This window comes from Chelmon rostratus, chromosome 19, assembly GCF_017976325.1.
Source record: "Chelmon rostratus isolate fCheRos1 chromosome 19, fCheRos1.pri, whole genome shotgun sequence".
NCBI lineage: Eukaryota > Metazoa > Chordata > Actinopteri > Chaetodontiformes > Chaetodontidae > Chelmon > Chelmon rostratus.
The window spans coordinates 1911448-2141400 of NC_055676.1; the positions used below are offsets into that span (position 1 = coordinate 1911448).

The window sequence follows — 229953 nt, forward strand, 5'->3', positions numbered from 1 at the left end:
AAAGTAAGGAAGTTGGGAGAATGTGGGTGAGAGGAAAGAGAGGAGACAAGGAGACAGTGAGTGCTCGGGCCATCAGGAGCATCAGGAAGGCCAAATTCTGGAGAGGAGAACGTGAGGGATCTACTGTGACTCCTCCAGCTCACTTGAAGAGGAGGACCACATCGAAGCGCTGGAGGAATCCTCTCCAGAGAGGGCTTGTTTGGTCTCTGAGTGATGTGGTAGTCCAGGTCAGGGATCACAGCCAGCCTCTCCAGCTCATTTTCCACAGGTCCTCTGCTCTCCATGCTGGTTCTGTGGCTGCTTCTCTTCTTGGGTTTGCAGCCTGTATTCTTTAGTTTTTCTCCCTCTGCTCACTGTCTGTCTACCTTCAGAGGGCTTCTTCAAACGCTTTGACCACGGGGCCTCCTCTGCAGCATCCTTCTTGTCAAAAGGCTCAGGCGATCTTAGTATCACGCTTCAGTGCAACTGTAGCAAAGAAGCCTTTCTTTTTGGAGCTTTTTTAAAGATGTTCCACTTGTGAATAAGGGATTTTTTCCCCCTTTTGCAGGTCTTTAGCTTTGTGGCCTGCTGTGCTTTCTTCCTGTAACAGGCCTCAGTTTGGAAAAGAAAGATGCAGATAATCTTCATCTGATGCTCCACAGTTTATTGTTCTTCTTGTCACCAATCATTATCTCTGACATCCGCTGTCCAAGCATGGTAACCCAAGATTTACAGACAGTTTTCTCTCATTTTCCTCTAATTTGCCTCTCAGGATATGTTGCTGTTTCTTCAAACTCTCTTTGCCTGTTTACTCTTTTCAGATCACCATGCTGATGTCTCAGTATGCTGCAGGGGGTGAACTGGTTTATTAGACACAGGGGTTTCCAGTCATCTCTGCAACACAGCGATGATGTCTGCCACCCTGTGGAAAGTACAGGTAACCGTGTAGAAATGAGTCAAACTGATGATTAATATCTATATCAAAAAACAACTGCTCATAAAATGACATGTGACACCACTAAGCTGCCACGTATAGACTTCTGTCTGCACTAAATGGGATCTGAAGGGAACAGCAGCCCGACAGCAGTGTTCAGAGCAGCAGCTGCCTGCCTCGTGGTGCTTCACTTCAGCCACAGTTCGGATGCTGTTTTGCTGGAGCTCTCCTCCAGCTGACGGGCTGCTTCAATGCAGGTCTGCTGGTAGGAAGGCCTGAGTTACATACATGTGTGAATCAGAAGGAGCAAAAGAAAGAAGCCTGGAAGCAGCTTCAGCTCTCTCTTTAGCTCATTGTTGTGGTTTTAGAGGACATTTGGTTTGCATGTTGCTCTCGTCATCTTCTCTTCCAGCAGCACACAGCTGTTTTCACCAACCACAAATGATTATTTCTCAATAAATAATGAGGCAGTAGGTAAATACATTGCTGTGCCTGCCAACTGGATTGTGAAGGTGACAAGAAATGATGAAATACTCCTTAATACAATGGGAACAACACACTTTGACCATCTGGACTTTGGCCAGTAACATTATGGGAGAAACATCACTGTCTGTTCCGAGCTGATGTGTACATCGCAGCATGCATCAGCTGATGGATAATAACATGAGGAAACTACAGCTGGATCACGTTGTGGTCCTCCATCCTCACCCTGTGAACAGGACAGAGAGGACAGTGATCACACCCCATAATCACAGACATCATACAGCCTGCTCACACCTGCGCTCGCGAAGGAAAACAAGAAATCCAACATTGTACTTCAACGTTCCTCCAGCCGCACTTCTCCAGCAGCCTGGCACCACCCTCCCCGAGCCGCGCCGGGCTCCTCTCCTCAGGAGACTCCTGCTTCATCACAACTTTTCATCAGGCCTCTGCGCTGCACGTCCGGAGTCAAAGGGGTTAAATGACGTGTGTGGAGCAGGCGAGCACTTGGAAACTCGTAAAAAGTGTCATTTGAAGAGGACAAAGAAATCCCGCGCTGGGCTATAAGATCCCCTGCCTTCATCCAGCGCGCCGCACAGCGTCCTCCTCCGCGGCTCTGCAGCCTCCCTCCCCCGCTCTGCAGCCTCTCTCCGCGGCTCTGCAGCCTCCCTCCGCCGCCCGCACACCGCCGCCGTCCAGCCTGAGTCCGTGGAGCAAGAGGATGCGGGCTGTCGCGTTTTGCGGCAGCATCTTGTCTGTGCACATTTTCCTCTGCGTTCATTCTCTGCCGGTGCACGAGCCGAGGACCGTCAGCAGGTACAAGCAGCTCCAGGTGAGACGAACCCGGCCGAGAGGCGCTGGTGCAGAGGAAAGTTTCCTCTGGAGATCAGATAGGGACAAAAGAGGACGCCGCGCGCGCGCGTGTGTGTGATAGAGATGCAGATAAAGACAATGGTCATGTGGTGCACACAGTTGCACGTGAGTGAATTTATTTGCTGTTTCAGTAGAGGCTTCAGTAGAGTGAATTTCCTGCACGCTCATATTTCATAACTCCTGTTCTCTTCATTGAAGGATGCTTGTTGAACTCTCTGAACGCTCGTGCTCTTCAGTGCCTCATGCATTTCTGAAAGATATGAAGTTGCTCACTGAAAGCTTATGATGGTTGACCGATCAACAGGTCAGGAGCTGTGTGACAGCTGAAATCATTACTAACCATGGGAATCTCAGTGTTTAGTTGTGCTCGAGTATGGATGAGATGCTGTATTTATAGGTGGAGAGGATTTTTTCTGTTAGAGTCAAACGTTTCCTTTCTTGCAGTAAAAGAAATACAACTGCATGCAGAAGCATCTTGCACGTTATGTCACACAGGCCACTCGTTTCCAGCTTTCTGCAGCTTGATGGATGCCAGGCCTGCTTTCCGGTGTAATATCAACAGTTTGTGAGGGAGTCAGATTAAGCAGGCAGAGGCAAGTCATCTGGCAACTGGAGGAGGTTAAAAACCCGGCCTGTTTGCTGACTCAGGGGAAAAGGAGAAAACAGCAGATAGGTCCTCAGAGAGCGAGGGCGAGAGAGAGATCAGGAAACAGGCACTCAGCACCGAGCAGCTCCATGCAGGCTTTTGTTTGGGTTTCAGTGTCTGCAGAAAACAACCGGCCCTGCCGAGCAGGAAACACTAATTCATCTTCCTAACATGCAGTCGAGCCCTGACAGCATGCTGTGTGTGGGCATTCAGGCACTTCTTCATTGACAGTAAATGATTTCCGTTCACGTTGTTCGTTAGTGTGTTTGTCAGTGTGTTCAGTGGTGGAGGGTGATGATGTATACTTACTCAACTCATAGCTCGCTGGGGTGTTTTCATTTTATGCTCCTCGTTCTCCACTATTTTTCAGAGGGAAATATACTGTTATGCTTATTTTACAGTAATAATTACAAGTTAATTTTTTATATTAAAACCGGTAAACCGGTAAACTTTAAAGCCTTAAAAAAACTCCAGTAATTAATGAAGGAGAAACACATTTGTGTGCGTGGCTTTAAAGTTAAACGGAGAGAACTGTTGAATAAAGTTCTGATGTTTTGGATGCATTTTGGGTACTCCAGGTGCACCTCATAGATTAGCCCAGAGAGGAAGCATGTTGTCTTAGGGGGTTCTTCAGTTTATCCACGACAACACCACCTTCCAAGATGCCCCTGCTTCTAAAGGGTTCAGGTGGGGACAGGCCAGGTTTTGGGCCAGATGTCCCTGAAGGCAGAGGACAAGAGCATCACTGAAAGTGTTCTCATCATCAGTGTCCTGACAGTGTGAGAGACAAGAAATGAAGGGTATAATATTGCCAGTTAACACTTGTAAGTAACACTCTCATCTTACTAGAATAACTGTGAATAGCTTAAAATGTCAAAGATGACCAGAGAGAGAGACTCACTGGGATGGTCACCTGTGAGACGGGACAGCTGCTTTCTGCTGGCACAGTCGCCTGCGAGGCCGAGAGCAGAGTGCACCACTCATTTAGCAAAGATGGTCCACGTTAATTCCAGCAACAACAAGAAAAACAGACCCACCTTTGTCTCTGTGTGTAATATTAACCAGCTGACCAGTGAAACCTCACTGCTCAGAGATGTTTATCAGGCTTTAACAGAAAGCACATCAGGGCATTTTTCCTTCTACAACAAGACAAGCAAATCGAAATCGGCCAGTGTCGCTTACTTTTCTTAAATACGTTGATATTCATTGTGGAAAGCCATTTAGAAACATTAGTGATTTTCAATGATGAAAATGAAGATGGCGTCGCCTCCTTAGCATTATTGCTGACAGTGGCCAGACTGCTGAAAACTGTGTTTGACTGCAGATTATGTCAATTTAAGCAGCGTCAGTAAATCTTACTGAGAAACACTGAGTTTTATTGTAACACTTAAACAGACAACTCGACAACTCTTCAACCCCCCTAGCTTTTCCAAGTGGTATTACTGTTAACGCCGCTGTCGCGAAGACAACCAGATCACTCAAAGCCCAGCGACACGGCGTTGGTTTCCAAACTTCCATGAAGGATCAGTCAACACCAGTCTGGAAATAAGAGAGAAGAAACCATGTTCACTGAAGACGTGAAGTCATAATTTTATATGGAGTAACAACATAGTTTGAATATTGTTCTGCACAAACAGGTATCTACAGCAGGGTTGGTGTCAGGGTGGAGGGGACAGTAGAGGAAGACATTAGGAGAAAAAGCATGAGTTTGTAATGAGTATGTAATGGAGTCAGCCTTCTTTTTCCCATTACTCTAACATATTCTGTTTTACATTATGCAATCAACATTTACTTCATAATGATATGTTCAAAGAAAAGTCCTGCATCATTGTTACTCGCAGCTTCGCTTGCATACATAGACTTTTAGAGCGAACCACACCTCCTGATCAGCACTGCAGCATTGTGCCAGCCTCTGGTTGTCTAACTCTCTCAGCTTGTCTGGGCAGATCAGGGCTCGTTTCATGACAACAGAAGCAACCGGCAGCGCTCTCCGCTGTTTCTCACATGGTCGGGCTGTAGCTCAGTGGAGGCACCTTCACCTCAGCACTAAGCTGATAAAATGCTTTGTTAAAGACGAACCTGTTGTTTGGCAGGTGGGGACTTGCTTCGTTTCAGATGCTCATGAGTTGTTAGCTGTCCCACTAAAGACACATTTCCAAACCACTTCCACCTCTAAACATTTAAACAACACTGAGGCCCAAAGAGAGAACAGATTTGTATACCAGAAGCTCTTCCATGAATCATCTCGAAACCCTGCAGGTTTATCTAGTGACCCTACAGAGGGAGATCTCAGCTGGAGCAGAAATGATTTGCTTATTAATCAATTTGTCCATCGACAAAAAATCTGCAACAACTTTGATAATCAATTAATAATCTGAGTCATTTTGAAAACAAGAATACCAAAATTGTTTCTTTGTTTTATATCATTGCTAACTGAATATCTGGCTTATCTGGCTATCTGGATGTTACCCTGGGATCTGGAAAATGTGGTGGATGTGTTCTTTCTGACATTTCGTTGACCAAACAACTAATCGATCAGTCCAGAAAATAATCAGACAATGACAATAATCACTGTTGAGTCTGAGTGTTGAGAGCCAGTGTACTAAACTACTAGACTGTATATAAAGTAGATAAAGCTATAGCTCCACCTCTAAAATGTAATGGTATAATAGTAGTATACAATCTATTAATGTAATGTACTGTATATAATCTGTCAGTCAGAGGCCAGTTTGTTGCAAAACAAATACTTTAACTTTTGATACTTTAAGTGTATTTTTCTGATGATGCTATAATTATTCTATATTATTCTAACATTGCATTAAATGACAGTGAAAGCAATGTGAGAGCGCTCACCTGCAGTGATGAACCCACAGAGAACTATCACGGTAATCTGCTGCTCCCCTCAGCTTCACAGAGCTTCACAGTCAGACTCTCAGCTCATTGTTTTCTCTCGCCTCCCTCTTAACATTGTTTTCAGCAGCATCAGGCAGCTGGTTTCAGAGAAAAAGCTCCGGACGAGAGCAGCACATCTGGGCACTTTGTTCTTGCGTCATGTCGCTGCTTCTTTTTTGGTGAAAGCTGGCCCTCTAATTTGGCTGCTGGTAAATGCAAATTCCGAAGTCTTTGTCAACACATAATTGTAGAAAAAAACAAAAGAAAGAAATGTCTGTGAAGATCCTCAGAAGAAAAGAAAGAAATAGGAGTTGATGAGTGTCCTGTCACTCTGCCTCCATCAAAGCACATGAATATGACAACAGGCCGTATATTTCTGACATCTGTCACTTTTTCTGTCGATAAGACATTTTATTTTGCTGTTTTGTGTGTTTGTCCAATGGGATGTTACTGTAAACGAATGACATGACTGTGGAGAAGCGGAGCAGCTGTCTCTATTTATCTTTTTTGGTCGTTGCTTATTAAGTAACTTTTTCCTGCATGCCTGGAGACATGGAAAACAGATCTGTTTTAGCCCCACTTCTGACATCATGCTGTTTACAAGGATCACTAGAAGAAGGTAGATCAGTTCACTTTATGTGAGTCATGAAGGTTAGACTACCCTCTGCTCCCAGTTTGACCTCTCTCAGTGCGTTTTCACCCATCCATCCATTGTTCTTCCACTGTAGTGTGTATGTGTTTGTATGTGAGTCCACCTGTTGAGATTTGCTGGTAAACAGAGCGGAACAGCAGCTGAAAAAGTGAGATATTTCCCTCAGGAGTTGGTAGAGACCAAAAACAGAGCTCAAAGAGAGTATATAATAGAGTAATATTGGACTAACATGCATCATGTGGACTAGCTCTGTCAAGGAATATTCTACGTTTGAATATATATCTGAATTGTAAAAAAAAATCCAGACATTCGATTGTGAAAATGAATAGTTGATTGTGGGGAAAAAAAGCAGCACCTCTGCGACGGCTGCGAGTCACAAAACCGAGTTTGTATTATCCAGTAGTTTAAGCTTTTTATTACTGGGAAAATCTGTTTAAATCTTGCACATTTACATCTCTCTGGTGATAGTGTCCCTTTATAAAATAATTCCAGAGTTAAATGTGAAAATATTTCGGCTCTACACACTGTTTTGGCCTTCTGCTGCTGACATCCACCCTCTCTCTCACAGCTATTTCTCGTTAAACTGAGAGGATCTCACTCTTTAACAGAAAGGTCTGTCTCTGGAGGGATCCTGTCCATAATGTTGTCAGACACTTAGAACAATCTGAGCCCGTCAGCAGCAGAAACAAACACTTGCAGTGTTATAAATGAATGATAGTGTTGCTCTGTAACTGCTGGTGTGTAAATATGCCACTGTTTGCTTACAAGTTCACTACATCAATTTAAAAGCTGGTGATATGTCAGTGATGTGTTCTCAGCTTCTTTCTGCTGCCCCCGAGTGGCCAAAAAAAGCAGTTCTTGAGGTTTTAAGTAGGATTTTGAATACAGGACTTTGTTTATAATGCAGTATTTTTACACTGAGGTATTCACACTGTCAGGATTAGCTCACACAGGTGTATTCAATGTAGAAATGTTTAAAATCTATGATAGAGCTTGTTAAGAGGTTTAGTGAGAGATGTTTACGGGGGGATCAGAAACTCCAATCAGTTTTTTTTATATGGTGCCAAATTACCTTCCTTATAGAGCAGGTCTAGACCACACTCTCTAATGTACAGACCCACCGACCCCCCATGAGCATGAACATTCCCCCCACTTGGCATTATCAGCCTGTTTGTGTGCAAAACACTGAATGCCTGCTGATATCTGGGACTTTCTGTGGTTAAATATTTACCCTTGAGAGATTTCCCCACTGTGCACATCATTTATCTCCAGTTTGTAAAACCGTTTTATCTCCGGTGGATGTCTGTGGGAGTAGATCTTATCACATTTGTAGTTTGGTGGAAGTCAAGGAAGGAAGTCAAATCAGATGCTGCTCACTTTTTGTTATTGCGAGTCATAAAGTTCGTCATTCCCGGTAATGTCAGATCAGCATCCTTGAAGCCATTCATAACACGCTCCCCGTGTTATACTGCAGACGACCTGATGTCATGACTGAGCAGGGAATTTCCAGACATCTGCTCACTGTGTGTGATGCAGCTTTGTGGGGGTGTGAAGGATAGGCTTGTGTGTGTGTCTGCGTGTGTTTGTGTGTGGTGCACATTTTTTTCATGTTATGTGCATGTTTAGACCTGCATGCACATGGTGTATTTACATGTTTGAGTGACATCAACAAAGATTCCCCAATGTAACAGATGCCTCCTATTAGATAAAACAACAATGCTGCCCTGTGTAGACGGGCTCAGTGCTTAATTTGGGTTGAGGCTCGGGCACGTCAGTTTGGGCGAGACGCAGCAACCGCGGAGTCCTGTGGCGACATGTTAGCTCCATCTCCAGGATCTCCCCAGCATACACAAAGCTTTGTTTCAATGGCATGTGTTCCTTTGTGTTTTACTTTTTAAATGAAAACTTGCTTCTTGCCCACACGCTTGCCTTAGTTCTGTCACTCACCTTGAATTGAGCTGCCCGTCGGCTCAGCTTAGCCTGTGACTTCAGGGTTGAAGTGGTTACAGCCTTTTCAACCCAGCTGGAGCCTCCACTGGCTTCATTATTCTGCATGTTGCACTGTTCCAACCAGCATGAGTTTATTTTAGATCGCATCGAAGGTCCCAACTAGAGATGAAACGAGTCGATTAATCGTTCCAGTCGTCCTTCAAGCAAACAGCAAGCGAACATTTGCTGCTGTTTGTGTGCAGGACCGTTGGCTGGACGAGACGAGCAATTTGAAAGTGGGAAGTTATGATGGGTGTTTTTCACTATTTTCTGAAATGAGAAAATGAACAACGGACTAATAAATAGTAATATCCCAAAACAGTATTAATAATAATGATGATCGCAACTTTTTCATATCAATACAAATATATTAGAAATGCGTATGAGATTATGCAGAAGAGGACCAGACATTTTTCATTTGGTGAACTGGTGCAGAAACTTGGCATCTAACATTTCCGTCAATGTGAGCAGATACAGAAAATATACAGTATACTGTATGTGATGTCATTAAGTGAGGTGTTTTGGTGGTCAGGCTCCTAAAACACTGGATCCTACACTTCCCACTTATTTCAAACTCCACACCTGCAACCAGAGTCAGTTCCTCGTATGTGGACTCTGATGGCGATGCTGCAGTTTGTAGTGGCAGCTTTACTGTATGTTAAAAAGTCTGAGCCCAAGATGAGACATTGTGTGTGCTGTATGTATATGTGTGGATGAATCTATGTTTGGACTGCTCTGAGACATATATATATATATATATATATATATATATATATATATATATATATATATATATATTTTTTTTTTTTTTTTTTTTTTTTTTTTTTTTTTTGCTGCTGCTGGGATTGAATGTGTGATTTTTAATCTGGCCCATTAATTAGTCATCTTTAAGCAGTGAACCACTCCTCTCTGGTCTTGACAGTATAATGAACAGCTGGATTTGGCCCAGATGGCACACCTGAGTTCATTCCAGAGACTTGGTTGTTTTTGAGGCTGACTCAGGGCCAGTGTAGCTTTTGACTGTCAAGTATGTGAACAAATGTCAAGCCATAATCCTTTTACATTAGATCTTTTGAAGTTTGTTTAAGCACACAATTCTTCTCATTGATTGGACAGAAGGACAATTCATCAATACATCAGTTACACTCTACACTGGGCGGAGGGGACTTGCTTAGATGATTGAGGTCACATTACTCAAAGCTGAAACTGACCTTTTGTCTGTGTTGTCACATTAATCCTGCTTGTTTCGCCGTTATCTTGACGGGACAAAGAGCACAGGTGTTTGTCTGATTTACCAGATTAGTGGTTGTTTGGGACTTTTCTAGCGTGGTGGTCTGATATCACATGACATGCGGTGTTTGTCGGATGTTTCTTGTTGACTGCAGCGTAAAAAGACCATTTTAACAACAATGACAATTATTTTGCTGATGTGAGATGTAGAAGTACAACACGAGGATGCACTGGCCCCATGACAGGTCTCACCCAGTAATTTCCACCCTCTTGCTGTCTGCTCGGCTTCAAATGGCCCACTCAGCGAATCTAACCTGAACTGTACCAACAATCATAGGATCCTGGGACAGCTGACCGAGCTGGCTTCAAACAGTCACATCAGCAAGACAGAAACCAAACTTCATCAGCAAGAAACTGACGTCACTGCGTGAGGAAGGTGTGATGGCCACCCAGCACAGCATCGTGAGATGCTCACAAAGCGCTGTCAGCAGACGGGCGACAAAACCAGCAATTTAAAGGCTGCACTTTGGGCTAGGGGTGCCCAGATCTGACCCCCCCCCCCATTCTGTTTATGATATGTAAGATGTGATATGAACTGATCCAGTGCAGCAGAACAGTGCATCCCTACTTTGGGCTCAGAGAAATTGAGACATTTTTCACAATTAAAAATTATGTCTTATGGACTCAATAATGACAACATGCATCAAACAGAATGTTCAGCCCTCCTGCAGCGTCAGGTCAGGTCTAATGCTGATGGGACTGTCTACATTTGGCAGCTGAGTTTCCATTCTCCTGCAATCGTTCTGTATAGAACGTGTCGAGTGTCCAGCTTATTCCTCTGGCCAACATTTAAAGTAAAACAAATCAGGTTGCAGCAGTAAACCACTTATGTTCTCTTGTATTCTTTGCTTTTGGAAGCAAAGAAGAAGAAGAAGGTATGAAATACATGTGATGACTAAATGCCCAGCTGACGGTTTACTAAACTCATCAAATCAAGTTGTTTAGAAACACTGCAAGGGTAATAGCACGTTTCCCAGCAGGATTTATATTTGGATTAAAATTGTCCTCAAAGCGTGCTTTCAACTAACTTCAGTAAGTTCTGATGGAGGTTTGTTATGTCTTTTTACACAAGTGTCTCAGGTGACTCACATGGTCTTTACTCTGACGAAAATTAAAATGATGCAAAGCAGGATGAAGATAAGTGTCCACTTCAACGAGTCCCAGACTCCTCTTCTCTTCAGCGTGGCTCACTAAGTCAGACCAGTATCTGCTGATCCATGTTTCGATGTGACTGTGATTATAATGACAGTATAGTGTAGATAAACTGCTTTATCAGTGGAAAAGTAATAAATATCAGCAGGTAGAACTTTAAAGTCCCTTAGACAGATGAGTGTCTGTAATTTCAGCTTCATATTTTACAACTAGAGTAAAAAGACTTTATAAATGAAAACACATGTATGCTGATCAGTGATGACCATCAGATGTTTTCCTGCAGCTCACAGTGCTCAGTGTGAAAATCGGCAAATGGTCAAATGGTACGGTGACATTTTGCAGGACAATCTGCTGTCTAACCAATTTCTCCAGTATTTCTAAAGCTGTACTGTTTATTTACATTCATCTGAACGCACGGACTCAAAGCTTTGTGCTCTTGTAAAATGTGAACACTTTGTATTTTTGGAGCTCAGCACAAGTTTTGAAAAAATTAGGAGTGGTCTGGAGGTCATCTAAAGCAGGCTGGTCTACGGTGGAGCTGATGGCGTAGAGATATTATCATGAGCATAGAAATGGACGTTGCAGTGATCAGCTGGAAAGTAGCTATTGTTTATTATTACTGATCCTGGATGCTAAAGGTTGCGTGTGTGTGTGATAACTTCAGTGACTGAACCTTTCTCTGCAGGGATGGCCTCACAGCAACAGTCACATCGGTCTGAAGAAGAGGGAAAGACATGAACAGGACACGCTAAGTAATGAGTACCCCTTGAAGTCGGTACTGGCATCCAAAAATGACACGGAGTTCTGGAAGCGTCCTCGCTGTGGAGTCCCAGACTACCCCACCTTAATGCAGGTGGGCCTGTCATACTACAACCTGAAGAAGAAGAAGAAGGGAGGCCTGAAGCGACAGCAGCGCAAGAAGCGCTTTGCGCTGTTTGGAGGCCGCTGGGAGAACACTGACCTCACGTACAAGTAAGAAACAAATACTCTGTTTATCCAGTTATTCATGATATGGACAGCGTGTGCGTAAGTGAGAGGGGGTGGAGATGGGGAGCAAATGTCTGCTTACATTAAGCTGTTTACATTTGAGCTTGGCGAGCTGTGGGCTTGCGGTGGAACTTGTTTGTACATTCAGTTTGGGAGAGCAGCAAAGCATGCGAGCCACCTCGTAAATTGTAGAATCATCCTGTAATTCAAAGTTACGCTGCTTAATAATTATTATTGCGGACACATTGTTTCTGATGTGTTTACCAGGGTGGTCAGTGGGACGAAAGCAGAGCTGTGGATCAAATCAGCACCGTCTCATTCGCAACACTCTGTTTGTGTGGGTGCGTACGAGCTTGTGCTTGTGTACACAGACTGTTGCTGCATTACAGAGACTGGAAACGTTCGGATGGGATAAGAAACAGACTGAGCTCTGCTGGCTTTAGCAGTGTAAATGAACACGGACAGTTACGGCGAGCATCTGGAGGCAGACAGTAAAAACTCAAGAATAACTGGAAACAGTGTTTTTATTTGCTGGTTTCAAGGAAAGAAACACTTGAAGATAAACGTAGTGAAACTGCTGTTCTACTCAAAGCATAGCAAGCAAGCTAGAATAAACTACAGGCCCAGCACTCAGCGCACAGCTTATGAAGCTTATCACAAGCAAAACACGCGCTCAGATATGACTGCTTCAGCGTTTGAAGAGCAAATCCAAACTACAACACTGAAAGCTGCTCCAATCACTACTTTAATATCAGCAGTGAATGAAGTGACTGAGAGTAATGTGGTAGGGGTCATCGGTGGTGACTAACCCTCTGATCACTGAACACAGTCAGCGTTGAGCTGGTGATCATCTCAGGAGTTGGTAGAAGCTGAATAGAAGAGTGAGGTGGCCAGAAACATGATTCCAGGTGAGTGCTGATTGTTGAAACAGGCGACCACTGACACATTTGTCATGAGATGATAATTGTGTTTACAGCTTGCTGCGCCGCCCTTAAGCCGACATAAAAATGAATATTGCAAGTATTAACACTTTTTCTTTGCATAAGTGACAAATACAGGACATACGATATTAACGATATGTCCAATGAAACTTCTGACACCAAATAAATTCACAGCGATCCATAAAAAGACTCATCACATTAGTGAGCTTTAAACACTGCATCACCTCTACCAGGGTCCATGTACCAGTTTTAACTACCCAGTGTGGTTTTAACTGTGTACACCAAATATATGACAGATGCATTTTCCTTACGCAGCAGCACACACAGCTTACTGAAGGAGAGTGAGGGGAGGTTAAGAGGTTCATGTTACATCCTGTGCGTCATGTCTGAGCTCGTCCAACCTGCTGAACAAAAAGAAAGAGCCCGTTCTCCAACCTGTGCCCGCTAACTCAATGTGACAAGATTTACACTGAGCGGGGTGACATGAGCCATGCATGCGGGCACACTCACTCTGTCGATTCTGAGCATTGCTTTTTGAACTCAGCGCACCTTTTCTGCAGCTGCAGGTCCTGCTGAGCTCAACAAACAGGATCCCTGCACGTGTCTCCAGGGAGTCAGAGTCGCATGTTGACCGTGTCATCCACTGACCTGTTTGCTCAGTAGGCAGACTGCAGGGGGTGCTGTCCTGGGGTCAGTCCATGCCTTCTAATAACTGGGCTGTACACAGCTCCTTGACACGGCCAAGAGACAGGCAGATCTACGTTTAATTCCATCTAGCAGGCTGCTGGCAGTGTTGCTACTTGTGTTATGCTATGCTTACACCTTTGCCGCATTGCTTCCCCAGTTTCTGTTTCGAAGCATCTTTAAGGCTAGCATTAGCATTAGCAATCCCATTAGCATGGTAAGCTAGCATTAGCTGGCAACTACATCCTTTCAGCTTGCAATTAACAGTATTTCTTACATCCAGGGCATGGAATAGCGTAATATACTGTAATTTTAGTCGGATAGTTTTTCTTTTATAATATAAAGTCAAAAAGAATTAAGAATGACAAGAGACCAACAAGGAGTGTTTTGTTATCCGTGTTGCCGTTGCTTTGCCACAGTGTTCTCACAACGTAACCACCTGAATGCCAAGCGTAGCGTGCACATGACTTCTAATGTCTCAATCAAAAGCTTAAGAGGTGCTCATTGCATGGATACCTGTATCCATGGTGACAGTGTGTCAGCAGGTTCCGCTGTTTTACAGACGGCGTCATACATTTTGTGATGTTTGATTATTTCTGTGATGCTGCAAATATTGTGTGACGTGTCGGATCAGAAACTCCTAGAAAAGAACCACATCCTCTGCAGGAGCTTAACGATGTTGTAGGATATCATGGTTTTTAGTGAGCGCTCTCTTACACAGCGCATTGGTGTGTGTGTCCAATAGGATCGTACGTTTCCCCTGGCAGATGAGCGAGGGCAAAGTGCGGCGCATCTTCCAGGAGGCTTTTGGTGTGTGGAGTGCAGTGACTCCTCTGAGGTTCAGAGAGGTCACCACCGAGAAAGCCGACATCATTATCGACTTCAACAGGTAAGAAAGTGTGGAGGGCCGAAACTGCCCGAATAAAAGATAAATAAAGAAATAATAAATGACTCAATAGATAAATCAGTATGCCACTAAATCCACTAAAAACATTCAGATGTAGGCATTAATAAATTCATAAAATGTGACATAAATTGATATTTATGTTTTCATCAGCTTCTGTATTTACTTACCTTTGTATTAATTCCTTAATTTACTTTTCAATTAAATTTTCCATTTCATTATTTATATAGTGTCACATTTATAGTTCATGTAATTTGTTTCTGGATTATTTTCACTTTGCATTTTCTCTGTTATTTATTTCCCTCAAATGGTTTATTTCTGTATTTGTTCATGCAGTTCTGCTTTAGCATGCAGATGGAGAGCTGTCATTCTAAATGTGGTTTGGGGTCAACTTTTTGCCTGTTGGTTGCTCGACATCACAGTGCAGAGCTTAACTACACGGGTGGCCCTCTGACAGAGTCTGAGGCTCAACAATGTTGAACCAAAGTGATGCAGATTAGCTCCAACCAGGACTCTGATCTGGATTGTATTTTGTGGAGAAAATATTTTCTGGTTTTCCCTCTGATGTGTTGTAGCTGCTCTGTCTCAACTCTGTAAAATTCTCAGCGAGGCAATGACCTCGGTTCAGTTTCACTGTGCCCTGCCCCTGCGGAGATATGCTTATGCTAACCAGCCAAGACTGAAATCTTTTGGAGAGAGTTGTGTTCCTCGGTTCTGTGCTGGTCCAGTCTTTTTGTTTTAATGATGAAGCAGAATGAAGCATACGGTGGTGTGATTTACAGTAATTAGTGGCTTGTTTTGAGTGAGAAAGGAATTCATAAACTGCGAAAGATGTGGTCGCTTCATGCGTTGTGTGTTAAAGCAGTGACATGTGATCCACAGCTCCGTCCACACTGACCGCTGTTGTGCTGACTGAATGAAGAGTTTTGAACCTCAATATTGAAAAGTATGTGTAACCAATTGTTTTTAAAAACCCCTGTAACTACAGACCCGAGGTTGGCAGCGGTTTGTGTTTTCCAGATGATCTCTGTAATTTCATCCAGACTTAAATCTCTTGGATCCTTTTGTCAGAGTGACCCAGGAAAAACTAAACCAGATGTATCCCAGCCGAGCTCAAGAGGAGATTACAAACATGAATGAATGCAGCACAGGACTTGTTTGGCAGGGTTTTAAAGAGCGTGCCTCCAGCTACGTTTTATCAGCTCAGATGAGTCATGCTGGCATTTGTTTTACGATACGTCCGTGTCATAACAACTCGTTTCACTGCGTTACATTACACTGCACCGGTAGTTTCTGTCAAGCCCTTCTTTAGCTTGACTCTACAAGTTACTTTTATAACTCCCTTTCTAACATAACTGCTTTCAGGACTGAATCTTATATATCCAATTAACAAATAACAATCATACCCTACAGCAGTATCTCTCAATACTATATTTATGGAAACATAAATATACACATATTACAACTGTATCAAAAATCTTTTCAAAAGTCAAGCTGCTTCCTGTTTTTGAATTAAGAGCTGCTAAACTGAAGTTACTATAGCCACTGAAAGAGTGTGAAAAAGACCCTTTCACAACGTTAACCACGTGTTTGAAAGGCTAACTCCTCCTGTGTGCTTATTTTTCCTGTCATCAGCGTGATTGGTCAGTAACAATGACGGTCCAGGAGCGACATAATTATGATGCAGGAACAGCACCAGCTCAGCGATGTTAGATCGTGTCTTTGTGACGCCCCTCTGCATCTCAAACAGACGCACCGAGCTTTCCACGAACTCCACTCTAAAACCCGTCTGTGGCAATATTAGATGTCCAGAGCAACATCTGGCGGCCCAGCACAGTCTCATCCCAGAGACGCACAAAGCCTTCCTGCCAGAAAGCCTTTCTAATGCGTGGTTGATGTGAAACAGTTTCACGTTGGTTAGGTTTAAGAGTCCATATGAGACGCACAGGCAAGACGGAGCAGCAGTATTTGCTGAGACAACGTTCAATCACTAATACCTATAAAGATCCCCATCTACTCTGGGCCTGTTTTTAATCACAGGAATGCAAAGCGGTAGATGCTTGGACTGTGTGGTATCTCTGAGCACGCGAGTCATTTTGCTTCATGTATGTGTAGCACAAAGTGCTCAGGGGTTGGGTGAAGGTGAATATTGACTTTTAATAAAGAATATTGTGGTGATTCATAAATACAGCGTCAGCCAGTCACAACCATGGCCTCATCGCTCTGAAACAGATGATGTGTGTGCTCATTTTTTTTAGTGGTTTGGTGTCATTTGCATGTGACTTAATGAAGATAAACACAGTGAACAGTGTGTGTAATCAGGGGCCAGCCACCAATAAAATACAAAACCAGGATTAGATAGAGCCCCCACAATATTAAGTCTATTAATTGAAAAAAAGTACATGAAGGCCCCTCATGTGGAATTAAACCAAGCAAGTTCCTGAACTGACAGCCAATTATGGGGTGTGTCTACTGTTGCAGGTACATGCCCCAATATACACACCACCAAATCTATAAAAACACACTGAAAAAACATTTTTAAAAAGCAAGTTATTAAAAAGTCTTGATGAAAGCATGCAAAGTAAATGAAATAAAAACAGTGAAATCCTCCTCCACGTCTCCTGGAAATCAGAGAAAGAAAGGAAATATAATGCTTTGTTTCATGCGTTTCTTCCTACACCAGCCATCACAGTGTTGCTGTCTCCTGGCTGGACAATGTGCAGGTTAACAGTGCAGCAAACACAGAGCTCCTGTTCATTCTGCTGTGCACAGTCTGAACACACATGAGAGAGGAAGTCTTACACAGGCAGCCTGAAGTCTGCAAGTCAAAATGATTTTTCTCTTTTGCCCTCCCAGCTGGATTTCCAACATTGCTCGGCAGGAATAAGTTAAAATGTGTGATATTACATATTGGATTGCGTGCGTGCATTAATGGAAGTGCTTGTGCAGATACTGGCATGGGGACAACTTGCCGTTCGATGGTCCTGGGGGAATCCTGGCCCACGCTTTCTTCCCCAGGACTCACAGAGAGGGAGAAGTCCACTTTGACTACGATGAGCACTGGACAGTGGGCAACAACGTGGGTGAGGACATTTGAAACACTTTTGAACAGAGGTCTTGTTTTATGTTGAATAAAACCTGTGTACTCTGAAACTGCACCTTATTCCTGTTCCTCATTTGATTCCACTAAAGAGAAACTCATTAAACATCTAATTGTAGTGCTACTGTCTCTTTGTCCTGTCCTGTCATCTTTAGGCACTGATCTCCTTCAAGTGGCAGCTCACGAGTTTGGCCACGTCCTGGGCCTGCAGCACTCCCTGGAGCCTGATGCTGTGATGTGTCCTTTCTACAGCGACTCTTACCCTCTACAGCTGAGCGAGGACGACAAGAGGGGCATCCAGTATCTGTATGGCCCCCCTCGGCACGCACCGCCCGAGATGACAGAGACCAACGACATAGACGTCGGAATGGTGAGACTGTATTACTGGGAATGGACCTCCAAGCTGAGATGCACTATATTTCAAGATTTCACCAGTCTCAACTTCTCATGTTAGTCCACAGACAGAAATATCCCTCTCTGTATGTTGTTGTGCCCAGCCGGACGCCTGCAGAACCAGCTTTGATGCCGTGTCCATGATCAGGGGAGAACTGTTCTTCTTTAAGTTCCGATACGTTTGGCGTATCCGTGATGGGCAGCTACAACCTGGATATCCAGCGCTGGCATCACGCCACTGGAGAGGCATTCCTGACCACATCGATGCTGCGTATGAAGACAAGTCAGGCAACATCTGGTTCTTCCAAGGTTGGTTGTAATACTGAAGCACATTTGAAAAGGCTTCATTTTTTATTTTATGAAGAAAATATATGTGTGCTCTGCTGAAAATCTGCAGTTGAAATGTTAGTTTGAAGCACTGACAGCAGTTAAAATTCACTCCCAGAGGCAAAGCAGGCTAAATTCATGCAGTTCTTGAGTGTGGAGTTCAACTTTGGTGAATTTCACCTGCGATTCAGCCGCTGACCAACTGAGTGCTGCCTCACATCACAGTGAGTGACTGTGACGGGGCTGGGCAGGTCTGTCAGGCTTTGATTTCTCCACATGTGGAAGTGTTGTGCATGCAGCTGCTGTAAGAGCGATACATAAACATTATGTTTGTCTGCTGCAACGGAAGCTATTAACATTAGCATGCCCCACTAGTTAGCTTACTGACTACAGCAGTAACCAAACATGAATTCTAAAGCCAGGAAACATGTCATTAGCTGTTTTCTGTGGGCTAGCAGGCTACGTTACGAACAGTCTAGTTCAAGACAGACACACCTACCGTGTGGGAGAAATGCTAAGCTTAGGCTAACGCTAGTGCTAACGTTAGCGCCTCTGTCCTAGTCTTCATTGGATTTAGAAAAGTTTACATTCCAGCAACCCCAGCCAGTCTCGTTACCACAGATAGTGGTACATGTTACGTGTCAGCTAGTCCTTCTCATCAAAATACAGAATAAAAAGAGATGCAGCTGTCATAGTTCACGTTTTAAAATGAGTCAGCTGGAGACAGACTTTCAGCCAACCAGTCGAGGAAGTGTTAAGTAGCTCAGCTAGCCAGCTACAGCTGATAAAATCTGTTAATAACAGTTGTTTTATCAGTGACATCAGGACCTTTTCTTTTAATTACTCTGAATTTAATGGTAAATTTGTCACCGTTGTCATTATAAACTGTATGTGTGCCGGGCGAGGACAGACAGTAACCAAAGGGTCAGTTTCCGCTGTGATCAAGGTGGCCCTCTTCAACCTGGAAGCTATCGTTTTAGCTGTAGCTCTAGAGCCGTGATCTGCTCAAGTATCACTTACTGCACCAAAGAGAAGTTTACAAAGAGACGAGAGTGGATGGCACAAATACAAACCCTTTAATTAACTGGACCATCTCACTGTCAGATATTGTGTGTTGATGGGTGGCACTACAGGTGCAGCTGAGCAGACATGCAGCCACATCCAGCAGTGAGGCTGTGTGTGGTCAGAGGTGAAGGAGACCTGACTTGTTTTTATTCTTACATTATTATTACTTATGTATTGCTGTAGAACATTTAGGACATGGGTGAAAAGAACAGCGACAGCAGCCCATGAATGAATGGTGAATGAGGTTTTCTTTTCACCATGACAGGCGACAGCTACTGGGTGTTTGATGCTGAGAGGAAGATCACAGGACCAGATTCGGTGCGTCAGCTGGGTCTTCCTGTAACAGATATCCAAGCGGCTTTGAAGTGGGAGGAGGACCGCGTTGAGAAAGTCTACCTTCTCAAATCCACTTCCTACTGGCCCTTCAATCCTCAGGAGAATCGAGTTGATGATATCCATCCTCGTAGCATGCGCGAGTGGCAAGGAATGCCCGGTCATACTGATGCCGCCTTTCGGGACAGATATGGTGAGGACTGAAACACATGCATTAGTTTTCATCGCCTCTAGCCCAGTGGCAGGGACAAGCCCACAGCTGACTGCTGCCTTCTCTCGCCCTCACAGGTTATGCCAATTTCCTGAGTGGGCTGCACTACTGGAAGTTTGACCCCGTGACGCTGAAGGTGCTCGAAGGCTACCCCCGCCGCATCGGCACGGATTTCTTCGGCTGCAGTGCCTTAATGTCACAATAAGTTCACACACATACATCTGCTAAAGTGGGTTGGCTTTTCAGATGATTTCCCCACACAGTACTATTTTGGAGATATACTTAAGGATGTATTTAACTTCGACCCATATACATGTAACAACAAACTCTCACCAAAGTCATTGCTGGCTACAATCAAATGATTTTTTTGATAACATTGGATTTGTATTTGAAAATATATGTAAAAGGTTGCTAGATTGTACCGTGAGTGGAAGTCTCTCAGTAGCAGTCAGTCAGTTTCTGCTTCCTTTCGCAGGGCCAGGAATGATTTGGTCAATTTGACATGAGCGTACACATCTGGAGGAGACAGCTGGTTAAAATTGTGGATGGTGGTGAAATTCAGTCCTGAAAAAAGGTCCACCCTCAGGCTTTGGTCCCAAAACTCACTGCCCAAGCTGCTTGAATTTGTCCACATTGAAAGAGTAAGTCCTCTGTAGATGCCAGACAAATAGCACTGCTATACAAGCTCTGTGGGCTGAAAGGCTCGCGCCTCTTCAGCACACAGTGAAGTGCTGTACTGCAATGTTGCCTTATGGAAAGTACATGTAGCCCCCACAGGCCGGCAGTGCGAGCAGGATTACTAGACTGAGTGCAAATACTCCTTAATGCGTAGAGTAAGAACAAACCAAAAACAACGCTGCGCTTACTATCAGAGCCGAGGTATGAATTCACGTCTTCCTCCAGGAACTAGGCTGCATCTCGGGTTGAATACTGGCACACTATACCAACACTAATACACAATATGATACTCCACAAATTCTTCTCCTGTTTCTGGAAAAATACCTGCGTCAGCCGGGGATTGTTGGCGTGTGTCTGCTTGTCTGTCTGTGTGCACCTGCGTGTTCATGTACTGAAGACCAGTGAAGTCAAGTTCCTGGAAAAATGCAAGCACTCATTACATTATTACTGAGTGAAAAGGTAATTAACTACTTACTAATGTGCAACAGTAATTTGTTACATTACTTATTATATTACTTTAGTTACTCAGCAGAGCACCAGCAAGTGTGTTTAAACATCTCCAAAGGCTCCACGCCCACAAGCTACACCTTCTGTACCTGACAGTGTGATTTAACTAGTAGTCAGCTGTTAAGCAGGTATTCACTGACCATCAAAAGCTGCCTTACCCCCACGACTGCACGCGGCATAGAGGTCCTGTCCTCACAGCATGCCTGTCAACACTGGGATTTGAAAATAAGGGAAGCCCACCCTGGACCACCCCGCCACCCTTACCACTCTCCATTTAGACAGTGCTACACACAGTGAAAATCATAACATCACCAGCAGGCTACCACCTGCTTTAAAAAGGATTGTGATAACTAGTTCCTACATTCAGTGACTGCAGTCAGGGGGTGCAATGAATCAACGTATCAGTGAAAACAGTAAAGGGCAGATAAATCCAGCACTTAGTTTATAGATGTATTACTTGAAGGATATATTCACATCACTGACACGTTATGCTCCAGCTGTGATTTTGAGAGGCTGCTGGCAGGAGAGACAGTCGCAGCAGGGGGTGATGATGACAATGGACGGCAGAGATGGTAGAAATACAGCGAGTAGAGCATGTCCCTGACAGGTTGACCTCCTCCCATGGTGAGACACTCCTACAGACTTTTAGCTTCTTTTCAAGCCGTCATCAATGCATAAAACTGCCAGTATTCAAAATCTACATAGTTGATGTCTGTCTGATACCCCTCCCAGTTTTTGTGGCTGTTCCAGGCTTTGCATTGTGGGATGGACATTTTTGCTGAATCCAGGTATTTTTGACTTTCTGCAGTTTTTGCCTTTGTTTGCATACTAGATGCTACATTATAGACAGATAAGTCCATACTGTAGGCGGTTTTGAATACAGATAGGGATTGACAGCTGTGGTGTAAAAAACAAATTTCAAATTGTATTTCTTGTTCAGACTACAAGATGTTTCTGTCCAGTAAAATGGTGACAGTGTCAGATTAGACGATTGCAGAGTCAGAATTTCTTGACAGAGCTGAGACATGACAGACTTCACGTTGGTCTTTGACCAATCACAGCTTGCTGTTATTCATGACATCCACAAGGTCATTAGGAAGGAGGTGGGAGGGACAGACTTCCAGGAAGAAGAATGTAAACAAACAATAGCATCTGGAGTGTTTGATACTGGCCGTCTCCACAGGATGGTGTCCTCCTGGAACCACTCATGCAGGGATCTGAAGATTCTGTATCGTTGCCTATTATAGTAATATAGTAATGTTTTTAAAAACAACTCCATTTGTATCCTGGGAAAAGATGAATATATTCCCAGGAAGTAAGAACTTGAAAATCACAGGAAATCTTTCCACACTAGCTGCATCCCACGACATCCCACCACCTCCTTGATCTCCCTCCAAGAAGTCTGCGTCTTTGTAGTCTGGATGCAGTGAGTCGTGTACGGTAAATGGGGATAATTGCGCACACTTTTGAAGCATTGATGGGCTCAGTTGCAGACACAAAAGTGAAGTAGTTTGTGACAAAGGAAGAAGAGAGACAGCTTGAGACAGACGTAAGACCGCAGGCTGTCTCGCCATGTTGCACTGCCAGTGCTGTTCACAGGGGAGCCCAGCTAATTCAGAAGCACTCAACCTTAATTGAACTGAGGTCCCTTGAGCGCTGCTTGTAAGAGACCCGAGCACAAGGCAACGAGAGTCAGTCGATCCACCACTACGATTCGGACTGCAAACCATTATTATGTTGTTAAGCAAACCGCAATATAAAAAATATGCAAGAAATCATAAAGTGGAAATCGATCAAACAAACGGCTACATCTGTACAAACAGGACAATGACAAGATGAGCGAGGAATGTGTTCTGCTCTGCTCTGCTAGAAGGTCACTGCGATGCTGAACTGCACGCCCAAACTGACAGAAAGAGCAGAAAGCTGACGGGATGTTGGATCAGGTCGGCTCGCTCGGCGTGCAGATCTGCACTCCATGTGTTGAGATTTGGGAGGTGTGTGTTTTAGTGTCTCTGTGACCTTTGATTACCCATAGCCCCCCTCTCTGCGTCGCTTTGTGAAGACGCTTGCCTGTATCTCTGCAGAAGTAGAGTTCCAGCTGCACTCTTCTTCCTCAGCGCCACCCGGGCACTGGCTTCAAATCCACTGTTCACACACTTCACACAGAAGCAGCTGCAGTTTTGGAGGCGTACTTATCTTTTTGCAGGCCTTACATATCTGCAGATCTCTGCCTTTATTTCTATTTCCAAAACATGTTAATCTCATTTGTGCCTCCTCGGTTTCCTTTGATGTTAGTCATGAGCTTCTCGTGCTCGCAGACTCCTGTAGCCACCTCAGCCACAGACCATTTAGCTCTGCAGAAATTAGGCACGCAACAGAAAGGGACTTTTGGAGTTTTGGGAGGCAACAAGTAATCTGGAGCAGTCAGGAAATGACTCATTTTTGCTGATGCAGGGCAGCACAACAATAATGTAATAATTCACAAAAGCCTTCCAGTCTAGTATTTAGCATGACGATAGATAGCTACTGTAGGTAGTGATCCTGGCACTGACTGTAGTAAAGAGTTGTGTAGCTTTTTTGTGCTGCAGGTGACCAGCTTGTATCACCCATATTATATCATCCATTGACAGTAGCAGGTATTGAAAATCAACTTTGGGTCAGTTTGGTCACACTGATTTCTCTAAATTCACTGCAGCATGTCCAGAATGAATGAAGCTGTGTGCTACTTCGTTGAAAATGTAAGGTGCTATCCAAGGTTCTGTAGGCAAAGTAAACCAGTACCTCATATACTGTATTACACAAACTCAAGAAACTGTTCTTTTTACTCTTCAGTGTATTCCTTTGGTGCATGTTTATGGAGCCATACAATCGTCCTCATTATTCGTTGAAGAGCTTTGTTTCCATTCTCTGACTGTTACTGTGCCTTCATCAGAGGAGCTGAGTCTTTCTCAGATCATTAAAACCATGTTATATTTGGCTGACGATATAATGTGGTCTGACCTAAATGACGTGTGTCAGTCCTCGTCAGAGAAACGAGACAGAGCTTCACTATGGTTCGACTTACTGTGTATTTTTATGGATATTGTATTTGTGTTCAGCTGTTTCTAGTCAGTGCAGGACACTGATTATTGCATTGATTTGTTAAATACATTGTGGTTTGTCTGTAGAAATAGCAGTCCAGTGTAGCTTGGACACTGTCAGGTGTGATTTTTAATAGTGCCAACATGTCCTGACAGCCATGTTTTATCTATTTTTATACACATTCAACACATACGGATCTGTTTGCCTTTATATTCACTTGTTCCACTCAGAATATGTATTTCTCATGTGAATAAATTTGTAAAGTTTTTTTTACTGTAAACTTTTCCTGTTTCATTCAGTGAGATAGTTCATGCTTAGACTTTTCATTCACTGCAGGTGTGTTCAAGCCCACCTGCCAGGGGGCACAGAGGGAGAAACCCGAGTCAGCACTTTGTGTCAAACATCTTTTTCCCTGTCAGGAGTCATAACTCAAATCCCATCTGAACACAGAAAGGATTGAATGTGACTGACACCATGTCTATAAATCTGCTTCAGTGTCATAGAGGAGGCCAGAACATGCATGAGAATCGTTTTGTTTTTAAATTTCTTCAGTGTCAAAGTGATCTCTCATTGTAAAAAAATCTAACAAGGTAGAACATCCTGAGTTATCAAGTCGAGAAATACAGAATGCTCTCATTTCACTTCAGTTGACTCACATCACAATAGAAAAACGACTTGTTGCCCACAGCTCACAGTCCATGGCAACATTATACTTCCTGGGTACTGGGTGTGCTGAGGGGGTACAGTTGAGGGGGGTTGTTGCCTGAAACGACTGATCACGATCAGTCTGACACACTTCTTCATCTCCATAAATCCCTTGAAAGTAGAGTCAATGAGTCATAACACATGTGTGGTGAGAAGACTTAAGGGATAAATGCGCTGTCTGCAGTTTGAGCAGCAGGAACTCCCCCTGAGGGTCAGCAGGTCTACACATGTCACACACAATTCAGCCACATTTCTCATTTGTAAACTCAGTGTGTCAGTTTCAGGAGTCGCTCATTTGTGATAGCTGGTTCCTAAACAACAGAGAAACCAGTAGAGACCTGATCAAACCCAGTCCCACCGGGTGCTGCTGCTCGCCTCCAATCACAGTCCTCTTCACTCCTCTGTGCAGTCAGTACAGTCCTTTCATACGTCGTATGGTGAGATTTACTGGAGGAACATTAGGAACATGTAAGAGAAGGGTAAGGACAGTCTGAGTTCGAGCATAAAATGAAAAGTAATCACACGTATAAGACAGACTTTCAGCCAAATCAGCTGTAAAAGGCCACATAGCCAGTGCAGTGCTGCTGGGGTGCTGGGATCCCTGGCTGCAGCATTCTTGTTTTTGTGACTGCGACCACTGAATTAGCATAAAAACTTTCTCCCTGACAAGTACGTAAGAAAGCAGTCAAGCATGGCAGCAGAGAGAGCCACTATCCCTCAAGCCGACTCATTCATCTGCAACCATCAGCTGTGTCAAACGCAGCACTTACCGAACATCTCCCCACAGGACAACAGTCACTTGACCGGCGTCACCAGGGACTCTCAGGTCATTTACTCTGCTGAACAGGTCACACATCTGAGGAGAGTTTTAATTCCAGCTCTTTTCTCCAGCTACATGGGCTAGTTATTGGTAGTTATTGATAGTTTTGGTCCAAAAGAGGTAGAAGAAAAACTGCTTCTAGTTTACTGCATGTTCTCAGCAGATCAGACCTCAGGAAAGACGTCTGGGTGCTGCCATCGCCTCTGTGCTCACTTCAGGTGCATGTGAGGAAGCTGACTTACACTCGTACTACAGGTATGTTTCCGGTCTGCCCAGAACGTGTAGAGATCAGCTGGAGCTCGAGCAGAAACCTGCTGCCAGACTCTTCACTGAAACAGAGAAAAAGCTCTGGCTTCCAGTTAGCTGGAGGATGCTTTGAAGATTCTTGTCTATGGACTTGATGATTGATTATCTGATTGAGAGAATCTGTCCGTGGTAGGACTCATTTATGTTATTGAATTTATTATATTGTTCATACCTGTTTGATTTGTTGTATTACAGAAGGATGTTCTTATTCTAACTACACATCTCTAGCACTTAATAAATACTTAATTCTTCATGACAACTGAAGGTGACGTGATGCATCTGAACGCTCTAGAAGAAATCTAGTAAGTGGACCTTGAGTTACAAATTTGTTTTTGTTCAACTACTATTTCCCGCGTCAAAAACAAACCTTGTAGCACACCTTGGGTGCATGTGTATAAAGACTTAATAAAGGATTTAAAACACGCTGTAAAGATCTGCAGCTGTATTATACTCTGTTATTAATCATTAAGTGTTTATACACCGGTTATGGGAGCCTCACAGGAGAAGTTAGAATTACTGACAAATGAATCAGCACCTAAACATATCTGCCAACAGCTTTATATAGTGTTTCTGTTCTGCTTGGAGGTAATGTTTATGTTACTCTCCTCCTTTTTCAGATGAGTCTGAAAGTTTCATCTGTTTAAATGTTAGTTATCTAGTTTGTTTTTGTGTATGAAAAGTGCTACATACTAAATTGTTATTATCATTATTGCTATTATGCAAAGATAAGACGTCCGGATCAGTCCAGTGTTTGTTTCAGACTAAAGTGTCAACACCTTCGTGCATACACACTTACATGTATGTCTGCAAACCTCTACTTGAAATGCTGATTTGCAGGGTTTGTCTTTCTGATCTGGCGAGCATGAATCATGTTTCAGTCATCCTGCTGTGGTTGGACTGGCATGCAGCAGATGGCAGCTTGGGTTAGACATATAAGATTTCAGTGTTTCTAGAGTTTAATAGTTAATGGTCCAGTTCTGTTGTCTGGAGGTACTGGCTGTGAATTATATTTAAATATATGAACTGAAAGAAGTGGCTGGCACTGACATCTTGACTTCATGTTTTGCAGTGAAAATAAACTAGAACGCTATACTCAATACAGTGCAAGGAGATGCTGCACTATTTTATTCCATCCATTCAATAAGGCAAACAGAAATCATGGTGAACGAAAGGACAAGGGGCAGTATGGACCAAAATGTCAGAATGATCCTTTGGTTTGACTGCGTCCAGATATTCTTAGTGAGTAGAGCTTGAGGAGCTCTGTATGAAGAAGCTGAAGCTGAAGCCAAAGTGTGACTCCTCACCGTCGTATAATAAGGATTCAGTTCTGTGTACCCACAATGCCTCACCTCAAGCACTGAGGGCTGCACGAGTCGTCACAGTTTCATGAACTACTCCGAAAGATTACCCATCATTCATTGCATCAGACTTTATAAATGCTTCTGTAAACTGAAACAGGCAGGAAGAAAGATTCTACAGTGTTTCCTCCTCCAGCTGTGTTGACGCCACACATGATGTGTGATTTTATTCAGAAACATCTCAGAGGTCAAAGGACATGTGCAGCCTCTCAGCTGAGACTCATGTGGAGATCCTGTTCACTGTTTGCATGGAAATCACATAAATGTTGAATTGTCTCTGACTTTCTGAAACAGAGAACACAGGGATCGTCCTAAAAAAGAAACATTTCCTTCAAACATTTATAGTGGCAGACTTTTTATGTTTAGAATAAGTTTCCTTCCTCTTCATGAATCATCAAACTCAACAGAATCCCACTCACATGTGTTCATGCTGAGTCCATCCCAGAGGGGACTGGAGGGTTTCAGCGTTTTCATGCTGTGTGGGTGTTGTGACTTTTTAGCAACTTATCATACATTTCCTAAATATAGTAGCGTCTGCTGCTTACCCCAGACTGACTGAGGAGCCCTCTGGAGATTTCTTCAATAGTATGGGATCTAAAACCACGTCTGAACATTTATGAGTGCCACTTTACATTCATGTCAGGAATAAGAGCAGAACTATGTCATCCTTAGAATTTTGACACATGTATGAAACAAATTACTATGAGCGACTTCATCCATACTGTCCCAGATTCTGTCAGCACCTTCGATGCAAAGTTATTCATCTGATGGTTGAGAGAAAACAAAATATCCAAATAAAAGCACACAAAACAACATATTTCCAACAAGTTTCTTTATTGTTATTTTTCATATAAAAACAAGTCCACTATAAAGGTAAAGCAACTTTACAAAAGAAGAGAACACGAAGCAACAGTACATAAGTTGACATCATTCTCTGGAGTATGGTCAAGTTGAAAATCACTTTAAAACCTGGGCGCAGATCCATGAGGGGTCAGAGGGGACGACTCCCCTCCAACGTCTGAAAAACATGAAGCGGACCCCCACATGAAGCGGACCCCCCAATAAATTATTATTTATTACACATTGTTCCTTGAACTTATCCCCAGCCAGATCCATATTTAGAGGTAGCTAGCTGGTTTAGCTAGCTTGCGTGGTAGCTTGTTAGCCAATTTCACATTGATCATACCGGTGGCCAACCCCACAAGTTATCATGAGATCTGCGCCCATGCTTTAGTCGACACCACTGGTTCTTGTCTGCTTGTTTTTTTCCTCTTGACTACCCAACAACTCCCAGATAAACAGAAGCTCCAGTCTGCAGACACTGATGCAGGGAGGCTCAGTGCAAACAGAGGTAACAGTGGGAGCATGTTAGTCCCTCATGCACAGGGTACAGTTTGAACTACCTATGTTTCAGCATGCAGATGAGCACTGGTGCACATAACTATCAGAACTGGCAACCAAGATCAGAATGCAGTCCACATGCTAAAATCAAACCAAACTCAAGCTCTCTGATTGGCTGGACAGATCCGAGCCACCGCCACTGTCTGGAGACCTGCCTGGACAGCAGTAACAGTTAACACATGTACGCTGGTCATTTCAGTCAGGTTAAAACACTAACATCACCCACAGTACAAAGAAGCAGCCGTAACACCGTAATGTTCCTCAGCAACATTGATTAAAGGATTTTTATATGATGACAGCATCTTTCAAATCACTCTGACAGCACAACAGTTTTATTTTATTTGAAGACATCTTTCCAGTGAAAACTGGGGCCTTTTCTTCAGTTTTTTGGTCCTTCCACTATCAGCCACCAAAGTCAGAAATGTTCAGACCCTACACACAGAGGCATTATGTACTATTTTGGAGGATCATCCACCAACAGAGGTCTGATGTCCAAGGACAGTTTAAATTGTTCAGTCTATGAAATATTAAAGAATAGTGAAAAAAGTCTTGCTTTGTCAGTCCGACACCTAAAGATATTTAGTTTACAACAATCCCACCAGTACATCCTCTCATTTGAGAAGCCGGAACAAATCATCACTCATCATTTTTGTGTTGATGGCCCAATCGACGAATCGACTTATCATTTCAGCTCTCCAGGACACCCTGCCTCAGTAACCCCCACTGCTGACCTTGTGGAGCAGCAAAACCAAAAGGCCTTCTTCCTCCAACAGACATATTACCATATCTAGTCAATACCATTACTACCCTCAGTCTATCTTGGGTTGTTGTTAATGCCATTAGTTGCACCGTGTGTTCACAATGTCTGCGGTGAAAAAACGCCTGCATGTGTTGAACAGGACAGAATCTCAGGCCTTGACCACATGTTTACGGACATTAAGCAAATCAAACATTTGTCTCTGCGCTCGGACCTTTTGTTCAAACACATGCAATGTTTAGGTCACTAAATTCACAGAGGCTTTGTGAAACAACTTCTTAACTTCCAAAATGCCAGTTTTTGTGGCTCCATGTGTGTAAAATGGAGCGAAATGATGATGTCATCACTTAATTCAAACATGTCCATTGTGTACTGAGCATGCATCTGACACAACAACAATGGTGGACTACTGATTAGTTTACATTTGGTTAGCACTGCCAGGCTGTAGGTCAGAAAGGTGTTACATGGTTCCCACTCTTTTCCAGAGGTCATTTTCCAGGACATTTTCAGTGATGATCTTGCTGGTATGACAGACAGGGGGCCATGCCATACAGAACACTAACTGTGTTTTGATGTACTTCTTCTCCCTTATTTAAAAATCCTGAATCTATGGTCATGCAAATAAAAGCCATTTTAAAAAAAATCCCATTCATTATTATCCAACTGTCTCAACAATGCTGAGCACACATTTGAAACCAGTTATCCAAGACGCATGGGAGGCCTGTGTTAAATAACTAGAAATAAATAAATAACTAGCTACTATTGTTTGTGCTTTCTTACAACCACCAAAGGAAGATGAGCTCACTTCATGTGCTCAGAATGTTCTTCTCTGGTATTCGAGGCATCGATGATGTAGACTTTATCACCACCTGCTGGCCTGGCTTGCTCGTTAATGCGAATTGAATCGCTTTTGCGTTCCCATGTGGCTATATCATAGATATTTTGTAAAATAAAGGCTGTGTGGGCAGCATTTTTATCTTTTACACAGAGGGGGGAAAATATCCATTTCAAAAAATATCTGTAAACATGTGGTCCAGGCCTTGACTTGCCTGCTCAGTGACTGGATTGATAGATCGATGGTAGACAGAGGAGATGGCAGACCTCTGCTACAGGTGTGATAAAGGTCTGGAGAACTGAAAATGACAGGTGTAACAGCTGCTCTGATGATCTTACACAAATGCTGTCCAGACCAGAGTAACGGCACAAACTAACGAGGTCATTTCTCTAACCATTCATAAAGATACATTCTAATCAGTCATTGTGCTGTAATGCTACGTGTTTTGACTCGACATGCGTGATGTGAATACACAGCGTGGTGTGTGTAACAGCAGCTTGTGCAGCAGACATCAAATAAACCTCCTTCCATGACAAACACTGACTAAGAGTGATGCTGGGTTAGATCTGAACTGCTAAATGCAGAGTGAGAGACACAATGACCTGTGTGCAGAGGAATGCCTGGATGTGTGTGTGTGTGTGTGTGTGTTCAGTCAGTGAGCTGCCAATGGAGACTGGCCACATGTCTGTGACAGCATTCATGCTCACAGGAATGTCCAGATGCTTCATCAATGCTTTTGTGTGTGAGTGTGTGTGTGTAACTCTGTATTTACTGTGTATTTACTTGATGGTTTCAGAGTCACAGGAGTCTCCAGAGGACACATCATCTGATGCAGCTTCATGTCTCTTTCTACCAGGACGGAGCGGTGTTGGCCAGTCGTCTCATACGTCTAGAAAAAAATGTATCAGCATTACTTCAAGAATCCTGCAAACACTGTAGGAATGATCTGTACATTTATATATCGTTAGACATGACCAGTGTTATGTAGAGGAATGATCTGGACTAAATAAATCAACATATATAAACGTGTTTGTATTGGGGTCTGTTCCCAGAGAGAATCAACCAACCAATCGCAACGCTGGGACTCTGACACCACAATTCACCATGGCAACAGATAAATAATTCTGTTATAAACCTGTGGATTTATAGAAATATTAAGGCGTGAGTATGCAGAGTATTATAACATTATAATTAAAACACAGAGGGAGGAAAGAGTTAATAATCAACACTGTTGAGTTTGATTGTGCCAAGTCCACTCATTCATCATTCACCAAACTTCCTGAATGGACGACAACGAGCTGAAATGTTTTCTATATATTCATTCAGCTGTAGCCTGACGGAGATAAAATGCAGGTGGCAGCAACTGAGGACAAAATACAAAAATGTAGGTCAAACTGAGAAGATGTTTTTACTTGGAGACCTCACAGTCCAGCTGCTAATCATGATTCTGTGATTTGCAGTTGAAAAGGCCTCTTTGGTTAAAACTGAGAGTAAAACTGAGTAATCTTTAGACAACTGTTTTACATAGAAATCTGCATTTAACGATTTCAGTTTGCATTTAAACACTTGAGCACTGAAGTGCTGTTAAAACAGGTTAAAGACTGCATGCAGCCTGTTTAAAAAACTCACCTTTAGACTACATTCAGTCCAGCTTCAAAATCTTAAAGTCATTTCAGCTGAACCACAATGATCCTCACTCAGAAATATTCACATATTCTCACTATGACAGGAGCACTGTTGCATTAGTGCAACCTGTGACATTATGACAACATGAGATGATTATTCTTTCATGAGCGTCTGAAGAATCTAAACCTTCACAGATTTTTGTGAAGTCCACCTGACATGAAATTGCATTTCTTGTCTCTGCCACAGCACTCATATCTGCTCTGTAAACCTGGAAAAAAGCTGGAACCAGAAGGGGGAAACATCCATTCAATATTTCTTGGTATCATGATGGCATCTCATAGTTTTGCATTAAATCGACAGAGCACCATCAGGTGTACGTCTGTGTAGATGGAGTTCCTATTTCAATACAGCCAATCAAATCTTGTAATGTCAGTGTCGTATTATGGGCTGATCTTTAGATTGAACTTTGGAATGAATTTTTAACAGACTGTCTCCCATCAACACCACTGAAATAACTTCTCAACTCAAGTGCATTCTGCAGCAGGCCTCTGTTGCTAATTAACTTTTACCTTGCTGATCTGTCATTCATTTCACTACGATGCCATTCAGCAGCAAAATTCTATTATAGTTAGAAAGTTTGCTGCAGCACCAGTAAATACATTTTATCCATCAAAATGACATCTCATTTTCAGGCACTGAGTGTTTGTTTGCTGCTCGTCAAGCAGTCAGCTATATAAGGTGGTCAGTTTTATTCTTTCAAATGTCATTTTAGCCACATTTCTTTTAAGGCTCAGTCCACCAAACCTCCAGCAGCAGCAGTAAGGACAGTGGAGGTATAATAGATACATATCTATTGAATGAATCAGACCTTCTTTTTGTATCTGTCTCACCTTGTGTTCCTGTCTTGGTCTCGGATCTTTTTCTCCATTTCCGCATCTGTGAGGGTCTCCAGCAGGGGGCACCACTGGTCTGCATCGCCTGTGTTGCGGATGGCAATCTCTACTGTGGGGAGTGGGTTCTCACTGTGGGCCATGACAACAGCAATGATCATCAGTTCATAAAGGGTTAAATAAAGGGTGGAGATGACACTCCTTCAAAGTCAGTAGACGTTTGGTAGAATGCATCATAAGTCAAATATCATTAATCTATGTCCAGTGTCTGCTTAAATCAAGTGTGTTTAGACCACTGGACCCATTGATTTTAACAGCTTTTTATAGTCAGTGGGCTAGTAACCTGAAGGCGTAGGTCCTCTGGTGCCAGCTGAGCTGACCGCGAATGCTGTAGGCGATAGTGGTGACAAACTCTCCTCCTAGACCCAGCTCAGAACACAGCTTCAGAGCAAACGACTCCGGAGAGTTCTCCCTCTCTGACATGTCCCACTCAAACTGGTCCACCAGAGAGATATTTCCCACGTGGATATTCAGCTGACCAACAAGAAACACAGTATGAACATTCCTTTTCTTATAGTGGCAGTATGCAGCTTTGATTCTGCTGTCTTTTACATTACAGCAGCTCAGGCTCGATCAAAAAAACAACAACAGAAAGTTACTTATTGTGAGTTTGGCTGCTGATTTGGTTGCGGCAGCTGTTGGGGTTGTACAGAGAAACTGTTTCAAACTGTTACACTTTCCTGCATTCCACAGCAGTGATGTCCATCTTTTCTTAAATGAAAATGTAATCTGTCTGATTTTCTCTATCCTATCTATCATCCTGTGTCTCGCCATCTCATCTCCTTCCTCGCTCACCTAGATGACTCTCTGACATTAAAAATCTTTGAAATGAAAACATTAAGAAGAAAGAGAGGTCTTGGGTTAGTTTCTCATGTTTTAGCATGTTTTAGTTTTGGGCTGAGAAATACAGAATAAGTGATCATTTTTATCTTCACTTGTGCAGTTGGCATATATGATTTTGTTAGCTTTTGTTGACCTGATAAGGCTGGACCATGTTGCCTTAAACATACTGAGCTGTAGTATCCGTGTGTTAGACAGTGAGGGATTCAAAGAGCTGGTTGTGTATCTAAAGCCTGAGTACATGTTGCCATCAACAGCTACTGTGACTAAACACATTGAAAAACACTTTGAGGAGAAGATGGATGAGCTAAAAGTCACTTTATCCAGGGAAGACAAGCCAGCTCAGACCACTGACTGCTGGACTGGAAAAGCTACATCACAACTAGACACAAAAACAGGAGAAAATAGGGTCCCACGAAGAAGGCAAAATTAACCAAAAGTAGCATATTCCACTATAATCCTAAAAAGTTGCCTGATATTCCCTGAGGATCTGTTTTCCTTTGGTTCAGCACCCACCTTGATAATAACTCTCTGGTCTGCCTGCTCTTCCAGTATGCTGTCAGTGGGGTAGGACTCTATCTGCTGACGAATGGCTGACGCAATGGCAGGGACAAAGGCCAGAGGATTCAGATCCAGGTCATCACATAAAATCTCTGCAAACATCTCTGGGGTCATCAGTTTCTCTGAGAAAGGGCAGATGGTGAGGTTAGACAAAAATATAACAGACAAATTAAACAGGAGACAATAGTGTATGTTTGGAATGTTGGCATGCTAATTAATGCAGAAACTTACCATTCATATTCCAAGTGAAGGCATCTCGCAGTTTCTGTCCGTCTATCTCCATGTCTAGTCGAATAGGGACCAGCGCCTCTACCTGGGCTGCGTTCTCATGGATCACCGCTGGGTCATGGTCGTCAAAGCTGAGCGAACGCAAGACACAACAAAAGTCAGCATCACTCTCAATGTTCTTTTAACTTGATCTGACCGCTAACACATCAACAACAAAGAGAAAGCCTCCCAGGGAAGGTGTGAGCCAGCCACAGCTGAAAAAGACAAGGTAGGATTCACGTTATCACTTGTCATCACACTACAAAAAGCTATATTTTAACAGGTGAAAGGTGCCGCTGAGTGGCGAGCCAGTGAGGTCCCAGAAGAACCTGTTTTGTACCGGTGGATGAAACTGTCAGCAGAAAAAGCCAATAAGGAAACATGCACCATATGGCATAACCATGATAAAGCACCTGTAGTGAGGACAGTGCCTTTCACACCAGACATGTACACTGAACGTTGTGAGTGGTGGCGCCTTGTGTTAATTTAGTTGCATTTTGTTCTTCATGGCACCAAGAGTCTATCCTCAACGTATAGTTCAGTTTCATAAGCATTGTAAGGATTAGGTCTCAACTACTGACAAGGAGAGCTTAATACATAACATTACCCAGTTTGTTCATTCAGTGGCAACTGACCATAACCATTCATTTATGAGCTCTGGTTTCAAATACAGAGTGGCTGGAATATATATTGGATTTATCATTATGTTGATTTTACTGATTGCATGTATCGTTAAAGGGGGCAAAGGCCGTGATTGACAGTTGTGTTTGAAATAATAATAATATGATAGTTCTGAGGCTAAGACCTAGCTCTCCGCTGGCCCTAGAATGGCCCTCGGTTGACACTGTTACAGAAATGTTCTGTCCACTCAGTATAGATGTCGTGTTGCAGCATTGGACTGCACCATACTATAATATGTTTCTAATATTTTGCTCCATTAACTGTGTGAGGTTGACAAAATATTGGAAAAACATGTCAAATGAAGCTACACAACAAAAGTCACAACAAAACTACATTCATATTCACTAACAGTTACTATTTCTATCAGGGCTGCTATCGTGCATTGCTTTACACCTAATTAATATCACATGCGGAGTGGTCGGAGGGAGAGTTCGTGCCATACTGTTCCACTTTTGGCTTTACTTGCAACACAAAGCTTTCTCACCACAGGGGGAAAGTCCTTTTCTTGTCACGGCCCATTCGGTTGCGGTTGATGGTGGTGGAGCAGGGCACAGCATCTAGATGGTGAGAGCTGTTGGGCAGTGTGGGGACCCATTGGCTGCTCCTCTTTGCTTTCTGCTCCCTTTACAGAAAGGGCAAAAAAACACACTGTTGAGGAGGGCATGCAAGGTATTAAGTACTGCACTTCCATACAGTGAGGGAACTCACAAGAAACTTCTAGTTCCAAGTATGGCTTAGGCTCCTACATTACATCCTACATTTCCCCGTAATGGCAGGTGAATGCACGCTTCCAATTTGCAGCAGAGGCTCTCTGATAAACTTTGTAGTCTCCAAACCCAATCAGAGATAATCCTAGTGACATCGCTAGGGATATTTATTCATATTTTGGAGCATTCTGTTTATGTGTAATATTGGTATTGATCCCTCTCAACCATTTAAACTATAACTCCTGCTGTGAAAACTATTTGGGGTCAAAGGTGCAGCAGGTAAACTGATCACACATTCACTGGCACTCACACACAATGTTGATTTTTTTAGCCCAGGAAAAGGCACAAACTTTGAAAATATTTAAAGTATATTGAAAAAAAAGAAAAAGAAAAAGAAAGAAATACATTACCTGAGGTAAGCTGGGGGCTCTGTGCTGATGGACACCGCCTTGTATTTCTCATCATTACCCTCGAAGATCTCTTCACATTCTGAAGCCTTCAGCAGAGTAACACTAGTGGCTGAGATGGGTGAGAAAACAGACACGCATATAAAATTAAGTGGTTAATCTGTAAAGTTCATTATGGCTACAATTGCAAAGCAGTTGTGACTGATTGATTTATTAATTGCTGTCACCACTAATGTGACTAAATGCTCTTGGTTTTCCTGTTGATGAAAGCTGGGGTTCTCTAGGTGGCGCTCTTTGCTTAAGTTAATCATGGGGGTTTTCTGGCCATGTTAACCATCAGTTCACCAGTTTCATCACCTCAACCACCTCCTGTATGCCAGAAGATGTTGACTGATTAAGTCCAATCAGACACTGTCTTACTTAAAAGACAAAATGAATCAATTTCAGAGAATGAAAGATATCTAAGATTGTTTTAAAGCTTAATTTACAATATTTTGCTTGAGGTAACAACTAGGTTGACAAGTCACTTGTCTGACTTGTCACTTGACTCAAATATAGTATTTTTAATCCACAACATTAGAGTTTATAGCAGCAATCATTACATATAATCTATGGAACTGATTTTATCAGCGTTCAGTGTAAATAGACAAAGACATATGCCTCACCATGTGATGATGCTACAATTTTCTTCCTCTCCTCTACAGAGGCCAGCCTCCTCCATAAAGATGGATATCTTTTGTACAGAGAGCCTCTGAACATTCGCAGATAGTTTCCAACCTGGAGAGCAGAAGGCAGGTCTTTAAGTAGGAGAAATCTTTCTCTGAATTTAATCTATCGTAAGTATGAGGAGCAGGAGGCAGCCACTGAGCAGCACCCAGGGCCAACTCCAGTTCTCAGCCACTGGCCTCAGAATTAACCTAACACACATGTTTTGGATGGCAGAGAAAACCCATGCAAAGACGGAGAGAACACAGAGAATCGAACAAAGGACCGTCTTACTGTGCGTCAACAGCGCTAACCGCTGAACCACTGTGCTGCCCAAACCAAAATTAAATGAAAGAAAAAAGAAACAAGTAAAAAAAGACGTTCTGCAGAGATGTTGTGATTAAAAGCACATTCTTGTTTATATGCACACAAGTCATAAAAATGAACCATCCAGATTTACACTACAAACTACCTACATTGTAGTGTTTTTGAGATGTATGATTTAAAAATAAAAGATTCAATAACTTAATACTTGGTATACTTAGCATTTTCTGCTTTCAGGTAAATAATAAGGAGAGGTAACTTTAATTCAAAGTGGATAGGTCAGTTTCACACATGTGGACAGCTAAACTGCTCCTTCAGCCTCCTTTCTAAAACCACTCAAGCTCTGTGAAGCTTCAAGGGGAGGATTCATTCGATCACTGGAACTGAAGTCTCCTCCCCAGATTAATTGTTCTTGCAGTCTCTGGAGCAGGCAGTCCTCTCTGTACTTTACTGCAGTCATCTTAACCTCTCCCCTCACAAGCCTTCCAGGGCCTGCTGCAGAGAAGCATCACCACACTTCACGGTGCTGATGTTGTGTTCAACATACACCAATCATAGTGTTTAGTTTGATGGTCAACAAGCTAAACTTTGGTCTCATCAGACCGTATTCACTTTGTTCCACAGTCTCTCACGTGCAATCTAGTTTAATTGATTGCGTGATCACAGTGATCATCTCAAAGCCAAAACTCAGACCACTTACTGGGTAGATCAACAGGAGAGATGTCCTGTAATAAAGCCTCTTTTAAAATACAGTACAGCTCACATTACACAACGACCAAAAGCCCCGTCACTTGGTGCTTTTCGGGTCTTTCAAACACAGCCAGTTAGTACAACAGACTACATGATTTTTCTGTAGACATCTTTACTTTTGTTCCAAATTCAACAAAGACTTCAGCATGTTAACATATGAGACGTCAATGAAGACGGGGGTTGGGGGGTGGCATTTTTTTTTCACACACGGTACTCTTTTACACGCTAACGTGCTTCACGTTGATGTAACTTATGTTAACTTGGTGGTCCAGCACAACTAACGTTACCTTCTCTGGCTCGAGTGAGAAGTTACTGAAAAATAGCAAATGCTGTAAGGTTAGCTGTAATTTATTTGGTTTGGAAAAGCATATCTTTTCTGATTTGCCAGTCCTTAGACTGACTTTACCGCTACACACCGTTTTTCGGTTTTAGGTATTTCTTTGTTTATGAAGTCATCCATTGGGCTCGTTAGCATGCTAGCATTAACTAGTGGCTAACATTACGGAGCTTAACATTGAAAGTCAATGAATAGGTAGTCACATACCTCCGACCCAACCATGTAAAAGTCCCCATCTTGTTCTAACTGAAATTTAACTGGCTTCTGTCCAAACGTTTTACTTAAAGCTAATTGCATCTTTAGGCAGTCGTAAACCAGCTAACGGTAACTACTGAACAGCCCTGTCTTCTTCACGTGTTCGTGTCCTACAATAGAGATGGGAAATCAGTGTACTCCTTAAAAATAACGTTCGCTTCAGCCTGCTGCATTAAAAATAACTAGGAGCACGTCTGCTCACTAAATGTAAAACCACGTACAGAGAGCCAAAATTACATGCTGTATCAGAGGGTACATTAAGAGAACACATCTGTGACTTGTCGCCTATTGTAAAGGTTTTTCCGAAAATATAAACGCTACATCGGTCTTGCTCTTCATTCGTTTCCAGGTAGCAGAACAGCCTCCAAAGTAGATTACCGCCCCCTACTGATCTAAAGTAAGATCATCTTAAAGTCTTCTCTTCTTGTAAAGTTTATCTAGTGCTCAGGCATCTCTGGGGATTACTTCAATTTTCTCTTAAATTTAATGTGCAGTATTACAATAAAAACAAAATATTTAGATAGATCAAGACAAAATGTGTGAAGCACAAGCCCGGGAATCAGATGTATGAATGTAAACATGACAGTGATACACAGTGCATTATGTTGATGATCACTGGGCCTTCATGGAATCCTTTAATAAGGATGTGTGAAAGGTCATTTATGTCTGTAATAGTAAAATCCAACTCCATTTGTATAACAGTTTACTTGAGATAATTGAAAAATGTGAACTAAAACAGAAAGACACAATCAACTGTAATACAAAAAAAAATATATGATTTCATTACCCATTCACATATTATTGGAAACTCACTGTAAGGCCCATGAAACCTTTTTTTTTCTTTATCCAATGCAAGCATAAATCAACAAAGCTTTTAAATCCTACTCTAATTTTACATATGCGTAACTCATGACTTCTCTTATCCCTTCTCAAGAGCAACAAACAGGCACTCTTGACCTGGATTAATAATCCATTCCACACATGCTGTTTGGGTAGTAAATCAGATCACATGATAACATAAAAAAGTCTAAATATGTGCAAAGTCAGTCAAAAGTATTGTCACATAAAATAATAGGCAGGACTTGCCCTTTTTGAAAGTGGACTGTGTATCAAAATAGAAAAAGAAGGAGCACAGATGGGAAAATTTAACCCACCTGAAGGTGGAGGAAAAGATGGACTATGAAGTTAAGGACATACTACAAATCTTGATATTTGCATGTTACAATGTCTTGCTCTGTTGAGAGAATAAAGTTAAAAGATCCTGTCTACTGTCCATAGTGATATTTATATGAATCAATTCATCTAATTTGTTGAGACGTCTTTGGTTTCATGGAATAAAACTACAGTTCAAAGAGATGAAACCAAAGCATCATTTGCCACACACATTTATTTTTTAAAAAAGTGAAATCGAAAAAAAAATGCACTTGCCATCTGAATAAATTCATTTTGATAATATTTTACTGCTGTCATTTTTTACTCTTTCATATGACAGTTGTTGTATATCAATATTTTTTTTCTGAGATGAAGACAAACATCACTCGAACCCAAAGGCTCACCGTCCAAAGTTCCATCCGGAGCTTGTGTTCTCTCAAATAGTCTTAGAGCAACGATCTGGCATCAAGAAGAGTTTCTGAGGGTGATTTAAGCCCATATACACAGACAACAGACGGTTATCTCCAAACCACTTCTGGTTGTTTGGCATTCTTCATCCAGAACTAAACAAACATGTCAAAAGCAAAGACCATGTTTGTCCCCTTCATCTCTCTGGGGGAATGTCCTTGGACGTGACCTGGTCTGGGGGTATATTTAACCTCCAAGGCGCTGTCCCTCTCCCCAGGCGAACCCTCCCGGGCGCTCCTCGGGCAGGGGGTTGTAGTTGGCGTCTTCCTCTGGAGTGTCAAACAGCATTTTTCTGTGAGAAAGACAAAGAGAAGGAGGATGAGGGGTTTATGAAGACACACATAGGCAGTAGCAGCTCTCAGAGGAACTGTTCATGGTTGATGTGATGATTCTGAAGGCCAACACTTCATACAAACATAGACAATACATCTGTGCATGACCTAACGATGCCTGTGTTGGTCAGTCTGCCTGTCCAACACATCCCGACAACTACAACCCCCAACTTCAAACAAGTTGGGACGCTGTATAGAACATAAATAAGATAGAATGGGATAATTTGCTAATCCTTTATGACATATACAATATAATATAGATGTCAGCAACATGCTTCAAACAAGTTGGGACAGGAGCGGCAAAAGACTGGGAAAGCTGTGTGAACCGTTCCACAGGTAAACAGGTTGATTGGTAACAGGTGATAGCATCATGACTGGGTATGAAAGGAGCATCCTGGAAAGGCTCAGTGGTTCACAGTGAGGATGGAGCGAGGTTCACCTCTTTGTGAACACATGACTGATTAATACATGGAGTCAGGAACACTTTGTTTTAGCATTGCTGGTAAAAACAGTTCATTTGCAAACAACTGCATTCTGTTTTTATTTCCATTTTACACAGCACCCCAACTCCTCTGGAATCTGGGTTGTACTGGCCAGATTTAGCATGCATTAATGGTGCCGAAAGGATGATTCTTACTGATGTGGTGACCCTGTGACTTTTCATCTAGTACAAAGGTTTCAAACTGTGAGGTGCCTCCCCTGGGGGGAGAGCTAAAGGGGCAGCATGGAGAGAAAGATCTGAAGCAAAGATACCTATGTGAGGGAAAAGGAACTAACTGAAAACAGTTAGTTATCATAGTTTGGTCTGTTTGTCAATGCAATCAGCAGTTGCAGCAGCCGTGGCTGTGGTTACACAGCTCATGGAGGCAAATAAGGCACAATAAAACCCTTAGCTGTAGGGTGCCACAATTTGAATAAAAAAAAAAAATCATACTCCTTTTCAGAGTCAGAACTCAGTCAAATCTGAACACATTATACACACATTTATCTAGACTCAGTGTGACTGGCACTTTCCAGGGAAATCATTGTCTCTGATATTCATCGGAATTTAACATCTATAAATCTGCATAGAAAAAGCCGCTCCTTATAGCTCATGAAATGGGCTTCTCAAATGTATTACTCAAAGGTCCGCATCTAATTTTTATTCAAGGTCAGAGGTCTCCACATGAACTGCATGCCTTTGTTGTCTTATAGCTAATGGTTACAGCCTTCCTGTGCACAATTCATTATCAGAGAAAGTTTGCAAACCCTTCCTTTGAATATGAGATATTCCCATAAAGTTATTAATAGCCCTGTCACTCATCATTAACAATATCTATTTATCCTAAACTCAATATTTTCAAGGGACACTTCACTTGCACCTTTTTTCTTTTTTTTTTTTTTTTTAGATTTAACATGGTGAGTATTTTAATATGTCATGCCACCAGCCCTGTAAAGCATGCCTATAATCATCTTTGGATAGTATCTTTTCTGTGAAGGGTGTTCTTTCATTTGGTAAAGGCGTTTCTTCATCATCTTCATACGACGAAGATATGTTGGGTTTTAGTGTGCTTCTCCATGCATCTCCCATAGGTTTCAATAGAACTGGTACCAAAGTCTGGCACGAAGTATAGTATTAAAACACTGCTATTATGACCTATTAGCCCTTCCTTCAGTTCCACAGACAGTGAGCAGTCCTTGTTTATAGTCTCCTAACTGTAATTCTACGACCCTGGTTCATTTTGGTCACTGTGAGCTTTCCTCTAGCACTACCATAAGAGCAAAATGTCAAGTTTGCACAAAGAAATATCACAATCTAGAAGTTGACGTGAAATTAACTGAACCATTCATGCTCCAAAATGGATGATCCCACATTCTACTGTCCCCTACAGACAAAGCTCCTTTGATTTGTAGGGTGCATTGATCATTGCATCTTTCAGTCTGGTTTTATTCACCAAAAATGTTAGAAGTTAGACACTCACATGATAGATGGGGTCTTCAGCCACCTTCCACCACCTGGCTGGTTGGGGAAAACATCCTCCAGAAAGAAGTACACATGACCAACAGCGATACCTCAAGAAAGGTAAAAAACATTTGAACACAAGCACTATTGATACTGTGCACCACCAACCACACCATTCCCTTAGCCTACCACCAGAGTATCAAATAATGACTGCATATGAAAGTGATAGGTACCTAAAAGATCCACGATGATGGAGTTGCCCAGCAGAAGTGAGAATCCCATCAGCACCCAGGGCAGGAAGGGTGCCTGGAAATTCAGAAGACCAAAGAAATTCATGCGAACGTTTGGGTTTCGCCGACTCCACACGTAAACCAGCATGATGGTGAAGGCTTGGCCCAGGAACACCAGACTCACAAAAGTACCAAATATCTGCAACCTTGTTAAAGAACACCACTGATACTTAACACAAAGGACAAGAACCACAGGTCTGAAGCACACTTAACCATGCTGGTGCCAACTGAGTGCTGTTTAATAGGTTCTAACATAAATGATGCAGTTTGTTTTAGGCCAGTTAATTAAACTGCACAAATAATGCTTTGAACAGCAGCACAGAGACTGAAAAGCGGCTGATGGTTGCTACTCTTGTTCTAGTGACATATACTGATTCTGAATGGTACGTCAGAAAGAAACAATCATCAGGAACAGTGTATCATGGGAAGTCTCCCGGCACCCTTCCCTCCCTCTCTCTCTCTCTCTCTCCATCTGTACACATTCATGTCCCATCAATGCACGGTACTAATTTGGCTTCTTCCCCAGAGGCTTCGTGCTTCCTCGTCCTGCAGGTTCCCATGGATCGTGGCTGCGACCGGTCGAGTAGGATGGTTGCCCGTCTGGAGTGTGGTTCTGTTTGAGGCTTCTGCCTAAAAGGAACTTAAAAGGAAGTTTTACCTTGCTCAACAAGTGTTTGCTCTTAATAAGTTGTGCACAGAAGCAGTACATCATCATCAGCAGTGCTATATCAGTGAGGAATGGTACATGCCACTGAAACAAGGGAGGCATATCATCAGCCACTTTCTGAGCTCGGCTTCACTCAATATTAATTTAGCAGAAAAGATGGAGGTGCGATGTAGACGACAAGCAAAAAACACAGTTGAAGTGCAGTGTATTGTGTGTGTAAAAACACAAAGAAGCTACCACACTTTGGTAGTCAATAATAAAGATGGAATCAACTGCAGTGAGTGAGATCTTAGACCCATAATGGCATCACACTCACAGAAACATGTTTATGGTATATTGTATTAGTGGAAATCAAAGGGCACCAGCTGTCAATGTTGAGGTCAATACCAGTGATAAATGAGTTACTGGTGATTGAACTGTTCACTGAAGAAGTTAAAATGCTTTTTGTAATGACACATTCATGGCAAGGATACAGTCATCAGAAGCCCACCGAAGAGGAACATGAAGACGAAGTCAGCCGTGCGTCCCCGGAAAGAGCCCTCCTCGAGCATACGACAGTATCTGTATCTGAAAGTGAACGGTTAAGAGATACTACACAGAAATTCTGCCGGAACCATTTTACACATTTCAGCATCATCATCATCATCATCATCATCATCATCACCACCTATATAATTAGGAACTGCCGTGTCATACTCATCTTAAAGTATGTATCTCTGCATGTGTATATAGACAACATTTTAGCACAAAGTTTCATCATCCCATGTCTGAAACCCCAAACATGCCCTGTGAAACAGAAAGTATGCAAAACCACTTCTCATGTTTAATGAAGTGAGACTGAGAAGGATACAGAAAAATCATATTGAACAGGAAGTTGAAGCCAACTGGACCAAAAAACAGGAAGTTGGTTATTAGACGCCATACCTAGAAGAAGAGAGAGAGCATTTAGCTGTACATAACAGACACATAAAGTAGGATAAACAAATCCAGGGGACATTTCTTGATTTAATAATCCTAGTAAACATCCCTGGCTTAGGTCAGTTACGATCATTACTTTATTTTAAGAATATAGATTGAGACAGAAGTTTACATTGGTTTATTGGACAGAGGTCAGGGCTTTGTCATGCCCACTCCAATACCTTTATTGTCCTTGAGCCATTTTGCCACACCTTTTGAATTATACTTGGATAGAGACGACATGCAGCAAACGACCACAGGTTGGAATCGAACCACACACACACGCTGCTGCGTCTATGCTACATAGGCTGTGGTATAAAGGACCACACCAGCATGAAGTGACATTTGCATGCACGTTTACATACTGTTTAATGTGCTGCAGCTGCACAGCTAATGGGCTATTTAGCCTGGAAACTGATGTTAGTGGTGCACTTTTACCTAGTGGACGTTTGCTTAGTGGCTCTTTCAACAAGCTAAGGTTCAGGACAAGATGTGTGTTCATGATTGTATGTTAGATAAAAAGGAGACTTTAGCAGGAAAAGTAATGTGGGTCGTTCCACCTCTGGAGAATAAGGGTGAAGATGAGCAGTGGGTCAGATTACTCACCTGGTAATTCCTTAGAATCAAATCTGGATTGAAGTATAGCTGAAATGGCGTGATGATCTCTAGTTGCTGTGAGAGAAGACAAAACAAAGAGAATAAAGACATTAAAGATGTTAAATATAATATAGATGTTTTGAAAATGTCACAACACAACCCAGCTTTGACAGACAGCTTCTATTTTTTCATTCAGTTAGACTTTTCCTGGTTAAGATCCTCACTGTGACAAGGCATTTATATGCACTGGATGATTAGGAGGTCAGTTCTTTCATGACGGATACTTCTACACATGGAACTTGAGTTTATCCCACTGTGTACATTTGTGGAATACTGTTGCGATGCTTGCAAATACATTGAACTCAGATTTACTCCAAACACCACAATAAACATAACTGGGGTTGACATGACAGAACATACAATCCATATGAAGCCCAGCTGGCATATTCCAGATAGGACTTATTGTGGTCAGTATAAACTGGATCTATTAGGTTAGTTGCCATTTAGCACTATTAACAGAATATCTAAATGTGAGTGTAAAATGCCATTTCCTCTTTCAGCCTTTTCAGGCAAATCATTTTAACTTCCAGCTTTGACAGCATCAAAGTTTAGCTTCCAGCTTTTTTAGCGATGTATGTCAACTCTCAGCTTCTTTAGACAGTGCAGCTTCCAGTTGATCCAGTTTTTCAGTTTAGGTGCACTGCAGGTTTTTCAGCAGTGCGATGCATTTTAGCTCGATTTTTAAGGCAATTCATTTCACAGTTCTCCATTTCTAGCAATGCTCTGAAATGTATTTTAGCTGTGAGCATTCACACTGCATTTTCTGCGGGAATGCATTTTCTAGTTGTTTCTATTTTCTACATTGTTTGGTGCTTCTACTCACAAATGTTTGGAGAGCTGGACACCTCATTCCAATTTTCACATGTAAAGCATAAGTGTCCCATGGTGGCCATTTCTTTTCTTTTCATCAGCGAGTTATTGAGACATTCCATTTTTACTGTCATACATTTTTGAATCACCATTTATGCATATATTCATTACTATCTCAAATACTACAGGTGCTAAAGTAATCATAGCTGGTGCAGAGGTGCCCCATGGTGATGTGCTCAACATATTATATATCAGTGTTATATACTGAATAACACCACCATGGTGTTCTGTTATTAGGCATTTAATGTTTTGGATTCTAACTCATGAACAGTGGGTCCTTGGATTAAGACAATTTGACTCATATAGGTCACATTCCTGTCTACTGTGTAATGTCCTCAACTAGTTTCTAAATAGACATCAGCATATACACATCAATCACCACAGGCAACAGAAGCAGACGCAGTAAATGCCAGCATTTTCTTAAGGAAATGCAAATAGCTGACTTTAATATTGGCATTTTTCCCAATAACATGTCATTTTTCATTTCATAAATTTACTTTTCATAATGTCATTTCTTCATGACACATTTTATTTCATGACAGTTGTGTTGTCACCGCCCTCTCACCTTTCAGCCAGTCATGTATCTGCTGCCTCTCTTAAGACAGCAAGCTCAGCAACTGTTACAAATGAGTGCTGTTTCACCAGTTATTCCTACAGAGATATTCCTACTTAGAAAATGACAAGTTTAATTTGAATAAGAATTACTTTCAAAATTCCTCTGTTGAAAGTCACTCTGCAGCTAGTTTAGCAGATTTATTTGACACTGTTTACAAGAAAAAAAACTTAAGATAGTAGACTAACATATTCTTCTGGCAGTCCCTAAATGCAACACACACTTTGCAGGAGGCATCACATCAATGCATCATGGCGCCTCAAGCTCCAGCAGCTTCTCAGCTCTCTGCTTTCAAATGGGAAATCATTGGAAGTGAAATTAAAGCTGTGGCAAGTGCAACTGGAAAGAAGTAATACAGCGTTTTCCTACTCTGCAAGAACAAAAGCTGCTCTGACATCTGAACATGCTGCTGAGTGTTCAGGCATTTGGTGAGAGGTTTCAGGACATGAAAAGGAAACAAAAGGAACTGAACCTGTTTGCTGTTTACTGTGGAACCAGCTGCTGTATCTGACTACCTACAACAGGAAATCATTGAGCTGAAAAGCAACGACCTGTTACCGAGAGCAGCTCCTTTTAAAACTGACTCTTGCAAAGACTGACTGGCCTAAACCTGGAAAACCATCTGCGAGTAGCATCATCATCAGCATCATCATCATCATCATCATCATCTCTACCATGTGGCATCATAACATGTTGATGCAATGTAACAGATTAAAACTATCAAACGGCATGACATGGCTAGAATAAGATCCCATATGACCATCTTAAACATTAACATACACCCTATACATTAATATATCAATACAATAATCATCGCAATAATAAGAAGAATAAAGAAATATAATATATATATATATAATACACAGGTCTGAAAGAGAGGAATTTGCATGCTGAGAATCTGGCCTTTATTTATCTGTTAACACTTCAGTAAATTCTAAACCCAAGAAACATCAGCCGTGTTCTGGCAGCATTGACACCTGCTGTCGCTTGTGTCCGCTTCCAATTTTGGTTCACTGGTTTAAATTAAGCCAAGGCTCCGGCCACATGTAGCTACGCTTTTAGCTTTTTTGTGACTGGAATAAGTGAATTAACATCCTGGATAACCAGGGTGAGACACGTATCCCTCTCAGAGGTGCTAACGTTATATTAGCTGAACCATCGAGCTAGCAGCAAAGTTACGACGTTACGATAGCTATGTTAAGCGGCTCCAAGCTATGTCCTCGCCAACACAGTGATTATCTGAATGTGTCTTACCACTGCAGCAGTCGTGAGGACACAGGCGGTTGTATATGCCCTGGTAACAACAGGAATCTGTAAGTACTCCTGTTGTAGTGTCTGGTAAGCCATTTTGGACAGACTGAAAGCTTCCGGCACTTTATTGACACGTCATTCCACTGAGTGAACGGTGTTGCGTTCACGCACATCGGATAAAAATGCAAAAATGTCCACTACTATTACTTTAAATAAATACGAAGGTATGAGACAAAAGCGAATGCATCTGAGGCTCTGACATGATTCAAGGCGTGCACGGTGAGGGTGAAGGTGTGATGTGTGTGTGTGAAGAGCTCACCTGGTCGCTTTAAATTATTGTACTGTAATGGACAGGGTGACAACTGTGTTAACTTTTATGTTATAGTGTCACTGGGTTAAGAAGGTCAGCTAAGGTAAAAATAACTCAACTCAGCCTTAATTATGTAGCACCCGTCATGCAAGCATGCAACCCAAAGTGCATCACAGAACAAGACTAAAACAGCAGCAAAAAAATAAAACGTTAAAAATTAATCAAATAAAATGAATGCAGGGGATAAACAAAAAAAGATTAAGACTTCAAACTAAGGCAACAAATGATGAGGCACCTTAAATAAAAGCCAGGCTAGAAAGATATATCTTGAGGTTTCTTTTTAAAATGGGCACATAGGTGGAGTCCCTCAGATCGACAGACCGTCCAAAGACAAGGGCCACAGCGGCTGACTCACCATACGTTTTTGCTGAAATCTTTGGGGTGACAAGGAGGCCAGCAGCAGAGGATCTGAGGGATCTACTAGATCTGAAAAGCTTGTCTGAGAGATCGCCTGGTGCCAGGCCATTCAGTGATTTAAAAACTGGTAAGAAAAAATTACTTTTGAATAAAAGTATTTACTTAAATGTGAAATAATATAGTGGATCTGGAGTTTACTTCTCTTCCATCCGCACTCAGTTTATCAACTACTTTTTTAAGTTGGTCAGCAGTCTCATTTTTCCAGCAGGTGCATTCTTGAAGTTTCAACAGTCAAGGTGGCGCTCCATAAAAATAATTATTGCAGTTTCTGAGTTTTCCAAGATGATGCTGAGTGTGTTAGATGCTTGTCAGTGAACATGTGATATGCTTAAAGACTGAGAAGTTCTCTCAGATACCCATGGCCATGTGAGGTAGTGTATCTGTGATTGGCAGAGAGTTTGATGATGGTTGTTGTTGTTCCTGCTAGTTGGAAGAGCACGTGTCTACAAGTGAGAGTTGAAGTGAGATGTGAATGCGGAGATCACACTGAAAAAACAAACAAAATGAAATTTCATGCAAATGGGACTTTTGCATTAATTAAGTTCAGTTGATCTCTTGAATAGAATACTGAGTACTACTTTCTAGAATGCCACCTGTTTATTATTGTGTTATAAATTAATTATAAGCCATTAATTGGAACAACTTTTGGGTAGCCAGGTCGAGCTGTAGTTAATCCTCCCGCAGAATATGCTGTTTCCTCTGGAGTCAGGAAACGTCACTGCAGACCCATCCCACCCAGGGCACAAGCTGTTCCAACTTCTCTCCTCTGGTAGGCGCTGTTTTTGCCAAAACAACCAGATAGAGGAACAGTTTCTTTCTACAGGTGATCAGCTCTGATGAACAGTTCAGTCACTCATACAGAGTCAGTAAACAACTCTGTGCAATAGCCATGTAATGCTAAAGCATCAATTTAACAATAAATTATATATTAACAGTTTATAATATATGCTGTTTTAACATGTACATGTCATCCATCACTATCACACATAAATCCTGCATGTTGTATTTACTGTAATAACACACATATACATGTATATGCATACAACCCACTTCCATTCAGTATTTTTTCATCGCCATTTTGTATTATTTTTAATTTACAGAAACACTTCATCTGTGTACAGACATTCCATGCTGTTGGGCATTGTTGCTTTTTATATGTATTTATAGATATCCCTCTCTTTGTTCACCTTCATTGTCCTTGTTTTTAGCCATATGTCTAAAATATAGTATGTCTGTCTTTCCTGTAAACAATTTAAAACCAGAGTCAGATTGCTTGTACATGTACACACACTCCGCCAGTAAAGTTGATTCTGATTTTTAGGTCAATTGACCTGGAAGACCATTTAATGAACCATGTTTTTTTCTGGCTTTCATCTGGCTTTTCCATTAGAAGTGACTATAACACCAAGCTAAGTGTACCACAGTACCAGTCAAACGTTTGGACACAACTTCCCATTCAATGTTTTTTCATTTTTGTTTTTGTTTTTCCAGTATTTTCTGCATTGTAGATTGATATTAATATCAATCAATATAGACAGAGCAAAGTTGGTATTTCAGCTGGAGTGGTACCTTTCAGCCTGTGTCATACAGAGTGTTGAGTGCCTGACTAGCACTGTCGTCAGCTGACAACTTCAAACAGACAGAATGTTTGTTTTTTTTGTGATCATTGATTTACAAAGATGAACTTACTGCTGGCACCGCTGAAACAGCGACTGCAGATTCCACCTGACTGTTGATAAATTCTCAAATTGACCTTCAGAGTATTATACTGGAAGATATGTACAACTATATAATGCTAAAGTATACTGACATTTAGATGAATTTGTATTCTGGCATGAATCTTGTATCAGCAGAGTGGCTGAGCATCTAAACCCAGTTGGGTTGAAGTTTGCCTTCAGGGCTTTCTGCCAGAAAGTTGCTGTTCTTGTCAGAATGAAACCGAAAGTCAATTTCTACTTATTGTTTTAACTCAAACCGTGAAGCAAACCTCAACTGAAAACTGAAAATAATAGATAACAGAAAATAGTAAGTCCTTAACAATTAAGTTGTGTTTATACTGTCACCTGACTTTCAAAAGGCTTTCTGACAGTAACAGGTTTTTCAGGCAGACTGTCAATAAACATGAAACTACGTGTGCAGCCAAATGTAGAAATGATGGAAAACAACGCGCAGTCAGAGCACGTGCAGACGCCGTCACGGAGTAAAACCACGCCCATCCGCGCGAGCCGGCGAGCGTCCAGCCAGCCTGCGAGCTGTCCGGAAACATGGCGGTCAGCAGCATCCGAAGCCGCCTGTCACGGAGTAGCCGGATGCGAGGTGAGCCAGGTATCCGCTTCACGCACCGACTGACCCCCGGTTGCGGGGCTTTGAACCAGCTGACCTCGCTGTTAACTCTGTGTCTGTGCAGGTCGGAATGACAGCGGGGAGGAGAGCGTGGCGCTGGATCTCTGCAGAGGTACGTTTCAACGTTTTAGGACTCACATCCACTCTCGCCATCTGTGTCGCTGACTTTCTGCGAGCCTCCCCGTCCTGTCATGGTGTTCTGGATGTAAATATGTTTCTGTGGGCGCTGTCAGGCTCAAACTAATGCAGAATGCTTTGACTTTTACTGTCTGTGCCCCCCCCCGAAAAGTTACAAAAACTTGGACGTGGAAGCCTTCCGGTCCCGTCAGAACTCCCATGTAGCGACTGACTTCTCAGGTAAAACATAAGAGTGCTGTCAAGGTTCAGGCGTCAGTAATGTGAACAGAAAGTGATTCACATCGTTAGAGAACGAATCTTCTCTACTTGGCTCACTTTCTAATGATGTTAAAGTCTGGCAGTGTCTGTATTTTTCTTATTAACAATCCAATGTGGAAAACCAAAAGCAACAAAAAGCTCCACTGTTATACAAAAATCAAAAACATAGAAGCTCAGTTAAAAGAGCTGAAGCTGCCTCCTGGCCTCCGCCAATGTGTCATGCAGAAAGCGTCTTCAGGGTGTCATCATGTCCATTTGATAGTTTCAAGCTCTGAAGGAACAGGACCATACTGTGTTTGTGCCAGTTTATTATTATTATTATTATCATTATTAGGTGATGTTGTTGTGATGTTGTTGTTACTGCATGGGCTCCAATTGCAGAGAGCTGGAATAACCTAGAAACATGAAACTCAGCCCAATAACTGGAAATAATGTGCAAGTGCTTCCCAAAAAATATATAAGCCCAATCAGCCAGATGGTGGCGCTGTAATTAAGGCCCAAAAGTGCAATTTTGGGAAGGCCACGCCCCCACACTTTAACCCAAACTGACTTGAAATTAGACACACAAGTCCATCTTAATATGCTCCTCTTGGACCATAAAATTTTCTGCCTTTTTGATTTTTTGAAACAGTAATATTAACTGAACTCATTGGATTTTGTCTGTATCAGCTCCAAAATCCCTATACAGTATCGAGGGACCGACATACACATTTCTATTATAAATGAGTGAGACTGGTCCACACTTTGTTTTGTGGTGATGAAACAAGTGTGTAATTGGCCTCACACCTTCTTTAACCAAAATGAAATTAGCTGAAGTGACTTTGCTCACCTTTGTCACGCCTGGCAGCTGCTTGTTGCTGCTTGTGACTTTAATTTTGGCCCACTGAGCCGCTTCCGGCTGCTGAGCACTAAAGGGCTTGAATTCAGAATCGCTGCTTGTGGCTAGATTATAGATTTAGTTATACGTCACCTGAAAAGATGTTTCAGTTTGTCTGCAACACAATGGATAGCAGTATAAACATGCATTGGTGTAACTGAGGTTAGGGGATTCATAATCATAATCCTGGCAGCACTTCACAAATAGCACACAGCCCCAGTCTCTTTCGAAGTGCCACACGTGTTAGAGTGCTGACCCTGCACTCTAAAATAGAAATAAATGCTGCAAATTATGCACTTTTTTATCTTATTATTCTTTTATTCCAAATTGCGAATTATTATGCTTTTATTTTGAAACCAAGCCTGTCATATTTGGTTCAGTTCTTACCAAATTGATGCAAACTTCTAGTCAAGGTATGCTCACCTCTCATAGCTCATAGGCATATGCGGAGCAAACATGACTAGCATGCACCCAACACTTGATCCTTTTAACACTGAATGAAAGGAAGTTTCTCCAGGGCATCAATGCTATGCAATAAAAAATGATGAAATGCTCCCTCCAGTAAAAAACACTCTAGTATCATTGTTCACATTCTCATATCTTTCTATTTAACTTAAGTGATTAAGGAATCACGGTCATTTTTTTGCCATTTTACACACAGTCTTGCACAATGAAATAAAGATTGTTGCCCCTTCAGGACATGTGTACAAATATATACATTTAGACTAAAATAAAATAAAATACAAATGAAATAAAAAAATATATACAGTGATTTATGGACATTTATACTTATACACGTATTCCCAAAAAATAATAATTCTGTTGTGCATTTTATACATTTGTGTTTAGGGGAATGTGAACAGCAGCAACATGATAGTGTTGATAATATTGCTGGCATCTTTACAGTGAAAAGTCAACATCTTGGAAACATTGTCCTTCAACTTTGTGGTTGCGTTATGTGATACTGTAGCAAGGTGGACCCAAACACGGGACACAGACACTCGCTGCTAAGTACCAGGGAATGTAGGTGAAGAGGAGAGGAGACGATGGCTGGCAGGGGCCGAGAATAGATGGGTCATGGGAGATGATGTCAGCAGGGCCCAGGGAGAAAGATGGAGATGGAGGAGCTTGCGTGGACAGAGCGAATAAGGAGCGTGGCTTGCAGGGGTTAACCTGGAAACTAGGTAATGGCAGCGGTCATGCATGTTAGCAAGCAGGAGACAGACGGATGGGCAGTGGTCCTGGCGCGCAGGTTAAAACACCAAACATGAAGATACCAAATCAATGAAGAAGTTATGTACTGAGTTGGGTGTGAGCATAGTTACCACTGAGTTTGAGACAATGATCTGGCAGAGAGTGGAGTGGAGCTGGGGTTGATATGCTGGAGGAGGTGATGAGCTGATGGGAGGTAGGTGAGTAGCCTCGGCGAGGTGATGAGCTGATTGCAGACAGGTGTACAGGATGAGCAGAGGCTGGAGCCAGGAAGGGAGACCACACATACAACGATGACATACAGACAGAAGCACAGGACGCACACGGAAGGGGAAACAACAGGGAATACTGCATCCTGGGTGGGACATTTACACCACCAAGCATCATTAATGTAAACACAGAGTCCTCCTCCTCTTATCCTGCCAGTGTCAACTGCTATAGCTTGATCCAGGATGTTGTGATAGAGCCACGTCTTCTCCAAATGACCCTTTCAGGTCTCTAATCTTCGCTTTTGACCAATTCTTATTTTCTGAGTCTTTCCTACACAATTGACTCCAGCTGCTTTCACTGCTTATACTTAAAATGATCTTTCAATTTGTACAATTGAAGTGGCACTCATTTCTTCAGGACGTCCACCTTAACAGACACGGACAGCACATTTTATCACTTAGCAAAAGCACAGTATATAGGTACAAAATATATCACATCATACTGATGTTACAGCAGGATGAAAATGAAACTTTTTTTTTTTTAGAAATGTGACTAAAAGGCCTTGCAACAGCATTCAAATCATTATGTACAAGATTTAGATAATACAGATTAAAGCAGATATTAATCATTATTTTAGATATTATTAAAATGAATCAATCTAATGGGAAAAATTGATAAAAATGTAAAAATGTGAAAATTTAACAGGCATTTGGTTGGCTAGTCAATGGCTAGTCATGCAGTGGAGAAATGTGGACTGGCATTTCTAATAATCTGGATCTGGTTCAGATTAACATATACTTTAGTCTCCAGTAGTAAATTTCAGTGTGTCAGTCATCTCTATCCTGATGGCTGCCGTAAACAGTTGATTTTTAATGTGTTTTTTTAGTTGATTAGTGTTAAATAAATGGTTCTCCAGCGTTTGTCATTGTAGTTGTGTGAGCACAGTATAATAATGATAACAATAACAAACCTTTTTGGATAGCACCTTTCAGACAGGAATTGCAGCTCAAAGTGCTTCATGTAGAATAGACGGAATGGACATAAAAACAGACAAAAAAAAATACCAGGAACAGATGTGACAGTGTCCTCATTACAAAGAGATGGTGGTCCAGTTAAATCAGGAACACACACTTTGTGCAGAATCAAATCATTTCACTCAGGCTTAGAATAGAATGCCAAAAATAGAGAGAGAAAATGATGAAGGGTTATTAAGAGGGTGTAAGACAGTGAGCAATAATAATAATAATAATGTTACTTACTTTATCACTTTACAATCATGGATCAGAAAACAAGCTCTAAAAAGTGCTGAGAGACTGACTCATTTCAATTCATACATTAAAAACGTATCATCTATTGTTTTATTATATATTTATTATCATAGAGCTGTGGCAGTCAGTCAGTTGATTGACAGAATTAATCTGCAATAATTTTAAGAATCTATGAATCGTTTTGTCATTCTTGTGTGGATTTGCTAAGGGTTTTTTTCCGTATGTCTTAATAAACTGAATGTGTTTGGGTTTTGAACTGTTTGTCAATAATGATTAATTGCAGCCCTAGCTTTATTGGACTTCAATAGAACATTCCAGTGATGGATTCTTTCACAACAGAAAAGAAGCCGTGGACTTGTATATGTGAGACAAAAGGAAATCTTTCCTCTGTTGTGGGTACCACTATTTACCCCCGCTGTGTTTAATGTTGTCATTGTTTCTGTTTGACGTCCTTCATTATGGAAACACTTGTGTGAAAACAATATTTTTAGGTTCACCTTAAGATGTAGTGTTGCTTTGGTTTACATGAAAAGACCATGTTGCCCCTCACTGATTTCAGATCCTGCAGAGAACCTCCATGAAATCCTTCAAAATGTTGCAAAGCAGCAAGGAGTCTCCAACATGCGCAAGCTCGGTCACCTGAACAACTTCGTAAAGGTTTGTGAAAAGAACACTAGACAGTAAAACTACACCTGCAAATCCTCAGTTTGGTGCTAATTTGTGGTGCTAATGGAAAGGCCATGAGGTCATTACATTGAAAAGGGTTTGTACCCTAATGAGATTGAAAGGGATCAGTAAATTTCATGCCTACCTGCCTGTTACATGATGTGGTATCTTGTATTTTAGCTTGATAGTGAAGCTTTAGTGGAATGCTCATATATGGTCCTGTGGGGAATAGAAGTGTTCTCAGAATATGTATTGGAAATCCATTAGTTTTCAATACTTCGACCAAAGGGTTGATGAGAGGGACATTTTGACCTCACAGTGGCTTCAGACAAAAAGTCAGAGGGTCATAAAAATATTTGATACCTTCCTCTGGGCACCATGCCCACATTAAAATTACATCTGGCCAGTTGTTGAGATACAGTAGTCATAGTGGTAGTAGTATTCAGATTCTTTACTTACGCTAGTAAAAGTGGCAGTACCACACTATGAAATATACTCCATTACAATTAAAAGTCCTGCATCCAGATGTCACTTAGGTCATCAACAGACTGTACATAAAACATCAGAAGTAAAAACTCATGCAGTGGAGAGCCTGTCACTAAATCATATATACATATATGATATAATATATATACATATATTTTTGAATTATTATAACTGATGCATTAACATGTAAAAGGAATTTTAATATGGTTTCTGATGGAGATGCTGTGTGCTGCTAGGCAGTTAAATCTGTTGCAGTGCATCATATGCTCAGTTTCTTAAGTAACTTATTATACCTGTCAAATACTGTAAATGTAGTGGTGTAAAAAATGCAGTCTTTCTCTGAATTGTTGTGAAGTAGAAGTAAAAAGGAGCAGAAAGGTACCTCAAAATTGTACTTCATTACAGTACTTGAGTAAATGCACTGTAATTTGTTATATTTTACCACATATCTTGATTTGGATCAAAATGTCAGACCAACCAGCAGATGAACCAACTGTTCAAAATAATCTGTAAATATACTGTACAAGGCCTGTACAGAAGCTGTGACCATTTTCTCTGTAATTCTTTCTGCCACAGCTGCTCTGCAGTGTCGGCCACTCAGAAGAGAAACTTGGCTTTACATATGAGGAGATCATTATTTGGTGAGCGTTTGGACACACTTGCTACTTAATAATTCTACTGCTGTTTTGTTCACAATTAACGTTCCCTGATTTTTCTCTCCCAAGTCTTCGGTTAGCATTGTTGAACGAGGCTAAGGAAGTACGAGCAGCTGGATTACGAGCTCTACGTTACCTGATCACAGACAGCAATGTTCTAGAGAAGGTGCTTCGGCTGCAGGTGGACTATTTGATTGCGAGGTGAGTGAACATGACACCGTTGAAAGAGGCAGCAAGTTCAATAATCTGTCTTGATGTAATGTAATGCTGAGTTGCCAGTGGGACCACTGGTTCAGGAAGTGTTCGTACTCCCTTTTCCAATTTTTTTTCAACAAAGACCTCAATTATTCTCCCAAACAATGTAATAATCCTATAGGTTTATGTTGTCTTGGCATGGTGGACTCCTTTAAATACTACAATACACATGAGTTGCTATGGAGCAGAATCCAGTCAGAGGAGCAACTCACACTTTGTCCTTTCAGTTAAGAACAAAACATGGTGCAACAGTTCAAAAAGTGCAATATTCAAAAGTGAAGTGATTTAACCTGCAGATTGTGTTGTCAGCTTTCTCACCAATGTAATTCCCTTAATGCGTAATCTGTGTAATCTCCCTATGTTTCAAGCCCATTGATTCGATGTTTCTTGCACCTTGGAAGTCATAGTTAACTGTGAGGAGTACGCTCAGAAGGTAACCACTGACCACGGCTGCTTTAGTCCACACTCTCTCTGCAGAGACAGCACAGAAAGTACCCTGAAGCAACCTGGCACTCAGCAGCACTAAGCTGCCTGTGGTTTATCTCTGATGCACACACAGTCTGCTCTACTGTTTCAGTATTGTGATGCTTTATACTTGTTGACATAAAGTGTGGAACAATATGGCTCATGAATCCACATAAAATACTGCCACTGCTTCTGAAGTTCCTGTTTCTGCAACCTTAAAAGGACTTAAAAGAAAACTCACAGGTTTTTTATGTCCACAGACTTCTACCATTGTCTTTTTTGTCAAATAACCAGATATTTATTTGAGATATTTAACAAAGTCCAACACATGTTGGAATTGATGATTCAGCCTGGAGAGTTTAATGCCTAAACAAGAAGTAAAAATTCTCCAGCTGTGAGGAACACAGTATTTTTACTTCCAGAACCAAGGGTCCCTGAAATACCACCTTCCACTTTGCAGTTGTATAATGTTTACATAATATCAGCATTCTGCTTTAACAAACCTGTGCTCTCGATTCTGTCCCAGGTGCATAGATATCCAGCAAAGTAATGAAGTTGAAAGAACACAGGCTCTCAGACTGGCACGCAAGGTGAGATCTGCTTCCAACAAATGCTCTTTCCATACTGTAGCTTTGGTGCTATACTACCAACAGCCCTTTCTATGACATCATTTTAAAAACACAATTATTTTGCCAGATTTCCCAAACAGGGTTAGGGTTAGGGTTAGGGTTAGAGTCGAATCTGTTTTAAAAAACCTGCACTGGTGTCCCACAAGGATCCATACTTACCTATGATAACAATCTGCCTTCTGTCTGTCTGTCCTGATGTAGAGATCCAGTTCTATGCTGATGATACAGTGATCTACACACATGGTTGCACAAAACAGAGAGCTGCTTCCACATATACTAAGGCAATTAACAATATTACAGCATGGCTAAACCTGATCATACCTTGAGTTAAAGGTAACAAAATTTACAGTCGCACTTTTTTAATTTGACTAATTTTAGATTTGTTTGAAAGTCCATACCAGCAAAACAGCTGTCTTATGTAATACATATATATTGCTATATTCATCCAACATTTCACATATTGCCTGACGAGTTGGGCACAGGCTAGCAAATACAAATTAAAACCACTGTATCTAAACACACTGTTGAAGGTGGGCCAGAAGCCAAACGGCTTTCACAGCTGTAAGATCAACTTCTGAGGAGGGAAAACTTCATAAAATTTCATCTTTGTTTTGTTTTAAAAAGATTTACATAATACTGCTCATTCTCCACATCAAACATATACAGTATTATACAGTGAAAAAGTAGTCAGGTGTGTCAGAATCTGCACAGCAGAGAACTGTGGTTCATTAATAATCAAATATTTCAACCATAAGCAAACCATAAGATAATAGTTGCCTTTTCTACAGATTTCACATTCATGATAGACAGATTAAAAGTATCAAGGTCAATGCAGCAGACCAGAGACATTGTTTTTTTATTCCACATTGTCAAAACCTGGTGCCTACTTTACCCACAGTGCAACTTGACCAGACAGTAGGAGATTCAGTTGTCTTGTGCTAGTCATGGCTAATGTAGTCTCAAGCCACACTGTGTTTGTGCTGCTGCCTCACACAGATGATCACTGTGAATGCACTGCTTTTCCCCTCCTCTGTCACCAACTCCCTCATTGCTGTGGGCAACAATGGGCTACATGAACGAGATCGTATGGTGCGGGCCTGCATCGCCATAGTCTGTGAGCTCTGTGAGTGAAAACAAGCTGCACACACGTACACACTCTCACTCTGACGTCAGCAGTGTAACAGTGTTGGCAGGACTCTGTGTGGCCCCTTTATTCTGCAGCCTTGAAGAACCCTGTTGTGGTGGCGCAGCGGGGCGGTCTAAGCACCATTCTGAAGAGCGTGACCGACTGTCAGCTGAGTCGCATCAATGAAGCTCTCATCACCACCATCCTGCACCTCCTCAACCACCCTCACACTAGGCAGTACATCCGCTCTGATGTTGAACTGGAGGTACTGACACATCTCAAATTGAAGTTCTGCATACAATAACTCTTTAAGTGTGTGTGATGTTATTTATAAAACGTATGTCTTTCTCAGCAAATCCTGGCCCCGTACACAGACTTCCACTACAGACACACTCCTGACGTAACAGAGGGGCAACTCAAGTGAGTTCCACAAAGTCTGTTGAAGCATGTAACACAAATGTTGTGGGATTGTTTTTGTCAATGTTACATATATTTTATTTGTTGTCTTCAGGGAGGACAGGGAGGCTCGATTCATGGCCAGTAAAATGTCTATAGTTGCCTCATTTCGTTCCTGGTCAGGTAAATGGTGTAATTATTTATTTTGTTCAGCCAAAATACATACACAACAAAGTCTCTTTGAGTCATGTGGCACTTAGAAAAGGCTGGTACTTCTGCACACTGTGTTCATCTCTGAATGCCTCATTAACCCTCCCATTAACTGCATGTTTATAGCATGCCAAAATATTTGACTGTAAATCACTCTCACTGTGTAGAGTTCTCTGCTCACCCTGCTCCCTTCACCTTGCAGGCATCATTAACCTTTGCAAGTCAGGCAACTCTGGAATCCAGTCTCTCATTGGCTTACTTTGTATACCAAATATGGAAGTGCAGGTAGGTAAAAAGTAACAGTCACATTAGTTTGCTTTGGGAAAGGACACAACCTTCACCTACCGGCTAAAGCCTCCGTGCCTCTTTGTAAAAACAGACATTATCGCAAGTCTAAATATGAAACATGATATGCTTCTTATCTCCACTGAAATTCTAGATTGATATCATCATCATTTAAACCCAGAGGATCCCAAGCTTCCCAAAGATACCAAAGATGTCAAGCTGCGTTTCAGGGAAATTTCTCTAAAACCATGCACAAGACAGAATATTTCATTTATTAGTATTTGTGGAGCTATAAAACATTGCATCATGGGTCTGTATCATATGACAGATGTTAATTTGTACCCATGACCCAAGTTCATTTTAAGTTTTCATTCCCATCCACTTTAAACGATTAAGTAAGACTAGAGACCATCTTGCAATGGGATCACACCAGCCCTAACACCAAAGTGCTGTGCACAGAGCTGGCTGCTGGCCAAACAACCGCCGACTCATTTAAGTCCAGCCAGCTACTTTATTATATTAATGTCTGATTCTAATAAAAGAGTTCTGATTGACAAGTTGTGATTCTCTTTGTGTATATATATTACAACCGCTAGCCTTTGCTTCAGAACAATGTGAGCATGACAGAGAAATGTGCCCATCTGTATCAGTCCTGTCCCCACATACTCTATACTCAGTTGTTTTCCATCTTTTTGTGCCCATGGCAAGACAAAATCTCAAGAAACATCTGTATTCATATCCATGCAAAATGTGTTTATAAGGTGTCATCACTCTTCTGTAAATGTTTTTTTGTTTGTTTACTAATGCCCAGTGCTGGGCAAGCTACTGAAAAAATGTAATAGATTGCATGATGGGCATTGCAGCTGGTGTGATCCCATCTTAAGATGTTCTCTTCTCTACTGTTTAGCTGTATAATGAGAAAGTTTGTGACCAGGTGTCTGTTTTTCCTTGCTTGAAAACAGAGGTCCACAAAACTCAGCTCACAATGTCAAACAAGGCAGTGCTGATCAAATATGAATCAAATCATCATATTAGTGTTCTGTGAAGCTGTTGTACGAGAAAGTTTGTGACCAGGCCGACATTTTTTCATGCTTGAAAATGGACTGGTATGTCACTCACCAGCTGGAGCGTTTAGTGGTCTGATGTGACCCAGTGCATTCTGGGTGGTTGTACCTTATGAGCCAAAGAATACCACAGTCCTTTTTCTCTGGTCATGTTGCATCAATTTCATTTTCGCTCACTGATGTCACTTTGTGATACAGGCCTGGACCACTATGGATATAAGACATGCTCACTTAAGCTGCTTCAGTTATGCATAACACCTTTTCTACCTGACAGTTTATTTTGATTCAGTTGTATGTGTTTGTGTATTTTTCTCTGCTTTTTAGTATATTTGGCATCTGTGTAATGTGTATGTTGTTTGAAGGCAGAATCAAATCAAATCAAGCAGAAAAGACAGGAAAAGGACGGAAAATATTTGAAAAAACCTGCACACCTGTGTCATGTTTGACCCTGCTGAGATCATGTCTTCCTCACAGAAAGGGTTGTTGGAGGTGTTCTATGATATCTTCCAGCTTGTCATACCTATAGAGACTACAGACTTCAATGAAGCACTCATTAGTATAGGTGGGTATAGGGATATCACTTTGATAACTGCTTTTTTTGGACTCATCTGACATTGTATAGGAATCTAAAATGAAACTATTTCCTGTTTAGACCTCAGTAGAGTTCAGGACTGCTGGAGGTTGTCTGATGGATTTGTGGCTTCTGAGGCAAAAACAATTCTCCCACATCAATCATGCTCAAGGTAAATATTATATGTAGGCACTAATATCATGTCATTATGTGTGCTTGAGAATATGATTTTATTGAGATTTAAATTGGAGTTCTTGTCCTGTTCCAGGCCGAACCTGATGGACAACTATCTGGCTCTGGTGCTTTCTGCCTTCATCAAAAGTGGACTACTAGAGGTACAATCATTTACCTCATAAAATGTGTTTGTAGTTTTATCATTGTGCTCGCGTTCATATCAGTCTGTATCTGTATATAACCCTGTGTCTCCACAGGGTTTGGTTGAGATGATCACAAGCAGCGATGATGCTATAGCCATACGGGCTACCATCTTGGTGGGAGAACTTCTCCATATGGTACCTCCCTCCTGTGCTCCCATTCGTTGATCAGAATATGAGATTCCTTAGATTGCTTTTGTGCATAAATCGGATTTTCCTCATACAGGCCAACACCATCCTCCCTCATAGCCACAGCCACCACCTGCACTGCTTACCCACCCTCATGAAGATGGCGGCCTCCTTTGATATCGCTCCTGAGAAGAGACTGTGAGTACCTCCCCCCAGGCATGCTACAGATGGGACAGGTTTAGCGAGGAGGATGTCAGTAATGCAAAACTATCGTCCAGTTCTTTCGTGTTACATTAAACAATTAATGTCGAGAGAAGTGGCACTGAAATCGATGGTTTTTGCAGACGAGCGAGTGCTGCTGTCAACTACCTGAAGTGTTTTCATGAGAAGAAGAAGCGAGGCATCAAACCTTACAGTCTCTACTTGGACCACATCCTGCGCACATCAAGAGCATTGCACTACTGTCGAGACCAGCACATTAAACCTCAGAGAGACATTTTCATTGTCAAGGTACGCACATTACATCACATATTCCTGCAGTGTATCTTTAGCTGGTTCACTACTGTACCAGGACTGTGTTTTCTTCTTACTGGATCTCAAGGAGGTTATCAGGAAATCTTCATTTGGGGTTTAGAAACTGTGACATGAGCTCTGAGTACAAGGAAATTGTTCATTTTTTGGGGTGAAATGTTTGAGAAAGTTGGGGTGGGGAGTGTTGAACATCATGACAAACAACAGGAGAGAGACTTGGGCAGTGTCAGTGTGTGTGTGTGTGTTTATATGTGTATACAGTATGTGGACTTATCCTAGTCATGTAAATCTGTTTACACAGTCAAGGTTCAAACTGTAGTTACTGTGTTTTCTGTTTTTCACCTTTTCTATTTCCAGCACGTCTGTATCTGATTGTGTTTTCTATGTTTGCTTATGTTTCGAGCATTTGCAACAAATTTCACTGTGCTTGTGTATGAGCTGTCAAACTGGTGAATGTGTTCTGTGTGAACCTGAACCTGCCCAGATGGCTCAGCTGCATACACAGCAAATGAAAGTATTCTTATATTATTCACAACAGATCAACAGTTTGGTTCAGACATTCAGACCCTCAAAAGAAAAAAAGGAAAATGATCTCAGGTTGACCCTGCAGACCACCTCTTTCTGGAACACCTGCAGTAAGGTCCCTGAACTTCTCAGGTTAATCCCACCTTGTTTGAGGGTGATCCGTGATGTGTATTCTGGCCACGTTTGTTTTTATTAAATCATGATTAATTGTGTGTGTGTGCGATGATGGAACCTAGACAAATTCCCCCTTCTTAGCTCTTTGATCATTTAACTGAATTGAAATATATTGTGGCCCTGTTGCCCATAAAAGAACATCTGCAAACCAGCTGCATGTACTGTTTTGAATAATAAACATTGGCTAAGAACAAAAAAAATGTGTTATTGCATCTAAAAAACATTCAAAAATGTATTAAACTGAAATATCTGGTTGATGAAAACTGTCACATCTGTCAGTGAATGATTGAGTATTAACAAGCAAAACAAGTCTTGCATGCTGTATAGCACTAGCTGTAAAGTGTAAGTGAAGCCAGCTGTGTTTATCCTGCAGGAAACTGAGGATGCTTTGATGGCCAACATGAGAGACAGCCACATCCTCAACCACAAAGAGAACCTGGATTGGAACTGGTGCCTCATTGGAACCATTTTGAAGGTAAAGGTATAAAGGATTTCTGCTTTGTGTACGTCTACCAGAAACAAGCCCACAGTGCATTTTTGGTGTGGCAACTGTTTGGGCTTGCTTGCAGTTGTCCAACTACAATTGCTGTGAAATGTAAGATGCTTTTAAAGATCTTATTCTCTTATTTGTGTTTTATTCTCGTCTCTAGTGGCCAAATGTCAGTTTACGTAGCAATAAGGATGAACAAATGCACAAGTAAGTATTTTTGATTCATGTGTTTTCTTAGCTCTCAGTGATAAACAGCTTGTCATATTCTTTGTTTGTATTCTGTATGTGTTTTTTCTTTCTGTACAGATTTGTGCAAAGGTTGCTTTTCTTCTACAAGCCCAGCAGTAAGATGTATTGCAGCCTGGAGCTGGAGCATCCCAAGGCTAAACAGCTCACTGTGGTTGGATGTCAGTTTGTAGAGTTCCTCCTGGCATCTGAAGAGGTGAGGACAAACAGCCCTCTGCAACCAGTCACACAACTTTACATTTATTTGGATTAGTTTGTGAAGGTCATTTATGTAGCTCTTCAAATGTACGTGTTGGATTATCTCAGGTTAGGCTTGGAGATTACACATTTATGACATAATTTGGAACTGGAGGTGTGTTGTTTGAAAGACGGGTGATTGTAGGCAGGGGTGGTCTTAGGAAAGGATGCTGTTTATTGCAGTAGGGAAATGTTGGATCCAGTGTTTTTTAGTCATGCTAGTGTAGTGTCTCTAGGGATGGAAATGTGAGTCAGTCCACCACATTGGTCCAGACTGAACTATTGGATGGATTATGATAAAATTTTGCCTGTGAATATTCTCATTCATCCAGGTCATTGTAAGCTTTACGATTCACAATTGATTGCCCTAAAGCCCATGATGAAATTTTGTACTGACAATTACGGATGTGTCATAATACATTTGCCCAGTACTTTGGTTTAAGATCAAATACCTTTAAACTAATGGCATTCCCGTTTTACTTTATGTTTAGCGCTAATTACCAAGTGTTAGCATGTTAACAAGTAAAAGTAAGATGCTGAAATAGTAAACATTACACCTGCTAAACATCAGCATGTTAGCACTGTTACTGCGAGCATGTTAGCATGCTGACATTAGCATCTATCTAGACTCTTACACTCCAAAATAACTAGTCTGTTTGATGAGCTGTCCGACCTTGTTGAAAAGCAGAGGGTTATAGTTGTTCTGACTGACAGCTCTTACAGAGAGAAAAGTTTGCTGCCACAGAGGGAGGAGACTCAATGTTATTTAAAAAACAGTATGGTGATAACGGTGCACAGTTTCAGACAGTCGCTCCTGGAAGACCATAGGTCATAGTGACCTTCCCCCTGCCGCCCCTGCCCCCTAATCCACTTGTCCTTGTCTGTTAGGAAGGCCAGGCGTACCTGGAAGACCTGGTGAGGGACATTGTCCAGAGTCTGTTCCCCTCTGCTGGACTCAAACCTGACCGCAGTCTGCAGGGCAGTGGGCTGCTAACCACGCTCAGCCAGCACTACTTCCTTTTCCTGGGCACCCTGTCCGCCCAGCCACATGGTGTCAAGATGCTGGAGAAGTGCAACGTCTTCCAGTGGTGAGCAGCTACTGTAAAGCTCATTTTTAAATCTGTGTTCGCAGACAGATTTAAGTGAGTACGCAATATAAATAATATATGAAGTAAAGAAATATTAATATATAGCCCTGTGGACTGGGAAATTAATTAAATGTCTAATAACTCATGTATAACTCTTAAATGGATTGCCATGAAATTTAGTACAGATGTTGGCAGTACCAAGAGGATGGATCCTAAGTACATGGGTGATTCCCTGACTGTTTTTATAGCGCCATCAGCAGGGTTACTCATTCTGTGAAATATTTCTCCATCAAACTAGGTGTACTGGCACAAAATTTGGTACAGATGCACATGGTTCCCAGACAATGCGTCTTGCCCTCCGATTACGATCCCTTGACTTTTCCTCTAGTGCCACCTTGAGGTTGATTTGTGGTTTTGAGTGTTATGGCTCAGCAGCTTGATGGATTTCCATGAAATTTGCTTAAATTTCCAAGCTTTTTTAATAAAAGTTTGTTTATCCCCCACTTTGGTTTACAATCTGATATCTGCAAAACGAATGACATTCCCATCAGCCTCAGCTGTTCTTGTGTTTTGTTTCAACTAGTAAATGTTACATGGTAAACATTATACCAGGTTAACATGAGCATGTTAGCATACCAACTTCAGCATTTAGGTGTCGGCTCCTTGTCTTGTTTCTTGAAGCAGACACGTTCAGATCTTATAGAACCACTTACGGGGTTCACCTTTCCTGATGCTGTCATTCTGTCTTTAATCAGCTGCTTGCTCTCTCCAATTTGCTCTGTCAGTTTGTTGGACGTGTGTAGTCTGAAGAATCAAGAGCACCTGCTGAAGCTAACAGTCTCAACGCTGGATTATAGCCGAGACGGTTTGGCTCGAGTCATTCTGTCCAGAATCCTCACGGCTGCCACTGATGTAAGAGTCAACACAGCTCGCTCTGACAGCTTCACCACAGCACCAGGGTCGCACTGATAGTTTGTGTTATGTACATGTACATTAATTAATATTGATCAAGAGTTAAATATTAAGTAAGCTTTTCCAATTTTCAGCAAACTCACTGTAAGATATACTATTCTACTATATTTCACCTGTTTTAGAAGATGTAAAAGATGTTTTACAGCTAACAAAGTACTGAAATGTTGATAATATTTAATCATAGTGATAATGTTGAAACTGTGGACCAGTAAGAAACTTACTTCCACACTAAATCAGAAGCAATTGGTTGCTAAATGCTTGAACATCAATAGAAGGAAGCTACTGAAGCTACTGAGATGGAGAGGCTCCAACCAGCTCATACAATCCCATCAGCCTATAACAGCTGAAGCTGCTGAGGTACAAATTAGAATCATAGCCAGACTGAAGACAGTCAACCCCTGGACTTCCAGCTCAGTGATGAAGTACCATCACAAAGTCTACTTGATGTAATGCAGCCTTGTGTAATGTCTAGACTGCCACCATAACACAGATTAATGATCTTGTATATAGAGCTGGGTGATAAAATGATCAAAATTTTTGATTTGCACTTCAAAGTACATGTCCATTTCCTATTGCACAGCATTGTTTGAGCTACCGGTGAAAGAGAGTGGATGTAGACGTGGATGTCCTCTAGAAAAGAAGAAAAATGATGAGTGGATCTGAGGGGCATAAAATTTACCTCTGAGGGCATTTACCTCTGCCCTCTGTGTCACTGCCTGTTTGCAAAAGCTGAGCTCTTCACACACAGACAGTGGACGACAGCATTAACTTCACAGTAGAATCCACAAGGGAGGGAATATTTTTACTGGAGTCAACAATGACAATGCTCACTATCTATAAGTGCAACTAAAGGGAGACAGTATGATCAATTTATCAACAACAACATGAAGAACACAAACATACAGAGATGTGATATCTTCAGCCGCACTGCCCGCAGTAACCTGGTTTGTTTTACAAAGCCATACAATTTTAGCATAAAGTATGGATGTGTAAAACAACTTCAGCAGGTTAGGTGAACTCATGTAGTCTTTGAAAGCTAAGGAAATTGTTGACAAAAAAAGTGGTTATATGGAAGTGGTTTGGATTCCGGTCTCTAAAGCAGCAACAAAGTGCTAAAACGGTCTGCAAAATATGCCGTCAGTCAGCGCCAACCAAGGCAGGGAACACAACAAATCTTTACCGTCAACTGAAAAGGTGCAGTCCCAGCGACCACACAGTCATTATTAGGATACTCTTGAAACTGGCAGCATTATCATCCTGAGAATCCGAGATCAAAGTAGCATGGGGCGGTGTTAGCCAGACGACAGAGGTGCGGAAAGACATCACGAAAGACAGGCCCTGGCTGAAGAAGTACAGCAAGATATCCATAAGTGAAGTCCTAGAAACAGCTAAACAAAGGCTCACAGCTCTGGCTGAACCATTTAAAGTGTGCTTCCAGCTGCAGAGTAACAAGGAAATAACATCCCACCCAGAGAAGAGACTGAGCGATACTGGAAGGTATATTGAGTGACAGAGCCACTATCCAGGATGAAAGAAGGAACATTTAACATTTCATTAGGAAGGACTGCTGAGTGAGTACCTCAGGCAGCTGAAGACAGCAGTGAACAAGAATGGAGGTATCATGTCTTAGTGAGGACTTAGTCCCTCCATGGGATGTACCATCAACACATAGAAGACATGCCTGATACAGAGAAATCCTACCAGTTACTAGAAAAGACTGGTCTGAAGGACAGCACAGAGGCTGTGATCATAGAAACAGGCACAGCACCAGGGGTCTACCACACAGACAAGACGCAAGACCCAAGGCTGTGCAAAGACGCCCCTGAGACAGCACTTAGTAGCTGGGTATAAGAAGCTAGCTTGGAGAGCATACACTGAAAGGCATAACCAAGTGGCTGGGGCAGGAACATCTGTACTGAACACAGACTGAAAGTCCCCAAATCCAAATTGGAGACACCTACAGAGGTGATTGAGAATGGCAGAGCTACGATCCCGTGGGACTTCCCATCCAGACTGACAAGCAGGTGCTGGCTAACTCACCAGGCATTGTGGTGGTCGATAAGGAACTGGACAAGTAGAGCTGCACAGCCCTTCCGCTGTATTACTGTCACCTATTTGTGATGTGATGTCTAACTGTGCACACTGAGGAAGGGCTCAACATCAGTTAATGTATTAACATTATCTGCATACGTCACAGTATGCAGACTTTTCTATTTGACTAAAAACTCAAAGAAATCTTGGTATCAACATAACTCTACAGGTAACTCATGTAATCTAATCTAATCATTTCCTGGCTTGCATGGGTTGAATATAGACCTGCAGGCTGTACGCCACCAAGCACCTGCGGGTCCTGCTACGCGCCAGTGTGGAGTTCTTCAGTAACTGGGGCATCGAGCTCCTGGTCACTCAACTTCACGACCGTAATAAGACCATTTCCATGGAGGCACTGGACATCCTGGATGAAGCCTGTGAAGACAAGGTGAGTGAGCAAACCTCACAAACTGAATCAAGCATTGCCTGTGGGTTTTAAATCACTGCCAATCAGCGGGCCCCTTAATGTGTTTTCCATCAGGCCAACCTACATGCGCTGACAGAGATGAAACCTGCTGTCACACACCTGGGTGACAAGGGTGTGCTACTGCTGCTAAGGTAAAATATTTGAACTGGACTGGATATATTGCTTTGGAGGAGTTTTTTTTCTGTGAACTGGCTGGTGAAAGGTGATGATTCTCAGGTATGTTCTGAAGCTTCTTTATTCAGAGACAATGATATCCCGGGGAAATTTGTCACTCTGAATGACATTAACATATATTTGTCATCTGTGTGCTAAGATTTGACGGAGATGAGGAGAAGCAATGATTTTTAACTCCAATTCACCTCACACACATTTGGCCCCCTTTCAACTTTCTGCCATTTTTGTCTCTCTCATTTGACTTTGTCCTGCTGAATCTGTGACAGACCACATTGTTACAGGGAAAATTTAGCTAAGTTTGAAATCAGTTGGAAATAAGATAATCCTTTATTAATCCTTTATATAGCCTTAATCCGGATTGATTGAGTTGTGTGTGTGTGTAGAAAAATAATCAGCAAATTAAAATCAACACAGAGAATGTGTATTCCTTCCTTCCTTTACTCACTCAGTGTGTTTACAGAGAGGCTCAGAGAAACCTGGTTATGTGGGCAATCTGAGAACCGCTCGCATTTGCCAAAATATAAACAAATAGCTAAAAAAAACAGGGCTCAAGTTATATTGCAGTTGTCTGGATTTTGCCTGATCTTCCTGTGGGATCCCCCCATGATAACATTCAGAGGGTCTGAATTCTGAAGTTTCTATACCCACTGATTGAGTGATATTCAAAGATATGAAGTTGTGAATTCGTAAGTAGTGTGACCAAGAGCTATTGAATTTCTGAACAGTCTGCTCAAAAGAGGCAAATTTATGTATAACATGTCTTCAAATGAACAAACCACATGATTGAGCCAAGCATGTGTTCTATGGCAGGAATGCATTGTTCTTTACAATGGGAGTATTGAGAATTTACCGATCACCAAGGATACAACAGCTGGGTTAGAATCGTATTTCTATTTTAAATGCCATTCATGCGTGTCTTTATATTGCTTGTGTTTCTATTACATCATGTCTGAAGGGTTTTTTGTGTACTTGTTGAGCAGTGCTATACAAACAAATGTTCCTTGTTTCTGTTGTCACCAGGTTTTTATCCATTCCAAAGGGTTTCTCTTACCTCAGTGAGAGAGGATATATCACTAAAGAGATGGAGAGATGGCAGAAGGTACATTTCAACCAGCACACAGCTGCTTTTTGTTCTTTTTATTAACAAACCATTTCATAGCTGCCCTGTGTGTCCCTGCAGGAGTATAACTTGAAGTATGTGGACATGATAGAGGAGCAGCTTAATGAGGCCCTCACCACATATCGAAAGCCTGTTAATGGAGACAACTACGTACGCCGCAGCAACCAAAGGTAACTCAACCTGCGCTTGCCACTCTATCATATTTAAAACACAAATACAAATATAAACACAACACATGCGTAATGGAGGCATATCATTTACATACAGTATGCTTCGATGCTTCAGCTGCTCCAGTCTTGCCCTTTCACCACCATGATACGATTACAGTTTTTAGCCATGTGATGGGATGGCAATGTTAATCTGTAGGTTGGTTGGTCTGTCTGTCTGTCGGTTGGTCTGTTGTTTGGTATACCACTTTGTTTCAGACTGAAATAAAACATCTACCGAGTGCAGTGACACAAAATCCCATGTTCCCCAGAGGACAAATTGTAATGAACGCTAATCCAGTGCCATCATCTGCTCAAAATGTTATGTACAAAACACATTTTCCCACGGAGCGAACCACAAAACATAGTTGTAACTAATAGAACTTGGTACCTCCTCTCGTTTATGTGTGTTACGGCAGGCTGCAGAGGCCAGATGTTTACCTTCCTGTCCACTTGTATGGTCAACTGGTTCATGACAAGACTGGCTGCCAGCTACTTCAAGCCGAGGTAAGTTCATCTGGTTGTTGCACCTCAACTACAGACTGACTGGAGATTGACATCTTGGGAGATGCAGTTAATGGTTGCGTGCCTTACTGCTGTGTGCCCTACTCTGCTGTGTGAATCTATGAGGCAATATCTATCTGCTTTCATTTCTCCATTATGGACTAAATGAATGAATTAAGTTGTGCTTTTTCTCCTAATGTTTTCTTCTCTTCTCAAATGTTTCTGTGAATTTGTTTGCACCTAATAAGATTCCAAATAAAGTATTATTATTAATTATTAATATAGAATTTAACATGCATTTACTTGCATGATTTTGTTATTAAAAGATTATTAAAAGAAAGAGAAGTCACCGAGTGATGGTCATATAGCCTTTTATAAGCATCCATAATCTATCACTATCTTGAACTGACTAATCAGTTTATTTGACATTTAAAGATTCATTTCCTGCAGTTATGTTGACTCTGATTTAAATTCATATTAATTTAGCACTAATTCACTCATTAATAAGCATTTATTTATTAATATATGTATCGTCTATTGCCAAGTCGTCTATTAATGTTTCTTCAATGCAGAAACCAAAGATCAAGTTTTACAACTTTCAGATATAAGACTGATTCATTTGATGTAATTCATTTCCCTCCTTGTTAATTAATTAATCAATTAACTTGATTTCTTTATTTTTAATTCCAATTTAACAAGTGGAAATTAGATATATTGTGATTGTGGACTATATTAATAAAACTGACTTTACTGTAATGAAATTAAAAAGACCTCCAATAAAAGTCTGATATTAATGAGTAAAGTGTCTTAAGTTATTTAATTATTGATGTCCAGTCAGCCTGTTTTTGTATACTGTAATTATTACTTTAATTCTTGATTGAAGAACAGTCAAGCTGCTTTTGTCAGAGTCTGGATATCATGCTGTGGTACTGTGGTGGTTGCTTTGACACAGTGTCTGTTAGTTATTCTTTCCACTTCCTCCTGCAGAATGTGGTTCCTGATTTGAGCTACAGTGTTCGAGCTCCCGTCCTGGACAAATGGGAGGGCATCAAACAACTGAAGGCAGCACTTTGGGCTTTGGTCAGTGTCTGTTATTCTGTTATTATTTAAAAAATATGTGATTTTAAGAAGAGGAAACCCACTGTTGATGTTTACTTGTTGTTTTCCACCAGGGAAACATAGGTTCATCAAACTGGGGTCTGAACCTGCTGCTGGAGGAGGGGGTGATCACTGATATAGTGGCTTTGGCCCACCACTGTGAGGTTCTGTCCATCAGAGGGTAGGAATTCTGAACAGCTTCACTTGATTTAACTCAGGTCACTATGAAACAAAGATGCCTCCTCCAGACCTCATGACCTTGTGGCTACATTGTGACCTTGAAATGGCATTATTATGGTCAACTGCCTGCTTAAAAACCATTCAAGAGAGGTGCTGTGTGCAATTTATGCACAGCATGTCTGACTTCATTCATAACTTCAGTCTTCAGATGTGTGACAGTGTCAGTCATTAATAATGTTCTCTGTTCAACCAGACAACATGAAACACTGATTCATATTTCATATCGTGAAATCATTTGTAACATAGCAGATGATTTTAAGCATATTCTGCTAATGCTGAGTTTTTTGTTTGGTCTGGACACTGAAGCGTTGCTTATACTGGTTGTTGCCCCACCAGAAAAAATGGGCCCATAAACTAAAGAATATGAAAGGAAACATCTGAAATTCAGATAAACATCACTCTATGTTTTAATATCTGCAGTTCAATGGTTAAAATCATGCTTCATTCATGGTGAGAAATCCTGGGACTCCAGGGAAACCTTATTTACTTTTTATTCCATTTTTGGTGATTGACATTACCACGTCCATTACAGATATCAGATTAAAAAGACAACGTTAACTAACGATACCCAGCTCTGTTGGAGCACGTCTGTGTAGCTGATACCCATAAGGTCAATATTCCTGGGAAGTATTGAGTAATGGATAAGCTTCAGCCTTAGTAGCAATGTCCTGAGATGCCATCATCTGCCTCTCTCCATCATCTGCCTCTCTGGGTTCTGTGCAGGGCATGTCTTTATGTGCTGGGCCTCATAAGTAAGACGAGGCAGGGCTGTGACACGTTGAAGCAGCAGGGCTGGGATGCTGTAAGGCATAACCATAGTATGCTGTGGCCTGTAGTACCGGAGGAGTTGGACCCGCAACCCAGACCCTCCAACCCGCTGTCCTCTGTCTCTAGTACCCTCAGACTCACAGAGTCCACAGGCTCCAGGCATAACAGCGAGAGTGACTCCATACAACCCAGTAAGTCCAAAATCTCCAATACAGTCACAAAATTATTTGATTGCTTTTATAACTCTTTTGCAAGAACTGCTGTTGTGTTCTTTGCAGGTGTGTATATGCTAGATGATAAGAGGCTAGAAGGCTGTGACTTCTCCGAGGACCAAAGTCATTTCACTATGCTGGCATCTTGCCGCAACCGTCTACTCAACTCACTGTCTCTCCCTGGGAAGAAGCCTCGCACCACCCCTTACTCTAACGGCATCAACCAAGAAAAAGGAGCAGGGCTGGATGGAAAACAGGGCCTCAAACGCCCTATTGTAGAACCTACTAGCTACTCATTTGTAGAAGCAGATGCTCTCCCTTTTCACAATGGCCCTCAGTCTAAAATACCTTCATGTGGTAGAGAAACCTCCTTTATGGGGAATAAAGCCATAGAGAATGGTTGGAGCATGCCCAGCACTGGGGAGTGGGAAATGGAAGGGTCAGTGGTCAGGACAGTTGAGAACCAGCAAGAGCAGTGTAGCTATGAGTGTTTGGCTGAAGATGGGCCCTCAGGAGCCAGTGGAGATCAATTTAAAAGTCAAAGCCTGAACATAGACACCACCACCAGTGGCATCAGCTCCATGAGCTCCAGCCACTCCAGGGAGACCCTGCCCTCCACCATAGACACAGACTGTTTAAGCCTCAACACTGTAATAAGCACTGAGACCATCCAGAGCGTGCACTCACTGACACCCCAACCCTGCTCCTCAGTTCCCAAGTCCTTCTCTACCTCGCTTATACCTCCTGGCTCCTCACACACCTTGCCCCGCCGAGCTCAGTCCCTCAAGTCTCCCTCAGTGACCACCCTCAGCAGCTTAGCTGACTGCAGCCTGTACTCTGGCTCCAGAGATATCTTGGGATTTGCCAAGCTGAAGTACTCGAGCTCCCACAATGGCTGCACAAGTCCTCGTGACGCCCTGGGCTACGCCACCCTAAGGAGGCTGCAGTACCAACGCATTCAGCCATCTCTGTCACACAGCGAGGCCCTGGCCTCCCCAGCCAAAGACATACTCTTCACTGATGCCATCACAATGAATACAGGCAGTCTGGACTCCAGATTCACTTCACAAAGGTACCTGTAACGTTTAGCGTGTTTGTATTATTATTACAGATATCATTATCTGTAAATACAGAATTGTTTAAGACAACGCTCCAAATCTGTGTTAGTTGGAACTAAGCTACTGTAAATTATCAGTTGTTGCCAGGACCTTTATATACCTCATTGGCAGGTACACAGAGGCACTAGCAACAGGTTTATGTTAGAGACAGGCCATTATTTCACCTCCCTTTGTCTCGATAAATTGAGTTACTGCGCTGTATTTAACCTACATGCTCAGCATAAATGAAACTTAACATTTCCAGAATTTTCACTTTAAAAGTCTTCCAAGGCTGCTTGACTTAATATGTAGGCTTTTAATGTGGAAAAATATCAGGGGTGTGAAGTTTTGTTGGCAGTATCATAACATTGATCAGGTGTACAGCAAAGAAGAAGCAACTTCTATTAATTATATATGAAAAAACCTTCTGTTAAAAAGAGTGGTGACTCTGTTATGTACTGATGGCATTAGTTTGATGGAAATGGAGATTATACTAAGTTTACCATGTTACTGAAGGTGCTCCGCCCTGTCCCTGGCAGCTGGAGCTACATTTGGGGCACTGTGAGGTTCTGTCTGGAACGGGCGGCATCAAAAAGGATGGCTGTGTCAACTTTTTTCTCATTTCCCAATTTTTCCTCATGCAAATAAATTGACATGTCAATCCCTAATAAACTGGGACTGTCCTAAAGTCTGGTAGTTTTAGAAGGGATCAAGCCCACCTGTGCTTAAGCAGCAAGGAGGCTGGCCCAGCCTGTCGACCACGCCCCTGAGTGATGTCACTCAACTAGACAGACAGGAGAGACAGAAAAAGTAAAGTCTTGTGGAAAGCCAAAATATTGCATGTATCCATAATGAATTTTCATACAAACATCCACTACATTAGGTACACCTGTATAATTTAATGCAATCCACTGGAACTTTTCTGCCACAACGTTTATCTTTAGGATTTTTTTAAACATTGCATTGTTGGTGACATCAGTTACTTGTTAGTTACTGAGATCATAGTTAAGGGTAGTGATATACTGGACTACATTGTAGAGAGTTTTTTTTGTTCTTCCTTTTTACATAATTTGGGAGCATTGTATTTTCATGATTGCAGCACCCATTAAAGTTGGGGCCTGCTGATGTTAAATGGGGTGAACTGAAAACTCAATTGACGATCTGAATCTGGGTCATTTAGGAAGAATTTGGCTGCTATGGTCCTGTGTTTTGTTTACTGATCAAACGACCTTCCCTTTTGAATTTGCTACCACTCTGATTCACACTTCTCACTGGCTTCTTCGCCATAGCAATGGATCATGGGTATTGAAGTATTCAGATCCATCCGCCATGCCAAAATGACAGAAAGAACATGCTTTCTCTAACTCAAACATGGCTGCACTGCAGTAGACTCCCTAACATGCTAATTTAATGTGACAGGCACACAGTAAGTGTTAATGCCTAAAATGCAAAGTGTTGGTGTTTTAACACCATTTACGTTTACCGTTTTAGTTAAGTCAAGATCAAGATACACAAATTCTTAAGAAATACTCAAATAAAGAAGAATATGAGATAGCATTAATTAGTTTGATGGAGGTTTTTAGTACATTTACACAATAAGGCATGGACAGGAAGAATGAAACGCCTTTGTCCTGTTGTCGATCGGTCTTCAGATTCCTGAAAGCTCTGAGCTTTGCATCTCTGGATAAGGAAGACCTGCTGAGCCCAATCAACCAAACTACACTGCAGCGCTCCTCCTCTGTACACTCTATAGTGTCCAGTGCCACCTATGGCTCCTCCGATGACTACATAGGCATAGCTTTGCCTGTCAATATCAACAACATGTTCCAGGCAAGACTAATAATCTATACGAGTGTGTTTTGTTGAGAAAACACAGCATCTCTAATTTGATTCCTCTGAGATTTGCTGTGAACCTGAACTGAGTGGCATGAGACTTTTGTTTTTGGATTCCTCAGATTAAAGAAACACCGTATTTCCAGAAGAGGATGAGCCCCCCCTCTGAGGACCGGTCTGCTAAATTCTTCTCTGGAGACTCTGATGGTGAGAAGTATGAATAAGTCAGCACTGTCAAAATAACAGATCACAGCATGTTTGGTGATCCCAGCAAACACCACCCTTCATTTATCTTAAATTTGGTTTGGATTTCAACTGCACTAAGACAGTGCAGTGCAATTGTTATACAGTTTCACATTTCAGCTTGTTGAAGAAGTGAACTCTAACCTTTATGCATTTGGCCTTTTAGAGTCTTAGTCCTTTTGTGATTTGCTCCATCTCATAACGTTCCCATACATTTTGACAAGGGCATGGGAGAAAAAAACTTGTAAAACATCAGTTTGTTTAAATATTCAAAAGTAGCCATATTTGTACAGGTCCCTGAAACATAACATTCCTTAATCTAACCCACTGGTACCAGATGAACGGCCTTTTAACTTTTTAATCTCGAAATTATACCAAATAGATGCTTCAGTTTTCAAAAAGATAATTACTTTTAATACAACTGTGAACCATTTTCCAACTTTTCCCTGGAAGTTTCAAAACTGGATTACAAAAAGACATAGATTGACAGATTGTGTCACAAAGACTTCAGATAGAAAGGGATGAAGTGTCTTTTGTGTCTATGAACTGTACTAGAGGAGTGGGTTTTTCAGTGTTTTCCCATTACTAATTTGTATGGAAGTGTTTCAGTTGTGTCACAGAGAAAAGAAGGAATTGAATACAAATGCAGGCTAACAAAGGTGAAGCTGTTGCTGTTCAATAAATTTCTTAAAACAAAATAGCAACCCATCCAAGACTTATGTGGAAACCAAAATAGTAATTCCAAAAGCAAAATGTAATCAATAGAAACAGTGCACAGAGTTCATAAATCCAAAAAAACAGCAAGTTGAGGATAAGCAAAAGAGTTCCTGCTCAGACCACTCTTTGAATCTGTGTGAGACTGCTCTTTAAATAGCCTGTACTAGCTTTAGCATCTTTTCAGGGTCTGCTGTGTGTGTTCTCAGGGTCCAGCGATGGATGTTGGCCAGCAAGGCTTCACTCTCAGTTCAGTATCACCGAGCTGATGGCCGTGAGCCGGGCAGATCAGCAACAGATGTTGGACTCAGAGGAAACGTGTCTTCAAGAGCACAATGATGTCAACTGCCTGTATTGTGCTGGACTGTCTGTGCTTGGCATCAACTCTCAGAACAACAAGCCAGGTCGGATCCTATTTCTGGTTAAATGAAACAGACAATGGATAGCCGTTCTTTGCTACAATATATTTATTTAATGAACTGCCTAGTAAAGCCATAATGTCACCAAAGGTTTTGTACTTCGTATAGTGAAACTCCTTTTCATCCTCCCCCTTTCTCAGAGTGGTGCAGTTCACCTCCAGCAAACCATGCAGAGGTCATGGTCCAAGCCAAGCTGTCAGGGGCTTCTGAATGCAGTGACACTGCGTCCCAGGGGTCTGGGGGTAGCGGTCGCAGCACAGAACTTATTTGGGGTAGGTACTCGAGTTTAAATTCAGCTGTTAAATCTGTAGTTTGTAGCCTATACTGTATTTATTGGCAGATAAATTTGAAAATTAAGTTATTGTGATTATTATGATATTGGAATTTGCTTGAGTTGACAAAGACAATACTCATTAGAGCCCAACCATGGATATATCAGCTGATTTTAGTTCATTGCAGACATAGCTGTATCAGTACATATGTCAGCCTATGAATGAACCCAGAATGAACTCCCTAAAAACCCAGGACAGTGTTTGATGTCCTGCATCACAGTGTGCTGTGTGCCTGATGAGCATTCTCTTTGGCTTGCATCAGGTTGTCTTGTCACTTATTACGTAAGCTAGCACACCTTAACCTAAAACGTTTTTTATTAACCTATGCCTTGGACTCCAAGATTGAAGCTATAGAAGACACACTTAATTGTAGCTTCAAATAGAGCGGATTTTTTCTTGTTGTAGTCATTTATTTACAAAGATGCACTCAGATTTTTGCTCCTTGTACGGCTGGCATGGCTGTTTTTCCCCTTTGCTTCTCTGATGTCCGCCCTCCCTTACGTTCCTCTCCCGATATTTTCTCATCTAACTCTGTGAATTAAGGGTTTTTACCACCCAAACCAGAGTTGGTGCTGATTGTTGGAACAGTGGAAAGACATGTTTTGTTTTGTTTCTATCGAGTTTGAATGAAGTGTGATGACATGATGATAAAATAGCTGTTTCTGTAAACAGAGTCTGATGGCTTCGGTGAGAGCAGCAGCTGTTTCTGGTTAAACTAAAAGGATCTTATTCTTTAACAAAAAAAGTCTGTCTCTGTAGCAATCCTTTCCATAGTGTTGTCAGACACTTAGTAACAACCCGAGCCTGTTAGTAGCCAAAACAAACACTTTCAGTGAACACTGCCCAGAGGGATTACATTGCAACCTGTTTCACGGCCCCTGGCTGCAGCTGTTTCAATAAATACTGGGCCAGTCTCCATTAGTCACTTAGACATAGGGTTCGTAAACACACAGCTAATATTTGAAATCTTACAGAACAGAATCTCTGTATGGAATCTGTCTCATCTTAATCAAATGACTTTTTTTGCCAATCAGTGTGCCTAGATAGATAAGACTTTATTAATCTCACAGTGAAGAAATTTGCTGTTCCAGAAGCTCTTTAGAACACACAAGGTATTGGAAGGTGCAAATAAGAATAAGAAAAAATAAAAAGAATTTAAAAAATAAGGTATCCTATGTACGATGAATTTAAGAAAAAATAGAAAAAGTGTTTTGCTTAGCAATAATTTATTATAACTATGGGGAGAGAAAGAGTATAAAAATACCTTGTAGTGCAAGAGGAGTGGCTTATAGATGTTTGTAATCACAGAGGAGGTAGATGTGGTTGATAAAGGGACGCTGATTCCAGGTATTAGCAGATCAGCTAATAGCGCTGTTAGTAGCGCTGAGGGTGCCGGCCACTGATGGAGCTGCTCAGCTCCTCTACAGTCCGGTGCAGTGGGTGAGAGCTGCTGTCCATGATGGCTGTGAGCTTGGCCAACAGCCTCCTCTCACCCACCTCCTCCACAGTCCAGTAATATAATATCAGTATTGGCCTCAAAAACACTGTATTGGGCTGTAATGCACATTATCCATCAGTGCAACAAATCCCAGCGGTAAACAAGACAGTACAGGCAATTTATCAAACACCTGTTGAACAAACAGAACATTAGCTTGCAGAAATGCAACATCTCAACGTAAGGTTAATTAGCCACCTATCTTAAAATGAGTTTAACTCCAGACTTTGAGGGAGGGACCAGCTGGCCTCTCCTCTCAACCAGTGGTGTGTGTCTGCACATCCGCAGCAGAGGAGAGGATGAATGATACACAGGAAACAAGTAAGCAAGCTTACAATAAATGTAATCTTTGTTGGTGCGTAATGCTCTCTAAACTTTAATGTTGTATTAGAAAAATCACTCTCATACTTAAACTATATATGTATCGTCTTTTCTGACATTTTGTCGTTTCTGCACAGTTATTGTATCAGTATCGCTCTCAACAGTTGGTAATTATTGGTTATCGTTATAGGCCCTGAATGTCCATATCACTCTAGTTTCAGATCACGTCATATTCTCTTTGTACCTTGGCAGGGGTGAAGTGCATCCCAGAGTATGCTCCGGCTGGCATCGTCCTGCTGAGGAAGGAGGTGCTTCGTCTGGTCATCAATCTCAGCTCCTCTGTGGGGATCAAAAACCACGAGACCCGCCTGTTAACGTGAGGCTCGACCTGTCTTTTAACTGAACTTTGTTCCAGTTCCAGTACTTTGTTTCCTTCTGTCCAGCCTATTCTGATGTGTTGGGTGAATGTGTTTTCCTGGCAGGATCAAGGAGAAGTTCCCCAATGCGTTTGATGACGTCTGTCTATATTCAGAGGTGTCCTACCTGCTGGCTCACTGCATGTTCCGCCTGCCCTCACGCCGCTTCATTCAGGAGCTCTTCCAAGATGTGCCATTTGTACCAGTAAGGACAAAAGTACTTTATGTTCTAATAGATGTATTAAGTTAATCATGACCACAATTACTTGAAATCTGAGCAGAGATTAAGGCTGGTGAAAGTGAAATGAAGCAGTAGAAAGGACCTTCGGGTCGCCCAAGAGGTCTGAAGTCCAACAAACACTGATAGCCTCCTTACATGATGTATTTATTGCTTTTTACTCCTTTGAAAAGGCAGAGCCACGACAGTTTACAGACAGTGGCTCTGCCTGGCTGTGCTGGGTGAAACTGTGGATGTGGTTAATGCTCAGGCTACGGCTGCATTTGTGGTTGAATCCATGATGATATGGATACGACAGCTGTACTGATGCTCCTCATTACTGCTTCCATCAGATATGACAGATGACAGGAATACATTAGTGTCAATACAATACTCAGGCAGCACAGCCATGTCAGTTCACTGCACACATTTAACCCCTGCATGTAGTTAGTGTTACACCCATTAGAAATAATGTGTCACAGCCATAACCAATCACTGTTGCAGCGACCACCAAAGCCCTGTCATCCCATGGCTGTAATACAGTCAGTCTCAACCGGCCCTGGCAGCAGTCTGTGAGACAGCTGGCTGCAATGATGGACTTGTGCCTGAGTGCACAGCTGACGTTCACCAACTTCAGTTGTTGTCATACTATATCACAAAGCATCTGTAACACATTTCTTTATGGATGAGAGGAAAATGCATTGCAAGGAAAAGGTCCTCTCTGTGCCGTAGTGACCAGCTACAGTGGCAAGTTGAAATAGTTGAACAGAAATTTAAATGAGTGAAACTGACACTCATATTTTTATACATGAAAATCTGACATTTTTTTGTGAAATTAGTGGAGTTCTTCTTAAAGAGGCTCAACAGCTGACTGTTCAGCAGCTTTTAGTACAAACTTGAAGAAGTGACACCTTTGCAGTTAAACAGATGAATCACTGAGAGTTTTGCTGGTACTGAAGCAGAGTATCCGCTCTACTTTGAAAGAAGTGCACTACTGTTAATGTATCCATATTTATTGACTGCCTGTGTGTTCTGTGTGTTCCTCAGATGTATGACGAGGCAGAGAGCATCCTGTCCATGTCCCCACACAAGGCTTCATCTCCAGGTTGGCCAGCTGATGCCTGACTTGGCCTGAACTCGACTCTGTGTGTCCTAGCCCGTCCAAACAGTCACTGACCTCTTACACTGCAGCTTCTTATCCTCTCCAGCTCCTCTGTCGGTTCTCCTCACCAGCAACACAAGAGGAAAAGCAACAACTTTCACCCAATTATCACATAAGGACATCACACAGGATGCTCCAGTGACATGTGCTAATGCCAGCTAACGTTAGTTTTCCTTATCCACATGGTCCCCTCACCTTGTTCTGCTGGTACTCAAAACACAAAAGTGGACATGATTTGACATGATACTAGAAATGATGTGCCAACACAGGTCCTTTACTTTTGATATACAAGTTCTCCTCATTGTGAGGAAGGACTTGTTTGCTCTGGATGTTGATTGGTCTGATGTTTGTACATGATTGGAGGGTATAAAGCAGATGGAGTGAAGTCAGACAATCATCAGATTTCCCCTTCTCTCCTCTTTTAATCTTTAGCACTTACACTGATACAGCATATCAGTTATCTAAGAGCACTTTGGGCTCTGGTAATTTCTTTCCATCAATGCAAACACTGATGGCAGAGGAATCAGTTCGTCTGAAAAGGTAGCAATTACCACAATCCTTGAGTTTGACTTTGCCTCATAGATATTTGAATGAACAGTTTATGAAAACTGCTGAATACAGTATGTAGTTTTATTCTTTTTATATAAGAACATTAGGTACTTATATTCCTTAGTATACCTGATCAATGCTAAAGTTTGCCTGGATTTCTTAACTTGTTATTATTTTGTTGTTATGAGGTGATTTTCAACCACAGTTGAGTGGTTGTTATAGTTTTTTTCACTGACATTTGTGCAAAGAACTCCATCATATCAAAGCAGGTTTCCATTCCTGCTGTTTAACATCAGCAAGGTTGAGTGCCACATTAAGTTTAGTCTGTATGCTTAAAGGTTAACTCCTAAAGGACTGCAGTGTCATGTAGGTTTATATTCCTGAAGAAAATATGTCTAAATTGATGAAAGTCAGCAAAAGTTATCTCATGACACTTCTGTTAGTAATGTATGAGAGAATATTTATGTATTAACAATATGTATATAATAATGATAGAAATATGACTAGCAATAATTAGCAGTGGATGTCAAGCGGGACCATGGCAGTAGGTGCAACCATGACCCTCAGTCCAGGTGCAGCCACAGCCATAGGAACCTGTGAGACAAGACAGCACAAAGACTCTGGGGAAGAAGCCAAGTTAACGTATGTAAATGGGACATGAATGTGTGAAGTTGGAGAGAGAGAGGAAGAAACAGGAGCCCAGTGCATCATGGGAAAGTCCTCTATTCTACTTGCCTGGGCTTTCACAAACCAAAATAGCAATCAGCAGCCAAAATGCTACTTGGCAATCTGAAATCACACTTGTGTGAGATACACGTCAACACTAATATATAACAAGTAAAAATGGGAAAAATACTAGCAGTGAATACAGAATTTCCACCACACCATCTGATTTCTGAAGAAGCTATTTGATGTTGGTCCTAGTACATACTTTATCTATAGTAAATAACTCTTTCTACTGAATCTTTCCCCTCCTGCCTTAAACTGACTTTATTAAAGAACAATCTTTCACTGCCAGCTGATGATGGATATTGTTCAATTGTAATTCTACTTGATCTCATCATATAATTTTTATGGATTGGCTTGAAAAATGGGTCGACATCACTTTTACTGACTGCTGCTGCAGATCAAGCGGGCTAATAAACACTAACGTGCAAGTGATGTGCTGTGATATTCCTGTCTTCTTCCTGCTTTGCACAGAACACAGAGAAGGTAGATTTATTAGAGAATGCTATGAAAACACAGATAGTACACTAACAGGAGTGAGTATCATTCACAGTATCACTCAATACTGGAGGCACAGTTGGAAACAGTTGTCTCTTTGTACGATCTCATTTTATATTCTTGACTATAGCTTCTGGGTCCTGAGCAGTTTTCCTCCTGTGGAACTTGTTTTAGCTGTTTGTACACTCATACAGCTGCCTGCTTGTTAAGGTGTCCTGGTGAAATACAGCTAATGCTACATCTGGTGATCAACATTGCAGACAAATTCAGCTAATTCTGGTCAAGGCAGGTAAGGGCCAGGGTTGAAACTGTGACAGCAAATGTAAATACCATTGTATTGCAACTAAAGATACTCAAGCCCATAACTAAGTAACTTAGATAATATTGTTAGCGTTACATGTTGATGAAAACATCATGGGAGAGGAACCGAGAGTTTCAATACATTTCACGGGAACATGTGTCAGTGGTCTCAGTGCTACAACAAGAACCACCCTCAGCGTTCTCACTTCTGTCTGTGTACACAAGGTGAGGTCCGCATGTTGGCCCTGATGAACCCAGTGAATACGATGTGTGCCACGGTCTTTATCAACACTTAACACCACCTTTGTTGTGTCAGCTTCCATCTCCTGTAAAGGGGCTGATGCAGCACAGTTGATCCAAGCTGTGGAGGATGCACTGCTGGACATGAGGACACAACTGGAACAAGCTCCAGGATCCCAACTGTGAAACCCCTCCAGACTTAAAGCAATAGCTCAACATTTTAAGGAATACACTCATTTACTTGTTTGCTGAGAGTTAGATGAGGAGATCAATATTACTATCATATCTGTCCCTCCATTATAAGGTAAAACCATCACCTGTTAATACTAGAAACGGGGAAGCAGCTACCCTGACTCTGTCTGATGGTAATAAAGTCTACAGACACCTCTAAAGCTCACTAAAACATGCTACATCCTGTTTGTGTAGTCTGTACAAAAACCAAACCGTGAAATGACAGGTTGTGGTTTTATTTCCTAAAATGTCAAACTATTGCTTTAACTAACTGGATACAAGACTGTGTAGATTCATTTCCCTTGAACTACATGGTGGTAAATAAGCTTTATGTATTTTTTTGTATTAAATTATCTTCCACCTCGCACAATTTGACACTTGTGTTGAAGATTTCATAATGTATTCTCATATATATTCTCATTGAGCCGCAGCTTTAAAAGGTTTATATTTTGTCTCACATGATTCCAGTAATATTACAACAGGAATAGAAACTGTATTGATGATAGAGCACATCATTTGATCGAGACTCAGGAGGAGAAATTCTGCTTCAGTACAGGCATCTGGAAATGTGTGTGTTTATGTCTCCTCACCTAGACAGAATAACAAACTGATTTTCAAACGGACTTGGGGTTATTAAGGATCACATTTGTTTAATTGACCATAAAGCCTTTTTGCTTGAGGGACTTTTAACGTACTACGGAGACTGTGAGATGTACGAGTCTACAGGCAGGTCGTGAAGGCATCTTAGATGCACCTGCGTCTGAAGGACGCTAGCTTAGAGCCGCGCTCTGATTGGCCTGCTGTTTTTAGAGGCGGGAGCTCAGTGTGGAGCCCAGCGGAGGATTAGGCAATACACCTGACTGTCAAGTTAAATGCGCCTACCTGTCACTTCCTGCTATCGGTATTTATTCATTTTCACTTCTTTTTTCGACTGTAGCTAATTTGCACGTCACCGCATGTTTGTATGATTTCGTCTAATGTATCCCGCACGGTTTGTAGACCCTGCGGACCAAACGTTACGACCTTGGCTTCATGTTCGGCTCAAAGGAGGAGTAACCCCGCTGGATGCTGCTGGGAAAACATCGCTCGGGTTTAATTAACCACCGCGGCTGGACGCGTTTGAATGTGAAGATCGTCTTGTTTATTAATACAGCCGCAGCAGCAGGAGCAGCGAGGGAAATGTGCCTGGTGGAAAGGTAGGCACCACAGGCGTTAGCATGAGGCTGTGCAGCGCTGACACACACACATACACACACATACACACACATACACACACACAGCAGGCCTGGCTGGGGGATTCATATGCAGCAGGGACGAGCTCCAATTGTGGCAGTGGCAGCAAGCAGTGGCACTTCGTGTGGCAGCATAGTTCAAATGCCACGGCATTTGCCAGTATCCATGGCAACTGCCACGGCATTTGCCACTGTTCAGCTCCTCATATGAGGATATAAGCGCCGTGTCATACGTAGCTGCTGTCGTGACCGTACACTGTATGCACACAGATGCACCGGGATCAGTGGACATGGCTGCTGTGTTTACGTGTGCTGCCCAGGCGCGCAGATGTGTGTGTGTGTGTCTGCGGCAGTTGACGTGAATCTCAGCTGTCAAAACATGTTTGTGTATGGTGCAGGGCCGTCTCCAGCGTTTAATGGGCCTGAAGCTGAATACCACCCTCCCAGACTTTTCATACTCAAACCATGCACATTCGACAGAAATAGCCCCTCTTTCAGGTGGGAGCTCCTTGTTTTGTCTTGGCTGGTGGGAGTTCTGTTCGTAATTGACCCATTCTGTGTCATTTTCATTCTCCTCCATGTTTTTTGTTTTGCTTTCATGCAAATTTTCTGCTTGCATCTGTGCCGAAAAACACAAAGCGTCGTCCAAATGATGAAAAATATAAAAGTAAATAAAAAGTGTGACTAGCTACTCAAGGAAAAAAGTATTAAAATTGGAGGATTTGAATTAACAGGCAAACACACATGCTTTTTGTTTCCCTGTACAAACAGGAAGGAGTCATCACCATGGATACTGATGGGTGCATTACTGCCTGTGCTCTAAATGCATAACATCCCCCAGCCAAAAAACAATGATATTATTTCATAGCACAGTGGCCAAGTGCTATGGAATAGATAGTTGGCCCTTTTCTATAAAATGCCTGCATGTTTGTGCACAAGATAAAAAAATGTCTTGTCATTTGGTTGCATCGAAACCCACCATGAAGTGTGACTAAAATTAAATGGAGGATTTGTGTATGACCAATATGATATAGGAGTATGATGCACTCATACAGGTGTTTTAACCTGTTGAGTTTCATTCAGTACAAACTATGTTGGACATCTAATTCTCCAATTATTTTTTATTTTGGACATGCTAGGATGGGACAAATGACTACTTTGTTATTCATGCAGAGTTGCCACACCACATGTGCAGTCCATTTTGCAGCTGTGTCTGCACTCTCTGCAATGCTTAATGTGGACGTAGTCATACACTTTCATCCTTGTTGTGCTTGAGGAGTTGTCATTGCTCTCCATCTCTGTAGCTGGTGTTGTGGACAATTCTACAGCAGCGTAGCAGAAGCAGAAAAGGTTGCATGTCATGTTTTTGTCAAAACTCTGACTGCATGTTACCATTGTAATGCGTGCCTGTTGTTGTTTTTCAAACAACCTCCTCGTCTTCTCGTCAAATCAATCAATCACTTCCTGACCTCAGCCCTTGTGATTTAAATGAATTTTTTGTATGCTAACCTATATCAGAGGGTATTAGAATGACATTTAATTAACCAGAATGAGCAATCACTCAAGAGTCAGGGGCCCACAGAGTTGACCAATATTGGACCTATAGCCCATCTAAATACATACCCTCTACAACAATAAACATCATAATGTCTGATTATTGAAAAGCTCACAAACAAGGTTATCCACAATTTCATTATTTTTGGTCCAAAATGAATACATTTGCAAAGTAGGTGCTTTTTTGTCTCTAAACATTATTTGCAGAAAATGCATCAAACCAATTTTTTTCTTTCATTTTTTTAATGTAATGAGGTAGTCTCTTCTTCTCCTAAAGTTTTCATGTTGTGAAGTTTCATGTCTTCTATCAGTTGAGCAACAGCAGAGTTCTGAGCATGTGGTGGTTACTGGGTCAGTCTAACACAAGTCCTTAACGCTGCCTCTGATTTTCACTTTCAGTTTTCCATTTGTTCATCATCACATGACTGAAGAAAAGAAAATTAAAATGAAATTATGTAATATGAAATCCCAAATCAGAAGGTCATAGAAGGTGCGAAGATCATTTGAAGGTGAAACAGAAAATCATGGGCAACATTAAGGATTCATATGCAGGGCTTGAGACTTCATTCTGGGGATGATAGAAAATGTATACTTCAAATGTTGATACCAGATTTGGCATGAGAGGAGAAAACTTGGATGTACTATGAGGACTGCATGAGAGGAAAGTGAAAGAGTCCTGGATTTGGTTATCCAGATACTCGTTTCAGTGTATACTGTGTCTTCTTGAACTGCAGTTGGACAGGTGACAGGATGGACTGGCAACATCTCCATCTTTAGGTCATGCTGCTAGCAGGACATCGAAAAAAGTTTGATTAACATTGATGTGATGTGAAGTTTAGAAAGATCAACTCAATTTTGTCTTGATCTACTTTCATTTCTGTTTTGGAGAATTAAACCAAGAAACTACATGGACCCTCAGTGGGTTCTACAATGTGTTGTGTTGTCATTCTGCCAAAAAAGGGACTTTATCACAATGGCACCCTAAGAAAAGTGTAAGGATCTGCCCTCGGAGAATAAGTGGGAAGCACCATCTGTTGTTCACTCATCCATGTGTTAGGCACCAGGAGTACCTTATCTACTTTCTTGCATACTGCAGTTCCAGCTCTAAACAGAGGGGCGCAATTGTTGTGACTGAGATAGTCTGGGACTTAATGATTTGTGTAGGACAACTGGTTTACTGTTACCCTTCCGTTTTGGTTTTACACTTTCCTGATCTGTATCTTTACTAGATGTTCCATAGAAGATTTGCATGAAATATATGCAAGTTACAAATTTAACAATTTAGCAGCTTTTTCTGGCATGTGATTTAATCATTGCTTCCATCCAAGGCTGCACAAGACAATACTGTTCCTTATGTATTGAGATGGGTTGTGTACATTGTCAACAAGTAAAAAGAAAAAAGACAGTTTAATGTGCAGGACCAAATGCTGCACTCCAACACAAGACACTTTAAAAAGCAGTGTGAGTACTTGTCGCTTATTCTGGGTTTACTGCCGAGTGGGAGAAACTCAACGCTTCTAAACAGCTGAGCCACCTACAGCACCCACCATGGTTTGGAATCTCCCAGGAACTCCTACATGTGGTGTGGGCTGGTATGCACAGAGAGAATATGCTAAAAGTAGAATGTAATTGGAAGAAGTGTTTCATGGCAAGCTGTTTTAGTAATGAACAATTTTAATTCACATTAGTACCTGACACTGGTTTTGGAGGGCCATGTTGAAGCCTGTGATTAGTGGAGCTGGATAGCTTTTGACAAACACACACACACAATCAACAGTCCTGCATCTAAGAAACTCCAGACTAAATCAAAAATAGGAAGGGGCTGTGACGGTAGGGGTGTGTAACTTCAGGTACCAGGTCCTGGCCAGTCCAGAAAATCAAGTTCTATTACTGTGAGGAAGGATTTTACACCTCTACCAATCCTGTGTTGTGAGGATTGCCAGGCCAAAAGTAGAATTGTGTCATAAACAACAAGTGGCTGAGAGAATCAACTGCATGTGAAGTGAAATGTCATTTTGGAAAGATCTGCAACATGCAAGAGGGCTCAAGATACATCAGAGCAGGTTCAAGGAGGGATACACGTGCACCACACAGATATAAAGTCTGGTGAGATGCAGGAAAACTCTAGATGGCAAGCACACCACAGTTCTACAAACCTTCAGTGCCATCCCAGAAAGCACACCACAGCCAACAAATAAAAGAATCAAGTGGTCCATGATGAGTGATGCGAAGGAGCGGCCCACACTTGATGAAGATCTGAACAAAGTGCTTGGTTCAAACAGAAACCACAGAAAGGAAGATGCATTCATTGAAGGCCATCCCCTAAAACCTGGCAAAACAATGCTTTGGAATGGTGCCAAGGAAAGAGAGCCAAGCCAGACCAGAAAAGCAGCCAAACTGAAGAGGAAGGAAATCAAACAACTAATGATCAGATAAGGAAGGAGAGAATCCTGAACAAGCAGTTCAAAGTGGCCAATACTGAGAATGTTCAGCCGGCCTCTGAGAACAGCTCATCAGAGTTACAAAACAAAGGCACTAAAAGAAGGAAGTTAGATGAGCCCATCTTATCAAGGACCCATACCACTTCACCAAATCACATTAGGTGAGGTGAAGTCTGGGACTTGAACAAGCACCAAGGATGAGGTGGACAAACTTGTTGAGGAAACCTTCAGTGACCCATCCAGAAGTGACGCCCTAGTGGAAAAACCAAGGTCTTGTCACCACTGACCCATCAACAACAGCCTTCAGCACTAGGACTGTCAAAAGTGGCCAGAAACAATGTTCTTTTCTTAAACAGGCTTAAACTATTTGAATAACTATTTTTGCACATTATGTCCTTAAGAGGGGAAACAAATGCAAGAGATATACTACTTGTATAGGTATATTTATTTCAAAATAGGCATGTCTTTTAAAAGATGACATTACATAATAAACAAAATAATGTAATATACCATGTTGTTTAATTATTTGTTCGTATCGGCTTGACCTACATGTCATTTTCTCATTTCATTGTCAATGAAAGTGATGTTGTCTGCAGAGTTTCCAATTGATGCCGTTCCGTGTGTCCTAAAACACTTCAATGTCCTGGACAAACAAGAGCAACTCTGGTAAAATATTATCTGTGTCTATGGAGTCTACTTTCCCATTTTCTTTGTCCGAGTGACTAATGGCGACAGCAATTTTTAAGCAAGAGAGCGTGAGGGAGGGCTGACATTAAGGAGCAACAGGGAAAAATAGTGTGCAGAGCCAGAATATTGTACTTAAATATGTTGGACTTCAACAGCTATTCCTGGAGAAAAGGTAATTGCCAGATAAAGGAATCTCTGGTTGTGTGACTTGCGTCCATCATGCAGTGCATTTAGTGCAGCGACTCAGGCCCACACAAGAACAGCCACAGTGGTAGTGATGCTTTCACTCATTCAATTGTACGTCAATTTTCACATCGACTGTTTTTTCTACAATTCCATTCTATAGCTCATTTTCAGCAGGAGGTCCCAGTGGTATACCGTACAGTTTATGCAAGAATTTGCTGTCTGAAGGCTTTTGGAAGCTTATGTGGGGAATTTGTCCCAATGGCACTATCCTTATAACTTATACAAGAAGCAAAGAGAAGAAAGGCAACCTCACAGTTGCCTGGCTCGACTGTGCTAGTTTATATGGTTCTTTTCCCTATAATTTGATCCAAGTTGCTATGGCATAATACCAAATCCCATATCCGATCCAGGGCCTGATCACCAGCTACTTTTGAGACATCAAGCTACAAGTCAATCCGACAGGTTCACAATGGAGTGGCAGCTTGTTGAGAAAGGAATTAGAACAGGGTTTACCGTCTCCCCTAAACATGATGAGATTACAATGAATACATGACTCATCCCCATCAACAGTATGTGAGGGACAAATGTGAACCATGAACCATGAAGTTCAGCCCATTGGAGCAACAGTATCCTTCAAGAATCATTGTCAGCAGTCTTACTGTCCCACCTGCCTCAGAGGCGCTAAAAGCTAAGGGGACCAGAGTTGGAAATAAAAGCTAATTAGTAATGTCAAGACTAAGAATGACCAAAACAGTGAAGAAATTGTGTGTTCTGATGTTCTTGACCTGCATCAAAAATAAATTCTGAGCTTTGTTACTGAAACACAGGAGTGGCCTGTTTTAGGATGATAAAACTATTGTTTCTGTGAATGGAGTCTGTTGACTTTGGTGAGAGCCATAAACAGCTGTTTCTGGTTAAACAAAATGTATCTCTGCAGGGGACCTTTCCGTAATGTTGTCAGACCATTATAACAATTGGAGCCTGTCAGAGGCAAAAAGAAACACTTTCAGTGGACATACATTGATGGTGACGGGGGTTTTATGGTAGTCTGTTTCGTGGCTTCAGCTCTCTCGTTCAATACTGAAAAAACTTCAAAAATGATTGTCTCCATTAGTCACTTGGACACAGACACGTGGGAAAATAGGGTCCATAATCAGATATGTGACCAGAATTCCTCCTGTTTGTCTGGGACACTGAAGTCTTCCAGGACCCATGGACCTGCACAACTGCACAACTGCACAACTGCACGCACAACATCACTGCATTCATTCATTGGAAATGAAATGCAGGTCAAGCTGAAACTATAATTCAACAGCGTGGTATAGGACATTTATTTCATTTCTCTTTTTTTGAAATGTCTTGGTGTGTACATCTTTTAAGAGGTAAGTTAGTACGTCACTCGTGGTGTTGGTTTTCCCTCTTATGGACATAATGCTCAAAAACAGATATGCGTATGGTTTGAACCTCTTTGTGTTCTTTTCTTTTATTCAGAAGGAATATTTAAATGTTGTTTTTGGACAAAAAAGCCCCACTATCCTCTCTGCTGGCCCTTTAATACATGAGGTACGAACAAAAACAGGAAGCTGAACTTAAAACCTTCCTCCATGCCTGCTACTGGTAGTCACAAACTGTCCAAGTTACCTTTAATTTTGACTAAATTTTAAAGATCTGAAAATAAAACCATGAGGAAGCTGGATAGACTACTCGTTTAAGTTTTTAAAGTAAGTGGAGGAAAAAATATTTTTGGTGTAGTTGCTCAATTATTGCACAGTATTTGAGAAAATTGTTGGATTTTTCTTTTGAGAAAGGACAAATTCCATGTTCTGTAACCATTCAGTTTTAACAAAATGAAAATTTAGCAGTCAGTGATAATATTGTGTCTGTTCAATAGTGAAATTCGTTCTGAAAAACACTCATTGCCTAGTAGTTGTGCACGCATCATAGAACTGATGTGTCTCTACAATTAAAAACATTTTATGTGATGGTTCATGCATATGTTGACTTTCTTTGCCATGTCAAATGAGCGAGTGCTCTCAATTCATGGGCTCTGCTGTTGGTTGAAAAATGCATCAACAGCATGATGACTGCTTACTGAGACATAGAGAATAACAATGACAGATATTTCCTGGATGGGATTTGTGTGGCTACCAGACTTTTACTCACCAAGAGAGACGTGATCCAACACACCTTTTAATATGATTGAATAGCTCTCTTTGTGGTAGGGCTAATTCTTTGCATTGTTGCTAGGAGGAGTGATTGGGTCATGCAATCTCATCTCATGAGTTAGCTTTGTAATGTCTGTCTGCACAGCTCCCCAGTGGTGGGTAGAGTATTGAAAATCTATACTCAATTAAAAGTACTACTCCCGTAAAAAATAACAAGTACAAGTAAAAATGTACCTGGTTAATAACCGACTCTAACTACAAGTTACTTTACATTTAAATTTGTTTTAGGCTGTGGAAAAAAAACTGAAAATGAAAACAACACTTCAAACTTCTGAAAGTGGCGTTCACACTGCAGTGGCCATCACATTAATGTAACTGCTTTCACCATTCCAACAAAGCACTGGATACAAGATGAGGTAATGTCATTATCATCACATCAAAGATTAATGTTACAAATGAAACATTAACAAAGGTGATGCTCCCTAGCCAATTACATTGTCACCTACAGCTTGTACAGCTTAGTTCAGGGTGCTTGCAGAGATTAGAAGAGGAGTTTTTTTTGGAGGCACAGCGAGCGCAACTGTAGCAAAGAAAAAGTCTCCTGACCTCAATACCATTATGCCACTTTCAGGACATCTCAAATGTGCAGTTCATACAAGACAGCTCAATTTACTGGACCTGGAGGCTTTTTGTGAAGAGGAATGGGAAAAATAAATGGCCAGTATTAGTATTAAGAACTAAAGGTATGCAAAACCCCTTATTGCTGTCTTTTGTTTAATGATTGTGCTACTCTGTGATACCTTAAAGTTTAATTTCACTCCCATTTAAAATATAACAAAGGCATTTTGACTGATCAGTCATGTTTTTAGAAGAATGGTACACATCTTACAAATTCTGCCAGAGGTATGTACATTTGCTGCTAGGTGTAGCCAGTAACCATCACTATTAGCTCTCACTCTTTCATCCCACCCTCCCATCCTCCACCCTACAGGATACCTTCTTAAAATTTGATTACCATGCTGCTACAGAGATAATTTTGCCCTGACCCCTTTTGCAAACCTCCCAGGGACTCCCTTAAAAAGGTGTTTGTTCAGTGAGAGGGCTTAATTATGGACGGCGTAAGCAGAGAGGAGTATGCTATAAATGTGAGAGTGTTGTATGATACAAGGAATTTTGCCTGACAACACTTTCCCCCCCAAGGTCTTTTTATGAAGCTCTGGGTTGTGTACAAAATACAGTTGTACAACTGTGATTCCAAAAAAGCTGAGAGACTGTGTAAAACCTGAATAAAACAGAATATGATCATTTGCTAATCCTTTTTGACATATACTGCATTGGAAACAGTACCTGAAGTATCTTCAGGTCTGATGAAAACAGCAAGCTGAAAAGGATACAGCATGAGCTGACAGTGGGACTGAGGGAGCGCAAGGACTCTTACAGACAGAAGCTGGAGAATAAACTCCAGCACACCTGCTGCAGTATGCTCACTCTCACCTCAGTGGTAGTGGTGGCACCATAACAATCACGTTTTTTTGAATTGTCCAGTGTCTTCAGTACATCCAACCACCTCTATTGAGTGAGAAGCTGCTCAGGATCGCTGACTATCTGTCAGATAGGTGGTGGTTAGTAACAAATGAGTGCCTCAGGGGACTGCCCAGTCTCCATTTCTGTTCACGCTGTACACGTCAGATTTGTGGGTATATTAGAGATCGGCAAGGGTGGGAGTACAGGGAACTGATTGCTTTAAGTGTTGCAGCAGGAATCATCTGCTCCTAAATGTAAGAAGACCAAAGAGATGGTGGTTGATTTTTAGGAGGACGAGAAATGCGACCAAGCCCATAAACATCATGGATGAGGAGGTTGGAAACAGACTGGATCGAAGACCGACAATATCACTGTGTACAAGAAGGGGATAAGCAGACTATTTTCTGTATGCAACATAAGGCTTAAGATCTTTTAAGACCTGTGGTAGCTGGTGCCATCTACTGTGCTATAGTCTGCTGCAGCTAGCATCAGCACCAGAAATGCCAGCGGGAGCAATAAACTCATTCACAAGGCTGGAACTATCATCGGTCAAATTCATTCAGCTCCACTGTCATAAAGAACATTTTAAAAAAATCATTCTTAGATTTCACCATAACACTGTACAACAGCTCACCTCTGTGTGACAGCTGAACACACTATTGCACTACCATTGGTACCTATTGTTTTTATTATACATATATTGTATATGTTATTCGCTGTCACTTATCACTATTTTTATATATATGTATATTTTTTATATATACGTGTGTGTGTGTATATATATATGTATATATATATACACACACACATCTCATTTTTAAATATGTCTTTATTCCATATTCAGTGTCTTGATGCCTGTGTGCCCATCATGTAGAGGAAAGTAGTATATCTGAAGCTCTTATTGCATGTGATTACTACGGAACAGGGGTATAACCCGACTGACTCTGGATTTTTTAGACCAGAATATTAATTCATTCAGAAAATGTGTGCATCTAGTACTACTCACTATTGGAAGAGGCCCAGTCTGTCCAGCGGTTGTCAATTAGCTTGCCAGCCCCTGGTAATGAGCCAAAAAGTCCAAAATTCATAGTTCATCTGCTCTGCAGAAACAAATACTCATAGAAAGTCTAAGCTTGTTTTTTTAGAGGCATCACTTATTCGCTATTTTGGCTGGCCAACTGTTGCATTGAGTTAAACTGAGCATTTTTGTTTGCTTTCTGGGATCCTGAAGAGGAGCTTTTTATTGAGATAAGGACTCAGTCATTGGTAGTTGAACTGTGGGTTATATATTGAGCACTGTTATTATTGGTTGTTTTCACATGTGACAGGGTGAATTAAGGGTTTATCTCGACCAAACCAGAGGTGGTGATTGTTTGGACAGTGGAAGATAAACAAAGACAGTTTTGGTGAGTGTAATTTTGTTTCTGTCAGACCTACATGAACAGGTTGGCAGTTGCTGGTTGCAGGGCTGACGGTTGGAAAAATTTCACATATCACCCAAACCTAGCAAAGTATTGGAAAGGAGAATTTTTTAGCAGTGTAGAGAAGTTATTTGTGATCAGTAAAATCCAACTTTTCAGAGCAAAAACAGTCTGTTTTTTACCAGTTTTACCACATGTAAATGTGTGTTTTGTTACTTTGAAACATTAAACTTTGAAGCTTTGTAATCCATGATTGAAAGCTGTAACTTGACTGGTTGGCAGAGGCAAACATCCACAATTCAATTTTTTTTTTTTTTTTTTTTTTTTTGTATTTTGGCAGGGGCTTGGGGATTGGGGATTTTGTCAAGGGCTCCAAGTCTAGAGCTGGCCCCAGAGAAACTGATCTAAAAAAAGGCCTTTGTCTCATACTGTAACTCCTGCAACCCTGCAACAACATAATTATTCAGTTTAAAAAGTCTCAGAATATCTAGAGTATGTATCTAAAAACTAGAGTAAAATATGCTTGTCATTTTAATCCATGTCACCAACAAGCAAGTTTTTCTAATAGCACCAGTTTTCTTCCACAATGAGACTTTTTCAAGTATCCCTCTGCTGAATCCCCTCGGCAGAATAGATTTCAGATGATAATCCACCATCAAATGCCCTTAACCACTCATAGATTACAGGTATCTGACTGTATACAGTGAGTGGTAGCTGCATATATGTTATGACAGTAAATTAGGAATCCTGTTGAGACAGTGTGACATTCTACAATGTTACTTAGAGTACTCATCCCGTGTCCAGGTAAATGATTATACTGTATAGATTTCATAGAGAGCCAGTATTAAGTGATCATTTAGAAACGGTTTATTTTTAGAACTTGACTCCAGTTGAGTGGTTGGGGGTGGGGAGGTTTAGGGGGTAGCAGTCCTCCCAAAAAAATGTTTTAATGTCTCTCATGGATGAAATATCCTACGAAAAAGAGAATACCTGAATTTCAGCATAAAGCAATCATAACTATGTCTTTAAGTGTGATTGCCCCTTTTTTTTGAGAACTTCAGTTTTCAGAAAGTGTATGGGGGGGTGGGTAAACCCTACCTTACTCCTGCTACTCTATCTGTGACCCATGTGGGCCATTATGTTTTCAGCCTTCATAAAGATCCAGCAGAGACAGAAGCCATTGCACAACTGTTTTCATACAGGCTTGTAGCACACCTGTGACTAGTAAAGTGAAAAGTGAAAGTAAACGCTGATCTGTACATATAAGATCATGCTGTTCAGTTTGTGTCTCCAGGTGTTGGACTGTGGCATATGTGACTGTGTAAGAGTGTGAGTACATGTCTAAGTAGTGGTCTTACAAACATGCAGCCTTTCAGTTGCACATTAGAGGGCATCATAGCACAAGCAACAGCCGCTCAGTGTGCAGAACCTGGACAGAGGCAGAGATGATAAGAGCTTTACTAACAGTCTGCTTGCATGTGTGGCTGCTTGTGGTAAAACATTCAGATGCAGATTTCCAGTAGGACAAATAAGTCACATGTTGTCTGTCTTATGCAAATAGTTCGTCAGCTCTGCCTCTTCTTATTCATAAGCTACTCACGAGCCATATTTTCAGCAGGCCCCAGGGACGTTTGTGCATTTTTTCCTCCCCTGTTTGCTTTCGCCTGCTACAGTTGCCCCTAGACGCATAGTAGGGTGCTGGCCTGCTGCAGGTCAGATCCTCTCTACAACAGCTCCCCACTGTAGAGGAAGGGGCCTGTTCATTTTGGTCTGAGGAGCAACTTTGTCCTTTGTACTTTGTACTAAAAGGGACTTAACCATGCTGTCCCATAGTTTGTTCCCCCCAAACCCCCCCTTAGCCACCAGGGCCCAAGCTGAGGTATTGCACATTTCTGGGAAACCATTGGTTGTGGAGGGGTGAAAAGAAAAATAATATGTAGCAAAGGATTAATGAATTGGTTTGAAACAAACCAGTAAATGACTAAATGGATAAAGAAAAAGCGAGGAGGTTGTGTATAATTCTAAGTTGTATGTTTGTGTATGGTATGCACATGAAGAGGTTGAAATGAAGTGGACATGGGAATAAACTCTTAAATAATAATAACAATTAATGTGGTGTCCTACAGGGATTGACCAAGGTTTTTTGTTTTTTATTCAAGGTGGAGATTGATAACTAATATTTGGAACCAATTTACATTTGCAGTAAAAATGAAATCTTCGTGTCAAAATTTAGTCTAACATACAGTATATACGTCGAAGCACATATGCTCAAGTACTGTACTTCAAGACAGTTTTGAGGTACTTTTACTGAACTAGAATATTTCCATTTTCCATTTTTAAACTTCATTTAACTGTCTTTAAGCATATTTGTAGTTAGATTCTGCAAAAGAGAACTTTTCAGCATCATCTCTGCAGAGAGCTCGCCACAGCGTCTCTTATAAAGTTAGCTGCAGTTTCACTAAACAAACAAAATAGCTCCCCAGAGTTTGGTTAATAAATATAGTAACAGCAAGTAAAGTAGAAATAAGTGACAGACTGACTTGACACCATTATAACCAGAGGTACACATAATGATATTTTTTGTTGGGTACTCAGGTGACCTGTCAACACACTTTTAGAAGACGTGTGAGTTCCCCTTTAAGATGCAGACCATGAACCCTGACGTTGCAGGTTCAGTTGGTGCATGTGATTTTTCTTTTGTCTAGTGTCAGCTGTCTGAGCAAGGTTGGATGAACTAAAGCTGGATGTCAGAAGGCCAAATAAGTTTTTTCCAGCGGTCTTGTTATCTATTAATTACTGGTGAAATACTAGTAGTTGCTTTTGTCAGTTATTTTTGTCTGGAGGTGGGGGTCAAAAGTTCTACAAATACCACTACAGCACTGTTGATAACTACCAGCAACACTGCCTTGACATTTGACTTGGTTTTCCTGAAGAGCTGTTAATGATTTTAGGGATCCTGACCTATAGTCAGCTATTTTACAGTTCTAATGTAAATGTTTTTTTCCAGACTTCAGTGGAATCAACATTACTTCTAAGCTGAGTAGTTAATTCATTGATTCATCATTCAGCAGAAATAGTTTAGTGTTTTTTTTTAGGTATTTCTTCAAGCAAGATGCCATGTTGGATTACTTTATCAATGCTGTGCTGAATGTTCTGCATTGGTGTTTAAAACAATTCACATGTTGATATTTCTCACGTATGTAATGGTGATGTAATTCATGTGAAGCACATACAGAAAAAACTGTTCAGGAGAACTGTCAGTGTGGAAAACCAGTTTTTCTGGGTTTAAAGCAAGTTAAGTGGAAATATACTGAAGAAACAAATCTGAGTTAAGGAGGTTAAAGCCTTGTGTCGTCTGTCTCCAGGCATGGATGAGAGGTTATGTGTGCCCCCCAGCTGAAGGCCTCTGTTGCCCTGACCTGTGCATCCCACCAGTCCCTCTGTGAGCATGTATCGCAGGAACGGACTCTTGGATGGCACCAGCATCAATTCAGTCACCTCAGAGGTAAGAACAAGCTCATGTAATGTTCCTTGCTAGCTTGTGGTTATATTTGACCTCTTTGAATAATTTTGATTTGTTTGTGATGATCTGCAAAGATGAGCAAGGCTCAGTAATGGTCCGTCTTGCAGTTCCATGCAGATTTAATGGGAGTATGTTAATAGCAGTGTTTAACAGCTTATGGAAACTTCTACTGTGCATTCTGACCATATCTGTTACAACTGCTTATTAAATCAGATCTGCACAAATATTTTCAAATGACTTACTGGGTAGATTCAAGGCCCATGTGTCTCGAACCTGTCTCGTAGTGCACACACCATGGTGCAAGTCCACAGGGGCTTAAGCTGGAGTTCTGCTTCTTTGGCCTGTGCGGAGGTGAATGTGCACAGAGGTCGCTTGGATACGTTGTCAGTTTCCCTTATATTTGTATGTAGGACGTTTCGGTTGTATTTCATCTATGCTTTCAACCTCTTATTACTTCTCACCACTTTAATTACTAGTCAAATACTAGTAGATTCTTCTAGTTGGAAGTTAATTTGAAGTTGTTGTTGTTATTGAAGATTTGGTTCTAAATGTGCTCCCTGCTTTTGCAAATACCACTACACCAATATCAGACCTGTCTGGAGGCTTACACAAGATACTGACAACTGTATAAAATGAGTAAAAGACCTGCATAAGATACTGACAAATGTATTTTTCTTTTACAATGGTTCATATATTGTTTTCTGAATTTCAGTCTTGTCCCCCATACTCTTTGGGACAAGACATGTCATTAGTGTGACTAGTAATTGGCTTATCAGTAGCCAATTAATTGATTAAGATAGAGCAAAGTTAGGGAAGAGAACAGCAGTGATTTTTTTCTACCCGTAGGCCATTTGCACAAATTCCTTCCAAACCACTTGCTTGGGCAGTAACTGGACTGCGCTCATAGATTGCGACAGAGGAGCCAGAGCAATGCAAGGCCCAGTGCCTTGTCTATTGTGAGCAATTTAGGATTTGCTGTCTTGGCCAAGGACACTTTGACATGAGGACAGGAGGAGCCAGGGATCGAACCGCCAACCCACAGATCAGTGGGCAGCCCGCTCTAGCTCCTGAGCCACAGCCACTTCATGATCCATATTGTTCTATTTTCCATGTAATGTTTTATAAAAAAAGTCCTTTCTGTTTGGGTTTCTTGATTAAAATGGCAGAGTTAAGCCCTATTAGCTCAGGAAGGATTAAAAGACAACATTCAAAGCAGATTGAATCGATGCTAAATGAACAGACCACATGAAACATAAGAGGTATTTATGTTGTATTATCATAATTTGAAATGGGTGATGTGCCAGGGACAAACCGTCTTTTTTCCTTGGTGGAATCCTTGATTCCCAGTGAATCACATTATGCAAGTCATTTTTATTTTTCAAGTGACTGCTGTTGTGGAACATCCACAGTTAGAATGATTTCAGTATGTTTCAGTTTCTGTTTTTAATTGCATATGCCTGTTAGTCTAGTTGATCCTGTCATTGTCCTCTCCTGTCTGTATACCACTAATCAAAGGTGCCATGTGGATGATTCAACTGTGCATTGTGTGTGTGCGTGTGTGTGTGTGTGCGTGTGTGTGTGTGTGTGTGTGTGAGAGCGCCATACTCTTGGGGACAAGCCATCCAAATAGTGCTCAAGCTTTCAGAACCATGGAGAGCAGCTTGCACCTGGCTCGACTTTGAATCTGCGCCTCCACCAACAGCATCACCTTTTTCACATTAGCAGAGAATTCTCCCTTTGTGCTGATTGTGAATGGATCACACACAAATTCCATGACATGTCAACATCAGTGTCAGAGTCTTCAAATCTGGCACAAATATTCTTCCTCAGCTCCTCTCCCTCAGTAGTAAATCTCCTCATATCCTCTGTGACGCTGCTCACACCCACTGTCAGGTGTGGTTTGCTCCCAAAGGCAGCAAAGCTTTCAACCACATCCCCAGGGATTTTTCTTCTACCTGTAGTTGCAGATTGAGTGCATTCAAATGGCAAAATATGTCTTGAACAATGTGCAGATGGTCACCTGCACAGCAGATGTATCCATCAATATGTCACTCTCTTACATAGTCCCCTTGAGCCTTGAACCAGCCCCCACTGGAGTAAAAGGCAGTCGCTATAACCATTACACTACAGGAGCCAGATGCCTGCTGGCACAACCACGTGTATAATTAATGCATATATAACGACTGACAGTACTAAAACCAGGCAAATTTTGGACCATTTTTCAGTCCATATGTACAGATCGCTGCATAAATTAAAATGATAGTATATCTGTTGTTTGGGATGTGCAGGTTGGAAAAATGCACTTGATGAAGCTTGTTAGAAAATTTCCTGTCAAAGGCAATCATAAGGTACACTAATTTTGCCATAGAGACCAGGTTATATATAAAGAACACTAAGATGTGTGATTAAATTAAGTGGACTAATGACACTACATTTTGCCAGCTTTATTAAGATGGCGCACAGTTTTATGACAGAAGTCTTCCTCATGACCCCAACAGCTGGTGACATTGGTACAGAGCAGTTACTATGATAGTTTCATGTGTGTGTCTTTCAGGCAAGCAGCAGCTCTGATTCTGTGGATGGACCTTCTGTGGACTACGCCAAGAGTTACGATGCAGTCGTCTTTGATGTGCTGAAGGTGACGCCTGAGGAGTTTGCTGTGAGTATGGTTCAAATGTCAGCATACAGTAACTGGAAGGTCCCAACTCATTAACCATGCTGCAGGAAAAGGAGCAGCCAGTGTCTGACTTCCAGTATGGCTCCCTTAGGGGACATTTTTTAAACACTCACTGCGCTCAGATCCAAACACATAAGAATAATGAATTTAGCTTAATCAGTTTCATCACCATTTTGTATTATTGATTGTGAACAATCAGCACAGTGTGAACACTGCCTGATGCCAACTCAATTCCCTACATTTTTTATTTTTTTTGGACTGAACAGGAACATCCCAGAGTTGAAACTGCATCTTGTACATTGATTAATTAAAAAAAAAAAAATGAATATAGGAACAAATCACACACAAATTGATTAGACTTTAAGTTAAAATATTAAATTAATAAAAACAGAATAATCGTAAAAATCATGACAAAGATTGATTACTTCTGTAGTTTTTTTTCTCACTGTTTATTATCAAATACTGTAAATGTGTATCATCCCTAATCTTAAATTGTGTATAATGAATTTCCCGAACCTGCATCAAGAATCAAATTATCAAACACATCACACAGTCTTCACCTGCGTGAGCGTTATTGTTAGCTCACCTCGAGAGGCCGGGATGTTTGCTCCCGAGGTGGTAGGTATGAGCACAAGTTACCTCGTCCATACCTACTTGATGCTGCTGAGCCTTCTGCCTTTAGGCGGGGAGCTGGTTGATGTGTGGATCCATCTGCCTTTACGTCTCCTTGGTTCAGCTCATTAGTCAGGACCTGTGTTTACAACGTGTCCTCTGCTTCTTCGCTCTCATCCTCGAGGGTGATGTCATCCAGCTGCAGCCTGTTAACCCATTCTTCAAAACCTTTTCCAGACATTTGATTAGCACAGAGTCACCGGTCTGAAACTGATGAATTCGCTCCTCCAAGGGCTTCAGTAGCCTGTCTGCCACCTGGGAATGTCTTCAGTTAGTGATATAATATATTCTGTCATACTTTCATCAGTCCAAAGCAGTGTGGTGTTGTGCGGTGTCAAAGGTGGACTTGTCCCTGTGGACATTGGTCTCCCCATCAAAACCTCATGAGAACTTAGTCCTGTGGTTGCACTTGGTGCACTGCGAATAGAATACAACACAATGGGCAATGCATCTGGCCATTTCAGCCCTGTGGTTAGCATGGTCTTGGTCAGTTTTTCTTTGATTGTGGAGTTAATCCTCTCAACCCGACCCGACATGTAGCTGCCATTGAAATCCTAAAATTCCAGAAAGACTCTGGATTATTTTGGAAACAAAAGCAGGACAATCGTTCTTGCACCTCTCGCCCTGACAACTTGGCATGTGTGCAAAATCTATCTGGAGATTTACAAAGGACCCCAACGGGGGCTCCAAATATCTGTCTATCTATCACCAGCGCATAGCCAGCTAGGCGTTGCTCAACATTAGGTCTACATGCTGAGCCATCAGTGTAAAGTATCAGTACAGTATCATGTCAGACCTTTCTATCAGTGTCTGTAACAAGTCTGGCCGCGGGTATGAACACATTTCTGTAGCAGCAGTACAGTCATGCTCGTCATCTGTATCTCTCAAGGGGAGAAGAGCGGAGGTCTTCGTTTCATCAGCCTATTGCAGGAGGACAGAACCTCCAGCCAGGTTCAAATCTTCCAGATCACGTTTAACCGCAGCTGCATATACTGGGGCGCTCTCAACGAAACCCTGGTCCTCACTTCTTCCCTAGCCTCTCAGTTTTGTTGAACAAGTCTAAGGGCTTGATATCTCTTTAACAGCAGTTATGAATAAGTATGAACTTTATTTCTTGTTAGTTGTTTAACTTATCAGGAGACACTGGGTCGGGCAGTGCTTGTATACATCAAACATCCTCGCTGGGCTCTCACACCTTTGGCCGTTTTCTCAGTTGCCTCTTATTGCAAACAAACAGACATCAAGAAACACTTACGCTAGCACGTACCACGTCACTGTTCTGCTGAAATCTTGTTCGTGACACCAATGTTGTGTTTTGGAAAGCTGTCTGGCAACTTTAATGTCTTAATGCAGGAAGGTTTATTGATGCTTGGCCCATGAGGACAGAGATATACCAACACAGTGTGAACACTGCCTGACCATTGTTCACTTCTGAGGGATGCTTTCCATGATCAGTCCTTTATCCTAGCTAGGAGTGCTAGAGCTGATTCATGCCCAATTATGGTCATTCTTCAGGAAATAAGAATATGTGTGATCAATTGATTGGCTCTCCAAACCTAAAACAAGGAACTATGCTTGTCCACGTTCCCCAGCTCACGTTGTGAGCGTCTTCAGGTCTCCATCAAGACATTCCTCTAACAGGAGATAGTCTGCTCCACCATGTCTGGAGGACAGCACAGCTTATCACCTGTGACCTTGGTTGCCTCCACAACGGAGCTTCTCTCCCTGTCCCGAGGGTGTCAGTCTCCCCAAACAACCCAACAGCTGCATTGTACTTCAGCAGAGCAAAACAGACCTCTCCCCTCTGTAGTCAAGTGACAGAAAATTCCATCCCATTGATACTTTAGAATCAGATGTTCCCACAATACATAAACAATGGCCTTTTTTAACTTCAGCATTCACACTCTTTTTATCCTGTTATTAGTGTCACAATCATGTTATCTTGGCTCTTTATTCTATCTTCTGTATTATTATTATTTCACCATTTTTGGGGCTCTATCTAATTCTGTACTTTCTACTGTGGTAGAAGCTTTGTTTCAACATCAAAATCTTCTTCTGGAGATGTATGCTTTTACTTCATGCTTACATGTTTCAGTTAATTTTATATATATATTTGAATGTAGTATATAAGTGTTGAAATTTAGAATGGAATTCTATGGGAGGAATGTTTGAAGGCTGAAATCTCCACAACCAGGAAAGGCTTACAACGGGTTACCAAAAGCGGCACCATGTTATCAGTTATTGTGTGTTTTATGTTTCGGCTGTAAATTCATGAACTTTGGGGCATAGCAAAGTTGTAGCATTCTATATGTTTTCATCTGCAGGTGGCGCTGAAAGATTAGAAAAATTGGTAGTGTGGCAGCAGCTTGCAGCTGGCAGCGGCCACAGCTGCAGCTGTGAGCAGCAGCAGCAGCTGCCGACAGCTCCCGGCTCTCACAGGCTTGTCTTCAGGAAATGCACATTTTAATAATGGTAGTTAATTTACATTTTAAGTATTTTGTCCGCTCATGATCACATCACATAAAGGCAGCTGAGTGACTTTGCTCATGACTGGACTGCATGTATGCATATCATGGCTTAAAGTCCTGCGTATTGAAAGCTAATGTGGATTTCCTTCCTGTTCTTTCAGAGCCAGATCACCCTGATGGATGCACCAGTCTTCAAAGCGATACAGCCAGAGGTAAGCAAGACCCACATTGTCAAGTGGCCGGTCTCCTGAACATCATTTCCACTTAACACTTCCCAGCTGTGGTGTAACCCTTGTTGTTCATCTCATTGTGTTTGTCGACTCTGTATTGATTATTCTCATCAGGCAACAGGAGAACAGCCATCATCTGTTATTATTGATCTCAAACAGTTTCTTATTCATTTCTATCTGGTTAGATGTACAGTTGTCCCTTTGAACATCAGGAGCTTTTGCAGGGGACCCCTCAGAGATCTACATCTCACCAAAGAATAGACAGAAAGACAGACAGACAGACAGACAGACAGAATTTATTTATTCCAAGCTGGGAAATTACAGTGCAGCAGCAGCATTACACACAGTGAAATAAGTGAAAAATTGTGAAATAAGACTATAAAGAACAAACTATACATATCAAAATAGCGAGCAGTACAAATTGTATACATAATAATAAAATAGCAAACAGTAGTGATGAGAAGTATTGTACAAAAGAGATTTTTTTTTTTTAGCTGTTATTGTACAGTGTAATACATTGCAATAGCATGTGGCAGAAAAGATTTCCTGTATCTGTCCCTTCGAATGATTCCACTGGCCTCTCTGTTTGAAATACTTCTAATGCTTCCATGATGGCCTTCACATCTGTTGCCACTCAGCTGAACCCGGACTGGCCTGAGTGGTTGAACTGTTCACTGGAAACCCTGCTTACCCTCTGTTAGTCAATAAAATTCCAGTCACAGCTTTGTCCTGAATGATTGCCTTCCCGCCTAAGCCTCTGACCGACTATATACAGGGAGGAGAACCAGGCAGAATTGGTAGAAACATTAGGGACTGAGAAGAAACCCTCACAAGCACATGGTGTACCTTTCAGTTCACTCATCCAACTTGGTCTCCTAAGTTTTTTCTTTTTTCCAAATGTCTACAATTACAGCTACACGGCCATTAGCCTTATTTCCTGGTTGTCTCTGAGAATTTCATCAACACACACACGAGTGTGGGAAACAAAACAGATGCTTTGTGTTTGCTTTGTGACAGATTTCTCTCTCTCTCTCTCTCTCACACACACACGTATATATACACATTAATACAGTGTATTTAATGTTTGAATGTCTCAACAACTATTAAAGGGGTTTGCCATTTGAAATTGTATAGACACTCATGTCCATCATAGGATGGATCCCCCCACTTTTCATCTAGTGTGTCCATCATGTCAAAACTTTAACTTGTCTAATAATTTGGTTGATGAATCAAACACCTGCAAAACTACAATCCCATCAGCCTTTTGTGTTTGTGTTGCTAATCAGCAAATGTTGGCATGCTAACATGCAAAACTAATTTGGTAAAGTTGGTAAACATTATACCTGCTAAACATCAGCATGTTAGCATTGTCATTGTGAGCATATTAGCTCAAAGCACTGCTGTTGAGAGCTCACAGAGCATCATGGAGCATGGTTGTAGACTGTTTGACCCCATTTACACCTGGTATTGCACCTGGATACGTTATCCGGATAACGAAGATAATGAATGATCTGATCTTCCCTTTGCATTTACACCTGATATTTTTAATTTCTTGTTGTCCTCATTGAGATCAGATCCCTGTCATCCAGAGTAAAACATGAGTAATTTGAGGTCATGGCAAATCGGCCCCAGACTCCCTTAAAAAAATCTGAATTTTGTGAATTGTGGGAACCTTTATAAACTTTGTGAAACGCTGTCTGCGACAAATTCTGGATCATTTGTTCCCTCTTGTAAATTCTCTAAATATAATATATTAAGTAATTCCTTTCTTTCTATGCAACATATTGTGTCAGTTTGTTCTAGCCTGTTGCAGTGCTGGTATGTTGGCTTCTTTGTGAAGAGATACATTATATGACTTGCTAACAGCAGCACACTGTCATGCACACAGTTACTTCTTACTGTAAATCATTCATTTCCCACCCGTACTGCTTTCATTTCTCATGCAGTTTTGTCAAATATCCGAGCACATTCCAGTCACGATTTGTTCATTCACATGCATTTTCCTTGTCCAGACAACGTGTCTGATACAGACACTATTACACATTTATTAACAGGTGTAAATGGGCTCTTTGTCTTGTTTGTCTTCTTTCATTTCCTGCACCCTTAATTTGACTATGATGATGTTAGATAGCTCAAGTCACCTAAAGTAGCTGCTCAGGTCATCATTGCCAAGTTCGATCACAGCTTTTGTTTAAAGGATATGGATTGTTGGGATAAGCTCCAAAGTTCAGATACAGTAGCAGACTCTATGCTACAATGACAGTGTGAACAGTTAGACCTTTCTTCTACACTAGAACTCAGGCAATGGGGTGTGTTGGCGCAATGAGAGACCGTCTCCTGATGGCTGTGGTATTGACTTTGCTCATCATGTTGGTAAAGTCAACGGTCTCATGCTCTGCAGTTTGCAGACTCAGCCGCCACACTCATGGTGGTATTAGTTATTGCTGCAGATCCCCTGGCTAATGTGCTTTTCTGATTGGCAGGAGCTGGCCAGCTGTGGGTGGAATGGGAAAGAGAAACACAGTTTGGCCCCCAATGTGGTCGCATTCACGCGCAGGTTCAACCAGGTACATCGTACACATTTTTTAAAGCGAATATTTCATTTATTAATTACTTCTACTTCACTTGATGTGTGGCTTGAATACTTTAAGTAAAGGTAAGTCAGACACTGCACAGATTTTACTAACCCGTCAACCAGGATTACTGTTACTTAGTGTGCCTTTAATGTGAAATCCTTCCAGTTTATTGAACAATGATATTAAGAAGAAGTATTTTGGTATTAAAGATTCTCCAGTGAGCCACTATCCTCATCCAATCGTCTTCCACTTTGTGATCATAGACATGAATCCGGTCAATTTTTTTCCCTTGACATCCTTCCCAAATATCAATGGATTGGTTACAACCTAAAAAAGCTCAGTAGTGGACGCTATTGCTGTTGGGCTAAATCTCATTCTCACTTTATGATGCTTAATTCAAATACGTCAGGCCAACAGCCATGTAGAACTCAAAATCAGTTCAACGTAACTCAATCCAATTTTTATTCATGCAGAAGTTGTTTTCTCAAGCCTACTCTTAAACCTAGAGATGGTGTCTGCCTCCCAGACTCAGACTGGAAGATGGTTCCACAGAAGAGGAGCTTGATAGCTGAAGGCTCTGGCTCCAATTCTACTTTTGGAGACTTTAGTATTCATAAGTATGCCTGCAATCGGGGAATGCATTGTTCTAATGGGGTAAAGAGCCCTTTCACAAATGATGGTGTCTGACTATTTAGGTCTTTCTGGTAACGAGAAGGATTTGCACATTGCTAATTTAAAACCTCTGTTTTACTCTCAGCCAGCTGTTGTGTTGTTAAGCATTGAGAATATTAGTGTATATCTGGTAGTGTTAGCTCACCCCTGCAGTGAGAGAGAGAGTTTTACAAACATGGGATTAATGCTTCATCAGTCTGGCTTCAATTAACAAGTTTACAAGCTATACAGAGCATGCAACCTTCAAAACTTTTGTTGAGTTTCTTTGGTGATGATTGTGAGTATAAAGGTGAGATCTGTTTCTCTTTTTCTCTCTTTTTGAAGTTGACCTCAAGTCAGATGTGTAATGTCAAAGGGCTTTCTGGTAGAGACAAACTAGCAGAGAATTGTCACCCCCACTGCAGTACCGTCAGCTCTACAGAGAACCACAACTGATTGTTTTGGTTCAGTCTAACTGTTCTTATCGGCCTTGTTTCCAGCAGCAGCAGGCAGCTTTTCTCACAGGCAAAGCTCTGATAAACCCACTGTACACCACCTGTTCAGGACCAAACCGCCACAGACAAATTCAGAGACTGGCTGGTGAACATATTGGACCATTTAGCAGCTATGGAGCCAGATATTTTCTCAGGAGTTGGTAGAGACCAAAAACAGAGCTAAAAGTAACTGCTGGATGCAAAAAACTTCCCACTGAAATAAAAGTGTTATGTGTCTGGACAGACATAGGTATAAACTGTAACTTGAGTTTTAGGCGTAGGCATGCAGCCACAAGGAGATTATGCTGGTGTTAAATGTTGTTTAATGTTATAATACCTATGTTTCAGGTGAGCTTTTGGCTGGTGAGAGAAATCTTAACTGCCCAGACGCTGAAAATCCGAGCAGAAATCCTGAGCCACTTTGTCAAAATAGCAAAGGTGAGTTTAGATAGCTGAATAAATGCTAAAGCCACATGAACAATATGAGAAATACTGATATGTTTATTGAGAAAGAGCATCATTCTCTGATATGACTTTAGTTTCAAGTATTTGTGATTTTATGCAGTTACACTGTTTTTAATATCAGATTGTTGAGTATTGCAGTGATTATCAGAAACATCCTTCTTGTTCTGTTAGCAGTATTAACAAGTCTCACTCGATCTAGTGGCCAATCCCTCTGTGAGTCCTTCAGTGGTTGAAAAAGTGGTTTTGTGTTTGTAAAATATTTTGTTACCGTTTAAAAATTAAAACTCACTGCCAGTTGCTCATAAGAGCATTTCAACACAAAAATCCAACTAGCCTGTGAGGCTGCAGCATGCAGGAGTGGTTCATCAGCTTCTTCGATGTACTATAAGAGGAGTGATGGAGAACGCAGATGCACTGATGGCAGAAACAAAATGGTGTTTCTTCTCTTGAGGGCCAATCAGGGAAAGTAACAGGAAGAGTTTTCCTCCAAGGTCAGAGTGTGGAATGAAGAGGAAACGTGGAACCGCCTGTTCTCAACAATCTGCAAAGTGTGGACTGCTGAAACAAAACTACTGAAGCATTCTTCATACACCTCTACAAACACAAAATGTTGCAGCAGGATGCTGTGAGGGAGTCATGGACGGCATCTTTATCCCTAAGCCCCCCCTTGTTTTTAGAGATACTTCTGTTTCTTTGATTGAAATCAGGGTTTATTACCAGTGCATTATTCACAGAGGCAATAGACTGTCAAGTTATTTGCTAACCCTAGGGTGATACAAAACTGTTGTTCATAAAACATCTGTGTTTGTTCCCAGAAACTGTTGGAGTTGAACAATCTTCATTCTCTGGTGTCAGTGGTGTCTGCTCTGCAGAGCGCTCCCATCTTCAGACTGAGCAAGACCTGGGCGGTAAGACATCAGCTTCATGCACTGCTCGAAGTGGAAAAACAAATAACTGCTGATTCTCCCTTTTTCACACGAGTGTGTCAATGGACGAGTTTCAGCAAATCATTATAATGACTTCATTTTGAATGACTCCAGTGGAAAAACAAAAGAGAAGTTTTCAACCCAAGACGTTCTCAGTGTTTCTCAGTGGCCGTACACACAAACACAGAGTGTTGCTGTCGGTTCCTAACAAATGACAATGACAAACTAACCCAACTTGAACCCAAATTGTGGCTGAAACTGAATGCAGAAAAAAGGCTGCAGCTGGAACCTAACCTCAAACCTGATGCTTTGTGCTGCGGTCAGGTAGCAGACCATTAACCACACAGCCACGTCATACCTGACTTTTCTGAGCATGATTTCAGAAAAAAACTTGTTTTTTAATCATATCTTCTGTTTGAAACTTTCCAGACAGGAAAATAGCTTGTATATATTATTACATAACATTTATATTCTACACAGATTTCAAAGGGCTCAGTGCTGTGTGTTCTCATAATATTTTGCTGGAAAGACCAGAAAACTGGCTGGAGGTTTTAGGTGGATCAGATCTTAGCGGACAGTTCTTAGTGGCCTTGGATAACCGTCCCTCAGAGACAATCGAAATAACATGTGGTGCTTCACTGTCCACTCAAAATGATTTTTCACCACCGCAAACTGATCCTATTCTGAATGTTTATAAGCAGTAAAGTGGCCAGCTCCTTTTTTACAAACAGGGTGTTTGAATGATGAGATGTTTGTGACCTGTGAACGCTTATTATTCTTTTCTCCTTCAGGCCATTAAAGTGCAAACTGTTTGTCCTGGTTTTTATACTTGAACATGAATTCTGATTTAACAGTACTTCATATACGTAAGCTCGTGAAAAGTGGATGCACAGCGCCAAGACACATGGAGAAATGCTCTGTTTAGCAGGGAGGCTGCCTTCTGTTGATTTGCTTTTATAAACCAGTACTCTGGAAAATGTAGTGTATCAGTAAAGAGACGGAATGCCTTTAAAAATATGCTGACATTGATGCTATTATCATTATTATTTTGTTGACTGACATTTGTTACAGTAGCTTGAGATTGTGGGACAGAGGCTGAGAGCAGGAGTCTCATGCCAACACATAAGAAAATGTTTTTTGTTTGTTTCTGGACACAGGTCTGATTAATCCACCAGCACCTTTTCAGTGTTTTTGTTTTGTACAGTTGATGGAAACCAAAACCACTTACAAATCTTCCAAGTCACTTACTTTGTGCCTGAGTTTTGGGTCTCATACTGGCAAGAAAGAAAAACACGTTGCCAGATTTGTCTGAATCACTCAGAATGATGCACTGCAAACCCTCCAACTCACTGTGCATGGAGGGTGCCTAATTATCTGGCTACTGCAGTCTACTGCAGATGTAAAGGGGGAAAAACTCACTGACATTTGCCTGCTGAGAAATTATTGTTGAGTATATTCCATTAGAAATCATCCTCCAGCTCCAACAGTCTTTTTTAACAGTATAGTTTTAGGACACACATTAATTTGGTTCAGAGGTAACGTTTGCTTATGTACTCGCCACCTATTGTTTAGGAACTAGGTCCTGATGAGAAGAAGATCAAACGTGTGTCATTTTTCTTCTCTGTTGTTGTAGTTGATCAGTCGGAAAGACAAGGCCACATTTGAGAAGCTAAACTATCTGACATCCAAGGAAGAGAACTACACCCGCATGAGAGAGTACATTCGCTCCCTGAAGATGGTGCCCTGTATTCCGTACCTTGGTAAGTCCTCCATCTGTGCTTCAGCATTGCTTCACACGTCTTCCTTTATCTTGTTTCCAAACTGCTCAACATCTTCGACGACTACGCTGAATTCCAGTCTGCAGTTTTAATCCTTTCATACATGTGCTGTATACTGTCTTCTAAATGATATCCTCTAAGTGCAGATGTTGTTGACCTTCTTTACTACTGTAGTTGCTCAAATGTCCTGAGATAAGTGTTTTTCGTTCTGTTCATTTCATTGCATCATGAAAGTGTCACATGGATAATAACACACAACTCACTGGCTCATATTTGACCAATTCAAATATGCATAGCACAGAAGTAATACGTTTGCTGTTTTTCCAACCAGAGATATTGATGAAAATTGAATGAAAATTCATATCATTTCCAGCCATGACTACGCCAGCTTTTTTCCCCATCTCACAGCCTCAGGAGGTTGTCTTCACCTTGAAAAACCTCATTCAGACATGTCACGGCTAGGAGGAAGTAAATGTTTTGCTCATAGCTTCAGTGGTTGTCTTGAAGCGTAAAATGGTCCATTGAAGCCTGATGGATGGCACTGATTGTGGTAGCTGACATATGAAGTTCAACCATTGTTCCCTCAGGCTAACCAAGCAAAGCATAACCCTTTGACTTCTGAGTGTACCAAGCTGCTGGTGGTCAATAGTCACAACCCCACACTCCACTGAGACAGCGCACCAGAAAAATCTGGCAATACAAACACATTTTTGTGCAGAGAAGTAGTGCTCAACTGATTTTACTGTTAGGACATGCAGTCGTTTACAATGAGAGCAAGTGGAGTACCTGCTCAGCTGACCTGTGGCAGTGCAGCTCAGTTCATCATGTAACAGTGCAAAGCTGTTCTACATTAATTCTGGTTGTAGGACAACGTTTTCAGCAATGAGATCAGCTCCGGTCTAATTGTTCTGGACAGCAGGACACTCTTAGGCTTTGTTCAGACTGCAGGCAAATGTGATTTGACTGTGGTCAAACAGGTTCTGTAGGCTGTTAACATCAGGATTAGAAAGGTGGTCATGACAGTGGATGGATTGAACAGAGCCATGTTCATCTAAAGCACAGCTCGCTGTCATTAATATTACTGTCTGTAATGATTTGAGAACTACTCAGTCACTGCAGAGTGTTTCCATTTATTACTGGCTGCTATTGCAAAGTGGCTGTGCTCTTTGATTCTCACTCATGGACTTATGGTTTACTCTATTTTCATGTCCTGCTGTTTGTTTTGCTTTAAACCTGAGTGAGTGTCTCAGGTTTGATATGCACCATGAAACAGAGGAGCTGAATGAAATGGGATCACCGGGACAATAAGCAGGGCTGTACATAGTTTATTGCAAGATCGGTAACATACAGACTATAAATAATCTTAACAAAACAGCATATACACACACACAGAGTACCTGGTACATACTGTATCTGCACACTAATACAGTGACTGATCCTTTCAACAGACCAGGAAACCTTTGGTGGGTAGAGGGAATAACTTAGTCGTACTTTTTGGTGTCTGTTTCTGTTTACTGTAACTTTTACCTGGTAAACCTGCAATGAAATCATATTTGCATAATTTATTGTTTTTTGATTTAGTAAAATTGAGTAAATTCTGTAAACATTTCAAAGCTTTTATGTAATTCACAATATCCAGATTCCATAGATGTGGTGGAAAACCTTGGAGCTGGTAGCATTGGAAAATAGCTCAGAAAGTCAGTCAGGACATGGTTGGTCTGCCTTGGCATAAAGACAGGAAGCGGGGAAAACGGCTAGTATGGGTCTGTCCAGGGGTTAAAAATACACCAACCAGCACCTCTGAAGCTCACTGATAAACCAGCTGTGTTCGTACCCAAACAGCAGAGCTGTAACTGTAAAAAAGACTTCCTCTGCTTGGGCTTTTTCTTGGTGCAACATAACAACAAGTTTGGTCAGTCAGTCTGGTTATTCCCCCCTCTTAATGCTCAGCTAAGCCAACCACATCCTGACTCCAACTTACTAACCAAAGACCACCAGACAAGTGCAAAATTTTGACCTGTTCTTTAAAAAAACTCACTCAGTTACAGTGTCCCATCATGGTCTCATGCTAGGGAGAAATTGTCTTTTTGAAACATGGATACATTTCTAAGCATAAAAAGGATAACTGTAAAGTTAGTGAGATCTTCAAAAATGTCACATTGATTCTGATTCCCATCAATGGCTGATCAGGATGCAGCGACGGGTCCGTTTCTGCAGCATCAGTGGAGACAAAGACAGTTGTCCGTGCAACCTCATATCTCACTTATGTTACTATTAAGACTTAGTCAAGCACTGTAGAATCATTATATACACACATGCAATTTAGTTCAAGAATCATGCATAGTGTATTCAGTGATACAGGCAGCTGTGCAGTCCACAGTCCTGTTGTATGGACTCCAGAAAAGATGAACTGATGAAGGTTTTTTGGCATGTTGAACTTTTCTGTTCACTTATTAAGTCAGAAGGCCTTCAACCTTTTTAACTAACTATTTCAAATCCAAATAGAATGACCCCGGCAGATTAGGCAGATATACTGAAACACTCTAGAAAACCGTATCAAAATAAATAACCAGATGTCTCTCCTGTAGAATTGATCCCAATATATGTTGTATATACATAATATATATGCACTAGCACCAATAATTCCTTTGTTACTATTTTGCATTAATATGTAATTAATGCAATATGGATTTAATTCTGCACATAAAGTAAAACATAAGTAAAACTGTACCTGAAGGAGTAAGAAAGTACAACAGAATTCGTCTTGGATCCTGTTGTGTCACTGTATGATGGATACCTTAGCAATATACAGTAAGGCAACAAACAGAAAAAAGTGAAGACTGAGACTCAGATCAATGCCTGTTGATGCCTGTTTTTGTGATATACAGTGAAAATTAAATCCCTTTTGTGGAAATGTTTGTCCTCTAAAATCTGTTCAGGTTTGACTGAAGTGTTAATGGAAGGTGTTTGCATTGGGTCGTATCATCATGGTCACTTTCTTCAGAGAATAAGCTCCCCCTTTGAACTCGGCCCAGTAGACCCCGTCCTGGTAACGGCTGCGGTAATGCCCACCACGGTACCAGACACCGTTCAGGTTGGAGTGAGCACAGGCGTTATACCACCAACCTCCCTTCTGGTAGTGGGCGCAGTTACCTGGAGACACAAGAGATTAAATCAGACCAGCTGGGATACAAGCAATCTGCTCTTCTGCTTGTTGAAGAAATCGGGTCAGGGCTGATCATTTGTGAGGCCAACAATAAACTACACTGCTGTTTTCATTAAATTCCTGTAAACCTGGTCTGAAACAGTAAAGCTTCGTGCCACCCGCCACCCCCTCTGCGGGTGAGTCTGCGCTGTCTGCAGCACGTAATGTGCACGTGCTTGCACAAGTCACAGTCTTGTCTCTGTGGGAGTTGTCATTGCTGTGCAACACTGTAGTGGGTGCTGTGGACAAATCCACGGCAGCACCAGGGAGGACTGCCGGAGAAAAGGAAACAAGGAAAACCACACATGACTTTTCGCACTGAGCCATGTGCGCTCGGAGAGGCCACAGACTGCAGTGTTTCAGATGTTGAGAGGCCTGCGCCAGATCCCATGTGCCGGCCTCAATTACGCAATTGTAGAGGTTTGAGGGTGCTTGTTTGTGGAGGCCAGTGCAAGAAGCATGAACTGGGCCTTACATCATTAACGCGATACTTCTGTTATATGATTCCTGCTGCAGAGCTGAGGTCACCGCTGTTAGTTTTGTTGTGTCTAATTAGGCATCAATGCTGGAAGGAAACTACATCCTCTCTGCTCAGAGTTGTAGTTGTTTTGAATGACAATACATTTATAGTATCAAGTAGAGAGGCTGAGTATATTGCAGTTTATTCATATTTACCGATAACAAATGTATAATATTGTGGTGTTTGCAGAGTTGCTGACTTAAGCCAACTAATTGTGTTAAAATCAGTCAAGGAGCAGAGGTTATCCATGCACGTGTGCTTAGCTGACTCATGGGCAAACCATTCAGACCTTTGAAATTAGCCAGACATCATCTGGACGGCTTGCTTGCCAAATCTAAATCTCTGATTGCATCCAAAAGTTTACTTTCTGCGTGCATGTCTTCAATCACAGAGACAGAACATGGACTTTTGGACTCGTTTTGACTGAGCAAACATTGAATATGGTTTTTCCACTTGCTTAATTGCTGCTGTGATCTTCTAAAAGTAGCGAAAGCCATTTTGTTCTACACAATCAAAAATAACAAATATAGAATAATAAATGTTGTTTTTCATATACAGAACTGCAAGTTTATAACACACATCAGTACTTAGTGTCCTTTGGGATCCTGGGCAAAGTTAAGACAACTGTTATCTGCTGAACTGAGACTGCTGCATCTTGTCGGTGTAGCTACTATAAGCTGTCTGAACGACATCTTAAGGGAAACAAGTCGTCATTGTGGGTAGATAACTAATCCCTGAATACAGGCAGTAAAGATTTACTCACTGTGTGCAATGTGTTAGTAGTTTTTGTAAGTGAAAGCCCAGCAACAGTTATGATTGTCTTCTCTTGCACTACGTTCCACTCACCTGCGTAGACGTCATGGTCTCTGTCCAGTGTGGTAAACTGCTTGCTGTTGTGCCAGGTAAGAGAGTCTCCAGCGTTGCCGTGGTACTGACCCACTCGCAGTCTGTAGAAGTCGGCCTCAGACTCAACACGGAAGCTGGCGTACTCTGCGAAGGTCTTGCGTCCAGTCCAGTCTTCCAGGGTCACCAGCAGCTTGTAGTTGCCCTGGTTGGTCAGCCAGTAGATGTTCTCTAGTCCTAACCAGTATTCACCATCAATGTTTCCAAACCCTTGCTGTAGGAGAAGAAAGACATTGAATGAGGCAGGAAAACTACACTCTCGCTGTTGCTAACACATGATTGAAGAGGAAACGCTACAGCAGTTCTCTTGTTTGAAAGTAGCTGTTTTTCCTCCCCGTGGATACAGACGTGGACTCCAGCAACAAACCACCTATGGTTTCCAAGCATCTGTGAAAGACTGCCATGATGTCAGAGTGAGAGGCCAAGAGCAGTGGCATAATGACAGGACGTGTTTAAGATCCCCTCCAGCAGAGCTCACTGTATTTCTGAATCTCTTGCTTCAATTACACGACACATGGATCCAATCAGGATGGAGCTGTCGTCCAAATGTGAGCATATAATTGGCTTGAAGTGCCTTGTTGACTCATTGAGTGTGGGTTGGGGAGTGACAGGGTTGGGGGACAACTTGGAAGTACTCCATTGTGCTTTGGTCTTGAGTACTGAGAAATTATGCAGATTGGGATGTCCTCACTTTTGGCCACAAGATGTTAATCATTGCCAACTAAGTGTTTCACCCTGTGCAGCCGTATTTTCATAATGTCGGGTTCCACCGGTAGTCCCCAGGAAACACAGCATGGCTATGAAGAGCTTGGATCATCGCACTGGCTGCACACTGAGAGCATGTTTAATTTATCTGAATTGATTTCAGCACTGCTGTTGTGATCTCACACATTTGATTTTGTTGAGTTTTCCTTACGATTACTCACACATTACACAATGAGATGGATTGGCCAAACAGTTTGTTTTGTTGAAGATAGATTTCAGCTGAAGGGGCTAAATGATGGTTTAATTACTTCATTGCAGATATAACTTGATTAGACCTTTTTATATCACCACCAGCATTCATAATGTCACTGTTTAGGACAGTGTCTGTGTTACCAAACCCCTCCCCTACGTGCTTTAACCAGGCGCATTCCCGTAGCCACTGTCATGGTAATTCTGATTCGGACAACTAGCTGGGACTGACGAGAGTTGCTTTCCACAAAGGACGATGCTCAACCAGCCTCCACACTACTGTAAGTAGTAGACTATCTCAAATGACTCTTAATATCAACCCAAAGCAAGATGTAGTCACTCAATGCTCCATTGGAATAACAAGAATTACCGCGTTTTGATAGCAAGTTTTTCAGTGCCAGATATCGATTTTGCTGAGAAAATGAGCACAAAAATGTTGACTGCAGTGTTTTTGTAGCTTGACCCATACTGCGCACTTAACGTCACGATTTTGTTTGACTGTAAGTGTTCCCTTACGGCTTGAGAAAACTCTCCTACTTCTTAAAACTAAAACAACTATTTTAAAAGCCTCCTGGATTGGCTGTAAAATGCATCGTCACAAAGTTCAAAACCGACTTATGAGAAGAGATACAAGTTTCTCACAGGACAGCAAGGCTACAAAGATAATGATGCATCGCTTCAAAGGAAACAGTATATGAAGTATTTGAAATCGAGGCTGCGTGGCGATCAGTCACAGTTCATCTTCAGCTGTTTTCATGTCTCCTTCATAGATTAAATGAATGAATGAACTCATGTTCTTCTCCTAATGTTTTCTTCTACTCTCCCCTCCACCTCAATGCCAAACCATGCTGTAGTTACCTTTACTTTTACTTTTACTCAAAACTATGGTATTACTCCATATAAAATTATGCCAATTTCACTCTACTCTCGGTCGTTTTTGTCATGGACATTTGTAAAAGATGCCATGTATCCTGTGTTTTTTGTAGATGCTGGGCTCTGAGGAAAACGTAAAGTGATCCACCTGTTTTTGCAACAGCAACAACAGTGTTTCCACTTGGAAACAGTCGGGGGATTGAAAAGATGTCTATTTCCACTCAAGTACAGTTTTAAATGCAGGCCTTTTTCTTGTAGAGTATTTTCACAGTGTGGTATTAGTACTGAAGTTAAGGAACTGAATACCCCCTCCACCACTGCTACTTGTGACTCGGAAAGAAAGGTAGCAGGTCTTTTACAAAATGCTCCAAGTGTGACGTGGGTGGAGGAACTTCGCGGCTGTTGGCTCATGGTCTGACCCTTTGTTAAGGATTTCTTGTGATCCTTCACTTCATTTCAGATCCGTTGCAGATGTGGCAGATGTTTGGACTTGTCTTTTCAGATGCAGCGGCCGCAATTTACATAACAATGTGAGATCTTATCCATTTCAGTCTGTGCTGATTTGTCCAGAAAAACTGGCCAGTTGCACGAGCTGTGCTTGGTTCCATAAAACACAGTGCACGTTCACGGTCATTGGTTGCTAGCGGATACGTTCAGTTCACTGCTAACCATAAACACGAGTATGTTCAATGAGCGTGCTCTTTTATTGCAACCCTGCAGTATGGCTCTATGTATGGTGTCGGTCAGTCTGTCAACCCACCACTTGAGTTCAGATTAGAATATCTTAATAACTATCAGATGGATTTCCAGAAAATTATTTACGGCCATTCATAGTTCCTGTTGGAAGAATCCCTATGACTCTGGTGATCCCCCAAACTTTTCCTCTAGCACCTACAGCACATTTTTTTCAATTTGAAATATCTTGACTACTTAGATTGAAATTTGCTGCTGGTCTCGAGGTACCCAGAGGATGTCTTGTCTTGCCTCTTGCCTTTGGTGATCCCCTGCCACCTGCAGGTCAAAGTTTTCACCTGTGAAATATCTAAAATATTTAATGAATTGGCACATGGTTTTGTACAATCATTCATAGATCTCAGACGATGTATAGTCTTGACTTTGTTGAGCCTCCGACCCTTCCTCTGCCACACCATGAGGTGACATGTGTGGTACTGAGTAGGGGTGGCTGACATGACCTAAAATGAATATCCATATTTTTTACTTTTTGGATGGTTAGCGTATTATATCATGGTATTAACTGAGAACTATGCATTCTCAACATTTGCAAAAACCCCAATGTATATTACGTATAGGTACAGTAGTCAAAAGGCAGATGTGAATTCATTTTCTCCCCAGCTGGGAATTCTTCTTTGTTGCTGAAGACTTTGACAAATCTTGAGCCCGCAGAGTTCGAACCACATATGTATCTGGAGCCATCCGTCTCCATGGTTTGATGGGCACTATGTGCTTTGGAATGTGTAGCATGATTGACCTAGAAATTTCGATCCATCTCTTGCTGCATTGCGTAGTTTTTGGACATGCTCCACTGTTGCTGCTGGACCCACTTGTGCTCATTCTGACCGGGGTTGCCTCTTTATATTCTTGGACGTTTGTGTTTTTTAATTGATGGGACAGGTTGCTTGTGTTTCCCCTTTTGCTGTCACAACACGGCAGCAAACCTTGATTTATGTTGAAGTTTGCTCCTTGTTGGATAGTGTGAAACTGAACCAGTTCCAAATAGGTGAGGCATGTTTTTGGAAGAGTTTCCTGTCTTTGGTCTCGGTCTCCCCATCTGGTTCTGACACCCCATTCATGACATGTTTTCAGACAATAGGCCACAGGCCTGACCTTTCACCACCCTAATGGGTTTTATTTGCCCATTATCTCTTTATTGAGCCGTAATTTAATGGCCAATTGATTTGATACAGCTGACATTAAGTTTCTTTTCTATTTGCAACAAGATATATAGTGTATAAGGAAAGTATTTAGACCACAACTGAAGTTTTTAAGAAAATAAATGCCTTATGTTTTAAAAAATGAGTGTTTTATCACAGTGATGACAGTATTGCAAAGCCCATGTTGTGGCACAGTATAACACTGGTGTTGATATGACACCAGGGTAACACTGGTGTTGATATGACACCAGGGTACAGCCCACCCCTAGTTTGAGTGAAATGTCTGCATCCAACAGCTGTTGGATGGATTGATATGAAGTTTGGTTCAGACATTCAAGTTCCCCTCAGAATGAATTGTGATTACTCTGACTCTTATCTCTGACTGTTTGTCTGGTGCCACCCTAAGGTCAAAACTGTGCTAACATGGCATGCTAAACTAAAATGGTGAACGTGGTTAACATTAGGCTAACATCTGAATGCTACTATTGTCTTTGTGTGCATGTAGTGTTTAGTTTAAAGCACCACTGTGCCTACATGCAGCCCCACAGAGCTGCTAGCATGGCTGTGGCCTCTTAGAATGATTCTGGGCCTGTAATTCCTACAGTTTAACACCCATTTTAAGCAATGGATGCTGACATCTTTGCATCGAAACTCAGATCCTCATTTTTACCTTGTATGTCTCCCAGTTCCTAAAGAAGTTGACAGAGCCATCCTGACGTCTCTGAATGACAGTCCATCCACCAGGGTCGTGTCTCTGGTTACACCAAACCTGCATGAGCTGGTTGCCCTTGTCTGGTTTCAGGAGGTACATGCCGCTGGTGGTGTATCCGTCCTCCAGAGCCTCTAGACAGTCTTTAAAAGGGCCTGCAGGAGAGACTGAGTGCTGACTAACAAAACTGTGTACAGCATATTGATCTACAAGAGCTTTCATGAGTGCCATTCATTTTCACCAACATGCTGTCATCATCATTGTTGTAATTCTAAAAACCTGTGTTAGAAACAGACAACATCAAATAACATTTTTAAATATATGGACAAAGGGCTCCTGGACAAAGTGAAGTCACTCTTGACCATGTGTTATGTCAGCCAGATATGACAAATGCTTTCCAGTCTCCGTCATACTGTGAAAATATTACTGTGAACAAACGTGCACTGTATGATCCTCTATGTCTCTCAGCAGCATGTACCTCCTGTAACTGTGTTTCCATGTAGTGTCTTCTGTGGTTACCAAGAAATTACGGAAGCTCTGAGAGGCAATTGAGAAAAAAAATCTGGACAGTCTGATCTAAACAAACTCTCTCTCTTATGACTTAAGAACAGGCAACAAACATGTTTTGCCAGGTTAATCTTTCTAAGTTCCTTATTTTTTTTCCATCTGTAAAACAAGTGGGAAAAAACGTTTTGCCTGGTGAAAAGTAAGTTTTTTCCAGAATAATTTCTCAGTTCCTTTTTTTTTTCATCTGTTAGAATGGGGAAAAACTTTTGTCAGGATCATTATCAAGATACTTGTTATAAAAGCTGTAAAAACAGGTGAAAAACATATTTGGAAGGTGAGAAGTTTTGTTATTGCAATACTTATTTTGGCCACAAGAGGCCGAAGTGCACTGCACTTAGGAGAAGAGGGCTTTCACAGATGTAAAAAAAAAAATAACGAAGAAAATTATCATGACAAAGCGCTGGCCAAACCTTTTTTTCACCTGTTTTCACAGCTGGAAAAAAATAACGTTGAACAATTATCCTGGCTGAACTTTTTTCCCCCAACTGTTTCACGGATTGAAAAAAAAACCCCAAAGATTATCCTGGCTAAATGTATTTTCCCACCTGTTCTTATGTCATGAATACAGGAGAGAAAACTGTTTAGATCAGAATGGATCACCAGAATGAATGTATCTGTTTTGTCTCGTTTGCCTCTCATTGCCTCCTTAATTTTTTGGTAGCCACAAAAGACACATGGAAACAGAGAGACAACATATTTAAATTATTTTATACTACAACCCCAATTCCTAGAAAGTTAGGAGGCTGCCTTCCTTATTGGGACAAAACGCAAATCCCCATCATGTAAATCATTAAAGTTTAGGGTGAAGACTTAGGTTAGGGTAAAGTTAGATCTAAATTAAGGTTAAGGTAAGGGTTAGGGTTAGACAAGCAGTGCTTATGCTTATAGCTGTAGTAAGTGAAAAGAATATAAGTCTATATATTATCCCCAGAAGTGATAGAAACACCATGGTAGTTAATATGGTTTAATGTGTGATGCAAATAAATGCAGATTTTTAAGTAACACCACTATTTAGACTAAATTTCCAACAGAAGATACACAGATGTTTGATATATTGGTATTGGCATTAAAGCTTACAGAAGTCTTTCACACCCCAGGTGAAAATCACCAGACTCCCTTAAAATATCTAGCAGGCTCATTTAGCCCTTGAATGTGTGAGCATTTTATACTGAGGTTTTTTTTTTGTTTGTTTTTTGTTTTTTTGTTTTTTTGACAACCAAATGATTGTTTGATAACTGCAAATTCAAGTCTTTTATTTTGAAAAAGTCCATCCTCAATCAGTTTAGTGCTGTTGAAAAATATTATTTGTTGATGATGATGATGATGAAGTTCTTATTTATTTCTTATTTTCTGTATTAATTAGTTAATCAGTTGGTCTATAAAATTTCAGAAACCAGTGAAATATCACAGTCACAGTTTCTTTAAGGCCAGAGTGACCTGTTCAAATGTATTGTTTTATTATCCTTAATAACATATTCAGCTCACTATCAGAACATTTACTGGCTTAAATCTGTCAGTGTTCAGGATTTCTTCTTGAAAACTTAGTCAGATAATTGTTCATTATGAAAATAGTTGCTAATCAGTTTTCTGTTGATTGGATAGATTGATTAATTATGACCAACCCTTTCAGCTCTATATTATTTACTTCCTCAGTTTGAAGAAATTTAAAACATGTCACAAGGGATTAGGCCTGGTGACTTGTCTGAAGTTGAATAAGTTGTTGTTATTGTTGTTACCATATGTTTTCCTCCTCTCAACTATTTCTGCTGCTCTGTTGTGCAAAGCTTCAAATGCATTACAGATAAGTATTATATATAGTATTATACGCATTTATTTTGAAGTCAACATGATGTCATCTCAGGTACTGCCAAGGGGCACGTCAGAGTGACTGAGGACTTTCTATAAGGATGTTACAGGGACTTTGACCCAAGTTGCTGCTGCAGTGTGTATCAAAAAGGCCTCTGTGATCTTCTGTATACTTGTGATGTATACAGTCACTGTATACAGTGATGTTTATCCATAGAGAAGAGATGTGTCACCCAGCTTTGTGAAGAACTGGACAATGTGTGGACTGTGTCCCTGACAATAATCGACCTCACAGGAAGCTATGGAAGCGTCAGTGTGGTCATGACTTACCAGACGGCCCGTTTGTGAAACTGTATGCAGCGCTTGGCATTGTGGGCAGTGGAGGCGGTAATGCTTTGGAGTTTTGGTCATTCTGTATCTCATTGGTCATGGGGTTGCTGGCGTGACGGGTGAAGGTAGGTGGATGGTAGGGTCTATAGCCTCCAGGAGACACTGCAGGCCTCTGCAGAGGAGGTTGAGGGATCACAGGAGGCTGTGGACGGACAGGACGGCTCCTCTCCTGCACCACGCTGTACGAATATCCTCCCCGCTTACAGCGCTCCTCCAGCTGCACCAGGAGAGCACTCTGGTTGCTTGCGAGGGCTGACAGATGCTGGTACTTGTGTTCCAGGTCACGGTAGCGTGCAGCTAGCCTCCCCATCTCATTTGTGTGGTTGAGCACGCGGGTCTCCATCTGTGATACCTCAAGAGCATTGTCTCTTTTGCGGATAATCTCATGCAGCAGCTGCATGTAGAGCTGTGTGACTCTGGAGTTCATGTTGCGGCTCTCTTTGCGTAGCAGCTTGACTTCATTGACCACACCCCCGTCTACCTCAACCAACAGCTGCAGTGCTTCGATCTGCCGTCGCTGCTTCTGCAGTTCGCTGTTGAGCAGCTCCAGCTCCTGCTTGTTGACCCGATTCTCCAGCAGGGCGTCAGGCTCCTTGGAGTTCACACAGATGGCGCCGTTGTTTTTCTGCTGAGGGACGATGAAGGTATAGGAGCACTTGTCTGTTTGGACAGCGCTGTGGTCGACCATGGCACGTTTTTGCCGTTTTGGCGCGTAGATAAACTCTCTGTCTAGGATCTCATCACTGTTCCCCATTTCCTGAGTGTCTCCCTGGATAGAGGGTCCAGAGAGCACCAGGAGCACCAGCAAGACCACCACAGGGAGAATCATAGCACGGTCCTGCTGCACCCAAACCAAGATGATATCTGGAACAGAGGGGGAGATATCAATAAAGGTCCATTCTCTCACATCATTCAGTGAAGTGATCCTGGCATATTGAAATATTTTGTAGTTGTTTGGTTGTCATCCCAAATATCTTATTTTGCATATTGCATTACTAATGTACCCTCTCACAATCATCATTCTTCCCCTGGGGAAGGGCGGCCATATTGGTACAGGGAGGCCATTAATGCATGCACTAAGTCTGTCAAGGCAGGAGGTCTGTCCATCATTCAAATAATCACAAGTCACTGAATTTAAAGCAGATTTTCAACTGTTTGGTTTTGTTACAAACGCCAGACATGTATTTGTGAAACAGGATACTTGGGGGTTTCATGCCAAAATACTTAATGTTATGTAGGTAGTAACAATAGTAGTTCTATCATATGAGGTTTAGATCAAGTTACCAAATAAAAAGAAATTATTCTTTTGTTTATAATTTTGGAAATTAATAAAGGACAACAAACACTGAAGTTAAAAGATGTAGCGCTTCTCTGACCGGCTCCACGATTGTGTTTTTAATTACATTCCTGGTGAAATATTCACATTTTGATCATTTCCATTTCACACCACACAGTATGTACAAAAAATATTCACTATATCCAGTGTGTCAACAGGGTTGTGCAGAGCTGCAGTGTAACAGATGTTCTAATAGAATAATCTTACAGGTTTGTACAAGTGATATAAATTGGGGACTTGGGGTTGCATGTTTACACAAGAGAAATGAACAATAAAAATCGTTAGTTAGGAAAATTCATTGATACACCACAGAGGGGAAGAAAAATATCCCAACATATCTAGTGAAGGTTTGGATGGTGCCCTGTATGCAACATTAATGTTCTTTGCCAGTCACAGGCCTGTTAAAGTGGTGAACTGCACCACTTGCGGTTGTTTTTAGAAATGGGAACAGATGTTTTATACTCGTGCTACAATTTTGTGGCTACAAAGCTTTCAGCCTCTGTAGCACCAGTTCTATGTGCAGAAAAGTTAAGGTCCAGCCCTGCTGCTGTGACTGGAAACAAGGCTGAAGAAAACAGACTTTGTGGCCAGTAAAACCAGAACAACTCTTGATATACATATTTCTGTCACTTTTCATGTGAACAACCAAGTGCAAGAGAGACTGTCTAAAATGTGCGCCATTATCCCCATATTTAAATGATTTTTGCATCGCCTCTGTCTCTGTGACGGCAGGTTTTTTCTTTCCTGTGTAGCTGTTCAAAACAACTATGACACTTTTGGCGTCCAGCGTGGTCGGACAGCCCGTCTAATGCGGTACCTCTTTTGTAGCACAGCCCCGCCTTAGCCTGTATGCCACCGACAGTGCTCCTTGTCTCAGATTCTGTAGCTGCGTGGAATCTACTGGAGGGATGAACGGCAGTCTTTTGAACGATATTCCCTCATTCCGTGTTTTGATTATGATCAGGTCAAAAGCATCTTCATCTTCATGTTTCTCCACTCATTTCTGAAAGTTTTTACTTTTAGTTTGTGAACTCTCTGCACAGTATAAGCTTTGGTTTCTGAGCCGAAGGTCAATTTTTGACCTCCACATGGCTTCATGTAAGTGTGCCAATGTCCAGCTGAAATCTAGTTTTTCTGGATTGCATGCTATTTTGATAAGTGTCAAAATTAATTGCTCTGTATTACTGTTTGTAAGCTATTGGAGAAAGAAATTAACAGTAGACACCCACAAAGTTAATCCCATACAGTGAAAATGTTGGTCGGTTTTACTAAAATATATGACTTTGAAGGCTAGCTCAAGCAAATTTGTTTCCAGTCTTGGCTCAAACCTCGTGTGTTTTCATGTCGATTCTCTTGGTCTTGGGCTAAAATGCTATCACAGCATTGGAATGTTCAATAACAGAAAAGACAAAGGGGAATCTCCCCTGACAATATGAGTGCTTTTGTTGGAGATGGTAGCTGCTACATCATAACATGTTCTGCCAGCTCCTGCCTCAGCCAGGCCAGATCAGCCAATTTTAGTGCACTTCATCCATTTTCCCATCGTACACCAGGCTCTGTAAATGTCTAGCTGAGGGTTTTTCATGTTGAAGGACTGTAAGTGAAATTCATTGCTCTGGGGCTGGGTACTGAACTTTGATCCTTCTGTGGCACTGACCCATTGCTTTTATATAATCGAGTATCAAAAAACGGCTTGTCTTTCATACCAAATTTGTATACTTAAGGAGTAAATATCATCAGCGTCAGTGAGTCACTAATGCTGGTGATTGGCTGTCTTACGTTAAATGACGTAGTTTTAACACTTTTTGATCTTACCGCCACATGTTCACATGGTTCAGTTTGCTCTCAAGAGTTCCAAACAAATCTGTGCTGTCAACCTGTTTATATGCATTACTTTGTCCTGCTTCTGTGGTCGTAATTACTCCCGTCCTCGTCTCGTGATATCTTATTTAAGACATTCACATAAACATACACAACAAGTGAAGATCAATGTTGGTCATTAGTACAAAATAAACCATTTTATTCTCCATATTATTCAACATTTTATTCTATAATATATGCAGGGAGGAGGCAGGTAACTTTTTCCTTGAATGGACGGTCTTCAGAGAAAGTCACTGGACCTCCTACAGAAGAGAAAGATGGCAGAAAGCAGGTCATGAAAGACAGACCAGTGTTCATTACAGTCTTCCACCTCAACAGTAGGAAGAAAAGGAGATGTGGACGCCTGACAAGGTGCAGCTGTACAATCTAATGTAATCCACAAGTTCAGCTTTCATGTTGCCTGTAACGTTCAGGGTTCTTTACGCTGTCATAGAGGTGTTCATTCAATGATGTTTAAGCACCGAGGTCGTAGGTGGTGGTGCTGGTGGTGGTGTTGTACTGAGCTTCAATATATTCAGAGCTGTTTCTAATACTCCTGTCTCAAAACATGAGAAACCCCTCTCAGTATAATGTAGTTCAGTACAACAACACCTTTAACTTTGACCTCAGTGATAAACTTATAGAATTAACACATTTCTGACTCTGTCAACAAAAACTGAACATTATAAACTTTAGAAAAGTAGAATTCTGATGCTGTTTACACGTCTGACGCCTCCTCAAACAGAGAGAAGAAAGTGTGATCTTGAGATTGTTTAAAGTAAGAGTTGCTAACTTTATTAACAAATCTAATAACTGAAGATGAACCTCCAACACCAATAACTGCAGCTGATTTGAGGTAAATTTGGGCCAACTGACATGTGGTTATGATAGCTACTGAAATGTTGCTCACATTAACTAACTGCAATCAGTATCCAACCAGCTACTATCTTACAACAAGCAGTAACTAAAGCTGGTGACATAAAATACTGAATAGATGAATGAGAGGTCAGTGAATTAGTTAAAATGCCAAAAAATGCGTAATTTCATCAACGTACCAGCAAGCGTCGTTGGGAAACACTGAAAAAGAGCAGGGTGCTGGATCTGCTTAGCGTCTCATACTGTTGTTGGCCCACCAAAGCGTCGCTTCTCCATTTTCCAGTTCCAGCAGACGTCCATGACGGCGCTGCTGTCTCACCCTCATCAGTGCTGTTATCCCGCGAGGCTGAGCGCACTGTTTTTTCACCACCATCTGCACTGATAACTAAGTACACTTTGTGCTGCCTGTTAGCTAGCTGGGGCAGCTAATCTGTTCACCATGTTGTCCGCTGGTGCATCCTCCCCTCCGTACCTATGGGATGGATAACCCGGAGCCAAGGTGGAGAGCGTGTCTGAGAGCTAACATGATGTTGCTTACAGACCGACAGGTAAAAGGACAGAAATGTCCTGAAGTTGACACTGTGGATGAGCGTCACACCCGGGCTAGCTGCTCTTTAGCATAGAGGAAGTAAGTGTGTGTGTAATGTAATATCCTTTTTGGTAAAATAAATGCTATAAAATTTGCATCAGAATCATTCAGGAAGTGGTTCGGACGACAAGGTATTGGGACGGGTATCGGAACTTTTTAAACAATCCCCAGCCCTTCATTCAAGTGGACCATAAGTGAGTTCAGCATGTGAGCAGGACTTCATTTATTTGGTGTGTTCAGATTTCTGGCATGTGACCTCATGGTTGTTGCTCTCGGCCCATGATTGGTGGAATGAATGGTTGAGGCTGCTATCTGTTTCTGTCTAAAAGATTATTTCATCTGCAGGACTTTTCCTGGAGCCGAGAACTTTTTAAAGGTACAATACGCACCACTTACCACTGTGTGAACATAACTTTAAAAGCTGGACCTTCCCCGACTTTCTTGGTCGCCTGTAACAGCCCATGGACGGTTTTTCCAGTGAAATCCAAAGGATGTGATTTTGGAAGGACATGCTCCTGAGTGCCAACAGCATGCAGTTAACGTTGGCCAAGAGATGGAGTCCACCAACATCAGCAAACGTGTCATTGCTAACAGGGATTTTCTGAAAGTGGCCTGACTGAAGCTACACATTAGGTTTGATAAAATGTTTTATCTGTCTGATTTCCCTGATTTTCACAGCTCCTCAGAAGCTGTGAAAATGAGTTTTTCATTTTTTTTTCCATCATTTGTTCAGACATTAGCCATATTTCTGCTGGTGAGCCTTGGTTAGACTTTCTGAAGCTGTATTTTAATGCAGTACTCTCCAAAGTGGACACAGACAGCAACATAGACAGCAGATGCACACATGGTTCTGTTTATTCCACTTTAGTGCTGTTGTCTGACATGTTCACACATATGCAGTCATAAATGTTGGGCTGCATGTGGACAAGAGCTCACACAAATACGTATAAGTAGGCACAATTTTTCAGCTTCAACTATTCATATGCAGAGAGAATAACAGCTGCTGCTGATGTGTGAGCGTAGACAACATATATGGAAAACAGAGAAAGCATGTGAAGCGCTGTGGCTTTGTGTTGTCCTTTAGACACACAGCTTGTTTTGAGTGCGTCTTCAAATTAATTCTGTTTCTGATCTTTGGTTGGACAGTGTTCCCTCTGCCATTTAACAAATTCAACTTGTGTGACATTTACATCATAAAGTTCTGGAAATGGAAACAGGATGAACATGACAGGAAGCTCTTACTCCTGAAAGACATTATTGTATGAGGTGTCAACTACATTGAAGCTATTCCAGGCCTCTCTGTGTTCTCATGCATCAGAGAGGTTGCAGTTTTCCATAAGCTGCTGTGCTGTAAATGCATTAGACCAGTGCTAGAATTTAACCTCTGCCTTCCTGAAAGTGTACCTGTAGCTCACATAACAATATTACATGTTCCACTGGTTGAGCTCTGCAGACTGGAGAATGTTTCACCTTATTGATATCCTGATTAGCCGTAGACAGAATTTCAGAGTACTGATCATGTTTGGACCAGATGTCTGGAAATGATGCAGTTCTGTTCTGTATATCGGTTCAGTTATACCGGCGAGTGCAAAGACACATACATTTTTTAGACTGAATTGCCATAAAACATTCTGAAGGGAAAGATGTGATTGATTACTTCAGACCTGCATCATTTTGAGAGTCCATTGTGATGCTGCTCTGAGCAGCTACTGGAGATTTACTGATCCTGCTGCAGGATGTGACTTATAAAAGCTGCGAAGTACACAAATACACATGCATACACAACTCTTTGCAAGGAATGGAAAGAGGTGATTATTTATCTGTGTGGCTTCAAACGCTGAGGGCTTCTCCTCACACACTAACAATGCTGTTGTCTCAGTTGGTGCACTGAACTTTAACTCCTACATTTCCTCAACAATGGATCGGAGAAGCAAACACGCTCAGTCCAGCAGCTCAGCTTAGCTACTTGCTTCAGCTGTCTCTTTTCTCACTGAACAGCACTTTTCTCCTGTAGAAACAAGCCTTGAACTGGAAAAAATACATATGTTGATTTTATACTTTTGTTGATTCAACATTTAACATTAATGCTGATACATTCTTTCCCAAGTTTTGTTAATAATGAAATATTGTTTAATGCTGAAAGGCCTACTGCCTCTGCAGTAGCTACAGCAATGTTAATATGCAACAGTGCATAGAAAATACCACTTCTACTAAATAGACTTGTTTTCATGCTGTATAACTTCATTTGAAATAATGTTACATTTTTAACATTTACTTGTTAGTTATTTAATTTGCTCATGTCAAATATGAAAATATGATTGATTGAATCTTTATGTGAATTTAGCTGTGTGGCCTTTGGGCCTGTGCGCCCTCTATTGGCCAGTTGTCACTGCTTGCAGGATAATTTGAGCATGTTGTAGCAGCAGTTTTTTTCATCCTGATATGCTGGATCAGAATCAGTGCTGATTTTGACCTTAGTAAACTAAAACTAAAGTCACACTCTTACTGAATCCTGAGAAGCAACAAATGTGGGACATACTGTCACAAAATCATCAGGATTAGTAGAAGCTGTTGTTGTCTCCTATTGAAGTTTGCAAAGTGTCTGAAATGAACATGTTTTTACTTTGAGGTTGTGAATGCACTGACTTATACAATGGAAAGTATAAAGATGTGATGCTGAAGTGGAACTTTCTTTCAGAAAGTTAAACAGAAGGAAGGAATCACTGGTTAGTAGAAGATTTGCTGATTCCTGCACTAAATTTCCGAAGGTAATTCCATTTGTCTACCATGCGGTATAAACCTTAGTCCATGTACGCAGTCTACGACGCAAAAAGAGACTTTAGAGGAATGATTTCATATTTTCAATAAATGTTGTGTTGTGTTGTATTAAAGTGCAGTGATTTGAAGAGAGCTGCAGTATTTATTCTGCCACTGTGCTCTAATGAAGATGAATCGCTCATTTCCTGCTCTCGATTAAAATGACATAAAGTAATTCAGCCTGGCCCCAGAGCAACCGAACAGGAAGACATCACAGTTGAACACGCAATTACACAACTCCTCGACTTCATTTTTGTCTTAATGTCTTGCAAATGCTGAAAGTCAATTTGTCAGTAAAGCCCACGTCACAGTGTGTTCGAGCTCACATGTGTACCATTACTCACTGCAGATGGACGGGAATCACTATCATTTCAACAAAGAGCTGCAGTCTGTGTGTTTGTGTGTGTGCATGTGGTTATCAGTGGTCATTACATGGTTGGATGTCTCAGCGGCCAACAAGCCATGCAAACGCCTTTGTCTGTTCATACACACACACACACACACACTGCAGGTCTCTGTGGAAATGATAGCAATTCCTGTCCATAGCTACAGTGTGACAGGGCATCTGTCAGATCTCCAGTCACTAGAAAATGCAGCACAGACCCCATAAAATCAGTCCAGACGTAGATCACCATCTGTCAGACCAACAAAAGGTGTCAGCAGACACATATACGACAGCCCTCAGTGGTAGACGTCAGGAAAATTCAGCAGCTACAAAAGTGATAAATGAATTTGTCACGCATGCTTTGTCCCTCCTTGTCTCCCACTTCCCTCTTTCTATCTTTGTCGCTGAGTCTGTTTCTGGCACTCATTCAGTCATTCTCACCCACACACATGCTCACACAGCGGGAACAGTTGCCGGTGGCTGCGACTTGTCTGCGCTGCGAGCGCATGTCAGCGTCTGGACACAAAGACGTGACCGGCCTGTGGAGCTCTTTAAACCACAGGGGGAGAGAGGAACGAGACACCCGGCTCTCCTCATGTCGGCTGCCTGGTGAACAACTGAAATAACTGGTCAGATTATCTTCAGGCCCTGTGTCTACCTGAAGGAAACGGATTGTCGCAGGAGTGGTCCTCCTTTCATTAGTCTCTGACTAATATCTTCCTGCTCTCCCTCAGCATGCTGCTTGATGGTTCAGTGGGTACTCAAAAGGTTTATTCAATCTCTGATTTGTGATGTATTGCACTTCAAGCAGATGTGAGATCATCAGCTTGTTCCTGTCTGTAGCACAGTTTGATTCTTTACACCCAATTACACTGTCTGTGTTTCCTTTCAGAAAAAGTGGCCATTGACATCATCATGACAACACATGAGTGCCGTTGGTTTTTAGTTTAGGAAATAGACACGGGATAGTATCCTCCTATTATAACATGAAAGATCCCTTAACGGAGTATTATAGGTCTAGCAGCACTATGAAGCAGTTTTTATGTGTAGGTTTTGTTTGTCTGCAAATGAACGCGCACGCTCACACAAGTGAGGCAATATACAACCATGATTCTAAAAAAGCTGGGACGCTGTGTAAAACAGAAATAAAACAGAATGTGATCATTTACAAATCCTTTTTGACAAATACTTGACTGAAAATAGTACAGCGGCAATATATTTAATGTTTCAGCTCATCAGCTTCATTGATTTTTATAAATATCTGCTGATTCTGAAGCTGATGCAGCAACATGTTTCAAACAAGTTGAAACAGGAGCAACTAAAGACTGGGAAAGCTGTGGAACGCTCCAAAAAAGCCTGTTTGAACATTCCACAGGTAAACAGGTTGATTGGTAACAGGTGATAGCATCATGATTGGGTATGAAAGGAGCATCCGAGGCTCAGTCGATCACAAGCGAGGATGGAGGAGGTTCAACACTTGGATGGAGGATGTTGCTACTTGGGATCGGTAACACTTCGTAAAACTGTTGTTAGTAAGCACAGTTTGTTTGAAAATGATTGCATTTTATTGTTGTTTTACACAGTGTCCCAGCTTTTTTGGACTGGTTTTACAGTCCTGCCAGTAGTTGCACTGATATACAGGTGGAGGTGGTAATGTGGCAGGAAACGCAGCAACAAAGGCGAAGAAGAAGTCTGCTGGTAAGGACACATTTTTCAGACATCAAGGATACGCCCAGTGTGTTCTGGTGATTAACACTGAATGTAAACATACCTTTTGTATGTGTACGAGAAAAGTCCTTGCACTATACCTCGAGTTGATTTTTTGACCACTTGAAAACAAACTGAAAACCTCAAACCTTTGCATACTTAAAATCGTTCTTGCAAACCCGTCAGCAAACAATTGCCTATTTGATTGATTGACCAGACTGTGTTCAAATGTGAGGTTAAAATTGAAGAGCTAAATTGTTCATTAGTTGTTCCGACATAGACCTTGCTGAGTCAGCTGATCTGAATTTCCGATGATTGAAATTAAGTTTATGCAACTTTTTTGAAAGAGTAGGCCTGATTTAAATAAAGGTATGTAAGTCTAACAATTGAAGTATGCCCTGCAATAAGTATTGTTCAGAAAAAAAGGAACAGTAGTAATAAATGGTAATAGATCATATATAGTCATATTAATCATATGAAATCACAAGGAAAGAGTTTGAGGGAGTGTTTAAAGTGGTTTGTATTGTTAATGAGTCAAATGTATCAAAAAAACACAAAACAAGCCAAATTCTTTTAACGTAAATTATATGCACGCAGGCAAGTATGCAAATCAGATAACACTGTGCCCAAAAAATCAGTTTCTTCTGACTGTAAATGAGGTCTGAGGTTTTGAAGGTGATAAGTGGTTTAAGCTGGCCTGACTTGCAACTTACTGATGACACTGACTTAATGATAAAAGATGGGTTGACTAACTTGATGAGACTTGCAGTATAAAACTCTGAAAACAGAGGAACCGTCCTGACCTGCAGCTCCCTGTTCCACATCAGCGTAACCGGCTGCACAGAAACACCTGCTGCACTTTTACAAATCCGATTTCAGTGGAGCTTTTCTACTCTTGACTATAGATGAGAAGACCAGTGAAATAGTCACTTATGAGAGGACACTGACTCTGAGTTGAATGCATTAAGCCCCACTGACACACTGGTATGTCAGTCCGAGCAGCCATGCTGTGCAACAAAACTTTGTTGAAACCCAGATAAGTATAGCCTGAAGTTGACTCGTTGAAGTTTCCAATGAAGTCTGTGACTTCAATGAAGTGTGAAAAAGCATCATGCACAAGATGTACAATATTTCAAGCTAGAATAATAAGTCTTAGGTTAAATATTTTGCTCTATAGTATAGTAGTCTTATAGTTAGTATATCTCAAAAATGGAGTTGGAATACACAATATATACCATTCTGTCAGAGTGGATTAAGTGTATTTTAACATCCTTAATGTGACTTACAGGGACTCAAAGGAAAGGAAAACTGTGTGTTCAGGGTTAAACACTCAGTGAATGATGGTGCAGTGGGCACAGAGTGCAATCAGCATTTAAAATGAAAAGGTCAGCCTTGATAATTGCTCCACTCACCGCTCGTCTCTGCTTCCTTCTATCTCTTGGCTTTCTGGCACGTTTCCCTCCAAGTCCTCACCAGGCAGAGTCAGTCCACATTTCCCCTGTGTTTGTCCGTTATTCTATCAGTGGGACTTCTTCACATTATTTCCTTTACCTGCTGTCAGAATCAATTCTCTGTAAAGAGCAGAAAGAAAATGTTCCAGCTGTGATGATGTCTCTGCAGAGGAGGATTGTTTCAACAGTCCCTCAGTGTCCAATCAAGCTGCAGCAGCAAACAGCCGAAGCCCTCCTTCATCTGCAGCATAGGATTTGTCCACCTTTGTCAAGGGCTGAGTCCTAAACTGAGAGCTCATGCCTGTTCCTCAGATAGACTCTGTTTCTCTTCCTCCCAGAGACTCAGCCTCCTTCTGTCCTCCTGCCATTACAAGTGGGACACTTATTGTTGCTTGAAGTAATTAAGCTGTGAGGCACAGCGACGCCCCTTTCCCCTCCCCTCCCAACAGGGAGACCATGGAGGCATTAGATGGAGGCTCCCAGTCCCCCCACCTAAACCCTTGTCCCCTGCAGCCCCCCTGCATCTCTCAGCCCTGCAGTGCTCCTTTTTTCCATTGCTGTCCTCCAGCCAGCCCAGGACTCCCTCTGTGGAGGAGCCTGGGAGAGCTGACCGGTCGGACATGTCAGCAGCTGCCTGTGCTGCAGTGAGGTCACAGGTTTGGAGCATGTGGACCTTGACCTATTCTTATTGAAGGAAGTTACGGGAACGAGAGATGTTTAGCTGAAGTTATTCCTGCTTGTTTTTCCCCCTGGATCAGGGGGGAACAGAAAGATCTTCCGAACTTCGATCCAGCTCCTGTAACCCCGAATGTAAGGGTCTCACATCGACTCTTTAAGCTGAGAAGTTTATCTGTGAAACCGGCTAGAGACTGTCCAGCCAGACAGTTGCCAAAAGGAGAGGTGGAAGAGTTTGGATACAGTTTGTTATGTTGTCATAGTAATTACTGGTTACATAACACCTGACAGACACTTTCAACAAATATTCAGTGACTCATTGTATTTGTTTTTAACTGCACGTGATACTCACAAACTCAGAATGGGCTCCTATGATAGGCTCTTATCCATGGGGTAAAAAACTGCCCTTTGTCTCAGAGAGGTTAGATGTGTGAGGAAGATAGTTACCCTTTGAGACATTTGGAAAAACTCCTCTCTGTGGAAAGCGTTGATTGAGTCATGTTGTTTTTTCAGATTTTTTTTTACAGCTAAATTTTCAGATGGTTTCACACCAGTCTTGTAGATTCAAATGAGCTGTTTTCTAATCAGAGTGGCATGTCTGTTTGTGGAGTAACAGCAACTGGACAAGTTCACAGTAGTTCACATCATATTTGACAAAAACAACAAAGAAACTTAAAGACTGCAGTGCAAAAACAACATTATCTCCAATTGAAATCCCTAAAGGAAATATGATACTAATTAAAGTGCCATCATGCAAAGTTGAAGCATGCCCCAGAGCACATTCAGGTGCAGCAGAGCATGAACCCAGAACCATGGCGCTTCTTTTCTTTGTTTTGCTTCTTCCTGGATGTGTGTTTTATCAAAGAGACAGTCTTGGGACTTCTTGTAATAGCTTTTGTACACCATGCGATCTCGTGTCTTTTCCCCTCTGTGCTTCATAAAGGAGGACATGCCCTAGCCTGAGACTGCTCTCCAGTCTCTGTCTGCTTTGTTCATGCACACTCTCTGCTCTGATTGGCCTAATGATGACCCACAGTGGAGCTGAATCTGCTAGGAAGCAGGTAGTCCGGAAAAAGCAGTGGGCTGTGAACTGTTTCCTGCTGCAACCCAACAATAAATGACTGTGTTAGCTCTTGTTGACCATTAAAACCATTAAATTACTCAACTTACAGCTACTTCATGAAGCTTTAACTGTTCTGATGATGCATTTCACATTTCTGAAGCGTGAGTGGAGATGGCCTCCATGACTGAACATACTAAGGAAAGATCATCACCATATTATTATTATTGTTATTGTTAGTATTATCAGTGATCAGAAGTGATCTAAAACCACAGAGTAGATCACTTGGAAACAAATGTGTAAAATAAAATAATAATCTGTAAATCAGATGAACCAATTGGAACAGACAAAGCAACCTATTGCATGGAGTTTTACACCATTTGATAGACTGATTGTCTCGGAAACATTAGAACTGTGAAGAAGATGCAAAACAAAGGTGTCAAAAGATTTTTTGAAAGTTAAGCATGTGTCGATGTACGTATGAGTGATATAGTACATGTAGCTTAACCTATTTTTGAGTAACAGATGAGCAAAAGAATGCACTGAGGGATATCAATAAATATAAAAGAAAACATTAGCGTAATTTTTGTGCAGCAGCAATTCTGTCCAGTCACAGATTTCCCAAATTATCGCATGAAGATTTGTTTTCATCTTTGTTAAAGGAGCTTCATCGATTGTGAGCACCAGTGCTGTGGCCTGACGAACAGCTGACCACCAGTGCTGTGTGCTGGCAGAGTGACGGCGTCTGAATGGTATTGGTAGACGCCTTGTGACGGGGCTTTTCTGTGAGTCAGAGAAGCAGGGAGACAGGAAGCAAAGCTGCGCAGCGCTGCAGACGGAGCACAGCTGAAACACATTACACCTTACACTTGTGTGTATCACGATGACATCATCGGCAAATATTTGTTAAGCATTTTATGTTGTGGTTATGCTCATGTAATATTTAGGCTGGAGCTGCCAGCACAGCTGATATCATGGACAGCCAGTATATCTCGTGGGATTTGGGTGTAGCATGGAGAAAAATGCAACACACAGTGGAAGGGTTTCCAGCCTGCAGTTGGGAAAGAAGTAGTTCCTGCAGTTTCAATCTGTTCTCTTGTTTTGTATGTGAAAGCCCAATTTTAGTAGAGTTTCCTTTGTCTTCTTGATGTCTTTGATAGAATTACAGTTGTTTTGTCCTGTCAGCATCATATCTCAACAACTAGAGATAAAGGAAGCAATGTTTTCATTGCCTTGTTTACTCCATTCAACACTTGTTATTATGAGGTGTAATGAATTTTGCGATCATAGGCCAGTGAGCCAGCAGCGAGGCTTCGGACTTGTTGTCTCGTGTCTTTCATCATTACAGGCACTGCTGAGCTTTGAAATACTGCCAAACGCTGCCTGAGGTGCTGCCCAATATTTCCACAACTGGTTTCCATCTTACCCCGACCCTCGTCGGTTGAGCCTTTACAGTTTTATATGTTGGCAGTGAGGCAGTCTGCACACATCTTGTAAACTTGGTGTGTAATCGTTAATGATGAAGCCTCCCCCTGCTTTTTTCCCTGCTTCATTTCAACTTCTCTTCTTTAAATATTTAAAGATGAAATCATTATTTTCCACATGATATTGGTGAGATGTCATGTTTCTCATGTCGTTTGAGGACATTGTTGTGTGTAGATAGCTGTCCAGCTAGCTGAATGAAAATGTCTTCAAACTGGTAACATCTTTGACTGTTTGTTATTTGCTGACGTGATGAAATTGCATGGGTAGCATGGGATGATGTCGATTTTGCAAAATGAAAATATCTTCATGCGGACTGGCCTGAACGAGGGATCCATTGTGTGTAACACTTTTGTGTTTTGAACCAATGTTTTAGGCTGGAAAGGCATCGCGCTGGAACCACCAGATAGACTGAAAGTCCAACCAAAGGAAATATATAAAGCTTCAAGGTTCATTTGAACACAGCAAGTTCTTGCCTTGTTTGCATAAACTTTTTTTTTTGTTTTGTTTTTTTTAACCTGAAACAGCCAATGGTCTGTACAGTGTTGCCAGGTGCTGAAAACCAGCAAACTGGGTGGAAGGATTCTACAGCTGTAATCATGCAGAATTATTATATTTCAGGAAAAAAGTTCACCAAATTGCTCAGACTACAAGCAAGTGTTAACTACGCAGGCTACAGGGCACAGGACGCGCTGTGCATCCCAGCATCTACGCCGGCAGGTTACAGCTGTACGATTAAAACACTGTGAACAAAACCATTTAAAGGTCCCATATTATGCTAACTTTCAGGGTCATGCTTTTAGTTTGGGTGTCTTACTAAAAATGTTCATTCTCCATTCACCCTCTGTCTGAAACAATCCATTTTTGCTCCTGTCTCTTTCACCCCTCCCCCTCCAGAAATGCCCAGTCTGCTCTGATTGGTCAGCTCCCACTGGCCTGAGCAGGCACCGTCCACAGTGTTTCTGCTGGTGTTTTTGAAACCACGGCTGTGCTGGGGGATGGCTGAGTATGGTGACGAAAACTCCTGACGGCACACTTTCTGAATAACTGAACAGAAGTAATGAAAGACGTGTGACAGGATCAGTTTTCCATAGATGACTGTCAAAATGAAAGATCAATGCAGTATATGGTACAAAGTTATTGTTCACCTGGGGTGTGGAGGGTGGCTGTATTTGTGTGTGTGCTTGTGTCACAGCTCAGAGTCTGATGTCTCATGAGGAATTCTACTTGTCTCTGTACATTCATGGATTGAGTAATGGAGGTTCAGGACTAGTGGATGGTTTCTGCTTAAACGGAAACATCTTCAGATTGCATGGACATGTCTATGCTGCAGTTTTAGCAATCTTGGGTGAAAAAGATTCAGATTCAGATTCTCTGTTCGGCCAACAGTCCAAAAAGCAAACCCAAACCCCAAAATATTGACTTTAATTTACAGGTAGAAAGCAAAAAAAAGTCCTCACATTGAGGAAGCCTGAACCAGAGAATCTTTGGAGCTTGTATTTGATAAATGACCAATGAAATGACATAGATTAATAATATTGCTCCAGATTAATTTTTCTGTCAATAATTCTAAACCACACAGAAAAATCTGATATTTCAGATTTTAGCTTTGAAACACAAGTTCTATTGAAAGCATTGACAAGAACAGGTAGATGAGGAATTATTCAACGATCCTGAACTGACATGTTGAACTCCTCTAAAAGATGGTGCTCTGTCGGTGTAGCTGTGTTCTGGTCTCTGTCCTGGTCACAGCTGGAACCCTGCAGCAGTAACGTTTGACCCTAAAGAGAAAACATGTAACAGCTTCACATGTCCAACTGAAGTAGAGACAAAGCCAAGACAAACAATGATGGCCACTGCTTTAGACGACTCTCTGCTGTGATACAGCTCTTGTGTGGACACCGTCCCCTATGCTTTAGTTGAAAAGGCTTTGGCCTTTCCAGTTCAGGAGTTACAACATTGTTTGGCCCCTGAGAACAGGCAGCTGAATCACACGCTGAACAGCAAGGTAAAAAGACGATGTCCCACACAGTCACTACAGCGCAGTGACTTGGAGAGACATGGAGAAAATGACAGCTGACTGTGTCCTGGTAGTAGTCGTGGAGTCTGTGGGAGTGCAGCAGTGTGGAGGAGCAGAGCAGTGTCAGGTAAACTGCTTTGTGTTTGTGTCCCAGGCGCTCATGTATCATCCTCCCAGCGTGGGTGCAGCAGGCCAAGCTCTCCTGACCTCTGCTCTGTGACCTCTGACCTCTCTAATGCCTGAAGTCCTGTGGGCTGCGTCTCCTTTGTGCTACTCACAACGTTTCTCACTGCACTCCTCAAGAATTTCAACACTAATGAGTGTGCGTGCGTGCGTGCGTGCGTGCGTGCGTGCGTGCGTGTGTGTACTTGCTCCATACTGAGAAGTTTTTAACCAACGGACTGAGGACAGTCTTGGAAAGTGAGGACATGAGGGGGGTTGAGACTTGGGTTAAAGGATCAGATGTGTGTTCATGCATTTACATGCATACAGGCTACTTGGACCTGTTAGTTCACTTTCACCTACAATAGATCAGTATGTGATAGTAAAATAATACAGCGGCCTTTTGTCGCTTCTTGCCTGTTGTTCTGTAGCAAAATAACTAAGTCAATGGAAGAATATTCTAAGCTAAAAGCAGTTTTGTAATTAATCACAGTAAGCTGTGATGGTCGTAGGGTTAAATGTATCCATAGCAACAAGAGTCACTGGGCCTCCCACAAAGTGGCTGTGTGGCTGTGAACCAAAAAGGTCTCTGACCTAAACCACAAAATAAAAGCATTATATAAATAAAGCCATTTACCATTGTTTTATGCTGGAGCTCTATATTTTTATTACTTTTGTTTGATGCGATGAGTTGCACCACTCACAGTATGTACTGAGACGGCACAGCAAGTCAGGATGCATAATTCACATTTTTGTTGATTTCTTGGTGAAATGCTTGATTTTAAAGAATTTAATGTAATGGAATTTGATAGCAGATTCCCCAAATGAATCCCGAAAAATGTTAATATTATTGCGCCCTGAGAAACACTAAAAGATGCCTAAAATTTGACATTGTATTACCCAAAATCTTTTCGTCTTTGTTTGTTACTAACAGTCTTTCATGTGAAGGATAGACTTCCTCAGTACACAAGCTGTATTAGTGGTCACAGGGCATAAAACACAGTGACATTTCCAAACACGTTGCATAATTTCAAAAGCAGTGATGTAATGTGTGCTGCTGGATCTCGGTTTGGGGAGGCTAAAGAATGCCATAATAAGTGTTTTCTTTTTAAGATCCACGATATAGCATACGTCCACATGTCCACACACTCACACAAGTTATGGACATTTATTAGTGAAGCCTGTATTTTTGGTCTCCGCATCACTTTTAAGAAATATGTGTGAAAGCCATTTGTTAGATCACCACATCTGTCATGTTAAGTTTGGTCTCTGTCACGGCACGATGAAAACAGAGCAGCCAGACTGTCCCAGGGAGATAAATGGATTGAATTGAGAAGTTTAGTGTGTGTGTGTGTGTGTGTGTCTGTGTGTGTGTGTGTGTGTGTGTGTGTGTGTGTGTGTGTGTGTGTCTCATTTACAGTTGGAGGTGTAAGAGGAGAGCAGAACCAGATTGTGTTTATCGCAGTTGTTTGAATCATGAGGATTTTAACATCTTGAAGCATCTGCACTCTGCTTTGTCTGAGTCACTCCTTCAGTTGGAGTTTACACACTAGCACTTGTCATGTATTAATGCACATAACCTTCTCTCTTTCTTTCACATTTAAACAGAGGTCAACAGTATATTGTTTGCCAAAATATTATTCTCTGATGAATGGAAAAAAGTTCTGATAATGGAACAACAATCATATAGACTTTCAGCCAATGATTCCATGTAATAAGCCAAGTGTTTTAAGGTTGGTAGTGCTGTTAGAGCTGAAGACACCAGGCAGTAAGGCTGTACTTTGGTTCAGTTTTTGATCATGTGTGTGCTGTTGCCTCATTTATTCCTTCTCTGTCTGTTTGCTTAAGGGCAGGGCTGAGCTCTTGCTCTTGCAAAAGACCAAGGGGTGTTGGAATTGCAAGAGTAATATTATCATATCAGACAATTATGGGTTATTATTAAGCCATTCGTGCTGTTTTACAGTCCAAGCTGTCATGACACCCTGTCCTCAGAGGATCATGTTCCTCATTCATTCACTTGGCCTCATCATGCCTCTCTGGCCTCCACTCTGCCCACATTCATGCTACACCAGAGACAGTAAAATACTGCATTTATATTGTGCCAACACCAAGGAGGCATAAAACTCATCAGCTCTCCCTGCTCTGGGAAGATCAGGTCACAGCCTGGTGCTTCTCCTGCCTCTGTACAAGCCTCTCCAACACAGGCAGCCTGCTGTCACTCACACAGTGAAAAGAGGAGGGGGAGGAGGCTTTGAAGGACTGTTTTGATACATCTATGTGTTAAGTACTTTGTCATGCTTATGAGAACACTGGCAGTCCCACACAGACCTTATCAGCTTCTGTGTGGAAAATGCTGTTTCCACCAGGACAGTGTGGTACTTTTCCAACATGTCGAAGTGTCCTGGAGTACGATACTCAACCCCAAATTGCTCCCAATGATGTGTCATCACTGTGTGTGTATGTGTGTGTGTGTGAATGGTTACTACTTGGAATGAGCAGGTGGCATCTCGCCACCAGTGTTTAAATGTGTGTGAACGGGTGAATGCTGACTTGTGTGGTAAAAGTGCTTTGAGTGGTCGTTAAGACTAGAAAAGTGCTATATAAATATAGTCCATTTACTATGTACAAGTACCTGGGTGTTTCTTCTGAGCAATAAACTGGACTGGACTGACAATCCAAAAACACTATATCAGAAAGGCCAGAGCAGACTGTGTCTGCTGAGGAGAGGAGAGGGCAGGCAGCACTCCCCAGGACCTTTTTTGACTCTGTGGTGGCAACAGCCAGCTACTATGGAGAGGTCTGCTGGGGCAGCAGCACCTCGACTGCTGACAGAAAAGAGACTGAACAGAATGGTTAAGAAGACCAGCTCTGTCCTGGCATGCCCCCTCAACCTGTGGAGGTGGTGGGAGGAAGGAGGATGATGGCTACGCTATCATCAGAGAAGATGTTGCACGTCATATGTGCATTAAAGTTACTTTCACGATGGTCTGTTTACTCTGCCCTGCTTACTTTATTGTTCATTTATCATTCCTTGCTTTTTTACTGATGCTTCTTGCCATTGCACTATCCCCTTTGCTTTCTGTCACACTGCAGCACTTCCCCTCTGTGGGATTGATAAAGCGTTATCTTTCCTCTGATCACTGTCGTCATGCCGTTTGAGAAAGATGCTGGTTCATCCATCACTGGAGTGGCTGATGTAACACGACTGTTTAACACACTAACAGTTTTGTGCCTTATTTAATGTACTACGTAAATGTTACCAGTCCGCCCTGCTAAGATTACTATTGTGACCAAGGTGCTTATTCAGGCATGAGACTGTATGTACATTTGCACATGTCTGAAAGGGGCTTATCTAAACCATGATCAAAGACTATGCAATAGAAAATGATGTCTGGCTCATCTATCATGTTCAGCTGACACATGATTCAAGGAGTGTGCTGAATCCAGACTTGACATCATCTAGTGTGTGAGAACCTATTCTTTTCAAATGCAGTGATGTGAGTGATCTAACACACTGCTGGAAGGAGCAGAGCTTCCTCCTTCCAGTGACAATTGGTTCTCTGATGATTTTTGAGGATGAACATCCATAAATCTGTTTAGAAATCATATGAAGACGGCACTCCTTAAAGCTTCAGCACTTACTTACATCATCAAGTTCAGACTTTTTCTCTCAGCAAGTAATCCATCCACAGCCATGGTAACCGTTCAAACAGGAACTGCAGATGAACTCGCACTGAAGCTGCTAAAACACATTCATCTCATTGGAAGATTTTTGTGTGTGTGTGTGTGTGTGTGTGTGTGTGTGTGTGCGTGTGTGTGTGTGTGTGTGTGTGTGTACACAAACATCATATAGTTGTTTCCAGTATTTTGTTTTCATGGCAGTGGAGTGCCACTGACGCCTCTGTGGCTGTACATCTCCTCAGTGAAATGAACGGATGACATTAATGAATTCATCTGTTTAACCCTGTGTGTCAGTATTTGGCTGTACTGCAACAGTCTGCACAGGTGCAGTGTGGGTGAGCTCTTCACTTTATTGGAGTCCTGTAACCTTTATGAATGCACATTCCCCAGGATGTCCACCTGTGCCCTCTGGTCTTTTCCAAAGCTCCATAAAATGCTATGTCTGCCCCCATTTTCCACATCCTATCTCAGCCACGCTGCTGACGTATCCACAGAATGTTTCCAGGAAACAAAAAAAGTCTGGTCTCAGGTCTGGATATCACTGCACGCGCACGTGACCTTCTGCTCCCCGTTTCAACCTTTGTTTGTAGTTCAAAAGACGAAGTGTGGATGTTAAAGAGTCATTTACGTTTAGACGGTACATGTATGAGGATTTGACAGGAGTTAGGATTCATCAGGTCATGTTGGAGTGAGAGCAGTGTTTGACTCTCAGGACTGGAGGTGGAGCAGGAGCCAAGCCATGTCTAATCCAGGCTTCCTGAGCTGGCTAATGTAGAGGTTAGCAATCAGTATTGGGAAAAAATGTGGTAAATAACAATACGTTATGAGTTATAAGGGACTGCCAAATGTCAGTGCAACCCATTTAATTCCACACACAGCCCAGGTCCAGATGCTTACAGTGTCATATTAATTCTTTGTATCTTGTGTGTTTTACGTTGTGGTTTAATGAGCAGTGACCTCACCCACCAGCAGCAGCTGATGATTGACATGCAGTTGGTACATGCATGAACCAAAATGTTTAAACCTCAAGATGCATGTGGTAGTCGTGCACTAAAATCATAATGATGCAACTGTGGATATTTGATATAAGTGCTTTGGTGCATGGTAACCACAACATGAGACATGTAGCAGCCTTAAGGAAAACTGAGGTAATGGGTACTTTACCAGGGAAACTCTGTGATCTCAAGCCCATACAGACTGCCCTTTTAAGATTCCTACATTTCTTACCTCCTGTTAAATGTTCATTGAAACTAGCTTCAAGTTATAGTAACCTTGTGCACAGTAAAATCCTTGGTGAACGTTACAAGGAGCCATGTAGGCCTATTTTTCCTGGTATCCATAAGCCTGGAGGGCCGGTATGTAGTGTAGTGCCCCTGTACCAGGCTTCAGCACGTAGTGCCCCACTACCAGGCTTCAGCTTTATGTCTGGGTGGCTGCTTTTTGGTGCATTGTCTTAAACATGATCTACAAGTATAATAGCCTGTTCCCTGGACTGATGATGTGGTTCTTTAAAGCCTCCACATCTGCTCTTCATTGACCACACCGCACTCACGCTGTTAGAGGAGATTCCCAGAGTAATAGATGGTGGGAATCTATTCATTTGATGATCAACAGCATCAAAAGGAACACAACGCTCAAGATCAATGACTTAATAAAAACTTCAAATCAAAGTCACTATGTGTTTTATAGACAAAGCTCACTATCAGTCCTCTGGACTCCTTTGCGTCAATACAGTGATAATTTCCATTTCACAAAAACATACACTGAATACCTTCTATTAAATTCCTTCAAAGTCTCCACAATATATACAGCACTATGTGAGTCTGTACAGACATGGATGTGAACTGCAGCTTGATTGGTTGGTGGAGGCATCGAATCACAAGGCTGTGATTCTACTTTTCACAGATGGGACAAAAGTTTTTGAGAACAAAGAGGTCATGAAAGTGGTGTCTGTTTAAAAGTGAAGGGAATGAACCATGTCCAAAGACCTGCTAATGATGGCAAGAATAGTGTCAGTTTTCACTGTGACTCACATCAGGGGAGATTTACATTTACAGCCTGCACAGAAAAAAAGAAAAGTAAACTGAAGTGAATCTGTTCATGTCTACTAATCAGTCTGCTAACTTACCACAGTGGCGTCTTCAGCTGCAGCTGTGAGTCATTAGTTCAGGGTTTTCAGTGTAGTCCTTAAAGCCTAATTGAGCAGAACGATTGGTGGTTATGAGATACAGGAGGTTGCATATTACCTCACTACTGCCAGAACGTGACATGTACTTTCATATCTGAAATCTTTACTCTGAAAACTCTACTGATGTAGCCAGTATATCACTTTATGTAAACACAACTCTTCAAGGATATTTTTCTCTGTAGAGAAACTGCCAGTATTTAAGTTTCTTGTATGCAGGTCCATGCTAAAAATACAAATGTAATCAATACACATGAATTGTCGTTCATATTTTTAAAACTTTTTTCTTTGTATTTGCGGCGTATTTCTAAATGCAGTGCATGTATAGTATTGTCAGTGTCTTCTCCGTCTGTTTGTGTTTTTTCAGCTCATCCTGTGGTGGGTTTTCCCAGCCACCATGAACAGGACTCCAGTGTTCTATAACGTCACCATTTACTATGAATGGTTATTAAAGTCACTATGAAACCAAAATTAGCAGTTATCCGCCTGTCTTGGTTTTACAGTTTTTTGTTTAGGATTCAACTAAGGACACTGTTGGCTGTTTTTGTGCGACCACAAATTGATGTCGTCAACATCAAAGAGAAGATTTGTTACTTGTAAACAAAGCTGCCAGCATTGTGCTGGTAGAGATATAAAATGTGGGCAAAACCTTCACTGGGTGCTCAGTCATTATACAAATATATACAAAATACTGCTAAAAGTTGACACATGATTCTTTATCTGTATCACTGATGGGAGTGATTTGTTTGCACATTAAAAGATACAGCTGTGTGACTGGTAAATGCACCGACTCATTCAAACATCTTCCCGAACACACTTACATGTATACAGTATACGTACCTGCTGCTGTAGCTCTGGAGATTTCTCATAACACTCCAACCAAATCCTTCAATTAGAAATGATAAAGCACAAGAGGGCAGTTACAGGATACAACTGAATCCTGCTTTTAATCTGGTTTACACTGAGTTACTTCATGCATCGGTAGTGGAATTGATTTGCAGTGGAAAATGCATCCCAGTATTTGCAATTGATGGAAATTTGATTGTTCAAACCTGCTCCTGGTGTCAGTTCTTCCCTCTTTAGCGTCGTCACTCCTTTCTATTCTTACTTTGTACGCAGCCTCTGGACTGGAGAGTTCAGTTCAGTGTAGAGTTCACCCTGGTTTGCATTTACGTAAGGTGGGAAAACCAGGTTTATGATCCTGCCAATGGAGACACGTGCTGTAAATGTAGATATATGAAGATGTTGAAACTGACTAGTAGAGAATCTGTATGAAAGTAGTAAATTAATTCAGTGAAATATGTTTTTTTTGTTTAATTTCCTATTGATAAAGATGATTTTTGCTCTTATTTCATGGTGTACAATGGAGAATGAGTCGGATTCAAACCAGAGATGTTACAGTTAGGTTACACAGGCTTCTCTCTCCTGCCATTGAATGTGGTGGGCCACCGAGCTCTATGCAGCCAAACTAATAGAGTTTAATTGGTGTGTTTTTCACTGGAAAAGATGGCGTCCAGAAATGGTTCCCAAAAGCTCATAGTTCATTTCTTGAACAACACTGAATATTTATTTAGTTTGGAAAGCTGTCGGATGTTGAGAAATTAGCTGCAGTAATCAGTTATTAGACTGAGTGCAGAAATATCTGTATTGTTGGCATTTCATCTGGCATATCAGTCAGGTTTTCATTTGTGGCTGTTTTGTAAGACCTGACTCAGTCGCTTGAGGAACAGTACTGATTTGTTTTTTTAAACAACAGGACACATTCCTGGTTGGAATGGTAATATGTTGGAGATTTGACAAAGTGGTGTGGAAAATGGTGTGCAACATCTGCAAGCGATATCTCAATGTCTGTCGGCCATGTGCATATACCGTATTCTGTATACATGTGTCTTTTCAGAACGTACAATACATCAAATAGCGCAAACAGTGTCGATTCTCAGGTTTGAGTTCCCAGTCTGGTATTTACTAACAGTTAGGACAGAGTCATTCAGACAAACAGTCGGAAAGTTGGTGACTCAACACATGTTTTCCAGGTTATTTTTGACACTTTTGTGTTTTTTCCTCTTGTTCTTGGTAATAGATGTCAGAAGTCAGACATGCAGCCCGTCCACTTCTTTTTTTAACATTCAAAGACGTTCCTTGGCATGTCCAAACCTACTAGCATCCAAAACCAAAGAAATCAAAATGTGTTGGAGATGTACATTAAACATGATGTGCATACCTTCTGTGAGTAAAATCCTCACTCTGTCCATTCATTAAGAACTGATCAATTCGATGGCACCCAGATCTGCCCGAAACAAAAATCCTAGAGCGATCATTGTCAACTTCTTGCAATTCCAACAGAAAGAGGACATTCTCAACAAAGCATGGAAGACCAAAATCGAGATTGGGGGAAAGAGAGTGGCTTTTGACCATGACTATCCAGCGGAGGTGGCCGCAAAGCGCCGTGACTACGCGGGACTGAAGCGAGTGTTAAAGGAGGGGGGGATTCGGTTCCAGTCTCCGCGAACGGTGCTGAAGATCCACTGGCGAGAGGGAGTCCGGACATACGACAGCCCGCAAGACGCAGCGCACGCGATGAAAGAAAAGGGATTACAGGTGGACGGTCTGGTAGAGGAACAGCCGACGTCGCCGGAACAGCAGCTCGAAGCAGCGTTCAAGTGGCGCAGGGTAGGAGACGAAGGGACAGGTATAGCTGAGAGAGCAAGGAAGCAACTGAGATGGTTTTCCTGGAGTACTTGAGTCGAGAAGAGAAGAAATTTCATTGGACAGCCACGAACTTTTGTTATACTCTCTGGATTTCTAAAACTATCAGACAACCCACTCTGTTTGACTGCTGACTGTTATTTTTTGAAAGTTATGTAAGTAGCTCTTTTTTTCCTACTCAGGTTAAGGATGGGTTATACCTGCTTTGTTGTGCCAAAGTTGAACTGAATGGCGAGTAGGTCCTAATTGGTAATTGTGTAGCCTCTAGAATAATTATTATTTACCTCAGTGAGATTTTAAATATCCCGAAACATAACTTTTTGTTTGGCTTTGGAGGGGAAAAAACATATTCTATAAGACCGGGAGTGATGGTTTTTATAAGTTGGACACTTTTAGCGTGAACGGAGGACTTCAGTCTGGGGAGTTTTCCATCGCTAAGGGGGGCCCTCTGAAGAGAGGATTTCCCCTCACCCCACCAACAGGGGAAATGGGGAGAGATAAAGACCCCCAATTTACCATGGAGGCTCACTTTTTTGTTTATTGTTATATAGTTAGAACAGCTGTTGCTGGTGTGTTTTTTGTATTTGAGTTTAGCTTATGGGTAATGAAAGTGCATTGGGGAACTGAGGTATAATGCAACATGAGGGTGTTAAAGTGGTATCATTGAATGTGAATGGGCTGAGTAGTCCAATTAAGAGGGGAAAGGTTATGGCTAAATTTAGAAAAGAAAAAAGCCAGGTGATTTTTCTGCAGGAGACACATTTGTCCACAGAAGAACATGAGAAACTGAGGAGATATGGATATCATAATACATTTTATAGCACTTACCACAAACACAATAATAGAAGAGGTGTAGCCATATTAATAACAAATTCAACCAAATTTGAACTTGAACAGGAAAAATGTGATAAGGAGGTAAGGTATATAATGGTAAAGGGTAAACTGGAGGGACAAAGAGTGACACTTATCAATGTGTATGCACCTCCAGATAGCAAAAAAGCCTTCTTTAAGACATTATTTGACCTCATTACTGTAGAACTAGAGGGGATCTTAATATGTGGAGGGGACTTTAATATGGTGTTAAACTATAATCTAGATACAACAAGCACAAAAAAGAATAGGACATGGCTTAATAGATATATGAGTATGCAACTGTCTGATTTGGGACTAATAGATGTCTGGAGAGACATGCATCCTCTGGAGAGGGACTATACACACTTTTCAGACCCACACCAAATGTATTCAAGACTGGACTATTTCTTTATAACAAAGGGAGATGTATATAGGGTGGAGGACTGTACGATAGGGGTAGCAGATTTATCAGACCATAACGCACTTTACCTGACAATAAAATTAAATACAAGAAGGAGGACCACAGTGTGGAGGATGAACGTTGGGGTACTGAACGATAAAAATGTAGTGAAAATGACAAAAGAGGATATTAAAAGGTATATAGAGGATAATGACAATGGCGAAGTAGATCCAACCATTCTTTGGGATGCGCTCAAAGCAGTTATTAGGGGGAAGTTAATGGCATATACAACAGGTCGTAAAACGGCCAGATTAGCACATTATCAGACACAAATTGGTCGCTTAAAAGATTTTGAGAAAAAATACAAGGCTAAAGGTGATTCAGAGGTACTTAGACAACTGAAAGAGACAAAGACAAAAATTGATAATATATTGTTGACAGAAGTGGAAAAGAAGGCAAGATTTATTAAACAAATTTACTATGAGGGAGGCGCTAAAGCCAGCAGATTACTGGCTAGGCGTATAAGGAAACAACAAGCATTGAACACAATATACAAAATTAGAGACCCCCAAACAAATGACTTGATAACTGAACCAGGTGGAATAGAAAGAGTATTTAGGGATTATTATCAAAATTTATATACACAACCAGCAATGGCAGGTGAACAAGAAATGAGAAACTTTCTAGATGGGCTGGATCTACCTTCAATAGGAGTGGAGCAAAATAAACTATTGACTGCAGAAATCACAGAGGAAGAAGTGGAAGGGGCAATTTCTAGGATGAAGAATAATAAATCTCCCGGGAGTGATGGATTCCCATCAGAATTTTATAAAACATTTAGACAAGAATTAACCCCAATATTGCTGGCCTCATTTAGATACACAATTAAAGAAGGGAAGATCCCACCTTCATGGAAGGAGGCCATCATCACAACTATACCAAAAGAGGGTAAGGATAAAGAGCAATGCAGTAGCTATAGACCAATTTCAGTCCTAAATGTAGACTACAAGATGTACACCTCAATAATCTCTAAAAGGTTTGAGACATTCATGACTGATATTATAGATGAAGACCAGACTGGCTTTATTAAAGGAAGACAGACACAGGACAATATCAGGAGGATGATACACATTGTAGAAGAGACCCAACATACAAAAAAAGGTGCCATTCTAGTTAGTGTAGACGCAGAGAAAGCTTTTGACAGTGTAAATTGGACTTATTTATATATGGTGTTAGAAAGATTTGGTTTTAATAAGAAATCTGTCAGATGTATTAAAGCATTATATCAAGAACCATCTGCTAGAATTAAGGTGAATGGTAGTCTCACAAAAACCTTCTACCTGGGAAGGTCTACGAGACAAGGGTGCAGTCTCTCCCCAACCCTCTTTGCTATCTTCATAGAGCCATTAGCACAGGCAATTAGGCAAAACCAGGACATCAGAGGGGTCGAGGTAAAAGGTAGGGAACACAAGATAGGACTGTTTGCAGATGATGTGGTGGCCTATTTGGAACAACCCAATAGGTCTTTCCCTGCACTGATGAATCAACTGGAGGAATATGGATATTATTCAGGATACAAACTTAATGTTAATAAAACGCAGATATTGTCCATCAATTATGCCCCAACACCAGAATTAAAAGATAAATACAAAATTAAATGGAATTCAGAAACAATTAAATATTTGGGAGTGAACATCACAAAGGAAGTGGAGAAGTTGTATACAGCAAATTACATTCGGATTAATGAGGAACTCAGACGAGACATAGGTAAATGGTCAATGTTACAGTTGGATCTTAGTTCAAGGATAGAAATAATCAAGATGAATGTATTACCGAGACTACTGTACCTGTTCCAAACTTTGCCAGTAATGATTCCACAGAAACAGTTTATAGAGTGGGATAGATGGATTGCCAGGTTCATTTGGGCGGGTAGGAGGCCACGGGTTAGATACCGCACCATGCAGCTCCCTAAAGACAAGGGGGGCATGGCAGTACCAAAACTGCAAGACTACTTCTATGCAGCACAACTCAGGGCAGTATATTGCTGGTGCAATGGAAACTACATAGCCAGATGGAAAGACATAGAGATGAAAGAAAGGGCTAGCCCACTTCAAATATTAATAACTAATAGGGAACTATTCAAGCAAGAAGAAGTACTGTTGGGCTCAATAAGTAAATTCACATTGGAGATTTGGCATTTGGTAATAAAAAAATATGCATTACAGGCTGAAACAAAGATTCTGAGGTGGATATCCCATGATAAGAGATTTAAACCAGGGATAAGTGATCAGGGCTTTGAGAGGTGGGCACAAAGGGGTATTACAGCTATATGCACACTTGTTGAGAGAGGCCAAATGCAGAGCTTTCAAGCTTTAAGGGAAAATTTTGGGTTGGAGGCAAGGGAACTTTTTAGATATTTTCAGGTAAGGGATTATTATTTAAAAGAAATTAAAGTAAAGGAACCCAGAGAACAAAATGGGATCATTAAAATAATCATAAATGCATACGAAGGAAGAACATGTAGAGTTATCTCTGCTCTATACCAAGCTATTGGTGCCAGCGGGGGTAATTCAACTATATATATAAAAGAAAAATGGGAAAAAGAGCTGGGCATAGAAATAACGGAAGAGAACTGGGAGAATGTGTGCAAAGCTCAACAATCAGCTACAGGTTCAAGAATATGGCGAGAATTTGGGTGGAAGAACATTATAAGGTTTTTCATAACACCAAAGATGACTGGGAGATATACACCAGATAAAAGCTTATGTTGGAGGCTATGCGGTCAGGCAGAGGCAGACCATGCACATGTGTTCTGGAAATGCCAAAAAATAGAGGAGTATTGGGAGGGAGTGTGGAGTGCATTAAAAAAAATATTGAGATATGATATACAAAAAACACCTTTGGTGCTGTACTTGGGATATGTACCACAGGATGAGGTTCAAGGAGAAGATACATATCTGCTTAAAGTACTACTTGCAGCCAGCCGAAAAGCAATTACAAGAGCATGGTATAAGGTAGACCCCCCAACTTCAGAGCAGTGGCTTAGTATCGTGGAAGAGATTTATGGCATGGAAAAGTTATCACACATTCTGAAAATGCGAGAGGAACAATTCGAAAAGAAATGGGAGAAATGGTTTTGGTACAAGAAGGAAGATGATACCATTGACTGAAGGATAATTTGACAGACTTGATTGTTTGCATTTATGAAAGAATGAATGAAAGGACCCATAAGCTGTTTTATTTTATTCTCATTATTATTATTATTTTTGTTTTATAATTACTATAACTATACTTCCATGTTGTTGGTTTCTGTTTTTATGCATGGATGACATTGTATTTGGATGCAAAAAATCTAATAAAAACCAAAGTTTAAAAAAAAAAAGAACTGATCAATTCAGTGTATAATGGCTTATTTTTTCCAACAAGCTCCAGAGCATGAGGATAAAAAAATACCTGTCAGCTCGTCCATCCAACACTTGCCCAGAGGAACGCATTGTATCTTGACAACATCTGTCCTGATTGTTAAAATGTCTAGCGTGGACATTCATGGGGTCTAAGGAATGTGTTGACACTCAGAGTCCCTCTAGCTCCAGTGTCAGGTTAATGTGTATTCATGGTCCCCGGAGAATAAATCCTGAATTCTTTCTTCTCTAGTTCCTCCCACAATTCATGCAAGCAAGCAAAAAGGAGTGCACAATATAACTTGTGCACAAATTATTGCACAAGTTAAAATATAGGAATAAAATATATGTAAAATAAAATCTGAAATATAATACTGTGGTAGACTTGTATACAGTAGTGACGAAATGAATAACCTGTAATGTGGACAGGTAATGTAGTACAATTACGCCGATTGCAAAAAAGTTGGGACAGCATGTAAAGCATCAATAAAACAAAATGCTCGTCCTTTTTGACACATCTGCTGACTCTCTCATCAGCGTGTCCTTCTGTCTGTCTCTTCCTGAAGTCCACAATCAGCTCAAGGTTGTTGTGCTGGCACCAGGGCAGGGTCAGAGCTCTGACCTCCTCTCTGTGGGCCAGCTCAGCTGATGACAGTCACGCTGTCAACAAGCTTGACGATGATGTTGGTCATGAATTTTCTCACATGAAGGCAAAAGCTAGTCTGGAAGCCACATATTCTCTCTTTAAATGAACGGGTGTGTTTTCATTTGAATGTCTACTCTCACCGTCAGAGCTGCCTTCCGTCTAAAGTAAGCATTTTGTCAAAGCAAGGCTTGTGTCAGTGGGGGGTTTCACCATGGGACTCACTGTCTTCTCTTGTCTGCTCCAGGGATCTACCTGTTGGACATGATCTACATTGACTCAGCCTATCCTGCATCGGACAGTATCATAGAGACAGAGCAGCGGACCAATCAGATGAACAACCTCCTGAGGGTCATCTCTGACCTGCAGATGTCATGTAACTATGGTAAGGAACAAGAAACAGTGGAAACAGTATAGCTCCTGCATGCTGATGGTAGTTCTAATTTTGTTTCATTTCTGTGTTTGCTTTAGTCGAGTTGATTTTCAGCTAATCCTGAACTTTCTAGTGTTAGATTAAGCATGCAAAGCGACTTCTTCCAACCTTTTGTTTCTTCAGATTACCTGGTGACCCTGCCACATGTCCAGAAGTATCTGTTGTCAGTTCGCTACATAGAGGAACTCCAGAAGTTTGTGGAGGACGACAACTTCAAGTAAGTTTCCCCTCAGTGACTGGCACTGCGGGGCGCCAGGACACTTTTACAGTCATGAAATCTCATGCAGACGCTCATTCCCCCAGAGGATGAACTCTCTCTACTCCCGACACTCCTCTAACTCAAGACTCTGTCCACTTTGGTCACAACATGAGCTTTTTGTCTAGCACACAGAAACATGGAGGAGGGCGTGAAATTGACGGGGGTCAATGAACAGGAAGCAGGATGGAAAACGACAGGCAGCTGGTTTTATCTTTCCCCGCAGGGAGCTCCCACATCCAGCAGGCACTGATGACTTTCTCAGGCACTGTGTCAGATCTTGTGCTTAGAAATAAGCTCGGTCGCCTGCCGCAGCTCCACATAATTTGGATTTAGCGCTTGATTTTGAGGGGAAGGATGTCATTTCAGGCCTCTGGTTATGCTTCGTCTGTTTCTGTCTCAGTCTCACCTTTTTCAGATTATAGCTTTGGGTGGGATATAAAGTATGTTCAAATAATACATCAAACTTATTAATGAGTCATAATTAAGAGATTTTCATGTGGATAATCAGTGTAATTATGAAATTACTCAATGGTTGAGTCTGTATTGGCAGACTTGAATCAAGATTATGTAACTTTTGAAAGCAGAAATGACAAATTTTTCCTGTCAAACTGAAAAGAATTTATATTCAGTGAATCACACCCAAACTCAGCTCAGTAGTGTCAGGGCTTTTACTGCTCCAGCATCACAGTTTCAATGGCTAACGCTGGATGATTATTTAGTCAGTCTTCTCTATTTGCTCAACTAATAAACTTTATTAAATGGTAAAAACAACCTTAGTGTTGTGTCAAACACAGTGTATCAGATATAAACCTTAGAATGCTGAAATATCTATTTTGCTTTTGACTTCTAAAATGAAGTTCTCTCTATTTGTTGCCTCAAAGGTTCATCTTATTATGAGCATGAGTTATGAGCAGTACAACCAAAGAGTCATTTTTCTTTCTCAGGTTGTCTCATTTATTCATTGAATGTTTATTTGTATAGGGATAAGAGTGTAGCATGAATCAACCGAATTTATAGCCTGAGCTAATTTTCAATACCCGCCTCTAGATGGGGCGAGAAATACTTACAAAGCAGCACAAGACACAAAATCATACAATCCCATCGTCTTATCAGTGACCAGAGGAGCTCAAAGTATCCTGCATTGACAAGAAAAACCCAAACATTTAGGAAGAGCTGTGTGAGTCTGTGCTACATGAAACACTGTAATATCAGTACCAGATGAAACACAGCACAAGCCAGTACATGCAGTAGCTCTGTAATTCTAGTGGGAATACAGTTGTTTTTATTATTATTATTGTTATTATTATTATATGTTTGGGTCTGTACTTCAGAGGACATCAGCAGAAATGACACAATAAGAGGGTTTCCAGAAAACTAGATTAAGATAATGGCCAACTAATTGTCCCCAGCTCTACGTCCAATATTTCCTCTCATTTTAGCTGCCTCCTGAGAAGAATAACTGGCTCTTTAGCCACTAAATGCTCCATGATGTTCACCAGCCAGTTGCTGTGTGTGCCAGTGCAGCTTCATTTGTTATATCTGAAAATAGATGACAACCATTTCGTCTGTCGTTCCGGTTTTTAATCTATAATGACGGCCTTCATTTTACGCTAGATTTTAGAAGGAATGTTGCAGATTCAAAGTCATCAACAATTTTCAAGTCCGTTTAGTCTCCTTCTGCGCCACACTGACAGACCTACTTTTCTAAAATGGCTGTCTAAATGTTTGCTTCAGCAGTCTAAAATGAGCAAGTACTGGAGAAAGACAAACAACCCATGTGGAGCTGCAGGATGACCAGAGCCTTTCAGAGGGCACCATTAACCTGCACACACTGACATCTGTCACAGTGGAAATGCACTTTCCAGACCTGTGCATTTGAATATAAGCTGAAATGTGAGAGGAGCTTTTCTGCAGAGCATTTGTGTAGGCGGGCCCCCAGAGCCTGTCGTCAGCTCTGTCAGTCGATAATGTGTTTAATCAAGAGTCACGCTAGGGTCGGCTGGCTACGTCCAAAATGATGGAGGCACCAGTTGAAAGCAGCTAATTGTGATCTGTTGCACCATTTTCCATTGTTGGATATGATGAAATGGATAAAATAACAGGATCAAACCCTTTCAGGACCAGTGTGTATCATTTAGTGACATCTAGTGGTGAGGTTGCAGATTGCAGCCAACTGAATACATCTCTGGTGAGCCCTACTTTTCCAAGCATGTAGGAAAACTATAGTGGCTTTCAAGTAATGTAAAAACTCAACAATAAACAACAATGAATCACTCTGTTGGCCCCCCTCAGGCAAAATCAAGACAACTAGGACCCCTCCTGTCCATTTGTGTATTAATGGATAGAGTAACAGCGGTGTTGATGGTAAATTCTGAGCCTTAGTAATGTCAAAAAAAATATTGATAGCGCAGCATGAAAAAGGTAATATGAATTGATCATTATTCTATGATTACTTCTACTTTGAAGATAATAGTGCTATAAATTGTGGATCTACAGTTGTTATGATTTGTGGAATCTGTGAAGGATCCAGTAGGATGTAAACAAGAGTATAATGTTGCCTTGGACTGGGCGAGTTAGCTTTAGGCTACAACTTGAGCCCCTTTAGCCTATATTTGCTTACATTTTGTTGGCACCATTGAAAGTATTCCGAATTAGCCATTAGCAGTTCCTGTCTACAGTGTATCTGTGGATGGACAATAACTGGATTATTTTGATCCTGAAGAAAATTAACTTTCACAAAGTTATTATAATATATTTTGAGGGAAACAAAAGTTTGTACCTTTTCAAGGCAATCCATTAGTTGTTGAGACATTTCACTCAAAGCCACAAATATCAGCCTCATGGTGGCACTAGAGTTAACGCAAAAAAATGGCGGCAATGGGTTTCATCCTCTGGCCACCATGGATACTAAATTTCATAGCAATCCATTGTTGAGATGTTTCAGTGGGGACTGAAGCGGTGGACCAGCAGACAGACTGACATTGCTGTCCATAGAGCTAAAAAAAGTTGCATAGACAGCATATACTTCTAGTCCTCCTCATTCTTACTGGCGCTTGGACCGTCCTCCAGAGGACACTGGTAATAGACGAACAACAGGCTTGGGTTTAACCATCGACAGTTTAAAAAATACGTCTAGTTAATTTTGTCTACTCTTTATACATCAACAAAAACAAATGTCTTATTTTGAGCCGCCTCTTTTTCAATCAATGATGTTGTTAAGAGTTTTAGTCACTGTTATTGTTTAATAGAGTCAGTTTCATTTGTCAGCCTCGCCATCTAAAAAAGATCATTGATAAAAATATTTCATCCACAGAAACCTCAGGTCACCAGTCCACAGCTTTAGTTGGTGAATGAATAAAGTCTCTGGAAAATGTTGAGATGGTGTTGAGATTAGATGGTGAGATGGTCGCAGGCTATTCCTAATGATATTAGTAACAAGAGAGAAAACTGATGCTCAGATGAAACCAGGCTGATTGATGAGATGTTGACATTGAACAGGACAGATGGTTTGAAGTTGCATGGCACTCTCCTTCCACTTCTCTTTGGAGCTAGAACTTGAAAAAGTCATTCGTGAACACAACCAAACTCTCTCTCACTAATTAATGACTATTTTACCCACAGTTTCCTCCACCCACAGTGTTTCAATAAATACTTTCCAAATGTGGTGATGAGTGGCAGAATCCCATTCTCAAGGGACAGACTTTACTGGGACTGTTCACGTGCTGGCCGACCAGAACGAGCATGTGCATGTGAGAGAGACTCATAATGTCTTCCTCAATACAGAGTGCAGGACCCACATACTTCACAGTTCGAAGTCCAAACTCCTGAAGACAGGAGGACACAGTGCGATCAATTTACAACTCAGAGGAGCTGTAGCCTGAAAAAATATTCAAACTGTGTGAAAGACGGGCCACTGTGTGTATTAATCCATCATAAAGTACCGCACACACACCACCCAAATCATGGCAGCACACACTGGATGTGGCATACAGTCAGAGTACTGCTGATCTGAGGAATAACATATTACAGTAACACTTATTTTCTGTGTTGTTTCCAAGATGTTAAGACAGGCACAAGACATCTGGGGAGGAAGTGTGATCAAATGTCAGCTGTTTAGAGAGCTAACATGCACGGACCCTGATACTGTAAACAGGACAGTAGAGTGTCCTGATGTGACGTCATGCATTAAGTCGTAATGATGCATGTCGAATTGCTGCTGGGGTGACTGTGTACAGAGAGGACAGTGAGTCTTTAAACATGGACGAGGTCTGAAGGTGTCCATGTCTAAACAAATGCTATTGCAGATTCAGATGATTTACCCTCCAAGGCCAGTGAAGAAAGACCCAGCTTTTGTCTAAGAGGGTTAGCAACATTATATCTAAAGAGCACTTAATGAGAGATTCTTAAATCTTCAGTATAAGTTGAAAGTATGAATAACCATGTGTGCACAGTCAAATAACTGAGGCCACCACTAATCCCCAAAATGTAATCTGTGATATCCAAATGATAATCCACGATCTAGAGCCAAATGTAAGACAAGCGTTCAGTGCAACCTATGACACTGTGGCTCCTTCAAATCAATTCTGTCATCACTTCCACAATGTCTCCACATGCTGCAGCTTAGGTCCTCTGTCTTTGTCCACACATGATGTGTTCAGGCCCAGTATTCAGCGTAGGTCAGAGTCAAACACACAGTCACTGTACGTCTGTGAATAAAAAGGAAGAACATAGATTTGTAGCATAAAAAAACTTTGGTGTGTTTAGTGTGAGTGAAATGTGAAAAATATGGCTGAAACATCTCCTGTGTAGACAAGCCATTAGAAGCTTCTAGTCATTTCTATGGAAATCCAGTCAAAGTTCATTCCAGCCTAACACTGTCAGCATGCAGCACACTGCATACTTTACAACTGTGTACCTTTAAGATCCAACAGACTAAATCATGTGTTCCTTTATTCATCCCACCTTCTAGATCAACAGATAATGAAAACAAGCCGTGTTTGTTGATTGTTCAGTTGAGTAATGTTCAGCTAGACATACTGTAGACAGCTTCTGATTGTTTTAATTATCTTGGGTAATGATTTGAAGCCATAATAAACGTGACTTTGTACAGATGCACTGTTAGACCAGACTTTCTGTATCAATGTCTGACTAAACTCTGTGATCAAACTGCTGAGTGAGTGTGTGATGTGTGTCTGTCTGGACAGCAGTGAGTATCAACTGATCAGAGAGCAGCAGTGGGCTGCTGTGTCTGATAGAAACCATTTGTGTTGCAGGCTGTCTCTGAAGATTGAACCTGGCAACAGTTCACCTCGCATCGCTTCCTCTAAAGAAGACCTGGCAGGTAAGACACACGTGTTAGAGCTTCTTTTTTTTTTAGAATTATTAAAGCAAATGTAATTATTTGTTTTACATGTCAGAAGAACAAAATGAACAGTTTCCAGACAGTAACTCTTTATTTAACTTTACATATATGCAGTTACATGTTAAATGCAGTTAGAATTTTCCATGAATTGTAGCATGCAACAGAAAATATAAACCAAGATGATCATAGTTTTCATTAAAATGACTTCATGATGCATTTTGCAGTCTTCTCATTAGAGGATCTTGGCACTAATCTTATAAAACCTGATAATCAAAAGGGAAGTGAGGTTTCATCTTCATCTCCTTATTGACTTTGAAATTGTGTTCATTAGGTATTGCTATGTTTTTGGTGTTCGTCCCATTCATATATTCGTCAGTAGTTGTAGTAGTAGTAATTTTTTGGTATTGTGCATACTCTATATTGGCGCACTCTATATTTGCAGTCTGAATATTTGCACAACAATTTTTCATTGGATAAAGAACGTATCCATCTACCAGCCCCGTGTTGTATCTTGTTTATAAATCTGTACAAAGACTGAAGTGTAAAAATGCGAAGTTGTTTTTACGGGTAGTTAAGTGCTATAATTATTTGTAGCCAGGCACAGAGCGATCCTGGAGTGTCTGCTTGTCAACCTCATAGTGATGACACGAGGGAAGTCACTGCGTCTGAACAAGAAATAGTCCAGAACATGATCCTCTGTATCTTTTACCTGTGTCAACCTGTAGTTCTACACTTGTTCCTGATTTAACAGATACACAAGTTGTACATTATACAAAAGATACAGGTTGTGAGACATCAGCGTAGCGGTAACAGTTATGACTATGAATTATTTTGGCATGTGGCATGAACAGAAGGGGACCTGGAGCAGAGCCTTGAGGCACCCTGCAGTTTATCAGGATAGGGATTATGTGAAATGACCAAGAGAAAACTGAGTCTGTTTGAGAGGACACAAATAAAGCACTCAAGAGCAGCTTCTGCCACACTAACAATGTCTCTAGATGACAGATTATGATACTGTATATACTGTGAAAAGACTGTTTATTTGTTTGCTTGACTTCCCCTTTGTAAAGAAGATAAAGAAGAGAGGCTATTTGATAAATAACATAATATGTGTTTAGACCATATCAGAATGATAAATGATCACCCACAGCATCCTGCAGGTTGAGTTAGTTATATCAGCTTTCTGTACTGACAGTTGATCGATTATATTTAGACTGAGCCGGACAAGAAAACAGCCCAGAGCTAGCAGGCTGTCCTGAGCTGGCTAAACAAACAGCCAAACTGGACTCCTCTGTCACTGTCATGTCTGTCACTTCCTGCTTATCCTTCTCCCTCACCACTCTGTGTTCACTGAAGTCATCTTGGAGGTGAGGAGGCTGTCGTGATCCCGCTCTGAAAGCTGCTCCTCCTGTAAAGTGTGCAGACAGGGAATCACAGTGGGAGCAAACAGTTGCAGAGGGCCAGTCCACTTCCTTTATTTTCCTTTTTTGTGTCTTGCCGGGGTTTGGAGGGGGCTGAGGTGATGTAATGCAGCATCAACAAGCCAAGAGCTGGATGTAGGTCATGATGATAAAGATGGATGAACCCAGAGCCACATCAAAGAGACCACGCTGCTCTGCTGCTGTGTGTGTGTGAGCTTTCATCTACCTTTGTGTCAGTGACGACATTCAGCATGATCATGAGCCTCCCCTGTAAAATAACTCAAAATTGGATTAATACTGAAATCATTAGAAGATAAGTTAAGAGACAAAGTAAATTGTTTAAAAAATCACAAGCTAAAATAAAGCCAATCAAAACCAGGCCTTTGTTTGTCCTGTGTGTTCTGTCCACCTCAGCCTGGTGGTGCACTGCTGCTCAGCAGCCGTGATCAGTGCATGAATCTAGCTGCTTATGCAAGTGGAAATTAGAGCTCGTGTTAAAGTCAACAATTATTTGGATGTACCAGTGATTGAGTCCTGACAACTGTTTTGGCAAAGTAGACAGATTCTTTCCAATGCTAACAAATCTGTTATTTAATCTTTTAATATTTCCTCATTAGCAAAGAGCAAAGAGTCCAAAACATTCAGGGAGCAGTTTTACTGTTTTTAGCCAGCACTGACCGTCACTGTCACCAGTTCAAATAATGAATGTCACAGCAGCAGATCATATCAGCTGCTGCTGATTAAGTTTAATTCTGTGAGTAATTCAGTTAAAGAGAACAATTGGTTACAGCAAGACAGAGTGATGCATCTCCTCTCTGGCGGGTAACGTCACATCAGTTCCAGTAGTTCCATCCTGCCAGTTAAACTTTTGTCATTATCAGATAATTATTTAAGACGATTAACCAGTATTTTTAAAGTTGACCCTGCAGTATTTGGATTAAGTATCTTGTGAAAATAAGTTTTGCCAAATTTAATAAGCCACAGCTGTTAAATAATGGGCCAGATACATTTCATATGTTCTGCTCCTTTGCAAATGTAAATAAGTGGATTGGATTCAGTATCATCACATGCCTCATAGTTAGATCAGGGCCAACAGAACTCGATTGGGACATCCATAACAGTAATAATACCAATTTCCAATAAGATTTACATTATTTATGCAGTCCTGTAGTTCCATTTCTACCATTCTGACTCTTAGATATTTTGAAGAAAAGCATTTCTCAATATTTCCTGCAGTTCCTTGTAGTAGGGGTGGGCAGTACACCAGTTTCAGTGGTGTCACTTTCTGCCATGACATGATTAACTGATACCATCATTACTGTGACAAATGTTGTAGAATGTTAAAAATATTGTATTTTACTGTGGCTGGGATAACGTGCAGGCGGGGGCTGTGCACATAGAACTCGAGTGACACCCACTAACTACCATTTTCCTCACTCCAGTAACACAACGATGTGGAAGGTAATATCATGAGGAATGCACACCAATTCCTCTGTTGGCTGCAATCGTTCTTACATAATATACTTTGGTTTCTCTGCCAAATAAATGCTGTTGAGATGCCTAATCCTACCTCATGTCTGACTCTGAGAGTGAATCACATTACATTTACTAATTAACCCACATGATGGGGCAGGTCACCAAAACACATGTAGGCCTGTATCTCATTCTCACGTCTCCTTGGATCTAATAAACACATCAGTTTTTTAAATCATTTTTTTCTTTCTAAGATATGTTGCCTTACATTGTTAATACAGTGGAGAGGTAGAATCGTGTTTCTGAGGTGATTCTTGTCTTACTTTCCTTATATGCATTGACTATGACTCGAATCACACCATTCTTCTGAATGGTGGAATCATCTTAGATTTCTTTCATGCAGTTATAAAATAAAATAAAATGTTATTATAATCTTAAATTGGGGAAATTAAAATGTTACAGCCATCCAAGTATAAAAAGAGAGGCAAAATACAGGAAAGATCAAGATATAAAAGGATACAGAATAAAAAATGAAAATCAACTATATTTGTGTACATTATGTGCAAGATTATAAGAATACTGTTGCCGATATTGAATTATCCCTCAGTTGCAGGTGTGTGTACAATTCATGTGTCCAAATTTCAGATTTGTGTAAATTCTACAGCAAATTCTGGTCTCCTTATTTCAAGACTTCAACCCTCATGGGAGACCCATGCCTTGCTCTTCAGTTTCATAATACATTGAATGCATCAAATTAGTTTTTAACTGTAGACCAAACAAAATGCGCGGTTTGTTTGCCCTCAGTGTACAGAAATGTGTATCACCTCCATGTGCTTGTGATCCACATGATGGATGAGGACATAATATAAACCATACAGAGCTCATTAAAACATGGCTTTACAGCGCCATGAGTGCTCAGGGACTCCATGATGTACCTTTTTGGCAGTCACCATCGTCCCTATATTTAAAAAGTCTGCAGTGTCTAGTCTAAACAACTACTGCGCTGTGGCACTCACCCCCAATCTGATGACATGCTGAGACAAACTGGTTTTACAGCACTTAAGAAAAAAAACGCCCCATCCAGCCTGGACCCTCACCGCTTTGCATCCATTGCCAACATCTGGTCCTAACAAATGCAAACAACTGCATTTCTTTAGAGACTTACTAAAGCAAAATTCCAGTGCAAAGTTGTTGTTAACTTTTACAGACGATTGATAAAATGCATCCTGATTGTTAACAACACATGCTGGGATGTGCATTGGCCAGGACAAGAGCGCTCTGCAACTCTGAAAAAACTCATTGGTATCTGCTAATCATCAGTGATATCTGTGAGGTGCCTTTGCAGACCCCAACTATACTACTAAAAGACAAAACCAGCCACAGTCTGTTCACCCTGCTGCTGTCTGACAAGCGATACAGAAGTATCTGCTGCTGTAACACCAGACTGCAGAGCAGCTTCTTTCCTCAGGCTGTCAAACTCCTGAACTCCTCTGCTGCACTCCACCATAAATAGCTTTTCTTATGACGTATAAAGGGACTACAACTTCCATTGTTCATTGTGCAACCCTTTGTTATAGAATGACAAACGAACCTTGAACCTTAATCAAAAAAACAAACAAACAACAAGTGTAGATCAGCAGATGCAGCCCCAGAGACACACCAGCAGCCAGGTATCTGGATGATTTCTCTGATGCAGAGACTAGATGTATAGGAGTGTTATTCTACTTGGGTCAAGATGGAGTCATCCATTTATATGGAAACCTCTGCAGTTTGTAAATAGTCATTAAATGTTTTTGCCATAAGCTGGTCACTCACCAAAAGCACCTGGTCGCTCTTCAAAAGCTGTTCATGGCTTGTGAGTGTGATTCCATTCGAGTCCTGTTTTTATTCAGTTGAGTTTGCTTTATAAGGATTTGTCAACGTGGCAGACAGGAAGCCCACAGATGAGAGAATAAATAGAACAGTCTTTTGGTGTTTAGAAGTTTGACATCTGTGGCTAATACAGTGCAACTAAGAATCAGGGAACCTGGCTGACGGAAAGTACATTAGTCTTATTTTTAGTTAAATGAACTCATGTGATTCACAGCCGCTTAGACCAGTAAAATTCTTACTTGAGCTTATAGTTATTAAGCGGCTGACAAAAACATGCCATGAGTAAGTTAACGATGCCGCTAATAACAGTCTAACAGTAGTAACATGTCACCCATTCCACTGCAGCGTCCTCGGGGACCAACATATTGATCTTTTTCCATGGAGTCATGTCTCATGGGCTGGCCAGCCACATGGTGGGATTTGTTTGTGTTGGTTACCATAGTCACTGCTATTGTCTCTCTCTCTCTCGGTCTCGTTTCCACCACTTTTCACAAAATTGCATAATGACCATTCACACCATTTGTTGGAGTTAATTTGTACAGCGTCATAGAGTTATTAAGTGCTTGTCACTGGACTGACCGGATGGGATTGTGTAGTAAGGGAAGGAAAGTTTTCAGTTTCGCTGCATGTTAATTACAAAAGCATCTCTCTGTGCCAAGAGTGTAACGTGCTGCTTTCATGATAATACGCAGGACATACGTGAATCATTTAGGAAGGAAGCATGTGTCTGAGCTATTCTATGGAAATGTTTGGTTTAAAACAGCATGTCGCCTCAGGGTCGACATTTGCTGTCTGTCACCATGACAATCTGCTCACAAGCTTCTTTTTTCTTACAATGACGTATTTTATATAGACATTTTTCTCATTATGACACATCAGCTTGTCTTCCAGTTAACATTTCCCATTTTGATAAATTAGCATTAGATTATCAGTATTTTTCAAGTGTTGCAATGACAACAACATGCAGTTAAAGCCTTTAGAGAAGACTGTGTAGTCTGTGGAGATCATTACAGTATCTTACAATGGCTGTAGCGCAGTTTGTCGCTGTACGGACAATAAACATTTGGGCTTTTTTTGAATTCCTGAGTGGTCTGAATTATAATCCTCCCACTGACTGAAGAGTTCAGTGGCCACATGGCCATGAATTTGTGCAAAATGTCGCGGTTTATTGTTTGTGGAATATCTTTTGTCGTTTCACTGGAATCCAGGACTGAAGCATGCATCTATGCTCTCTGGGATGTAATTGCATATTTGTCACCTGATCCTGTCGGACTAACCTTAAAGGGCCACTCCACGCAAGAGTCAATTTACTCATCATAGTCATAGTGGAAGCTGGGGTGTGTGTGCGCGCCTGTGTGTGCGTGTGTGTGTGTGTGTATGTACATATATATAAAACCTGCTTTGTAAGAAAAGAGCAATTCATCAAAACTTCTCCTTTGCTTTTATTGCTCCTCATGCTGGTCAGATGATCATTTGGAGTTATATAACACGGCAGGAAAAGGCTGTTCTGGCTGTGTCCACTGCCTTGTTGGCTCTTTCAACATAAACAACTGTCATGCTCTTCGCATGCTGCCAAACAGGAGAATTTGGTTTACTCACTCTCTCCTTGTGCAACAAGTGAGTGTAAGATGGCATGGTGGACCGAGCAGAACATGTGCACGGACAAGAACAAGAGAAATCCCACGTGACATGATGCATTCACTCACTTTATCCATCGCTGAGTGGAAGCAGGGCCGGAACAGTCTGATGGTGGCGCTTTATGTGATCATCCTGAGAGTATTAGCTCTTTTGAATGATTATGTTCCATAAATCATCTATTTTTGGAAGCTTGTGACTGAGCTTCTCATGATTGAATTTTCAGACCACAATCTGGCTAATTCATCCCAGCTGCTCTGTTATGTCTTAGCAGCAGTTCAAGTAGTGGAGTAAGCACACGTGCTTAAAGATGAGATATGAGCTAACATCAATCACCCGGAATATGACTTTTAAAAGGGGTGTTTGGACATGTGCAGCATCTGTTTGTGAGGTCACAGCTCTCCTGCTTTTCCCTGCTGTTCTGGACCTGCCAGTTCGACTGTGTGTGCAGTTTAGCCTTCCTAACAGCCATAAAAAGACAATTATATCTACATGTATTAAGCAAAATTGAAAATTGACACTTTAATCATCACCTAAAATACAGATGACAGATAATAGTAAAAACCAACATAAAGTGTGTTAGTAAGGTGAAGTTCCACCACAGGCCTCCAGAACAGCTTCAGTGCTCCCTGACATAGATTCTACTCCACTGAAGGGATGAAGAGCATCCTTCCAGAAGATAATCCCTCATCTGTTTTGATGATGATGGTGGAGGAGAGCACTGTCTGACTGAATGCCACTCCAAGCCCCCCTATAGATGTTCACTTGGGTTGACATGTAGTGACTGAGAAGGTCATATGATTGACAGAATTTCTCTCATCAAACCATCAAACCAACCATCAATCTGTAATCTAGCATCACAGCGGTAGCCTTCTTAGTTTGCACACCTTGATTGTCACTGGCTACTTGCTGGTCATGGGTTTAGAACTTAATCAAATGATAATAATGGTGCACAGATGAATAAGGGGATATTCTGACAACTGAAAATAAAAATAACACAATTCATCCTGTGGGAAACATGAATGTGATCACTAAACTTCATGGCAACCCATCCAGTAGTTGTTGAGCCAACTGTGTGACTCTGATTCACATCATGAATGATCTCATCATAGTTGTGACATGTCAGTCTGGACCTGCGTGGTGGACCAGCTGACCAACATGGCCATTCATGTAGTCCTGCTGCTAGCTTGACTAGAGAGTAAATATAAAGGGAACAAATCAAGATTAAAGATAAAAATTCTTCCACTAACTAATGTTCCTTGGCTAATTATGAACACCACCTTTCAGCGAGGACATTGAGCAGGCAACCTCCAAAAAATCGTTTTGCTTTTCATTTCGCTTTTGGTCAAATTAGACACAGAATTGCTCTTAATTAGCCACAGTTGATTTAATGTGCTGCTGCCAGTGTCATTTTGACTGTTGAAAGTGACTGTCAGCACCAACTGAACGCCTGGGAACTTGGCGGGTAGTTTGCTGGCAGTGAACTGGATTCAAAATGGAGCCAGTCAAAACCCCACTGCTCCGCCAATAGAGCAGAACAGGATAGTTATTGTCATTTTCCGCACAGTGTCTGACTCTTCAAACAACGTTTAGTTCAACTTTTTGTTTGAACATTTTGCACTATCACTGCAGAATGATTTCTTTAACCTCTCGGCCTCATGGCCTCATGGGTAACCCGTTTACATCATCATATATCATTTAACAACATTATAACATTACAACATATCATGTCTGACTATCAGAATGTGATAAATAACTAACATATAGTATAGTATAACTGATTTTGAAACAGTGACATTACAGATTTTGTAGACTTAAAATGTTAAAATTGTTCGCTATGTGGCTGCGCTGACGTCATCACTATGTGGAGAATAACATTTGTATACTTTCAGTGAATATTCATGCACCGTATTTTGCACTATTTAGGTGAGTGTGCAGTTCCTCAGAAAGCAAACTTTAGAGGCACATTAATGCAGCTTTTATGCCAGAGAGATCACATTATCCTGCTCCTTTACATGGATTCCTTTAATTCTAACTGTACCACGTTGTTTTCTTGATTACAAAATTGCAGCCGAGGAAACATCTTCCTCTTGTTTTTAGGATAGAGTCTAATTTAAACAAATTCCATAGACCATCATCAGCGAGAATTTATCTGTTTCCCCACCAAAACACCCAGCAGGTTCAATCAGACACAGCTGTCTGTATGTCCTCTGCAGTGTTTGAACTTCTCCTAATGCAGCAGTTTCTACTTTTCATGAGCCTCTTCAGGCTCATAGTACTTAGTACCACAAAATAACTTACAACATACGCCGTTCAAGTCCGAAGTATTCCAAGATGAACATTCTGCACACAGACTGAATGGCCCCAGTGGGTTTCCAGTGAGAGGGAACAGAGAGTGAGTCAGAGCTTCCACCGGCACTTAATGCACATGATAACACTGCGTCAATTCAGCAATCTAACACAGTGCTGCCAGGAGGCAGAGCTGTGGCTGGACTGAAGCTAGGATTATATGGGCAGACCTACACATTCACAGAGATACGGATACAATCACTGCACACGTCGAGGGCTTTGGTTCCATACGTAAATAATGATTTTTACATCGAGGCTCATTTTGTGTCTCACTGGCTCCATCTATTGGATTTGATGGAAAGTATTTTTAAAGAAGAGCTGATCCACATAGTCACATTTAAAATCGACTATATTTTCCCATGACAAGAGCTCTGTAACACTGACAAAGGTCTGGGTTACCCAGCATGCAAAGCAGCACTGCTAGAATAACAAAGCCTTGAAATGTTTTGTAAACCTCTGTATTATTAATGCATTAAGCCTTCCTAGAATCATTTTTGTTTATGGCCTGATGCTCTCTGATAGATAATGTATGTCCATGCTAAAGAAAGAGCACCGTGCTTCATTGTATTATCTTTGCTTAGTTCAGGCATCTTTTTAGGAGAATATTAAAGATGCCATATTATGCTCATTTCCAGGTTCACACTTTTATTTTAGGTGTCTACTAGAATGGGTGTACATGCTTTAATGTTAAAAAATGCACCTCTTCTGAAATATTAATGTGACAACTGCACATGTTCAAGCAGGAATCTGATCCGTAGTAGCCTCGGCCTCACTGCTCATTCACTCTACCATTACCGGCCACAGTAGCTCGGTGGTTAGCACCTGAGCTCGATCCCCTCTGGGGCAGGGCCTTTCTTTGTGGAGTTTCACGCTGCACACTGCTCCTTGGGGATGTGTTAAATGCAGAGAACAAATTTCGCCGTTTTACTGAGATGTCCTGTTTTCTGTGTTTCAGGTCTGTCTGAAGTATCTGCCTCTCTGAGGTATAACCGGCGGCCTACCTGCCCTGACGCCTCTGTGGGGGTTCATATCCCCACCCCACCTCCCTCTCACCACAGGAAGAGCCATAGTCTGGGAAACAAGTGAGTTTAATGAGCCTTTGCCAAAGTTAGATTTTAGTTGTTGTATGAATCAAGTCCCAAATATATAAACCCATGATAAAGTCTAACCCTTAAAAACCTTAAAGTCTTCCTCATCAACTCCCAATGCGTTTTAGTTGTTAAGTAAACACTACTGTTTCTGCATTGAACATTTTTCAAATTTTCATTTTTAGGCTTAGTGTCAGTTAAAATATAGAAGGGTGTGTAACAGGGTTGCCCATGCCTACCCAACGTCTCGAAATTTTGTAGTATGCATGCCTTTACCACCAAGAGCTCACTGACTCAGGGGAGATAGAACCACACTGTAGTAGTAAAGTGTGCTTTGGTAAAAGCTAAAGGTTGCGTGCTCCACATTCAGTGTTTCATTTCCACAGACAAGCAGCTTGCACAGAACAAGGCACAATGAGAACTGGGGGCCTAAAAAAAAGTGGTTGATTTTAACGTGTAGGAACACTGGGACCAAGCTCAAGGACTAAAATGAAGAACTCCCACGTGACCCTGTCAAACACCTTCTGAGCGTCTAGAGAAATTACAGGTAGAAGATAACAAGACAGCTGCACGATACGCTTCCTCGCCACAGTGCCCATACCACACAGACCAAAGGGAAGAGCAAAACATTAGTACAATAACACAGCACACTATCCACCATCCAGTCGACGTGGCCATGCAAGCAACACAGAGCAACAAAACACAGCCAAGCAATGCTGATTAGAACCATTTTACACATGCAGAAATGCAGAGCTGCAATAAGAGAAAATATGACCATCATGATGTTGATCTTGCTAAAATGTTGAAAGGTACAGTTACAAGTTAGTAGAATGGTAAAATCATACACTAAACACGAAAGCGTGTGTGTGTGTGTGTGTGTGTGTGTGTGTGTGTGTGTGTGTGAGTACAAAGAGTTAGGTGACATCATGAAAACATACATGTTGATGTACAGAGCATTTCATTGGTAAAGTAATTAGTAACTACAGATGTCAAATAAATGTGGCGGTGTGAACAGTACAGTGTTTCTGAAGCAGAAGTCTAATAAATGAATAAATGTACTCAGTTGCCACTGACAGGTCCATTCACCTTGCTCCTACATTGTTTGTCATTCTGGCTGCCATTACTAATGTGCTGAATAGATGTGTGCACATAGCTCTAAAATATAATAGGCAAGTCTAAAGTTCACTCGTAAATATGTGAACTGATACAGATACTGTGGTTAAAATTGACTTTAAAACCCGTCTGACTGCTTGTGTTGCTTGCTGTAATGGAAGCCATTGTGTCCGTGTACAATCTGAATGTTCTCAGACCTCAGCCATAACATCGATGGGTAATATGATCTGAAAACTGTAAAAGAAAACGGAAAAGAAACAAGACTCTGAGCTCCAGTGAAAATTTCCCCATGAGTGTGAAATGCATCGTAACAGGTTTGATCTCCGTCCACAGTATGATGTGTCAGTATGGCATGTCAGAGAGCAGGAGTGCAACGTTTCCCATAGAGAAAGCACGACACCTGCTGGATGACAGCTTCTTAGAGTCTCAGAGTCCAGTCAGGAATGATCCTCACAGTACCTCTGTGTCCAACGGTCTGTCATTAGGTATGTATGTGCTGTATGATGCCAGTAACGTTCATTGATATTCTGCCATGACAAATGCAATAAAACTTCTTATCTATTACCAGTTTCTGCTGATAATATCTTTACAATGCCTAACAAGGCATGCCTAATTAAACTTGAGACCAAATAATAAACCTGTACTTTATTCTTGTGTTTTTTCTAATAGGCAGCAGTCAAAGCTCTTTTGGGGAAGAGCTGTCACCTGGAATGGAGAGGTGAGAGCCAGTCATCACAGACTATATGATTTGCATACCTACCTCACACATAATCATTTAATCCTTAACGGTTTTAATCACTTTGACAAATAATTTGCTTACAGCATTAGATTGTTCTTAGCTCTTAACGGGCAAAATGATCCGATTGAAACCCCTTCACCACTTCAAAGTGATTGTAAACCTACAGTAAGGTTGTGTTAAAGATGAGACCGACAGTAGTTATTTTTCTAGTAGTCACCAAATCCCATGAAAAGACTAAACCAGCACTGTGTTAACACTATGTTTCTCAATACTTTGGGGCTTCCCTGCCCTGTCTGTGGCTGTCATCCCCAAGCCCAGCCCACTGGTTCCTTTTTTTTTTTTTTTTTTTTCTTGTCATTCAAATGTTTATTTGTTTTAACATAATATCTTTACAAACATTTTCAAATGTCACAGATGTAGCGTAAACAAATTATTAGTCTGTTTAAGAAAATAAAAGGAGAAACAAACAGGATATAAAGAAAAATTAAATAATAATAATAACAATAAAAAAATTGAATACATTTTAACATTAATAAAAATAAGAATAAAACACTCATCTACATCTACAACAATACCTATCCTTCCCACCACTTAAGTCCCAAATGGCATGAAGGAATGTGCCCAACTCCTTCTGGCATTTCCAGCATGTATTATTAAAGGGAGTTAAACCCATTTTAAACAATTTCAGTGGTGTAAAATAATATCTATGTACAATCTTATAGTGGATGAACTTACTCCTCGCATCCCTTGTAGCCCAGCCCACGTTTGAAATCACTTCTTGCCATACACCTTCATCAATCTCACCACCAAGATCCTTCTGCCATATTAGTCTCAAGTTTTCACACATTCTTACTTGAATATTTGACATGTTTCTATAAAATAGTGAGGCGGAGTGCAGCGCATGGCAACAATTGAGAAATTCTTGGACCTTGTTTTCTCCTTTTTCTGCCCATTCTAATCCAAAAGTAGAACTCGCACTACTCCTCAACTGTAAATATTTCCAGAAATCCCCTTTGTCTGTTAAATCATATTGTTCCTTAAGGTCCTTATATGATATAAATGACTGGTCCCTGTAGAGGTTATTGACAACACGTATCCCTTTTGTCAACCATGCACCCCAGAAACGTCTTTTTCCCTATACAAGTTGAGGGGTTATTCCACAATGAAGAATAACCCTGCTTGGGCCGTGAAATCCCCAAGATCTTGTGTGCTCTTGCCCAAGCCCACCGAGAATGTTGTAAGATTAGGTTTTCCTCTTCCTTCTGTCTGCCTATTCTCCTCTGTGATAACAATTCTACAATGTTAAACGGAGCTGCAAGTTCCTTCTCAATCTTAACCCAACTAGGGCTTGAGCCATAGTCTGCCCAGTGATTTGTTATCTTGTTCATTTCAAATGATATGCTATATAATTCCATGTTTGGAAGAGCCAGTCCCCCAATATCTCTTGAGGCACAAAGTTTCCTCAAAGCAAGTCTGGGCTTTTTCCCATTCCATAAAAAGTCTATAATCACACGATTAAATTGTTTGAAGATCCCATCAGAGATGGATACTGGTATCATCATAGAGATGTAATTAAATTGTGGAGCGACTACCATTTTAATAATATTAATTTTTCCCCACAAAGTGAGGTTTAACAGTTTCCATTTGTCCAGATTTGTCTTAATGTTTTTAATTAAAGGATCTGTATTAATAGAGATGATATTTTCTAGATCTGAACATAATCTAATCCCTAGATATTTCATTCCAGATGGGATAGCCTTAAACTGGAATGTAGAGATTACTGATTGACTGCACCCTCTTGATATTGGCATACCTTCGGATTTTTTTCCAATTTATTTTATAGCTTGATAATTTTGAGAATGATTCGATTGTCGACAAAACACTAGGGATGGACACTATAGGCTCTTTGATAAGTAATAAAATGTCGTCTGCATACAGAAACATTTTTGTCTTATCTGTTGACCCGGAAAGAAATTGTCAAGTTAATTTTGTATTAAACTATTCAAGTCCAGGTCCTGTAGTAGTGATACATTTCTTTAATTTCTGTCATGTCTGCCTGCAAAGCTGCCAAGAGCTTCCCGACTTGTCCCATCTCTTCTGTAGCTTTCTCCAGGGACTGTTGCATGGCGGCCAAGACACCTGCGCCGTTAAACTCTCCTTTACCGGTTCCCGTCATAGTGCCCGCACTGTCTGTTAGCCTAGCGTTTGCCCCGCTAGCTAGCGGGGTAATGGTGCCGTGTTTTGTTGCTCTAGTTTCCATAATACACGAGTTGCCAGAACTCCCAGTGCAGTTAAAGTCTAACCTAACGCTTTACCAAGATTTAGACTACAGCCATTTGAATTAAACTTGCGTATTTGGGGTAAATTGGTGGGTTAATTGGGACGTATCCACCTAGGCGACCATCTTGCTCGGCGATGTCATGTGACCCCCCACTGGTTCCTGTTGAAGATATAAACCTTTTACAAACATCTCACTAAGATATAGTTTACTTTTAAAAAGGCTCAGTAATTTCCTAAAACAGTTGGTCACTGTCGCTTTTACAAAATGTTACTCAACCAGGAGAAGACACCAACAAGCATTTGTTGGGGATTACTTTCAGCTGCGGATGAATCCACATTTGGTGCTCTAGTGAGTATTTGGGGCAGCAGGACAGTGTGTGTGTGTGATTGAGTTAAAATAACATTTATGTATTTTGACAACATTGGAGCTCTAGGAAGAGGAAGAGGAGAAGATATATCAGAGTTCTTGTCATTAGGAAACCTTTATTGTTGGTTTCAGTCTGCTCATGAGATTTGTTGACATGAGGGAAAATGTAGATTATCACCAGATTTATCCTTTGAGATTAATTTGATTTGTCTTAGACATGTACTCCTGTGCCAACAGTTTGTATCTGTGCCTCCAGCAGATTCATCGTACATATAATATCGCTGTTTTTGAATGTTGCCAACATCCTACGTGAAGTTAATCACACTGTATATCTATGTTTGTCCAAGCAAGAATATATAAAACGAATTTCCTTTGTATCTGTGAGTGTCAGATTAAAACAGGCTGTGGTTGATCAATATGGCCACATTTGGTGTCAGAGTGTTAAGTATCTCAGAACATGTTTGAACTAGCTTTAGTGTACACTGTGGGTTCTTCTGGTCCAATGAGATGCACTGAATAGTTCTGCTAACCAAAAGGCCAATCCTATGAGCCCCTCAGACTGACTGTGACGATGTGTGACAAACAGGGGCCGCATGTACGCAACACTGGGCCCCAATTGGAGGGTCCCGCTTCGCAACTCCCCCCGGAGCCGCAGCTATGTTTACAGGTACAGTGAAGTGGGAGAGTAAAATCACTTTGAATAAGAATGAACTCATCTTTGCTGGAGAATAGAGCCTAGACTCACTCTGATGTGTTTTATCTCACCCCACCCCCTCACTGCATGCTGGTGGAAGGCAGGTGTCATTTTGAGCTCAGCTTTGAGGAATGAAACGGCTGTGGGCTGTACGTTCCACTTAGTAGCTACAGGTACATTGGCTAAAGTTTGTCCAAAGTCTCTAAAGCGTCAGTTCACCAAATTAATTCATCAATTAATCAAACAAAACATGAAAGTGTCAGAAACCTACAGAGCTGGGTGTTGTGTTTGATCCCTATGCCAATACAATACCCAGAAACTCTCCACATGACTACAAGAGAGAAAATGTTTTGTTATTTTTGGAATTGGGGTGAACTGATCCTTTAATTACAGTCCAAAACTGGGCTTAAAACATTTTACAATGAATCAAGTAAAGTGGAAATGGTTCAAAAGCTTTGAGTGGCAGAATACCTTCTGTTTGCATACAGTACAGTGATACTGTAGCTGTAGGTTTGCTTTAGCCTAGCTTAGCAAAAAGACTGAAAGCACATTGAAATGCTAACTGCTAGTGCCTTCAAGTACGCCTGAATCCAAAAATTACACACAAAATACCTTCTTTCAAATTTTAGTAGGAAAATTGTCATGAAAATTGGGACACCAACAAAAGACAAACAAATGATAACTTCCCAACTTTCCTTGGAATCTGGGTCGTATACAGAATAACGAAGAGGGAAAAACGTTTTCTGCTATAATGCTGACATGGCTGTAGGCTCAAAGATCAGCAGAATGTCTTGATATGTTCTATAAATGACAGGTAACCCCAGTTAGTTGGGTCACTGAGAACAGGTGAGTGTGATCAGGTGAGATCATGACTGTGGCCTGTGACAGTCACTGCAGAGGTGGTGTGCTTTATGTTCATCTTGTGTCTGTCTTTTTCATCAAACTATAAGAAAAGCTAACTTTGGGAACCATGATAACCTGCATGCGATCTTTCTGAGAAGGTCATTCACTGTGATTGTTGTACACTGCTGTGTGAACACACTGTAGTTTTGTGTTCATTCCAGTTTGATGATGTTGCATTTATTCTGCAAAGGCTATATGAATATCCGGACTGGAGTAACATGTGGCCACACCCCCACATCTAAGTGCAATGAATCCTGGTCTATGTAGGAGGATGACAGTGGAGAAATGAGTCTGCCTGCTCAATAGATTACTCATAGCTGAATGTACTTAATACATTTTCTACTGTCAAACTTTATTGTAGCTCTACTCGACACCACCTGTTATCCACACACACAAGAAAGATATACACCACCCAAGTGTCACCAGAATACAGTTTCCTTTGCCACTGACTACTTTTTAAGCATTAAATCAGCAGAGGGAGGGTGTGTTTTTAATAAATCATCCACTTATAGGACTAGTTCCTCTTCTATACTGTGGAATCAGTTTGGTTGAAATGAAAACCTTCACACACTGTAGAACATCACTGTCCTAACAGAGCATCACATGCTGTCAAACAGTGACTTGTACACACTGAACTCTGAATACTGAAGAGTTGTTTCAGTTGCTCATAGTGTTTTGTGTTTGCATCCTTTCTTCACTTCCCAACATGCTTAGCTCCTCTGCTGCCAACTCCTGCTATGGATGCAGCGAGGCGGGCAGTGTGACCATTGAAGGACCCCTGCGAAGGAAGACGCTGCTGAAGGAGGGACGGAAGCCCAGGGTAAGGCCGTCTTTGATTTCACTGTGGTTTAAGCCAGTTTTCTTTTCCCTTTCTTCTGACGACAGTGAGGAAGATCTTCCTGGCACATCTGTTTATTTTCTGTGTTGCAGTTGTCATCGTGGACCAGATTTTGGATCACTCTGTCTGGATCAACACTGACGTTCTATGGGGCGAAAGCACTGAGGGCCTCTGAGAGGAAACATGTACGTTTGATGCTTAAAGAACAGAAACAGCATGAAACTGCTTTATTTGAGGGAAAACCCAAAGTATAATATACAACTACAGTAGTCAGTGTACCACAGACCCTCAATATTGAATACTGCAACATTGCTCCAGTGTGAGTCTAGAATTGATGCTACTAGCCACATTAGCTGGGGACCAGCAAAATATACAGTAAATATATAATAAATACATAATAATGTCAGAACTTACAGGTTCTAAGTTTGAAGTCTGTATTAATCCATCCTTGAGCTTCAGCTTTGAAGTGAATCCTGCTTTGTTTTGGCCCTAAAAACAGTCCAAAGTAAAATAAAGACTGCATACATATAGCCTTATAACCTAGAGATTTCCAGTTGTTGTTGTGGGGACATTTCCATCAAGTTAATTCACTTCCTCGAATGGTGGGAGTAGATCAAGACTTTTGTGTTGCTTCTTGCGGACAACAACAGACAAATTGGCGTGCGTTGCTTGTAATGTTACCCTCCACGTTACTGGAGAAAATAGTAGTAACTGGATGTAACTCCACTTCTATGAGTACATGTGCAGTAAAGTACATTTTTAGTATGCTTCAGTATTCATCACAGTAATGACAGCATTGCAAAATCCATGTCGTGGCAGAACATGACACTGACAAAACTGGTGGAAAACCCACTCCTAGTAGAGCTACACCCCACAGCAGCATCCACTGTAAGACACTTTGATTTATTGCAGCTAAGACTGCTCGAATGTGTTTATTTTTCACATATTTGCTGTGAATCTGATCCACTGTCATCTGGTGTTTGCCACAGTACAAGTCCAGCCCATGTAAGAAGGTGTGTGTTACTGGATGGATGGTGGTACTGCCAGATGACCCTGCCAGACCCAACATCTTCCAGCTCAACGACCCAGACAAAGGTCGGCTTCGCACAACCAACAGAGCACCTGCTGTTTTCTTTGTCCATCATTTGAATTCAGATAATCATACAAAGCAATTTCTGTCACTTCATAGGCAATGTTTACAAGTTCCAGACAGGATCCAGGTTTTCAGCGATCATCTGGCACAAAAACCTGGAAGAGGCTTGTAGAAGTAGTAGACCTCAGGTATGTTCAGCACATGGACCATGGGTCAGCTTTGGTCAGATGAAACCACTCTTTTTCCAGAGTAGAAAGATGAACAGAAGTGGAAATATGCGGTCTGTGGTCTATGATATATGGTCAGCAAAACTATAAATACTTCATCAACAGAAACAGAGACATGAACAAAGACTCTTCTCTCTCTCTGTTCTGATGCTGTGTAGGTTTATAATTGATTAATTCACTTTGTATTTAAATGCATGAGGATATGATAAAGAAAACACAAATTACATAAAGAACTTAATCCAACATGTTGTATTTTCTATGAGAAAAATAACAAAAGAAATATCCATGCATAAACCCACATACCTGCATTAGTGGAGAAACAACACATTCACAGGGTTTCTCTCATGTACATGCCCTCAGCACCTGTATAACCTCATGAGTAAGATCACTAACTGCTACATGCTACAAACACAGTCTCAACAGTGCATGATCGTGGCAAACTTGGATGTTGAATTTCAATACAACGTCAGTGTTTGGGTTGTTTTTTTCACTGTTGACAGAGCTAGCAGCTCCCTGTTTCTGTATTTGTGTTAAGCATGTATTCTGTTCTCTCAACAGATACCAGCAAACCTCATGTCATTTGAATGAGAGCAGACCAGAAGGACATTATTGTGCCAAAACCATTTGTTTGGGAAATAAAGACTGAATGATGGAGCACAGTGGAATTTGATGGTATCTACTGAAACGCCAGTCAAGAAGCATTTGACAGTATAGAAGAAGCTCTCTACTGATACTGAACGTGTGACTGCATATGCCAACGTACCTGCTGTCGGCGAAGACATCAGGACTAAGTGTAATGTAAACTCTGGTCATTGGAATACTTTGGTGAGGATGTCCCTTGTTTCTTTCTCTAGGCTTCATAGTTCACGGTCATTCGTTATGCTGCTAAAAACATGTGAGCAAGCACATAGTTGTTGTTTTTTTGTTTTTTTTGGCCCATGTTGGGTTTCTGTTTGGATGAAAAGATGCTTCAGTGCACAAATGTAGACATCAGTGTTAGTCGACTGACGTTTGGACGGTTTGCAGACCAGTGTTATATGGCCTTCAAATGGAGCTCAGGTTTTACACATGGAGAGCTGAGAGAGACCCCCCTGCTGTTAAAGTGAAACTGCTGTTGCAATGTTTTTCTGCATTTCAGCATCATACCGAGAAGGAGGAGAAGGGAGGGAAGTGAACGTTTTGATGGGAGTTTGGATGGGAAAAGGTCTGCAGATGTGAGCATGAAAAACGTGACTCTGTTTGAAGGCCTCATTAATACCATTAAAAGATCAGCACTGTAGCAAAAAGGACAGACGATGAGACTTCATCACCTTCAGTGCTGTGACATACAGCTGGACTGAGTTTGTTCCAAAATAAGAGAATTAGTAGTTGTACAAAAACAGTATGGAATCATGATGTTGGCTTTAAGAGCCAGCGTTGAATTGTTGGTCAAATGAAGAAGCAGCCCTGGATCAGTTCACCTGTTCACCCCCTGCTACCTCAGCTGGTAGTCCTCCTGTAAAAGCTGTTTGCTGATGTACATAACAAGGTTTACAAATCGCAACAATTAATATTTTGTACAGAACAAATCAAATCGTGTCAAACACCATGGAAACAGTCCTGAACAAGGTGATAATTAAACCAATAACACAGCCAGCTGTTGTCTACACCAGTGTGTCGAGGCAGCTGGTGGAGTGAATATAAAGCAATTAACATTGAAGTACCAAGCTTTCAACAATCACGTGTGTGTAAATACTGTATTTATTTGTAAAAGAGTTTATTTTTTGACAGTTGGCCATCAAAGGGAAATGGTACGATGAATTATCTTTGTTCGCCACCTGCTGCAGGAAGCTGCTCCTCAGAGAGACTCTTGGTGGGAAGCCACCCTAAAACAGATTGTTTGATCTCCACCTGAAGGACTCTGGAATAAGGGAAGACTCCATTAGCGTTGGTACTGTTAAGTAATCATGCTTTAAAAACAAAATGTTATGTTGAATTGAAAGGATAATTCTGCTTTAATACGAGTTGGATTGGACTTTATTTTTCGCAATCATTCCTGTCGGTAAAAACGACATGACTCCGAGGTAATTATTGAGACGTGGGAACACAGCAAATGAAGTTTAGATATCTGTGGGTCTTGTTCATTAGTGAGGGAAACATGATGCATAGGATGGACAGGTGGATAGGTGCTGCGTCTGGTTGGCTTGGCTCATCCACAGAGATTGGAAGAAGGCATCATTAGGGTTGGGTCATGGTAGAAAACAACCAGTATGACGTTGTCCAGTCATGTCTAAAGGCAGCGGCTTCCTCGCTGCTCTGAGCTGCCTCAGAGGACTCCACCCACCTGACACTGTAACTTACAGATGTTGTCAGATGCAGGCCACGCGAGTCCGGACATTTGACAGAACGAGCATTGTGTCCAGCAGTTTTTCTTACTTTCTGAAACAGCCACACCTGCTCTGCGCACTGATTGGCTGGCTGTGTGGAGGTATGGAAGCAGACAGTGTAGCTACTTCTAACTACTTCAGTCACTGTTTTCAAGTACAATTCTGTGCAGCACAAAGAATGCCTCAAAGAAAAGAGAGACACATTTTGACAAGTGTGCACCGTTTATCTCCCCCCTCTCTAGGACAGGTGATCTCTTCACCCCCACCTTCCAACGTGGCCATGCAGAACACCTGTAAACACTTTCTCCCTCAGACATGGCTGGATGACACTTTGTGTGATGTAGTTTGTTAAGCACTGCGGTGACGCCCGGTAGGAGGTAATAGAGAAGAGAATTCCTGCTGCTGTGCAGTGAAAGAAGTCAGCTGAGGTGGTTCTGGCGTCTGATAATGATGCTTCCTGAATGCCTCCCTGTGGATGTTTTTGGGGCAAATTCAAGGGCAAGGACTGAGGCAGATCCAGATTGTCCCATCCGGCTTGGTAATGCCCTGGAGGTTGTGAGAATGACGTAGGCCTGGATAAACAGTGTGAGATGGATGGACAGATAGGAACATGGCAACATCACAAAACATCACACATTAAGTCAAATGTGAGCAATCCACCGATCAGACAGGTTACAGTAACTTATCAGGAAGACAAAATAAGGTGAAAGTTCAAATTATCATTATTACAACCATCCAACGCAGTTTATGGGCCTGCTTGCTACTTTCTGTTGTACTTCCAATAGTTGCGTGCAGACACTGTTCAATGAGGAATATTTACAACACATCATGAAATAAAGTGGTTTAGATGATCTGGTTAGTTTGTGGTAACCTGTCTGATCATCTGATGTTCCCAGATCTCTTTATTACTTTCGGGGCAGTTTTATCGTCATCATACTTGATGGAAACGACGGCCAAAGCTGTGAAAAGAAGATCGAAGTTGTTATAAACTGGAATTATCCTTTGAGAGTAGAACTCAGAAAATGTTGATGTTAAACATTTACTAGTGGATGTCATATTGTTTCCCTGTTGTAAATCATGATAACTGTCCGTCATTTATGATATGAGTTGTAATGGTGGCAGAAAAACAGGAATGAAATCATCACTTGTCGAGGATAATCACTTTGTTAAGAATATTATCAGTTTAGTATTCTTTTTTTATTATCGTTTCTTTTTGCAGATCCCATTCATGTGTTGTTGACTAAAATCTTTAGTGGACTAATAGTCAGGATTTCTTCAACTAGTCTAATTTTTCTCTCCAGAATTATTATCTGCCTTCAGATGGATGCAGTCATGAAGGCTGTTTTAAATTCTAGAGGACCATAGTGGTGATAATATCTGTTTAAGCCCATTTACTACAGATCATATACTTACACTTACAACACAGCTGATCATTCTGCAGATCGTGCTGCTGTGTTTCAGAAATTGGAATTGACTGTTTTGATCGTTTCAGGCATTCAGTGGATTCCGTTCAATTTCTGTATGGTAAGAAAATCAATTAGCAAACTCTTGCTTGACTCTTGTAATCCCCACAGTGAACATTAGCGCATGCCGGACTGCTACATATTTCCCATTATTATCTTATTTCAGATATATCCGGGGTATGCCGTGCATGTCAGTCAAACAGTAACAAGATTGATAAGATCAGTAGAGAAACATCAAAGATACCTTTGAGGTCATTTCGACACATTTCATAGTTTGTCCACCAGAGAGCAGTGAAGTCTCCTGTTAGCCATGCTAGCATCGCGGCTTGAGGGATAGCAGTATCAATCATTCAGCTGTTCAGGTTCCCATTGAAAAAAAAATCAGATTCTAAACAAGTTCAATTATAATGGTTTTGGTGATCCTCTGACTTTTCATCTTACTCCATCACAAGGTCAATATTTTAATTTGTCCAATTCTTTGGTGTATGACCAACCAGCTGCAACACTAATGACATTCCTATTAGCCTCAGCTGTACTTTGTGTTTAGTGCTACTTAGCTAACATTCTAAACCAAGATGCTGAACATGATGAGCATTATACATGCTAAATGTTAGCATGCTAGCATTGTGAACACGTTGACATTAACATTCACCTTAAAGGATTGCTGTGCGTAATAAAGCCTCACAGCGCAGCAAGTATGACATGAAATACAAGCATGAGAATCAGTCATTTTGGATAGAAGTCCTGGAAACAGAAGAGGCACACTGCACAGAGAACAAATAAATACAAAAATACGTGTGACCCATCGTGTCCTCTTGATGGCGATCAAAGTGACAAGGACAGGTCATGAGACGGCTAAAGACCTGAGCTTTTCTTCCAAACTTCTGTCAGGCTCATCAGGTCTGTGTTTCTTTTAGTCAGTGGTACATTACTGTTAGGAGCTAATGTAGTGTAGACTGTTCAGGAGTGCAGCTTTCATGGGACGGATTACACAAGTTTCAAGGGTCTGCTAATTGACTAATTGACTGTGAAATTGAATGGAAACCACCGGCTGCCTAGGATGATAATTTTGGCTATAATTTTCCTCTAATCTGTAGGGAATATTAGGCATTCCTCATAAATATACCATAAAATGTCCACTCTTACCACTTATCAGCTGTGACTGAGCCTGTGTTTTTCTGTACTGTTTAGTATTGTACTGTTTGATTGATGCAGTTCAGCTGAACAAGGTGTTCTGCACTGATTTACATTGCACACATTTTGAATTCGCTCGCTGTCACGTCACTCCGCTGTCGCTGGATATCAGTGCCAGTATATGTTCCTTGAGAACATTTGATTTTGCACAAGGCAGAAACAGCATGGTGGCCCCCAGTACATTCACTGTATAATGTTAATGCTGGGATCGTGGCAGAAAGGCTCTGCTCATTTGTCTTCAAAGCTTTCTGCTGCTATTGTTTGTTCAGTCTACTGCTGACCTTACTTCAGATCATAGTGGCTGCTGATGTGTGTGTTAGATAACACTCTAAAGGAAGGCAGGATGTTGCTGACAGCCATCATGCACACATAAACAGTCAATCAACAGCAATTAAATCACAAGCCAAAGAACCACAGCCTCCAAAACATGAGCGTGTTCCACTGAAGAACTAATACACTTTGCCATGATTTAACTTGAATTGTTAAACACTGGACTCATCAGTTTCATGCCAACTATGTGCCACCACAGTTTCCATTTACGTGTCTCTGTACAGTAAGTCAGTCTGATTTGACGGATCGTTGAAAGAGTGGTCACCAGCAGGCAGACTAAGCTTTATCAAGTGAACTGTACCTGTTAGATGAGTGGGTTTAAAAACGCACATTTTTCTATAATTTGTTCCTAAAAATAATTCATGCCACTGCCTTGTCAGCATGTGCCAGGGACTTTTCCAAAATGCAGCCATCAACAGTTTAGACGCAGCTTGACCCAACATTTCTCTCACAAATCACCAATTTAGAATCAATTCCCTCATCCCCCCTAAGTTTTTTCTACAACTGATTATCCAAATACATTTGATGCAAAGTAGTGTATGTTAGCATCAGTGTGTACATGATTACATCGTATCACTGTCCAGTTTGTTTTCATGAAGTATTTCAACAAGTATTGCTTCTTTCAGTTGTTTTTGATACTTATGTGTGTTGGATCTAACTACACAGACTCACAGCAGTTTGTGGAAGTCGTGAAATGTAATCTATGGGATTGATGTGTTAGTGGCTCTCAGCATGACTTCAAACGCATTTCATTGGAAGTATCTTTCAGGCCTGCAGCACGCCCACCGTCAATCTCATTCCACAGTCAAGTTAGCAATAATAAATCTGAAACATAAATGTGCAAATATGCTATGTTAGATTTTCAAAATAAAGCTTGCTTGGTTTCAGATAAAAGAACTGCTTCCTTGAAACAATCAACATTGACTATTGGTTTCACACAGGAGTCAGACCTGGTCTCTTCCCGAACCACTTCACGATGTGGACCTTATCCTTCTTTATACTGTGTTTGTCCTGAAGTCCTGCTGAGTGTCAGACCATTCGTGTCCATGTTCATGAATCTGTAGATCACATTTCCTGACTACGTCACAAACTGCCTTGATGCTGGGCTGGATCCAAACAGGTTTCCTCTGAGCAAAAAACGGATTGTGTTCTGTGGGACTTTGCATGTATTTTTGTGTACAAACTTTCTAGTGTTGTAACTGTGAAAAGATAACCACTGGGTCGTGATTATCAGTCTGTAATTATTTTGCTAAGTTATTTTTTACCATGGCATTGCTATTTGTTGCTGTATTTTTCAGCTTCGGACACTGAATTGGGAATAAAATTTCTGTACAGAAGTTGTTTCTGTGGTGCGTCTGTACTACTGTCACAAGCATTAAGCTGTCATAGTCTGGCTGCTCCTTTGGTAAACTACAGACACTGTGAATTATTATCATGGGGAAATGATTGTGTAGTTGATACAGTGTTTTGTGATGCATATTCCCAAACACATTTTCAATCAGATTTGCACAAACCACTTGATGCACTGGTGCCTGGTGCATGTGGACCCTGGAGTTCTGGAGTTTCAGGTCAGTTTCCTGCTCTGCAGGTTTGTACTCCTGACTCTGCAGACTGTGATCTGTAAACCAATTCCAACAAGAATCTGTTTCTGTTTACTACCCGAGCTACATATTTGACAGAAGTTTGAAGACTTTCACACCGCCCTGCCAGTAACATGGTTTTCTCTGCACTTAAATCCTTGAAAACAGAGCCAAAGATGGAACTCATCTTTAAGAGAAAAAGATGAAATGTTGATGCACACATTTGCACAAACTGGAACCAGAATATTGTTATATTGCTATAATTAATTTGATGTTTGAGGGCAGGGGTGCGGATCGTCTGGCCTCCAGTCATTTTCAAGTGTGAGACAATTCATAAATACAAAAAAGTAACTCAACAAAATGCTACACGACTCAGAATTTTTTTTCTGTGATAAAACAGAATAACAACAGAGTAGACTAAGAAGTGCTTCTGGTCCCTGACACGCAGCACACACAGCAGTTGATGTCAATACATCAAGAAAAGTAGATTGCTTTCCACAAGAAATGGAGAAACAATTCTTTAGTTGAAGTAAAAGGCACTGTTCCTCATTTAGTTTGTGGAGACACACTCGCAGTGATGAAAAAGGCTCATCTGACACGTGATTACAGCTCGAAACAAGCTAAACTGGATGAGCTGCAAGGAGAAACCTGCTTGGATAAAGTTAATGCTCTTCAGGGGAGTTTGCATGCTGACAGACATGCTGTTACTCAAGCAAGTTCTGTGGTGAGCCGAAACCTCATTCAGAAGGAGGATTTGTGAAGGAGAGCAACTGGAAAGAGGAAACGCTGCATTTTCCCTCTCTGCAGGAACAAAAGCTGCTATAACATCTGAATATACTGCTGAGTGTGAAAACCAGCTGCTTGCAAACAGCACGGTGCCATGACATGTCACACCGTTTGATGTTTTCTCCTCCTCCTATCAACACCAATAAGAACGAGAGAAACGGTGGCAGGAAATAGTGTCTGCACACCTCTACCTGCTTTATTGTATTGTCGATAGCCAGAATGGTCTGCAGGGGCCGGCGGGCTGTTTTATTCATTTTACACTTACAACAGTGCCTGCAGTGCACGGCCATGGCTAGAGGATCAGACCATACAGTGTGGTTTCTTAAATCAGAAGCTTTGGCTTTACATTACAGACCATTTATTCGCACAATATGAGGAGGAATGTGATGTTGGCATGACCAAATACACATACACAACTAGGTGCATTTGCTACTTTTATTTATTTGAAAGACTGCAATGTTGAAGCTGATTGTAGACTGATGCAGGTGACCAAAAAGCTACTGTTATGATTTTGTGAAATAACACAGAGTGCAGAACTTGAATGCAATCGCAATTAACTGTAAAGAGATACATTTCACATTTCTGCTGGCCAATTTCAATTACCCACTCTATATACAAATCATATTATTATGTCTTTTGAATTTTAACTGAGTGCTACTGGAGGATATAATGTGGTGCAATGGTCAGACAACAGTACAGAATACAGTATATCGTTGGTGTTTTAATTAGATTTGAAAAACCTAAACTAAGAACAGTCTGTACATCTGCTGTGTACAATAATCCATGTGAAGAACAGGTTACGGTCTGTGTATGCAAAAAAAAAACTGATCCGTCATAGCTGTGGTTCGGTGCACAAGAATACAGTTCAATCCGTGCTGATCTGTGGCCTGCCTAATGCAAAGGAAGACCAATGAAAGTTCTGGGAAAAGCACTCATTCATGGTTAAAGTTTCACTGTTGTACAAGTAGACAACCAAGTTCCAACATGGTGCGTAAGTGCCAGTGTGGAGGATTTAGGGGGATCTATTGGTAGAAATGGAATCAGAAAATAAGAATTGGCGTGTTTTCATGACCTCAAAATGAGCTCTTTGTATCTACAGGGGGAGCAGGTCCTCTTCTGCAGAGTCCGTCATGTTGCACCGCCATGTTTCTACAGTAGCCCACAATGGACAAACCAAACACAGGCTATAAGAATGCCTGAATTTTGCAGCCACCATTGATTCTCATACATGCTTGTAAGGGGAGGGCAAGGCGAGGAGTTGTCAGTTAGTTGCAGTATGCAACCTCACCACTAGATGCCACTAAATCCGACACACTGATGCACAGCGTGAGGCATGATTTCACATAATTTCTGTGGTTATGCCAAAAAAACATCAATTCAAATTTTCCTTAGTCTAAAGTAGGTATTACGTGCAGAACCGCCTGCTTGCCAAGACGCCTCCTCAGCTGTGCAATGCGTTGAGGCCTTTAGAAAAATAAACCTGATGTTTTACACAGTCAATGATTCATAAAAGCAATTCACTGAGCAAGTCATGTCAGGTAGATAACTATAAAATTACAGACATCTTAGACTGTTAGAGCACAGTTAATACAAAAAATTTAACATAAAAGTAAGATTTACAATGCAGTCGTGACCTTACTGCAATGTGCCAGAGTTATCAAGGAATTCTAGTTTGTAACATCAAATGAACTGAAAAGGCACATCACATTTCTCAAGCTGACATTTAAACCAGACGTCCCAAAAGCATATTCAGTGAATTACATGAAATCTCACAAAGTTTTACATGGTACACCACAATGTACCAAACCACTTCTCAATATACGATTCAGTACACAGCGTCGTTGGGGATGGTCTGTAAAAACCGCGAAGAGCATCTCCTTTGATGTCACAATCTGACGTCAAAGGAGATCTTCTCCATTATTTACAGCAACTGTGTTTAAGGCAACCCTGCTTTTCTTCAAGGAAACCAATGTTTCGGCACATCAGCTCAATGACCAGCTTGGCACTGGGCTTGTTCTAGCTACAGCACATTTGACATAGTCTTACCCTGGTAAGAAAAGGTCACTGGCCAAAGTTGGCACCCAATGAAAAGACTATGAATTAAAGGTTGGCTACAAATATGAGTGCACAATGCTAAACTGATCAGAGAGCTAATCTGACAAACACATTTACACTTCCATGTTGAAGTCTATTACATAGAATTTCTATTTTTAGAACCTTTGATGCCATTTTTTTAGCTGTCACTGAAACATCTTGGCTTTCGAGAAGTCTGTTTACTTTCTTTCTGTCTTTGCCCAAGACCAAGACCAATGATTGGTTTACAGGTTTCTGCAGAAATCAGGACCAAGTATTGAGCCAGCACTGAGTGTAGCACACCAGAGTGCTACATCATCGTTCTTAGTTTGCCTTCCATTTACATCTGTGAATGTGTATGTCGAGAGGAGGACTGTATGCTGAGGAAGAAACAGAAAAACAAAATGCTTTGGTCCATGCATGGTCTATGTTGGCTGTTAATGTTCATTTATTCCAGAGCACACATGTTTGCGGCTCATATCCTAGCAGTCAGGGGACTGGAATCCTTGTTTGCTTCTATCCGTTCTCTTTCCACAGTACTAAGTGAATGCTATGGTCGGGCATGCTGGTGGCAAACACCAGTCCAGAGTCATTGCCCCCGTCCAGGCCGTTGAGCCAGGAAGTCACACCGGGCAGGAAGCTGGATCCTCGTTTGGATTTTCTGTAAGCTGGTAGAGGCCAGCGGCCTGAGATAGCCTCTGTCCTCAGGTCCATCACATACAGGAAGTGGTTGTCGAAAAGGAGTGCAAACACCTCGCCAAAGCTGAGCAGGGACAGGTTAGCTGGGTCCTGTGTTTTTATCACCCTGCGGGAACATAAAAACATGTTGGATTAAGAGTGACAGGAGCAGAATGATCACACTGTCTTATAAAACAACAACCCTATGACTTATTTTTCTTTTATATACAGGTGACATCACACCCAGCAGTTGTTGTTCAATACAAACTGTTTACTAAGTTACGGAACTGAAACACATTTCTATTTATATCACCAGACTGATTTCAGCCACATCACCCCACAGTAAGCAAACATTATACCTCAACCACCAAGTGCTGATAAATTAAACCAGGAATTAACCCAGTTTGTCTAATAGTTATCATTCCCTATTCCTGCCAAAGTACTGCCGATATCATTCTCAATACTGTTTTTTAAGGTCATACAAGGCGCTAATCAGAAAATGGTACATTTAATTGTTAATTTGAGTATCACTTGTCCAACAGCTCATATTTGTTATTAATTACAATGTGTTACGGAATTTAGTACAGTAATCACAAAATATATATGTGTGCTTTAATCCCTAAAACACTTTTTTACCTGAGAATCTCAAAACTGGCAAAGTCCCACTGATAAACTCCGAGGTCAGAGCTGCAGATGATGTAGCGTCCATCAAACTGCAGGCGGGGCTGAAGGCTGATGCTGCGGTCCTCTGACACTGACAGCGTCTTCAAACACTTACAGTTGATTTCTCTCCCTAAAGGCCAGACCTGAAGAGGAACACAGTGTTTGCTCCATCTTATGGACTCTTCAGGTATAGCAGTTCATGAGAACAGCAACAAAACAGTGATAAAAGCTTCAAATAAGTTTGTTTCTTTTCTCTTCAAAAGTGAAACTAGAGAAAGGAGCAGTACCTTAATTTCATACTTATCAGCACTTAGGAGGATATAATCACCAGGACTATGCACCACAGATTCTACTTCACTTTTTTGTAGTATCACCTGATGGGAGATAACAACACAAGACACATTTCAAAACACACAAGCATTTCATGGTTGCACTTTAGTTTTCCCTTTTTCATCAATGCTGGGGAGCTAACAGATTACTGAGGCAGTCATCACGTTTAAAGCAAAGGCAACTGAACATTGATTTAAAATGTGCCAACGTGCTTCTAGTGCAAGCATAAATGACGGAAAACTATTTTCCTAAAATCAAACCTTGACTCAGTAAGGTTAGCTGACCTTGGTGACCCACTCAGTGTGTCCAGTCAGAGTGTTGAGACAGGCACCAGCAGACAGAGCCCAGACCTTCACAGAGAAGTCTGCAGAGCCGCTGACCAGCAGGTCCAGCTCATCATTGTAGTCCACACTGAAGACTGAGCAGACACAAAACGGTTCAAGAATCACATCTATTAAAAAAATCAGTTGCAAAAACTGAATATTTATTAAAAGATCATAATATCAAATGAATTCATGTATCTCAAACATTGGAAAATGTCAGTTTACAAAAACAGTTGCATCACACATCCCTACTTTTGCTTTATAAGCTTACAATGATACAGTTTAACAGACAGCAGCTCCAATTTATGTCCAGAGAACAGAGTTTGTGATCCGAGCTGCTGCAATACTCCAAAGGTTCCATTCAATTGCATTTATATTTTTATATGTAAAATGTATCTATGTATTTTTATATATGTTGATAGTTGAGCACTGTAATTACCCTGGAATAAATTGTGCTGTATCGTAAAGAAAGGTTTGCTTTGGCGTATTATTTTAAGTACCACATATTTGAGGGATATTAAAACCAACCTGCTCCAGTGTGGCCACGGAACTGCTGGATTTTAGCCCCCGTGCTCCACTCCCAGCATGCAATAGTGTTGTCAAAGGATCCAGTCACCAGCTTCTGTTCATCAAACTTCACTGTGGCACAGGTGTGTGTTTGAATCCCATAAATGCACTGCCCGGTGCGCACATCCCATAGTTTAGCTGATAGGTCATCAGATCCTGAAAAACAAGAGGATATTATTATGCATATAATACACGCAGTGAAGACTTTGAAGGGATTTAATTAAAGGTATTAAGTGTCTTTTTGGTGAAAACAAAGTTCTCACTATACTGGCATGCCTAATTCCAGTGAATACTGTCTAGTGAGAAACACACTGTCCTCACTTAGAGGCTGTTTTTACAGAGGAGCACAGAGGACTGACAGAGAGCTTCATCACATGGTGCAACAACAATCACCTGAAGCTCAGTATCAGCACAACCAATCAGTCTGTGGTAAACTGCGGTGCTTCAAATATGGATGCTGCCTCAAAAAGCTACAAACTGTAAAAGGTGGATGCTTCACACACATCTTCAACACAGAAGATTGATACAATCAGCACAGTTTTAAAGTGGATTCCCAAGATTATTGTCACCAATTCAGTGTCTGACCAAATGTGAAGTCATCACTTCATCATGTTATCCTATGAGACGTTTGTGTGAAATTTTGTAATAATCACCAAATGAATTCTAGAGTTATGGCCAAAAGCGTATTCTGTGACATCACAGTGACCACTGACCACCAAATTCTAATCTGTTAATTCTTGAGTCCAAGTGAAGGTCTGTGCCAAATTTGAAGAAATTCCCTCATGATGTAAATGAGAAATCATGTTCACGAGACACAACGAATGGACAGATGGACGTACAGTGGCACAAAGGGACAACCTTGAACACAACGACTGCGGCCACAGTCGTCACTGGCACAGAGGCATGAAAATAAAAACTTCATTAAATCACTGTATGTACCTCAGTGATGTCCCACTTTATATAAGGGTAAAATACAGCATATGTATTTAGAGATTTTTTTAATTCACTCACTTCTACACTGCTGCCACTTTCTTAAAAAAGAACTAAATCTTGTGTGCTTCACCCAAAAAATTTCAAAGGGCATAAATTTACACAAAAACACTACATACAAATAGAAATGAACAAAGTCACAGATGAAAGGAAGCACAATGCAGAGGAGGCAGCAGGAGTTTTTTTGCGGTATTTTTCTGACTTCAAATTTGCCCGTCTGTGTGGTATTTTGGTGTCCAGCACTGTCTCACAGGTGAGACGAGAGGAACAAACAGGAGCAAGGTTCATTTAAATGAGAGAGTGTAAAAAGATTTGTTGGTATTCCGGTGGAAAATGTGCAGCCAATAGACATATCATGACCGTGTTTCTGGAGAAAAATCACTTCACTGCCACAAAGTACCTGCAGCAAATGTGCAAAAACAACAGAATAATGCTTAAAATGTAAATAATCTTAAATGCACCTCAGTTAGCAGATGTATTTTAACTGGAATCAAGAAATGTTGAATGTGTTTAAAGCAGAAATGTTGGTAAATCAGTTTGCATTTGTCGCAATGAGTATGAGACAAATGTCCAGAGCTGCTTTAAACCTTATACTTGAAGGCAGCAGGACACGTGTTGATGTCTGTTTCGAGAAGTGCTGCAGCAGACCGCAGTGCCATCACACACTGTTCACTAGGTTTACATTGATTGAATCACCTGCTGATGACACCAAGTTGTGAGAGGAGAAATGTAAATCTCTACACTCATCAGACTGGTTGCTTACAACTTACTACCTCTTAGTGCAATAAGATACATGGTGCAAAAAATTCCTATCCGTGCAATATAATCTGTTTATATCTCTCTTGTATGTAGGTGTGTATATGTATGTATGTATATACGTATGTGTGTACGTATATACATATGTGAGTATATATGTACATATATGTGTGTGTGTGTATTTATATATTTTTAATATATTTTTGTTTACACACACACACACACACACACACATATATATATATATATTTACTTCTGTGAAGTATGTCGCTGCTGCACTTTCTTGTTTGCTTCTCTCTTTTCTGTTTACACCTGTAAACTGCAGCTGGACGGAGTCCAGGAAAAATTTCCCCCCGGGGACAATTAAAGTGTATCTTATTTTATCTTATCTTGCTATTCTGCTGTTTATGTGGGGGGGGGGGACTGGATTAGTAACTGATATAATCACATACACTGCTTCACTATCATCATTGTACTAATTAACTGTTAAAAAACTACACCATGTGCCTCTGGCTGCAGATTGAGGTGCCGTGTGTTCATGTTGTGACACTCTGTGCTCCATCCAGACAATAATCTGATGTCCTAGAGCAGGCATGTCAAACTCATTCCAGAAAAGGGCCGTGTGGCTGCAGGTTTTTGTTCCAACCAAGGAGGAGCACACCAGGCCAACCAATCAACTTAGTTATCAGCTGAAGACTGAGATCAGCTGATTAACTGATTCCAGCCTGGTGTGCTCCTCCTTGGTTGGAACGAAAACCTGCAGCCACACGGCCCTTTATGGAATGAGTTTGACATGCCTGTCCTAGAGGAACAGATTCGTCATTGGTTGAGCTATAGTTGTCATGCTTCCCTTTGATTGGCTCAGTTATTTTGGAGAGCCATGAGATCACTGATGTCACTGGCTGAGTGTATTAATTAATCACCACACTCTCTGATTACCCAGCCCCTTTGCACTGCTACACATACATGAACCAATAAGCTTGTGTGGTTAGAGACCCACCACTTTGTGTTTGTCATTGGGCCCTCAGAATGAATAAAACAAAAGCCCCTTTTCCCAGCAGACACTTTAGCTCATGGCTCCAGTCTATTTCAGAGTCCCAGTAAGCCGTAGATTTCTGTCAAAATGTCTGATAATACAAAGGCCCATAAAGATGCAGTATTTGTCAATTTGTCAGTAGATGTCAATCAAGCAGTCTGTACACGCTCACAGTCCAAAGACGAGGTCTAATAAGGAAACTTAACTGAAAGCACCTGTGTGGGTCAACATGAAGGTAAAGGGCTGCTTTCCACACTGACAAGTAATGGGCACTGTGGTGTAGCATTTACAAATATTCTCAGATTTCATACCTTACTATGCAAGGGTGGGAAAAAACACACTAAAATATTTTTGTATTAACATTTAATCAAATGAAATATGTGTAGTGCAAAAAGGGTCGCTACTGGTGAGAAACTCACAGAGAATTATCACTCTTACAGCTCTATGGAGCTTTTTTTTTTTTGCTTCTTTTAGCTTGTTGTTTATGTTAAACAACCTGTAAACTCCACTCTCATCACCCTCCTGTCCAGGCAGCTGTTTTCAGTGACAGCTCTGATCAACACACTGTACACTATGTGCTCAGCAGCAAACAGACCCTGAGACTAGCTGGTGAACACTGTGGAGCTTTTAGCAGACAAAGAGACAGAGAGTGAGTGACACACATGGACACAACAGCAGCTCTGAAGGAATGCTACGTCAGTGCTGGTGTTGCTCAGTGTCAGCTGGATGTGCAAAAAGTTACAAAAACTTCATAAGGTGAATCAATTAATGCAGCAGGTGGATGCAATAACTCAAAAAAACTGGTTCAGGATAATATAATGCAATGCAGTGGTTCTTTGTAAGTGAAACTGATCATGGTCAGAATTTTGCTGAAACTGTGACAGAGAGGTCTAAGGTCTTCAAAGTCTGATGAGAGGATTTTTGACATCTCTATATAAACCACAGCGTACCTGTGCAGAGGAGGCCATCCTTATAGTACAGGGCGTACACTCGAGCACTGTGGCCAATGAGGGACGACGTCTCAAAGGCCTCCTGATCCTTCAACTGCGTCATACGCATTTTAGCCTTCAGGTAGACCCCCTTCCAGTGTGATGCATCCTGAATGGACTCGTCAATCCTCCAGCCCAGTTCCCGACACACACCCTGCCACACCTCTGTACACGAGTTTATCACCTACAAGAGGAAGGACACTTATGTGGCTAAATGACAAGTTCTTTCAACACTAGAAAGGGTGAGCTGATATACAGCACTATAGCATTATTTCTGGCTTCACCTTTAACATCATATCAAGTTGTATCATTTTTTATAATTACACATATATGTATATCAGAAGAAATACATTGTATGCCAAGTTGGAACAATTGGGAAAAAACATCACGTAACTTCTGATATTAATATAAAGTTTCTTTACAAACACCACAAAACAACTATTTTGGTCCCTTACTTACTTAAAAGAACATCACACGTCAACTGTCCTTTTTTTCCCACTCCAACAATTTTAAATACTGAACCTGTGTTCAGGCCAGACCAACAAACTAAGCATGAATCCACTTTGATGTTCTTTTTGTATTCTTGTCAACATTCTTCAGACTATGTTTATAATATTCCAGCTTGCCATTGCTATCGACTGTCTTTCAGTAATAAACACATTCTGTTCTATTCAGTCATAAGTGATGCTACAAATCAGGCATCGTACCTCAGGTATAAGTCCTAAATTATTTCTGCACATGACGGAACATATCAATCATTATCTGGATTATTAAATGAGGTATTTATAAGCAAAGTATCATTAAGTAGCGAAATGTGTAGACTTCATCAGAAACTGACCTCATTTCATGTAACATCTGACAGGAAAGGACGTCTCATTTCACTATAAATATTTTCCTTGATTTCTCTTTCCTTGCATCTACCCCTCACGTCTTACATGGGAGGGAGTAGGACATGAGGGAAAGATGCAAGTGAGGTAAATGAGGAAGCATATTAGAAAAATGACTTGCAGCCCATGACTACACCACCAAATGTCACGAGGCAGCATATTTACCTTATTCCACTGTTTGCAGACAAGGCAGCAGGTGAGCAGGGTCTGAGGGTCCAGCCAGCGCATCAGGTAGAAGGCCAGCTCCAGAGGAAGGAGGCGTAGAAAGTCACGCTTGAGCAGCGTCTCCAGTCCATTAGACAGATGACGGAGCTGGACAGCACCACTTAAAGATATGAGGTGGTCCAGAGACTGGTTGCGCTGCTGGTCATTTAGAGTAAGGAAAGTGGCAGAGACTGACTCCAGCCACCCCTCAAAGGCCGCCTTCTCCATGGGCACATGAGAGCGACCTGCAACACCTGCAAGAACAACGCAGGGTCCGATTTCAGCAGTTCATTTAAACACAAGATGACACAAGTGACTTGAGCAGCCACAGTGTAGGAATCAGTTAAATAATACGCTTGGGATAACTTAATGTTTTTCATGACCAAGCCAAACACAAAGAATATTTTCAACACCCTTGTGTTGTACCCCCCACAAAACACAGCATCATAATGCAAAAATGAAAACTAAACAAGATGTAATTGGTGGATTTGTTGACAGATCAACAAATGATAACTCATCATTTTTCACTTAATCTATCAAGTCAAAATCTCAACCATTTGCTGGTAACTGTTTTTAAAATATCAGGATTTACTGTTTTTCTCCATTTCCTCTGTTTCATATCTTTGTAATGACTTAATAGCACAAATAGCTTTAGTAATCTGCTGTCGATAATGTGTTGTTGCAAAAGGCAATTCACAGTTCGTCAGAGTTTACCCTCAGCAAATAGTCTTGAGAAAATTTAGCTAACATTTTATAAGTCTCAACCAGCAATATTACCCACCTGACATGTCAAATAAACTCCAGCCATACATTTACATTTGCGCAATTGTAACTGTCAATAAATTCAGACTGTTAAAAATGAAAACAAAAACAGCTGAAGGCTTTAACGTCAGGCTTCACACAGCTTATATACATATGCCTTGGCTAAAAAAAAAACGATACTGACAGGTACACTGTTTAAGTAAGCTATGTATGTATCTGATTCCGTTTTATTTATTGGAATTACAAATTTGGAGATAGTTACTTTTACAAACAATTAGCTATATCTGCTTATGCATTCAGTCCGAGTAAGCTACCTGGCTAGTTAGCAACTTTTGTAGCAAACGTTAGCTAAGTAATACTACTACATTTTAATAGCAAGGGGTACGACTGGCAACATTCATACAATCAGCGAACAGTATCTGCTGGTAAATAAAATTATATTCAAAGTATACACTCAAAATGTAGACCAACCAGAGAGTTGCAGGGAGTTTCTTTATCGCCACTTTCCCGGCTTAGTTAGTTCACATAGCGAAGTTAGCTGTCATAAGCTAACCTGTCAGCAAGCAAGTTGAAGGGATTGTCCAAGTATCCTAGCTTCGTAGCTAACGTTAGCTAACGACCATGATAGGGGTACTTGATTCTGTTAATTGTGAACTGCATCATGTTTCTAATGAAGCATTCTTCTATTCATTTCCCAAACAGTGAGTTTTAAGGTAGTAGGACAGAAGGATGGCAGGTTCTGACAGCATGAAAACCTAAAGATAATGGAAACGGTATCCCTGCCCATGTTTGTTTTGATCCTTAGCGCTGTCTTACAGGGGGTGCCGTTGGAGTATTTGCTAACTCTTCCGCGAAAATAAATGCCTGAATTTGAAACATTCAGAAAAAAAGTAAGTCAGATATAAGTTTTCCTTACATATATATCCGCTAAACAGGCATAATCATTTCAGTTTGTCATTGTAGTTGTCTTGGCATTATTCTCTTCATATGACCTAATTTGCCTGTAAGACAAAACTGTGGACGTAAACACAAACTCTTCCCAGGTACAGCTTCCGGTGTCGCACACAATGTGGATCGGTGTGAAATTTGTGACCGGGTCTTGCGTGCTCCTGCCCGGCTCCCTCATGGTTCCGCTGTGTCTGTACCGTGGCGGTGTTTGACGGTGGTTTATTTTGGAGTCAAAATAATAGATGCTGCCGGCAATACAAGGACGACTTTTCTTTGCGAGAAAAGGCGCGCATATTAAATCACGCGAGATAAGAACATGTCATGTACAGCAGCTTCCTTAAATGTGGTGAAGAATAATTACCACCAGAGGGCAAACAAATTACGAATATTATTTGTTGCATGTACTAGTTTTGAAGCCTGGACTCTGGGTTATGAAGCTTTCTCATTAGTTTTAAGATGTGGAAACAGTGTGCCACCAAAAAATGAAATGACTCCAACCCACAGAGTAGCTTAAGAAACTGTATTTGGGGTGGTATTATTGGAGACTGTATTCCACTATAGCTGGTCTTTATTAAATTCAAAATAAGTCTGAGGTTACAATAATTATCCAGTACATATTGCAAACTGCTATATTACAACATATGAAGGGGACACTCCAGTGATTTAGTATTACTTTCATAAAGCTGGGGGAAGATAAAGCTTTTTTGTTTTTTAAATTCAAATCAATCAATCAAATCAGAGGTCAATATATCTTGTCTTGTGTGTATAAAGTTTCAAAAACATACAATCCTACACTTCCCACAAGACCTGAACCTTACAGATTAGACTGATTAAAACTAAAAGATAAATAGCTTGTCATGATGTACAGAAATAAATGTAAGCAGTTTCATATTCCCATCCTGAAGCTTGTATGATGGCAAGGCTTTGGTCAGGTTGGGTATTCTTCAAACCAAATTTTTTGTTTGCCAAAAATTTAATTTCTGGGCTTGCGTCCAAAATGTTGGAATTCTAGTGAAGTTGTTAACTGCACTTGCGCCCTTTGTGTCTGCCAAGTCATGGAAATACAACCTGGCAAAGCAATCTCAACAATTTTCCCTTTGTCACTGGGCCTCAGCAGCCATTTGACAAAATTCATTCAAAGCTGTTTGTTATAACAGCCTGATCAACAAAAATACATGTTAATCAACACCTGCACCCGATCCCACTTGCAAATCACCAACTTGATGCATCACAGCAGCACAAACACGAGTGTCAGGATCACGCTGCGATCTGCTTCCTGCTGTTTCTCCCCCACACACACTGATGGGAAGGTTTGCATTTAATAACCGCACAAGTTGTTACAATTTGCTCTTCATCGTTGAACAACAGCAACTGTTGTTCTGTTGCTTCTGGTTTTAAAACTGGAAAAAAAATGAGGGCTGTTTTTGAAATGTCAAATTACTGATACAAAAAACAGTTTCTGAATACATTTGAAGTGAGTAAGAGGCCATACAGCTGAGCCATCCCATCTATATAGATTAAATGAAGGTTCAGATGTTGACACTGCATGATTCATGATTGAGTTTTGATTAGATTTAAGGAGCTGCTGTCAGTTTGTCTACTGAAATAGGAAAACATGATAGGCTTGCTAATATATCCCTGCTCACATGGTCATCATGGTAAACAGGAAACTTGTTTGTAATGCTGACACCAAAAAGTAGAGTGATGAACTGTGTTTCAGATGACACAGTGGATGACTAACAGATGGTGTTAAAACATTTTCATTTTTGTCGCTCACTCCTTGTGTGGTTTTAAACTCCATTTTTATCTATTACTGATTAGGACGGAACCTCTCAAGGACAGTATCTGCTACAGCAGTCTATTCCTCTGTGGGCTTCAGCATGTATCATGCTGTATTTTAGCACAGCTTGCGTTCACATTACTTTATGTACTGAAAGAAACCCAGTGAATGCAAAGTGTACCCAGCTGCCACTCAGTTTGCAATAGTGTGTCACAGAATATTTCATTACTTACCTGGAAGTCCTTCAGTAATAAAGCATTTGTGGGGATGAAAGTGTCTTTCTGTCGTGTCATAGACCAGAGAACAGCTTCAGATACCTACTTGTCTGCATTGGTTGGGTCATGTGCAATGCAACGGGCCCGTGTAAGGGATAAGCCTGCCTCAACATTCTTCTCACACAGATAAATCATACAAGTGAATCACTTTGATTGCATTTCATTAATAACTTCTTGGGCCTAAAATGTTGTTGTCAGCTGGTGTGATCGGCTGTGGGATTTTCTGAATTATTCAACCTCCACAACAGCAGTTGGTGCTGTGATTACATTTTAAATTCACATATCATAACCCTTTATAATGAAATTCAGCTTCAGCTGTAGTTCAGCTGTTCAGTCTTCTTTGCCTGCTTAATCTTGCCACGTTTAAATTGACTCAAATTGACTCATAGCACCCCCTGCCAGAGGTTGTGCCAAAATTCATGTGATTTATTTTTTCTTTGTAGAATATTTTTTTGGACTTGTAATACATGTTGTATTTGTTTCTGAAGCATAATGTATTGGAAATATGTTGTGTATTTTTTTGACTGTGAATCGTAGGGCATTTGTAAAACATGTTTTGTTTAGCTTTGTTCCATAGTATTTTGCTGTAGATGTTCACAGAGGATGATTACATAAAGGAAGGTAGTAAATATAACCACCCTGTACACAGGCCAGCTGCAGCCTAGTAGATTTGGAAAAAGCAGAGTATTGGTGCTCAATATTATAGATCCAAACTTTGTCCATGTCAAGTCTTCAGGGAATTAATTTCTAAAACTTCACCTTTTCTTCAACAGTGCCATCAAACTAACTAAAGGGCAGGTTGCCATTAAAATTAACTGTGCACTTTTATGCTCTCAGAAAATGAAATGAAATGAACACTGCAGCCTCAAGGTGCCACCTTCAGTGATCTGGACTTCTCTAGAACTGCATCAATATGCACGCTATGGTCCTCTAATCTGTGTGAAGTCACAATGCAACACAACAAATAGGCCAATCGACTAAATGCAAGCACACATTCCAGAAATTCCACACATTTCTGCTGAAAGTTTACCTCATCATCATTAAAACAGAGGATAAGATTATTGTTGCTAGCTTTCAGATGTAAAATCCTGTCTCATATTAAACTGCTGTGCAGTCTTTGCAGCCTGATAAGCCTTCAAAGTCATGAATATACAGTATTATATGTACTTACCTGTTTTGATTGTACATCCACTTCTGCAACACACCAACAGAGCCCCTGTCTATTTAACATTATTCACATAAGTATACCAATACAGTATGCACAATATCCCCATGATGCACCAGTTACTCTTAGGTGACTCAGAGTTCATGGGTGCAAATCTGTCCGTTAGGCCATGGGGTGTCAGGCACAGCTGGTGCTTGGAGGAGGGAGGGAGAAAAGGGGGCTAACAAGTGTGTAACAGGCTAAGTGATGGATGTCAGACTGCTAAGCTCCATACTACAAAGAACTCACTAAAGCGGCTGAAGACACTAATGAGCCGGTGACTAAAACCTGGCCTGGATTCACTGGACTGCACAAGTCACACAATGCCAGAGGCTGATTGGTTCACACGAGGCCATCCAGTGGATTCAGGGTTTCTGAGAGAAGACACATGCCTCGGGTTAAAGATGTCTGTGAGAATATTCTCCATGTTTTTGGACATCTGTCACTGTTTGCTAAAAACTGTTTTTTTTTTAAAAGTCAAGGACTCTTGACAGCTGAGATATTTTTGGCTACGAAGTGCAAGACTGCTTTGTGTTTCCAGCATTATCATTTCTCTTTTCACCCATTCTGAAAATACAAAATTGATATCAATCGATCCATCTGTTTTCTAACCACTTCATTCTGTCAAAGCTCATCACATGCACGTTGGACGAGAGGTGGGTACATGTGGACAGAAACTACACCCACATTAACATGTGAAAATGCTGGAAGTCAAAAGAGCCTTCAACAATGATATCTCAGTAAGGAAGCAGTTTAAAGGTAACATATCTTCTATGGGGTTTTTGACAGCCGTCCATCACATAACTGAACTGAAACATCTCCACTGTAAAACAGTGTAAAGACAATGATTTTGAAGTGAAGCTTTTAAGTTAATTTTTAACGTGTTTGCCAGTTGTGGATACTGACCACTACTCTGATCACTCATCACCTTCTGTCCAAAGCCTGGGTTCAGACCGCAGTGAGCAGGAAACTCTCAGGTTAGAAATGATCTGTCAAAGGCACATCACCTAAAGAACCATGTGTGCTGCAGCAGAAGACCAATGAGCAGCTCTGGTTTATTTCTGGAGACACAGAGCTGCATATTACAGTGTTTCACTTTCAATTGAGCACAAGATAAATTTTAGTTTTACTGACTCTTGTTAGTAATATTTCATATTGCTCTTGCCCACAAAGCGTCTATTTTATGTCACTTTAATGGAAACAAATGTATGCAAGTTGTTGAAAGTGTACATCTTCCCTATCATTTATCCCTGTCATCCCTATCAGATACTGAACCCCAAGTTGCTCCCGATGCTGTGCATTGTTGTGTGAATGTGTTAATACTCGTAGTGAGCAGGTGGCCTAGCTACCAGGTGTGAATGGGTGACTGCAGGCTTGTGTTGTAAAGCACTTTGAGTGGTCCTCACAATAGAAAAGTGCTATATAAATACAGTCCATTTCCATTTACCATCATTTGGTAGAGGCTAATAATACTAAGGGTTAACAGTGTCACTTGCAATTAGAAGTGTCATTCATTCAGTCTAATCAAAGAATTAACAACTTAAGGAGCATAAAACTGCGCTGAACTATACAAACTGACTGAACTAACTTGAACTTTTTTAAAATCCTTTGTCTGTTGACGTGTTTTTCATTTATTATGCTGTCTTTTAATTGTGTTTCCCTCTGCTGTTTCTCCTTTCTCTCACTTCCTTGTCTTTACATTTTGTCCCAGTAGGAGCTGAGAGAACAAGCATCAGTATCAGCAGGTGTTAATCCAGCTCATGTTTTCCTGTTGTCTTCCTGCTCTCATGGCTGATTACACTCTGGGAGTCCAGAGCAGGGAGGGCTGTCTGTTTGAGTCCAGCACCACTCATTAGTAGCCAGGCATGGCCAGAGTGCAGCATGCCGGCCTCTAAACACAGGGCAACAGCAACTCAGTGAGGAGCTTCTCGCCACACAGCAGCATGTCAGTACTTTAGGACCTCTCACTTCTTTTTTTCCACTTTTACCTCTGGGTTTTGTACAGACCCAGGTCAGTAGTTTCACCATGGAGCTGGGAAAAATTCATCTGAATCTAAAGACTGTGCTCCTGACGATGATGATGTTCAAATGGGGTGAGTAACGATGTGTTTTTTCCTGTGTTAAAAGTATTCCTGCTGGATATTCATGCCTGTGTGTGATTGTGATTGAATGCTAATGCAGTGAAGGGACGTCAGGGTGTATATCCCAGGAGAGATTCTACGTGGGTATGTGCTTCTTGTTTGAAGTTAGTTTTTAATCCTTCTTCTGTGAAAACAACAGGTTATAAGGAAAGACCTATCACAAGGACCCAGACACACTCTTTGTCACTTTCCTTGATCCAACAGTTAACAGGAGCAGGACTCAGGCATGGCATCAGTGCTCTGAGAGATGCTGCTCCATGAATGGTGCATAAGTGGGTCTTTGGAGGCGCTCACTGGGCTGGTTTGTCCTCCCCCTGTATCAGAGGACTCAAATAGATAATAGATGGATAGTTTGGAGTGTTCTCCTTAAGTCACTTACAACAATGCTGAGAAACCATGAGCATTTGGAGTGTGATTCATTTCTGGTGCTATTGGATGTTTTATTGACAAATGTCTTTATTGGATCCTTAAGCAGAAGCAGCTGGTGTATGATTGGATTGGTAGCACTAGAATTTGTGGCTTCATTCAGCGTTTATTTCTGTGTTTTTTCTAGCCCTTTCTGATTTGACACGGCTGGTTCATAATCAGAGGCAGTGCTCCTCAGTCATGCATACTCAAACAGAGCGAACAGGAATGAGATCAGCAGAGAGAAGCTCACTCTGTCTGAGCATGAACTGAGGTGCAGAATGAGGTCACACGAAGTCCAGAAAGTTTGGATTGTGGTTTATAAAGTCATGTTTGCATCAGGCAGCAGCCTCGCTCATATGACTCTGCACTACAAACTCTCTCAGTTGTATCAAAGCATGGACTCTTTTCCATTTAACGTCATGTAAAGAACATTATGCTCACTAATGAACGTTGCATCAGAAACAGCTAAGACATTACATAACACGTTGTATTGTATTTATTGTGTTTTCCCAGATAGTGGCATCATCTATTGTCCTGTCTTTCTCACTGATGTGCTTTTAGACAGAATAACAAGTCAAAACAAAACAGTTAATATTTTAATATATATATATATTTAATCGACTGTTTCATATTCATGGGCAGTGCAAACATTTAGTAAATGGTTTATAACACACTACATATTGTTGTATGCAGCTATGAGGACATTTTAATTTGTCAGCACTTAAAACTTATGCTATAATATATATATATTTACTCTGTCTATCTTCTTAATATTGCAACTTTTACTACATTGTCATTTATATAGTCTGACTATATACCCAGTAGCCTAATGCCTTCAATACAGGAGCAAATCAAGTTGTTTGTAGAACGACTATTTCAGTGCTCTCAGACTGTGGGATCACGTGGGATCACGTTTGAGGGGTGCAGAGGTATTGCAGGCATGTGACCGGGAGAAAAATGTGGAGTGGAACTCTAATGAATGTGGTTGGTGTGGAAACAATACTAGAGTGCCCTCTTACTAACAAGCCTATCAAGTTATCGGGTTAGCAAGCTTCAGACTGCAAACAGAGCAGGTGAAGTTCAGCATGTTTGTACTGATGTTACACAGAGAAAAAGAGAAAAGCAGGTGACTGTCGTCATTCACACCAAACCAAAAAATATTGTAAGGCGGATAGTTCTCTTGGGTTCGCTGGAGTTACTCATGTCAAAGTGACTCAAATCATCACAATGTTATTAATGCTTTACAAAGTTTAACTGGTCTAAATGAACTGACGAGGACAAGGACACATAAAGAAAATGAAGGGAAAAGTTGTGTATTATGAAATCACAGATACTTTTTGTTTTTGAATGGTTTCATGTTTAAAATGATGACCACTTAAAATTCCCATGGCATCCAAATGTGACGCTAATATAATCTGCAGTATCAGCTTCTTGAGGGATCACACCAGTAAAATGCAGATATGCAATTACACATAAACGCAATATTTTATTTGGTGTGGTTAGGCTGTACATAATTTTAATGGAAAACCTCGCACCTACACTCATATCTAACGAAGTGTCCATAACGAGCTCCTGCACCTAAATGCAGCAGGAACCCAAAGACTCTTTTTACAGCAAACTGTAACACGCTCAATTCAACCTGTTTCCAAACATTTCATGCTCATCATTTCATTTTATTTTCAGAAAATAAAAAATAGATTGGCTGTGAATCTGTCTGAGAGGGAGGTCAGAGACAAAACACAGATTATTACAGATTAGAGGATGATATCGTTGAGAGCGGGGACATATCTGACAGACAGAATGCTCTGTTTGAATGTGTGTGTGCTGTGGAACAGAGAGGTGGTTCTATGTGTGTGTGTGTCTATGTGATGAGGTGTGTGGTAGCTGAGCTGTGAACTTTTTGGGGACAGTTGATGGAGAGAGGCAGACGGGTAAGACATGCATCTTTAACACTGAGCTAGCAGGGAGCCCCAGGTGTGGCTGTATTAACTGGAACTGTGTCAGGCGAATGAGACGTCTGTCCCTCTGGCTGTCATTGTCTGGAAGGTGCAGGTGTCTGAGCTGTCAGGATCAACCTTGTGTGTGTATTCTGTGGATTACCTTGAATGATGGACAGGTCATTGTGTTGTGTGTGACTCTCTCCTGAACAATATCAAGCCATTGCTTTGTACATGGACCATCAACTGTACATCACCTCCCAGTGAGCAGCCTGTCACTTGTATACTCTCATCAAGGTTCCCAAAAAAAATTCATTCATTACTAATAATTACAACAGCAGTTATTCTGACCGGTCCCTCCAAAGTAAAGAAAGTTTACTCAAGTACTACTCTGTGTGGGGAGTAATGCATTTTAACTTGTAACTAGAAATGTAACTACTTCAAATTAAGGAACATAATTGTAATTACCGAAATTCAAATGGGAACGTTACAAAGGACCCAGATTTTCTAGTTTATGATCTGACATCAATCTGAACTCGCTGCTCATCGTAGTGATTGTAATGTTTCTAACAAACAGTAAACAAACTTGGATTCATCAGATCTAATTATTTTTTAACATCTGTAGCAAAACTCATAAAATCCAGCTGTCCAACAAACACAATACAGGTGTAGTTTAAAGGTTTAAACTCATATCACTGCAGTGATAATGGGCACAATGAAAGATCAGTTGTCTTGTTTCAAACAAACAAAGAAACAGCAACAATAAAATAACAAAGCCATGTGTGTAAAAGTAACAAACGACAACAGCAAATAACTGATGGTGTATTATCATAGGATAAGATAAGACTACTGAAATTCACAAGCCACCAGGCACTACATAACTCTGAAATGGGTCAAAATGAATACTTTTACTCATGGTACTTTAAGCATATTTTGATGCTAACACTTTTGCTGGAGTTTTTAATGCAGGACTTTTGCTTGAAACAGAGTATTTCTACAGTGTGGTATTGCTATTTTTACTTTAGTAAAAGATTTGAGAACTTCTGCCACCTCTGATTTTAGCACTTCATTTACTATACATTGTCCCATGGGTGTAGTTTGCCTGCAGGTTACTACGCATGCATCCTCCAACACATCTGTTGAGTGGCTGGTTATCTACTTTTGACTTGGGGTGGGATTTCCAAAGCCAGGGGGATGAATACATTACTAAGAATACAGTGTGAATCACAATAGTTTGAGGACTTTCCTTATGTAGCACCTTTTATTGCAATGCTATGATCATTTTGAAGGAGGCTGTGATTGTATAAAAATGTTTGTGGTTATGTGTGTAATATTAAAGCAATACTTCTGCACTTTGGGAAATATGCGTGAGATGTGAAGGACAACATCAATCTCATACCCATGTGTTAGGTATATTTACACTGATTATCAGTACTATCATAAATCAAGCTGGGGAATAAATCATGCAAGCCATGCTCAATATATTCCTTAAATACTGGTACTTTAAATGAAATGTTCAAAAAACCATATCTGCTAGCCACAGCGTGTTTTATAGGAGCAATATAATCACTGACTAATTTATATACTACAGCCACTCCAGCACTCACAGTTTTACATAAGGGTCTGAGGATCAACATGAAATACTGTAGGTGAAATACATTATTTAAGACTCTATATACACGTTATATTACAATTATTGTATCACCTTGAGTGTCTGTTACCAAGTCCTGGGAATCCTGGCAGTTTGTGCCACATTTCACAAGGGTTTGAGTGTGGGAAGCTGCTGAAATGTGGGGTCAAAGTGACAGAAGAAGAGTCTGTGAGAGACAATATGGTGACAGAGTAGGTGACAAGAGTACACGCATGCTAGAGGTTGAAGCTCCAAGCTATAATCTGTGCAGGTATCCTGCCACCAGGAGATTAGTGGAGCAAGGGGATTGACCCAAAGGGACCAGAGGGATTACGACATGGAAAGGCTCTGGAGGTCAGGGAGGCCATCAAACCTGCTTGGGTGAAAGAGGGGGAGGGAAAGTAGATGAAGAGTAGAAGTGGGGGGTGGATGAGGAGAAGGTGTTGGAGATGGGGATCAAAAAAGAGGGGGAGGGTGTGCACAATGAAAACCAATGCGCTGACAGAGAGAGGCAACATGAAGAAAAGGAAAGTGACAGAGAAGATCACGTATCTAAATATATACAAAAGAAGAAAAAGTTAAATTAACATCACATAAAATGATTGTTTTAGGAAAGGTCTGTGAAAACAGGCTTCCAAGATTTTATTTATTGATTCCACTGATTTTGGAAGTTGGGATCTCATGTTGAAAATTCAGATGGGGAGAAACACGATGCTGACATTTTCTGCAGCAGATTTCAGAGTGTGCAGACCAGCAAAGCTCAGGTATTTGCACCAAACTGTCCGAGCCAGTCTCTGCTCCAACATTATTAGGTAGGACAGAATTTTGAAACATTCCTTCTTTTATCACATTAAGTGCACAGTCACTCCAGGAACTAGTACAGTGAAATTCGTTTGCGCCTTGTCCCAAAATAGGAAGTTCTGGAAGCTTAGTGACATAATCAGTACTTGCAGGACGTGCAGTATTTACCATTGGCTGTGGTTGGGTTGTGTACTGCAGCTAATATGTTGGCTTTGGATCAAAAAAGTTTGTGTGAGAAATGCTGATGTGACCACATCTGGAGGCAGGTCTGAATTGTATCTAGTTTTAAAGCATCAGTAGAACTGAATGATCAACCCAGTATCACTGCAGTTTGGTCCAGTATGAACGGTTATGCAGCTTCAGTGCCAGTGCAAAGTCATGTGTCCTTTATTTAGCAAGTCAGATTCTTTACTTCAGTAAGAGTATAAATACTCCACTACAAGTAAAAGTCCTGTTCTTGCCTGTAAAAGCCCTTTTTGAAAACATAAAAGTATGTGTAAAATGCACAAAATGTACTTAAAGTATGAAAAGTATAGGTACTCATTGTGTGGTAAAATGCTCCTGTCAGTGTTTTCTATCATATCTGCTGTTTGTGGATTAATATCACTGCTGCATTAAAGCTGCATTTCACTGCTGTAGATGTTTAAGGTTGAGCTTGAACTACTTTTTATACTGTTGGCTGGTTTAATCTACAGCGATGCATCATATTCTATAAGATCATCGTATGTTTATAGAGTCACTGTCCTGTGAGAACCACGTATCTCTAAAAAGTCAACTTTTCATCAATTCAGAGGAACAGCCTGTTTTCAGCTTTGTGACGACACATTTTCCTGCTAATCCACTTAAAGATCCGTTTATTTAGCTTCAGAAGGAGAATTTTCTCAACACATAAAGAAACACTTCATCCTTCAATCTTCAGAAAAAATTCAACATCACCAGATCTGGAGATACATGGCTTTCTCTGGACAAGAAGGGGATGAAAAATTGTAATCTGAAAAGTAACTTGTAAGCAAAGCTGTCTGACAAATTTCATGGTGTAAAAGTACGAGAGAGAGATGTAGTGGACTACAACTAGAAAATACAGTACTTGAGTAAATGTACTTAGATGTCCGTTCTTGCCTAACACTAAGGGACTAAGAGATCGCTGGCCTAACAATGGCTAAAACATGCTGCTTGAACAGTGACCTGTGTGGCCAGTGGTGAGCATGTAGGCAGGAAAAAAAGAGGTGAGCAAGAATGAACCCTTGAGGTGCATAAAAAACATGAGGTGACAGTGAAACACGTCTTATGATCTCATTGACAGCTGTCTTTTAAGTCAAGCATATAAACTCCCACGCATTCAGACCTCCACCCTGAACCTATTATCAAGCCTAATAAGCTTCTCAGGTGCGGACAAATCACCCATAGCCCCCACCCCAACCCCTCCCACGTGCCACTTGTTGCACATGAATGGAATTACTGAACACAATGTCTCTCTACCCATGTTTGACCCCAAAGTGCTTAAGTTTCTTATCAAGCAAGCAAAGGATCATCTCCTCAGTAAATGAGCGTGTTTGTCCTGGTTTCCCTCTTACATTAAGGGGACCTGAAACTAATCTTGAAACCTTTAGAGCCACCTGGGGCTGCTCTAGTCTACAGGTGGCTAACACTCTCCTGCAGCCCCCTCTAATCTGTGAAGTTCAAACACAATTAGTGTCCACACTTCAAACTGAGGGGAGAACACACATCAACCAGAATTGGGCATGACAACAACCTTCTGCTTCAAAAGGGTGGCACTGGGCCATAGTTACAGAGCTGCCTTTACCTGGCAGACCTGGGACCAGCTGGCATATATATACATGTATGTGTGTGTGTGTGTGTGTGTGTATATATATATATATATATATATACACACACGTGCCACTTGTTGCTTCTGAAATGTCAGGAGAAAACACAGAACAGAGTCAACTGGGCTTTTCAGCTTGTCTAACTTGTTTGATGTTTGACGTGTCTTTGTGGGTGGTGGGACGCCACAGTAGCTGCTTAATGTCTGTTGTTTTTTTAGACGTACCTCACAGCAGATTACTTCACTGGGTCAAAAGTGTAGACATGCAACTAGACGAGAAACATGTTTTGATGACCAGTGACACCTGCTGCCTCTTCTTCTTCTGTTGAATTTTATGGCTGTTGGCATTAATAAGTGTTGCTTTACTTTTGTTATTCCATAAGTTGTCATGTTGTGAGAAAAAGCATCATTGCTTAAATACATAGTTCTACTCATGTATACAATGAAGATATCATCACTTCTTCAGTTTACTTCCAGGAAAGAACTGAGTCACTTTACTAATATCACATGATGTCTACTGGAGAGATTATCAGAATCACAATCAGCTTTATCAGCCAAGTATGTGAACACATACAGTACAAGGAATGTGACTCTGGTTTTTAAGTCGCTCTCTCTGTACTTACACACAGAACAATTTGTAGGAAACTTGTAGACAAAGTTGAACAAAGATAAAACTGAACATGGAACTATAATGTACATACAAGTTGTTAGGTTTTCGAGTTGAAAGCACCCAAACTGCTGCCCTGGCAGACTGATGTTCAACAGTTTCAATGATATTTAAGGCCTGCAGGGACACAGACTCTGACATGACAGACAGGAGACAAAAGGAAAGGATGCTTGATCTCAGCAGGGAAACGTTTTGATTGCATACGTATTATACTTTAGTATTTGAGCCTGGTCACTCAGATAGGTTTGATTTGACAATTGCCTGACCCATGACAGCATACAGCCCTTCATTTTGCCCCATCGCAGCATGAGGCTCGTATTGTTCTATATTTTTCTTATGGCCACAAACGCCTTGGACAGATCCAACACAAACACGTGACTGCTCTGCTCTGACTCTCAGCTCCATGACCATTGATTCCTACACTGACTTTAAATTTGTAAATCTTCAAAAACACAGCACCAAAATATAATTTCACCTTTTAAAAAATAACACTAATAATAATAATAATTTAACAAATATTACTCCAACAGGAGGAAATAGTACCTTTGTAAAGAGGAATATGATGTATCAGATCCTGATATACACACACTACTTGTGATGCGTTCAGTGTTGGTTTCCAATGTGATTTGGGGAGAAGAGCTGAAATGAAGAATATCAGACTGATCGCTGAAGCAGCATCACTGTGCCTTTCTTAGTAATAAGAGCTGCCTTTATCTGGCATGAACAAGCTGCAGTGTTTAACAAAATAATTTAGCGAGTAGTAAATTCAGGTCAGAGGTCCTAGTAAAAGTTATCTGAGAGCTCAGATCTCTTGGGGTGGCCAAACATTTGCACGGTGCCCCTTTCCCTTGTTTCCCTCTATAATTGTGCAAAATGTTGAAGAAAATGTTTCATCTTTCAATTTTTGTCTTTTGGAGATCAGTCCATCTTCTAATCACTTAACTATTCACAGAAACAGAAATTTTGATCGGGGATGCCCAAACTATGTGAGACCAATTTTTTCCACCAAAGCACCGCTGACTTCAAACCACTGAGACTTTTAAGCTTGATCTTGGGGAGGAGTATAGATGATTTGGAATTGAATATGCTCGGCCCTCATTGGGTGTTCGCTACATCCCTGGATGAAGGATGAAGTCCTGACTCGTGTTTGTATGAGTATCGTTCACTCACGCTCTGAGCTCCACTGCCTGTAATATTATTAGGACGCAATGGTGTCAAACAGACTTCTGAAAGGGTCAAAGAGAAAAAGAAGAGTCAAAACATGTCTAATCTCCTGATTTTCTTCCTGTCTTGGTCCTGGAAAAAGCCCAATGATGGCCGACTTTTGCAACAGATAATACGAATCTTCCTCACTGCTAATGCATCTCATTAAATATTCTATCTCTCTCTGCCTCCCTCCTCTTCCCCTCCGTAGCTCCCTTCACTGTTAATATCTTCCACTTGAGCGAGAATTTGGAAACGGGACACTGATCAAAGTGTCGGGGGCTGGGGGGCTGGGAGTGGTGGATGGGGGTATTTTGGACGGGGAGTTGAGATTGGTCCAGTAAAAGGAATGTGGACTGAGTCCACAGAGACCTCATGGCATTGGATGGTGAGGGGAGACAGCGTATGTATTGTAAATCCCCACTAAACTACCCCACCCCCCTTGTTCACATCCACTTTGTGAAATGACATATGGAACAGCCCCACAAATTGAGAGAGCGGCTATTCATGGAGGATAAAGCACAGTGCTTTCATTATTTGCACTGGCTACAAGCTAATTGAGACGAGAAACACAATTATTTATGTAAAAGGAGGAGCCTGTTGGGCTGGCCCAGTGTTCATTAACAGTGAAACTTGTGGCTCATGTGTCTTTGTGAAACAAGACTAAAAATCCCAGCAGGGGCCCCGAGAGGCTACGGACAGACCATAGGCCCAGATAGGCCGACAGTGCACAGGTTAACCTGCTGTTAGGTAGAAACTGCAGCTGAACTTAAACATTATGTTCATGCTACAGATGAACAGAAGCTTCTCCACAGACATGATCAGAATACCCAGCTGTCAAACATATTTGAATTAGCTTACTTATTTTCATGCAGGCTCCATGTTATTGATGACTAGAGGGGACATCATTACAATAAAAGATACAATAAAATAAGTAGATTGACAGTGACTAGATGATGGCATATATTAATAAGAAGTTTAATAAATATGTCTCTTAGGTAGACTTTCATGCAATCTGTGGGTCTGACTCATAGAATTTTAGAATCAACAAACAAAACATTTGTAATATTATAATATACAAGTGCCAGTGACCTGAAGCTCACTTCATGTAAGGTCTGCAGTTGCTTCCTATCTTGTCCAAGTTCATGGAGTCATCAGTCTTTCTGTGAATGAATATGTTTTCTCAGCATATGAATCATAAATCAAACAGAGTCTTTTACAGAATGTCTTGGACTTGAGAAAATGTTCTTTAAGATCATTATCCGCTCATTTCAAGTCAAGGCTGAATTGGCCTGAGTGAAGAAGCAGACACTGGGCATGTGTGGGAGGGTTTAGTTACAGTATATGTGAGGATTTAACACCTCTGCACCTGAACATCGGTGCCAGGACTCTCCTACACAGTCTGTCTTCTCAGATGTCAGCAAGAGCAGATTAGAGGAAATGTCAGAATGAATAAGTGTAAGGTTTAAAAGCAGGTGGCCTATTTTAGCGACACTTGGTCATTTCAGGTCGTCCACTTGTTTGTTAGAGCTAAATGGAAACATTGTGTCCCGGTGGTACAGTGTTAGTCATATGACTGACCTGACATGTGCTAAGTCTCATTATGTGTGCAGTCTGTGGTCGACGGCCACCTGCAGGTTGTAGTTCAGGAGGGAGCAGTACATTTCTGACAATGCCAAATTATTCTTAGATATTATGTAATACTGGAAGACAAGTCACTGAGGTTGAGCAGAGGCAATGAATTTTGCCAGTACAGATTCTGTGCTGAACCTTCTGGAAAATAAGTACAAAATGTATTTATATTAGAATTCTTTTTCTTTAGCAAATAAACATGATTATATGATGTCTGCATGTCATGTGATTCCAGATGGGGTCCATTACCCAGCACTGACATTCTTGTTTGAAGGTCTGATTCAGAGCTGGTCGATGTGGCCACACCTGTGGTCCCTGCTGGTAACGTGCAATAATCAGATCTCCTGCTGCACGTTGTTTATCTTGATGACTTGTTGCAGGTGTGCTGGTTTGGACAACAGTAAAAATCACCATGTGTTTTTGTGCAGGCCCATTTTTAGTGTAGTAGCATGAAAGTATCACTGACCTCTGTGACAAATTTGTTGCATTTGTTACGGCTGCTTCACAATAAACAGCCAACCTAAAAACAACAAAATGTGCATTATTTTTTGTAGAACTTCTCAGAATTATCTTGGGACCCCTTCACACATGCTGACCCCTAAATTGGGAACCATTTCTCTGCAGCATAGCAGATATGTTCTAAACATGCATTAATCAATCCTCAGCTAACTTTTCCTTTGCTTTTTAGGAATCCTCTGCACAGCCACATCAGACAAATGTTTGTCGGCACCTTGCCAGAACGGAGCTTCTTGTGTGGACACCATGGATGATTATGCCTGTATCTGTGCCAGAGAGGGGGTCCGGTACATGGGCAAAAGCTGCGAGGAGCTCTATGACGCCTGCTTCTTTGCTCCATGCGAGAACTGCAGCAGCACCCCCGGCACCACGGAGTACCACTGCATCTGCCCGGACGGACTGACGGGTGATAACTGCACCGAGGAGGTGGACGAGTGTCAGAGCGACCCCTGCTCTGAACCCCGCTCTGTGTGCGTGGACCAGCTCAATGGATACTTCTGCAGGTGTCCTGCTGGCTACGGAGGATGGGACTGCAGGACGCATGTGACCGACTGCATCGATGATCCCTGTAGGAACAACGGGACTTGTGTATTACGACCGGAGGGCTTCGAATGCCGCTGCGCGCCGGGGTTCCAGGGGACAACCTGTGAGGAAGACGTGAATGAGTGTTCATCGGAGCCCTGTCAGAACGGGGCTATCTGTGTGGACGGGGTGGCGGAGTTCCACTGCTTCTGTGTGCCTGGATTTCAGGGCTTTAACTGTGAGATCGACATCAACGAGTGTGCGTCACGACCCTGTGAGAACAACGCCACCTGCATCAACGAGAAGGATCACTACGAGTGTGAGTGCCTGGTGGGGTTTGCAGGTACATTCAAAAGACACGCGCGCACGCACGCACACACACACACACACACACACAACTCAAACATACATTGTTGGCCTACAGGTTTAAATCAGTGCACAAGGTAAGTCTATATAACTTCAATTTATTATGAATTTTGTCCCTATTATTATTATTATGAGTATCATTATGATTGTTGATTTTGTAGCTATTCTTTGTCAGTCTGGTACTAAGGGTTTTAAAGTATCTTATCTGCCCCCATGAGCTGTGTGTCGCAGCCACTGCTGCAGCTGCAAATGCTGACCATGTTGGTGAGCGGCCAAACCACAATAACTAACTTCCTGTTGTTTTCAAAAGACCAGCATGCACCTGTCCCTTTCACTTCACACAGTAGTCTAATGTGTCTCCCTCTGCGCCCCCCTCAGCTCTCACATTCTCCCCCTGGGGAGACATCTCACACTTTAAAAAATGTTTTCTGCTTTTCAAACTGTCAGCTAACCTCGTGAAGCGACCCACACCAGCAGTGTGTTAGTCCAGCTCTCTATGCTCTGACTTCTCGACCGTGACCGGCTCTCAGCTCCAAGCCCGTCACTTCCTGCTAACCACGTGAATCTTTGAAAATACCTCAGAAATAAACAGTTTCATTTTTCAAAAAGCATCAATAATTTCCTAAACTCACTGTTATCCCTGTGCACCAATCAGGATGTAGTAAGCTTTGAATCAAAATCTGTGTTTGTTGTGGCTTCTTACCTTTACATTACATAATCAGTCACATCTGATGAAACCACACCCACAAATGAGACAAATCTAGAGAATCACCAGACTTGTCCTTTGAAAACAAACTCACTATAATGCTGCATTAAAATCTGTCCACTGGGCATCAGCAGAAACAAGTTGGCAGACCTACAGTCCTCACACATTATCACCTTATAGCTGATAATGTGTCAGTCAGCACTGAAGTACTGCACCCAGGAGATACAGAGTCCTCAGGGTTAATATAATTAAATAATTAAATGATTTAATAGCTTTTTTCTTTCAGTTGATACAACTCTAACATGGTACATTTCCCTAAATAAAATTGAATTTAAGCAAATGATCACAAACAAACTGACACGCCTATTAAAACTACTAAAACATCGGGGTACTGGTAGGTTTCATGAGATCTGGGTTGAATATAAAGAAGCTGTCCTGTGCACTGCACCTGCTGAGTATTAAAACATTAATACTCAAAGAGTGGTAGGAACAGGGGTCAGCAGGGGGCAGATTCCACTGCCCCATAGTGTATACTTTACTGTACAAGTAAAGGAAGACGTTTACAACTGTGTCATCCTTAATCATCTCCTCAAAGAACACACCAGCAGTGAGACGAGGACTTTCTGCTCCCTGACGGCATTTATTTGTTCCTCTGGAGGTTTTTCCACTTGTTCCTCTCCGTCATTTGTTAATTCCAAAGTGTTTTGTTTGTTCCTGATAAACTGGGCACGAGGAGCATTTTAAGTGCACAGCAAGACGTTTTTAGTGAGGCGTCTTATCTGCAGCTCAGATAAAGCCTCCGTGCAGAGTGAGAGAAAACACTCCCATCTCGCTTTTCTTACACTCCTTTCTTTCTCCGTGAGTCTGCTCTGTGTCAGAGGAGCTTCGTGTTATCTGCGAGTGGTGGGGTCAGATCGGCACCGCTGCGTCCCCCTCTCCATCAGTCTGTTCAGAGGGGTTAGGGAAAGGCTTTTATCATCACAGGTATCTCCAGACCAGAATAGACCTGCTGATACAGACGTTTGGGCAGCGCGGTGTGAGTGGTGTGTTCATTTTTAAAGACGTGACCGATCCTTTCACCACACAGCATGCAACAGCTACATTCACCAGATATAAGACAGCTGGCCTTCATTACCACTGTCATCATCATCACTGTTTTTATACCTCTGTCCCACTGCCGTCTACAGTAACATCCTTGCTTCCCCTCCCCCACCAGGAGTCAACTGTGAAACTGAAATAGACGAGTGTGAGTCCAGCCCCTGCCGCAACGGCGCCACCTGCCACGACCTGGTCGGCATGTACTCCTGCGAGTGTCCGCCCGGGTTCGACGGCGTCGACTGTGAGGTCGATGTCGATGAGTGTGTCAGTGGGCCCTGTCAGAACGGAGCTGTCTGTCATGACATGGTGAACAGGTGTGTGAACGAAACAGTGAGGGCAGATATATCCTGGTGGCTCCAGCAACCCTGTGCTGCTCCATCAGATGTTCCTCCCATCATTATTGTACCCAGCCCTGGTTTTTGCCTCCCATTCATTGTTAGTGCTTCCAACTTGCACAGCTAAACATCGGTTTATTCTGAAAAATAAAAACCCTGGGCAGGGAGTTTAACACTTACACTGTAAGGGAAGAATCTCTGGATGTAAAAATATTCTGTCTGCTGCACAATCAAACAGAAGTTTCACTTGTTTCCCACACTGTGACTGGTTTGACATGACATGTTCTTCATTCATGGCACAAGGAAAAGATGCATAAATTGAAACGTATTTGACCAGAGACATGTCATTTCCAGCTGGCATCTTTGCTTGGATTAGGAAAAAGAGTCACTATTATTACATAATGAGGTGGACAGAACATGTCTTCATCGTAGAACAGTTTTAAAAGATTCTGTAAGCTTCTTCAGAGCAGCGAGAGCTGTTAAATGACCTTCTGGGCTTGTCAAAAATCATGTGCGTATTTATTTGTCAGAAAAACTTATGCTTAGCTATGTGACTGGAATGTAAAGTGAGCAGCAAACATATCATACCGTTATTAATGTTAGAGGAGCAGATAAACCATTTGTATTTAATCTTAAAGAGCAGCTTCACATCAGGCTGAAGAGCAGTGCTTTACTGCCCACACTGGCTGAAGGTTTCCATGCAGAAAAGCCCTTAATGCGACTGAAGATGTATCTTGAAGCCTTTTTCCAGCTGACATTGTCTTAAGTCCCTAATATATTCCAGAATGAACGTGGACATCACAGCTGAAGGAGGCCTCACGTGTTCTCTACACAGAGGCCTTTTTAACAGCAACCTCCTGCGTCAATCAAACATGTCCCAGAATATTTCTCCTGAATGGAACAAAGATAACTTCAGATCACCAGACACACAGAAGTAAAACTGACTGGGAGTCAGCCATGGTGGTTGTCACTTGGTTCAGTTCTATCAGAGCTGAGGGCACGGCCATGTTTTATGCTGCGTATCAGTTGAAACAGAAGAAGAGGCAGCTCCATCAGTACATGAAGTAGAGATCTTCATGGTGCTTATTCCTCAGTGTTGGAATTTTGACATCCTGCTGTATAAAAACTCACTCGTCTCTCTTGCAGCTATGAATGTGACTGCAGTGATACAGGATTCGAGGGTGATTACTGTGAAGTGGACATCCCTGAGTGTGCCTCTGATCCCTGTCAGCATGGTGCCACATGTATAGAGGGAATCAAAGGATACACCTGTCTCTGCTGGCCAGGTACTGACCTATATGCTGCACACCAAGCCTTTCTGTACCTACACAGGGACACGCAAAGGCTGTGGACTGAGCTGATTCTGAGCCCAGATTGCTTCAAGCTGTAGGTTCTCACAAAACTACAATCTGATACACATGCAGAGTCATGCCAGCAGCTCTGTGGCTTCACAGCATGCAAACGTGCTAATCAAATGTTAACAGTGTTGATATTGAGCAGGTAATATTTACCATGACGACCGTCATTTTACCATCAAACATTTGCTACTTAGCAATAAACATGAAGTACAGCTGAGGCTGATGGGAATCTTATACGTTTCGCATGTATTTGGTCATAAGTTTTAAGATGCTTTTCTAATCTAAGTGAGGAATCGAAGGTTCACTTTGTTTCTTAATTGATTGTTATTTTATCTTTAACTTGGCAAACACTCCTCAGAACTTGTGGCTGATCTGAGGCATGTGTGGAACACTTCACATTTGTGTGTTCAGTGTGAATGAAACAGATGAAGCCACGTCCTCTGTTTTACTTTCTCCAGGGTATGAAGGACCAAACTGTGAGACGGATATCGACGAGTGTGTCGAGCAGCCCTGTGAGAACGGCGGGGAGTGTTTCGAGCGTTCGGATCCGTCCCACTGGGAGCTGGACTGGGAGCTCAGCTTTGCAGATGCAGCTGGATATATCTGCCAGTGTCAGCCAGGGTTTGCAGGTCATTAACACTGAGGAAAGCAATCAGCACACATCACAGATTACACCTTTTTCAATCTGCTGACAGTCGTTTGGTTTATGTCACATTACAGGGGAGAACTGCTCCGTCAACATTGATGAGTGTGAGTCTGAACCCTGTCAGAATGGAGGCACTTGTGAGGATAAGATCAACGGCTACACCTGTACATGCTCGGCCGGATTTCTAGGTGAGTCTTGCACCTTCTAATAAATGGACAGAAGCATCCGTTGCAGGTGAAATTTAAGATCATATGTACTAACTACAGCCTTTTTATCAATGGCAGCAATGATCAGTGTTTTTTTTCAGTATTTTTGTCATGACTAACACAAAGGTCAAAGGTTGGCTTAAGTGTGATGTGTGATAGAATGCTCTCCAAGCCAAGAAGAGAAGAAACAGGTTCAATCCCAAACAAATGTTTTTCCTCAATAACAATTTCAGAGAAGTGTTTTCCCCTAACTGCAATAGCTAACAATTTGTTCCTTGCGTATTTTAGTTTTGTGTGTGCCTCCCACACGAGACTGAGCTTCTGGATGTTTAACTTTTTATAAGGTGAAAGAATACTGACATGATATCCAGTTAATGCACACCAAGTCTGTATTAACCCCCTGTTGAAAATAGTCCCAAAAGCTCTATTTGTGTTCTCCTGTTTGGACAACAGCAGAACGTTTGGTAAAAACTACTGACCAGCTGTACTAAGAAATTACTGAATCTTTTTAAAAGACAGAACTATATACTTGTGAGGAATTTCAGAAGTTTCTACTGAAGATTTAGGCCTTCAGTATGAACCAGTGGGCCTCAGACAGGTAGGGAAGTCAGAAAGTACTGAGAGCTGGTTCAACACTTTTTATGATGTTTGTAGTAAGAAAGACAAAATAACCTAAAATGTCAGCGTTATCCTTCCTCTTCCCCTGCCCAGCCACCACCATATCTAACCCTCCGCGTTGCCCCCCTCCAGGTGAGCTGTGTGAAGTCAACATTGATGAATGCGAGAGCCAGCCCTGTCAGAATGGAGGCTGGTGTGAGGACGGCAGGGCGTCCTACACCTGCCACTGTCCCGAAGCCGAGCCGGGGGAACTTCCTTGGGGAAGTGATCACTGCGATGTGAAACTCCACGGCTGTGTGGACCACGAATGCCAGAACGGAGCCACCTGCCACCCGTGGCTGGAGGGTGGAGAACACGGCCATACGTGCTTGTGCCCTCATGGCTTCTTTGATGAACAGTGCTCCACGAGGACAACTTTCTCCTTCTCCACCCCTGGATTCATTCACATCCAGGTCGTTCTAGAAGAAAGGAGCCGCAGGGAGGTGGAGCACCGTGTCCACCGTGGCTTTGGGGTACAGCTACGCTTCCGGACGACTATACCCAATATGCTGCTCTTCTACAGAGGGGATGTGGACAGTCACCTCCTGCTGGAGATCCTGAATGGTGGGCTTCACGCAAAAGCCTTTTCTGAGGAGTCTGAGATGGATGTAACGTTTCCTGGTTTGGTTAGTGATGGAGACTGGCGAGATGCTCATGTGTTCATAGATAATGACGGTCTGGTTTTGATTCTGAAAGGCCCTGGCTGTGACAGGGATGGATGCAGAGTTATAGATGGTGCCGATGAACCACCTTTCCAGCCCTCTGAAGCCTTCGCTCAGATCTATGTAGGTGGAGCACCGGAGGAGCTTTTAGAGTACTCTGTAAGTGGTACAGGCTTCATCGGCTGTATGGAAGACCTGATGATCGACTCTAAGCCTATCCTACCCCAAACTCTCCCAGAGGACCAAGGCCATGAACTGGGCTGCAGTAAGACCGAGTGGTGTAAGCCTGACCCCTGCCATGGACATGGACGCTGTGTGGACCTGTGGACCAGCTATCAGTGTGACTGCTACCGTCCCTTCCACAGTGAGAGCTGCTCTGAAGGTAAACACTTTCACCACCAGCCTTTGGACAAGTCCTGCCAACACGGTCCTCATAGGTGTCCTTTACTGAACCAAAAGTGGCAACAATACAAGAAAAAGCCCAACATTCAAAACATGACTTGAATAAAAGTACTTAAATATTATCAGAAAAATGTTTTAAGTATCAAAATTATGCACATTATGCATAATGGACCTGGTCAGTGTTGTATTGTTATATACTATTGATTTGTTACTACTGATGCACTAAAGTATAAGAAGTGGAGAAAAAACACATATACAATAAAGTAGCATAGCACTGGAGCAAATTATCTCAAAATTGTCCTTAAGTCCAGTACTCAGGTAAATGTGCTTAGTAATATTCCACCATGGCACAAATGCCAAGTTAAAGACGTAAGAAATGTAGACCTCTGACTTGCTAGTCATGTGTCAAACATAATGCGTGAAGCAGCGTGAAGCCACAGAGGATCATGGCAGAGGAAAGCTGCTCCTGGAGTTACCTGACAAAGCACTTTCTTAAGTCATTTTTTTTCTTATTTTACATAAAACTCTTCTGGCTGCAATTTGATCTGTTGCAGAGAATCTCTACTTTGATGATAATACTTTGACATTTGAATGTTTTGTATTAAAGAAATTACGTTTTGTGAGTGATGACAAGGAACAAAAGCAAGATATGATTCGCAGCAGCACTAACTGACCTGTGATTACCACTGCAAAAAGAATAAAATCCACATTACACAGACAATAAAAACAGACTTACCAGTATTTCCTATTTGACGGCCACCTGATTTCCACAGGTTTGCAGCTTGAAAGAACACTGGTGTTTACTCTGTTAGATTGCAGTAGCTTTCCTGATGAAGAAGTCCTATTAAATGTTCTAGTCCTATTTTTCATGTGATTAATCCAAACTTCCTATCCCCCCCTGGCAGAATTCCCCTCATGGACATATAGCCATGAGGACACTGTGAGTTTCAGTGCCTATGATGTCGGGAAGAACCACGGGAGCAACTTTAACGTGTCCTTCTTCCTGAGGTCATTAAAGCCAGACGGGCTGCTGTTCCAGCTGAGGAGACCCACAGAGGAAGAGGGGGGAAAGGTCTACTTCACAATCTACCTGAGGATGGGGAGGGTCTTTGTCAGCTCTCTGCCGAACGGTGCCTCACTGACAGCTCCCATATTTGTGACCACTGGTGAGAAGCAGCTTCTGCAGGTGGAAGTCCAGCACAGACAGGTGATCTTTGAGCACGCAGGCCTTCGCTATGGAATAGGAGAGATCCCTGATGTCGATGTTAGCAGTGGAGATCAGGCCTATGTAGGAGGACTTCCAGGAGACCTGGACTCTCATGTGTGGGGGGGGCATTACAAAGGTTGCCTGCAGGACCTTCGTTTAGACTCGGTGCATCTGGACGTGGACGCGTGGAACAGCTCGGACGAGGAGGAGGTGTATTTACCAAGTGATGCTGAAAATGTAGAGAAGGACTGTGTCAGTGATGACACTTGCAAGGTAGGAAGTAGTTCTGTGATCTGCTTTGTTCCCAGCAGTTGCACTGTCACAATGACCATTTTAGTTAGTTAGTTAGTCCTGCTGCCCGTTGTTAGGGCCAACAGGAAAGACGTGAATCTCTATACAGCACAATTTAGTTGACTGCAGCTCTGCTTTCTGTTATGACCCATAACAGCATGATGATGGAAACTAGGACGTTCAGGATGGCCACATTTTAGCAGTCAACTGCTACCGAACACTGGTCGAGAGGTCGATTAAAAACAGGAGATACATCTGATTATGTCACCCAATAACGATCAATTCTCATCAAAAAGGTCTCAACTACAGCCTGGAAAGTGTTAACTAATGCAGGCAGGACCAACCTGGCAGCAGGTGAAAGAGCAGATTACAGGGTTCTGACCTAATTAACAGTATGCTCCACATCATACGCTAAAAATATCAGCTTCAGCCTTACTTCCATTTATCTGGTGTGACTTTCAATGGGTTTAATGCTCCCAGGTCACAGTAATGGGAAGTTCCTCCATTCTACCATTCTACCATCATATGCAGCAATAGCAGTACAAAGGTGTGTCCTGAGACACTAAAAGTGAGGCTGCTGAACCTGCACTTCTTCCCAAATGAGTCTACAGAGGATTCATCAAAGCAGGCCTCACAATGACCAAACACACAGCCATAGATGCAAACTCTGTGCCCTTTAAAGTCTAGATAACTTTCTCAGCAGTTCTTAGGGGAAGTGTTCCCAACCATGACAACTTATTATAAAGCATGCACTTGTTTTCACTTCCTGTTAGAACTGACGCTTTCAAGCTTTTCAGTTTTAAAACTGTTGTGAAGATTGTTGCTGTCTGAGTTCCTCCTGTCTGAATTATGTTCAATCTCAATGCTTCCCTCTGCAGATGAAGCCTTGTCAGAACGGAGGAGAATGCACCATCACTTTCAATGATTTCACGTGTTCCTGTCCGGAAGAATACACCGGAAAGACCTGCAAAACACGTGTGTGGTGTGTCAGTGATCCTTGTGTCAATGGCGGCCATTGTGTGGACCTCCCTGATGGATATGAATGTAAGAACATGTGCATGATTTTGACTGTGGCTAGTCAGAAATAAGTCACATTCTTTGGGCAGTACTTGTGCCCTTATGTATACATTACATCCAATTAGTTGCCCTGACTATTTAAATATGCATATTAGTTATTTATGAAGGCCTTTGCTATATAAGCAGCATTCAAGTAGTAATAACTAATAGTAAATAGTATATAAGAACGTTAATTGGACTAATACTTTAGGCTGAATATTTTCTAGAATGAATATACAGTATATAACTAAAACTGATTTCTAGTTATACATTTAGTTAAATTCTAAACACAAACCTGTAGATAATGAATCATAAAATGTTTTATTCTCATTTAATATTACCCTTTCATATTTTCTGGCAGAAATATCACCACATAGGGATATTTGTAGTAGAATTTCAATTCTTCTTAGAGGTGCGCCACCTGTGATGTGCAAAAAAACCCCAAAGCCGACCATCTGTTCTTACCAGTTTTCATATATCACGGTGGTTATGTGGTTATGTAGGAATGTATGAGCATCTTTTTAGTGCTGGCCTGAGGTAAATACTGCAGGGAAGGGAATGTTGTTGCATGCAGCTATCTATCAACACCTGTTGAATGCTGCTCTGGACCAGTATTCATCAGGGGCCACAAGATCAAGATTACTGCTGGGAGATGGCGTGTGGTCGCTGTGTCAGGACACTCACAGCTGTGACGCAGAAATGATGGTGATGTGGTGGAGGTTTCTGACAGCTGCAGTTAGGATGTTGAAATGATGTGGGTATTCAGAGTACTCTTGGTTAGCAGATGCCCTGAGTCAGGGAGAAGAAGTTGATGCATACCAAGTTAAATGGCCATTGGTTCTGCAACAAACAAATGCAAATGAATGTGTCCATGCTGTCCCTTAGGTGTTTACAACGCCACCTTTGAGAACAACCCTGTGCACTACAGTGCTGGAGGCTCCCTGGCTGAGCCTGTCTCTAACATATACATGGAACTGCGCACTCGCTCAGAGAACGCCGTGCTCCTGAGGGCCTCCTGGGGCTCTGACCTGCTGATGGTGGGTCTGCTGGACGCCTCGGTCCGGGTGGAGATCCACATCGGTAACAGCGTCGAGACGCTGACGTTCACGGGAGCTCGTCGAGTGGCTGACGGGAGCTGGCATCGCGTGAACATCTCGATGGCAGAGAGGGACCGCAAAGCCTCTCCCTGGGTTATCGTTGTGGATGGAATCACAGACGCCAGCAGCGTACCGGAGCTCACGGGAAGCCTCCACTTCCTCAATGAGAAGGGAGCCACACTGGCTGTTGCAGAGAGCTTCACCGGCTGCTTGGGTGCAGTGAGGCTCGGGGGAGTCTACCTTCCTTTTGTGGATGACTATAAAGCCCCTCAGCCATCTCAGTTCCATTTAGATGGAAAACCAAAGATCCATTTAGGTTGCACCAGCGCCCCTGTTTGTGATTCAGATCCTTGTCTGAATGGAGCCACATGTGAAGACCTCTTTAATAAATTTGGCTGTGCCTGTGACTTGGGCTGGGAGGGGGAGCAGTGTGAAACAGACACTGATGACTGTGCGTCTCAACCCTGTGTTCACGGAAGCTGTAAGGACTACTTAGCTGGTTTCGAGTGCCGTTGCCACCCTGGATATGCGGGCACCCTTTGTGATGAGGATCTCGATGAATGTGAGCATCATGCCTGTGAACATGGAGGCACCTGTCAGGATGGACCCAACATGTACACCTGTATATGCCCCAAGGACTACACAGGCCCTCTGTGCCAGTGAGTACTCCCTCCTCCATCTGTTTACTGCTCAAACAGCCAGCAGTATCTGTGGCTGCAAACACAACATCCTGCTATCTCATTCATCATTCACTGAAGCCACGTTTCTAACCCTTTTCCACCAGGTGGGACTATCCTCCAATACAGTGTGGTGACGATGTCCAGTGTGCAAATGACGGGGTCTGCAGTGACGGGCTGTGGGGGGCTAACTGTACCTGCATGCCGGGTTTTACAGGCAGCAGGTGAGCTCACTTTTGATAGATTTGACCCTTTTTATGTTAATTCCCAAACCTTGCAGTGCCCAAATGCTCAACTCACCCAATTACAAACATACACAAATACAACATGTTTTCTTTACTTCAGTTTAATGTTTCCTGATGAGGAGGCAACCCTCGTCCTCACTGCTTTCACTTCATCCAGGAAAATAAATCACATGCGCAACCTGCAGTTTTATTTGTCCAGGCTTTGAGATATCTGTCTCTGACATTAGTCTGCGGTGCTCAAAGTATTTAAAAATGAGGTGAAAAAGTGATCTACTCTGCACCTGACTGTGAACAGTTTTCATCGAGACTATTAGTAAAAAATGGTTTCAGTGGGGTGGGGATATGGTTTTCATGAACAAACTAAAGTCCATTCACCTCCACTGTGTCGGGGTGGAGACAGACCTCAGAGACAGACAAGCCTTGTCATAAAAAACTGAGGAGGAGGAAGAAACACAGAGTTTCACTCTGTGTCTCGTCAGCACTGCATAGTGATGCATCTTCTTATAATCCAAACCTATGATAGCCATGTCATGCAAACAAATGCCTCACTGTTTATTTCAGGACGTTACATTTAAAGCCATGAGATGAGGATTAAACAGAGAACGGAGACAAACAGTCCATTCTTATTGTAAGAAATGAGCCGCAAATGACAGAAGCTAGACACAATTCACCACAGGACGTGAGAAGAGCGTATGAAAAGCCTGTCTCAGACACAGACCCCTTCACATCTGATAGCTGTTTAATATGTTGCTCTCATGTCTGAATAAGCACCCTGATCACTGTTGGGCAAAAGTCACAACAGCAGTCGTACAGGTCGGATAGTAAATATTTCTTTAAAACTTCAGCATGAGTCTGAATTGAATGCTGGCAGATTCATGTAGAGGCTGTAGAGTCTGTTCACATGATTCAGATCATCTCCCATGTAAGTATCATCTACTGTGCTCAAAGAGAGTAAAGTCAGTGTGATAAACAATGAAACACTTTGAATGAGATTCTGATAATATCAGATCCATCATCAGAATCACTTATCGTATACCATACAATATTTACAACTTTCATCTTTTCATGGATTAATGAACGAACATGAACATGAACATCTGATCTGTCCGTATTCACGGTCACAATGCTCATTAATCAAGGTTTCAGTGGCACGAGTTTAGAGATATATCTGTGACGCAGCCTGTGAGAGAACAGAAGACTTCCTTCATACTGTATCATTTAAACTTTTCGACATCAGCTGCCAGATATCATTCAGAGATTGTGACTCTCTTCTGTGGATATTTGCTGCCGTGTCTGAATGTTGCTGTAGGGAAGTTAAAAGTCTTCTTTGTTAGAATAACAAAAAGCAATTACTTAAGCATCTCAGAACTCCATGCTTCTGCTCTATCACTGGGCTTTAGTTTGGTCTTTTCTTGGTTTGGATTTGTGTGTCTGAGATTTCACTGGGAAAGCAGTGACTGTGACAGCTGCTGACAGTGAGAACCATCCATGTGGAAACACAAGTTGCTGCGGGAAAGGTTTAAGTGGAATTTTTCACTGCATTGAGCAACATAAACTCTAATCCATTCACCTCCATTGTATTGTGTTGGAGGCAGAAATCTCTGAAGCCAAAGCCTGGACCAATAAAACCAAAACTAACTGTTTTATTACAAATAAAGAAAAAAGACCCTTGAGCAGCAAACACTGACTGCATGTATTTTGTGTCTTGCAGGTGTGAAATGGAGATTGATGAGTGCCAGTCTAATCCCTGTAGAAATGGTGGCTCCTGTTTGGATCGATTCAACATGTTTGTGTGTGAATGCCCGCCTGGCTACAGCGGTCCAATCTGTGACACTAACGTAAGAGTGCCACAGTTTTCTTCTTTCGTATGATACATAGACATAGACGTTCTTTAGCGTCATACATACAGGTCAGAGGATGTACATTTACACCTGTTGCCTTGCAACATGTAAACTAAAACTAAATTCATTACAAATGCAAAATGAAAACCTTTCTGACGTTTCCGTCTCTGCCCTCTGTGCCTTTGCAGAAACAAGCCCACAAACAGGGAATCCCCTGGCTGGTGGTAGCCATCCCGCTGCTCTGCTTCTGTGTGCTGATAATGATCATCGCCTTGACCTTCATGGTGCTCACGGCGAGGAAGAAGCGCCAGTCGGAGGGCGCATACAGCCCCAGTGCCCAGGAGATGGCCGGAGCTCGGCTTGAGATGGACAGCATGCTCAAAGTCCCACCAGAGGAAAGACTCATCTGACACAGAGGGTGTTGGAGGGATCGTAGCACTGCAGGCAGGTGCTCTGTGAAACCTTTAGATCCTCTGAACACTTGGACTGAACAGAAGGATGTACAGTATGTTGTAGGATACAGCCCCCTCCTGGTGGTGACCAGGTACTGACCCAATGCTGCTGCTCTGTAGGTCATTTCTCACGTAGGTGCTGTGTTTGCGATAAAGGACATCAAAGGAAACAGCCCCAAGTCCTTCGTACCTGGAAAACTCCAAGGAAGTATCCACTGTATAAGTCTACACACTGTAGTTTGTCTAAGGCAGGGCCTTGACCTGTTTTTATAACCCTAACTAGTACATAGAGGTCAATTTAAGGGCTTTATTTCAAGAATCACTGCACGGTCAGATGCTACGAGAACAAGCACACACACTGAGGATCATGGTCCAGCTGGGATGCTGCTTGTTGCTGCATTCGTAGGAAAAGCATCATTAGATGTCAGGGGTCCAAGCAGCACCCAGCACAGTCAAGCCAACACACAGGACCCCAATGCTGCAGTTCCTCTAACGGCTAGCTGCTGGCTTTAAGAAAACTCTGACTGTGTTGGAGTGGTTGGAAAAATGCCAGCACATTCATTTTCCTCGTTACTTTTAATGTGAATTTTGCTGGTAATTTCTACCTAAAAGCTGTGACAGCTTAAACAGTGTTTGTTTAACGAAGTGAGTTTCCATCCAGCTGTTTTCATGCACTGTTTGAACTGTTAGTCACTGCTACTAACAGACAGTGAAGAGCTGAAAACATTTGTGTGGGGTGATGAGGAGGCTGTAACCTTCCACATTAATCCATGAAGCTAACAGAAATGTCTGATTTGCTTCATGTTTGCCACATGTTTGACTGGAGCTCGTTTAATGACGTCATCTCTGTGTGTTCTCTTCTTCTGCAGTGGTTTAATGGCACTGAACGGAGAATTAGCTCCATGAACCAACTACAGTAGGGTTGCTTGTGTTGGTAGGTTGCAGCTTTCTGCTCTAACCACGGCTCCACTAAGACTGGTCTCACATCATCATACAAGCTTGCATAGGTTCCACATGAGAGATAGGATCATGTAGCATTACATGAAGCATATCTTATAAACCAGCTAACCAGGATTCTAAAGGCTGCATTGGAATATAGGATTGGAGGGTAGAGTCTCATAACACTGGAAACTCAGGCGCACAAAATGACTTGTGAAGTTGTGTCACACTGTAACTCCGCCTCCTGTCAATGCTGGAATGTCATTGGAAACACATCTTGTCATCAAACACATCTCGCTCAATGTTCAATTAAATTGCATTTTGTCTGCAAAACCTTGTCAAAAATCAGCACAACTGCATTCTCGCACTTCATTTGGTGTGGAAGCAGGATGAGGTCCCAGCACTTTGATCCACTAACTGACAAAAATGACAGCTGGTGGTAAAAATTCCAAACTCCAGGTTTATAAAGAGTCTCCGAATTGACTGGATGATATCATAGCATCATGGCGTCATTTATCAAATCAACTCTTTCCTCCCCGCTGCAGGCAGTGCACAGAGTATTATGACATGATGGTGACAGAACAGTTTGGAGCAGGTATAGATAAACCAACTTATTAACACACCAGCTGATCATGAACTGTTCTCGTCTTGAGAGAGCTGTCGATGGAACGCAGAGGGGCAGTAAAATGAACGCTCTGGAATTGGTCCACCTGCATGGTGTTTTTCTCCATTATCTCTATTGTTCCTGATAACTCAGCTGTGTTGTAGAGATTTAGGGAAACTGAACTCCAACAAGATCAGTGTTGTTTGGGTGTGAGCTCCAGCAGCTTTCCAAAATGACTTTGGTGAACCGTGAAGCAAAGTGGATTCACTGAGGTGATGAAGTCAGTCAGCACGAACCCACCATGCTAAGCTGATTAGCAGCTACGGGTTTGTGATCAGACTCTGTGACAAGTGTTTGGGATGATTTGTGTTTGGCTGGAGGTTTTTGGACAGCTGTTGGAGGCTCTCACGTCTTGTACACACCCTGCACACTCAGCAGCCCACACATGACAGCTTCATTATACACCCAGAGAGGGCAACCACTACTCTCCTGCTGAAATACACAAACTACCTGGCCCCATTTTTTCTATCTATCTATCATCTATCATTCAATTGTGGCAATTGTGTTAAAGATAACTGATCAATTTAGGAGCACGATTATGTGCAAACAACACAAACTAAAACGATGAATTAGACTTTGACACTAGACCCCACTGCAAGACAGGGCCACAAAATAAGCTGGTAATGCACAACCCATCTGAGCTGATATTGTGCCTTAGTGGAGCATATTCACAAAATTATTTTTAATGGACATTATCAAAAGCAATTGACACATAGTGAACTGTGTTCCTTTGGGACCCCTGGACAATTTGCATGCTTTGCCAGGTTCTTAATATTACTTTGTCCGGAGGCTGCGTTCTCCAAATCCCTACAACAGAGGCAGTGTGTAGAATGACCAGCAGTCATAATGGACAAGAAGATGACCCACATTGACAAATACTAGAATTTGCCTTTAAACTGTCTTGTGATGAAGATCCTTCTCTAAAGATACACATATAGCATAGCATATATAGAACATGGCTGTTATTTGCTCCAAAAGCACAGATTCCCTTAATCCTTGACCCCCCAGAGTTGCACTATGATTCTTCGCAGCCACTCGCACCTGAGAAAAGAAAAAAGTCAAGAAAACACACAATAAATTGAAATGATGACATGGAGGATGGCAGTATAGCTTCTCTGCGGCAAGTAAGAGGTGTGTATCAGAGGAGGCACAACAAAAGAGGGTGACCACTGCTGCATGGAGGAATGAACTGTTACAAACTGGAGCAAAAGGGGAAACAACTAATGCATATCACAAAAAAGACATTCTATTTTCAGGTAAGAGCCCTTTAACTTTATTTTGGGTCTAGTCTTCTTTGTTAGGGACGCAGCCGGTTGTACAGTTTACTCCACAAACTGACTTTTTTATAGCTGAGAAGGGAAACTTTCTTTCAAGCTTGTACAGTTTGTATATTTATGTTCATTGTGTTTTCACTTTACGTTTTCACTTTACTGTTAGCGCCTCACATGCACAAAGGGAGTATCTGCTCA

General features: G+C 41.4%; 8 protein-coding genes across 10 annotated transcripts; 4 read left to right on the forward strand and 4 right to left on the reverse strand.

The window, feature by feature from the left end:
• Positions 1–1964: 1964 nt before the first annotated feature.
• Positions 1965–24364, forward strand: LOC121623005 (stromelysin-3-like). The gene is made up of 8 exons (XM_041960117.1): positions 1965–2225; positions 11573–11859; positions 14245–14388; positions 17353–17486; positions 17659–17873; positions 18001–18205; positions 19554–19814; positions 19910–24364. Exons 1-8 carry the CDS (start codon positions 2115–2117, stop codon positions 20035–20037), a joined length of 1485 nt encoding a protein of 494 aa, XP_041816051.1. The 5' UTR covers positions 1965–2114; the 3' UTR covers positions 20038–24364.
• Positions 24365–28153: 3789 nt separating this feature from the next.
• On the reverse strand, positions 28154–38995 carry LOC121622815 (SWI/SNF-related matrix-associated actin-dependent regulator of chromatin subfamily B member 1-like). Its single transcript, XM_041959816.1, has 9 exons — positions 38643–38995; positions 36985–37096; positions 36323–36431; positions 35690–35827; positions 34489–34616; positions 34213–34379; positions 33140–33330; positions 32797–32928; positions 28154–31169 (listed from the first exon to the last, which is right to left on the reverse strand). The coding sequence occupies exons 1-9, from the start codon at positions 38730–38732 to the stop codon at positions 31130–31132; spliced, it is 1107 nt and encodes a 368-aa protein (XP_041815750.1). The 5' UTR covers positions 38733–38995; the 3' UTR covers positions 28154–31129.
• Positions 38996–39140: 145 nt separating this feature from the next.
• Positions 39141–48013, reverse strand: derl2 (derlin 2). The gene is made up of 7 exons (XM_041960023.1): positions 47893–48013; positions 45105–45170; positions 44392–44465; positions 44015–44108; positions 42818–43013; positions 42604–42694; positions 39141–40602 (listed from the first exon to the last, which is right to left on the reverse strand). The coding sequence occupies exons 1-7, from the start codon at positions 47983–47985 to the stop codon at positions 40497–40499; spliced, it is 720 nt and encodes a 239-aa protein (XP_041815957.1). The 5' UTR covers positions 47986–48013; the 3' UTR covers positions 39141–40496.
• A 2881-nt stretch (positions 48014–50894) lies between these two features.
• On the forward strand, positions 50895–83346 carry LOC121622821 (rapamycin-insensitive companion of mTOR-like). Of its 2 annotated transcripts, XM_041959826.1 has the most exons (38): positions 50895–50992; positions 51084–51131; positions 55542–55639; positions 56711–56775; positions 56860–56991; positions 58037–58100; positions 59136–59262; positions 59361–59530; positions 59618–59685; positions 59777–59844; positions 60074–60156; positions 61695–61782; positions 61873–61963; positions 62060–62126; positions 62223–62303; positions 62392–62492; positions 62639–62804; positions 63898–63999; positions 64175–64221; positions 64321–64456; positions 65386–65585; positions 66371–66497; positions 68872–69036; positions 69130–69206; positions 70270–70348; positions 70430–70539; positions 70995–71082; positions 72067–72159; positions 72252–72358; positions 73141–73376; positions 73464–74469; positions 76147–76324; positions 76450–76534; positions 77494–77688; positions 77844–77975; positions 80104–80227; positions 80334–80472; positions 81532–83346. In XM_041959826.1, exons 1-38 carry the CDS (start codon positions 50941–50943, stop codon positions 81607–81609), a joined length of 5073 nt encoding a protein of 1690 aa, XP_041815760.1. In that variant the 5' UTR covers positions 50895–50940; the 3' UTR covers positions 81610–83346. The 2 variants fall into 2 exon arrangements, with proteins under 2 accessions (XP_041815760.1, XP_041815761.1); XM_041959827.1 differs by lacking the exons at positions 50895–50992; positions 51084–51131 and adding an exon at positions 51365–51376.
• A 1681-nt stretch (positions 83347–85027) lies between these two features.
• On the forward strand, positions 85028–184803 carry LOC121622656 (ras-specific guanine nucleotide-releasing factor RalGPS1-like). Of its 2 annotated transcripts, XM_041959520.1 has the most exons (21): positions 85028–85091; positions 85190–85386; positions 98766–98905; positions 101478–101582; positions 104902–104952; positions 107454–107537; positions 109040–109129; positions 109972–110064; positions 111716–111842; positions 154215–154352; positions 154524–154617; positions 159933–160000; positions 169727–169853; positions 171306–171457; positions 171642–171690; positions 174945–175025; positions 176670–176775; positions 176886–176978; positions 177783–177888; positions 177983–178074; positions 178672–184803. In XM_041959520.1, exons 3-21 carry the CDS (start codon positions 98849–98851, stop codon positions 178699–178701), a joined length of 1743 nt encoding a protein of 580 aa, XP_041815454.1. In that variant the 5' UTR covers positions 85028–85091; positions 85190–85386; positions 98766–98848; the 3' UTR covers positions 178702–184803. The 2 variants fall into 2 exon arrangements, with proteins under 2 accessions (XP_041815454.1, XP_041815455.1); XM_041959521.1 differs by lacking the exons at positions 85028–85091; positions 85190–85386; positions 98766–98905; positions 101478–101582 and adding an exon at positions 104631–104744.
• LOC121622657 (angiopoietin-related protein 2-like) lies at positions 113176–135024 on the reverse strand. Its single transcript, XM_041959522.1, has 5 exons — positions 134662–135024; positions 123620–124543; positions 120878–121071; positions 116432–116702; positions 113176–115013 (listed from the first exon to the last, which is right to left on the reverse strand). The coding sequence occupies exons 2-5, from the start codon at positions 124506–124508 to the stop codon at positions 114814–114816; spliced, it is 1554 nt and encodes a 517-aa protein (XP_041815456.1). The 5' UTR covers positions 124509–124543; positions 134662–135024; the 3' UTR covers positions 113176–114813.
• A 1463-nt stretch (positions 184804–186266) lies between the features above and the next one.
• Positions 186267–196855, reverse strand: fbxw2 (F-box and WD repeat domain containing 2). The gene is made up of 8 exons (XM_041960229.1): positions 196562–196855; positions 195290–195582; positions 194199–194421; positions 190428–190622; positions 189861–189994; positions 189534–189620; positions 189220–189389; positions 186267–188710 (listed from the first exon to the last, which is right to left on the reverse strand). The coding sequence occupies exons 2-8, from the start codon at positions 195554–195556 to the stop codon at positions 188422–188424; spliced, it is 1365 nt and encodes a 454-aa protein (XP_041816163.1). The 5' UTR covers positions 195557–195582; positions 196562–196855; the 3' UTR covers positions 186267–188421.
• A 5468-nt stretch (positions 196856–202323) lies between these two features.
• On the forward strand, positions 202324–226839 carry crb2a (crumbs cell polarity complex component 2a). Its single transcript, XM_041960695.1, has 13 exons — positions 202324–202390; positions 213230–213922; positions 215868–216063; positions 217231–217370; positions 217901–218071; positions 218163–218276; positions 219045–219995; positions 220921–221495; positions 222392–222557; positions 223455–224325; positions 224451–224567; positions 226300–226426; positions 226618–226839. Exons 1-13 carry the CDS (start codon positions 202324–202326, stop codon positions 226837–226839), a joined length of 4410 nt encoding a protein of 1469 aa, XP_041816629.1.
• The last annotated feature ends 3114 nt before the right edge of the window (positions 226840–229953 follow it).

Coding starts and splice junctions, on each gene's coding strand:
- LOC121623005 (XM_041960117.1), top strand. CDS start 2,115: ATGCGGGCTGTCGCGTTTTGCGGCAGCATCTTGTCTGTGCACATTTTC. Junction 2,226..11,572: donor GCAGGTACAAGCAGCTCCAG/GTGAGACGAACC, acceptor CTTTCTCTGCAG/GGATGGCCTCACAGCAACAG. Junction 18,206..19,553: donor CAACATCTGGTTCTTCCAAG/GTTGGTTGTAAT, acceptor TCACCATGACAG/GCGACAGCTACTGGGTGTTT.
- fbxw2 (XM_041960229.1), bottom strand. CDS start 195,556: ATGGAGAAGGCGGCCTTTGAGGGGTGGCTGGAGTCAGTCTCTGCCACT. Junction 189,995..190,427: donor CCGTGGCCACACTGGAGCAG/GTTGGTTTTAAT, acceptor GTGTCTGCTCAG/TCTTCAGTGTGGACTACAAT. Junction 189,390..189,533: donor CTGATAAGTATGAAATTAAG/GTACTGCTCCTT, acceptor GTTCCTCTTCAG/GTCTGGCCTTTAGGGAGAGA.
- crb2a (XM_041960695.1), top strand. CDS start 202,324: ATGGAGCTGGGAAAAATTCATCTGAATCTAAAGACTGTGCTCCTGACG. Junction 222,558..223,454: donor CCTCCCTGATGGATATGAAT/GTAAGAACATGT, acceptor GCTGTCCCTTAG/GTGTTTACAACGCCACCTTT. Junction 224,326..224,450: donor TACACAGGCCCTCTGTGCCA/GTGAGTACTCCC, acceptor CTTTTCCACCAG/GTGGGACTATCCTCCAATAC.
- LOC121622656 (XM_041959520.1), top strand. CDS start 98,849: ATGTATCGCAGGAACGGACTCTTGGATGGCACCAGCATCAATTCAGTC. Junction 107,538..109,039: donor TCACGCGCAGGTTCAACCAG/GTACATCGTACA, acceptor CCTATGTTTCAG/GTGAGCTTTTGGCTGGTGAG. Junction 154,353..154,523: donor GCAGATGTCATGTAACTATG/GTAAGGAACAAG, acceptor TTGTTTCTTCAG/ATTACCTGGTGACCCTGCCA.
- LOC121622657 (XM_041959522.1), bottom strand. CDS start 124,508: ATGATTCTCCCTGTGGTGGTCTTGCTGGTGCTCCTGGTGCTCTCTGGA. Junction 116,703..120,877: donor GGAACTGGGAGACATACAAG/GTAAAAATGAGG, acceptor CTTCTCCTACAG/CAAGGGTTTGGAAACATTGA. Junction 115,014..116,431: donor AGACCATGACGTCTACGCAG/GTGAGTGGAACG, acceptor TTGTGTCTCCAG/GTAACTGCGCCCACTACCAG.
- LOC121622815 (XM_041959816.1), bottom strand. CDS start 38,732: ATGCAATTAGCTTTAAGTAAAACGTTTGGACAGAAGCCAGTTAAATTT. Junction 34,617..35,689: donor AAAAGGACTTTCCCCCTGTG/GTGAGAAAGCTT, acceptor GCGTTCGCTCAG/CTTTGACGACCATGACCCAG. Junction 31,170..32,796: donor GACCAAGACAGGAACACAAG/GTGAGACAGATA, acceptor ATTTTTTTCTAG/ACGTATGAGACGACTGGCCA.
- LOC121622821 (XM_041959826.1), top strand. CDS start 50,941: ATGGCGGTCAGCAGCATCCGAAGCCGCCTGTCACGGAGTAGCCGGATG. Junction 62,805..63,897: donor GAGACATTTTCATTGTCAAG/GTACGCACATTA, acceptor TTTATCCTGCAG/GAAACTGAGGATGCTTTGAT. Junction 76,325..76,449: donor ATATCAACAACATGTTCCAG/GCAAGACTAATA, acceptor TGGATTCCTCAG/ATTAAAGAAACACCGTATTT.
- derl2 (XM_041960023.1), bottom strand. CDS start 47,985: ATGGCTTACCAGACACTACAACAGGAGTACTTACAGATTCCTGTTGTT. Junction 43,014..44,014: donor TCGGTGGGCTTCTGATGACT/GTATCCTTGCCA, acceptor ACAAGGTTGCAG/ATATTTGGTACTTTTGTGAG. Junction 42,695..42,817: donor CATCATCGTGGATCTTTTAG/GTACCTATCACT, acceptor ACCTTTCTTGAG/GTATCGCTGTTGGTCATGTG.